Source organism: Trichosurus vulpecula, chromosome 6 (genome assembly GCF_011100635.1).
Source record: "Trichosurus vulpecula isolate mTriVul1 chromosome 6, mTriVul1.pri, whole genome shotgun sequence".
NCBI classification, from domain to species: Eukaryota; Metazoa; Chordata; class Mammalia; order Diprotodontia; family Phalangeridae; genus Trichosurus; species Trichosurus vulpecula.
Window position 1 is genome coordinate 147176255 of NC_050578.1, and position 288358 is coordinate 147464612.

General features: G+C 35.8%; 1 long non-coding RNA gene across 1 annotated transcript; it reads right to left on the reverse strand.

Moving 5' to 3' along the window:
* Positions 1-55866: 55866 nt before the first annotated feature.
* On the reverse strand, positions 55867-179232 carry LOC118853001. Its single transcript, XR_005010647.1, has 3 exons — positions 179160-179232; positions 65295-65481; positions 55867-55957 (listed from the first exon to the last, which is right to left on the reverse strand). It is a non-coding gene; the product is annotated as an uncharacterized LOC118853001 (long non-coding RNA).
* Between the last annotated feature and the right edge of the window lie 109126 nt (positions 179233-288358).

Sequence of the window (288358 nt, forward strand, 5' to 3'; positions counted from 1 at the left end):
TTTTATTTTTCAACATTCATTTCCACAAGATTTTGAGTTCCAAATTTTCTCCCCATCTCTCCGCTCCCCCTCCCCCCAAGATTGCATGCATTCTGATTAGTCCTTCCCCCCACCTGCCCTCCTGTCTCTCTCCCCACCCACTCCCCTTATCTCCTTCCCCCTTACTTTCTTGTAGGGCAAGATAGATTTCTATACCACATTGCACAATTTTTAACATTTGTTTTTAAAACTTTGAATTCCAAATTCTTTCCATTCTTCCCTCCTCACCCACCCTCATGGAGAAGGCAAACAACTCAATATAGGTTATATGTATGTAGTTATTCAAAACACTCCCATAATAGTCATGTTGTGAAAGACTATATTTCCCTCCATCCTATTCCACCCCCCATTTATTCTATTTTTTCCTTTGACTCTGTCCATGTTCAATAGTGTTTGCTTCTGACTACCATCTCCCCAAATCTGTTCTCCTTTCTATCATTCTCCCTTATCCCCTTCCCCCTTACTTTCCTGTAGGGTAAGATACCCAACTGAGTGTGTATGTTATTTCCTCCTTAAGCCAAATCCGATGAGAGTGAAGTTCACTCATTCCCTTTCACGTCCCCCCTTCTTCCCCTCCGTTGTAAAATCACTTTCTTGCCTCTTTTATGTGAGATGATTTACTCCATTCTATCTCACCCTTTCTGCTCCCAATATATTCCTCTCTCTCCCTTAATTATATTTTTTAGATATCATCCCTTCATATTCAACTCACCTTGCACCATCTGTGTGTGTGTGTGCGTGCGTGCGCGTGCATGCATGCGCACACATGCGTGTGTAGTCCCTTCAACTACAATAATATTGAGAAAGGTCTCATGAGTTACAAATATTATCTTTCCATGTAGGGATGTAAACAGTTCTACTTTAATAAGTCACTTACGATTTATCGTTCCTGTTTACTTTTTCATGCTTCTCTTGATTCTTGTTTTTGAAAGTCAAATTTTCTATTCAGCTCTGGTCTTTTCATCAAGAATGCTTTGAAGTCCATTATTTCATTGAATGTCTATTTTTCCCCTGAAGCATTATACTCAGAATATCATATTCCAAGCCCTTCAGTCCCTTAATGTAGAAGCCGCTAGAGCTTGTGTTTTCCTGATTGTGTTTCCACAACACTCAAATTGTTTCTTTCTGGCTGCTTGCAATATTTTCTCCTTGACCTAGGAACTCTGGCATTTGGCTACAATATCTGTAGGAGTTTTCTTTTTGGGATCTCTTTCAAGAGGCAATTGGTGGGTTCTTTCAATTTCTATTTTACCCTCTGGGTTCTAGAATATCAGGGAAGTTTTTATTGATAATTTTTTGGAAGACAATGTCTAGGCTCTTTTTTTGATCATGGCTTCCAGGTACCCAATAATTTTTTTAAATTATCTCTCTTGTATCTATTTTCCAGGTCCATGCTTTTTCCAGTGAGATAATTCACATTGCCTTTGTTTTTTCATTCTCTAGGTTTTGTTTTATAATTTCTTGATTTCTCATGGATTCATTAGCTTTCATTTTCTCCATTCTAATTTTTAAGGAATTATTTTCTTCAGTGAGCTTTTGAACTCCTTTTCCATTTGGTAAATTCTACTTTTTAAGGCATTCTTCTCCTCATTGGCTTTTTGGACCTCTTTTGCCATTTGGTTAGTTTAGTTTTTTAAGGTGTTATTTTATTCAGCTTTTTTTGGGGAGGTTCTCCCTTAGCAAGCTGTTGACTCATTTTTCATTCCTCTTCCCAATTTTTTCCTCTACTTCTCATACTTATTTTCCAAATCCTTTTTGAGCTCTTCCATGACCTTGCCACCATTTCATGTTTTTCCTGGAGGCTTTTGATGTAGGAGTTTTGACTTTGTTGTCTTCTTCTGTTTGTATGTTTTGATCTTCTTTGTCACCAAAGTAAGATTCTATAGTCTGTTTTTTTATGCTGTTTTCTCATTTTCCCAGCCAATGACTTGACTTTTGAGCTCTTTGTCAAGGTAGGACTCTGCTTCCAGAGTGGAGAGTGCTCTGTCCTAAACTTCAGGGGTTTTGTGCTGCTATTTTCAGAGATACTTTTAGGAACTTTCTACACTCTCTTTGGTGTTTGTGGTTTGAGAAGTTGGGAAATCACCACAGCTTCTAGTGATTCAGTCCCATAAGGCCTACTCCAGCACTGTCTGTGCTGGTGTGGCACACACTGGACTGTGCTCTGCTCCCAGCCCCATGTAATTGACATTTCCTGTCAACCTTCCAAGTTGTCTTGGGCTGGAGAGTTGTTTCACTCTGTCATTTTTTTGTATTTTATTTTGGAATGGGAGGAAAGCAGAGCAATTGGGGTTAAGTGACTTGCCCAAGGTCGTACAGCTAGGAAGTGTGTCAAGTGTCTGAACTCAGATCCTCCTGTTGCTCTACTCACTGTGCCACCTAGCTGCCCCTCACCCTGTCATTTTGTGGGTTCTGTGGCTCTATAATTTGTTTATAGTTATTCTTCTACATGTATTTGGAGGGTTTTGGGGGAGAGCTCAATCAAGTCCCCACTTTTACTCCACCATTTTGGCTCTGTTCTATCACTTTGAGCAACAGATTTCTGAAATATTATATATTAGCTCCTTTTAAGTTCTCACTTAAAACAATTCAGGGCTCTCAAATTTTATGCCATGGGAAAATACTCTCTATTCCTGAGAAGAGATACCTCCATTTTTTCTCAGAATCCCTTCCATCTACTCTGTGTATATGTTAAATGTACGTAGTTGTCTACATTGTGTCTCTACCATTAGAATGTAAGGTCTCTGATGGAAAGGAATTCTTTTGCCTTTCTTTGTATCCTCTGCATTTAACACAATGCTTGGAATGTAGTAAACAACAAATGCTTGTTGAATTGTTGATTTGAAAGATCATTTGTGGTAGAACAGAATGGTACAGCAGAAAGAAAGCCAAATCTGTAGTCAAAGGACCTGGGTCCAAAACCTGAATGCCACTTACTACCTTTCTGACTTTGGGCAAGTTACTCTCCAGATTTCCATTTTCTCATCTATAAAATGAGAGATTTGACTAGATAGTCTGTGTCCATCTCTAAGTATAAAATCCTATGATAGCTGACTATAGCAGTATTTTCATTTTCAAGTCACTTGCTTTCAGAAAGATTCAAAACATGAAGAAATTATCATCCATGAAATTCTACTTCAATGCCTCACCTGAGTCTATGACAGAGGAGTTTTCCTGGACTCCTTCCTTCCTTTAAACCCTACATACTGATTTTGTCATCAAGGCCTGTTAGTTTTACTTTCTTAACATCTCTCATGCACACCCCCTTCTTTTCTCTGACTCTGCCACAACCCTGGCTCAAGCCCTTATCATCTCAATCCTTGACTATGGCAATAGCCTGTTGGCTGTTTCCCCTTTTGCAAGTCTCTTATCTCCAGTCTATTCTCTACTCAGCTATTAAAGTGGTCTAACATCACTTTAAAATGACCATGCTACACACACACACACACACACACACACACACACACTCACTCACTCACTCCAGTGTCTCACTATCACCTCCAGGATCAAATATAAAATCCTCTGCTTGGTGTCAAAGACAACAATCACCCCCTACATGAAGTCTTTTCCAGTCTTCTCATACCTTATCTGTCCCTCCACCCCAGCCATACACACATGAACACACATGTACTGATATCCAATATTGCTGGTCTCCTTGCTATTCTTCAAACATAACAATCTATTTCTTGATTCTGAGCATTTCCACTGACTCTCCCTAATGCATGTAATGCTCTCTCTTCTCATCTCCATCTCCTGACTCCCCTCATTTACTCTAGGTCCCAGTTAAAATCTTATTCTACCAGACATCTCTCCCTTTATTCTGGTTCTTTACTTATCTTCATTACTTCAAATTATATTGTGTGTAGCTTGATGTACATAGTTGTATACAGGTTTTTACCTTTCTTTGTATCCCTAGCACTTAGCACAGTTCCTGACATGCAGTAGGTGCTGAATAAATGTTTGTTAACTGACTGACATTGATTAAACTCTTTGCAACTTCATTTTCTCATATGATATAATGGGTATGAAAAGAATTCAGAAATTTCAAAGAACAATGCATGTAAGAAAGCAGCATGTGTATTAGAAAATCAAAATAATTTTAATATATTGAAGAAACCTAGATCAAATGTGTAAATGATCATTTTTATCTTCCTTTTCATGTCCTTGTTCAATGTCTTTGCCATAATGTTTTTTGAATAAAATAAATAGATGAATGAGTGAATAAGCAAATGAATGCATAAATGGAAGGATGAATGGATGGTGAATGAATTTGCACAGGCTATCTCCCATTGGATTGAGTTAAACTGGGTAGGGATAATCATAGTTTTTATTATCTAGGAGAATTATGATACTTTTGATGAAACTTAATTTTTTTTTCATAAAACTTAGAAATGAGTATAATGCTGTCTGTCACAGAAAGGTCACTTGACTTTGTAAAGTATAAAACCATCTGGGCCCAGAGACTTTAAAACTCAAACTTTGTTTCCTCATCTCATACCATTTACAATTTACTAGAGATTTTTATTTAATAACTTTTAATGGCAGATGTTCTCATTATGACAGATCATACTCTTCCTGTCTTCTCTATTTTTCTTTTAATATTTAATTTATTTATTTTCAGTTTTCAACATTCATTTCCACAAGTTTTAAATTTTTCTCCCTCTCCCTCCCCAAAATGGTATTCAATCCAATATGAGCTCGACACACACTGCTCTATCTTCTTTGCTCTCACCAAACTTCTGATGCTTCAGGGAACTTGGTGGTTTCCTAAATCCAGCAACTGGTCAAATTTTCCTTCAAATATCTGCACTGGAACTTTAAAACCATGGAAATTATATTTACCTTACATATCAGTCAAATAAATGAAAAAGAAGGAAGGCAACCAGTTCCCCAGGCATCTGAAAACTGTGGTTGTTTGCCTTCTGGGTGAGATCATCTAATAAGATCTGTTCTCTGATGATGTTCCACTTGTAATTTGATATTATTAGTTCATAGAAAAACAGTCTGAAATTGGTCTTGAGCTCAAGTTTTGCTCCTCATTGCATTAAATTTCAATTGAATATAAAGCTTAATGAAATCAAGGAAAAGAACTTATATAGATTCTAATATTTGCCTACTCTGTCCAGAATGATGAAATTACATTCTATTTTTTGTCTTTAGCATGTCAATGCCTATCATGAAGTGTTGCCCCTAGGCAAAGTAGACATATGTGGAAAATCCAGGTATTCTTTAGAAACTTGTTGGATCATCCTGGTGGTAAATAACTAGCAATGAACTTTAAGTTGATGACTGGTGGTAGAATTAATTTATCTGGGGAAATTCAACTTACCCTCTCAAAGGTAACTTACCTTTGGGAGCTGTTCATAAAATCATTAATATTTAAATGAAATGATCTCATTTACTCAGTTCAGATCAATGCAACTCATAATGAACATGTGTTGGGACAAGTTTCATTGGTATTTTGGCTATGGTAGTTGTCCAAAATCCAAATAAGCCTTAGGACATTACAATCAAAATTAGTGTCTCCTTTTGTTTAAATTACTAAAAGTCATGGGATTTATATGAAATTATCCCTATAAATCAGGACATGTAGCTTTTCATATCAATATCTGTAATATTGTTTATCTTTTTGAATTTTACTCTATAGATCTGGGAAAAGATAAGTAGTACCTTAACTATGTTTAATTTAAAGTGAGTCTGAGTCATTAGACCAAAAGGTGGTAAATTAGATGTTTTCACAGTCTCCATTGACTCTCAACACACCCTTCCTCCCTCATAATAGTAATAATAATATGAAATCACAGGATAGAAAATGGAAAACTTTGACACAGAAAGATCTTCCTGCATTAACACTGAAAATGCTAAATTCACATAGCAGCCCCCAAAAGACTCCATACTCCCAAGAAATATCTAGAAATTGACTAATGTGTCTGTGCTTTGGGATGATATTAATATCACTTCCTAATGTAGAGACTTGGATGGCATACTTTGCCTCCTGCCAGCCTTCTAGCCAGCAATAAGAGGCAGACTATTATTCTGCCCAGTCCTTGAGAAGAAAATGTTTGTGGGAGAAGTACCTGGATCAGTCTTTATATCATGGTTTCCCAAGGCTTCATAAAACCCTCCCTAATCTCTCCCAACGCTGGAAAAATTAGCAAATGCTTTCAGCCCAGCCAAATAAGGAAAGGAGAAGGGCCAAAGGATGAATTGGGGCAGGAGACCAGTATGAATGGTTTCATCAATCAGAAGGAAAGAGGGCAAAAATCTTGCAGGGGGCAGTTTTGTTTCCCCAGGGGCTACTTGGGGAAAAGACCCAGTCAGTAAACATTAAAATCTCACATTGTGGGAGGAAGCTAAGGCAGCTTTGTAGCCCATATCTATACCCATCAGCAAATGGAGGATAATAAAAAGGGAGGAGGGAGTATAAAGAATAAAAGCTAAAATACTAAAAACTTCAAGAAGAAGAAAACTCATTAAAAACCCAGAGAAAAAATAAATATATCAACAGATCATAAAACTAGGGAGAAGGAAGACTACTAAACACTCAAAGATATTAAAAAGTTGTCTTATAGATCTTAAAAGACAAAGACAAGCAAACTAAACAAAGCCTGACGAAACAGAAGCCTATGAATTCCAAGAGAGCAAGGAACAACAGGAAATTCCACAAGCATTCAAGAAAAAAGAAATCAATAAGAGAAGAAATTAGGAATGAACATATTGTCAGAAGTTATAGTTTTCCATCCAATATTTTTTAATTCACAAGTTAGAAAAAATATTAATGAACCCATGGTAGAGAAATTCTCAAAGAAGAGAAAGACTAACAGATATGGAACACAAACCTATTGAACAAGAGGAAAAATCTGGAAGAAGGAGATCAAAGCATAATAGACAAGAAACATCATCTTTATGCAAGTCAGCTAATGACCTTGAAAATAAGCTGTGCCGAGACAGTTCATAGATAATAGGTGTCCCAGAAAACATGCCAAAAAATAAATCAAAATGTAAGCATCATAAGTCAGGGACTAATACGAGAAAATGATTTGGAGCTTAACAAAAACAGAATACAAAATGCTACTTAATGAATCTGTAGATTGTCTCTAGAGAACTTCCACACTTCGAACTCCGATATATGGGTAGTTGTATTTCACACCAAAGAAAATTAATAAATCAGTCAAGAATCATTTGGTAAGCACCCATTATGTGGCAGGAACTGGGTAATGCACTGGGTGTGGAAAAAGGAGAAGTTGAAATATTCCCTGCCTTCAAGAAGATTGCATTCCAAAGATACTACCTCCATTGGAATATATCAAGGTAGAAATAGGACTGGCCACTAATTGACAATATGAGATGCAAACAAAATGTTATGCAATGGAGTATATAACTCCAAATTCCAAACTCCAAATAAAATTAAGCATATCTACCTTTCCAGAGACCCAAGTCACAGGATGTTGGTTCTGTGTGCCATCATAACAATTTACTTCGATGATGTAAAGCTTTCAAATGTCCCAAGTCCTAATCTTAAATAAGCCTACTTCAAGACTACTGTGGGAGCTTTTCAAGGTTTGTGTAAGGGGAAGGATAATTGACTTTGTTTCATATACTCAACAAGTTCAAACCAGAAAATCATTCTTTGAAAAGGATATTAAGAAGGTAGAAAGTATATTCTCAAGGGGTAAATCAATATAAATTGAGCAGGCTCTGATTCAAATGAAATTTGAGCTTATTAAGATGTATAATAGCAAGGCTAAGTTAGTGCTATCCTGACTCAGGCAAAATTACTTTAAGTCAAAGGAGAAAGCAGGAAAAAATTATTACCATGTAGGCTTACAGAAGCCAGTTCAAGTAATGGCATCACAATGCTAGAAGATTAAGGTGGTGATTTACTGACTGATGAAAAGATGAACCAAACCTTGAAAGACTTTATCAAAATCTCATTAAATCACCTCTCTCACTCTATATAAATTATCTTTGTTACTACTTTTTTAATGCATATTTCCTAACATGGAATGTTACATGTGTAATAATTAGACACATAAAGAAATTAAAGTGAACTATTTTCATTTTCCTGGGAAAAGAAATGCTAAGCAGTTTATTTTTCATTATAGCCTACCAACAAGTATCCAATTTCCAGACAGAATCACTGAAAGAAGATACAAAAGCAATCCTAAAAGCTTTGTCTCAGAGTGGTTCGAGGGGCATTTGGCAGATCAAGCAAAGCAAATGTGTCTTATATAGGATCTCTATCCAGAAAAGAGGCAGGGAGGCTGAATAAGTGCGGAGTAAAGAGGGAAAAAGCAGGAATTAGAGCCAAGCAATCGATGCATGAAGGAGTAGGTCACAGTAGGAATCTGGACTCAGGCTCCAGCACTGCCAGTGACTTAATTTGCATGATCAGCATTCCATGGTTTTGAAGCTAGTCTTAATCCTCTCTGCTAAATTATACTCTCTATGCTGATATCAAGGAACAGATAAAAGTAGAGCTATATAAGCAACATACCTTTAGGTATACCGAACTTGGGGATCTTTCAGTGATGCATTTATTCCAACCTTCCAAATGAATTTTCACTTTTAATCAGAAGTACTGAACCAATATATATGTTTATCAGTCAAACCAATCATTACATCATTATGTATTATGAATGCTGCTTGGGCAACTTTAGTATACAAGTTATATGTATAAGTGATATTTTTTTACGATTTAAACATGATTACATTAGACGTTTAGTTTAAGAGGCTTAAGTTTTGCCTGCATGGTTGGGAAGGGGAGTTAAATGAACATCATAAAACAAAAGTATCTCATGTTTTGATTGAAACACATATAAATATTTGTAAGGAAACAGTTAAGAATAGTCTGCCTTCTCCACTTTTTAAAATAATAAATATATTCATATATTTAACAGGGGGAGTAGTTAATCTCTGTGAGTAGAGGACAAAGTCACACATTTACCCTGACATATACTTCTTCATGGAAGGCATCCATTTGACTCTAGTTCTTCTATTGCTTCCCTGCTCCATTTGTTTCTTTTCCCTTTTTCTTCCCAATGTCATTCCAAGGGAAAATATTAGAAGACAAAACAATCAGGAAATCTAAAAAGCATGTTAAAAATCACATTGAGAATTTGATGAAAAGCCTTTGACAATGTACAAGAAGCTGCAAAGGTCTTCAAATATTTGTCATCAGAGACTGGGTCTATGAATTCCGTAATATGTGAAAATCTTTCAATCTGTACTAAATTACTGCCTACATGTAATTGATGCTAATGTAATAGCCATAGTTATAAGCTCTAGTAGAATGTAAATTCCTGGAGGTGAGGAACTATTTTGTTTTCATCTTTGCATCTCTGCTGCCTAACATATTGTCCGACACATTCTGTTATTTATTCATATGTTATTATTGTTCAGATATTTCAATTGCATCTGACTCATCATGACCCCATTTGGGGTTTTCTTTGCAAAGATACTGAAGTTGTTTTTTCTTTCCTTCTCCAGCTCATTTTACAAATAAAGAACTGAGGCAAACAAGGTTAAGTGACTTACCCAGGGTCATACAGCTACTAAGTGTCTGAAGCCAGATTTAAACTTCAGAAGATATCTTTCCTAACTTCAGGGCTGGCATTCTATCCACTGCACCACCTAGCTGCCCCTAAGTTTCTTCATTTACTCACCAATTTTATAACTTTATCCATACCTGTAGGGAAATACTTTTTTACCACAGCGCTTGAGCAAGTGTTTTATAATTTACAGTCTTATAGAGATCTCCAGAGGGCAATGTACTGATGTGACCTGCCTAGAGTCATGCAGTTAATATATATCAGAGGCAGGCTCCAATGCCAGCTCTGTAACCACTCCCCAGGACTTTCTCATTCTATACATAGTATATTTCTATAAATATTTGTTAAGTTGAATTAAATCATGAGCTGTAGCCTATGAAATTAGGTTTGTTTTTTACTCATATTTGTCTTCTATGCCTTTCTCTCATCTCAGTGTCTCTTTCCTTCAACCCACATATTTAGTGTCCTCATGTTTTCTCTTTTCCCTGTTGCCTAATATTTTCCACTGGGACACCCAACTCAGGGTCATCCTCCTTGAGTAGTATATCGACCTTTGAAACTTCCAATTATCATTAATTCTTGCATCTTCTGTGTCTTACTCGTTCTACTTCTAGTTTCCATGGGAGAAAGCTATTGCAAAGTGAGTGGAACAGTAGATATTAGGAATTATTTGGAGGAACTAGAGATATTTAGCTTATAAATAAAAAGGCTAATAGCTCTTTTCAGGTGTGTAAAGTTTTGCCAGGTGGAGAAGTGAGTAGATATGTTATGTCTAATCCCAGAAAGTCACTTCAGGAGCAAAGGCTAGAAATGTAGGGTTGATGTCAGGAAAAATTTCCCAACACTTTGAATTGTCCAACAGTGGAAGAATTTCCCAGTCCCACTTCCAAAAGCCATCAGCTCCCCAGAAAAAAGCAACATTGGTCCGTGGCTCTTACGGAGGTTTATTCAGTCTCTCTGCAGCATGTCCTTTAATCTTGCTCCCCAGACATGGTTCCTACTCCCTTTTCCTTCTCATCCCTACCAGATAACCATTTCATTGTCTGCATATCACATGATACATTCTTGACAATTTGATTTCTTGTTAGCAAGCCTAAGGTGAGAAATTCAGTTGGTGGCAATATCATGAGTAGTTTTTAGCTCAACACTATCTGTTTATAAATGTGCATTCTTAGTGGTGATGGTAATGGCAGTTATAACTAAAGTGCTAGTAATAATCATCACCCTTCTTGACAATTGACTTAAGAAAAACTGTCCCATCATCTATAGCAAATAGGAGAAATGACATATTGTTCTAATGTTTCCTAGTGGAAAACATAACCTGTTTGTTATTCTATACTACAAACTGGATTTCAGTTATCTTTTAATAATATGGTTCTAGTATAAAAACAAGGAAACTGTCTTTTGTTTTCAATGATTTACAGCCTAACCTTCATCATTTAATAGTCAAGAAGGGGCTGGTTGACAGCTATTTGAAATCAAATTGTGAAGGTCAGATATGGGACTTTATTGAGGCCATATGGGAATTTACATTTCCAGTGACAGATGACATAACCTTCAATCCACCTTCATTTCTGAATCATTCAACAGTGGTTTAGAGTTTACTGGGTAATCAGATCTAGAAATTTGCAAATTGTCTTAGGTTTCCATTATAGTGTGAGGTTCCTGCCACAAAAAAGTTCCACTAAAAGGGTAAAACTTTCTTCCCCCTTTGTCTCACTTTTGTTTTTATTTTGCTTCTTAAAAGTTTCAATGTATTTCTATTTAAAGGAATGAACCCTTGTAAAATTTCTCTGTAGTTAATTTACCATCTGTACATGCTAATGGAAGATAGGCAAGAACTGTTTGATAGCATAGATAAAATGTTCACATTATCTTATAATGAAAATGGCACTAATGCTCTTTTTCCAGTAGGGCAACTATCAGTCCCCTCTTCCTGTTTTCAAAATGGCAAAGTGTAGTTAAGCTTCTATAAAGACGCAAGCCCACAGTTTCTGATAATGTTCTTATCTGTGAACATATTTCAGCATTTAGCTTATTTATTGCTGCTTATAGAGTATGTCTTATTTCTCAATAAGAAAAGAAGGCCCTTTGATGAGAAGACAATTTAGCAAATGCATGACACTGAATTATCAGAACAGACTACAGGATCAGGAAGGAAGTATTCCTGGGGGAAGTTAATCCATGGTCCTCTTGTTATTCTTATCTCTAAGATTTCCCTACATATGAGAAACAAAGATACAATTTGTAGTATTGGGAGGTAACCTAGCATGAGGAAAGAGTACCTCCCTTGGAGTCAAGAAGATTGGGTTCTTCCCTCTGACAGTTACTAGCTTGTGTATATCTTAGGAAGTTGCCTCAGATTTATCTATTAAAGAGTCCCTGACACTAGTGAAGTCAAAGATCCTTAGTGGATACTTCATTAACTGTTCAATACACTTAACCATCCTGTCAATTCATTGGAAAAAAAAAATCAAATTGACTTTTGGGGGTCAGTTCAGGTGCTATTTCTAGGAAAACATCTTTGAATCCCTAATCAAGTGATATAAATCAGACAGGCCACTCTAGCCTCTCTTAAAGTGATGTTCTTAAAACACAGGTTTAACTTTGTCGAATGGAGCTTCGGTGGCTCCTTATTTCTTATAGAGTATAATTTGAACTCCTCTGTTTTTCATTGAAAGTCCTTCACAATCTAGCTCCAGCTAGCCTTCCTAAACTTATTATATTTAATCCCTCATCCCCTTCACACTGTTTATCCTCAAGATAAACTTCCCTACTTGCACTCCCTTATATCCACAACCTTCCACATTCTGTCTCTGCCTTTTTTAATGTTTTACTTATCTGGAATGTATTAATTTTAGATATTTTGGCTTCTTTCAAAATTCAACCCAAGTATCCCTCTTTTTTGAGATTTTTCTGATCAACTTAGTTGCTAGTGTCCCCCCTCCCTAATTAAATCATGCTTTATTTAGATTGTATATATTTTATATCTGTCTAAATTTATATGGGTCAGCTGAATGGCACAACAGATAGTACATTGGGTCTGGAGTGAGGAATACTCATCTTTGTGAGTTCAAATCTAGTCTCAGATACTGACTAGCTATGTGACTTTGAGCAAGTCACTTAACCCTGTTTGCCTCAGCTCCTTATCTATAAAATGGGCTGGAGAAGGAAATGGCAAACCACTACAGTATCTTTGCCAAGAAAACTCTAAAATGAGGCCACAAAGGATCTGGTGAGACAGAAATGATTGAACAACAAAAATAAATATGTGCAAGTTGTTCCTTCTGATATAGAGTAAGCTTCTTGAAGAAAAGTGCCATTTCAGGAGTTTCTTTGTATTCCCCAGCACTCAGTACAATGTCTGGGAGGCTCTTAAGTAATAAGAAAATTATGTCTAACATTTATATAACATCTTTTATGTGCCAGGCACTTTGCTAAGTATTTTGCAAATATTCTCTCATTTAATTCTTACAAAAATCCTGATAGGTGCTATTTTTTTTACAAATGAGGAAACTAAGGTAAACAGATTAAGTGACTTGCCCAGAGTCACACAGCTAATAAGTCTCTGAGGCCAGATTTGTACTAAGGTGTCTGCAGGCCCAGCAGTTTATTCACTGTGCCACCTAGGTGTCCATCAAAAATGCTTTATGACTAAATGTTTGCCTGACTTCTCTTCATACATTATAGATATTTGTGTGTCCTTAGTTTCTATGTGAGGACTTTCCCTGCTCTCTCAGTTAGTGTAACTCTTTTACTATGCTCTTGAAATTAACTTGATATTCACTTATATAGTTAGGATCCCAAAACAGAATATAAGTTCCTTAGGAGCAGGCACTGTTTTCTCTTTATCTCTAGTCTCATAGAGTGCCTTGCATCTAGAAGAACTTAATAAACAGTCATTAGATTAAATTAAATTATTAAAATGCTATACTGCAAAATTCCATGATCGCGTATATCAGATATCAGACTATAACATGTTGTTATGGGATTTTACCAAGATACAATTACTAATGAGGAAGTAAAAAGAAGTTTTGTTTTGTCTCTTAGGTTGCTTTTTTTTGTGAAATAGATCTCTTCCATATCCTTTGAATACATATTGATTACCCAAATAGTGAATGTCCTACTAACAGGCTGTGAGAAGAGTAGTGTAGGGAATATTTCACAATGTTAAAAATAAATAAACCTAGACATGTGAAAGGAAAGAACTAAATTGGAAATTATCATAACTACAAGTCTAGCCATAGTAGAAAAGTTTAGACATTTAGAATTTACATATATATATATACATATATACATAGATATAGATATAGACACACATATATATACATATAGCTATATATTATTATTGTTTATTGTTTTCAGTCATGCCCCACTCTTTGTGACCACTCAAAATCTTCTTGGCAAAGATACTGGAGTGGTTTGCCATTTCCTTCTCCAGATCATTTTAGAGGTGAGAAAACTGAGGCAAACAAGGTTAAGTGACTTGCCCAGGGCCACACAGCTGGTTGGTGTCTGAGGTCTGATTTGAACTCAGGTCTTTCTGACTCCAGGCCTTGCTCTCTATCAACTGTACCGTCTAGAGGGCCATAGTGTTTTTATAAGACAAAAATAATATTAACTAAATTTCTTACTCTTTAAATTCACTTTTGTTTATGAACTCCATTAACCTTACATAAATTTTAAATTGACTATGGAAACAATTTATCATTTGCATTTCATTTTAAAATAAAAATAATTTTTTTAAAAAATATAAAATATGTTATTAAGTGATACACCTTTTCATATGTAGTATCTGGGGAGAGATAAACATTTTGTATTCTGTTTCCAGTGGATCCATTACTGCTTTCTTTGCTTTGGGGTGAAGTCTTGTGATGTTTAGTGTTTTTGCTTCAAGATGAAGAATTAATTTTCTCTTCCAATTTCCTAGTCGAAAGGAAATTGCTGAAAACAAAACAAAACAAAACAAAATGCATCATATTGTTAAAAGTTAATGGCATTCCTTGAATGTGTTGCTCTAAGCTATTATAACATTGATGTAACTTATGGTCTGAATAAGTGATTTGTTTTGATTAAAATATTCTTGAATACTTTCAATTTTAGAGGCAGCATGGTGTAGTAGATGAAATCTGGAAGATTTGGGTTTAATTTTTTTTCTTTTTCTCTAGATTCTGTTTGAGTCCCTTAACACTTCTGTGCCTCAGGCAACTCCCACAGACTTAGTGGAGGGATTTTACAGACATGGAGTCCCCTACATAGACAAAATCATAAATCTTTCCCAAGTTGCTGTACTTACAATTTACAAATGTGAATAGCTAAGGTCTAGCCTAGACTTATGACTGGTAAGAGTAGGTGGACACTTTGTAGTGTGATTTTAGGGACAAGAGAAATATGTACTTCCATGATATTAAGATTTCACAATTAAAAAGACAATGCTTTAGTTTAAGACATGGAGTTCTTAAAATAGTTCTTAAAATAAAAATCCTGTTAAACTGGTAAATTATTCAGTTGTCAGCATTAATACTTTAATGTGGATCCACTTATAACAATAATATTGTATGCACATATAATATTTAACAACTTTATTTTTTCTCTATTCATTCTTTTCTTTTTGTATTTCAATTAGATTTATTATTTTTGGTTTACAGAATTCAGTTCCACAAGTTTTTGAGTTACAAATTTTCTTCCCCTCCCTCCCCTTCCCCTAACCCCCAAGACGGTATGGAATCCAATATGTGTTCTACATATACCTTCGCATTAAACTTATTTACATTATAGTCAAGATGTAAAAAAGAATTATGACCAATGGAATGAATCATGAGAAATAAGAAACAAAACCAAAAAAATGGGAAAAAAAGAAAAAAAAAAGCAAGTAGTTTGCCTCAATCTGCATTCAGACTCTGTAGTTCTTTCTCTGGATATAGACAGCTCTTTCCATCATGAGTCCTTTGGATCTGTCTTTGATCCTTGTATTGCTGAGAAGAGCCACGTCTATCAAAGTTAGTCATCACAGAATCAGTATGTTTGTGGTTGTGTACAATGTTTTCCTGGTTCAGCTCCCCTCACTCAACATCAGATCATGTAGGTCTTTCCAGGTTATTATGAAGTCCGTATCTTCCCCATTTCTTATAGCAGAATAGTATTCCATTACATTCACATACCAGAACTTGTATAGCCATTCCCAAATTAATGGTCATTTCCTTGATTTCTAATTCTTTGCCACCACAAAAAGAGCATCTACAAATATTTTTGTACATATGGGTCTCTTTCCTACTTCTTTGATCTCTTTGGGATACAGTGGTATTGCTGAGTCAAAGGGGATGCACATTTTTATAGCCCTTTAGGCAGAGTTCCAAATTGCTCTTCAGAATGGCTGGATCCATTCACAATGTAACAGTGTTCCAATTTTCCCACATCCTCTCCAGCATTTATCACTTTCCTATTTTGTCATGTTAGCCAATCTGACAGGAGAGATGTGGTACCCAAGAGTTGTTTTGATTTGTATTTCTCTAATCAATAGTGATTTATAGCATTTTTCATATGAATATAGATATCTTTAATTTCTTCCTCTGAAAACTACCTGTTCCTATCCTTTGTCCATTTTTCAATTAGGGAATGACTCGTATTCCTATAAATTTGGCTCAGTTTCCTGTATATTTTAGAGATGAGACTTTTATCAGAGACACTGGTGGTACAGATATTCTCTCAATTTTCTGCTTCCCTCCTAATCTTTGTTGCATTGGCTTTATTTATACAAAAACTTTTCAATTTAACAAAATCAAAATTATCCATTTTGCATTTTGTAATGCTCTCAGTCTCTTGTTGGATCATGAATTCTTCTCTTTCCCATAAATCTGACAGATAAACTCTTCCTTGCTCTCCCAAATTGCTTACGGTAATAGCCTTTGTTTCTAAATCATGAACCCATTTTGAATTTATTTTGGTATACAGTGTAAGATATTGGTCTATGCCCAGTTTCTACCATAAAATTTTCCAATTTTCTCAGCAGTTTTGTGAAATAGTGAATTCTTAGCCTAGAAGCCAGATTCTTTGGGTTTATCAAAGAGTAGATTCTGCAGTCATTGACTACTGTGTCTTGTGTAAGTAGCCTATTCGACTGATCACCCACTTTGTTTCTTAGCCAGTACCAAGTAGTTTTGATAACTGCTGCTTTATAGCACAGTTTAATATGTGGTATGGCTAGACCATCTTCCTTAGTATTTCTTTTCATTAATTACCTTGATACTCTGGACCCTTTGTTCTTCCAGATGAATTCAGTTATTGTTTTATCCATCTCTGTAAAATAATTTTTGGTATTTTGATTGGTATGACACTGAATATGTAAATTAATTTAGGTAAAATTGTCATTTTTATTATATTAGTCAGCCTAACCACAAGTAACTGATGTTTTTCCATTTATTTAGATCGGACTTTATTTGTGCGAAAAGTGTTTTGTAATTATGTCCATACAGGACCTGGGTTTATCTTGGCAGGTAGACTCCCAATTATTTTATAGTGGCTACAATAACTTTAAGTGAAATTTCTCTATCTCTTGCTATTGGGCTTTGTTAGTAATTAATAGGGATGCTGAGGATTTATGTGGGTTTATTTTATTTTTAATTTATTGTTTATTTAATATTTTAATTTTCAACATTGATTTCCACAAGATTTTGAATTACAAATTTTCTCCCCATTTCAACACCCCCCCACTCCAAAATGGCATATTTTCTAACTGCCCCATTCCCCAGTTAGCCCTCCTTTCAATCACCCCACTCCCCCCATCCACTTTCCCCTTACTTTTTTGTAGGGCAGGATATATTTCTATGCCCCATTACCTATATATCTTATTTCTCAGTTGCATGCAAAAACATTTTTTGAGCATCTGGTTTGAAAACTTTGAGTTCCAAATTCTCCCCTCTCTTCCCTTCCCACCCACCCTCCCCAAGAAGGCAAAAAATTCCACATAGACTACATATGTATCATTATATAAAAGACTTACACAATACTCATGTTGTAAAAGGCTAACTATATTTCCCTCCATCCTATCTTGTCGCCCTTTATTCAATTTTCTCCCTTGACCCTGTCCCTTTTCAAAATTGTTTGCTTTTGATTACCTCTTCCCCCATCTGCCCTCCCCTCTATCATCCCTCCTTTTTCCCCTTCCCCCTACTTTCTTGTGGGTTAAGACACCCAACTGAGTTTGTATGTAATTCCCTCCTCAAGTCAAATACAATGAGAGCAAGATTCACTCATTGCCCCTCACCTGCCCCTTCTTCCCTTCCAACAGAACTCCTTTTTCTTGTCACTTTTATGTGAGATAATTTTCCCCATTCTATCTCTTCCTTTCTCCCTCTTTCAATATATTCCTCTCTCATCATTTAATTTTATTTTTTTTAGATATCATCCCTTCATATTCAACTCACTCTGTGCCCTCTGTCTATGTATATGTATATTCCCTTCAACTACCCTAATACTGAGAAAAGTCTCATGAATTACACACATCATCTTTCCATGTAGGAATGTAAACAAAACAGTTCAACTTTAGTAAGTCCCTTACGGTTTCTCTTTCTTGTTTACTTTTCCATGCTTCTCTTGATTCTTGTGTTTGGAAGTCAAATTTTATATTCAGCTCTGGTCTTTTCACTAAGAAAGCTTGAAAGTCCTCTATTTTATTGAAAATCCATATTTTGCCTTGGAGCATTATACTCAGTTTTTCTGGGTGGGTGATTCTTGGTTTTAATCCTAGCTGGGACCCAGATCCAAGCAGGGCAAAGCAAGCCCTGCACTTCTGCCCTGGTCTGCCACTTGATTCCTTCCACCGTGTGAACCAGGGACTCTGGAAGCAGCTGAAGCTGGATCTCTGGAAGCAGCCACAGGAGCTTCCTGCTGCTTGTGTCCCCACCATTGCACCACCTCTGCCACCCCCAGGGCTGGGGCCAGACCACTTTGTAACCTGACCTAACAATTTTCCCATCAACCTGTCACATGGTCTTTGGCGTTTGTGGAATTTGGCTACAATATTCCTTGGAGTTTTCTATTTGGGATTTCTTTCAGGGGGTGATCAGTGGATTCTTTCAATGACTATTTTAACCTCTGGTTCTAGGAACTCCAGGTAGTTTTCCTTAAGGATTTCTTGGAAGATACTGTTCAGGCTCTTTTTTTCATCATGGCTTTCATGTAGACCAATAATTCTTAGATTGTCTCTCCTGCATCTATTTTCCTGGTCAGTTGTTTTTCTAATCAGATACTTCACCTTTTCTTTTATTTTTCATTCTTTTTTTTATTTTTCATTCTTTAGATTTTGTTTGAATGCTTCTTGATGTCTCATAGAGTCATTAGCTTCTATTTGCCTGATTCTAATTCCCACATTTAGCTCCTCTTTCTCCTTTTTCATTTGATTGATTTTACTTTTCAATGAGACATTTTCTCCATTAATCTCCTTAACTTAAGATTCTCCTTAACCATTTTGCCAATTTTACTTTTTAAAGACTTGTTTTCATCAGTAATTTTTTTCCATGTTTTTCTTTTACCTCTCTAATTTGGTTTTTAAAGTCTTCTTTGAGTTCTTCCATGAATGCTTTTTTGGGCTGGAGACCAGTTCATATTCCGTTTTGAGGTTTCAAATGTGGGTATACTGTCCATGCTGTCCTCTTCTGAATTGTTATTTTGATCTTCCATGTCTCCATAATAGGAATCAATAATGGCCTTTTAGTATGCTTTTTCTTGGTCTTTCCCTCACCCTAACTTCTAAAGTGGATCTCTGCTTCTGGGGCTCAGGGGACTCTGTCCCAAGGTTTTTGTGTTGGGAACTGTGGACCTGCTCACTGGTTTTGTGTGCTATGGTTTCTGGTTTCATGAGGTGTGGGTGAGGGGTGGTCTGGCTGCTTGAAGTCTCCTCTTCCCTGGGACTGCTCCACAGCATGGGTAGTCTTAGCCATTGTCTGTGCTAGTATCTGCCACTTCCCCTCACTGTGCAAAGGCATGTCTTGGGTCATGGTGTTGGCATTTGCTAGCTCCACCCCACTGAGGCTCAGTAACTCTCATTATTCTGCTGAGGTGGGGCCTGCTGCGACACCCCTCTTCCTGCACTAGTCTCCTTCCACCGCCACAAGAAGGGCCCTCTCCCCAACTTCTCTCACAAAAAAGCTACTGAGGATCCACTTCTGGATCCTCCATTTCATATTCATCCCAAGAGAGTATTCTCTGGGTGAGGAAGAGAGGAAGAGCCGATTTACCTGGCCATCATGGCTCACGGAAGTTCAGGAAGGTGAGTTTCAAAGCTTTAGACTGTGGGCTGGAGGCCCCTGGTGTTGTTGCTCCAGTGGCCACAGGATCTGTGCTGGTGTCTCCTGTAGCTCTGACAAACTCCTGCCCTGAGCTGAGGGGCCTGGGGCTCGATTGCTGTCATAGCCGGTACTTCCACTCTGGGCTTGCTCCTGTTCCTGAATTTTGCTTGCCCAGTGCTCTCCCAGACCAGTAGGCTTGCTGGGTTCCTCTGCTGTTCACAGTTGGTGTGGTCTGGTGCCATTCTGTGTGCCTGGCTCTCCTGCCCCTCTCAGACTACTGGTGGCTTCTAATTCTCTCAAATCTGCTCAGATCCACTTTTTTAGACATCTCTGACAGAATTTGTGAGAGAGCTCCAGTAGTTCCCTCCTTTCATATTGCCTTCTTGGCTCTGCCTCCTCCCTTCCCACTTAACAACTTTTAAAGAGACTTTTCCTAGATATCTGTTCAGTGATTTGTGTGAGGAAATTAGCATAGGTACCATTACATCAAGATGAGTGTAATGGCTCAAGGAAATTTTGTGATTTGCCTGATATTGCATGCATGCAGTAGAATAAAATCCTATATTTTTATATCTCTGTGTCTAGAATTTGTTTGATTATACCATACAACTTTCTGTATGGTAGCAAATTTATGAGAGTACAAGTCACAGAATCAAAGAATGTAAGAGTTGTGAACTTCTTCAGTGACCAATACATGTATAAAAGCAATTTTCCTTATAATATACTAAGTAGTGACCACTGCTTAAAGATATCCAGAAAGAAGAAACTCACTACCCCATTGTCTTTTGGAAAACTCTAAGCACGTGGGTGTTTTTCCTGATAACCAAAATTTCATTTGCCCATTCGCAACTTCTATATATTGTTCCTGATTCATCCCTCTGGGACCAAATAGAATGAAACTGTATGAATAGAGGGAAATGCTCTTCCAACTTTAATTCTCAACCAGAACCCATTTATGTCAGTGGCAAACAACTATGGTAACCTTATATTTTATTGTTTTTATGCCTTGATTGATGTTAAAAGTAACTTACTCAAATTATTTAAATCCACATTTTATCATATAATACACGTATATGCATATTATTACATATGGTATATATTATTATATATGTTGAAATATGGATTTGAGTGATATTTCAAATATTGGGTACTAGATATATGGAAACTGTGTTTTCATGCCCATTTAGATAATGGGTTTCATTTTTAAGATCAGAAAATAGTTCTGCCAGTTACTATTGCTGTGATCTTGGGCTAGTCACAGTTTCTATGGGTCTCAGTTTCTTCTTCCATAAAATGAAGTTCTTTGACTCTAAAGTATGCCACCACTTTGCCTCTGTGATCTATGATCCTATGAAATTCTCAGAATTTTGATAAGATTGTATGTTATCTCTGTGAAATACAACTCTAAGGAAATAGTTTGTGCCAATGCTCAAACATGACACCAAATCCCCCCTCATGGTTGAGTCACAATCGTTAGAACTACCCACAGAAAAGTTGTATCTCCAGAGCAGGAGAGAGAACAATCCTATTCATCCTATTTAATGTCCCTTATTTTCATCCTCATCTAGTATCTAGAAAGAGTAATGGGTCTCCTAATGACTACCGAAGGACATGTTAAAGATAATTCCAAAATATGACAAAGAAAAGCAAAAGCAAGCAGGCAAACAAAGTTAATATCTATTGAGGAAGTTGTAGCCATATGAATCTCATCCTGAGATCCTGTCAGATCCTGTCAGATTTTGTGGAAATTGCAGGTATCAAAATTAATTTCACTGCATCCTGCTTAAACTGTTCATACCCTTCTACCTAGTAATACCACTCTTGAGAATATGTCTCCATGAAAGTCATAGAGAGAAAGGAAAGTCCCATATATTCCAAGGGTTTTGTAGCAGCATTTTTGTAAGTAGCAAAAACAAAGAAAAGAAATCTGGAAACACAGTGGGTCCAAATTAACTGGGGAAAACAAACTGTGTTGTTTATGTGTGGTGGAATGATATTTTGATCTACAGAAAAAGAAATCTGAAGAATTCCAGGGAACAAAAGAAGATTAAGCTGCTTTAGAATATAGAAAGCAGCATAAGCATCATAACAATACAGTGACTAAAATATGGAAAAATTTAAAATATTAGTAAAGTTAGCTGAATTCAGATTAAGGGAAATAATTAATTTGAGCCCAAGAAAATAGATGATTTAAAAAAAAACACTTCTTACAGATACTGAGGAGGGCTAACATTCTGTTATGAGCTGTATCTTTCCCTTTTTTAATTTGGTTCAAACATTGGATTTCTGGGCAAAGAAAAGGAAGCTATCAATAAGGTTGCCAATAAAAGAAAGGGAAAAAATAAGGGTCATTAAAGCATCTATAAAAATGCATGGAATAGAATGGCAGAATGTTCAGAGGGAAACAAATAAGCAGAATATCTTTGAAAGTTATATGTATATATATATATATATATGTATATGTAATGTAATGTTACATTTATTTATATATTTATGTATTGAATTTATTATATACCTTCAAATAAAGCAAACATATAACATAGAATATAAGCAAATATATAATATACGATCCTCTTTTTCTCTTTTACTTTTTATATGGAAATGTTTTCTCTGTTTAGGTATGTATTAAGTACAGAATAAAGTTATTCTGAAAAAAGGAATAAACATAACACATCTGAATAAAAAAAAAACTTCTTTTCAAGAGAGAAATGGGAGACTACAGGTACAAAATATGATGTCAGACATGTTTGTTCTGCCTCTTTTGCTAAATGATTTTTCTTTGTTACATGGCTGGGGGGCTTGCATGGTGGGATAGTACATAAGTAAATGAGTGTGGTGTAATAAAAAGAAAAGCATCAATAAAATGTTTTAAAATGTACGATGCTCTCTGATTCTTCTATATCTATTAATAACTTTTTTTGCTATATTATAGACAATATGTACTTGCAAGTGTGAAATTGATACCAGTAAACTGAGCCATTCCACTAAGCAATTTTTATTTAGGGGTTTGGGTTGAGAGAATGACAACACTCAGAATTAACCCATTGCCTTTCTATTACAACTGTCTCTGACACAAAGGTTACATAAATATAATGCATGAAAATGTGTATGCAAACTATAGACATTGACTTTTTATGTAACTGCTGAAAATTAGATTTTACTATGTCTTTTGGTGGTTCTAAAACCTTATGTCTGGGAGAAACAAAAAACATCAGCAATTTTACTTTACATTTTCAACTATATACTGCACACTGAGGAAACACAGCAGAATTGGAAGCTATAACAATCTGTCTTGCATCAAAGAAATACAGTACTGACATCTGCCAGACATTGACTTGCCTAGCCCATGAAACAGTTATTGCTCTAAGCACATCATTTCCAACCATGACATCAACAATGGGAAAGACACCAAGCATTTATTTTATAGAAGCAAGTAAAAACAAACAACAAGAAAAGGAAAATTACATCCCATCACTGGTACAGTACTTCCCTTTTATTACTGTTTGACAAGTTCATTTGTTTCATCAGTGTTTATATAAAAGTACAAAGTCAAATCACTTTGCTATATTATCATAACTAGACCAACTGTTTTTTTTTGTATTCTGCTTGAGATTCGTTCCAGAAACAAGGATGCCCATGAAGGATGTTAACTTAGTATAAATACCATGATTCCCTTTGATAGGGCAAGTTTCAGATTATGAAGGCAATGCTTATTTTAGACAGATAGTTCTAAATAGTTCTTTTTTAATATTATGGTCATCCTTGCTGCATATTATCACCTTTGACAAATAAATAAATATTCTTGTTTGACTTACTTCTCTGGAAGCTAGGAGGACAAATGAAAGAGGAAAAGAAGGAATGAAGAATATCATAATACTCCTTGTTACCTTTTGGAAATGTATGTAGAAAAAAGTAGGGTCCTAGTAGAATCAACAGGATACTGTTACATCTGATGATTACAGATTAGTTTCAATTATTCACTTAAAACTACCTTTTCACCTTTAAGATAACTGAAAGGTGTACAAATTTAAAAATATTTCTCTTAGGAAATTGTGTAATGGCACATGATTAACAAGTGCGGAGGCTATAGCTAACATTCATTGAGCAATACTTTCAAGATATTGTATAAGAATTAATGGGTGAAAGGATTACATTTACTTCCTAAATTATATTCTAGTTATGAAAAATTGCATTCACTAAGAGCAAGTCAGACTAACTTCATTTCCTTATTAGACAGTTTTACTACTTATTAGAGTGGTACATTCAGGGAATATATGTGTGTTTATCTATATCTATTTATCCATCTAAAGTTATGTTTAATATCTTTTTCAATGACATAGATAAAGTCATCATGAAATGATTATTAAAATTGCACAGAACAACTGTGAGAAAGAGACAAAACAGGAATACCGCATAAGTTCAGGATATAAAAACCATAGTTTTAGGTGGACTTTAAGTTCACTATATATCAACTGTATGATGTGTTTCTCTTACCTTCACCCTCTACCTTAATATTATAATGGTATTCATATGCATTAGCAAAAGTCCTGATCAGACCATATCATGTGCAACTATGGTTTCCATTTTATAGGAGCAAAATGACAAATTAAAGTATATCAAGAGGAAGGTGATACTTTGGAGAAAGAACACGATACTGTGATAATAATAATATATTGAGGGATGAAGCAAGGATGCCCATTATCACCACTATTATTCAATATAGTACCAGAAATGTTAGCAATAGCAATAAGAAAAGAAAAAGAATTTGAAGGAATTAAAATAGTCAACGAGGAAACAAAACTATCACTCTTTGCAGATGATAGGATGATATATTTAGAGAACCCTAGAGCATCAACTAAAAAAAATTACTTGAAATAAATAACAACTTTAGCAAAGTTGGAGGATATAAGATAAACCCACATAAACCAGCAGCATTTCTTTATACGACCAATAAAGCCCAGCAGCAAGATAGAAAAAGAAATTCCATTTAAAATAAGTATAAACATCATAAAATACTTAGTAGTCTACTGACCAAGACAAACCCAGGAACTATGTGAACACAGTCACAAAGCATTTTTCACATAAATAAAGTCAGATCTAAACAATTAGGAAAAAAAATATTAATTGCTCATGGGTAGGCCAAGCCAATATACTAAAAATGATAATTCTGCCTAATCTAATTTGCTTATTCAGTATCATACCAATCGAACTATCAAAAAAAGATTTATAGACCTAAGAAAAATAACAACACAATTCATCTGAAAGAACAAAAGATCAAGAATATCAAGGGAATTAATTTAAACAAATGCAAAAGTAGATGCCCTACCAATACCAGATCTCAAACAACATTATAAAATAGTAATCACAAAAACTATCTGGTAGTGGCTAAGAAATGGAGTGGTGGATTGGCAAAATAGTTTAGGTACACAAGATAATGACCATAGTAACCCAGTGTTTGATAAACTCCCAAATCCCATCTTTTGGGATAAGAACTCAATATTTGACAAAAACTGGTGGGAAACCTGAAAAATAATAGGACACAAACTAGATATAGACCAACATCTCATGCCATATACCAAGATAAAGTGAAAATGGGTGCATGATTTAGACATAAAGGGTGACACTATGAGCAAATTAGAAAAAAAAAAACAACAAGGAATAGTCTATCTGTCAGTTCAATGGGGAGGGGAAGAATTCATGACCATACAAGAGAAAAAGAGCATTACAAAATGTAAAATATATAATTCTGATTATATTAAATTTTAAAACTTTGTACAAAAATTCAAACAAGATTAGAAAGAAAGCAGAAATATGGGAAGCAACCTTTAGGGCAAGTGTCTCTGATAATAGCCTCATTTCTCAAATATATAGAGAAGTGAGTCAAATTTATAATAATTCAAGTCATTCCTCAATTGATAAATGGTCAAAGGATATGAAGAGGTAGTTTTCAGATGAAGAAATCAAACTAATCTACAGGCATATGAAGAGGCACTCTAAATTATTTTGCTTTGGAAAAATGGAAATTAAAATAACTCTGAATTACAATCTCATATCTATCAGATTGGCTAATATGACAAAAAGGAAAATGATAAATGTTGGAGGGTATGTGGAAAAATTGGAACACTGGTGAACTGTGGGTGGAGTTGTGAACTGATCCAACCATTCTGGAGAGCAATTTGGAACTATGCCCAAAGGGTAAACAAACTCTGCATACCCTTTGATCCAGCAATACCACTACTAGGTCTGTATTCCAAAGAGGTCATAAAAAAGGGGAAAAGGAGCTACATGTACAAAAATATTTAGAGCAGACCTATGAATGGTGGCAAAATATTGTCAAATGAGTGGATGCCCATCAATTTGGGGTTTGCTGAACAAGTTGTGGTATATGAATGTAATGGGATACAATGCAATTGTCCAATGATGAAGAGGCAGACCACAGAAACAGCTAGAAAGACTTGTATGAACTGATGCAAAGTGAAATGAGGAGAACCAGGAAGACATTATATATAGTATCAGCAATCAACTATGAATGACTCAGCTCTTCCCAGCAACACAATAATCTAAGACAAGCACAAAAGACTCAAAAAGAAAAATGATATCCATATTGACATAAAGAATCGATGGACTCTGATCGCAGACTGAAGCATATTTTTTCACTTAATCCATTCTAATGTTTTTTTTTCTCCTTTTGATCTGGCTCTTTCATTTTTGTGTGTTTATTATTATCTTTATTGAATTGAATCCCTATAGGGCATTCAGCTAGAGACTCTCCAGTTAACATCAGCACTTTAGTAACTATTCTGTTATTTCTAAACATTCTGAAAACAACTTATTACATTATCATCAATCCAACATTTTCTCCACCTCCATTTAATGACATTTTATTTTTTCCAATTACAAGTAAAGATAGTTTTCCTCATTCGCTTTTATAAGATTTTGAATTCCAATTTTTTCCTCCCTCACTCTCCTCCCTCTTCCCCAAGATGGCAAGCAATCTGATGTAGGGCACTTATGTACAATCATACTAAACATATTTCCACATTAATCATGTTGTGAAAGAAGAATCAGAACAAGAGTGAAAAACCATGAGAAACAAAAAAGAGAGAGAAAATAGTATGCTTCAATCTGCATTCAGATTCCATAATTCTTTTTCTGGATATGGATAGTATTTTCCATCATGAGTCTTTTGGAATTTTCTCAGATCATTGTATTGCTGAGAAGAGCTGAGTCATTCATAGTTGACCATCACACAATGTTGCTGTTGCTGGGTACAATGTTCTCCTGATTCTGCTCACTTCACTTAACACTAGTTCATGTAAGTCTTTCCAGGTGTTTCTGAATTCTCCCTGCTCATCATTTCTCATGGGATAATAGTATCACATTATATCCATATACCACAACTTTTTCAGCCATTCCCTAATTGATGAGCAATGCCTCAATTTCTGATTCTTTACCATCACAGAAAGAGCTGCTATATTTTTTGTACATGTGGGTCCTTTTACATTTTGTATGATATCTGTGGGATGTAGGCCTAGTAGTGGTATTGCTATATCAAAGGGTATACACAGTTTTATGGCACTTTGGACATACGTCCAGATTGCTCTGCAGAATGCTTGGATTACTTGACCTGTTTATTCTTTCACAATTGTAACTAATATGGAAATATTTTTACATGATAGCACATGTGCAACCTATGTCAAACTACCTACCATTTTCAGAAGAGAGGAGGGAATGGAGGAAGAGAGAAAAATTTGGAACTCAAAGTCTTGTAAAATTGAATGATAAAAATTTTCTTGATGTGTAAAGGGAAATATAAATATCATTAAACTTTAATAATAATAATAATCAATTGAATAAATTCTGCATATTTTTCATAGAGATGTGTTGCCTTGGGGTAGAGGTACATATTCCCCCAACTAGTTATTATAAAACTCTCTTCTCAAATCCCCAACTCATCCCCAAGCTGCTTATTCAGAATCACACAATTTGAAAGTTGGAAGAAACTCCAGTGGCCATCTACTCCAAACTATGCCCCAAAGAAATATTTAGTATTAAAAGGCTATTCAAGCTCTACTTAAAGATTTCCAATGACAAAGAATCTACCAATTACCAAGAGACAACCTGTTCCATTTTAGAACATCTTTGTTTGTCAGTAAGTTTATCCTGGCATCAAATTTTGATTTCCCTCAGCAACTTCAATACATTAATGGCTCCTGGCTCTGCTATCTAGGCCAAAACAACAAATCTAATACCTTTTCCACATGAAGACACATAAAAATATTTGAAAGCTTTACAGAGCAGAGGAAAGATGGAGATGCTAAGAGATTTAGAAAATGTACAAGACTGAATCCATATGCGAAAATTCAAGAAGTCAGAGTCAATCATTTTATAGGCTGGTATCAAAGTAGAGAGAGAGGCAAAGAGCTCTGGGGATTCTAATGGTGGGTCTTGCCAGAAGCATGTCATTGAAAGGAGTATTCCATCACCAAGGACTGAAAGAAGATTGAATCAGTACACCTAAGTAAGATGCATTCTCAGATTAGACAGGACACCAGCAACCTCATGCATCTTGTGAGAACAGGTGCTAACTTACAACTTTGTTGTTCACTACTGAGTTTAAGGCCAAGGACCCAGGGCAGATTGAGAAGAAGGCCTATATCAAGGGGTACTGTTCTGGGATAAGGAGGTGTCGCACTTCCTAGGCTATCTATTGAGTGAAGAACAAGTACAGAAAGAAGCAGCAGCTTTTTGGCTCTGTTCAAAAAGGTTTTCTAGAAGTAGAAAAGGATCTCCATTTCAGTTTCTAGCCCAATATCTGAATTCTTTAGAAGAATGTGGAAATAAATCTCAGACTAAAGAGAAACATACACTTTTGTCTCTCTGAACCATGAGGGTTTTTCCACTTGCTGATAGTGGATTAATCTGACACAAGTCTACTGAAATTCCAAAGGAGGCAAGCCCAGAGACCTGTTGTTCAGACACACACCCAGGTCAGGACTCGTAGATCTCAGATCAAGAAGGCAGTGATAAGAATTTTCCCTGGATCTCAATCAGCACTTAAAGATTCTAGTCTTTGAGAGTCTGAAATAACTTAAGATTCACTGAGCCAACAAATAAGCAGCAGGACCAACCCATATATTTCCTCTACAAGGATATGAAGCCTAGCACTGAGAAAGTTTGAAGTCAGCAAGTAGGTTGGAAAAATGAGCAAACAAAGAAACAAAGAGAATCCCATTATAAAAACAAAATGAACAATTATGATGACAGGGACTCTCAGGACACAAACCCAGAAAAGAGAATAATTCCAAAATATCTACAAGCAAGGTCTCAAAGAAAAACACATCTTAGATCCAAATTCAATTATAATTCCTGTAAGAGATGATACAATGTTTTTTTTAAACAATTTAAAAAGTTTTTATAAACAAAATAAATGATCTATAGGAAAAGATTGTAAAGAAATCAGGCAATTAGGGGAAAAGATTGAAAAGGAAATAGGATCTATGGAAGAAAGAATTAGGAAGCTGCCTGGCATGAGATATTGTTTCAACAATCCAGCTAGCAGCTCCTGTGGAGGTGTAAAACCAACAACAACCAGCTCACAGAACGCTGCAAGCCCAGGTTCTTTTGATGTTCTTTACTAAGGAAAGCAACTTTAAGGGGTTAAAAATCTTACTTTAATCCAATATACAAATATCATTCACTCAGCTCAGGGGGAAAAGCCAGCACCCTGAGCTTCAGAGCAAATACAAACAAATTACAAACATCAACAGACCAAATACAATTCACTGTTACCAAGAAAATCATCAACATCTAAGTTCAGCGGGAAGGCCCTGAGGGCAGCTGCTCAGAGTCCCGTGCCTCCAAGAGTGAGAGATTTAAGCAAACAGCTCTGTCTTCCCTTTTTATGCACCCGTTAGTGGTCATCAAACGTCATCTGAGTGACCAGAACTTAAGTTCTTACTGTTGGCCCTGATCTTAGCACCTCTCTTCATTGGCCACACCTGGAGCCCCACCTTAGTTACCAATTCACACCCACATAGGCTTAGCACCTAATAGATAGGGGTTTGGGCCTGGGGCTTATCACCTAATAAGACTCAATCAAAGACACTGAATTAATCAAAGGAAACAAAGGCCAAACTCTTCAAGGGCACTTGGTTGAATAAGTGCTAAGAGCTCATCTTGATCCCCAATACAGATGTACAAAACAGTACCCTAGCAACAAACTCCTTGAAAATTAAAATGGACCAAATAGAAACCAATGACTTTATGAAATGAAATAAATATTAGAACTGCCCTGGAAGGTGTCAGAAACCCAAATTCTTCTACCTGCAAAACAAAAGATCATACCCTGAGCTCATGGTGATTCCTCTTTATATACAGGCACTCCATGAGTCCTTAACTAGTATTTTCCTATTTATCTTTTCCAACTTTTTAATGCAATAAATCCCTATCTAGCTCAGTTACCATATGTATGTATATACGCATATGTGTATATATATGCATACTATATTAGGTGTAATATTTATACACATTATATATACAGGTATATGCACAAAATACCTACACACATGTGTATAATTTATTCATCTATTTAAAGATCAAAAATGGGATAATAATTGAATTGTCTCATAACAAAAACAACCAATTTGGAAAACAAATTAAAGAAAGAATGTTTAGGGACCATTAGACTACCTAATAGCTGTGACACCCCACCCCCAAAAGAGAGCCTAGACATAATATTGCAAGTAATAATAACAATAAATAAATGTTCTCAGAACTCTTAAAACCAGAAGGCAAAGTGGAGATAGAAAAAATTCTCTCCACCTCCTGAAAGAAAAAAAAGAAAATTAAAAATACATTATAACCAAAATCCAAAGCTTTCAGGTACAAGGAAAAAGAACACAGTAAGAAAGAAACAATGCAAGTACCAAGGAGCTACAGTGAAGATCAAATAAGATTTAACAGTCACCATCATAGAAGAGAGAAGAGCTTTGAAAATGATATCCTAGGATGGAACACTTTAAAAGCTTACAACTAAAAATAATGTATCCAGCAAAGCTGAGTATAATCCTAAACAAAGCAAAATGTATCTTTAATGAAATAGAGGACTTCTAAACATTCCTAATTATAAGGCCAGTGCTAATTAGAAATTCTGAGATGCAAATCTAGGAATCAAGAGAAATATGAAAAGGACAATATGCAAGACAAGTCAAAAGGGACTAAGAAAGCATAAAATGCTTACATCGAAATACAGAGAGATGATACATATGTCCATTCTGAAACCTATTCAAGAGAGACTCTAATTAGACAGAGGGCCTGGAAGTGATTCTATCATGTCTTGATGATCTTAAAAATTAAAAGAAAGGGAAAGATGAATTTACTGTGGGTGGGAGAAAGGAAAGAATAGCTATGGAAAGTCATCTAAGATAGTCAAGGTTTGCAAATAGAAGTCTATTCAAACAAGGTGGAAGGAGTAGGCAAGGTGGTTAATACTTGAAGTTCACTTTCATCAGAATTGGTCAAAGAAGAGAATAATACACACACAAACACATACACACAGAGTTGTATACAGAAATACTCTCCACTCTATAGGGAAATAGGAGGGAAGGGGTTGTATGGGTTATGGGACTTAATGGGAAGGTATATTAAGGGTGGGATTAGTCCTAAGCAAACCAAAATAATGTTGTACAAAAATATTTATAGTTCTCTTTGTTGTGGTAAAGACGTGTAAACTGAGGGGGGCAGTGAATCTCATCAATTGGGGAATCGCTGAATAAGTTATATACATGTATATAGGTATATGGTATGTGTACGTACGTTTAGCATGTGTGTAATTATTATACCTAAAATATAGTATACATACATACATACATACATATATATATATACATATATATACACTTATGGTAAATGATCTAGATAGGAATTTATTGCATTAAAAAGTTATTTAAAAATAGAAAGATATTAGATAAGGACTAATGAAGTCCCTACATATAAGAAGAATCACCATGAGCTCTGGATACGATCTTTTATTTTACAAGGAGAAGAACTTGGGTTTCTCATTCCTCCCACGGCAGATATCCACCTATATAACTTAATTCACATTAGACAAACTCATAAGTTTGGATAAGTAATCTAAAATTCTATTTATGAATTTAGGATAAGAAATATTACAGGCTGTACAACTGGCATTGGCCATTTCTACTAGGCACTGTTTCCTTGTTGTTATTTCTACTCCAGAGACCAAATTAGAAATCGGGAAGTTGCTTCGTGAGCGCTGAATTAGAACAGAGATGGGCTATTTCCATCAAACTAAGATAGTTTGATGGACAACCCTTTTTGTAGTCTAGTGATACTTTTTCCCCAAGATTACTGATACTAGTCATTAGAACCCAAGTTCCCTCTCCAGGGAATGCATTGGAAACATTGACAAATTCTTTTTTACAGGCTTTATGCAACACAATGTCTTCCTTTTTCTTATGATAATGTTATAGACAATGCAATGGATATGTTACAATTCATTAGAACACAACTTATTTTGCATGTTTGTTTCAATGAGTTTTGAGACCTCTATTGGTCTTACTAGTACCACACCTGAAAACTGGTTTTTAAAATGTCTTACTTTTGCTGACAGTTAGCTCTTAAATTTTAAGGTCATTGTTATTAGCTGCAATTTCCAAACATTTTGCCCTTTTTGTCCTCCAAATTTTCAGGTTCACGCTATGTGAGGCCTACAGTCTGCTCATGTATTGGTGCCAGAGTCTGGTTTACACTTCAAATTATTAGGTATTGTTCATTATTTTCTAATAACATCAACACTACCATTACCATTCCATTGCACTTTGCATTTAATATAACAAATGGGTTTTGTGAAATTAGGTTAAAAATTAATAACAAAATTATTTGCATGGAGAAATAAGTAAAATTTGACTTGTATGACACAATATTCTATAACATTTTCTATAGCATATTCTAGAGGTTTAATAGAATATCAGAAAAAACTTTCATTTTTAATCATTTAAGTTTGAGTAATCGAAATTTTTATTATATAAAATACTTTGCCATCCAGAATTACTATTACATTAAAAATCTATATTAATTACATGTGATCTAAAATTGGTTTCAACATATTTAAATAGCTTTTAAAAGTTAAAATCCAATAAATATAAATTTTTATACTGTGCTTCAAATATACAGTTCAGATCACAGGTTTTCTGACAATGGATGTCCAATTTGTCCTTTACTCTCTAGTGTATTTTTTTAACCTTTCTTGAGATTCTTTTGAGCCTTTAAGTAATTTGCAGAAACTTGCTTCAATCTTGAGGGAAGGAGGAGTGTTGGGGAGATGATAAGGCCTAGAAGTAAAGCATAAAGATACACAAGCATTTATTTTTTTCTAATCTCAAAAATACTGAGCAAAAGATTCTGTCCAATTTGGTGAGCACACAATTTCTACCTTTAAGGTGATGAATTGTAACTCAGTTACTCTAACTAGCCCAGGAATAAGGGCTAGGGATTATAAGTAGAAATGGAAGTGTCAAAAGATATTCACAGCTTTCTTGGAAGCATTTTGTACATAGGATAGACTTAAAAGCCAAAATAAACCAATAGTTGTAAATGTGTTGGCGAGCCTAAAGGCATGTTGGTCTGTTCTTTCTCTTTCTAGAAGATTTGTGACATTTTCTCAAAAAGATATAAGACACAGAGATACTATGAAAGTTAATTTGCAGTTTTAATAGTATATTAAGAAAACCATCAAAAAACTATTTTATAGAACTTAATGAAATAATACCAAAAATTCATTTGGAGGAATGAAAACAATCTGGCATTGTTTAAAATAATGGATCGATCAATGAAACATAGACAAAAGAGACTAAAAAATAATAAAAGTCAATAACTCAGTGTTTGATAAACCTGAAAACATAAATTACCAGTGAAAAAACTACTTAGTTGAGAAGACCTGCTGGGAAAACTAGAAAATCTGGCAGAAATTAGGCTTAAAGTGATATCTTGTACCATATTCCATAAATTCAAAATGGATATGTGATCTCAATGTAAACCTAGAAGACAAACAGACCATATACATTTTATAGTTTGCATTAGGAGATATATTCCTAACCAAGCAAAGGATAGAGAAAATTGCATAAGTTTAAAAAAAAATAATTAAGATCAAAAAATTCTTCTAAAACTATAAAAAACACACATATGTATTGTGTATATGTATTCATTTGTATATATGTATGTATGTTTATGTGTGTGCTTATGTGTGCATGCATGCATGTGTGTGTGTGTGTGTGTACAATACAACTAGGTGATGTAGTAAAGTGTTAGAACAGGAAAAATATTTTTATAAAACTTACCTTCTGGAGGTTTGCTATCAAAAATATATAGAGTATATATGCGTGTATATTTGTATATGTGATATACACACTTATATGTAAACACATACATGTATGTATATATACATGTATATATATAGAGATCAATGTTATGTGTCTATATATGATATCTATATCTATCTCTCTATATCTCTCTCTATATATGTACATATATATGCGTATGTGTATATACATACAGATTATATATTTTATACACATTTATGTATATATGATCAAACAGCATGCCCCAATAAACAAGTTATCCATGGATACAAGCAAATACTTCCAAAAAGAAGAATTGCAAACTATTAGAAACTGTTTCAAAGAATATATCAAATCATAAGTAATGAGGGAAAGGTAAATGCCAAGCAAATTGGCAAACATGGCAAAATATGGGAATAGTATGTTGAAGAAGTTTATAGGGAAATAGTTACATTAGTGCATTCTTGATGAAACAATGAATTATTATAGCCTTTTTTAAAAATCAATTTAGAATTATGCAAATTAAATGACCAAATGAATATTTATTTGACCAAGAAATTCTACTACTAGGTATACCTCAAAGAGGTCATTACCAAGAATTTCCAACTTAGACAAACATATGAAAGCATTTTATTTTTGTGTGTGGAAATGAATAATTGTTAACAAACTACATGGCCAATAATTGTGGAATGGCTAAACAAAAAGTGGTTCATGAATATAATGGACCATTGCTGTCTTTTAAGAAATGGCAAATGGGTTTAAAACAGAGGCTCATGGAAAGGTTTTCATGAACAGATGCAGAATTAAGTAATCAGAGACAATAATAGCCTATACCCAAGGACTACAGTAAATGTGAACAACAACACCACAAAACAATCAAAAAATGAATATTGCAAAGTTAAAAAAATAAGAACAGCTCCAGAGAAGACATATGTGAATCCATCTTTCTCTGCTCCTTCACAGAAGTTGGAGGTCCATGACTGTGGAACATTGCTTAAAATTTCAAACTTTGTAAGTGTAGTTTTTTAAATTTCTTGCTTTTTGAAAAAAATATACTTTATTTTATGAGAATGCTTTCTTGCTGAAAATGTAGGCAATATAAATTGAAAATAAATTAATAAAGTTTATTTTTAAAAATAACAGAAAATCTCAAAAAGAAGTAATATATACTTTCCATTTTTTTCTTTCTGTGGCAGTTGCAAAATAAAAATTATTATTATTTTTCACTATTACTCTACTTTACTTAACGAATATTAGGACAAGTTGGGAACTTTCTGAAAAGCACGGCTTTTTTTGAGTAAAAGGCAGAAGCCTCAGAATGAGAATAAACAAACTTGCCAATTTTGAATGGTTATTAGAAAGTGCTATATTGGACCTGGGGATGTTATGAAAGTCATCATATTTCTGGCTATCACATACAAGCAAGAATATTCCTCTTTGACTATTAAAGGAAAGATCAGCAGTATCATTTTTCCGTAGTTATATAACAGATCTATCCTATGCAACCAAAAATTATTTTCATCATATTATTTTGATGATATTTCATCATATCATTTTGAATCTTTGAGTCAATATTTCAAGACACTAACTTCATGCAAAGAAAGTTTCTTACTCATTTCAAAGTTTCAAAGAATAAAAGCTAAGACATTTGTAGTTAGATTAAGGTGAAGTGAATAAAATTGTTAAAATTTTTACACATGCAAAGAAATTTAACTTTTGCTTGACTTTTAACCCTGTCCAGAAAGAAAGGAAAATATGAATTGCTATTTTCATGTTTATCCATTACATGAGTATACTACAGCACTAAATTTCAGAAAGATATGGAAGCTAAAAGGATGATAATCAATTGAGGAACATCTGTATAAGTTGTGGTATTTGAATGTGATTGTTGCAACAATCCGGCGAGCAGCTGTTGTGGGATTGAAAGACCAACACAAGCCCAACAACAAGAATGCTGCCAGCACAGGTTCTTTGATCTGCTTTAATAAGGAAAGCAATGTTAAGGGGTTAACAATCTTACTTTAATCCAACATATACATATACCATTCACTTAGTTCAGGGGGGGAAAGCTAGCACCCTGAACCTCAGAGCAAATACAAACGAATTACAAGCATACATTTATAAACAGACCAAATACAATTCATAGTTACCAAGGAAGCATCAACATCTGAGTTCAGCCAGGAAGCTCTTAAAGCGGCTGCCTGCACCTCCAGATGTGAGAGCCTCCAGCAAATAGCTCTGTTCTCTCTTTTTATACATTCTTTCTTTAGCTGTAATCAAAAGTCATCTGAGTGACTAGAACTCAGGCTCCTACTATTGGCTCTGGTCATAGCAACTCCCCTTAGGACTCTCAGGGCTTCATGCCCACATGGGCTTAGCGCCTAGTAGACAGGGGATTGGGCTTCATTCCCAGATAGGCTTTGCACCTAGTAAGGCTCAATCAAAGACACTTAATTAATCTATCATTCTAAAACAGTAAAAATGTTCCAACTTAATTGATATTATGGTGATGTAGCACTATTGTGCTTTAAAAAATGAGGAAATGGGTCAAGTGGGGGTGCAGCCAAGATGGTGGCTGGAAAGCAGGGACTTGCATGAGCTACACACCACGTCCCTCTAAACACCTATAAAAATGGCTCTGAACAAATTCTAGAACTGCAGAACCCACAAAATAACAGAGGGAAGCAGGGACCCAGCCCAGAACAGCCTGGATGGTTGCTGGATGAGGTCTATTGCACATGGAGTGGAGGGGAGTGGAGCTCAGTGTGGGAGGCAGCAGGGCCAGCCAGACCAAGACCCGGGCAGAACAGGCCCTAGCACCCTGAATCAGTGAGCTGTGGCAGTCACCAGACTTCTCAACCCACAAACACCAAAGACAACAGAGAAGGTTAGTGGGAAAAGTTGCGGGGGACAGAGTTCATGGTTCAGCCACCGCCCCAGGGGCAGCGGAGGAGGTGCAGCTACAGAACTATAGCTGCAGTTACTTCCGGCCCCAGGCCCACGTGGTGGGAGGAATTAAGTGGTGGTTCAGAGCAGGAGTGCAGAGCCTGCTGAAGATTTCTGTCAGATCTGGGTTGGTGGTTCTTGAGGAAGGAGGAGTGCTGGGGTGGCAGAGCTGGGTACATAGAAATAGCTCTGAAATCAACAGTGCTTGGAACAAAGTACTCTTTGCTCTACAAGTAGTCATAACCCGATGAAAAACTCATGGGTCAAGTAAGTTGGCTGGGAACATGGCCAGGAAGCAAAAACACACCCAGATTCAGTCTCAGATATTGGAATGTTTCTTTGATGACAAAGAAGACCAAAACATACAGCCAGAAGAAGTCAACAAAGTGCAAGAGCCTACACCAAAAGCCTCCAAGAAAACCATGAACTGGTCTCAGGCCATGGAAGAGCTCAGAAAGGAGTTGGAAAAGCAAGTTAGAGAAGTAGAGGAAAAATTGGGAAGAGAAATGAGAAGGATGCGAGAAAACCATGAAAAACAAGTCAACGCTAAAGGAGACCCAAAAAATACTGAAAAAAATATTGAAGAAAACAATACTTTAAAAAATAGACTAACTCAAATGTCAAAAGAGCTCCACGAAGCCAATGAGGAAAAGAGTGCCTTGAAAGGCAGAATAAGCCAAATGGAAAAGGAGGTCCAAAAGACCACTGAAGAAAATACTAGTTTAAAAATTAGATTGGAGCAAGTGGAAGCTAGTGACTTTATGAGAAATCAAGATATTATAAAACAGAACCAAAGGAATGAAAAAACTGGAAGACAAAGTGAAATATGTCATTGGAAAAACCACTGACCTGGAAAATAGATCCAGGAGAGACACTTTAAAAATTATTGGACTACCTGAAAGCCATGATCAAAACAAGAGCCTAGATATCATCTTTCAAGAAATTATCAAGGAGAATTGCCCTGATATTCTAGAGCCAGAGGGTAAAATAGAAATTGAAAGAATCCACAGATCACCTCCTCAAATAGATCCCAAAAAGAAAACTCCTAGGAACATTGTCACCAAATTCCAGAGCTCCCAGATCAAGGAGAAAATACTGCAAGCAGCCAGAAAGAAACAATTTGAATATTGTGTAAAAACAATCAGGATAACACAGGATCTGGCAGCTTCCACATTAAGGGACCGAAGGGCTTGGAATGTGATATTCTGGAGGTCAATGGAGCTAGGATTAAAACCAAGAATCACCTACCCAGCAAAACTGAGTATCATGCTCCAAGGCAAAATATGGAGGACTTTCAAGCTTTCTCAGTGAAAAGACCAGAGCTGAATAGAAAATTTGACTTTCAAACACAACACTCAAGAGAAGCACAAAAAGGTAAACAAGAAAGAAAAATCATAAGGGACTTACTAAAGTTGAACTGTTTTGTTTACATTCCTACATATAAAGATGATGTGTATGATTCATGATACCTCAGTATCAGGGTAGCTGAAGGGAATATGCGTATATATATATATATATATATATATATATATATATATACACACACACACACACACACACACACATATATATGTGTATGTATATATGTATGTATATATGTAGGTATATATATATATATGTATATACATATACACACACACACACACAGAGTACACAGGGTGAGTTGACTATCAAGGGATGATATCTAAAAAAATAAAATCAATTTAAGGGATAAGAGAGGAATATATTGAGAGAGGGAGAAAGGGAGAGATAGAATGGGGTAAATTATCTTGCATAAAAGTGGCAAGAAAAAGTGGTTCTGTAGGAAGGGAAGAGGGAGCAGATGAAGGGGAATGAGTAAATCTTGCTCTCATTGGATTTGACCTGAGGAGGGAATACCACACACACTCAATTGGGTATCTTACCCCACAGGAAAGAAGGAGGAAGAAGATAAAAGAGGGGGGATGATAGAAGGGAGAGCAGATGGGGGAGGAGGTAATCAAAAAGAAACACTTTTGAAAAGGGACAGGGTCAAGGGAGAAAATTCAATAAAGGGGGATAGGTTAGGAAGGAGCAAAACATAGTTAATCTTTCACAACATGAGTATTGTGGAAGGGTTTTACATAATGATACACATGTGGCCTATGTTGAATTGCTTGCCTTCTTAGGGAGGGTGGGTGGGGAGGGAAGAGTGGAGAGAATTTGGAACTCAAAGTTTTAAAAACAGACATTCCAAAACAACAACAACAAAAAAGTTTTTGCATACAGCTAGGAAATAAGATACACAGGCAATGGGGCATAGAAATTTATCTTCCCCTACAAGAGAAGAAGGGAAAGGGGGATAGGAAGGGAGTGGGGTGACAGATGGGAGGGCTGACTGGGGAATGGGGCAGCCAGAATATACGCCATCATGGAGTGGAGGGAGGGTAGAAATGGGGAAAAATTTGTAATTCAAACTTTTGTGAAAATCAATGCTGAAAACTAAATATATTAAATAAATTTAAAAGAAAATGAGGAAATGGATGACAAAAGAAATGGATAAAAATATATGAACAGATGAATACTGAAGTAAGCAGAAATAGAAGAACTTATAACAGTACAATAAACATGAAATATTTATGGGCTTTTATAAACTAATAAAAATATAATTCATATAAACAGGACAACAATTTATACAATAATAACAATGCTGTAAAAATAAACTTTGAAAGCTATTAAAACTTAATCAATACAATGAACATTCATTACTCCAGGGGACTGATGATGAAAAATACCATTAATTATAGACCAATTATGAATTTCAGGTGCAGAATCACACCCACGCACCTATAGTATAGTCATTGAGGGAATTTGTTTGCAGACAGATAGGAGAGAAAATGTACTTCCATTTTTTTTAACTAGAGAGGTGAAGAGTGTGTCAAAAATGTGAAATGTTACATATGATTTCAGATAAAGACATTATAAGTTTTACTTAAATGTTTCACTTTTTGTAAAGAACTCACATGAAATGGGAATAATCTACAAATGTGTGCAATGTAGAACTAAATTCATCAAGCATTTGAGATCTTCAAGCAGAAATAAAGTAAAAGGGAAAAACAGAAAGCAAAAAAAGAAGAAGGAGAGGAAGGAAAGAGAAAAAAATGAGAGGAAAAAGGAAGGAAGGAAGGAAAAAACACATTCCCCTCTTATTCCAATTCACCAATGTTATCACTTCCTGAAAATGCTTCAATTCTTTCACATTACGATTAATAGAAAGGCCAATTATCACGGATTATATGGTGCTTGATCTGACCTTCCCAATTTTAGTCTCAGACATTTCTATATAATGTTTCATTATATCCTTGCTAATAATAGTTACCATTTTGACAATGTCCTGGAGATGGAGTAATTTACTAAGGCAACCTAGATAAGGATGCTAAGGGTGCCCAAAGTCATAGAGTTGGGAGTCAATGGAACTATCTGACACTCTTGAAGACCCTCTTCCGGGAAAACCAAATGTAATGGCATGTATTTATACCACATTAAGCCACTGTGCAAAAGAAACAGTCATAGAATAAACATAGCAGAAGAAAAAATGATTCAGGAACAGAAATTGGTTGGGAATTAGGCATCAGACAAGAGAAGACAAACTAAGGATATGTATCTTTCAGAGATCTCAGCCTACTGATAAGTTGTTTATTGGCCAATCACCAGTTCTCAGGGACATATTCCGGTATGCAGAGTACTAAGGCCTAGGGTAGAGATCTGCAGCTAACAAGGTATACAATATTTATTCAGACACAAACAGTACCATATTTCACCAGGTATAAGAAGCACCCTTTTCTGAAAAATTTGGGGTCTAAAAACTGGGTGCATCTTATACAGTGGCTGTATATTTTTTTACTTGCACTTCCTGCTTTTTTGTGCTTGTTTTTGCTCTCATTGTTGTAGATTTTTTTTACTTGCATTTCCTGCCTTTTCATGCTTGTTGTCTTTGCACTCATTGTTTCACATTTGTTACCGGTATATCAGGTTACGTTTTGCCACATTCTGCCCAGAAATGGCTCAGAAAAGATTTTCATACAGTGCTGAATTCAAGTTAAAAGTCATCAAATTTGTAAAAGGGAATGGCAATAATGCTGCTGAACATAAGTTTGTTCCTCCTTCAACTGAGAAAACAATCCTAGACTGGCTAGGGAAAGAAGAAAAGCTACTGAAAATGCCAGGGCAGAAGAAGACCATGAGACCATAAGTCAGCAAAATGACCTGATTTAGAAAGGGAATTGAAGATACGGATTGAAGAGCAAAGGGCAATTGGAATTCCTGTGTCCACAAAGATGGATCAGCATGAGGCAAAAAAGAATTGCTGATGAAAAAGAAGTTACTGATTTCAAGGGAGGACACAATTGGTGCTTCAGGTTCATGAAATGGAATAGACTAAGCATGTGTACATGCACCAGACTTGCCCAAAAGATGCCTGAAAGCTATGAACAGATGAATAAAACTTGAGTTCAGCAACTTTATGTAATACATTTTTTTTCAAATTTAGGGCCCCAAAATTAAGGTCTGTCTTATACTAGGTTCTTCTACACTGGCAAGAAGATTAAGGGACAAAATCTGAATCCCACATGGGGCAGCTTTGTAGTTTTATGTTGGATTTAGTCACCCATGCCACTGTCACATCTCATATCTATCAATTCTCTCTGTAGCACATTCATTTTAGATGAACAAATATGTCATGCTATTTCCTTTGTTGACTGTCTCCTCTTTATTTTTATATAGCATGACTGATGCCAGAAATAGCCACCCACCTATGAATATGCCTTTTCTTTGTCACTTTATTCAGAATAAAGTTATTTCAATGATGCAACTTTGAATAAGAGAATAAAGGGTTGTTCTGCCAATACTGCGTAATATAGGACTTGTCATTTGAAGATAATTGAATATTTTTTTACCTTGTTTCAAAGCCATTTTACTTCTTAAACTAACTTTTAAAGATTTTTTTTAGGTTAGTGAATGAGTCTTGATGACAGGGTGATATTTCTTTTCTCTAAGACAGGTACATTGTGGTATGTTACTGGTGGTAAGCCAAGGAACTTCATCTCTGCATATTAAGTTAAATTAGACCCTAATATTTCATTTATATCAAAATTTAATTTGATTGAAATTAAATTTTATCAGTGGAGTCTGAGCTATAGAATTAATATCTCCTTAAGTCCCTTTGTATTGACACAGTCTTTAAATTTGGTTAATTTTTCATTTAGAGTTTCATTATATCTATCAACAGGAGATCATTCTGCTTTAAATGTCTAGAAAATTAATATTCATTATGAGTAGTTGTTAACTTGGTTCAATATGGGAAGTTTTAATTAGAGAATTTCCTACTGCTTAAATATACATTTTTTAAAATTTGACTTGATATTGATGCAGGCTATGACATTCATAAAATCTTCAAGGGATTTTTTGGGCATAAATTTAACTTTATTATTATGTTTTGTCTTCCATCTTTGGTTTTAAAATATTCATAAATTGGACATTACAAATCAATCACACATTTATCCATATATTAAAAGAAAGGATAGAGTAATAGTATATATGAAGAATTCCAGGAACCAAAGAGAAAAAAACACAGAAGAAAATGTTAAATACAGATCAATGGAGGCAAAAGCAGAAGTAATATTGTCTTCAGAATATATTACTGTCTTTCAAGTCAGAAAGAAAAAAAATTTTAAAAAAAGGAAGCAAGAATACAAATGAATCTGCACAGAAGTGTGATATAATAGTAATGGATGATCTCTATTCATCCATTTGGTGGAGCTCTCTCTATGTCAAAGGTAGGAGAGAAAATAACTTTTCAATTTGCTTTAATGTTCATTTCATTAATCAGAAGGTAAAGGTATCAGTGAGGAGGATCTCTATTTTGGATTTTATTCCCACTAATAAAGACAATCATTAATGCAGAAATGAAAGAAACCTCTGTTAAAAGCTACCGTTCCATCTTAGAATTCATGAATTTAAAAAAGAGAGATGCAAGCTGGAGGCAATCTGACATGAACCTTACATTCTCAGACAACAGATTTCAGAGTTCAGATGAAATATTGTTAGGGTAATGTGTACCAAAATTCTCCAAAGGAAGTCAGGCCAGGAAACATGAAACTCTTTAAAATAAAACTATGAAATCATAAAAGAAGAAATTAAGGAAAGCTGGAGAATTTTTTTAAATGGGACAAAACTGGGAGAGAAACGACATTCATCAACAAATTTAGAGTTTAAAATATTTAATTTATAGAAAATTGAAGTAAATATAGATACTGAAGGAAGAATACAAAAGCAAGAAATCTTCTAAAGAAGCATGTTGAGAAAGGAAATTTTTAACAATGTAACATTTTAAGCAATATTTCAAAACTTTTTAAAAAAAAAGATATGACCACTATTCAGAGTGGATAGTGTGGTGATAATAAATTAATGATAAAGTACTAAAGGATGGCAAATAAATTTCAGATCTGTTCAACTCTCATTTTGGCTAGTTTTTGTCTGCAAAGGAGAAAGTTCTTCAGAAAGAAACAACCACACAAACGTGCATACAAGAATTAGTTGGGAATTGATCCCCTGAGTAAATAAGGAGATAATTTAAAAGTGCTTAGCATTCCTTGATTATTTTCAAATTATCAAGTCAAGACAAACTGAGCCTTCAGATTCTGGGAGCTAGGGGTTGGGGTGGGGGAATGGACAAAAAACTGGTGGATCTAATTGCTGAGCTAAAGTCAGTGATCTTTGAAAAATTGTGGGAAATGGGAGAGGTATTGAAAAGTTGCAGAAAAAATATCCAGATTTTCAAAAAAGGGAAGATATATAATATGTATACATATATTACATATATGTGTTTATAAACTATATATGTATGTGTATGTCTATATAAATACATGCACACACATATGTGTGTGTTTTTCAAAGTGGGAGACAGTTTGAAGAGTTCATGGAATATGTGCAATGGGCAATCTAAGTTGAGTCTTGAAAGAGGGGTAGAATCTCAACATAAATAAATAGTCCAAAGAGAGCATCCAAGAAAATGAAGAAAAACATGGGATAATTAGAGAGGATAAATATTAGTGTAGTTTGGAAGAAGCGAGAGGAGATTAGCATGGTTCTGAATCTCTTTTAAGAATCATTGTAATATGCTGCGTCTCTAGAATACTAGTACAAATAAAGTATATATTTTTGTTCTGCCTGAATTTCTTAATTATTAACAAAGAATTCCATCTTCTAATTTCGTTGCTGCATAGATTACACATAAATCAAACAAGCAAAACTAATGCTATAGGAATCTTTTTAAGTATGATGCTCATATGATTTTAACTCACTTGTCTAAGATAAGGAATGTCTGCACTGACTAACTCCTTGACACTGTATTTAGAATATATACTGGAATTTTTAAAACATGCCATGCTATGTCGTAATAATCTCATTTAAAAAATTTCTGTACTTTTCTTCGAGAATTACACAAATGAGATTTATGCCAAGTTTCAATACATACACACAATAACAAATCGAGAGCTATAGATGCAGAAAGAATATTTATTAGAGTAAGACTTTAGTGGAGGATGAGCTCAGTGAAGGCAGACAATGCTTCCTTTTTCTCTTGGCATCCTCAGAGCCTATCACAGTGTCTGGCATACATCACTCAATGTTTATTAGTTGATTGGTTGATACTATTTGTGGAATGTGAAGAAAGGCAAAATTCTCTAAATTTTGTAAAGACCAAAAAAACAAAATTCACCCATGCACTCACATGAAACAAATGGTTTACCAGCTGTGAACTATTCGAAATCCTTAGGGTAAAACTAAATTTGTGCATTTTCATTGTTAGTATGTGAAATGTAGCCAAAGAGTTTAGTGTTATGATATACTAGAGAGTCCTCAGACAAGGTACAGATCTATTAAGATAGAAAGGATTTTTCTTAGATTTGTGTAACAAAACCTCTTCACACTTTCTGGCAGTAGTATTGCTGTAGAATGACTTCCATACATTTATCACATCTAAACAAGATCAAATCTGTACCAACTGGTTGTATTTACACCGAGATTTAGCCCTGATATTTGTTTCTTGGAAAGGATATTTGGTAAAGACAATCTAATACCCTTCAGGCATCCTTTCACTTTCTGACACTGAAATAAGACAGCTAATCAAGGATGTATGAATTTTGTAGTAATGGGGTCTCAGAAATAATTATGAAGCACATATAAATATATAAGTAACTCAGGAGGGAAGAAAGCTAGGGAGAGACTCCTAAAGTTGACAAATCCCCAAATGTGACAAAACTCTCAGTGAAGTCTGATTATAACTCTAGGGTTATTCTTATCTACAGGATAAGCAAGATAAAACAACCCTAAATTCTATACTTGGGCTACCAATTTTTTCCAGACTGAAGGGATATTGTTAAACCTATAGCAATATTCAAAGCCACTAACTAAAAAGAAATAGGGACAGGATTTTGAATTCTCAGGAAGACTCTATGGCTGAAAGCCAAGGCTTGAAAAATCTTCCAACATTGGAGTGCAACTGAACCATAGTTTCAGATAATATAAACTTGTCTTTGGAATCTGGCCTAGGTTTAGTATAAAGCCACATGACAAAGGTATACAGTACTCCTTCTAATCCAGTTCTAAATATGGGTGACTTTAAAAGATTATGAATTTTTAAATGCTAACACTAATTGTGTCTATACTAGAATTTCTTTAACCATGCTGACACGTAGAAACAAAATATGAGGTAGTGCAATGTATCACTTTAAATAAATTAATGGGTTAAATTATTTTTTTCTGTCTTTTAACATTTGCTGTGTGCCTAAAGAAGAATAGGAATTCTACAGTAGAAAATAATTTAGAAAAGGCAAGAGATTTGCCCTGTTTCAATTTCTATTCTAAGGGATAAAAAAGAGCACACAGCAACATCAAGCTACTCAAAGCAAAAGTGAAAATAATTATCTTGTTTTCTTCTTCGTTCATTTATATTGTTGTAGTCATATATTTCTTAAATGACACATGAGATGATCTTTGTTTTTGTTTTATTTTGTGTTGTTTTCAGTCTAGACATTTCTTGACTTCTTTTTTGACTGAGTTCTGATACTTTATGTTTTCAAGGAGAGAATGTTTCATTAATTGGCTTTGTATCTGTAGTGCCTTACACTACAATAATATTTCATTATATATACACATCTGTTGCCATTGTTCATTTTGTGGGCACCCACTTTCCCATTAGGTTTCCAGTTTTTGTTGTTGGCTTTTGTTACCAAAAGAGTTCTGTAATAAATATTTTGCTACATTTAGTACTTTTCTTTCATATGCCCAGTAATGGAGTCATTTAGACAAGGTGTTTTAATAACTTGGCTAGCAGCTCCTGTGGGGGCGTAAGATCCCCCCACAGCCAGCACCCAGGAGGCTGCTGGCATGCTGGAAAGCACAGGTTCTTTTTATCTGCTTAAACAAGGAAAGCATGGTGAAGGGATTGACCAGCTTACTTTAATCCAGCATTCAGTTAGCATACAGACAACATTCATTTAGTTCAGGGGAAAAAAATGCCGGCATTCAGTTAGCATTCAGTTATTTCAGGGGAGCATGCAGGCAAGCATGAAGAGACAGACCAAATACAGATTACAGTCAACTAGTTCAGGGGAACGAACAGCCAGCACCCTGAAGTTCAGAATATTCATTTAGTTCGGGGGAAAAAAAATCAGTACCCTGAACTTCAGAACAAAATACAAACAAATCACAAATATCAACAGACAGACCCAGTACAATTCATAGTTACCAACATCTGGGCTCAGCCCAAGAGCAAGGGCTGGCCCAGAGTCATGCTCGCCACTGCTCCCACACCAACTGGAAGAGGAAAGACGGCTCTTCAAGCTGTCCTCTCCCCTCTTATAGAGTTTTTGACATCATCAAGTGCCGCCTGAATGACCAGGGCCAATTGGTTCTTGAGTTGGCCCCTCCCCCTAGCATTGACTAGGTTAACACCCAATGGGGCATGGCTCTGGAGTTAACACCTCCCCTCAGCCAGCCCCATGACTCATCACACAGGAAGTTCTCTGCTTCCTGGCATGGTCTCTGGGCTTCCTGTCCCGGAAGAGGAGCAGCAGACCCAGCAAGGCCCAATGAGGTAAACTGAGCCACCCAAAGAAAACAAAGGCCATTCTGGTTACACAAGGGTTCTGAACTATTTAGTGACTTTTCTCACATAATTCAGCTTTGTTTTCCAAAGTAGTTGGACTCTATAGCAATGATGTATTAGTGTGTTTGTACTGCTTTACATCCAATCTCCTATTCTAACAACCTTCAACAGCCTGGTTTCTGATAGAGGCAAATCTAGCTACCTTCACTACTATGAGATTTACTCATTACTCCTGCCTCCTCTGAGTTTTAGGAATACCAGAAGTACTGGAAATGGGTGTGTGTGTGTGTGTATCTTTGTGTATATATATCCACGTGTGTACATATATGAAACTATCTTAAATTGGATAGGTTAAAGATCAAAAGGATTAAAATTTTGAAATCACTCCCTAAACTTTGCATAGTGTATTTATTTATTTTTGTGCAGACATCTTTTTCAGGTACAACTATTTGTAGCATTTTGTTGACATCTCTGTTTTATCCCTAAACAAACTCAGCCAGTTAGACAACTTTGACTAGTGCTTGTAACCTTAATGAAGAACATTCAGACACATAAGGGCAGATGGGGATGAGCTTCGTTGAGCAAAGAGAGAAGGGATTGTACCTCCTTTTACTCTCATAGCTTCAAATCTTGGACTGATTAAAAAGAATAATGAATTCCCTAATGCCTGGATTAGACTGGGTTGAGTAGTTTTCTTACACTTTAACTGGAATACGAAAGGAGCTGCCACTATAAGCAAGAGAGTTTCAACTATGGCATAGGATTGAGTACCACTATGGAAGGCCTCTTTGTGGAATGTATAACAGACAAACAAATGAGGACTAGGACTGTGAACATGGGAAGTACGTCTACCCAGTAGAACAACTTATTGATACATAAACCTATAGAAGACCACTAAAGTCATTAGTCTGTGGGTTTCTGACAATCCCTTCCATTTTATAAAGGGGAGACTGGTTCAATATGTAAGACAACAAAAAGTTAACTACAAAATTAGAGTGGTTACACAGTGATACAAATCAATTTTGACTAAGAACTAACAAAAAATTTTATTGATATGGTGCATTAAAATTTGCACAGCACTTTATATTATCCTTTTTTGAGGCTAAGAGGTAGGTCTTATATTCCCCCATTTTACAGATTAAAAAATGGAAGCTCAGAACAATTTATTGACTATTTTGGATCAGAGGGTAACATTTTCAGAAACTAGAGAAGTTATTGGTCTTTTCCATCTCTTTTTTTTCCAATTTTAGTAGCAGATACTTTCTTAATTGATACTTATGTGGCTAGCCTAAATCCACACCGTGAGCATGTAAGAAGAGCCCAATCAACCTAAAATATTTCTATCTGAAGTATATCAAATGACTTGAGTATAGTCAACCAGGTCTATAATGAATAGTGATAGAGAGTATCCCAAAACTCTTAGTGAAGTTTTAAGTTTAATATGCTTTCTACCTAAAACTACATATAGATGTATAATGTGTATGTATATGTGTGTATGGGTATAGATGTATAGATATAGATAGATGATAGATAAAATCATACCAATATATTATCTATCTAGATACATGCTACATTTCTAACTTAAGATATCAATATCTTTGGCTTTTTCCCCCTTTCTTCAGTCTACAATTTAAAGGTCCTAAGATGGTAGTTGGTTAAGATGGTACAGCCATATTCAGAGTTGGACCACTTGACCAGTCTTTATTTGATCACCTAATTTTCTTAATTCTCTTATATTTTTAGATCAGTCTCATTTTTCAAAATTTAGTCCTTCCCAATAAACTTCTTCCCTAAAAATATAACAAACAAAATCAACAAACTAACTTTATCTGAAAATTTGTAAGTTCTGAAATCTTTCCATAATATTTTCCTTTACATTATTGTGGTATTCACATATTTTTTTCTCTTTGTACCATGTACTCCACTTTCTACTTCATTTTGGTCTTTTTGAGTATCACTTGGGACACCTAGGTGGTGCAGTGGATAGAGCACCAGGCCTCGAGTCAAGAATATCTGAATTCAAATTTGACCTCAGACACTCAATATCTGTGTGACCCTGGGTGAGTCACTTAACCCCTCAGTTCCTCATCTTCAAAATGAGAACAAACTAGAGAAGGAAATGCGAATGTTTCCAGAATCTTTGACAAGAAAACCCCAGGGATAAAGTCCATGGAAACAGAGCTGGACAATAGCAAGTATGGCTTAATTCTTCATTTTCATAATTTCTTGAGGCAGAGTAATATCCATTTTATGTAAATATTACAATTTGTTCAGCCATTCTCTAATTGATAGGTGCCCATTTCCCCTCCAGTTCTTTGCTATCACAAAAATTGGAGCCATAAAGTGTTTTGTATATATGAGATATTTTCCTCTGCCTTTGATTCCCCTTAAGTATGAGTTTAATACTGACATTATGGTTATGTCAGAAGATTTCAATTATTTTTTAGTGTAATGACAAATAGATTTGCAGAGTTATTTTCTAGTACATAACTCTACCAAAGAGTACATTAATATGTTTATCTTTCCAAAGGCCTTTGAATATTTGTCATTTTTCCCATCTTAAGAAATATGAGGTGAAATTTCAGTTATTTTAATTTTCATTTTCTTATTAATGACTGGGAAGCATCCTTTCTTATGGTTGTAGATAACGAATTTTTCTTTTTAAATCAGTTTATTGAAGTCATTTGATTCCTGGATTACTGAGAAATAGTTAGTATATTTCTATCAATTACTTACATATTAGGGGTATTAGACTTACTAGCAATATTTGCTATAGTGCTTTTTTCCCTGATTAACTCCCTCTTCTCACTCTAGCTTTTTTAATTTTATTTTTGCAAAATTATTTCTATTTTACTGAATCAGAATTGTATATTTTATGCTTAGTGATTAGTTCTATCTCTTATTTAGTTAAAAATTCCTTCCTTAGCTAGAGCTGCAAATGGTATCGTCTTTCGTTCACCTCTAATTTTTGAATGATAGAGCATCATGTGTTTGGTTAGATATCCATTGGATTTAATTAGGTGGGCTGTTTGTCCCAATCAAATTTCTGTATGACTGCTTTCTTGGCCTCCATATTCCTCAAGGACATTGTTTTCAGACTGTCAGATTCTATTATCTCTGCATGCCCAGATCTCAAGGTGCCACTTCTCTGTGCAGATGACTATCTACAAAGGTATAGCTGTTTGGGAGAGACTAGGAGAAGGAGGCTTATCAGAATAATTCAGGCATTCAGTGGCAACAGAGGTAAAGAACATTTGGAACATTTGACATGCCAGTGCTTATTTCTGTGATCTTGTCAATTTGGTTGTTTCCTTCTGAAATGCAAAATGCAGCCCATTCCTGCCCATCCTTATCCATATCTTCTCCTGACTTCACCTAAGGAGGACTACTCAATATGTTCGTTACCTTCCTCCAATTTCACCTAACATTCACCTGACTCAGTCATGTGAGTACTTGTCATGTTAGCAAAATTAGCTGATGACAGATTGGTGGCACACTGGACAGAGAACTAGACCTGGAGTCAAGAACCCCTGATCAATTTCATCGTCTGATGCTTACCAGATGTGAAATTTTGGGCAAGTCACTAAACTTATTTGTCTCAGTTTCTTCAACTGTAGAAAGAATACAATAGTATCATCTAATTTCCAGGCTTGTTGTGAGAATCAAATATGATATTTATAAAACAAACCTTAAAATTCAATATAAATGTCATATATACAACAATATAATATATTAATATAATATAGCCACATAAATGCTAGCTATCGTTATTCTAAAGGATCACTTGGTTTATTCCTTAGACTCACCATCTAATACACATTTTCCATGGTGGCATCGTTTACTTAAATTCCTCAGAGCTCTTCATTTATATGTTAGTCTGCAAACACCCACCAGGTACCTCTCTTATACTTTCAAAGATTTATCTTGCCATATTCAGCCTGCAGTAGGTTATGTAAAGTTGGGAACTTTCTGGAACACTAGAACCATACTGATAGTTTTCCTAGATTGGTTTTTGCAATCAATCTGAGTTCAAATGTCTTTTTATCAAAATACAAGTAATTCCCTGATTGACAAATGGTCAAAGGATATGAACAGGCAGTTTTCAGATGAAGAAATCGAAGATATCAATAGGCATATGAAGAAGGGATCTAAATTACTTTAGATTAGAGAAATGCAAATTAAAGGAACTCTGAAATGCCACATCACACAAATCAGATTGGCTAATATGACAAAAAAAGATAGATATTGGAGAGGAGGTGGGAAAATTTGTACGTTATTGCATTGTAGGTGGAGTTGAGAATTAACCCAACAATTCTGGAGAGCAATTTGGAACTATACCTAAAGGGAAAACAAACCCTTTGTTCCAGCAATACCATTACTAAGTATGTATCCCAAACAGATCATAAAAAAGGGAAAAGGACCTACATGGGCAAAAATTTTTATAGCTGCCCTATTTGTGGTGGTAAAATATTGGAAATTGAGGAGATGCCCATCAATTTGCAATTGGCTGAACAAGCTGTGGTATATGAATGTAATGAAATACTATTGTGCAATAAGAAATGATGAATAGGTACATTTCAGAAAAACCTGGAAAGACTTGTAGTGTTGGATTCTAAATGCAGGTTGAAGTATATTTTTTCACTTACTTTATTCTTTGTCATTTTTTTCTTTTGATCTGTTTCATCTTCCACAACTGTGTTGAATATGAAAATATGTTTTACAGAATAGCATATGTATAAACTAACTCAAACCACCTGCCATTTTCAGAAGAGGGGAGAGAAGGGAGGGAGAGAAAATTGGAACTCAAAACCATGTAAACTGAATGTTAAAATTTATTTTCATATGTACTTAGGGGGAAAAAAGCAAAATACTATTTAAAGCAAAAAGAAAAAAAATAGGGACATAGAGTCTGTTTGAAAAACAAAAAAGATCTTACTTACTATGTGCTAGGTACAGAGAGTAATCTCTTGGAAGAGAGCTTTTACATTCCAAATGCATTTTAGGTGCAGCTATATCATGCAATGGATATAGTACCAGACCTGAACTCATGAAGTTCAAATCTAATCTCTTCCACTTACTACTTGTGTGTTTCTAGCCAAGTCACTTAACCTCTGTCAGCCTCAGTTTCCTGATCTGTAAAATGGAGATACTACTAAAACATTTATTTCCCTGGGTTGTTGTGAGGACCAAATGAAATAATAACCCTTATTAACTGCTTGGCACATAGTAAGCTCTACACAAATATGAGCTATCATTATTGTTGTTATTGCTGTTTTCTTCTTCCTTCTTTTATTAATATCAACCAATGATTTCACTACTAGAAGAACTCCCAGTGTGAAAATTCCCTCCAATGGTGACGTATCAGCAACATACCTTTAATTTATATTCTTAGAGAGTTCCATAGGGGTACTAAGAAAGGATACTCTGCCTTGCCCAAGGCCTCACAGCTGTTACATGTAAGGAGAGTGGTTTACTCAACTAGGCAGATATTGAATTTGGATCTCCCTGATTCCAAAGCTAACACTCTATTCATTTCATCATGCTGCCTCTCTATGATTTTCCCCTTATTATTATACTGTCATATTTTAAATACTCTCAAAACAATGACCAAATGATTCTTTGAAATATTTTTTCTTACACTTTACATAAAATTCAGATTTCACTCAGTGTGTGTTTGTGTGTGAGCATGCATGTATGTATGTATGTACTCTTCTGTGTGCAATGTACTCTAAGCACTTAGAGTACTAGAAGCAACATTTACATAATATGTAATAATGTGTACTAAGTGACCTTTTATATATTATATCCAGTTTTCGTTTGTGCCTCTTGAAGTATTCTTTTCCATTAAATGTGTGTATTTTTGAGAAAAAATAGAAGATTGATTTGAAAATAATAAGGTTCCTTGTCTCAGTCTCATTTCACATCATTTGAGTAGACAGTACATAGCTGAAACCCAGTTTGATGCTTTTTGTTCCATTGATATAGGGCTTTTACTTCTGACATATCCCAGGGTGTCAAGAGTTATGCGGAATATTTTTAAATTACCTGATGCTGAGAGAGACCACTTTCCTTTATTAACGTACAGTAACAATGGTAAATTCTTTTAATTTTAGTCCCAGAACACAGCCTCTCAGTGTTTGCTGTATTCTCAGTGAGATGCATGAATTGTCAGAGCAGATATGAATACACTGTGTTTTCCATGTTAATATGTATTCGTTTAAGAAAAAAAAATGTCATTTCACTTTTAGCACCGAAAGTCTATTGCCAATTTTCAAGACAATAAAATCAGATTGCAACTATTCTCTGTGTTTTGTTTGTTTATTTGTGGTCCCACTGGAACATTTATTTTCACTTTTATTTTTCTAGGAAAGGATTAGAGCTTAGAAAAACCCCCATACTGCCTAGTTCTTGAAAATACAACTGAACCTTGAATATATTTTATTAAATTTCAGTAGGACTCACAACTATCTAGGGGAAAAAACAAACAAAAACAAAAAACAAACGAACTATGGGACTACCAGTGCCATCAATGTTGATAATTTGGGTTCATTTTAGTGAAAGAAGTTTGTTAACAAGAAAGAAATAAAGAGTAGCTGACAGATTCCACTGCCTCATCCCTTTAGAATATATCCTAGGCAAGTCTGATCAAAGAGCTTGCTGAATCATTTTTTTGGGATGAATCAACCACACTTATTACAGAACTTGCTATATTGGCCTAGCAAGGAAGAAAAGCCATCACCTACTGTTTAAGCTAATAGCACCTTACTCAATGAATGTGACCAGAGCTCTCAACACAATTTGACTGATATGGCATTTAAATGGAAACTTTAATAATATTGTCATTTATATTACATTGCCATGGTCCAGTCATAAGCACTGAATATAACCCCAGCTATTTAAATTCGTCATTCCTTTAGGAAGTACTATGTATTTGAATTTCTACAGGTACTTTGATGTTCTGAAGGAATGATATCCAAATATATTATTCACTTCGTAGTCTTCTTGAATGAGATTTACCCTTCTGCTACTCTTGGATTTTGTTATTATTATTTAGAAATCTGGCTTCAAAATTTTTGGAGGTTGAGAGGTTTGTTTGTTTTTTTTTTTTTTCCTATCCTACAACTTTGCTGAAGCTATTAATTATTTTGGTTAGCATCTTTTCTGATTCCCTGGAATTTTCTAAATAAACTGTCTGTCAAAAGCAAATATAAATTTAGCTCCTCTTTTCCTATCTTTCTCTTTTCATTTCTTTCTTTCATTTTAACACTATTGTTAGCATTTCCAGAGATATATAATAATGGAGAGAGGAGATAGCCTTGTTTTTCCTGGTTACTTTAGGGACGAAACATTCTAGTATATCTAGATCACATACAATCTGTGCTTTTCATTTTACATAGACAACCTATTTATATTAAAATGGTCCATAGATACTTAAACTTTGTAGGGCTTTTTGTTTGTTTTTCTGGTATAAATGACTGTTGTACTTTGTGAAAGGCTTTTTTACACATACATTAAGATAATCATCTGTAAATTAGATTATTTTGATTTGATTAACAATTGTCATTGTTTTCTGACTTTTGAACCATCCTTTCTACTTACTGTAAATCCAACTTGGACATGATGAATTATTTCTTCAAAGAATTTCTGTAGTCCATTTAATGGCATATTATTTAAACTTTTTGAATCAATGTTCTTAAATGATACTTATTCACAGATCTCCTTCTATGCTTTATTCTTCCCTAGATTAGATATTGGAAATATGTTTGTTTCATAAAATTAATCTGCAGCATACTTTCTCAATTTTTGAGAATATTTAGTGGAAATAGTAGTGTTGGCATTATTATTATTTAGAGTTTGATAAAATTATCCTGTCAATCCATCAATATCAGAAGTAACCTAACTATCCAATTTGGTAGTTCTTCATAGTCATTCCTATTTCATTTTTCTGTGATCAGGTTATTTAGGCCCTCCATATGCTCTTTCATTTGTTTAGCCATTTTATGCTTTTGAAGGTATTCTTTAGGATTAATCTTAAGCCCCAAATGTCTTCTTTCTGGGAATATTTGACTTGATTTGTCATGGAGATATCTAAATTTTTATATGATGACCAGGGAGCTCTCCTGAGCCTTATGGACATCCACTCTATCGTATACAGGGCAACTAAGATCAATTAAATAATTGTCATTGAACATGTTAGAAAAGACAGCATCATTCTGTCCACTGTTCTCTACACAGTGGTCTGACCAGGCAGCACTTTCTGGTTTCCCAGAAAATCTTGAATTATAGCCATTTTTAAGGACAGCCAATGACTATTAGTTTCAATGATCACAGAAGATCAATAACCTTCCAGATACATGGCCTTTCAAGTTAGTCATGTATAATAATAATTATTGTCTACATGGTATTTAAAATTTTGCAAAGTATTTTATTTTCATTACTTAATTTGACCCATATAGCAACCACAATAAAGTACTAACTGTAGATATAATTATTCTTCTTTTTCAGATGAAGAAAATGAGGCCCAAAGAAATTTATTTACTTGCATATACTCACATAGCTAATGAGGGTCAGGGGCAGGATCTGATGCCAAGCCTTTCTGATTTTAAGTCCAACGCTGCACTTTGACACAGTATCTTTATGCATATGTGCCTATCAAAAACAAAAAAAGCCTACATGAAACCATTGCTTCCAAATATATGTATAAAAATCAAAAGAATTGTTGGAATATAATTTTAGTATATGTATAATTCTGATTTTAAAAGAATCATAAATTCTACTAAGGATATTGCCTTATGAATGGTTCTGTGAAAGGTAGTTCTCTTATAACATGTTTCTTCCATCAGAGCTTTCAGAGCTACAAACCAGTCTAATGACACTAATTCCAATAGTAATACCTTCAATTAATCTTTGATGTTTTGTTCTCTTCTGTCTGTATTTATTACACCATGCATTAAGAACAAGCCATTCTATATCTTAGGCTTGCTGGAATGGAATAGGGAAAGATTATTAGACCTGAAGTGAGAAGATGTGGGTTCAAATTTGTGCTCTGCCATGAGTCATCTGCTCTCTGAGAATCATTTTGCTTATCTGTAAAAGTAGAGAATTGGAATCAGTGAACTGATTTTGTGTGTGTGTGTTTGTGTGTGTGTGTTTGTGTGTGTGTGTATGTGAGTGAGTGAGTGAGTGAGTGATCAAAAAATAATTACGATGGAGCCACCCTGTAGATGGATGATACACTCTGATCTTAGCTGGTCCAATCCTTGTATGGTAAAATATATGTGTGTGTATGTGTGCATACACAGATATACATATATATGTGTATATATATATATATATATATATATATATATATATATATATATATATATATATATACAAATGTGTGTGTATGTGTGCATACACAGATATACATATATATGTGTATATATATGTATATGTGTATATATATATACAAGAAATTTCATTATGCTTCCAATGGTCTTACTATTGTTTAAGTCCACAGTTTGATCCAACGTGACTGAGTCAGGAGAGTTGATCTCATCCGTAATGCTGTGATCAACCTAATGTGAGATGATGAACATACACAACTACCACAAGGGGCCCAAACAGAGAGAATAGGTCGAGTCAAATAGTCAATTTATGAACACTTTCTGTATCCTATCCCCTGATATGATATCAACTTGTGGAATATGTTTTTATTCCTGCATATGGCTTCTCATTTATCTTATTCCCTTTGATTTTGACAGTCTAACAAGCATAGGTTCCTAATAGAGCCTGGCTTATACTTTCTTAGATTCCAATTCTGGCCTTATTCACCTTTTTCCAAGAATGAGGCACTTTCTCTAATAATCTTTAAGTGCCAGGCTACTAAGGGTGATCTGAGCCACTTATAACAGATGAAGTATATCCTTTGATACTGAGAAGAAAAAGAAACTGCCAAATATGATTACAGAACCAGTGTGTATGATATCTGAAATAATGTCTAGAATAAGGGAAGTACCATAGAATTGCAGAAGTTCTGATTTTTATGAAAGAGAAGAGGCTAATGTTTGACTTTAATTACTGTGAGAGTTCTAGAATGTGTTACTAAAGATATGCTTTAGTGGCCACCTAAGTAAGGAAGCAAAAGTTAAGAAGAAAAACCTGACTTTAAAAAGATTAAGTTACGAGAGATAAACTGTATTTCTTGCTATAATATTATTTTTGTTGGTTTTTTTTTCATTGTGTCGTTCAGTGATTTCAGTTGTGGCTGACTCTCTATGACCCCATTTGGGGTTTTCTTGGGAAAGAGACTGTAGTGGTTTGCCATTTCCTTCTCCAAGTCATTTTACAAATAAGGAACTGAGGCAAACAGAGCTATGTCACTTGCCCAGGGTCACATGGCTAGGAAGTATCTGAGGCCAAATTGGAAATCAAGAAGATGAGTCTCCCTGGCTTCAGGTCCAGCCCTCCATCTACTTGTCTTTAGTATCATTAAATTAGCAAATTTGGGGAATGTCATAGATATGTTGTTTTGATTTTAGAAAAAGTATATTTTTAATATCTCATGCTATTCTTATGGAAATGATGGAGAGATTGTAGAACAATTAGATGGATTCATGACTAGGCAAGTAGTTTCTCTCAGAACAATCATCCATTAACAATTTGCTGTCAACTTGAAAAGAAGTCTTCAGTGGAGTGTCATAACAATCTGTGTTTGGTTCTATGCCGGTAAACAATTTTAATAATGACTTGGAAAAAAATCATAGGTAGCATGCTTATCACATTTTCAGGGGACAAAAGGTAGGAGGAATAGCTAACCCAAATGACTTTCGTACTGTGAGCCCAGAATGCTGTGTATTATTATTATTTTAAAATATGATGCAGGGGGCCCTGCTTGAGGGCCTAATAAAAACAGGAGGCTGGTTACATTTGGCTCTCTGGGCTATAGTTTTCTGACCTCTGATTTAGTCCAGCCCCTCCGTTTTACAGATGAGACATCTGGGGCCTAGGGATGTTAAACCAAGGATGTTTGTAAGTGTCTTCACTTCCTCTCACTTTGAAAATGTGGTTGGTAAGATGATGGGTATCACTTTCTGTGATACTTTTCTGTGTTATATACACAATGAATACCTTTCAATTTTCAAATATGCATGGGCATTGGGTTACCTTTAGAAGTGTAGTGATGAGCAGATCTACAACTGAACAAGGGACCTTGTTTTTTGAAAATTAAGCAGGTCTTCTGGAGTTCTGGCCTTTGACCTTCCCTTCTATCCTTCTCTGGTTCAGACAGAATTGTACTGTTGAAGGAAAATGTGCCTGGTCACTCTGCTCTTATATTTTTCTCCCCCTCCTCATTCTGGTGGCCCAGGTAAATTTTGGGTGACCCTCCTGGCCTTTTTTACTGACCTGTGTTTTTTGTCTCGATCTAAGCCAGGAAACAGAAATGTGGTATTGCTTTACCTCTCTATTTTCCTTTCTCCCTCCTCTCCCTTTCCTTCATTTCATTCACCTTGTGCTGGGAGTTGAGAAGTCTTTCTCCAGTTATAATAGGCCTGTTAGACCCAAGAGAGGAAATTCTGTGCTGTCTTCTTGATAGAAATAATTATGCACCTTATCTCTTCAGTATTATTGCTAATGTTGTTGCTTTAAAAAATAAAACTCATTAATGATATATGTTAACTTAAGAATGACCGGGTTAATACATGGACCATATACTTGCTAGTTCGATTTATATGAGGTGAACATGTTATTACTAAGTTAAGAGTTCCCTTGAAACAAATATTCTCATAGTTCCCAATAAATATATAGTTTTCTCTGGAGCAAAAAAAAAGGTTTTGTTATCTTCTATGATTCATCTATTCTGGTGAGCTAAAATTGAGGCCAAAATCTTCCAGGACTTCTGGCAACCTAACAGATTTAGGGACACAACATACTCAACTGCTGATGAAAAAGGGGACTTGTGTCCAGTATTAGCGACTTAATGAATGTTTTATCTAGGAATCAATTTCATGTCTCTTAAATGGAAATTCATCATTTCATCCATTTTACTCAGCTTCCTGGTTAGATCACACACTCCCTAAGGTCAAAGGCTATATCCAATTTCATCTTCACAAACCCAGTTACTGCTGTTATATTCTGCATAAGGAAGGGCCTTAATACATACTTAGGGGCTGGACCTGTGATTTCTTTGGTGTAGACAATTCCTAAATTAGAAAACTCCCTCTACCAATGCAGGTCAGAACTTTCTAAGGAATTACCTAGAGCCCTGAGAGGTTAAGTGAATTACCCAGTGATCAGTCCATGTGTATCAGAGGCAGCATTTGAAGTAGCTCTTTATGACTGTTATCTACTACAACTCACTACCCATTAGTACGTATTAGTTGATAAGGATTTCCTTTCCAATCCCTCATATTATTCTCAGATTAGCCTACTGTAAACACATGATTTAAACCCATTATTCAGTATAATAGTTAACCTAAACTAATTTTCAAGGCCCTGCATAAACTGTTCTCTCCATTTCTTCATTTAATTTTTAATAAGAATTTATTAGTATTTTATCTCTCACCTCACCATACTAGCACATGTACCATTCCCCCTCTATTTCGCAGAGAGCCATCCCATATGACAAATGCTAATTTTTTGAGATGAAAAAAGGGTTGGGGCATAACTGATTGATACATTGAAAAAGTCCAGAAAAAAGTTGGACTGAAAGGGTCCACCTGTAGACCTCCCACTCCCAGTCCATGAAGTGATAGGTTTAGGGTGTCTTCTTATATCTGTCTATTTGAGTTCTACTCGATTTTTATTATTTTGTTACATTTACTTTTGATTTTTTTAAGTTGTTCTTTCCATTTACATTGCTGTAATTTGTAATACAGGTATATTGTCTTCCTGACTCTATTTTGCTCTGCATTATTTCATACAGCTCTTTCCATTCTACTATGAATTCATCACACACTTAATTTCTTATAACACAGTAATATTCCACTTTAGTCACATGTCACTATTTGTTTAGCCATTTTCCAATTGATGGACATTTACTTTGTTTCCAATTTTTAGCAATCATAAAACATTCTCTTATAAATATTTTGGAGTTTTGGGGACATTTGGCTTATTAATGGTTTCCTTAGTTCATTAGTTTCCTTAAGCTCATTAATAGAGTCTCTGGTTCAAAAGGTACGAATATTTTAGTCATCTGATTTGCGTAATTCCAAATTGTTTTCCAAAATGGTTATACAATTTCACAGATGTACCAACAATGTTTTAGTGAACCTGTCTTTCCCTAACACTCCCCCAACATTTACTGTTGCCATTTTTTGGTGATTTTTTCTAATTTACAAGGTGTGAGGTAAAACATCAGGTTTGACTTAATTTATATTTCTCTTATTACCAGTTATTTGGAGCAATTTTTCATGTTGTGATGCTATGCAGTTCTTTTGAGAACTGTGTCATATCCTTTGACCATTTCTTTATTGAGGAATGACTATGAGAGAGACAGACAGACAGACAGAGGCAGAAAGAGAGACAAAGAGGCAGAGAGGTAAAGATATATTGGCTATATATGTGTGTGCATATAAATATATATATGTATATATATTATATATGTGTGTGTGTGTGTATGTGCCTGTGTGTATATACTTACATATATAATTTGATACCAAAGTCTTATCAGAATAATTTAATAAAAGGTTTTTTTATATATATTTGATTACCTCCCTTCTTATCCTAAAAGCATCATTGTCTGTACAAAAGCCTTTCAGTTTCAAGTTCCCTCTTCTCCTGTAGAAACAGTACTACACTCCTTCAATTACTTTACTTTAATCTTTTTTTAAAGTGGACCTGTTCCAACTGGCTCTCTTCCCTTTACACCTTATGTTTTCATTTTCCTATTCAGCTAGCCCTGTTACTTAGTTTTGGCTTTTCATTTTTACATCCTTTACAAAAATGATTTTTCTCCCTATCCTCTTTATCTATTTTAACTTTCTTTTTACTCTAGATCCTTATTCTCTGTTTTATGTCCCTTACAATTCTTTAGTCTCTACCTTTTCTATACATTGTTCATGTAATCAAAGTTTCCAAAGTATCCAATCTAGGCTCTTCCTTCTATACTGTCTTGTAGGGCTTCATCCATGGATCCCCCTTTTTTCCATTTTTCCCCTGAATAATGTCAATTAATTTGAGTATCAAAGAGGACACTGCCCTGTCATAGGGCCATCCCCAACCATAATTCTGATAATGCAGCCCACCACTGATCTACCCTCTCTTGTTGACCATTTATTTTTAATAAATCTGCCTGAAAATCTCCTCCTCACTTCCTTGTTCTCCCATTCCTTTAGTTGCCCATTGGCCCTAGGAATTCCAATTCCCCACTACCCCAGGACAAGGAGACTTTTAAAGCACCAAATCCCCCAAGTTTCATCTAATATAAGAGCCTCATCTCTCTTCACAGATTATCTCTTTTTACTAATAGGACCATTCATCAGTGGAACCATCTCTTGTCTCTGAAGTAATGTTCTCTTCTTCCCCCTTTCCTTTTAAAATCTTTCCCTTTCTTCCCCTCCCACTCTCCTGTACAGTCTCCTCTTTCTGAGACCACAAAGGTCACCTTTCTCTTATCAATAACAATGAATTTGACCTTCACACACCATTTTTTCTCTTCCTCTGTTCTGCTTTCCCCCTTTTGTTTGCCTTTCTATATTGTAAAATAGTCCCACAAAAGAAACATTCACCTTTAGGCAGGGTACTTCCAGGTTCTATCCATAATACTCCCTTTCTATGCCTTCACTGTTACTTTTACCAAATTTCTACTTTCACTTTGCCTCTCTGCGTACATTTTGAGAGAGGTCTTTTATTATTCTTTCTGTAGTCATTTTGTTGCAGTTGCTGTCCTTGCCTCCTACATTTATCATTCATTCACTCCTACCTTTCTGTTTGGGGTGTCAAAGAAGAAAGAATATTTTTAATTCTAGCTTTCCTTCTAAAAACTTTTCAAACCTCTCTTTATTATTAAGTGTCTTTTTTTGGTCCCGTAAGGTTAAGGTCAGATTTGCAGGATAGGTCACCCTGGGCTACATCCTGAGCTCAACTGCTTTTTTGGCACACATTATTCCATTCCTTCCTACTCTTTCTAGTGGATGTAGAATAATCTTCTGTTATTTGAATGTCCTTTCCTTTATATTGGAATATATTTCTCCTGATGACTTACAAAGCTTTTTCTTTTAAATTAAATTCTTTAATTTAACCATTATGCATCTTAAAATAAACTGTCTAGCTGTTGGGTTTTTTGTTTGTTTTCCATAGAAGTAATATGTGGATTCTTTCCATAGGGAGTTAATTTTTATGTTAAGCTATGGTAAGTTCTCTTCTACTATTTCCTTCATTATAGTGCTATGGTTTTTTGTCATGGCTTGATCTTCTGAAAGACTTATGAACCTTGGGTTATCTCTATGAATTCTGTATTTGAGCTCAGTAAAGTAAGCATATTTTCTTGTAATGTTATTTTTTTTGCTTTTCTTCTTCTAGATTATCCTTAACCTGTGTGTATTTACATTCCTAGTCAGTTATTCTCTATTTTTTATGGGGAAGAGGGGAGGTTGTATATTGAAGATTCAAGTTTTTCTCTTCTGTTATATGCAGGGCATAAACCCTGATCTCATAAATGTCTTCTCTATGATTCATTTCTAATTAATCCCTTCAATACCCAAATTATATTGCAAGTCCTCCTTGGACTAATCCCATGCCTTTCCAATGAGACTGTACTACACATCATTTTGGTTTAGCTGCATATTGTCTTTATTCTTTCATCTTCTACCTCTTCTACCAAAATCATACTACAAAGTCTTATTGAAGTATGGAGAATGTGTTATATAGTAGAACACAAGATCTGGAAGTTCCCATCAAGGTAGAATGGTAAGGAACACATTACTATTATGTTCATTATCTCAAGATCAGCCTACTTAAGTTCATACTTGCTTACTATCAGATGAATCACATATTGATAACTTTTTTGGCCAAAGTGATACTCACGAATTCTCTACTAAGTTATGTACAAATTGCAGCCTTCTTTGATCTAGGGAATTGTCACATCAATTAAACTACAGTTTCCTAAATTTTGAAACATTTTACACTTGACATACTTACTGTGTAATAATTTTCAAAGTGCATCATATCTCTATGTTCTGCTTCTCTAATTAGAGGATAAACAATATGAGGGTGTCTTTTTCTTTTTACATAAATAATGTGTATGCTATGAAAATAGATGTTTATTTAATATATAGGTGAATCTATAAATCAATAGTAGAACACATAACTAATTCTCCTCATTCCTCATGGTAGGTGGGTTGACTTGTAACTTGGCTGAGGATCTGAAGGTATACGAGGCTTGTTTTCTATTTATTAAATATAATCAAATTCCTAAAAAGTCAGCATCAAAGTTATATCAAGATATGTTGGTGGGGAAGCAGTAGATGGATATATTTTATTAATGAAAGTTAATTAAAAAAGAATTAATTTGCTGGGGTTTTTGCATTTAGGGAAACTGAAGTACTGCATTATATGAAAAATGTAGCACAAGCCCAAAAGTTCACAACAAGTCCACTTTGCACATAGAGGATGATAAACAGTAATAGAGTATAAACAACCTAAGATAAAGGCTTATAGAAAAATATCAAGGAAAACAAAACTGTTCAAGTAAGTCACACAGTTTTTCTGAATGTGCCAATATTTATTATGGTGAATAAATTGTGTTATTCACTGTGGAAACAGTTTATTTTCTACTGAGAATTGGAGACAGGAGACTTTTGAAAGAGGTTTTATTTTTAGATCAAAAAGTGTATGAATAATTTTCTGTATTTTGGAACTTCAAATAGGAAACACAGAGCAAGTTTTAATGCATTGGAATAAATCACAATGGAACTTTTACTATGTTGAATACATAGAGATTAACCACACAGAAATAATGAATGGTGCTTTATTTGAACAGGATCAAAAAGGCAGGTGGTATCTAGGATGATGGATCAGTTAATAGAAGATTTTTTCTACTTTCTGTCAAGTGGTTATTTTCATGTTAGTTACATTGTTGCCATAAGCTGAATCAATCCATTGTTGGTCTCATATTCTGTCTACTGCTCAGTTTGAGCAAAAACTTCTGGTTACCTTTGAGCCCAAACACAATTGTAGTCTAGTCTATATTCAAAAGCCAATGGGTAGAAGTTTACAGATTTCTTGGTCCAAAGAAAGGGACCAAAGATATATATATATATATACACACACACATATATATAGATAGACAGATAGATAGATAGATATAGATAGATAGATATAGATATAGATACATATAGATACATAGATATAGATACATATAGATACATAGATATATATACATACATATATATAGATATATATATATACATATATATGTATATATATATATGAATTGACATTAATTTCACAATGTTGTCAGAAGTGTGCAGTGGGTTATAAGGGTGCATGCATTTGTTGGAAGGGTACAGTGGGTTATAATTCACTAATTGTAGGACTGTACTTAGGGAAATTGATTCTCATTTTCATTCAAATCACATGTTTTCAAGTACATGTATTGAGTGACTCAAAGCTTCTCTTGGAAACAAAGACATTTTCAGTAGAATTGAGTAGAGGTTTTCATGAGAAAGATGACCAAAAAAGCAAGAGCAATAGAAAACTAATCATAGATATAAGGTGTTGTGGTGCTGTAGATAGACACTGGCTCTAGCATCAGAAGTCCCAGGTTCAAATTCCATCTCTGTTAGCTGATAACTACATCACCTTGGGGAAATAGTTAATTTTCTCTTGGGCCTTAATTTCCTTAATTGTAAAATGAAAGGGTTGCATTAAGTGACATCTAAAGTCCCTTCCATCACTAGATCTGTGATTCTACTATTATTTTGATCCCAATATACTCAGATGGTATCTATGAAAAAAATAATACATCTTAAGAAAAAAGAATTGTTGTTGGGAATGGTGGTACCTGCCTGTGTTCTTTAATCCTAGAAAGGTCAAAGTTGGCAGATCTCTTAAGCTTGAGAGTTTTGAGTGTCAGTGGGCTGTCCTGATCAGATGCTTGCACTATGTTCAACATTATATGATAAGCCTTGGGAAATAGGGATCGTCACCAGGTAAGCAGACCCAAGAAGGAAATGGAGCTGGTCAAATCTCTGGTGAAAAATCAATATTCATATCAAATTCATGAATAATTTCATCCAGTGTCAGAAAAGGAGACTCAATCTTTAAAAAAAAAGGCATTGATTAAGTAAAAGATATTGCAGGTACGAACTAAAAGAATATGACAGAGTAAAATTGACTACATTTCAGCAGATAGGAAAAGATTTACTATTAACATGGGAGTCATCCCTATGTCACCTATCTTTGTACAGTCAGACCGTTGGAGTCTCAGAGCTCAGATCAGAATTTATAATAAGCAAAAATAAAAATAACACTAAAAAGTTATGTCATACAATTAAAGATATTTAATCCTGAATTAAACTATTGAAAAATGAAAAAAGAAATACAAATCAGAAATAACATCAATACTAATTTGAATATTTTGATCCAGAAATTATATCAGTATTAATTCTTTACTATAACAAATAGTTTAAGGGAGCCCAGAGAGTGCAATATTCAGTAAACATTTGATTTACTTGTCAAATAGAGAAAGATGACTCTCAAAGGTAACACAAGGTTAGAATATAAACTCATTTATAAAACTTATAAGGGATGATGATAAGTGATTATAAGCAATGTCTTCTTGTAAAGCAGAGTGAAGCAGAAAAGTATAAAGCCTGTCTTAAAAATGGTAAAAATCTAAGTACACAAAGCTATTCCAAGGATATTCAAGGACAAAAAATGGAAAGACAGACAGAAGAGAAATGAGGGAGGGGTTGCAAAAACAAAGCATTTCAGCATTTTTTTTTGTCAAGGATAGTGGTACTGTCCACTTGGACCTTAACATAACAATCCTGGTAAAGAAAAAAAAAAGACAGAATTACCACTAAGGAAAACAGATGGGGAAAAACATTCCTATTGGATCAACTATATACATACAGAGGAGATCCCATACTGGACATGATGCAATTTGAGAGCATTGAGAGTTTAAAGCACAAGGTATAAAAAAGAGAAAAAGATACCAAAGGGATAGAGTAAAAAAAAATGACCCAAACCTTAAACCTTATCAATACCAAACAAATAGTGAAAGAAATAGTGACTTTCCCATCTATTCAAAAACTTGATTAAGATCATCTATGCATGAATTGAAGGCATTCTTAGTTAGGGTATTGGTAGAGAATAAGTAGACTTTTTCAAACTATACTTAATGATAGACCACATATTTACCATCACACAATTATTTAAAGATTTATGTCTTGTCCATCTATACCAAAAAGACCAAATAAATGGCGAGTTTCTATTGTCCAGATTTCAACATGAATTCAAATGGACAACTGATAAAACTTTCCCAACACTAATTGTATGTGTATACATATATATATATATATATATGTGTGTGTGTGTGTGTGTGTGTATGTATATACACACACACATATATATATACATATATATGTATATAATGTGTGTATGGATGTGTGTGTATATATATATATATATATATGTATGTTGAAAAGAAAGAAGAATGTGAATTAGATTGCTTTTGAGAAATTGTAAGTACTTTACTGATGCTAAGCTTTCCATCACATTGAGGACTCTTCTCCCTCAACTTTTAGCATAAATTTTTTGCAAGTTATCAGTGAAACCTGAAAAACTATTGCCTTTGAAGAAGCAAAATGAGCATCACACAGAGGTCAATCAAAAGACATGTGCTAGGTATAAGCAGGCTACAACATATAACCAATGAAAAACTTGGAAGAAGGATGGGAGTAAAAGATGTTTTCAAGGAATTTTATGACAGAAAGAAAAGATGGATTGTTCACATGGCAAGAGTGAGGGGTGACGGATGACCAGAATCACCTTCCTAATCTGCTCTCCTACCTTTCTAGTCTTATATTTTACAATACTCCAGTCTCTCTATGATACTACTATACCGGTCTACTTGAAGTTACTCAAATATGGCATTCAGCCTCTATCTACGAAAAAATAATACATCTTAAGAAAAAAAGAATTGTTGTTGGGAATGGTGGTACATGCCTATGTCCTTTAATACTAGAAAGGTCAAAGTTGGCAGATCTCTTAAGCTTGAGAGTTTTGAGTGGCAGTGGGCTATCCTGATTGTTGTTATAACTGTATCTTTGTTTTTGCCCTATCTGCACCCCTTTCTTAGAATACTTTGCTTTCTTGCCTCTGCCTATTAGTTTCCCTTACTTCCTTTTATACTTACCTCAGGTTCTGCCTTTTTCAGGAGTCTTTTCCTCCAACTACCAGTGCCTTTCCCTCTAAAATCATTTCCTATCCATTTTCTATATTTCTAGTGTGTACCTAATTATTTAAATGTTGTCTTCCGCATTAGAATGTGAGGCAGTCCTTGAGTGTAGGTAATAATTTTACATTTCTTTTTATCTCAGGCAATTAGTGAAATCCCTGGCATGCAGTAAGTACCTAGTAAATGTTTGTTGACTTTATGAAGCATTAGACTATCATTTAAGTAGGAAAAAAGCTAAATCCAGAGAAATTTCAGATTCATAGATTATTTGTTTAATTTAGGATAAGCAAGTGAAGTTTTGTGATGGACAGAATTGATTGTTTTATTTGGAATGTGAGTTGGATAAGAGCTCGCAGATTTCTTACTTCAGTTGAATGAGCACACCAAGTAACAGTGGTGTTTAACAAACAGCTGCCATGTTATATCTTCAAAATGGTTTGTGAATCTTAGCTGGGAGCACTAAATTACTGAAGTCAGTGAGGTATTTTTTTTAATTTAAATTTATTTATTTAACATATTTGGTTTTCAGCGTTGATTTTCACAACAGTTTGAATTACAAATTTTCTCCCCATTTCTACCCTCCCCCCCACTCCAAGATGGCTTACATTCTGGTTGCCCTGTTCCCCAGTCAGCCCTCCCCTCTATCACCCCTCTCCCCTCTCATCCCCTTTTCCCTTCCTTTCTTGTAGGGCAAGATAAATTTCTATGCCCCATTGCCTGTGTATCTTATTTTTTAGTTGCATACAAAAACTTTTTTTTTTGAACATCTGATTTTAAAACTTTGAGTTCCAAATTCTCTCCCCTCTTCCCTTCCCACCCACCCTCTCTAAGAAGTCGAGCAATTCAACCTAGGCCACACATGTATCTTTATGTATAATCCTTCCACAATACTCAGGTTGTAAAAGGCTAATTACATTTTGCTCCTTCCCAACCCATCCCGCTTTATTGAATTTTCTCCCTTGACCCTGTCCCCTTTCCAAAGTGTTTGTTTTGATTACCTCTACCGCCATCTGCCCTCCCCTCCATCATCCCCCCCCCCTTTTATTTTATTTTTTTTTATCTTCCTCCCTCTTCTTTCCTGTGGGGTAAGATACCTAACTGAGTATGTATGGTATTCCCCCTCAGGCCAAATCTGATGAGAGCAAGGTTCACTCATTGCCCCCTCACCTGCCCTCTCCCCTTCTCCCACAGAACTGCTTCCTCTTGCCACCTTTATGCGAGATAATCCACCTCATTCTATCTCTCCCTATCTCCCTCTCTCAGTATGTTGCTCTCTCATCCCTTAATTTCATTTTATTTCTTTTAGATATCTTCCCTTCATCTTCAACTCACCCTGTGTCTGCACTCTCTCTTTTACATATATATATATATGTATATATATATATATAAACACACACATATATATACACATACATACACATACATACATATACACATAGATATATACATACATACACATTCACTTATATATACATAAACATATACATATATATATGTATGTATATATATATATATATATATATATACATAAACATATATATATATATATATGCATATTCCCTTCAACTACCCTAACACTGAGGTCTCATGAATCATACACATCATCTTTCTATGTAGGAATGTAAACAAAACAGTTCAACTTTAGTAAGTCCCTTGCAATTTCCATTTCTTGATTACCTTTTCATGCTTCTCTTGATTCTTGTGTTTGAAAGTCAAATTTTCTATTCAGTTCTGGTCTTTTCACTGAGAAAGCCTGAAAGTGCTCTATTTTATTGAAAATCCATATTTTGCCTTGGAGCATGATACTCAGTTTTGCTGGGTAGGTGATTCTTGGTTTTAATCCTAGCTCCATTGACCTTCGGAATATCGCATTCCAAGCCCTTTGATCTCTTAATATAGAAGCTGCCAGATCTTGGGTTATTCTGATTGGGTTTCCACAATACTCAAATTGTTTCTTTCTGGCTGCTTGCAGTATTTTCTCCTTGATCTGGGAGCTCTGGAATTTGGCAGCAATATTCCTAGGAGATTTCTTTTGGGGATCTATTTGAGGAGGTGATTGATGGATTCTTTCAATTTCTATTTTGCCCTGTGACTCTAGAATATCAGGGCAGTTCTCCTTGATAATTTCTTGAAAGATGGTATCTAGGCTCTTTTTTTGATCATGGCTTTCAGGTAATCCAATAATTTTTAAATTATCTCTCCTGAATCTATTTTTCAGGTCAGTGGTTTTTCCAAGGAGATATTTCACATTGTCTTCCAATTTTTCATTTCTTTGGTTCTGTTTTATAATATCCTGATTTCTCATCAAGTCACTAGCTTCCCCTTGCTCCAATCTAATTTTTAAAGTAGTATTTTCTTCAGTGGTCTTTTGGACCTCCTTTTCCGTTTGGCTAATTCTGCCTTTCAAGGCATTCTTCTCCTCATTGGCTTTTTGGAGCTCTTTTGCCATTTGAGTTAGTCTGTTTTTTAAGGTGTTGTTTTCTTCAGAGTATTTTTCAGTATTTTTTTGGGTCTCCTTTAGCAAGTCATTGACTTGTTTTTCATGGTTTTCTCGCATCCTTCTCATTTCTCTTCCCAATTTTTCCTCTACTTCTCTAACTTGCTTTTCCAAATCCTTTTTGAGTTCTTTTATGGCCTGGGGCGAGTTCATGTTTTTCTTGGAGGCTTTTGTTGTAGGCTCTATGACTTTGTTGTCTTCTTTAGGCCGTATGTTTTGGTCTTCTTTGTCACCAAAGAAAGAATCCAAAGTCTGAGACTGAATCTGGGTGCGTTTTCGCTGCCTGGCCATATTCCCAACCAACTAACTTGACCCTTGAGTTTTTCAGTGGGGTATGAATGCTTGTAGACTAACGAGTTCTATGTTCCACGTTTGGGGGGGAGGTGCCAGCTCTGTCAGACAAGCGCTGCTCCTTCCCCAAGAACCCCCAAACCGAACTGGGCTTAGATATTCGGCAGGCTGTGCACCCCTGCTCTGGTCCGCCACTTAATTCCTCCCACCAGGTGGGCCTGGAGCCAGAAGTAACAACAGCTGTAACTGCCTCACCTCCGCTGCCCCCAGGGCTGGAAGCCGAACCGCGAACTCCTTCCACTCCCGCAACTTTTCCCACTAACATTCTCCGCAGTCTTTGGTGTTTGTGGGTTGAGGGGTCTGGTAACTGCCGCAGCTCACATATTCAGGGCGCTAGGGCCCCCTCCGCCTGGCTTCTGGTCTGGATGGTCCATGCCACTCAGGCTGGGCTCTGCTCCACTCTGTTCCCAGCTCCCAGCTCCCAGCTCTGTGTGGAATAGACCTCACCCAGAGACCATCCAGGCTGTCCTGGGCTGGAACCCTGCTTCCCTCTGCTGTTCTGTGGGTTCTGCCATTCTAGAATTGGTTCAGAGCCATTTTTTATAGGTTTTTGGAGGGACTCAGTAACGGAGCTCACTCTAGCCCCTGCTTACCAGCCACCATCTTCCAGTGAGGTATTTTATTCTCTGCATTACAACCTGGAACAAAAAGGTGTTCCATGAATTGTGGTTAGTGATGTATGTAGAGTACTGGACTCCAGGTTTTGTCCCAGGGGACTCATGAGTATAGAAAAGCTTTAAAACCAACAAATCCAAAGAAACACATAGTGAATTTGCTAAAAAGGAAATGGAGATTTACTACTTTGACATAATTTTATATTTTCCTATAATTTGCTTTTCAAAACAAATTGTGTTTTAAGTGTGGTGAAATTGATAAGGTTCCTACTTTAGAATTAGGAAGATTGGGAAAAGTTGTCTTTTCTAATCTTGGGCAAGTCACTTAAGTTTCTCAGTGACCCCAGAAACCCTCTAAGATAATAATGTACAGCCTATACTATGTAGATGAGTTACCAATCTACATAAGTACAGGAATCTTCAATACTAGGAATTCCCTACACTTAAGAAATTACAAGTCTAGCCTTCAGAATAGTGAAAAAGGAAAACTTCACTGATTGCAACTAATTGTGGAGAAGGCCTGAATTTAAAAAAAAATTAACAGCCAAATGTTTATATGGAAATGCAATTTTATTGTTGTCAAATGAATAGAATAATTTTCATTTGCTACTTATAAAATATTCTAAGAGAAGTGCTCTTGTGCCTTAATGCATAAATGGTGCTCTTCTAACGGGTACATTAATGGCTTATACATAATTAGGGATTTCTAATGTCCTTGCAAAGAAGTTTTCCTTTTAAAAAATCTAAGAATTCCTTCAGAACTGTTGCTCACTCTATTGATTTACATTATTTTGGCAAGGAAAAGGTCATTTTCATTATGATTTCAATTTAAATATCCCACATTCAAAAATACTGGAATGCAAATCAATGAGACTTGGAATGTCAAGAACAAGTTAGCAAACAGATTATATCAGATCAGTTTATCTACCCATAATTCAGGGATGAAAATTATTGCAAATTTAATTTTAAAAAATCCCTTGTTCCATTTGATGCCACCTAAAGGAGAAATTGGCTGCTTTATTTGTTTATACTTCATTCACCTTTGGTACTTTAGGCAACTACTTGGGGTAAGCCAATCATAAATTCTATTTCCAACTCAATTATTAGATGTATTTTAGAGTAATTTAAATTTCAAAAGGCATACTAAAATGAAGTTAATGGTATAATTTCAGCCCTAAAATTTAGCATCATGTAAGAAAAAAATTTTCTTCTTAATTAGTAATCTATTAAACCTACCTGACATTTAATATTTCATTTATTCTTTTATTCTTTGCACTGGAATATTTTGAGGTTGTCCTCATTCATCCTCCACTGACCTATTCCTCTGTTGCCTTATTATACTTGAGGTCAGTACATAGTAGGGTGCTTTGCACATAGAAAGCCCTCGATCAACATTTGTCGAAGTGGATCTTTTGAATGATAGCTGCCCAGGGGAAGCTTATCTGAGAGTGACCTTGGGTTCTTGGAAACTATGCAAGTGTAGTACAGTAAAAATAATCTGAGTTCCTACCAAGCTGGAAGGAGTTGAAATACAGGCCAGCAAAGTCTCTAAAGCCATTGTCTGAGGACCAACCTAGCTAAGTGTAGAGAAAACTCATCAGTAGTTGACAACTGGCATATATAGATGTTGATACAGGTGCTATAACATCCCATGAAGATCATCAATTAAAACCTCATAAAACTGACAATCTGTACATATAAAGGGTGTACCCCCACTAATAAAATAAAATAAAATAAGAGCTTCGAATTGGTGAATAACCACTGACCCACTAAAGAATTGCAGACCCACATCTAGAAAATAGATCTTTTGTTTGTAAGTCTAGTGCTTTCTCTATTACACCAGGTGGTGTGTGCAGTTTAATTCATTTTTTAACAATTTATTACTTATTTTAAACAGTCTTTTCTTTTTGAATTTGGAGTTCCAGATTCTCTCATTCCCTTCTTCAAACAACTCCTCCACCTACTGAGAGGGAAAGCAAAATTATATCAATTACACGTGTGAAATCATGCAAAATATATTTCCATATTAGCCATATCAATAAAGAAAGAAAAAGAAAGCAAGAATATCATTTTCCAATTTGAACTCAGAGTTCACCAGTTCTCTCTCTGGAAGAGAATAGCATTTTTATAATGACTTCTTTGAAATTGACTTCGATCATTACACTGATCTCATAGTCAAGTTTTTCACAGTTATCATCATTACAATACGGCTTTTACTATGTTCAATGATTTCCTGGGTTCATTTTACTTCACTTTGCATCAGGTCATAAAAGTATTGCCATGTTTTTTTTTTTTTCTGAAACTACCCCCTCCATCATTTCTTATAGCTTGATAGTACTCTATCATAATTATATGTCACAACTTTACAGCCATTCCTCTACTGGTGATAATCCCCTCAATTTTTAATTCTTTCCTGCCACAAAAAAGAGCTACTATAAATATTTTTGTATATATAGTTTATTTTTCCTTTTTATTTGATCTTTTTGGTATACAGACCTAGAAGTGGTATTGCTGGGTAAAATAATATGCACAGTTTTATAGTTTTTTGGGTATAATTCCAAACTTTTATGCACCAATTCTTTGTTAGTCTACTTATTTTCCCTCATGCATCCCTCCTGCCACCAGCATTTTCCATTTCTGATAGATGTGAATTGATACCTCAGTTTATTTAATTTGCATTTCTCTAATCAATAGTAATTTAGAGCATTTTCATATGACTATAGATATATTTGGTTTTGTCTTCTGAAAACTTCTTATTCATATCTACTGACCATTTGTCAGTTGAGGAATGGCTCCCATTTTTATAAATTTGACTCAGTTCCCAATATATTTGAGAAATGAAACCTTTATCAGATAAATTTGCTATTAAATTTGTTTTATATTACCTCATTGTTTATAATTTTCAGCAAAATGTAGTTTCCTTGCTTATCTCTTTTTATTGGGTCTTTTTTTCATTTTGCTTTGTCTGAGATCATGATTGTAACCTCTCACTTTTATAAATTAGCTGAAGCGTAATAGATTCTGTTCCAGCCCTTTATTTTTACTCTATGTGTGTTTTTCTGTTTCTAGCGTCTCTTGTAAATATCCTATTATTGGATTCTGTTTTCCAATCCATTATGCTATCCACTTCTTTTTTATGAGTGAGTTTATTTCATTCACATTCAGTTATTCTAATGACTATAAATTTCTCTGCATCTTATTTTCTTTTTTATCCTTCTCTCTTTTTATCTTGTCCATCCTAAAACTCTATTTTGTTGCTAATCACTAACTCCTTTAATCCACCCTTCCTTTTATTCCTCTCACCCCCAACATCTTTTATCCTTTTTCTCTCCTATTTCCCTTTTGGGTAAGATAGATTTCTATACCCAACTGTGTCTGTGTGTGTGTGTGTTCCCTTTTAAAAACAATTTGTAAGAGAGTGAATTTCAAACATTGGCAGCTACCCCTCTAATTTTCCCTTTCACTATAAAAGTTTTTTCTTTGTGTACTTATTTAATGTGAGGAAATTGGCCCCACCACCTGTCTCCCTCATGCCTTCTCCCTGTGCGTCCCTCTTTCTCAACTGTTCATTTTTAAAGATCATTCCAACATAATTGATTTACTTCCACTGTCTCTGCTTAATGTTGTCTTATGGAGGCATTATTTAGCTTCCACTTCCACACTTCCATTTTTTAATAAATTATTTTCTTCAGTGAGCTTTTATACCCTTTTTATTTGTTCTATTCTGCTTTTTAAGCAGATTTTTTCTTTGGTGATTTTTTGGCCTCTTTTATCATTAGGCCAATTTTGAGTTTATAAGAGTTATTTTCTTCAGTATTCCTCCTTTATCAAGCAATTAATTCCTTTTTCATAATTTTCTTCCATCACTCTCATTAATTTTCCTTTTTTCTCCTCTACCACTCTTAGTTTTTTCTTCAATTCTTCCAGAAATTCTTGCTGAGCGTTGATCCAATAAAGATTTTCCTTTCAGGCTTTGTTTGTAGCTCTTTCCACATTATCTTCTTCTGAGTTTATGCCTTGGTCTTCCCTCCCACCATAGTAGCTATTATTGTCAAGTTGTTTTTGTTGTTGTCATTGTTGCTATTTGCTCATTTTTACAGCCTATTTCTTGATTTTGAACATTATACTGAAGTTCATCTCTTCTCACCTAGGGGTGGGGAAACATTAACCCAAGCTTGAGGATTTTTCTTGTTTCTGTTTTCAGAGCTTGTTTTGGGGTTCTGGAAATTTTGGTGCTTTCAAAGTGGTGCGATAGGGGAAAGGTATGGCCACTTCTTTTCTGTTCTGCCCTCTGTTTTGTCCAAGGCCTATGACTGGTGTTGCTGCAGTGCTCTGGTCCCACTCCAAGCAGTGTCAGAGACCTCTCCTGTCAACCTCCTAGGTTTTCTTAGCCTGGAAAAATGTTTCACTCTAACCTTTTGTTGTCCCTGCTGCTATGGAATTTGATTTCAAGACTTAATTTAAATTTGTTTGGAGGGAAATATTGGGCAAGTTGAGCTGGGTGGTTGCTTCTAATCTACCATTTTTGTGTAGGCCACTCCTGTAATTGATTTTTTAAACTCAATAGACAGGATTTTTGGATTGATCTCTGCTAAATGTTATCTTTTTTAGGTCAGGATCTTTCCTATAGTTTATAAAGACTTCTTTGTATTCATCTCCTGTCACTTAGTTTGTTAGTCATCCTTCTAAGCATTATGTCATTTGAAAACTTGGTTTGTTATCTGTACCATCCCCCTGAACTGCTAAAATGAAAATGGCCTGTTTATAAGGCATAAGACTTAAGATCAACTTAGTTCAATAATATTTGATAAAGCTCTACTGTGTAGAAGGCCCTGGGGGAGGTGTTCATCAAATGTCTACTTAAGGACTTTTTTGTGAGAAACCCTTTAGAGGGTATTTGGACACATTTTACGAGAAGATGAATGACATAGCTTTACAAAGAATTGTAAATGATAGTCCCTGCAGTCTAGTGGGAAATGCATTTGACTTTTGTTCTAGTCTGGGCTTTACCACACACCAGCCTTGTATCTATAGGAATCTCATTTTCTCTGAGCCTTAGTTTCTTCATTTGTAAAATGAATAGGTTGGATAAAATAATCCTTAAATTTTATTTAACTTACCAAATACTTTCACCCTATTCTATAACTATATTTTGCTACTTTTTAAAATTATAGGAAACAACTTGGTGCTTAAGATATTATTGATGGACAAATTGCAAAATATATCAAAGCAGTGGAAATGTGGTGGAATTCTGTCCTCTAAGGGCTTGAGCTAAATCTCTCTTTTATCACAAAGCATATGATAATTATTTAAAATTGAATGTTTTGATTCTTAACAGGTAGACATATTTTGTGCACTGGTCCCAGGAACTTGGAGGGATAGCTAATACTAGCAAAGTAAGGTAGAATTTCATCAAAAACTACATGGATCCCATCATGCAAAACATATGAGTTTCAGGAATGTGAGTTTTTCTTCATTTATTTCCATATTATACTTACTCTTTCACAAAGAACATGTGTAGTCTTGACACGTCTTCCACGGCTCTGGTGATGTGCTGCTTCTCAATAAGCAGGATAGACCAGATTAGGATGCCATTTCTAATTCTCACAGTGTGTATATTCAAATACATTATATTAATATTCAAAATACATACAAAAGACCATGAAATCACCAAGATCTAACCAGAACACTTTTCTCTGAACTGGAAAATGGAATTATTTAACCTCATCAAGAATGCATTTTCTCTCCTTTTATAAATTGTTTTTCTTTGTTTTGTCGTGGGATCTTTTCACAACCAAAATCCTAGAAAAAAGGAACCTGAACTCATTACCTCTTTTTTCGTACTTCACTCTCTTAAACCCTTGAAATTTAGTGTTTAGACTTACCTACTCATTGGGCGACTCCTCGAGATCTGACTGTGAGCTCTGTGAGAACAGAATCTCCCTTCCCCCTTCCTTTTCTTTGTATTCCCAGATCTTAGCACAGAGCTTGGCATATTGTAGATATAAATGTTCACTAATCGACCAAAGGTTGACTGTCCAGCAATCTCTTTTGTTTATTAAGTTCAGTGGCTTTAGTCCTCATCTTTCTTGATCCTGCATACTTTGATTTTTATGGATACCCTGCCCCCTACTGGATACTCTTTCCCTCTTGGGTTTTTGCGATTCTGTTCTCTCTCTCTCTGTTCTTTTCTTACTGAACTGGCTGTTCCTTTTCATCCTCCTTTCTTTGATTCTCATCCATGTCCTTCTACTGTTTTGTGGCTGTTCTAAGGGCTATATTCCCTCCCCTTTCTTTCCTCTCTCCAGGTGATATCATTAGCTTTAAATATCATCTCAATGTAGATGACTCCAAATTTACAAATCTAGCCCTCCTCTACCTCATTGCCAATTTCTTGCTGGATAATTCATTATCTCCATCGTCCCCCCAAAGCTAGACACTTTTCTTAATTCTGTCCACAGAACCATTTAGATTTTTTCTATGTTTGGAAGTCATCAATTCTCCATTCATCTTCACTTCCTTCCTTACATTTAGTCAGTTGGCAATTCCTCTCAATTTGGCTTCCACAATATCTCTTACATTTTTTCCCTTCTTTGCATTCACACAACCACAACTCTAATTCAAGCTCTTCTTACCTCTTGTTTCCTAATGTTTTTTCCTCTCTCCAGTCTCTTCAAGTAACAGTCAGACCATGGCAACCCTCTAATCAAGAAATTTTGGTGGCTACTTCCAGAATAAAATTCAATGTTTACTATTTGATTCTTAAGACAATTCATAATCTGGCTCCAATCATGACCCCTCCCCCCATATTCAAGCTAAAATATTTTTCTTTCTTTATTCCATGCACAACATTCCATGTGCTCTACTTCTCTCTTTATCTATTCTCCAATAACACTCATCCTCTCTAACAATACAATATGCATATATGTAAACATGCATGTATACATATACACATGCACATATATTCACATGCATAAATATACAAATATTTAATTATTCACATACATGTGAATTCACATACATGCCAGTAGTGTAAGTTCATTGAGTGCAAAGATGTTTCATTTTTTTATATTACTGGTGTCTAGAACATAGGAGGCACTTAATTTCAGATTATTGGTTAAAGGTACTTAGAAATGTTTATTGAATTTTTGTTTCAAAGAATTCATGAAGTTTTAAAAGAATTGTATCACTTGTTGGGACACAGCAAATTATGTTGAATATTTCTGGAGAATAAGGTGATATGTTTTGTTTCTGTTTGGAAAATTATGAAAGGAAAAAACATTTTAGAAAGTTATTTTTATAAAGGTCTTAGGGTGCATCATGAAGTAAACCACAGAAATTTAATCATAAGGAACCATGTCTTCTGGTCAAAATGTTGAAAGCTGCATGGATATATTATATAAAGTCAGTTCTGTAAGTAATTGTCCAAAATCATTAATCAATCAATTAATCAAATTTAATTTGATTTGATAACACATATAATCTCCCTCCTTCTGCATGTGAATACTCTTATTTGTTACTCTAATTCTCACTTAATATGGTAAAGAAGCAGCAAAAGATCCCTGGTGAAAATTTGGCTGTTCAAAGTCAAGGGGTAGCTTATATCTATCTTGTGAATTGTACTGAGTAAGATAAAAACAGTTGGTTATTGATTTGAAATATTCTGCCAGATTTATTTTGGTTTTGAAAGAAAAAGAAAGATCTATGTGAACATTTTGATGGTACATGCATAAATGCATAATAGATGATTAGGTGTCACTTGAGATTCTTGACTATCCAAACACACATAAGAGTTTGTTATTACTTGGTACTATAAAACCCAATCTCTCTCCTGAGAGAAACAGCAAAATATTGTGCAATAATTTCATTGTTAATTTTTACCTATCTTTACTTTTAGTTTACACTGCATCTAAACAAATTATATTTTCTATTTTTGATTAAATAACATTATCAAGGGAAACAGTGCCCTGACTAAAAAATGTCTGCCTTAAAATTTTAGATTATATCATCTCATCTCATACTTTTTATATCTCTGGTATAATTTACCCCTTTGTGTAACAAATAGCTAAGTCTGTTTTCCTTGGGTAGCTAATTGTATCTACAAATTATTCTTACTGTAGCTATCACCTACTCTTTTGCCAGTTTATCACTTTAGAATTTTAGTTCTCTGTTCTCCATAGTGAAGCATATTTCTATTTCCAAAGTTCATAAACTTGAACTCAGAGCCAATGAAACCTGGAGTCAAGTTCCACTAACTTTTGGCCATGTGACCCTGGGTAAATTACAGCAATCTTCCTGAGACTCTGTGAGTGTGGAGGGATCTATTCACCAGGAAACTACTACAATAGAAGAATCTCAGGTTCAATTTAAAAAATCACATGTGATAAATGTGGAATACCACACCAAGTCATAGGAGAAAGAAGACACAATTTGTCATTTTCAGGGTTTCCTTTATATATTTCTGTCAGAGTCTTTGAATGCAATGAATTTTTCTCCTCCCTCTTCATTCTTAGGAACATATTATTCTTACATATCAAATTATAATGTATATGTAAATCCTTGTTTAATGCCTAATTGAGCTATGGTAGCTCCTGAGTATTCGAAGGCTGGAGTGAAAGCTCGAGCATCTACTTTCAAAAGAAACAAACAAAAAACACAAAAATTTCAGGTACAGTTCAGGGCCTGCACACACACACACACACACACACATTCACATACACAGACATACACACACACACGTATATATGTATATATATGTATGTATATGTATATATGTACACGCATCTATCTATCTATCTATCTATCTATCTATCTATCTATATTTGTTGCATTCATAAATAATTCCTAAGTACAGAATCATAGTGAAAATTAGCCACCAGGATATGAGTTTTTGTTTTTGTTCTTTGTAAGCAATCAGCTCAACAAGGTCATTTACCCAGGTGGGAACAGAGTATAATGCATTCCGGTGAAGAGGATACGACTGCTAATTTAGGCATACACACACACACACACACACACACACACATACATATATATACATATATATATATATATGTATATATATGCTTATATTTGTAAAATATATATATTGTACACACACACATTTCCTTTTAGCTTTTACATAACTGAACCTTAGCTAGTTGCTATCTTCTCCTTACAACTACTAATAAATCTAATTTACAACATCTTTGGCCCTAATTTGTTCCTTAACATGTCAAAAAGTACTTTTCTCTTAGCTTTGGTGGGGGAGAATCATCTAAATTTAATCAAGGCATTGGAAGGAAAAATGTTTGCCATTTTACTTTCTTTAACTTGCTCAAAACTGAATAGTATTTGGCTCTGTTTACAGATTTTTTACAAGCTTTATTCTTAGTTTTCTTAGTTCAATTTTTTATTTGTACCTTTTGTTGTTACATCATAGTTATTTATGAAAATATGTGCATATATATATATATACCTATGTCTATATAAACATATACATGCATATACACATGTATGTGTTAATATGTATGTTTGTATATGTGTGTGTATAATATATGTGTGTGTATTTCCTTCTCCTTTGGCTCCTTCAAGTTAAAATCTTTCTTGAAATACAAGAAAACAATGAAGCAAAAGCATTCAGAACTCAGATCTATCTGTGCATAAAACATTATGAAGTTAACTTCCTAGCTCTCTTTCATGAAGATGGAAGTATTACCTTTCTTTGGTGGTCCATCATTTTTTAACTTTCTCATAGTTTCATTTCTGTTTAATGATCTTGTCATTCACACTGTTTTCATTATATGTCTCTTGTTATTTTACTCTGTATCATTGTGTAAAATCTTACCATATTTCTCTGAATTCCTCATAGCTAATCATTTCTTATTGCGTAATTTGTTACAGTTCATTGCACTTTTATATCACAGTCTTTTTCATCTATTTTCAAATTAATGGGAACCCATCATATCTTTACTTCTTTCCTACATCAATGACTTGTTATGAATATTTTGTTATACATTGATTATTTCCTGTCTTCACATCCTGGGATTTTATGCCCAGTAGTGGGATTGCTGGGTTAACTGGAATGATTACTTTAGTCATTTTGATTGCCTAATTCAAAATGAATACGCAAAACATTTCAATTTATTTTTTGCTCCATATACAAAAAGAACACATCTGGAATTTTATGATCACTTCTGATGCCACATTTTAGCATGAGTATTGGTAGTCTAAAGAACATCCATACATAGTCAAAGACCTTGCTATAATCTATAAAAGGATCAGTTTAAATAATCGGAGACATTTAACATGGAAAATATTCGACTTAGAGGAGAAGAGTAGAATATGATAATTGTATTCTAGTATTAAAAGGATTACAAAGTGAAAGATTATTAAAATTCTATGGTTGGCCTTCTATCCAAGTATTCTGCTCTCCCTTACTTCTATTATATAATATAAATCCTTGAGAGGAGTGTTATTGATTTTTTTAAGTCAGAACACCACAAGGGCTATTCAGCATCTAGAATTTCAGACAGTACTATCTACCCTCCACCCCCATCCCATTCCTCCAACATGGTCAGCATTTCTCACACAGTTCCTCCTCATTTCCATTTGTACTGGGATCAGATCTTAGCCATTGACATTGCCCTAAATATGAATAAGCTTTGAGAAATTACAAGAGAGGAGCAGGCTAGCTATTGGCCTCTGATGGCAGTTCTTTTGTTAAAGCCCTAGTACCTATTCCAATTATGCTTGGATCATGGCAAAACACAATAACATCTAATTCCATGTTAAAAAATATTAAATTTGCAAGCTTCCCCCTACTCTCATAATGTCATTAACATTCTCTTTTCCACATTTTGTGACTAGTGTCCTTCAATCTATTATGATTAATAATCAGACAAATGGCACAACTGGTCAGATACTTTTCTGTGAAGAGATTATTAGAAATCTCTACTTTATCTTTAAACTACTTGAACATGTAGTACTCAGTCTGAATTCTTGTCCTGTGTTACACTGCAGACCAGTCTACTTCATTTATTGCCTTGCTAACTGATGAATGTAAGTATATTAACAATCGCCTCAGGAGAATGCTAATTTAACCACAGCTATTTTCTGTGACTAAAAGGCATTTACTTGCCTTGTACAAATGATTAGTAGAATGTGCCCCATATATATTTTCCATTACTCTGATGTTTTGCTATTATGTACAAATGTCTCATTTCATATTTTATTACAATTATCTTCTTATTCATATACTCAGAAGAGGCAGCATTGTAGAGTGGAAAGGGGCCAGCTTTGAAGTCAGTAATAACAAGGTTAAAGGCCATTATCTGATGTATACTAGCTTTGATATTATGTCCAAATGACAGTGATGCATGTATCTCTGAAAACTACAACTTCTAGATAAGTTGACCATTTGTATCAGTGAAGGGAATTTTCATAACTAAGTTTCAAACTTTGTTCCTGCCTTATCCCTTCCATCCTCCAAAAAATTCTAATACACTGGGAATCTTTTTCATGAAAATAATATAACACTATCCAATAACTGACATGAAAATTGAAGTGATCATTTGGAAATGGAAATATACGTTTTAAAATTAGCATAAGTGGTAAGAAGCAAAAAAAAAGTTTGAGGAGGGACAGGGTGAAAAAGAGAAAGATAAATTGGCAGGGGAAGAAAATTAGGATGGAGAAAATACACAGAAATCATAACTGTTAATGTTAATGGGAGGATCTCACCCACAAAATGGAAGCAGATAGCAGAGTGGATTAAAAAACAGATCTTATAATATTATGTTTACAAGAAACACACTTGAAGCAAGGAGACACACACAGAGTAAAGATAAGGGGATGGAGCAGAATATATTATGCTTCAACTGAAATTAAAAAAATAACAAAAAAATCAGGGTAGCAATCATGACCTCAGACAATGCAAAGCAAAAATAGATCTAATTAATAGAGATAAACAGTGAAACTACATTTTGCTAAAAGGTACCACAAACAATGAAGTTATATCAATATTAAACATATGTGCAAGCATCCAATTACATTATTTAAAAAAGAACAGTTTTGCACAAACAAAACCAAGGCAGACAAGATTAGAAGGAAAACAGAAAACTCAGAAGTGGCATTTGCAGCAAGGTCCTCTGAAAAAAAAGACTTATTTTCAAACATAAAGAGAAATATGTCAAATTTATAAGAATACAACTCATTCTCTGATTGATAAATTGTCAAAGGAAATGAACAGTTTTTAGAAGAATAAATCACACCTATCTATATTCATAAAAAATTTCTAAATCATTATGGATTAGAGAAATGCAAATTAAAATAATTCTGAGGTACCATCTCACAGCTATCAGATTAGTTAATATGACAGAAAAAGAAAATGAAAAATATTGTAGGAGATGTGGGAAATTTAGCACTCTGTTGTAGAGTTGTGAACTGATCCTACCATTCTAGAGAACAGTTGGGAACCCTACCCAAAGGGCTATAAGTCTGTGCATACCTTTGACTCAGCAATACCATTATTAGGTCTATATCCCAAAGAGGTCAAAAAGAAAAAGAAAGAAGAAATATTTATAGTACCTCTTTTTGTTGGGGCAAAAGTTGGAAATTGAGGGAATGCTCATCAATTGGGGAATGGTTGCCAAAGTTGTGGTGTATAATTGTAATGGAATCATGTTGTGCTATAAGAAATGGTGAGCACGATGCTTTCTGAAAAACCTGAAAATATTTACAGGAACTGATGGAAAGTAAAGTGAGTAGGACCAAGAGAACATTGTACATGGTAACAGCAATATTGTACAATGATTAACTTTGAAAGGCTTAGCTATTTTCACCAATTCATTGATCTAATAATCAGGAGTGGGGAACCTGTGGCCTCAGGGCCATGTGTGGATTTCTAGGTCTTTAGGTGTGGCCTTTTCACTGAGTCCACGTTTTACAGAACAAATCCTTTTATTAAGGGAATTTATTCTAGGAAGTTCGGATTCAGTCAAAGTACTCTGCTTGTAAAGGGACACATGTGGCCTCAAGGCCACAGGTTCCCCACCCCTGTAAAAACAAACACATGAATAAAAGGATTTATAATGAAAAATGCTATCCACCTCCAGAGAAAGGACTGATGGAGTATGAATGAAGATAGAAGTAAACTATTTTTTAAATATTTTCATTGTTTGTTTTGGTCTGTGTTTTCTTCCAAATTATGATTTATATGGAAATATATTTTGCATGGCTTCAACATATAATCGTTATAAAATTGCTTGCCTTCTGAAGGATGGGTGTGGTGCAAGGAGAGAAAGTATTTGGAACTTAACATTTTAAAAATTGAATTAATTTTATATGTAATTGGAAAAATATACTTTTAAAAATTAAAAAGAACCTCCCTCCCAAAAAAGAAATAAACTTAGCATTTTTGGAATGATTGGGGGTATATTTAAAAGTTTATAAAACCTATTACTTTATTAATTCAATGCTATTCTTTTCATTTGTGTTTTCCTCTTACAAATGCCAGGAAAAAATAAATATTCTATTGATTGTATTAGAAACATTCAAAATTACTTATGTTTAACATTTTTGCAGTATAGAAAGTGATAGCTATTTAAAATTATGTGTACAATAGCACTTCCTTCTCTTTAATAAAATGGCAGATTCAGATGGATACATTTCCTACACACGAAGATTCCGAGACTAGCATAGACGACAAATATTGCGGCACTGAAGTACTTTACAGACATGGTGTAACTAAGTTTATGAGCTTCTTGAGAAGAACTATCTTTTGCTTTTCTTTATAGCCCACCTCCACCCCCAGCACTTAATACAGTGCCTGGCATAAGGTAGGCACTGAAATGTTTATTGATTGATTGAAACATTATTGTTTTAGTTAGAAAATTAATAAAGAGGGGAAGACCTGAACACAGATAAAAGCAATTAATATTCTCAAGCAGAATACCGTATGTACAAGGGAACAGGATTAAACTAAGTACTATGACAAATCAGAAGAAGAAAACCTTCTAAATTTAGGGATGGATAAGGGTCAAGGAAGGTTTTCATAGAGTAGCTGACATTTGAGTTAGGCTTGAGGAAAAGAAATGGTTTTAGAAAGCTAAAGTGACAGTCTTGAGACTGAAAGAGGGATATGAATGAATGGAATATGGAATACATGCTAAGTACAGATAATGGATGATGTGAGCAAAGTCACAAATATGAGAGCAGATGAGAGAAGTGGGGGGAGTTGGATAGGGGGTACATGAAGGAGAATAGTATGAGCTAAGACTAGAAAAGTAAACTGGAGCTAGGTTAGCCCCAAATGACAGAATTAGGAACTTATTTTTTTATTTGGCAGGCTATGTGGATTTAATAAATATGTCCTCTAGGCTTTAGTGGCCCAATGAATAATTCTAACATTTTGATGTGTGTTTACTTACAGTCTTTGTTGTGGCAGTTTTATCCTTTTTTTGAACTTGTAAAATGGATGAAATTCCCAGAAGCCCAGAATATGTTACAATGAATAAGTAGGAAATGACTCTGCCTTATTTTATGCTAGGTGTTTGCAGGAGAGTTATACAGGTCTTTAACTACACATAAATAAGGCAGGTGATTTCCATAGTCAATTTAAATTCTCATGAAAGCAAATGTGTTCTTGCGTTTCAATTACTTTGTAAAGCTCTTTGACATTTTGAAAGATTCTACATAAATAATCAACTAGGGTAGTTTGCATATCCACTTAAGCTGCTCACGATCATAAAGAAAAGAATACCTGCCTCCAGCCCTCTGTCCACTATTGCTAAGTCTGTAAATGCTGGAGAGGAAAGGAGAGAAAAAAAAGGGTGATAACTTCATTATACATTTAAAAAGAATAGCAAGTTGCACATAATAGATTTGCAGTTGCATGTGTAGTCATCCTTTTTATTACACTATGCTATGGAAATCCTTATTTTATTCCATAAATTAAAATATAAAAGAAATATTTTTAAAAAAAAATTAATTTAAGTATATGAACCAGTCTGCAAAAATCTGTGTGCTTTCTTCAAAACACATATACTTTCAAAATTATATGGACATTTAGAAATACAAATGTATGGCTTTCTCTAATACATTATGTTCACTAAGCACAAACCTACAAACGCAACCCGGAATCATAATCAAAGCGACACTAATCTGCTTTTACTTTTTATGAATATTTATATGAGAGACAGATGTGGAGAGGAATGGAGTTTCCTTAAAGAAGTGCTGTCATTAGGGAACTGACAATAAAGCCCTGTTCCCAGGTGCCTTGGGAGATTCTACTTATTTATTTATTTTGCCCTTTATATTTCTTAGAAAAATAGTTCTTTGTGTGAGGATGTTGTACTCTCAGCTGAACACTGCAGGTTTGCTCCTGCAGTGCTTCTGATCAACCTACTCAGTGATGAATGAGGATCACAGAGGGAACAGGGAATAGGGGGGTTATCGGAGGAGAAGAGAAGAGAGCTCAATTCCTTTCTACCACCTGAGCTAGTCAGGCAAAACACTGAACTATGCATAGTGAGCCCCAAGGGCTCATGCTGTGACTGAACAGCAATTGTGACTTCAAACACATAAAGGTGATGGTATTGGGAGCTAGGAAATGATGAATGACTTAGCAATGCTACAGCAGGTGAATGCCAGAAAAATACCCTGTCCATTTATCTGTGCTTCAGACTGTTTAAAACAAGCTTCATGTAATGCTTTAAGGATTTATGTCTGTAACACCCATCTTAATGTTCTGAACAAGCATTGCAAAAGCCTTAGGGCATTTTCTGACTCAATTAAAATCAATGTGCCTACAATGAGGATCACCTGATCTTGACTTCTGAAATGGGGTTGCAGATTGAATGTTCCTTTCTTCATAAGTTCCAGTGAGGAATTATTTATGCTGATAATAGATATGCAGTAATACTAAAAACCCATGACAAAACTTATGTAATGAACTTGTACATATAAATCATATTTTCTTTGACTTGAATTGAAAAAGCCTGCCCACCAAGCTATCTATAAGCCACACTGCTGTATTACAACTATAGTTCCTTGCCATTTTATGAAAAAGCTAATATTAGAATAAGTTCAAGTTATTTTGAATCATTTTCAAACTAAAGAAATAAGTAACGTTACTAATAAATATGACATGAGACATTCACCTGTTACCTGCTAATAATTTTGCTGTTGAGAACACTTTAGGTTTAGTTCTACTCAAAACTGTGAAATTAACAAAAATATATTGTAAGCTTTATTAGTTGAGCCCTTCAATATATTTTTTTAAAAAAAAATTGTCACTCAACTGATGCTCAATTGTATCTAACAAAATTCTGTGGTGTCTTGCATTCACCAAGTTTCTTTCTAAAATTCCCTACAGAAAGTATCTGTTAAATTAAAGCATAAGATATAACTCAGAGTCTCAGTGTTGCAGGGAAGTCAGAGTTCATATTCCAACCTTAACTGAAATCATGAATTCTTTCTATAATCTAGCCTTTATTAAAATAAAAATTCTTTTAAATTGTCTTATAGGCACAGTAGACAAAGTATTCGTCCTGATGTCAAGAGGACTCAAGTTCAACTTCGGGCTCATACACTAGTTTTATGACCTTGGTCATGTCTACATTAGTTTCTTCAACTGTAAGATGAGGAAAATAATAGCACCTATTTCCCAGGGTTATTGTGAGGATCAAATGAAGTACTATTTATAAAGCACTTAGCACAGTATTTGACACATATTAGGTGCTTAATAAATGTTTGCTCCCTTCTTTTAATGGAAAATTCATTGATCCCCAAATCAGGTCATTTTTCTGATTCCTCTGATGGTTAGAAAGTTATTTTTTTTCCCAAAAATCTACCTTCTTTTACCTTATACCAATGATTATTAGCCCTTCCCTCTGGGGCCAACTGCAACAATTCTATTTTCTCTTCACACACACACACACACACACACACACACACACACACTCTCACACACACACACTCTCACACACACACACACACACACACATACAGATCTGCCTTCATCCTAAATTTCCTCTAGAAGATCTCATGTCCCAGTTCTATTAAACAATCATTTTTGTAACATGGTTTTATACTTTCTCAACATCCTCACCACCTTTAGAGAGGAAGGGGCAGCAGCGGTTGTGATGCATTGCTATTTTTACTTCCATAACAACAGAGCCCCGAAACTCAAAATGTTACACCAGATATATTCTGAAAAATCCAGAATGAAATGAGTATAGCTTACCTAACTACTGACACTGACCACTTTAAAATGGGGCCACTTGCTGCTGTAGTTTTAAGAAGTACTAGCTCTATGAATTCGTAAAGCTTAGTAAAAACTAGGCTTCATTGGTTATTTCCATCCATTTCAATTCATACTTGAATGATTGTGTGGTAACTCAATATCCACAAAAGGGAAGGGAAAAGGGGAAAATCCATATGTAAGACTTGACTGTCCAAGATAGCTTAATTAGACAGGAGTGAAATGTTGCATCCAGATTGGAATGGTGATATAGCAGCTCCTAATATGTGTTCCCAGACTTTCTTGTTTCTATAAACAAATTTCTATCTGAACAATGTTCCAGTCTTTTGATAGTCCTAGAGTGGTGATTTATGAAGAATAAGCAGCTATTTATTGCCTCTGATTTCTGATCTGTGTTCTGGGATCATGAAGGTCATTAATGGTTGAAGGAAATGAGAGTATAAGATTGGGAGGTCTCACAGGGCATGCAAGAAGTAGCTTGAACTGGTTTATGAGAGTTAACTGTTAAATTTTCAATGTGAGTATTTAAACATCAGAAATCAGCAGATCCCTTACAAAAAGGACTATTTATTGTTTCTTTGTTTATGTAGATTTAAGAAAGTTAGGGAAAACAATAATGCAGATAAAACTAAAAGGTGAATTATGAGTTCATTTTCCTCCCAGAGAGCTGGTTGCTAAGTTCTGAACAGCCTACTTCTAAATATTTTCTAGTTTATTCAAGGTTAGATATCAAATAGTTTGTGAGAGATATTTCTGGTAATCAAAATATTTGGTCAAAGGTAGATATTTTTTATATGAAGCTTTATTTATAGAAACAATGTGAGATATTATGGAGTGTTTTTAGTGTGAAAGCAAAATAACTCAAGAGTCTTAAAACTACATATATAGAATAGTCACCAATTAATTGATAACTAACAAATCTTCTCAGGGAATTCTGACTCCCATGACCAGTGCAAGGAAAAGTGGCATTGGCTTATTCTCTGAGTGGGTCAAAGGCCTCTCAAAAACTGTTGCCTATAACTTTTCTCCTTGGGATTGGACATATAAGTAGAGCTTAGAATTTGTAAGGTGAGGGAGAATAAATTTCCAATATAGCAAGAAATCAACATGGGAAAAGGAGTACTAATTATTAATATAGGCATCTATAAATGTATTATTATATCGTTTTCCTAGAAAGAAGGTTCAAGTCTTTTCTATCCTCAATAAATAGGATGGCATTTAGAGTAACAAAACTCTAAGGAGAAAACTTTATCCTTATACATCATAAAAAATTTACAGAAAAAAACATACTATTAAAAGTAAATGCTTTTAACAGATTCCATAGCAATTAATAACATTTTATCCTAAGATTAATTAAAAATTTTTTAGTGCTGTGTGAAAATGACATATTGTACTTATAGTCTCCAAAAGCCACCTATATCTTTTACCTGAACTGAACAGAAAGGCTTCAGAACATATATTTTTGTAGCATATTTTCTTAACTTGAGTGAAGGATTTAATATGTATCTCTATTTCTATCTTTCTACCAATGTCATAGTCTGCCTAGATTTTTTCAAATCTCATTTTTTCGTCTAGTATATCAGTTGTCCCTCTCAGTTTTGCATCACACAAGTGTAATGGGGCTTTCCTCTCCACAGAATATTTACAGGTATTCTATTCCTGCTTCCAGAGCTCTGGGGGATTGGTTTGTGGGCACATATAACTATGCACATTGACATTTTGATAATTGGCTACATCACTGGAATTTTTGATGATGCTAAGTGCCACAATTGTAGAAGAGTTCATTCCAAGGACTTCTGGGGATAGAGTTTGAATTTGGTGGCTAAACAAAGATGGCAGAGGAGAGCTTTCTGCTGAGCTTTCAAACATTTCCCTCCAAACAACCTTAAAATAATGCCTCAAATCAAATTCTGGAGTATCAGAGTTAATAAAAGGTCAGAATGAGACATTCTTCCAACCAAAGTCAGAGATTTATGACATGGGGGTGGTGACTGATTTAGAACCCATAATGATGCAACAACAGCAGTGGGACTAGGTGGTGGTGATAAAGCTGCAGAGGTTCTGTAGCTCTCAAGCCAGAAATGATGGTAAGAGAACCTGACAACTGGTCAGAAAATGATTTCAGGGGACCAGTAACTACAAAGAAATGGAAAGAATCTGCCAATCACCACCTAAACAAGGTCCCAAAATGAAAACACGCAGTAATATTATAGCCAAATTTCCAAAGCAACTAGGTCAAAGAGAAAACACTTCAAGCAGTCAGAAAGAAGCCAATCAAATATTGGGGCACCACAGTATGTATCACAAAAGATTTAACAGCCACCATGTTAAAGGAACAGAGGGCTTGGAATATGATATTCCAGAAGGAAAAATGCTGGATTAGAAGGAAGAAAAACCCTGCCAGCCAAGTCGAGTATAATACTTAAAGGGGGAAAATGGATATTTGATAAAATGCAGAACTTTCAAACAATGATGAAAAGACCAGAGCTGAGTAGAAACTTTTACCTTCTTCCTTTATTTTTTTAATTTAATTTTAATTTAATTTATTTATTTAACATATTTAGTTTTCAGCATTGGTTTTCACAAGAGTTTGAATTACAAATTCTCTCCCCATTTCTACCCTCCCCCCCACTCCAAGATGGTGTGTATTCTGGTTGCCCTGTTCCCCAGTCACCCCTCCCTTCTCTCACTCCACTCCCCTCCCATCCCCTTTTCCCTTCCTTTTTTGTAGGGCAAGCTAAATTTCTACTCCCCATTGCCTGTGTATCTTATTTTCTAGTTGCATGCAAAAAACTTTTTTTTGTTTTGTTTTTGAACGTCTGGTTTTAAAAACTTTGAGTTGCAAATTCTCCCCCCTCCGCCCCTCCCACCCACTTTCCCCAAGAGGTCAAGCAATTCAACATAGGCCACATGTGTATCATTATGTATAACCCTTCCACAATACTCATGTTGTGAAGGACTAACTATATTTTGCTCTTTCCCAACCCATCCCCCTTTATAGAATTTTCTCCCTTGACCCTGTCCCCTTTTGAAAATGTTTGTTTTTGATTACCTCCACCCCCATCTGCCCTCCCCTCCATCATCACCCCCTTTTGTTATCTTCTTCCCTCTTCTTTCCTGTGGGGTAAGATACCCAATTGGGTATGTATGGTATTCCCTCCTCAGGCCAAATCTGATGAGAACAAGATTCACTCATTCCCCCCTCACCTGCCCTCTCCCCTCCTCCCACAGAACTGCTTCCTCTTGCCACCTTTATGCGAAATAATCCACCCCATTCTATCTCTCCCTATCTCGCTCTCTCAATATGTTCCTCTCCGATCCCTTAATTTGATTTTATTTCTTTTAGATATCTTCCCTTCATCTTCAACTCACCTTGTGTCCTCTCTCTCTCTCTCTCTCTTTCAATATATATATATATATACATACACACATATATATATACATATATATACACATAGATATATACATACATACACATTCACTTATATATATATATATATATATACATAAACATATATACATATATGCATATTCCCTTCAGCTACCCTAATACTGAGGTCTCATGAATCATACATGTTATCTTTCCATGTAGGAATGTAAACAAAACAGTTCAACTTTAGTAAGTCCCGTGCAATTTCTTGTTCTTGTTCTTTTCCTTGATTACCTTTTCATGCTTCTCTTGATTCTTGTGTTTGAAAGTCAAATTTTCTATTCAGTTCTGGTCTTTTCACTGAGAAAGCTTGAAAGGCCTCTATTTTATTAAGAATCCATATTTTGCCTTGGAGCATGATACTCAGTTTTGCTGGGTAGGTGATTCTAGGTTTTAATCCTAGCTCCATTGACCTCCGGAATATCATATTCCAAGCCCTTCGATCTCTTAATATAGAAGCTGCCAGATCTTGGGTTATTCTGATTGGGTTTCCACAGTACTCAAATTGTTTCTTTCTGGCTGCTTGCAGTATTTTCTCCTTGATCTGGGAGCTCTGGAATTTGGTGACAATATTCCTAGGAGATTTCTTTTTTGGGATCTATTTGAGGAGGCGATCGATGGATTCTTTCAATTTCTATTTTGCCCTGTGGCTCTAGAATATCAGGGCAGTTGTCCTTGATAATTTCTTGAAAGATGATATCTAGGCTTTTTTTTTGATCATGGCTTTCAGGTAGTCCAATAATTTTTAAATTATCTCTCCTGGATCTACTTTCCAGATCAGTGGTTTTTCCAAGGAGATATTTCACATTGTCTTCCATTTTTTCATTCCTTTGGTTCTGTTTCATAATATCTTGATTTCTCATCAAGTCACTAGCTTCCCCTTGCTCTAATCTAATTTTTAAAGTAGTATTTTCTTCAGTGGTCTTTTGGACCTCCTTTTCAATTTGGCTAATTCTGCCTTTCAAGGCATTCTTCTCCTCATTGGCTTTTTGGAGCTCTTTTGCCATTTGAATTAGTCTATTTTTTAAGGTGCTGTTTTCTTCAGTGTATTTTTCAGTATTTTTTTGGGTCTCCTTTAGCAAGTCATTGACTTGTTTTTCACGGTTTTCTCGCATCCTTCTCATTTCTCTTCCCCATTTTTCCTCTACTTCTCTAACTTGCTTTTCCAAATCCTTTTTGAGCTCTTCCATGGCCTGGGACCAGTTCATGTTTTTCTTGGAGGTTTCTGTTGTAGGCTCTTTGACTTTGTTAACTTCTTTTGTCTGTATGTTTTGGTCTTCTTTGTCACCAAAGAAACAATTCAAAGTCTGAGACTGAATCTGGGTGAGTCTTCACTGCCTGGCCATATTCCCAACCAACTAACTTGTTCCTTGAGTTTTTCAGTGGGGTATGAATGCTTGTAGACTAAAGAGTTCTATGTTCCACGTTTGGGGGGAGGTGCCAGCTCTGCCACACCAGCACTGCTCCTTCCCCAAGAACCCCCAACCAGGACTGGGCTTAGATCTTCAGCAGGCTGTGCACTCCTGCTCTGATCTGCCACTTAATTCCTCCCATCAAGTGGGCCTGGGGCCGGAAGCAACAACTGCTGTAGCTGCCCCACCTCCACTGCCCCCGGGGCTGGTAGCCAAACAGCGAACTCCTTCCACTCCCGCAGCTTTTCCCACTAACCTTCTCCACTGTCTTTGGTGTTTGTGGGTTGAGAAGTCTGGTAACTGCCGCAGCTCACTGATTCAGGGTGGTAGGGCACATTCAGCTCGGCTCCTGGTCTGGTTGGTCCATGCTGCTTATGCTGGCCTCTGCTCTGCTTGGCTCCCAGCTCCCAGCTCCATGTGGGATAGACCTCACCCAGAGACCATCCAGGCTGTCCCGGGCTGGAGCCCTGCTTCCCTCTGCTGTTGTGTGGGTTCTGTCATTCTAGAATTGTTTCAGAGCCATTTTTTATAGGTTTTTGGAGGGACTCAGCAGGGAGGTCATGCTAGTCCCTGCTTTCCAGGCGCCATCTTTGCTCCACCCCCAAAACTTTTACTTTCAAATACAAGACTCAAAAGAAGTACCCAAGGAGGAACTTTTATCATGAAGGGGAAAATGGTGGGGAGTGGGCAAAACTTGAGTTTCATTAACATATAAATTGATTCAAAGAGGGAAAAATAAATAAACATACTCAATTGGCTATAGAAATCTATTTTACCCCACAAAGAAGAAAGGAAGGGGATAACAGAAATGAGGGGTGATAAAAAGGAAGGGCAGATTAAGGGGAGCAGTGGTCAAAGTGATGTTTGAGGGAGAGGATAAAAAGGGAGAGAAAAATATAAACAGAAGAAAACAAGATGGATGGAAACACATAGTAATCATAATTGTGATTTTGATAGGGATGTATTTGCCCACAAAACAGAAGCAGATTGCAGAATGGATTAGAAACCAGAATCCAACAATATCTTGTTTACAAGAAACATTCTTGAAACAGAAAAACACAGAGTTGAAATATGTGGCTGGAGAAGAATCTATTATACTTCAACTGAACCTAAAAAATAAAGGTAGGGATAGCACCTATTATCACGGATAAAGTAAAAGCAAACATAAAACTAATTAAAATGTATAAAGAGGGAAACTACATCTTTCTAAAAGGAACCATAGAAAATGAAATTATAACCATACTAAACATATATGCACCAAACAGCCTAGAGTCCAAGTTCTTAAAAGAAAACTTAATTAGCTACAGGAGAAAACAGACCATACAACTATAATCATGGGGGACCTTCACTTGTTCCTCTCAGAGCCAGATAAATCTAACCATAAGATGTATAAGAAGGAAAAAAAACCCAAGGAGATGAATAGAATCTTAGAAAAATTATATATGATAGCCATCTGAAGAAAACAAGAAAACTTGATGGGAGTACAAAGGTGTATATATTTCCCTCAGATATTCCTGCTACCTTTACAAAAATTGATACAGGAAAGCAGAAATATTAAATGTACCCTTTTCAGACCATAATGCAACAAAAATTAAATTTAGTAGGGGGACATAGAGGCGTATGTTAAAAATTAATTGCAAACTAAATAATTCAAGTTTAAAGAATGAATGGGCCAAAGAAGAAATAATAGAAACAATCAATAATTTCATTAAAGAAAATGAGAACCATGTGACAGTGTTCCAAAATTGGAAAACTTCAGCCAAAGCACTACTCATTTGAAGTTTATATCTCTAAACCTGTAAATCAATAAAAGAGAGACAAAGCAGATAAATGAATTGGGCATATAAATAAAAAAAAACTATTAAAAAAAACAAATTAGAAATCCTCAATTAAATACAATGGAAATCCTGAAAATCAAAAAAGAGAGTAATAAAATTTAAAGAAAAAAATTAAACTAATAAATAAAACTAGAAACTGGTTTTATGGGGAAAAACAATAAAATAGATAAAACATTGGTTAATTTGGTTAAAATTAAGAAGAAAACCAAATTGCCAGGATCAAAAATTAAAGGAGTCAACAATAAAGTTTAAATTAAAGGAATTATTAGGAGTTATTTTGTCCAACTATATCCAAGTAGAACTGACAATCTAAGTGAAATGGACAAATGTTTATGCAAATACCAACATCCCCCAAGTAACAGAATAGGAAAGAAATTACATATACAAATGAATCCTTGGAAAAGCAACTGAATAAGCCATGACTGAGCTCCCTGAGGAAAAAAAATATCTCCAGAAATAGATGGATTTACAAATGAATTCTATGAAACTTTCAAGGAACAATTAATACCAATATATAAAATATTCAAAAAATAAATCGATGAGTCCTAATAAATTTTCATGTCATGAATACGGTTTTGATATGTGAACCATGTAGAACAAAAAAGAAAACAGAGAAAGAAAACTATAGACCAACTCTCTGAATGGATATTGAAGCAAAAAAAAATGCTAGCAGTTAGCAAAAATATTATGACAATATTTCACAAAGATCATATACTATAACCAGGTAAAACTTATACCAGAAATGCAGTGTTAATTCAATGTGAAGAAAACTGTCAGCAAAAATGACCATATCAATAATAAAAGCAACAAAAAATATGATTATATCAATAGACATAGAAAAAAAAAACTCTGACAAAATACAACACCAGTTCCTATTGAAAACACTAGAAAGCATAGGAATCAGTGGGGCCTTTATTAAAATTATAAGTATTATCTAAAACCAAGGGTTGACATTATCTGTAACAGAGATCAACTTGAAGTCTTCCTAATAAGATCAGGTGAAGCAAGGATGTCTATTATCACCACTATTATTCAATATGGCCATAGAAATGCTAAGTATAGCAGTAAGACAAGAAAAAGAAAATGGAGCAATTAAATGAGCATTTTGTAAATAAAACTATCACCCTTTGCAGATAATATGGTGGCATACTTAGAGAACCCTAGAAAATCAATTGAAAAAAAGTAATTGAAACTATGAACAACTTCAGCAAAGTTGCAGAGCATAAAATAAACTCATATAAATTATTAGCATTTCAATATACTGCCAACAAAACTCAGGAACAAGATGTAGGAAGAAAGATTCCATTTACAATAAATGCAGACAATATAAAATACTTGGAATTCTACCTATCCAGATAAACCCAGGGATTATATGAACACAATTACAAAATATTTTTCACACAAATAAAGACAGATCTAGACGTTTGGAAAAAAATATCTATTGCCCATTGGTAGGTTAACACAATGATAATTCTATCTAAAATTAATGTAGTCATTCAGTGTCATACCAAGCAAAGTACCATATAATTGTTTTCTAGAGATAGGAAAAATGGTAACAAAATATATCTGGAAGAACAAGAAGGTCAAGAATAACAAGAGAATCAATAAAAATAAATAAATATATGTGTATACATATATGCATATATGTACAGACACATACGTATACAGGCACACACATATACATGTACAAACACGCACTGTATATGTGTATGTGTACATAAATAGATATAAGCACATACACATGTATGTATGTGTGTATGCATGCATGTCTGTTGTTCTTCATGGATGTGGATTTCCAGGGGTTTGTGATTTCAGCAATGTATTATAGTACTTTTTTAGCCTGATATGATGACAGTGTAGTACACCACTTCCCATACATAGCATGGTTTCAACTAGTTGGGGTTGTAGTAAGGACCCTGGCCACCCTTTCCTCTTTTTCATGTTTTCTCCCTTTTTCCAGAAGACTGTGAGCATCCATAGCCAGTTTTATCAGCTAGTATTTCTCCCTTTCATGGTACTTGAGCAACCAAGGGAATAAAGTATCTAGAGTGGAATGGTGCTAAGAAAGAGTAAGCATTGGAGAAAGGCAATTTGAAAAATCAAGCTCATCCATTTGATCAGATAATTCCAATGGAGGTAAAATGTAATGAGGATACTTAGTCTTGCAAATTGTCTCTAATCACTATTCTTTTTTTTTTTAATAAATTTCTTTATTTATTTTTAGTTTACCACGCACGGTTCTACATAGTTTTGAGTTCCAGTTTTTTCTCCCCTCCCTCCCCCCTCCCTCCCCAAGACGGCATGAAGTCTCATATAACTGTCATGTATAACTTCACATTGAATTAATTTATGCACTAGTCAAGTCGTGGAGAAGAATTTTGACCAATGGAATGAATCATGAGAAAGAAGAAACAGAACCAAAAACAAAAAACAAAAAAAAACCCCAAAAACAAAAACAAAAGAGAAGCAGAAAAGGCGAGCATGTAGTGTGCCTCAGTCTGTATTCAAACTTCGCAGTTCTTTGTCTCAATGAAGATAGCATTCTCCATCGTGAGTCCCCTGGAGTTGTCCTTGCCCCTTAGGTTGCTGAGAAAAGCACAGTTTGTCAGGGTTGGTCCTCACGGAATCCATATATCTGTGGCTGTGCACAACGTTCTCCTGGCTCTGCTCCGCTCACTCAGCATTATGTCGTGTAGGTTTTTCCAGGTTGTTATGAAGTCTGCATCATCCCCATTTCTTATGGCACAATAGTATTCCATTACCTTCATGTACCACAGTTTGTTCAGCCATTCCCCAATTGATGGGCATCCCTTTGATTTCCAATTCTTGGCTACCACAAAGAGAGCCGCTATAAATATTCTTGTACATATGGGTCCTTTTCCCGCTTGCGTGATCTCTTTGGGATACAACCCTAGAAGTGGAATTGCTGGGTCAAAGGGTATGAACATTTCTATAGCCCTTTGGGCGTAGTTCCAAACCGCCCTCCAAAATGGCTGGATCAGCTCACAACTCCACCAGCAATGCAACAATGTTCCAATTTCCCCACATCCTTTCCAGCATTTATCATTCTCCTGATTTGTTATTTTAGCCAATCTGACAGGAGAGATGTGGTATCTAAGAGTTGTTTTGATTTGCATTTCTCTAATCAGCAGCGATCCAGAGCATTTTTCCATATGCCTGTAGATAGCTTTAATTTCTTCCTCTGAAAACTGCCTGTTCATATCCTTTGACCATTTCTCAATTGGGGAATGGCTTGTATTCCTATATATTTGGCTCAGCTCCCTGTATATTTTAGAGATGAGGCCTTTATCAGAGATACTAGTTGCAAAGATTTTCTCCCAATTTTCTGCTTCCCTCCTAATTCTTGTTGCATTGGCTTTTTTTGTACAAAAACATTTCAATTTGACATAATCAAAATTATCCATTTTGCATTTTGTAATGCTCTCTATCTCTTGTTGGGTCATGAATTCTTTACTTTTCCACAAATCTGATAAGTAAACTATTCCTGGCTTTCCCAAATTACTTAGAGTATCAACTTTTACTCCTAAATCATGAACCCATTTTGACTTTATTTTGGTATATGGTGTAAGATATTGGTCTATGCCCAGTTTTTGCCCTACCATTTTCCAATTTTCCCAACAGTTTTTGTGAAATAGTGAATTATTAGCCCAGAAACTGGCCTCTTTGGGTTTATCAAAGAGTAGATTGCTAAACTTGTTGATTTCACCTATTTGTGTACCTATCCCATTCCACTGATCCACACCCCTGTTTCTTAACCAGTACCAGGCAGTTTTGATGACTGCTGCTGTGTAGTACAGTTTAATATCTGGTGTGGCTAAGCCACCATCTCTAGCATGTCTTTTCATTGATATCCTAGATACTCTAGACCACTTGTTTTTCCAAATGAATTTTGTTATTATTTTGTCCAGCTCAGTAAAAAAATTTTTTGGTAGTTCGATTGGTATGGCACTGAATAGATAGATTAATTTAGGTAGAATTGTCATTTTTATTATATTAGCTCGGCCTAACCATGAGCAACTGATATTTCTCCATTTATTTAGATCTGATTTTATTCGCGTGAAAAGTGTTTCATAGTTATGTTCATATAGGCCCTGGGTTTGTCTTGGCAAATACACTCCCAAATATTTTATAGTGCCTTCAGTAACTTTGAATGGAATTTCTCTTTCTATCTCTGGCTGTTGGGCTTTGTCAGTAATGTATAGGAATGCTGAGGATTTATGTGGGTTTATTTTATATCCTGCAACTTTGCTAAAGTTGTTTATTATTTCAAGTAGTTTTTTACTTGATTCTCTAGGATTCTCTAGATAAATCATCATATCATCTGCAAAAAGTGATAATTTAGTTTCTTCTTTTCCTATTCTAATTCCTTCAATTTCTTTTTCTTCTCTTATTGCTACAGCTAATGCTTCCAGTACCAAATTGAATAATAGGGGTGATAATGGACATCCTTGTTCCACCCCTGATCTTATTGGGAATGCATCTAGTTTATCCCCATTACAAATAATGCTTGTTGATGGTTTTAGGTAGATGCTATTTATAATTTTGAGGAAGGTTCCACTTATTCCTATGCTTTCTAGTGTTTTTAATAGGAATGGGTGTTGTACTTTGTCAAAGGCTTTTTCTGCGTCTATTGAGATGATCATATGATTTCTGCTAGTTTTGTTGTTGATATGGTCAATTATGCTAATAGTTTTCCTAATATTGAACCATCCCTGCATTCCTGGAATAAATCCTACCTGGTCATAGTGTATTATTCTCGTAATGAGTTGCTGCAATCTTTTTGCTAATATTTTATTTAAAATTTTTGCATCAATATTCATTAGAGAAATTGGTCTATAATTTTCTTTCTCTGTTTTAACTCTACCTGGTTTGGGTATTAGTACCATATTTGTGTCATAAAAAGAATTTGGTAGGACTCCTTCTTCACCTATTTTCCCAAATAGTCTACAAAGTATTGGAATTAGTTGTTCTTTAAATGTTTGATAGAATTCACATGTAAAACCATCTGGCCCTGGAGATTTTTTCCTAGGGAGTTCGTTGATGGCCTGCTCAATTTCTTTTTCTGATATGGGGTCATTAAGAAATTTCACTTCTTTCTCTGTTAGTCTGGGCAGTTTATGTTTTTGTAGATATTCATCCATATCTCTAAGGTTGTCAAATTTATGGGCATACAGTTGGGCAAAATAATTCCTAATTATTGTTTTGATTTCCTCTTCATTAGAGGTGACCTCACCCTTTTCATTTTTTATACTGGTAATTTGATTTTCTTCTTTCTTTTTTTTAATCAAATTGGCCAAAGGTTTGTCAATTTTATTGGTTTTTTCATAAAACCAGCTCTTTGTTTTATTTATTAATTCAATAGTTTTCTTGGTTTCAATTTTATTAATCTCTCCTTTGATTTTCAGTATTTCTAATTTGGTATTTAATTGGGGGTTTTCAATTTGCTCTTTTTCTAGCTTTTTCAGCTGTATGCCCAGATCATTGATCTCCTCTTTCCCTATTTTATTCATGTAGGCATTTAGAGATATAAAACTCCCCCTAAGAACTGCTTTTGCTGCATCCCATAAGTTTTGGTATGTTGTTTCATTATTGTCATTCTCTTGAATGAAATTTTTAATTGTTTCTCTGATTTGTTCTTTGGCCCACTCACTCTTTAGAATTAAATTATTTAGTTTCCAATTAGTTTTTGGCTTGTTTTTCCATGGTACTTTATTAAAAATGATTCTTATTGCATCATGATCTGAAAAGGATGCATTGACTACTTCTGCTTTTCTGCACTGGATTGTGAGGTTTTTATGCCCTAGTACATGGTCAATTTTTGAGTATGTGCCATGTACTTTTGAGAAGAAAGTATATTCCTTTTTATCCCCATTCAGTTTTCTCCAGAGGTCTATCATATGTGCCTTTTCTAAAATTCTGTTTACCTCCTTAACTTTTTTCTTATTTATTTTGAGGTTAGATTTATCAAGTTCAGAAAGGGGGAGGTTGAGGTCTCCCAATATTATAGTTTTGCTGTCTATTTCTTCCTGTAACTCCCTTAACCTCTCCTCTAAGAAATTGTATGCCTTACCACTTGGTGCATATATGTTAAGCAATGATATTGCTTCATTGTTTATGGTGCCTTTTAGCAGGATATAATGTCCTTCCTTATCTCTTTTAATTAGATCTATCTTTACTTTTGCTTTGTCTGAGATTAGGATTGCTACACCTGCTTTTTTTACTTTAGCTGAGGCACAATATATTTTACTCCAGCCTTTTACCTTAACCCTATGTGTATCCCCCTGTTTCAGATGCGTTTCTTGTAAACAGCATATTGTAGGATTATGGTTTTTAATCCATTCTGCTGTCTGCTTCTGTTTTGTGAGAATGTTCATCCCCTGCACGTTCAGGGTTATGATTTCTATCTGTGTCTTTTTCTCCATCCTAATTCCCCCTGTTTATGCTTTTATTTCTCCCTTTCCCCTTCTCCTCCTCAACAAAGTTTTGCTTTTGACCGCCGCTTTCCTCAGTTAACCCTCCCTCTTTATTCCCCTCCCTTATCTTACCGTTACCCACTTGCTACTTCTCCTCTTCCTTCTGCCCTCCCCCCTCCCTTTTTCCCCCCTTTCCCTCCCACTTCCGTAGGACAAGTTAGATTTCTAAACTTATCAGAGTATGTTATTCCCTTCTTGAACTAGATCAGATGACAGTAAAGCTCAAATACTGCTCTTCTCCCTCCCTTCTTTCCCTCTACTATAATATGTTTTTTTGCCACTTCCTTTGGTGTAATTTACCCTTTTCTACTACCTCTTTACCACTTCCCTCATAGCCCTCCCTTTATATCTCTTATTTATATTTTATATCTTTACATCGGTTAATTTATACAGGCATTCACAACCTGTGTATATCCCTTTCATTTGTCATAATAGTTGTACCATTCACAAGAATGACTTATATATGTGTGTATATATATATATTTATATATATATATACATAAAAAACATACATAAGATGATATAATCCCACTTAAAGATATAAACAACCTAAGCTTATTGGTTAATGAGGTTTGTGGGGTTTTTCCCCCTGGTTACCTTTTTATGTCTCTCTTGAGTTTTGTATTTGGAGATCAAATTTTCCGTTGAGTTCTGGCCTTTTCATCAGGAAGGTCTGGAATTCCCTTATTTCATTGAATGTCCATCGCCTTGCCTGGAAAATTATGCTTAGTTTTGCTGGGTAGTTGATCCTTGGTTGTAGTCCCAGCTCCTTTGCCCTTCGGAATATCATATTCCAATTTCTCCTGTCTTTTAATGTGGAAGCTGAGAGATCCTGTGTGATCCTGACTGTAGTTCCACAATATTTGAATTGCTTCTTTTTGGCTGCTTGCAGTATTTTCTCCTTCAGTTTATAGCTCTGAAATTTGGCTATAATATTTCTTGGTGTTTTCAATTTGGGATCTCTTTCAGGGGGTGATCGGTGAATTCTTTCAATGACTATTTTGCCCTCTTGTTCTAGGACCTCTGGGCAGTTGTCTTTGATAATTTCTTTGAAGATGCTGTCAAGGCTCCTTTTTTCATCGTGGATTTCCGGTAGACCAATAACTCTCAAATTGTCTCTCCTGGATCTATTTTCCAGGTCAGTTGTCTTGCCAATCAGATATTTCACATTTTTTTCTATTTTTTCATTCTTTACGTTTTGTTTTATTACTTCTTGATGCCTCATAGATTCATTAGCTTCCACTTGCTCAAGTCTAATTTTAAATGAGTTAGTGTTTACATTTTGCTTTTGAGCCTCCATTTTCAATTGGTTGATTTCACCTCTCAGGGTGTCATTTTCTCTCTTTAGATTCTGTATCTCCGTAGCCATTTCACCAATCTTATTCTTTAGGGACTTTTCCATTTTTTCCATGTTTTCTTTTACCTCCCTAATTTGGTTTTTAAAATCCTCCTTTAGCTCTTCCAGCAGTGCTTTTTGGGCTGGAGACCAGTTCATATTAGCTTTTGAGGTATCTGATGTATCTACCGTGTCAATGCCGTCCTCCTCCATGTCGATATTTTGATCCTGCCTGTCTCCATAAAAAGAATCTATTGTCCTCGGTTTTTTTGTATTCTTCTTCATATTTGTTGTTTTCCCTTTTCCTGGCGTTACAACGAATTTCTATCTTTGGGCTCTCTATCCCAGCGTTCTTATTCTGGGGGTTGTGAGTCTAGAATTAAAACCTTCAGTTTCCTGAGGTGTGGGGGAGGGGTCTGGCTCCCTGGCGTCTCACTCCCTGTGGGTGCTCTCCAGCACTTGCTTTTCAGCAATGGTCTCAGCTGTTTGTTGTTTGAGCTGATGTCTGCCACTTCCCCTGGGGGAGCAAGGTTACGTCTGGGCTCCTGGCGTTGACTCCTTTCTAGTATTTGTCCTGTGAGGCCCCACTACTCTCTCCTCTGTTTCAGTTCTCTTTTTTTTTTTTTTCCCCGAGGAATTCTCTGGGTGAGGGGGGGAGGGGCTAGAGCCGTTTACCTGGCCATTGAGTCTTCCGGAAGTTCAAGAAGCCGCCTTCCTGGGTTTTGCAGGCGTCAGGAGTGGGTGTTTTCACGGCTGGTGGCGTTGCACTGCCTCTCGTCACTCCCACAGACTGCCGTCCTGTGTTGGGAGGCCTGGGGATCTCCGCCGGTTTCGGGCGCCCAGCTTTCGCCCAGCCCGTCTCCCACGTGGATTTCTCGGCCAGCCGCTTCCGCCTTGGTCTGGAGCAGCTCTGCACCGAGCACTCTCCGAGCCTGCAGGTTCGTTCCTCCGGCCTTTCAAACTCTCCCGGCTCGGAAATTTGCCCCACGCCAACTGCTCGCGGTTTCTGACTCTCTCAAATCTGCTCAAATTCACTTTTTTATAGGAATCTGACAGACCTTGTGAGAGAGCTCCGGTAAGATGCTGTCTTCATGCGGCCATCTTGGCTCCGCCCTCTCTAATCACTATTCTAAACACAAATGTGCTGAGTATGATATCTATACCATCATACAAGACATTGGTAAAAATGCTTAAGAGAACTGGATGAAGGACAAAGTCTTATAACATTCCAGTAGGAACTTCTGGGCTTACATGAATGCATTTATCTTAACTCTTGGCATTCTTTAATTCAACTATTTTTTAAAAACTCATTTAGTTGAACTATCTTTTGGTCCACATCGTTTTATCTTATACACAAGTTCTCTTGATAAGTGCTATCAAATATCTTTTGGGAAATTTAGACATAATTCATTCACTGTATTCCTATTATTGCTTGATTTGTTCTGCCTTTCTACCTCGTGGCAATATCTTGTTCTCTAAGTAACTACAAACTGGAGCATTCAATAATTTTAATGTGAATAAATGTCAAACGCAGCATCCTTTAGTTTAATGTATATACATTCATGTAATAAGAATTACTCATGCAACAATAAAGTTTACATTTTTACAAATCACTTTCCTCACAACAACCCTCTGAACTAAGCAATATAAAAATTATCACCTATTTACAGATAAACAAAATGAAGCTCAATGCCAAACAATGTTTACCATGATACATCTACTGTTAGCTGTGTGTTTAACTTATGTCTATTGCAATTTCTTCTACAATACTATGCAACACACTGCTCTTTTCTTTGAAAATTTGGACAATATTTGCCTATTACTAGTCCCTCATTCACCATGATTACTTAAAGATTGCCAACAGCAGCTCATCAATTACATGTGAAGTTTTTTTCCGTACCAAGGACAGATGACTTGGACTAGGTGATCTCTTCTTATTTTATCCTGACATTCAATTACTTCACCAATTTTGTGATTGTTGTTTTTCTCTCCCTTGTGTCATTAAGAACATTTTGCCTTGTTAGGGAAAACAGAAACAAAATAGGACCTGAGTAAATGTACCTTCTCTACCCTGTATTGTTATCTTCCCAGCCATTTTGAGCCACAGTTCTCTGGCTCGATCTTCCACTTGCTTCTATAAGGCAGTTTTAAAACATCTTCTTGATCAGCAAAACCATATTGCTATCTCACCAAACCATATTTTTTTCTCTACAGTCTCTCTCACATCTATGTCCTTCTCATCAATTACACAGTTGCCACCGTAGTTCAGGACCCAATCACCTGTAACCTGGACAGTTTTGGGTGTCACTGTGGATAGAGAACTGGGCTGGGAATTAGGAAGGCAATTTTAAATTTGGCCTCAAACACAAACTAACTGTGTGGCCTTGGGCAAATCACTTTTCTTCTGCCTCTCTTTCCTCAACTATAAAATGGGTCTTCTAACAGCAGCTGACCCTGTGGTTGTTGTGAGGATCAAATGAGACAAACTTTGTGAAGTGCTCATAAGCTCCTGGAGGGCAGGGACTACTTATTGTTTTTTGTCTTTTTTATTCCTAGAAGCCATTGTGCTGTGGTACATGGTAGGTGCCAAAATTATTCTTGTTGGTTGACTTTAGGAGTTATTTCACAACTCAGTTTCTACTAAGCTTAATAATTTATATCTTAAAGTATTGTCTAGCTCAGATACATCTCAACTGGGAATAAAGCCTCAAATTAAAGAAATGAAGTCATGATGGCAGAATTTCAGGCATCAATGAGTAGGTAAAGAAAGTAGTTGAGGGGGGCAGATATATATTGATTTGACAAGTATTGTGCCTATTATGATCAAAGAATTGTGCTAGGCACTGGGACACAAATAAAAATCAAACAATCCCTGCACCCAAGGAAATTATATTCTACTGGGAGAATACATCATGTAAAGAGAGAGGTAAGCCAATATAAACTATATTTTAAAAATATTTTAAAAGTTATTTGGTGGTATGGGGGAGATAGGAAAAGAAGATTAAGACCTGGAGAGATCAGAAAAGTCATAATGTGGGAGATGAAAGGTCAGATCCATGAATGTATACACTTCTTATGCAGATTTTCCATGCCTTCGAGTTAACTATGCATAATTCCTTTTTCTCCTTGTTAACTTAAATGTGTCACTTGAATCACCACAATTTCATGAGGACTGAAAAAATATATTTTGCCACTAATTTAAATTGTTCCTTTCATGTTATTTTGAAAAAAAATAAGAGAACTATTTTGTGAATGCCAATGTACTTAATGTATAAGAAAAGCAGGTGTATACTTTTTAAGTAAGCATGAATTGTTGAAAATGCATGACTGGTCTTTTATGATTTTTATTACATGATCTTAAATGGCTTGTATCATAGAGGATACTTTCAACACCAAACACGATGTCACATTGTCCACATAGTCTAAATATATAATGCCAATGAGAGGTAGGAACACAGAGGGTTATGGAGTTGTCTAAATGGTCCAGCGCTTGTCTCACTGGGTTAAAGTTTGAAAGCATAAAGTTAAACTGTCAAAGAAACCGATGAGTAAAACTATATTCGTAACTGTACTCTACTGCACAATTTCAGTTTGGTCCTAATGGTATCTGCAGGGGAAAATGATGTATCACAGGAAACATTGATTAGCTGAAACTATTATGTCTTTTGTGAAAGAAAAAGTCCATTTACCTCCCAATGTCTGAGAATTTACAGCATGTATTGCTTATTAGAGGACAGTAGGTATTTAATCCCAAATTCATTTCTAGCTACTTTAATATCTTTTGAAATGTTAATGCAGCCCTATCAATTGCTTTTTTAACAGTTTTTGGTTTAGAGCCAAGAGATAATTATTTAGTATTTAAGAGTTTGAATGAGTCACAGTGTATCCATATCTAAATGGTGTGACATTTTCCAATGGACATAATGTTACTTAAATGATATACTCAATCTTGCTTCTCAAAATTAAAAATAATGCTCAGCGGAACATACCATATATTCTCGTATAGAAGCTACTCTTGTTTGTCATGCACCTACTGTGAAGAACAGGAATTACATTTAATATGATTCCAAACCTTTAAGGCAAAGAGATATAAGAATAAACAAAGAAGGAAACAGGAAACTCCTCTATCATTTCTAGTGCTAGGCACCGGCAGGTATTTATGCAAGAGAAATATGTCTAAACAGAAAAAAAAATAAAAATCTTATCTAAGTATCAAACTTATCACAGTATATCCAATATAAATGTAGCCGGCATTACAAAATATTAGTGTTTTAATTCAATGTGCAGAATATAAAATAACATTGTACCATAGTCTATATGTGAAAATCGGTTCATTTGTTTGTCAATATACATATATGATTTTCTGAATTCAGAAATGTCATTTGGTTGAACTAGCCTGAGTTCAACCACATAAAAATGCTTTTCTCCAAGACATATAATATTGATAAAGCTATAAACCAATCGAGAGGCAGTATGGAATAGGCAATGGAACTGGATTCCATAGGAAGAATTGATTTCAAGGCCCCACTCTGACATATATAGGTCATGACCTGATCACTCATTTAATGTCTCAGTTCCCTGAGCAGTTTTCAAGACTTTAAGATGTAGAGCACAGGCTGACCTTCCTTAGTAGAAAGTGTTCATTCCCTGACAGGTATGTGCCCTATCTCCATGCCTATCATTCAAGTACCTATCTTCCACATCTATTCATGGAACTAATTAGGACACTCAAAAGCCTTAGAACGATTCACTTCGATTTTGGTTAAGTGGGACAATCAATCCACTGCTCAAAGCCTTCAAAATCATCAAAGCCAAGATCCCAAAGCCTGGATATGTCACATGTAACTTCTTTTGTTTGCTGACATTTCTTTTTTTTTAATTAAGATTTTTTTATTTTTAGTTTACAACACTCAGTTCCACATGATTTTGAGTTCCAGATTTTATTTCCCCCCTCCCTTCCCAAGATGGCATGGAATTCAATATATCTTCTACATACAACTTCACGTTGAACTTATTTACACAATAGACAGGTTGTAAAGAAGAATTATGACCAATGGAATGAATCATGAGAGAGAAGAAACGAAACCAAAACAAAACCAAAACCAAAAACAAAAGAGAAAAAAAACAAAAGAAAAAAAAAAGGAGAGCAAACAGTTTGCCTCAATCTGGTTCAGACTCCATAGTTCTTTCTCTGGATGTAGATAGCTCTGTCTAACATGAGTCCTTTGGAGTTATCTTTGAACCTTGTATTGCTGAGAAGAGCAAAGTCTGTCAAAGTTAGTCATCACAGATTCCATGTTTCTGTAATCGTGTATAATGTTCTCCTGGTTCTTCTCCCCTCACTCAGCATCAGATCACATAAGTCTTTCCAGGTTATTATGAAGTCCATCTGCTCCTCATTTCTTATAGCACAATAGTATTCCATTACATCCATATACCACAACTTGTTCAGCCATTCCCCAATTGATGGGCATCCCCTTGATTTCTAACTTTTTGCTACCACAAAAAAGAGCTACTATAAATATTTTTTATACATGTGGGTCCTTTTCCCACTTGTGTGATCTCCTTAGGATACAACCCTAGAAGTGGTATTGCTGGGTCAAAGGGTATGTAACTTCTAATAGATCAATTTGTTATCATTAGGAAACATGTGTTTTCTACAGTATTTGCATTAATAGCCCTCTTTTTCAGAGTGTGTTGACACTATATTTCTGAATGATGCTTTGAAAAGTGGTAACTGTTTCATGCTTCCACCACTTTTATATTGAAGTTAAATCTTTCCTCTAGATTATTTTGGGGGGCAGTAAGAGGATGGATCAAATATACTATGTTCAGAATGAACAGGTAATTTTGAAGAAATAGTACTTCTAATTAGTTTTACGCTTTTTTCTTCTTCTTGGTATGGAGATGACTCTTATGCCAACATACTCTAAAATCGTACAAAGACTTCAGCTATGTCTTCGATGGTGAGATAGATAGAACTCTATAGCTATAGATATAGCTATAAAAATATAGATTTATATATTCATATCTCTATAGATGTTCAGTTATAGCTATAAAATTGTAGATAGATGCAGAGAGAGAGCTATAACTCTATCCCTATAGATTTAGCTATATGTTTATAGCTATATGCATGGAAACAGCTCTATAGTGATAGATTTATGTTTATATCCATAGTTATAGAGGTATATCTATAGATAGAAAGATATATAGTCATAAATATATCTGAATATAGATTTATATATTTATACCTATATTTATAGATGTGTAGTTATAGCTATAGAGATATAGACAGATCTATAGCTCTATAGATCTCCCCTCTCCATATATATGTACATATATATATGTATATATATATATATGTACATATATATGGGTATAGTTCTATAGCTAGAGGTTTATGTTAATATCTATAGTTGCAGAGATACATTGATAGATAAATAGAAGTATATCTATGTAGGTAGGTATCTATCTATCTAGAAATACAGATAGATCAATATCTAGAAATATATCTATATACATATATAAATAGAAATATATTTAGATAGACAAATACCTATATATCTATCCATATTTCCAGCTAGCTAGCTAATTTATACCATCCTCACTAAATACAGAGAGATTTATTACCAGTTTGTTTACCTAAGGAGTGAGTTTTTCAGCCACAACCATGTAAAAAGATCATCTATTCCATAGAAAGGTCACTAACTATATTGGTCAAAGGAGTCTCCATAATGAAAAAAAAAACCATAGGTACTTGAAGTATTTGAATTATTTGGAGGAAAACAGTGTTTTCTATATATGGTGTGTGTATACACATATGTGTGTGTTCTATGCACTACAATGTCAATATTTATCAGTGTTTACAAACCTTTTTACACAGATTTGCATTTTAAAGGCAGAGAAAAACTGGGTGCATTTTCACAACCACCAGCAGAAATGGATTTTAGTTCGGTTAGAATTGTGAATGAGCCTTGGAAATAGACTGGTCCTTAAGGAGCACCCATTCCTAGTCGCAGTATGATACAGCAGAAATACTGCTGAAGAGGAAGTGTGGCATAGTTGGAATGTTGAATTTTGAGTCAGAAAGACAGATTGAGATCCCAGCTCTGACACACAGTGGCTATGTGACCCTGGGCAACTAACATAATTTTTCTGAGTCTATCATCTGTCAAATTAAATAACTAGATTACATGAACTTCAAAGTCCTTTTGACCTCAAAATGTAAATATATACGATCTTAGGATTATATGCTTCTTTGAACTGACAGGAGGTTTAGGGCCTCCTCAGAACCCTTACATTGAGAAGATGATTCAGGATCTAGTAAAATATCTGACACTACATTGCTGTAATATAACAAATTATTTAGGCTATCTGTGCCTCTGTTCTCTAATCTATCAGATGAATAGATTACATTAATGGTCTTTGAACATTCTTCCAATTGGAAATTCAATGATTATACTAGCATATTGACTCAAAGGCAGGAAGTAGATTATTAACTCAGTGTTATCAACCTTTGTGGCAGCTAAGTAGCATAAAGCTGATCTGTAGAAATAAAGCCTTATAAATTTGACTCAGTTCCCTGTCTATTTTAGAGATGAGGCCTTTATCAGAAACAATGGTTATAAAAATTCTTCCCCAATTTTCTGCTTCCTATCTAATCTTTGTTGCATTGGCTTTATTTGTACAAAAATTTTTCAATTTAACGTAATCGAAATTAGCTATTTTGCATTTTGTAACACTCTCAAGTCATTCCTCAATTGATAAATGGTCAAAAGATATGAACAAGCAGTTTTCAGGGGAAGAAACTAAAAATGGCTATAGTCATATAAAATGCTCTAAATCTCTATTGATTAGAAAAATGCAAATCAAATTAACCCTTAAGTACCACATCTCTCCTGTCAGATTGGCTAACATGACAAAAGAGGAAAATGATAAATGCTGGAGAAATGTGGGAAAATAGGAACACTGTTACATTTTTGATGGAGTGTGAACTGATCCAGCCATTCTGGAGAATAATTTGGAACTATGTCCAAAGGGCTATAACAATTGCGTATCATTTAACCCAGCAATATCTATTCTAAGGCTGTATCCCAGAGAGATTATACAAGTGGATAATGGACCCACATGTACAAAAATATTTATAGCAGCTCTTTTTGTGGTGGCAAAGAATTGAAAATCAAGGGGATTCCCATCAATTGGAGAATGGCTAAATAAGTTATGGTATATGAATGTAATGGAATACTATTGTGCTATAAGAAATGAGAAGCAGATGGACTTCATAATCTGGAAAGACCTATGTGATCTGATTCTGAGTGAGGGGAGCAGAACCAGGAGAGCATCAAACACAATTACAGACACATGGTATCTGTGATGACTAACTTTGATAGACTTGGCTCTTCTCAGCAATACAAGGTTGTAAGACAGCTCCAAAAGACTCCTGATGGAAAAAGCTATCCACATCCAGAGAAAGAATTGAAGAGTCTGAATGCTGATTGAAGCAAACTATTTGCTCTCTTTTTTTCTTCTTTTTTGGTTTTGTTTCTTCTTTCTCACAGTTCATTGCACTGGTTGTAATTATTCTTTACAGCTTGACTATTGTGGAAATAAGTTTAATGTGAAGGTATATGTAGAACCTATATCAGATTACATGCCATCTTAGGGGAGAGGGGAGGATGAGAGGGAGGGGAAGAGCATTTGGTACTCAAAAACTTGTGGAAGTGATTGTTGTGAAGTAAAAATAAAAAAATAAATTTTAAAAATTGCTATTAATAAACAGTGCAATTTTTTTAAAAGAAGAGAAATAAAACCTTATAGCAAAGCAATGAAAAGTACATGGAAAATAGCTAACAGCAATTTACAGAAATAAAAAAGAATCTTAAAATTTCTGAAGATGAAAAAATGAGTCTTCATTTAGTCCCTAATATAGACAACTGAAAACTTTCAGTTACTGTGGTTTATGCACTTCACCTTTTAATGACTTCATGAAATTAAACAAAAATACAAATTCCCTGTGAAGACTGAACCTATCATTCTGACTTTTCCTTGGAGGGCTGACATGAGTCATCCTGAGGTTCCTGAGGGAGCTGTGGGGCTGCTGAAGAGATAGTTATCTTTGTGGAAGATTAATTTTGTTCCTTTTCTCAAGCAGAGGAACTGATATGAAATTCTCTTGGTGGAAATCACCTGTACAGAATTCTTTCAAAAAACAAGTACAATGATGCTATTTCAGAAAAAAGAAATAGTCCAGGGCCTTAAAAATGGCAATATTTGTACACCAATACTGAAAACTCTGACCTCCCTTTTCCCCTTCACTGGTTTTTCTCTCTGCCTACTCAGAGAATTGGATGGAAATGAACATTTTATTCTATTTTCACCTTAAATCCTGACTCACCAAGGTAAATGTAAAACAATTGTCTTCAAGTAATCGTAATTTCAAATTGTTGTGCATTTTCAAATCTACACTGCTAAATTTCTATTTCTTCATGAGGAAACACTATTCATTATGGCAACTCAACACTGGCTTCCTGGGAAGTATATTTCCTATGCAGGAAAATCAATATGCATAATGACAGTGATCTCATCGGAGGGCATAGGCACAGGAGTGCTTGGCAAGGAATTGCTTCCCTGGCAAGTTAAAGGGTAGGGGGGATATTTACAGATCCAGACAGGGAAATGTCTTTGCAGCTGCTACGGCAGTGGTAAGACATGAGTATAGTGCCTTTGGGAGATAATTAGTAAAATGTATTGGTTCTGTGGTTGTAGGTAGTAAGCTGGGAGGTAGAACTAGAAGAGAGGGCAAGATAATTATTTAAGTGGCATGAGAAATACCCTGCTTTCACATTTAAACATGTTTTTTAAAACATATCATGTTACTGAAAAGATTAGCATTAGAATTTTGCTGTTTTAGCTCTAATCTCTAGATACTAAATTTAACTATTTCTAAACTTGAAATATTTGCAAAGATGGTAATGAATCCTTATTATGATTAATCAAAATAGCTTTCTTTTATCTTAAAACATATTGGAAATACAGACTACAGGGAAAAAAATCCAGCACTTTAAAGTTGAAATAGCATGGTAGGTTGGGTAGGAATGTTTGTCAGTTTGTATACCATTCAGAGAAATTGAATTTTGAGTGATAATGATATGTTTTCAATATTGCTTTGGTGGGCACTGGTATAATGAAAAATATATCTATTTTCTTCCCATTTTCATTCTCAAATTTTAAATTACTCTGGCAAAGTTTTATTGTGAAGTAGCAGCTGTTACTAGGAACAAATAAATTATACTGATAATATGAAAAAGAAAAAAAAAACTACTATGATAGCCAATATACTGATAGACAAAGAATATTTATACAATAAATAATTTGTTCTCTATTTGGAAATCTAATTTGCTAGAAACTGAGAAAGTTACTATAGTATTTTTGCTTTCATGATCACTGCTTTGCATTTTCTCTATGTGGAAGTCTGGTTGGTAAACGAGACAGTACTAATAAAGCTGAGACAATTTAATTGGTATCCTTTTGAACCTTTCTTCTTTTGCAGAGAAATTAGAAAATGTCTCTTTTGGAAACTACTTTAAATACTCAAAGTGATATCCTTATTCGAACATATCAATGATATTTTTAGATTTTGAGATAATTTGTCCTCTTTTGAGGTTGACATGAAACATCAAATTTCTTGTTGATTTTATGTCTTTGATACTGCTGAAAATGTTTTATAAAGTTTGAAGAAACATATATGCCTTTTGATCACATGCACATATGGTTTCTATAACTTTATTGGACTCCCATAATACAAAAAAAGATTGTTTTTAATCAAATGCTTCTCCCATTAATGATTTATTCAATACTTGGGAGAACAAAAACAATTCTACCAGGATTTCTAATAGGATACCAATTGAACTTACAATATTCCTACATGGAAATTGCAAAAAAAAAAAAAAAGGCAACACATAAGACAAAGTAACTGTTACATGTTTTATTTAGGTGGATTGTTCTCTTTAGAGAAATTTCTATAAATGAGAATTCTTTAAAATGTGTGTGTATTTCAGTCTGATTTTATACTTTCATTTACAGTAGAATTTCAACTAAGCTCTCCTTTTAGCCTCCTGCTTAACTTAATCTGACTTTAAAAAAACATTTTTTTCTTTTTCTAATATAGAAAAAGTTTATAAACCAAAGCAGAAACCATTATAATATAGTGCTTATGCAAGGTTTTAAAAAGTGACTGACAGATAATAAAAATGCATATTTGTTGCTGTCATTCCTATGCTGTTTTCTCCCAAATATATATTTTTAGCATAGATACCTTAATGATCATCATGTTTCAATACGATTTTATATTTTCAATTACAATGTAATTGAAAGAAGGCTTGAATTTTAGCCTCCTGCTAAACTTAATCTGACTTTTTTTGAAAGCAATTTTTTTTCTTTTTTAATGTAGAAAAAGTTTATTAATCAAAGCAAGAACCATTATATTATAGCACTTGTACAGGGTTTAAAGAACTGATTCACAGCTAATAAAATGCACATTGTTGTCATTACTGCGTTGTTTTCTCCCAAATATATATTTTAGTATAGATAACTTAAACATTATCATGATATTTTCTTTACTGCATTGATACAATGAAAAGGAAATAGAAGATTTCTTCCCCCAAAAGTTCATTCATTCATCCATTCACGCTACACAATTGGCATTCAATTTCAACAATAGTAAAATGAGGATTAGGTCTTGGTCCTGTTCCTACTTTTGTCAATGAGTAATGGAGTGACCCTAGAAAAATGGCTTCATTCTGATAAATCAGGATCGTTTTTGTTTTATTTTTCATATACCTAGCCAAAAAGCAAAGCATCTCATCACCGGATGTCTCATTATCAGGTGATGATGGTGATGGTAATGGTGATGATGAGGATGATGATAAGGAAGATGATTGTTTTGGCCACAACAATTCATGAGGATCACCTATAAAGTGAAGGGAGGATCATTATCTATGTCAAAATAGGGAATGCCTATGTCCAAAAGGACAGTTCATTCAAAGGGGAAGGACAGATACAGAAGAGACTTTTTATTAGTACACTGGATTTTCTGGAAAAAAAAAAAAACATTATCAGCTTCACAATTTTTCTGGCAAAATTGAACTTCTATGCAGCTATATTAGATGAGTGCATAATTGTTCAAGTGTATTTCAAAATCTTAACTTACATAAATAAGAAGATTGTTTATGTAGCTTATTCAAACTGTTACTAGGGAAAAGTCATTGATTCTTTTTATATTATATTTATTTAAATTTATTTTTTTATTTTTAGTTTACAACACTCAGTTCCACAAGTTTTTGAGTACCAACTTTCTCCCCCTCCATCTCATCCCCCTCCCCACAAGATGGCATGTAATCTGAGATAGGTTCTACATATACCTTCACTTATTTAAACTTATTTACACAACAGTCAGGTTGTAAAGAAGACTTATAACCAATGGAATGAATCATGAGAAAGAAGAAACAAAACCATAAAGAAAAAAAAAGAGAGCAAATAGTTTGCCTTGATCTGCATTCAGACTCCGTAGTTCTTTCTCTGTATGTGGATAGCTTTTTACATCATGAGTCATTTGGAGCTGTCTTGCAACCTTGTATTGCTGAGAAGAGTCAAGTCTATCAAAGTTAGTCATCAGAGATACCATGTGTCTGTAATTGTGTTTAATGTTCTCCCAGTTCCGCTCCCCTCACTCAGAATCAGATCACATAAGCCTTTCCAGGTTATTATGAAGTCCATCTGCTCCTCATTTCTTATAGCACCATAGTATTCCATTACATACATATACCACAACTTGTTCGGCCATTCTCCAATTGATGGGCATGTCCTCATTTTCCAGTTCTTTGCCACCACAAAAAGAGTTGCTATAAATATTTTTGTACATGCAGGTCCCTTTCCCACTTGTATAATCTCTCTGGGATACAGCCTTAGTAGAGATATTGCTGGGTCAAATGACATGCACATTTATATAGCCCTTTAGGCATGGCTCCAAATTATTCTCCAGAATGGCTGGATCAGTTCACAACTCCACCAACAATGTAACAGTGTTCCTATTTTCCCACATCTTCTCCAGCACTTGTCATCTTCCTGTTTTGTCATGTTAGCCAACCCGACAAGAGACAAGAGATAAGAGACAACCTAAGAGCTGTATTAACTTGCATTTCTCTAATCAGTAGTGATTTAGAGTATTTTTTCATATGCCTATAGATATCTTTAATTTCTTCCTCCAAAAACTGTCTGTTCATATCCTTTGACCATTTCTCAATTGGGGAATGACTTGTATTTCTATAAATTTGGGTCAGTTTCCTGTATGTTTTAGAGATTAGCCTTTGTCAGAGACACTGGTTGTAAAGATTTTCTCCCAATTTTCTGCTTCCATTATTATCTTTGTTGCATTGGCTTTTTTGTACAAAAACTTTTCAATTTAACATTATCAAAGTTATCCATTTTCTATTTTGTAATGCTCTCTATCTCTTGTTGTCTCATGGATTCTTTGCTTTCTCACAAATCTAATAGGCAAACTATTCCTTGCTCTCCCAAATTGCATAGAGTATCAGCCTTAATTCCTAAATCATGAACCCATTTTGACTTTATTTTGGTATATAGTGTAAGATATTGCTCTATGGTCATTTTCTGCCTTACTGTTTTTGAATTTTCCCAGTAGTTTTTGTGAAATAGTGAATTCTTAGCCCAGAAGCTGGATTCTTTGGGTTTATCAAAAGTAGATTGCTATAGTCATTGACTAATGTGTCTTGTATACCTAATCAATTCCACTGATCCACCACTCTATATCTTAGTGAGTACCAAGTAGTTTTGATGACTGCTGCTTTAGAATGCAGCTTAATGTATGGCTGGGCCACCCACCTTCCCTAACATGTTTTTTCATTAATTCCCTTGATTTTCTGGACCTTTTTTTTCCTTCTAGATAAATTTTCTTATTATTTTATCCAGCTATCTAAAAAATGTTTTTGTAGTTTTATTGGTATGGCACTGAATAAGTAAATTAATTTAGGTAAAATTGTAATTTTTATTCTATTAGCTCAGCCTAACCACAAGGAAGTGATGTTTTTCCATTTATTTAAATCTGACTTTATTTGTGTGAAAAATGTTTTGTAATTGTGTTCATATAGGTTCTGTGTTTGTCTTAGCAGGTAAACTCCCAAATATTTTATAGTATCTACAGTAACTTTAAACGGGATTTTTCTTTCTCTTTCTGTTGGGTTTTGTTTGCAATGTATAGAAATGCCAAAAATTTATGTGGGTTTATTTTATGCCCTGCAATTTTGCTAAAGTTATTAAATATTTCAAGTACCTTTTTTACTTGATCCTCTAGGATTTTCTAAGTAAGTCATTATATCATCTGCAAAGAGTGATAACTTGGTTTCTTCTTTATATATTCTAATTCCTTCAATTTCTTTTTCTTCTCTTATTGCTAAAGCTAACATTTCCATTACAAAATTGAATAATAGGGGTGATAATGGACATCATTGTTTCACCCCTGATGTTATTAGAAATGCGTCTAGCTTATCCCCGTTACATATAATGCTTGCTGATGGTTTTAGGTAGTTGAAACTTATCATTTTAAGGAAGACTCCATTTATTCTTATGCTTTCTAGTGTTTTTAATAAGAATGGGTGTTATATTTTGTCAAAAGCTTTTTCTACATCTCTTGAAATAATCATAAGGTTTTGGCTAGCTTTGTTGTTGACATGATCAATTATGCTGATAGTTTTCCTAATATTTAATCAGCCTTGCATTCCTGGAATAAATCTTACCTGCTGATAGTGTATTATTCTCATGATAAGTTGCTGCAATCTTTTTGCTAATATTTTATTATAATTTTTGTATCTATATTCATTAGGAAAATTGGTCTATAATTTTCTTTCTGTGTTTTGACTCTCCCTGGTTTAGGTATTAGTACCATATTTGTGTCATAGAAAGAATTTGGTAGAATTCCTTTTTTCAACTGTTTTCCCAAATAGCTTATAAAGTATGGGAATTAACTGTTCTTTAAATAGAATTCACTTGTAAATCCATCTGGCCCTGGAGATGTTTTTCCTAGGAAGTTCACTGATAGCTTGTTTGATTCTTTTTCTGAAATGGGGTTATTTAGGTATTTTATTTCATCTTCTGTTAATCTAAGCAATTTATTTTTTTAAAGATTCATCCATTTCCTTAAGATTGTCAAATTTATGAGCATGCAATTGGGCAAAATAATTCATAATTTTTTTAATTTCCTCTTCATTGGGGGTGAATTCACCCTTTTCATTTTTGATATTAGTAATTTAATTTTCTTCTTTTTTTAAAATCAAATTGACCAAAGTTTTATCAATTTTATTGGTTTTTTCATGAAACCAGGTCTTAGTTTTATTTATTATTTTAATAGTTTTCTTGGTTTAATTTTTATCAATCTATCATTTGCTTTCAGTATTTCTAATTGGCTATTTAATTGGTGATTTTCAATTTGTTCTTTTTCTAGCTTTTTCAGTTTCATGCCCCATTCATTGATCTCCTTTTTCTCTATTTTATTCACATAAGCATTCATAGATATAAAATTCCCCTAAGAACTGCTTTTACTGAATCCCATAAGTAATGGTATGTAGTCTCATTATTGTCATCCTCTTGAAGTTATTGATTGTTTCTGTGATTTGTTCTTTGACCCACTCATTGTTTAGGATTAGATTATTTAGTTTACAGTTAGTGCTTCATCTATCTTTCCATGGTTCTTTATTACAAATAATTGTTATTGCATCATGGTCTGAAAAGCATAAATCGACTATTTCTGCCATTCTGCACCAGGTTGTGAGGTGTTTATGCTCTAATACATGGTTAAATTTTGTGTATGTGCCATGTACCACTGAGAAAAAAAGTATATTCCTTTCTATCGCCATTCAATTTTCTCCAGAGGTCTATCATATCTAACTTTTGTAAAATTCTATTCACTTCCTTAACTTCTTTCTTGTTTATTTTGAGGTTAGATTTATCAAGTTCAGAGAGGGGGAGGTTGAGGTTCCCCTCTAGTATAATTTTGCTGTCTATTTCTTCCTTTAACTCCCTTAACTTCTGCTCTAAGAATTTGGATGCTCTACCACTTGGTGCATATATATTAAGTAATGATTTTGCTTCATTGTCTATGATGCCTTTTAGCAGGATGTAGTTTCCTTCCCTATCTCTTTTAATTATATTTATCTTTTCTTTTGCTTTGTCTGATATTAGAATTGCTAGTTCTGCTTTTTTTACCTCAACTGAAGCATAGTATATTCTACTCCAACCTTTTACCTATATCCTGTGTGTATCCCCCTGTTTCAAATGTGTATCTTGCAAACAATATATTGTAGGATTTTGGTTTTTAATGCTTTCTGCTCTCTGCCTCTGTTTTATGGGATAGTTTGTACCATTCACCTTCACAGTTGTGAGTACCATTTATGTCTTTTTTTCCATCTAACTTCCCCCTGCTGTTTATATTTTATTTCACCCTTCTCCCTTCCCCCCCTCAAAAGAGTTTTGATTTTGACCACCACCTCCTTCAATTTTCCCTCCCTTTTAGCCGCCATCCCCCAAGTCTCTCTTGAGTCTTGTATTTGAAGACCAAAATTTCCATTCAGACCCAGCCTTTTCAACAGGAAGGTCTTATTTCTTTGAATATCCATCTCCTTGCCTAAAAGATTACGCTCAATTTAGCTGTATACTTAATCCTTGGTTGTAGTCCAAGCTCCTTTGCCTTTCAGAATATCATATTTCAATCCCTCCTATCTTTAAAGGTAGAATCTGCAAGGTCCTGTGTGATCCTGACTGAAGTTCCACGATATTTGAATTATGTCTTTTTGGCTGCTTGCACTACTTTCTCCTTGACAGGATAATTCTGAAATTTGGCTATAATATTTCTTGGAGTTTTCAATTTTGGATCTCTTTCAGGGGGTGATTGGTGGGTCTTTTGGATGTCTATTTTACCTTCTGGTTCCAGGACCTCAAAATAGTTATCTTTGATGATTTCTTGGATGATACTCTCCAGGCTTTGTTTCATCATGGTTTTTTTGTAGACCAAAAATTCTTAGATTATCTCTCCTGAATCTATTTTCCAGGTCATTTGTTTTCCCAATGAGATATTTTATGTCTTCTTCTATTTTTTCATTCTTTAGATTTTGTTTGCCTCACAGAGTCATTAATTTCTACTTGCCCAATTTTAATTTTTAACAAATTATTTTCTACAGATAGCTTCTGCAACTGTCTTTCCATTTGGCCAACTTAACTTTTCAAGGATTTATTTTCTCCTGTTAGATTCTATTATTTTTCTTTTACCTCTCTAATTTGACTTTTAAAATCCTCCTTGAGCTCTTCCAGGAATGCTTTTTGGGCTTGAGACCATATCACTTTTCCTTTTGAGGTTTCAGATGTGAGTATAGTGTCAATGCTGTCCTCTTCTGAATTTTTATTTTGAGCTTCTCTGTCCCCATAATATAATTCAATGGTCTTTTTCACAATTCTAGTTTTCTTCTTCTTCTGGTTGCCTTTCCCCTGGCTTTTAAAGTGGATCTCTGCTTCTGGGGCCCAGGGTTCTCCATCCCAAGCTTCTTCTGTTAGGAACCAGGGGCCTGGTAACTGGCTTTGTGTGCTGGGGTCTCTTGGTTTTATCAGTTAGAAACTATATACTGATGCAGCTCACCTGGTGCTGATCTGGAACTGGCTTGTTTGTGCCAAGGATGGAGGCCCAGTGAAGTCTTTCTAAGTTCACCTGGTGTTACACTGAAGTTCATAATGTGAGGTATGGGGGAGGAATGATCTGGCTGCTGGAAGTGTCCTCTTCCCCATGGATGTGCTATATAGCATGGAAGACCTCAGCCATTCACTGGTGTCTGCCAATTCCCCTGCCTTGCAAAGGCAAGCCTGGGTCCTGGTATTGGCTCTTACTGGCTCCAACCCCCTGGGGCTCAGGTACTCCCAATGTTCAGCTAAGGTTGGGCTTGCTGGTATGCCTCCCTTCCTGCATTGGTCTCCCTCCATCACCACAAGAGGTGGTCTCCCTAGCTTCCCAAGTTAAATGACTAATAAACCCCACTCCAGACTTCTTTATTCCGGGGTTTCTCCTAGGGCAGTATTCTCTGGGTTACTCAAGGTCAGCAAGGGAGGGAAGAGAGGTCTTAGAGTTTGATCAGTCATAACGGTTCCTGGAAGTTCAATAAGGTGAGTTTCAAACCTTTAGACTGTGGACTGATAGCCACAGGAATAGCTGCTGCTGTTCCTGCAGGCTCTGAAGTTCTGTCTCACATAGCTCTCAGAGTCTCCTGTCCTGTGCCAAGAGGCCTGGGGATCACCACAACAGCTGGCTGGCTGAGCCTACTGCTTTTCTGGTATGATGCTCTAGTCAGAAGACACTGATTCTGCAAAATAATTCAGAGGTACTTTGAATTCATTGCAACAGGGTCCTGTATTGCATTTGTATTAGTGATTGTTTCAATGTCATTGCATTCTTCTGAATACTCAAAAGACTGAGAACAATTTTAATGGTCCCATTTTATTTTTGCTCTAATTTTATGAATGAATTCTTTTCTAGTAGACTTAAATTAATTGAGGAGTAAGCATGGTTTCATGGATAAGACTTGACTGAGACTGTCAGGTGGGCTCAAATCCCACTTCTGATGCTAGCTTTTGATCCTGGGCAAGTCATTTAACTTACCTAAGTCTCAGACTTCTTATCTGAAAAGTGAGGGACCTCACTGTAGATAAGGTCACTGTGAGAATTAGTGATATTTAATGTCCCTCCTAGTTGCCAATCTACTATTCTATTACTATACAAGGAACAACAATTTGATTTTAATTTTATATCCTCACTGCTTGCACAGACTAGGGGCTTAATTAATATTTGCTGACTTCAATTGAACATATCAATCAATAATGTAAAATTAGAATGTCTGCCTGTTTACCCATTAAAACATCATTACCAGCTGGAATCAAATTAGCTCAGAGTTGACAGCATCCTGTGATGTCAACAGTTTTCTATTATCTTCCTCTGTATTCTCAATTGCTTCCTGGTTTTACCTGAATTAACCCATTGAGAAAACTGCTTTATTGTCATCTCGTAAGGAAGAAAAAAGTTTTTAAAATGAAACAAAATTTGAGCACATGCAATTAAATCAACAGGGAAGACATTGAAAAAGAAGAGTGCAAGAAGACCAAGACATCTAAATGACTATAAATATGTCTAAACAAATACTGCAAAAAAGAAGAAACTAAATAGACAACTAATGAAACAATGGACCCTGTGGTTTCCAAATAAAGCATGAAACAACAGTAGGATGTTCCTAAATAATTTAAAAGAGAAATGAGAAGTGTGAAACTGGGACTTATGGTCAGCATAACAGAAATAATCAGCAGAGTAGAAAAACTTGAACACTCAAGACTAAGTCCTTTTTTTAAATTTATTTAATTTGTTTAATATTTTAGTTTTCAGCATTGATTTTCACAAGAGTTTGAATTATGAATTTTCTACCCATTTCTACTCTCCCCTCAACTCCAAGATGGCATATATTCTGGTTGCCCCATTCCCAGGTCAGCCCTCCCTTCTGTCACCCTATTCCCCCACATTCCCATTTCCCTTACTTTCTTGTAGGGCAAGATAGCTTTCTATGCTCCGTTGCCTGTATATCTTATTTCCTAGTTGCATGAAAAAACTTTTTTTTGAACATCTGTTTTAAAACTTTGAATTCCAAATTCTCTCCCTTCTTCCCTCCCCAGCCACCCTCCCTAAGAAGGCAAGCAATTCAACATAGGCCATATGTGTATCATTACATAAAACACTTCCACACTACTCATGTTGTGAAAGACTAACTGCATTTTGCTCCTTCCTCGCCTACCCCTCTTTGTTCAATTTTCTCCCTTGACCCTTTCCCTTTTAGAAAGCTTTTGCTTTTGATTACTTCCTCCCCCTATCTGCCCTCCCTTCCATCGTCCTCCCTTTTTTATCTCCTTCCTCCTTCTTTCCTGTAGGGTAAGATACCCAATCGAGTGTGTATGTTATTCCCTCCTCAGCTCAAATCCGATGAGAGCAAAATTCACTCCTTCCTCCTCACCTGCGCCCTCTTCCCTTCCTACAGAACTTCTTTTTCTTGCCACTTTTATGCGAGATAATTTACCCCATTCTATCACTCCCTTTCTCCCTCTCTCAATAAGTCCTTTATGATGTCTCTTTCTTGTTTACCTTTCAATGCTTCTCTTGATTCTTGTGTTTGAAAATCAAATTTTCCATTCAGCTGTGGTCTTTTAACTGAGAAAGCTTGAAAGTACTCTATTTTATTGAAAATCCATATTTTGCCTTGGAGCATGATACTCAGCTTTGCTGGGTAGGTGATCCTTGGTTTTAATCCTAGCTCCATTGACCTCCAGAATATCACATTCCAAGCCCTTTGATCCCTTAATGTAGAAGCTGCTAGATCTTGGGTTATCCTGATTGTGTTTCTGCAATACTCAAATTGTTTCTTTCTGGTGGCTTGCAGTATTTTCTCCCTGATCTGGGAGCTCTGGAATTTGGTGACAATATTCCTAGGGGTTTTCTTTTTGGGATCTTTTTCAGGAGGTGATCGGTGGATTGTTTCTATTTCTATTTTACCCTGTGGCTCTAGAATATCAGGGAAGTTTTCCTTGATAATTTCTTGAAAGATGATATCTAGGCTCTTTTTTTTGATCATGGCTTTCAGGTACTCCCATAATTTTGAAATTATCTCTCCTGGATCTATTTTCCAGGTCAGTGGTTTTTGTAATGAGGTATTTCAAATCGTCTTCCATTTTTTCATTCCTTTGGTTCTGGTATATAATATCTTGGTTTCTCATAAAGTTGCTAGCTTCCATTTGCTCCAATCCTATTTTTAAGGTAGTATTTTCTTCAATGGTCTTTTGGACCTCCTTTTCCATTTGACTAATTCTGCCTTTCAAGGCATTCTTCTCCTCATTGGTTTTTTGGAGCTCTTTTGCCATTTGAGTCAGGCTATTTTTAAGGTGTTATTTTCTTCAGTATTTTTGGGTCTCCTTTAGCCAGTCACTGACTTGTTTTTCATGGTTTTCTTGCATCACCCTCATTTCTCTTCCCAATTTTTCCTCTGCTTCTCTAACTTGCTTTTCCAAATCCTTTTTAAGCTTTTCCATGGCCTGAGACCAGTTCATGTTTTTCTTGGAGGTTTTTGATGTAGGCTCTTTGACTTTGTTGATTTCTTCTGGCTGTATGTTTTGGTCTTCTTTGTCACCAAAGAAAGATTCCAAAGTCTGAGTCTGAATCTGAGTCCGTTTTCTCTACCTACCCATGTTCTCAGCCAACTTACATGAACCTTGAGTTTTTTGTCGGGGTATGGCTGCTTATAGAGTATAGAGTACTTTGTCCCAAGCTTGAGGGACTGTGCTGTTGTTTTCAGAGCTATTTCTATACAGCCAGCTCTGCCACAGCAGCACTCCTCCTTCCCCAAGACCCACCAACCTGGACAGACTCAGATATCAGCTGGCTCTGCATTCCCGCTTAGATCCCCCACTTAATTCTTCCCACCAGGTGGGCCTGGTGTTGAAAGCAACTGCAGCTGTAGTTCTGTCCTCAGAGCTGCACCACCTCTGCTGCCCCCTGGTCAGTGGCCAAACCAGGAACTCCTTCCACTCTGTCCCTTGCATTTTTCCCTCTAACCTTCTCTGTTGTCTTTGGTGTTTGTGGGTTGAGGTGTCTGGTAACTGCCACAGCTCACTGATTCAGGTCACTATGGCCTGTTCTGCCCAGCTCCTTGTCTGGTTGGTCCAGGCATGGCTCACACTGGGCTCTGCTCCACTTCGCTCCCAGTTTTGTGCAATATACCTTACCCAGCGACCATCCAGGCTGTCCTGGGTTGGCACCTTGCTTCCCTCTGCTGTTTCATTGATTCTGCAGTTCTAGAATTTGTTCAGAGTCATTTTTATAGGTGTTTGGAGGGACCTGGGTGGGGGAGCTCACACAAGTCCCTGCTTTCCAGCCACCATCTGAGAGTAAGTCTTACAAAAGAAGTAAAGCTGAGAATGATTGATTGGGAATACAAATATATAAAACTAAAAAGAGCGTAGAAAAAGAGAACCATAAAGCAATAATATATATGTGTATATATATGCATCTCTAATAATGATCTCTATCTTGAAGACAATATGCAGAGAGATAACTTAAGGGTCATAGACCTTTCAGAGAACACAGCAAGTTAAAAAACCTGAATATCATAGTTCAAGAAGCAATGCAAGAAAACTTTTATTTCTTCTTAAAATGGAAAAAAATGCCAATCAAAAGAATACACAAAATGGGGACTTGGTGAGGAGGGGAATCCTATACCTCAAACTACCAAACACATAGAGTTTAAGTTGAATATTTCCAGAAACAATCAACACATTCTAGAAATGTTTGAAGGGGAACAAATTTCAAATATGACAAAGAGAAATTTGAATAAACTTACACTATTCTTTCTTTTAAATATTTATTTATTTATTTATTTTTAGTTTTCCACATTTACTTTTACAAGATTTTGAGTTTTAAATTTTCTCCCCCTCCTTCTCCTCCCTGCCAAAGTCAACATAGTATCTGATATAAGCCATACAGGTACAATCATATGAAACATATTTCCACTTTAGTCACATTGAAATGAAGAGTTAGAACCAAAGAGAAAAACCACAAGAAGGAGAAAAGAAGAAATTAAAAAGAGTATGATTTGATCTGCATTCAGACTCCATAGTTCTTTTTCTGGATGTAGACAGCATTTTCCACCATGAATCTTAAATCATTGCATTGCATTGCTTGGAAGGGCTAAGTCTATCAAAGTTGGTCATCACACAATGTTACTGTTAACTATGTACAATGTTCTTCTGGTTCTGCTCACTTCATTCAGCATCAGTTTATGCAAGTCTTTCCATATTTTTTCTGAAGTCTGCCTGTTTATCATTTCTTATGGAACAATAGTATTCCATTACACTCATATTCTACAACTTGTTCAACCATTTCCCAATTGATGGGCATTCTTCAATTTCTGATCATTGGCCACCACAAAAAGAGCTGCTATATATATTTTTGTACATGTGGGTCCTTTTCTCATTTTCATCATCTCTTTGGGATACAGACCTAGTAGTGGTATTGCTGGATCAGGGGGTATGGCCCTTTGGGCATAGTTTTATGGCCCTTTGGGCATAGTTTCAAATTGCTCTACAGAGTGGTTGGACCAATTCATAGCTCTGCCAACAATGCATTAATGTTCCAATTTTCCCACATCTTCTCCAACATTTATCATTTTCCTAAAACTATATTCAACAGAAACACTATAGAGGAAAGGAAGAACACGTTCCAAAGATCACATAAATTCTACATGCAGAATAAAGTGATTTACCCAGAAAACTTAAGTCTAAACATATTTTTTTTAGAAAAAGGGACATTAAATACAAAGAGACATTGGGAAAAAATGAACAGAATAAGTACCTTAAATACTATAGATGTCAGAAAAAAACAAAAAGATTAGATAGATTGATTGAGAGATAGGTAGATAGGTAAATAGATAGAATAGGTAGCTATATCCTCATACTCCAAACTAGCCTGACAGTGTTTCTCAATAACATGCCATCTGACCATTGAATCTAGACTTTTCTCCCATCCCCAGCTCAGTGTCTCCCTTTGCTACCTCCCCTATTATCCTAGAGTTGCTCTTTTTAAAGAGAGATTTGATAGAGATTGTTTTTTTTTCCTTCATTGTGACATATGTGACTTGATTAAATTACACCAGACCTTCCCCTTCATCTTCTTCCTTTCCTTTCATATTTCACAAATTCTACAGTTTAGTACCACAAAGCAAAAAAAAACTGGCAAATATTTGATTTACCTATAAGCAAGGCATTTTGAGATGTAGTCCACAGTGTTTCAGATTTGTTCCATACTATATGTGTATATGTATTATGTATTTACATACCTATGTGAATGTAAAAATATATGTATTCATGTATATGTGTGTATATATGTATGGAAATGATGATCTTGCAATGAGTATTGGGATTTGGTGGTCAGAAAGACCGCTGAAAGAGTTCTGTTCCTTCGGGGAAAGCATACTGCTTCACAAGAGGAAAAATCTGGTTTCTTCAGGTATCAAGTTTCCAGAAAGTTCAAGGTACAGACCCAAAGATGGCAACTGAGAATGAAAATAATCATAGTGGGGACAGCTTGTATCACTGGACCTCACAATCATGGCCACAGGAAAATGTTTCTCATTGAGTAATAACACTTGTTTACCCTCTCTATCTCCTGTAGGAAATGACAATTCTAAGAGAAAGGCACAGCAACAACATCAATGAAGCAAGATCTATGAGGCAGAAGCTCTAATTCCACAAAGCACAAAGAAATGAGAGACAAAAAATAAGTATGATGACCATTGTTACAACAATTTGGCTAGCAGTTGTTGTCGGGGTGAAAGACCAACACAAGTCCAACAACAAGAATGCTGCCAGCACAGGTTCTTTTGATCTGCTTTACTAAGGAAAGTAACATTAACATATTCATATAAACTCATTTAGCTCAGGAGAAAAAGCCAGCAACCTGAACCTCAAAGCAAATACAAGAAGTTACAAACTTAAACTGACCAGATCACAATTCATAGTTACCAAGAAACCATCAGCATCTGGATTGACAAGGCAGGAAGCTCTTAGAGCAGCTGCCCAGAGTCCCAAGTCAACACTCCTCCAGGAATGAGAGCCTCAAGCAAACACCTCTGTTCTCTCTTTTTGTACACTCTTTTGACATCGTTAAATTTCATCTGAGTGACCAGAACTTAAGCACATGCTATTGGCTCTCGTCTTAGCAACTCCACTAGGGCCCTGGGGGATTCCCACCTCTCTTAAATTAGCCAACTAGTTTGTTAACCAGTCTGGGGCTTTGCACTTAGTAAGACTCAATTAAAAACACTTAATAAATTTAGTATTCTAAAACAGTAAGAAAGTCCCACCTTAATTACCAATACAACCATGAATCAATTTTTAAAAGGTTAAAATATAATGGGAAGAGAATAAAGGAAAGAAATCCTTTCTATATAAATGATCAGAAAATTGGGTAAAAATTCTACCAAACAATAACTGAAGATAAGGAGAGGAACTGTGATTTTATTTAGTCAGGTAACTAAAAGAAAAGATAAAGAGACTGAAGGGAAGAGGAGGTAGGTGAAAAGGAATGAGTGGATTTTACTTTCATCAGATTCAGCTTAAAGAGGAAATAACATACACACTGAATTGGGTATCTTACCCTACAGAAAAGTAGGGGAAAGGGGATAATGGGGGGGGGCGATAGAAATGAGGACAGATTGGGGGAAGGGGTAGTCAAAAGTAAACACTTTTAATGGTCAAAGGAGAAAATGGAATAAAGGGAGATGGGATAGGAATACAATGGAGGGAAATATAGTCTTTCACAACATGACAATTATGGAACTGTTTTGCATACAATACAAGTATTACCTATATTGAATTGCTTGCCTTCTCAAGGTGGGTGGGTGGGGAGAGAATTTGGAATTCAAACTTCTAAAAACATATGTTTAAAAATTGTTTTTACATGCAACTGGGAAATGAGACACACAAGCAATGGGGTATAGAAATCTATCTGGCCCTACAAGAAACTAAGAAGGAATGGAATGGGGGGGGGGGAGTAGGGTGATAGAAGGAAGGGCAGACTGGGAAAAGGGGCAATCACAATTCATGCCATCTTGGTGTGGGGGGGGAGGATAGAGATGGGGAGAAAATCTATAACTCAAGATCTTGTAGAAACAAATGCTGGAAACTAAAATAAACTTTAAATTTTTTTAAAAAGAAAAAAAACTAAACCTTGACTTAATAAATCACATTTACTGTGAAACAAAAAATGAAAAGATAAAGAATTAGAAAATTAAACAAAAGCAAGAAAGAAAAATGAGTTCATAGTTGAGCGAGAGGTTTGAGGGTGAAGGGAAGAGAATCTTGAGCTTTAGGTTTTCTTTAAGTTGCCTTGAAGTAAACCAGCAACAACAACAACAAAAATAAAAAACTGGAGACAAAATACTGCTTTTAAAATGGAAGAGGAATCTCCCAAAATTATCTTAATTCTGAAAGACAATATTAAAGAAAAATGCATTAAAATATAAAACTAACACTCACAACTTTAAGTGTGAAAATCAATGATGTCAGATCTGATAAGAAAAGCAAACTCCACAATCTGTTGCTAACAAGAAATATATCTAAAGACCAAATATAAACATAGAATAAAATGTGAGGGTAGGGAAAAATACTATGAATCAAGTGAAATTTATTTTTTAAATGGAATGAGTTGCAATAATGCTGTCAGACAAAGGACAGAAAGAAAGAAATAAAGAAAGAAAGAAAGAAAGAAAGAAAGAAAGAAAGGAAGGAAGGAAGGAAGGAAGGAAGGAAGGAAGGAAGGAAGAAAAAGAAACAAGGAAAAAAAGAAAAAGAAAGAAAGAAAGAAAGAAAGAAAGAAAGAAAGAAAGAAAGAAAGAAAGAAAGAAAGAAAGGAAGAAAGATGGAAGGAAGGAAAGAAAAGAAGAAAGAAGGAAAGAAAGAAAAAGAAAGAAAGAAAGAAAGAAACCAAAGAAATGAACAAGATTATGCTGCAAGGAACCATAGACAATTTACTAATGTCGATATTAGATTTGTAAGCCCCAAACATCCTATCAGCTAAATTTCTAAAAGAATTAAATAATGGAATAATAAGAAGTCACAATGATACAATAAAATGGTGGAAATTTAATGTCCTTTGCTCAGAGACAAATTTAAAATATAAAGAAAGGGAAAATTATGAAATTGACAAAAAGGGGTTAAGAAACTAATGCTAAAGAGGGTAGAGCCAAGATGGCCACATGAAAATAGTGTCTTGCAGGAGCTCTCACGCAAATTGTCAGATACATCTAAAAAATTGAATCTGAGCAGATTTGAGAGGGTTAGAAGCCACTAGCAGACTGAGTGGGGTAAATTTCCAAGCCAGGAGAGTTCTCAGGGTTGACAGATCAGATCTGTGGGCTGGGAGAGCACCCAGTGTGCAGAGCTGCACCAGACCACACCAAAGCTGAAGCAGTTGTGGAAATCATCCAGTTATCCAGGCTGGGAGAACACTGGGCATGCAAAATGGGAGTCTATCAGAGCTACAAGAGGAAGCAGCACAGTGCCTGAAGCCATAAGAATAACTACTCCAGAGGCTTGCAACCAGCAGACTAAAGCTTTGAAATGTGCCTTCTTGAACTTCCTGGAGCCCTAATGGACAGGTAAAATGGCTCTAATCCCTTCCGTTCTCCCTAACCAAGATAATACATACTCCTTCAGGAGAAACTTTGAAATAGAAGATCCAGAAGTGGGGCTTCAGTAGCTTTTTAGCTTCAGAATTTGGGTGAGGGCCCTTATCATGGTGGTGGAAGGAGACTAGTGTGGGAAGAGCGATGTTCCAGCAGGCCTCACCTCAGCAGAAGAGCTCCTGAGCCTCAGCAGGGTAGAGCCAGCAATCTTCAAGACGAGGACGCTAGATGTGCCTTCGCACAGCCAGGGGAACTGGCAGACATCAAACATCAGACATCAGCACAGAAAAAGTCTGTACCACAGCACTAAGGGAAGAGGAGACTTCCAGCAGTCAAACCATCCCTCTCCCACACCTCAGGAAACCAGAGGTCATAACACACAAAGCCAGTAACTACACCCACAGTTCCCAGAACAAGAAGCCTGGGACAGAGCCCCTTGAATCACAGATGCAGAAATCCACTTTAAAGACAGGAAAAAGTTAACCAATGTGAAGAAGAACTGTAGGAAACTGAGGACCATTGATTCTTCTTATGGAAACAAGGAAGATCAAAATATCAATTCAGAAGAGGACAGCATGGACACTATACCCACATCTGAAGCCTCAAAAGGGAATGTAAACTGGTCTCAAGCCCAAAAAGCATTCCTGGAAAAACTCAAGGAGGATTTCAAAAATCAAATCAGAGAGGTAAAAGAAAAAATGGAAAAAAAAAATCACTGATGAAAACAACATTTTAGAGAGTGAAATTGGAGAAATGGCTAAGGAAATTCAGAATCTAATTAGAGAAAATGACACCCTGACAAGTGAAATAAACCGAATGGAAAAGGAGGACCAGAAGCAAAAGGAAGACAATAATTCATTAAAAAATAGAATTGAGTAAGTAAAAGCTAGTGACTCTATGAGTAACCAAGAAATAGTCAAACAAAATCTAAAGAATGAAAAAATAGAAGAAAACATGAAATATCTAATTGGAAAAAAACAATTGACCTGGAAAATAGATCCAGAGAGACAATCTAAGAATTATATATTGGTCTACTGGAATGCCATGATGAACAAAATAGCCTGGCCAGTATCCTACAAGAAATTATCAAGGACAACTTCCCTGAGCTCCTGGAACCAGAGGGCAAAATAGTCATCGAAAGAATCCACCAATCACCCCCTGAAAGAGATCCCAAATTGAAAACTCCAAGAAATATTATAGCCAAATTCCAGAATTATCAGGTCAAGGTGGAAATACTGCAGGCAGCCAGAAAGAAACAATTCAAATATCACACAACTACAGTCAGGATCAGAAAGGATCTTACAGTTTCTATATTGAATGACAGGAGAAATTGCAATATGACATTCCAAAAGACTACAACCAAGGATCAACTACACAGTTAAATTGAGCATAAATTTTTTCAGGCAAGGAGATGGACGTTCAGTGAAATAAATGAATTCCAGATCTTCCTGATGAAAAGGGCAGAGTTGAATGGAAAATTTGATCTTCAAATACAAAACTCAAGAGAGACATAAAAGGTAAACAGGGGGAGAAATCTTGTTAAACAAGAAGGGCAAAATGTTTGTATCCATATATAGGATTATATTGTTTTATATATGTTATATATAGAATATATGTCAATCTTGAGAAGAGTACAATTATTATGACAATTGAAAGGAATATATATATATACATATATATACATATATATGTATATATATATATATATATATATATATATATAGAGAGAGAGAGAGAGAGAGAGAGAGAGAGAGAGAGAGAGAGGATGCCAGTATAAAATAACTGATATAATAATAAAAAACATAATAAAGGGAGGCAAAAGGTTGGATCTTGGAAGAGAGGTAAGGGGGTAGTAGAAAAGGGAAAATTATATCAGAAGTAGAGGTACAAAAACATATTATAGTAGAGAGAAAGAAGGGAGGGAGAAGAGCTATATTTGAGCTTTACTCTCATCAGACTTAGTTTGAGAAGGGAATAACATACAGTGAGAAGCATAAAAATCAAAATTGTGCTACAGGCAGTAGGAGGGGAAAGGGGAAAGAAAGCATGGTTAGAAGGGAGGGAAGAAGTAGCAAGGGGAAAAGGGTAAGATAAGGGAGGGAAATAAATGGAAAGGGTAAACTGAGGAAGGCAGCGGTCAAAAGCAAAACTTTTGTGAGGAGTGGAAGAGAGAGGGGAGAAATGAAAGCATAAATGGTGGGGGGGATAAGATGGAGAAAAGGACACAGATACTAATCATAACTGTGAATGTGAACGGGATTAAAAACCATAATCCTACAATATTTGTTTACAAGAAACACATTTGAAACAGGGGGACACACAGAGGGGTAAAGGTAAAGGTTGGAGTCAAATATACTGTGGTTCAGCTAAAGTAAAAAAGGAGGGTTGCAATCCTAATCTCAGACAAAGCAAAAGCAAAATAGATCTACTTAAAAGAGATAGGGGAGGAAACCATATCCTGCTAAAAGGCACCATAGACAATGAAGTAATATCATTACTTAACATATATGCACCAAGTAATATAGCATGCAGATTCTTAGAGGAGAGGTTAAAGGGAGTTACAGGAAGAAATAAACAACAAAACTATAATAATGGGGGACCTCAACCTCCCACTCTCTGAACTTGATAAATCTAACCTCAAAATAAATAAAAAAGAAGTTAAGGGAGGTGGAGGCTGGAAAGCATGGACTGGCCTAAAGCTCTCCCCCAGGACCCTCCAAACACCTACAAAAATGTTTCTGAATAAATTCTAGAACTGCAGAAACCACAAAATAGCAGAGAGAAGCAGAGCTTCAGCCCAGGACAGCCTGGATGGTCCCTGGATAATTTCTATCACACGCAGCTGGGAGTGGAGCAGAACACAGTATGGGCTGCGCCTGGACCAACCAGACAGGGAGCCGGGCAACAAGAAAGCAGTGAGCTCTGGCAGGTACCAGATTTCTCAACCCACAAACACCAAAGACAACAGAGAAGGTTAGTGGGAAAAAACTGCGGGGACAGAGTGAAAGGAGTTCATGGTAAGGCCACCTCCCCAGGGACAGCAGAGGTGGTGCAGATACAGAACTACATCTGCAGTTGCCTCTGGCCCCAGGCCCACCTGGTAGGAGGAATTAAGTGGCAGATCAGAGCAGGAGTGCAGAGCCTGCTGAGATCTGAGTCGCAGTCTGGGTTGGTGGTTCTTAGGGAAGGAGGAGTGCTGGTGTGTCAGGGCTGGCTGTGAAGAAAAAGCTCTGAAAACAACAGTGCAGCTCCTCAAGCTTGGGACAAAGTACTCTCTACTCTACAAGCAGTAATACCTCAACAAAAAACTCAAGGGTCAAGCAGTTGCCAGGGAATATGGCCAGGCAGCTAAAATGGACTCAGATTCAGACTCAGACTTTTGAATCTTTCTTTGGTGAAAAAGAAGACCAAAACTTACAGCCAGAAGAAATCAACAAAGTCAAAGAGTCTTCAAAAAAAACACAAACTAGTCTCAGGGCATGGAAGAGCTCAAAAAGGATTTGGAAAATCGAGCAAGAGAAGTAGAGGAAAAACTGGGAAGAGAAATGTGGGTGATGCAGGAAAACCATGAAAAACAAGTCAATTACTTGCTAAAGAAGACCCCAAAAATACTGAAAAAAATAATGCCTTAAAAATAGACTAACTCAAATGGCAAAAGAGCTCCAAAAAGCCAATGAGGAGAAGAATGCATTGAAAGGCAGAATTCGCCAAATGGAAAAGGAGGTCCAAAAGACCACTGAAGAAAATACTGCCTTAAAAATTAGATTGGAGCAAGTGGAAGCTACTGAGTTTATGAGAAATCAAGATATTATAAAACAGAACCAAAGGAATGAAAAATGGAAGATAATGTGAAATATCTCTTTAGAAAAACCACTGATCTGGAAAATAGATCCAGGAGAGATAATTTAAAAATTATTGGATTACCTGAAAACCATGATCAAAAAAAGATCCTAGATATCATCTTTTCAAGAAATTATCAAGGAGAACTGCCCTGATATTGTAGAGGCAGAGGGTAAAATAGGGGATAAAAAGGAATATATTTTCTTCTCAGTGGTACATGGCACATACTCAAAAATTGACCATGTACTGGGCATAAAAAACTCACATTCCAGAGCAGAAAGGCAGAAATAGTCAATTCATCCTTTTCAGATCACAATGCAATAAAAATTGTTTGTAATAAAGGACCACAGAATGATAACCTAAAAATTAATTGGAGACTAAATAATCTAATCCTAAAGAAAATAATCTAATAATCTAATCCCAAAGAAAAAATCATAGAAACAATTAATAACATCATTCAAGAGAAGGGCAATAATGAGAAAACATATCATAATGTATGGGATGCAGCAAAAGCTGTTCTTAGGGGAGGTTTTATATCTCTAAATGCTTACAAAATAAAATAGAAAAAAGGAGATCAATGAACTGGGCATGCAACTGAAAAAACTAGAAAAAGAACAAATTGAAAATCCCCAATTAAATACCAAGTTAGAAATACTGAAAACCAAAGGAGAGATTGATAAAATTGAAATCAAGAAAGCTATTGAACTAATAAATAAAAGTAAGATCTGGTTTTATGAAAAAAACAATAAAATTGATAAACATTTGGTCACTTTGATTAAAAAAAAAGAAAGAAGAAAATGAAATTACCGGTATCAAAAATCAAAAAGGTGAATTCACCTCTGATGAAAAGGAAATTAAAACAATAATTAAGAATTATTTTGCCCAATTGTATGCCAGTAATTTGAAATCCTTGGGGAAATGGATGAATATTTACCAAAATAAAACTTGCACAGATTAATGGGAGAGGAAGCAAAATACCTAAACAGCCCCATGTCAGAAAAAGAAATTGAGCAAGCCATTAATGAACTCCCTAAGAAAAAATCTCCAGGTCCAGATGCTTTTACATGTGAATTCTATCAAACATTTAAAGGACAATTAGTTCCTATACTTTATAGGGTATTTCAGAAAATAGGTGAAGAAGGAATCCTACCAAATTCTTTGTTTGACACAAATATGGTACTAACACGCAAACCAGGAAGAGTCAAAAAAGAAAGAAAACTATAGACCAATTGCTCTAATGAATATTGATGTAAAAATTTTAGATAACATATTAGCAAAAAGATTGCAGCAACTTATCAAGAGAATAATACACTATGACCAGGTAGGATTTATTCCAGGAATGCAAGGCTGGTTCAATATTAGGAAAACTATCATCATAATTAATCATACCAACAACAAAACTAGCAGAAAACATATGATTATCTCAATAGAAGCAGAAATAGCTTTTGACAAAATACAACATCCATTCCTATTCAAAACACCAGAAAGCATAAGAATAAATGGAGTCTTCCTTAGAATTATAAGCAGCATCTACCTAAAACCATCAGCAACCATTATATGTAATGGGGATAAGCTAGAACCATTCCCAATAAGATCAGGGGTGAAACAAGGATGTTCATTATCACCCCTATTATTCAATTTGATACTAGAAATGTTAGCTTTAGCAATAAGAAAAGAAAAAGAAATTGAAGGAATTAGAATAGGCAAAGAAGAAACTAAGTTATCACTCTTTGCCAATGATATCAAGATTTACTTAGAGAATCCTAGAGAATCAAGTAAAAAACTACTTGAAATAATTAAAAGCTTTAGTAATGTTGCAGGATATAAATTAAACCCACATAAATCCTTGGCATTCCTATATATTACTAACAAAGTGCAACAGCAACAAATTGAAAGAGAAATTCCATTTGAAGTTACTGTAGACACTATAAAATATTTGGGAGTCTCCCTGACAAGACAAACCCAGGGCCTATATGAATACAATTACGAAACACTTTTCATGCCAATAAAGTCAGATATAAACAAATGGAAAAAATGTTAGTTGCTCATGATTAGGATGAGCTAATATCATAAAAAAGACAATTTTACCTAAATTAATTAACTTATCCAGTGCCATACCAATTGAATTACTAAAAAAGTATTTCACAGAACTGGATAAAATAATAACAAAATTCATCTGGAAGAACAAAAAGTCCAGAATATCAAGGGAATTAATGCGAAGAAATTCTAGGGAAGGTTACCTAGCCATACCAGATATTAAACTGTACTATAAAGCCACAGTGATCAAAACTATTTGATACTGGCTAAAAATCAGAGTGGTGGATCAGGGGAATAGGTTAGGTACACAAGTTGCAGTAGTCAACTACTATAGCAATCTAATCTTTGATAAACCCAAAGAATCCAGCTTCTGGGCTGAGAACTCACTAGTTCAAAAAAACTGGGCATAGACCACCATCTTACACCATATACCAAAATAAAGTCAAAATGGGTTCATGATTTAGGAATAAAGGCTGATACTATAAGCAATTTGGGAGAGCAAGGAATAGTTTACCTGTCAGGTTTATGCGAAAGGGAAGAATTCATGACATAACAAGAGATAGCAAGCATAATTTTGATTACGTTAAGCTGAAAAGTTTTTATATAAAAAAGCCAATGCAACAAAGATTATAATGGAAGCAGAAAATTGGGATAAAATCTGTACAACTAGTGTCTCTGATAAAGGCCTCATCTCTAAAATATACAGGTAACTGACCCAAATTTATAGAAATACAAGTCATTCCCCAATGGAGAAATGTTCAAAGGGTATGAACAGTGGTTTTCAGAGGAAGAAATTAAAGATATCTATAGGCATGTGAAAAAATGCTCTAAATCACTATTGATCAGAGAAATGCAAATCAAAACAACTCTTAGGTACCACATTTTTCCTGTCAGATTGGCAAACATGACAAAACATGAAAATAATAAATGGTGGAGAGGATGTGGGAAAATTGGAACATTAATACATTGTTGGTGGAGTTTTAAACAGATGCATCCATTCTGGAGAGCACTTTGGAACTATGCCCAAAGTGCTGTAAAAATGTGCATACCCTTTGACACAGCAATACCACTTCTAAGGCTGTGTCCTAAAGAGATGACAAAAGGTGGAAAGGGACCCATATGTACAAAAATATTTGTAGCAGCTCTTTTTGTGTTAACAAAAAATTAGAAATCAAAGGAATGCCCATCAATTGGGGAATGACTAAACAAGTTGTGGTATATGAATGTAATGGAATATTATTGTGCTATAAGAAATAGGGAAGATTCGGAATTCACAATAAACTAGAAAGAACTACATGATACTATGCTGAATGAGAGGAGCAGAATCAGAAGGATGTTGTGCACAACCACAGACATATTGATTCTGTGATTACTAACTTTGATAGACTTGACTCTTCTCAGCGATACAAGGTTCAAAGACAGCCCCAAAGGTCTCATGATGGAAAGGGCTATCTAAATCCAGATTAAAAACTATGGAGTATGAATGTCAATTGAAGGAAACGATCTACTCTTTTTTCTGTATCTTTCTTTTTCGTTTTGTTTCTTCTTTCTCATGTCTCACTTCATTGATCATGATTCCTCTTTACATCTTGACTATTGTGTAAATGTGTTTAATGCGAAGGTATGGGTAGAATGTATACTGGATTCCATGCCATTTTGGTGGGGCCAGGGAGGGAGGGGAAGAGAACTTGGAACTCAAAAACCTGTGGAACTGAGTGCTGTAAACTAAAAATTATATATATATATATAAACAAAAACAAAAAAAAGCAACTAGTGCTAAAACACTTATTATATTTTCTATTTCCCATGTGACTTTAAAAACACTGATTATGTATTAGAGCACAATGTTATTGTGCTAAAAGGTAGAAATTGGAAACATATTCTTCATATGTCATAGCCATATAAAAAGAGTAATCAATTCAAGGAGCAGAAACCAAAGGCAAACATAGAAATGAAGATTTAATAATGAAATTCTAAATAATTAGAGAGACATAGAAGCATTATAAAAAAAGAAAATTATAATAAAACAACATACTAAATTTGTTGGGATGCAGCTAAAGTAGTCAATGGTTAAACCAAATCCCTGCAAAAATGTTAAACCAATAGAAAGAAAAGATTGACTAGAATATGACTTTTTTAAAAAAAATATTCAACAGACCCTCAAATTAAGATCAAAAAGGAAGTAATGAAAATTAAAATACAAATAAAATGGAAATCTAAGTAACAAAAGAAATTATAAATGGAACAAAAAGTCAATTCTTTGAAAAAATCAAGAGATTGATAAACTTTGAATCACCCTAGTTAAAAAGGCAGAAAATCAACAACCCTACAAAATACCAAGTAAAAAGGTAAAATCACACAAAAATTAAAAATAAAAATGATTACCATAACCTTCTTTGCATAATTTTATGCTGTCAAAACAGAAAAAAGAAAAGATGGAAGACCTGAAATAACAAAAGATCAGATAGAAATGGTAAAATTCCAATTTCAGAAATGAAATAGAACTAACTAGCTATAAAGGAAGACCAAATAAACAACAAAAAACCTTCATATGTCTTGTGTATTAACATAAGAAATCTATCAAACTTTTAAAGATTAGCAACAGGACAATTTTTTTTAAATCTTCTCCAGAACTGATAAAGAAAACACCCTACCACACTTCTTTAATAAGACAAATATTGTCTTAATGCCAAAAGCAGGCAAGGATAAGGCACACGAGAGCTATGAATCAATGTCATTAAATCAGACCAATACAAAATTTTAAATAAAATCTTGGAAAGCAGATGGGAGCAATTATGCAAGAAATCATTCATGATGACCAAGTTGGAATTTTCTGATGAATATATTAATGCTTCAATGTTAGGAAAATAGTCAATGTAATTAATTAGGTTAAAAACCAAAACAAATAAAATTACACAATTATTTCAATATTTCAAAATAAATTTTGAAAAAACAACACTTGTTTATCATAAAAATTCTACAAAGAAAATAGAGAATAACAAAAACAAGTTGGGGGACGTATTCAGTGTGCATGGTTGGGCTGCAGCAATATAATTAAAATGAAAATTTTGGTAAAGTTAACTTATATTTTTGATGCTATGACAGTTAGATCATCAAAACAATGCCTTATAGAACTTGATAAAATAATGATGAAATGCATTTGTAGAAATAAAATTATCTAGACTATCAAAGGAAATAATAGATATTTGGTATTGAGAGGGAACAAAACTTCTAGATCTCAAACTATATTAAAAAATAGCAGTCACAAAACAGTTTGGCAATTTTTAAAATAGACAATTAAATCAATGGAACATGCTAGATAAAGTTTAGTGAAAATTAAATAGAAGATAACAACTCAGTGTTAGAAAAACCTCAAAGAATAAATTAAGACAGACATCTCTATTTGATAAAAATTGTGAGGACAATTGGGAAGCAGTCTGGTGGAAATTAGAATTTAGACTAACATCTTACAGCATGTTCCAACAATAAATCCAAAACTGATGTGCAACCTTAATAGTAAAGATTATAGTATCCAAAAAAATTAGAAGAGGATCAGATCATATGCTTTTCATAGCTAAAAATTAGAGGATATATTCTCAACTAAACAAAGGATAAAGGTAATCACAAAAGAAAAAACAAGAATAATTTTGACTATATGACACTAAAAGCTTTTATACCAATAAAACTAACTTATTTAGGATACGAATGGTAATGGCCAGTTTGGGAAAAAAATATCAAGTATCTCTGATAAGGTTTAGTATTCCTAGTGAGCACCACACCAACTTCCTCAGAAGAAGTATAATAGACACCTTCCTCTGCCCACTGTGTTTCTGAATTCTTTCTATGAGAATGGACCTATTATGTGGATCTTCCCAAGGGCTTGCAACCAGCAAAGCAATGAGCTACAGAAGCATGCTCAGGCTTACTTCCTGACCCTGTCTGAGGAGTCCTGTGATCCCCATAACCCTGTTTCTCACACTTAGTGTCCAAGATGTATATACCACAAACATATATATGCACATATTTGCATATACATGCATGTATATACATACACACCTATATTAAAGAGACAGAGGATAGATGATAGAGATAGATATGTAGATATATATACAACCAAAATATCTTCCTTAATAAATTAAAGATATCAGCAAACATTTCTCAAAAGAATTCCAAATTATTAACAACCATATGAAAGAATGCTCCAAATCACTAACAAAAGAAATGTAAATTAAAACAATCCCAATGTTTTACCTTTCACTTAGAAAACTGGCAAGGATGACAAGACCTACAAATGGTGTTGAAGTGGTTGCAGGAAGATAGGTACAGTACTGTATTATTCGTGAACATGTGAATCAATACAAATATTTTAGAAAAAAATTTGTAAGTATACAAATAAAGTAATGAAAATGCTCATATCCCTTGACCTAGAGTTTCTACTTGTTGTTGTTCAGTCATGTCTGATTCCTTGTGACTCCACTGACCATACTATTCATAAGGCTTTTTTGGCAAAGATACTAGAGCGGTTTCCCATTTCCTTCTTCAGTGAATTAAGGCAAACAGAGATTAAGTGACTTTCCAAGTGTTGCATGACTACTAAATGGTTGAGGCTGGATTTAAACTCAGATCTTTCTGACACCAGGCCCAGTGCTCTATACACTGAACTACTTAAAATTGTTTGTTTCCTAGGCAAACATAGGTTAACTGACTTGACCAAGATTACTCCACTAATAAGTCTCTCATGCCAGATTTTAATTCAGGTCTTTCTTACTCCAGGCCCAGTGCTGTATACATTGAATCATCTATGTGCTCCTAGAGTTTCTACTATTAGGAATATATAGCAGGACATTGATAAAAAGAAAGGACGAAAATATCTATATCTATCTATATATCTATATATCTATCTATATACATCTATACATATACATGCATACATACATATAGAGTATATATGTGTGTATATATATACATATATACATATATATATATATATATATATATATATATATATATATATATATATATATATATATACATACACAGGCACAGACACAGACACACACACACACACACACACACACACACACACTCTTTCTGGTACCAAAGAAATTTAATCCAAGTAGCTGTTCTTTGATTAACTAAAAAATTGTGATACTTGTGTGTAATGGAATATTATTATCCTATAAGAAACCACAACTCTGATGAATACAGAGAATCATGAAATAATTTACATGTTTTAATGGAGAGTAAAAAGAACCAAGAAAACAAGTTATACAATGACTACAATAATATCAATGAAAATAACAATTATCAAGAAACAATAAACTACATAGAACTGGCAAAGAAGAGATATGAGGAGAGGGTCCTATCCTACTCTTTTGCAGAGGTTGGAAGTCCACAGATGTGGAAAGTTGCATACATTTTCAGACTTTTGATGTATCAATTGGTTTTGATGGCTTTTTCTATTCTTTTTTTCTTTGTTCCTTTTAAAAAACATAAATTGTTATCAGGAATTGCTCTCTTTGAGAGGGAACAAGAGTAATACTGAGAGAGGTTTGGAAAATGCAAAAAAATTAAAGATATGAATTCATTTTTTGACAAAGAAACCTAGTGTCTTAGACAAGGCACATAAGAGGGCATCAGTACCTTGCCCTGATCAGGAGCACATCTGTTCATCTTCAGTTCTGGCAGCCATATTCAATGGATATGACTGAGAGATCCAGGAGTAGAGGGATACAAAGGATACTAGCAAAGAGGGTTGACTGGTTGCAGGAAACAACGATTTTGCTGAACCATCTCCCTTTTATCATGATGATTGGAAGTGTTTGGACATTTATCATTTAGGTCAACATGGGTTATTACATTTTGCTATGATTTAGAAAAAAAAAAGTTAATTTGACTTATACTGATTTTAATCAATTTTAGATTAAGTTTGTTGTCTTTGTTAAGCCTGGGTAGATATCTTGACTGATCATAAAGTCGAAATCATTTTCCCAAGAAAACTTTCTTGCCATCCATGCTTCCTTACTTTTTAGTCAAGTCATTCTTTCAGTTACACAGCCTAAAAACCTTGAAATTATTTTTCATTTTATTTTAACTTACCCAATTAGAGCTAATTCAATCAGAGAATAACTATACTAAAGTCTCAGTTCATATTTGTTTTGATTATCAATAAGTATAAAGATGACCAGATAGAATATAGCTACTTCTGGCCACTGTTGCCAGTGTTGTGCACATAATGGGAACCTGGGGATTTCTGATACTGAAATTTACAATTTTTATGTATTCTTTCTTCTAGGCAGACCACTTGGCAAGGACCTATGTCCTATACCATTTTGAATATACCAGTTAGTAAACGTTCAGTAAATGTTTGCCGTTAACAATTATAATGATTTCTTTACTGGATTCTTGATGTCACAGACATAGGAAGTTCCTGGCAAGGATCTTCCTCTTCAAATGCAGACCTAATACTGTTCTGTAATTGATGGTCTTAGAGAATTTCCTGTGGCACTTGGAGTTTATGTAACCTGATCAGAGTCACATATTCCACAGGAGACAGAAGTCAAACTTGATTTCAGGTATTCCCAATTGTGGTCAGGTCTCTACCTATCACACCACAATTATTTCCATAATGTGTGAGTACTAGAATATAAATTATCATTTATCATTATTATAAGACAATAAACTAAGGGGAATTATAAATTATCTTTGCATCTGATATGTAAAATATTGTCTTATATATTAAAGAATATGTGATTAATTGAATTATAGTTACAGCAGAGTTTCTACTTGGGCTTTTCAAGCCCTTGAAAATAGTTAATCTTTAAATATCTTAGGTCCCCAACCTAATAAGCTCTGACATTTATTATTTCTAGGGAATCACTTTTTTTTTTTATTCTGGAAGGGGCATTGTATTCTATTATAATATTTGTTGGAGAATGTGCCATAACAAAAAGGGCTGCCAATCAATTATATTGCTTCACCCAAAATCCTGCATACCTTTCCTTGCAAAGAGTTTTCTTGCCATGACCCTTTCTTTTTAAAAATTAAGCTCTTGTTTTCATATGAAGTTCTGAATTATTTCTTTTAATTTAAAAAAAATAGGTGTTAGGGGTTTCCTGTATGTCAAGACTTGTGTTAGTTACTGGGGGAAATGTAAAATTTGCAAAAGGCACAGTCTTTGTTCTAATGGAATTTCAATACAAAAAGTACAGTAATTCTTATACTATACATATATAACAATAACACAAAATAAGAAAATTTTTTTAAAAAGTATTAGATATCTACAGCACAAAATGTTAAGTCTGTGAAGGAAAGTTGTTATCCATGGTGGGGGGGGGGGTTTCCACTAAGCCTTTGTAAGGACTCTAGTGTTGGAGTTGAGTTTTAAGTGGTGGGTTGGAATTCAATAGGTAAAGAATGGAAGGAGAGCATATCAGAGTTAGCATGAACAAAGTCTTGGAAAATGGAGGGTCTGTAGTATTGCACAGAAATATGATATAAGCCAAGTGATATGAGCTTAAATTGTAATGGTAGGATGCTTCCAGATAAGGAGTGCCACATCTATAATCTAATAAATCAGTGATAATCTTTAAAAGAATAATATTCTAAAAACGTATTAACCAAAATGCCATACTTGGTGTTAGAAAGCGCTGGAAGACCATTTGTCTCAATTCAATTCTTAATCCTAAGAACAGTTTCAGAAGGGAGTTTAGAAGAATATCATTTCTGTATCTGATTAGTTGGTGGATTCTATAGTGAACAGTCTCCTCCTGCATCACTACCTTATTGTGGTTGAGGGGCTTACATAGCTCAATAAAAGTATTAGTGATGCTATGCAGGTTTATTTCAGATAGATAGGTCATAATGGAGAGTACTGACAAAAGGTGATCCAGAGGATCCGAGGAAATGGCAAAACATTCTAGTATCTTTGCCAAGAAAAGCCCATGAACAGTAATAAACAATAAAACATGACACAAGAGAATGAACCCCTCAGGTCAGAAAATATCCAACATGCTGCTAGGGCAGACCAGAGGTAAACTAAAAGTAGGTCCAGTACTAATGAAGGAGCTGGGCCAAAACTGAAAGGAAGTTTAGCTGCAGATGTGTTTGTTGACAAAAAAGAAAGTCCAATGGTGTAAAGAACAACATTGCTTATAAGAACACAGAATGTGAGATTTATGAACTAAGGTAAGCTGGATGTGGTCAAACAGGAGATGGAAAGTTTAAGCATTGAAATCTTAGATGTCAGTGAACTTAAATGGAAGGAAATGGAGAAATTTAATATAGATTATTACATATAATTCTATGGGCAAGAATCCCTTAAATGAAATGAAATAGCCCTCATAATAAAAAAAGATGAGAAAAGTAGTAATGGTGTAGAATCTCATAAATGACTGAATATCTATTTGAATCAAAGGCAAACTGTACAACATAACAATAATACAAGCCTATGCTCCAACTGCTGATGTGAAAGAGGTCAAAACTGATCAGTTCTGTGAAAACCTACAACATTTATTAGAAATAATACCCCCCAAAAGATGTTACATTCATCATGGGGGATTGAAATGCTCACTTTAGTGAGAAATCAAAAGATAATTAGAATAAGAAGCAAGTTTGGCCTTGGAGTACAAAATGAAGGAGGGTAGAGACTAGTAGAGTTTTGTCAAGATAACTTGCTGATCATAGCAAACACACTTTTTCAACAACTCAAAGGCAACTCTATGTGTGGACATCATCAAGTGGTCAATATCAAAATCAGAGTGATTATGTACTTTGGAGCCAAAGGTGGAGAAGCTCTATACAGTCATTAATACAAAACCTGGAGCTGACTTTGGCTCAAATCATGAGTTTCTTACTGCAAAATTCAGACTTAACTTGAAGAAAGTAGGGAAAACCACCAGATTGCATTAGCATAAACTAAATAACCTCCCTCATATATATGAAATAATAAATAGATTTAAGAGATTAGATTTGGTAGATATAGTGCCTAAAGAAATATGGACATAGGTTTGCAATATCATATAGGAGGTGGAAACAAAAAAAATTCAAAGAAGAAAGAAGAGCAAGAAAGCAAAATGGCTGTATGATGAGGCTTTCCAAATAGCTGAGGAAAGAAGGAAAGTGAAAGGTAAAAGAGATATGCCTAACTGAATGCAGAATTCCAGAAAATAGCAATGGAGACATTAAAAGGTTTTCTTGAAGAAGCAATGCATAAAAGAAGAAAACAATAGAATGGGATAGACAAGAGATGTCTCCAAGAAAATTGGAGATATCAAGGGAATGATTCATGCAAAAATGGTCATGATAAAAGATTAAAAATGGTAGGGAATTCACAAAAGAATAGTTTATTAAGATGTGGTAAGACTATACAGAACAACTAGACAAGAAAGATCTTAACATCACTGACAACTATGGTAGTGTGGTTATTAATCTAGAGCCAGACATCCTGGAGAACAAGTCAAGTTGGCGTTCGGAAGTATCACTATCAAGGCTAGTGGGAGAGATGGAATTCAAGCTAAGCTATTTAAAATCCTAAAAGATGATGCAGTTAAAGTGCTGCACTCAACATACCAGAAAATTTGGAAAACTTAAGAGTGGCAGCCACTGGATTGAAAAACATCAGTTTATGTCTCGATCCTAAATAAGGGCAATGCCAAAGAATGTTCAAAAATTACTGAACAATTGTGATCATTTCATAATCCATCAACATTGTGCTTAAAATTCAGCTAACTAGGCTAAGTAATATATGAACTGAGAATCACCAGAAGAGCAGACTGATTTTGAAAGAGGCAAAGAAACTAGAGACCAAATTGCTAACATTCACTGGATTATAGAGAAAGCAAGAGAGTGAATAGAAAAAAAAAATCTATTTCTCTTTTTTTGACTACACTAAACCAATTAACTGTATGGATCACAACAAAATGTTGCAAGTTCTCAAAATGTCTGGAGTACTAGATCATTTTAGTTATCTCTCCAGGAAGCTGCATGTAGGTCAAGAAGCAATAGTTAGAACTAACATGGAACAATTGATTAGTTTAAGATTGGCAAAGGAGTACAGTAAGGTTAGATATTGTTACCTTATACATTTAACATCTATGTAGAGTGCATCATGCAAAATGCCATGCTAAATTAATCAAAAGCCAAAATTAAGGTTGAGAAATTGTTGAGAAATCTCTACAATTTCAAATATGCGAATGATTCCACTTTGATGAAAGAAAGTGAAGAATGATTAAGAAACTTGTTGATGTTGGTGAAAGAGGAAAAGTTAAAAGCTGGCTTGAAGCTTACATAAAAAAACCCAAGATCTTGGCAACTTGTCCCATCCCTGGTAAATAGAGGGAGAAGAAATGGAAATCATGTCAGATTTTATATTCTTGGACTCAAAGCTCACTGTATGTTGAAACTGTAGCCATGAAAATCGAAGACATTTGCTTCTTGGAAGGAAGGCTATGCCAAATCTAGACAAAAGACAATCACCTTGCCAACAAAGGTTGTTATGCTGTAGTTGTTTTTCCAATGGCAATGTATGGCTATGAGAGTTGGACTATAAGGAAAACTGAATAGACACCTTCAAATTCTCGTACTGGAGAAATCTTTTGAGAGTCCCTTGGACATCAAGGAGATAAAATCAGTTAATACTTAAACTAGTTCATGTGATTCACTGGAAGTTCAAAAACTGAAACTAAGCTTAAATACTTTGACTATATAATGAACAAACAGGACTCATTAGAAAATACCCTGATGTGGGGAAGATTGAAGGCAAAAGGAGGAGGGAATGGCAGAGGATGAGGTAGATAGATACTGTCACAGAAAGAGTGAAAATGAATTTGGACAGGCATTGGGAGATAGTGGAGGATACAAGGGCCTGGTGTGCTATGATCCACGAGTCTATAAGAGTTGGACATGACTGAACAACTGTACAATAACAGTCAACAGTTGATGCATCAAACACATAAGGAATCTATACAAACAAAAGAGAGTATTATTTCTCTAAGGGAAAAAAATCCATTAAAAATTCATTAAGAAGTACATAATTACTGTGCACAAGGGAAAACCAGCATATGAAAACTTACTCTGAAAAGTGTTTTTCTGGGTTCTCCACCAAAAGAGGTTCAAGTAATTTCCAAAGTGAAATATAACATTATACTCTTGGGTGAGTAAATTCCCTTTACCAAAGCTGGCCAGCATCTTCTCTCCAGCTTATTGTTTTAGAGAGTTTTGTGAGTTCTCTCACCTTTAGTGACTTGCCCAAAGTCACAAAGCTAGAATATATCAGAGGCAGAACTTGAACTCTCATCTTCCTGGCCTGAAGATGAGTTCTCTATCCACTTCACCATGCTACCTCTCAAATGATTTTATATCCGGAATTAATATCAGATGTTAAATGGCAGAAAAATTGAAAATTAATTATACACTTCCATATTCAGAAAGAAATGGATAAATATCTATGTAAACATATCAGCAAATATATTAAGTAATCAAAGAAGCTTCTCTGTAAGACTACAAATAGCAATGTTACTTCCATTACTACTGTCATCCCTCTACTTCTCTGCTGGCCTCTCTAACTGATGGGGATCATTACAGCACCACAGACTTTTATTTCTTGCTTTTAAAGAAATATTTCCACAACTAAGGATGATGGGGAAACTACCAGGTAGTGATAGTAGATCTTATTGGCTAGAGTTAAAAAATTATAGTAGTGTCAATGACTACAAACCAAGGCAAGCCCACGGAAAATGCCACAAAACATGTCCTCTTTTGATCAGGGTATATGTGAGGTTGAATATGGGGACGAAAGAGAACCAAAGCACAATGCCACAGGAGGAAATGAAAGGTATGGAAGAAGAGGGAAGAAGTCATCACCATTAGTCTTACAAATTAAGTTCAAAGCTCTATTTCCCTCCCCTTATACTTCTAAAGTGTTTCCCCTTACATTTGCCCCCTTGAAGCAAAACCACAGTTGCCCCACCCCAGTATGGTCCAATTATTGTTGCGGAATAGGAGCTGATAGAGGGAGCTGGATTTGGCACTTCACTGTATTTGAGCGAGTACTCTTAGTGATATAACTGCCCCTAAACTTTAAACTGGAAGAATGAGACAGCATGCAAGAAGTATTAATCCAATGGTGCTGGGATGGTAGCCTAGTAGAAGGGTCTCAGTGGAGTTAAATTTCCCTTGTTCTCCCATAGCAAAGCCACTCAGTAAAATCAGACTACCCTTCTAGAATATATCTTCATGGTAGATAGGTCTGATTTCTACCTGCTTTCTTTTTGCTCTTTTCTTTTTTACAACAAGGACATGGTTCTTAATGTATCTCTCAATAGGAAAATGACAGCTTGACTGGGGGAATACTTACATATACCAATATCCTATATATCAATCTGTACACAAACATGCACACACCCTGACATACCCACATACCAAAATGAAATAGAAACCCAGAAAATAGTATAGCGTTTAAAATGTTTTACATAGTATGGATTGTAGGTTTTTCGATGTCTCATTTCCAGGAAGATATTTTTTGCTGACTTTAGGTGACTTTTCCCCTACAGTGTTATATAAGTTATTTTTAAAAACATTACTGTGTTTTTATACTGAAAAAAAGCTTCTAAATTAGGTCCTTAGGCTGTAGGAGTTGCAGACATTTTCTACTAGCCCAGCAAAATAAGTATATAGAAATTATCCTCAAATGATTTGAGAAAATAATCTGCTTAGTGAAATGCTTCATCTAAAATATATGGCACAGCCTAACAAATTTTATCAACAGAATAAATGTTAGAAGAGGTCAATAAGTTGTCAAGTCAATGAAATGGTTTGAAAATACAAACAGACAAACAAAAAGCTTCTGTGACTATAGGCCTGCTCTAGGCTAAAAGAAATGTTTGTCTTCAGGATTTAATATTCAAATTATGTTGACAAGGGGCAGATTCAACAGTGTAGAGACCCCATTTGCTCCCATAAATTCCTCCTGTTGCAATAGAATGATCAGATAATATTCTGAAGAGGGATTAAAATCAGTTCCCCAATGGCTTCTAGCATTTCTTTTAATCTATTGGAATTGTAAGATGTTTTCAAACAGCTCCAGGCTTAGAGAAACAGTCATAGTTGGTTAAATGATTATGATTTAAAAATTTGGATTAAGAATATGTCAACCTATTTCATAGGCAGTATAGGGTAGTAGGCAAGACACTGGACTTGGGGCACTTCTATTGAAATTCCACCTCAGATGTGCCTTAGTGAACCTTTCTGTACCTCTGTTTACTCATCTATAAAATGAGAGGGTTGGACTCAATGGGTTCTAAATTCCCTTCCAGCTTGAAATCTATGAATCTCTGATACTGTAGAAGAGTTTATTCATCCAAAACATAGAATGTTATAAGTACCAAAGTGATGAATTATGGCTAACAGAGGCTATTTACTAATTGCAACTTTTGGCTTCATAGGAAATGGTAAACATATCAGTTACAGGTAATCAACACATACTTATATAATATTAAATGCCACTATGTCAAATACCTGTGATTTCTTTGCTTAGTCTAGGAACTCCTTCCACCACCAAAATACATTTATGACTTAGTCCCAAAGAGTTTGCTAATGCATAGAGAACATAAGTGACTACCCCAGAGTCACACAATTAGGAAGGATAAAAGGGGAAGATGGGATATGAATACAATTCTGTTCACTAGGCAATACTGCCTCTTAACAAACTATAAGAAAATAATCTTGAGATCAATCTGGGTTAAGCCACAAGAACAGAAGTTTTTTTCTCATAAATAGTTACAGAACAACATAGAAATCCATACATGATGATTGATTTGTAACAAGGTTTTAAGAATTCAGCTCAGCTGCATAATTAATTTATTAGAATGGGTTTGAACAATATTCAGATTCTTTAAAGGAGATATGCTGACAATGATTATTTCTCTTGCTTCCAATTTACAAATAGATCTGGAATATTTCAAGGCTATTGAATTGATCTTCTTGCTATATTGAGAAAAGATGAATTATATGTCCTTGAAACCTCATTTCTGTGTCTTTTTCTTGGTGTAGTCAAACACAAAATAAGATACCTCTGTGCAAGTGAATTCCAGACAGAATTGATTTAAGCAGTTGGAAAGTGATGAAATTCATGAATTTATGTAGAGAGTCCCAATATAGATATGGATTTGTATAAATAAAGATTCCAATTTTTTTTCCTGAGAAGCAATGTTTTGGGGCTATTATGATAATATTGAAAGGGTATTGGATTTACTTTAATGTTATAGATGAAGACTGACTTTCTCTTGTTCAGAAATCTAATATATAGTATATTTGGGAAAGGTATATTCCCAGAAGGTTGTGTAAATCCAAAACTCAGATATTAGAATCACCACACTATTGTAATTATGGATAGAAATGAAGATTAGAATAATTAATAACAACAGGATTAATCTCTACTACATTAAAAAACATTTGCCTTTTTTGCTCTATACAGATCATAATTGGTGAAACAAAAGTATGAAATACGATTCACTTGTGTGTCTCTTCTCCAGTCCACTTTTTTTAAAAATAGAACCAGCTTGATATTCTTACAAAAAGAAGGCAATCTCCTTTTAAAGGTTGCCAACTGCTTCTTATTAAACCTTCAACATTCCTTATCAATACTGAAATAATTGTAATGGAAATTACCTATAGATTCTTGAATGGGGTTTACAAAATGTGTTTTTGTGTGATAGAATGTAATTTCCTTGAAAGTAAGTAATGTTGTTTTTTGGGTTTTTTGTATCAACATTGCTTGGCACATTTTGTTGTTATTCAGTCATACCTCACTCTTCCTTATACCACACTGTTCACAGGATTTTCTTGGAAAAGGTATTGGAGCAATTTTCCATTTCCTTCTCCAGTGGATTAAGGCAAACACAGGTTAAACAACTGGGCCAGGATCACACAGCTAGGCAATGTATGAGGTCAAATTTGAACTCACGTCTTCCTGACTCTAGGCTCAGTGTTCTATCCACTGAGCTGTTCAGCTGCCTCCTGGGCCATAGTGGATGCTAAATAAAAATTCTTTCTTGATTTTTCTATCTATAACTTGTCTTTTATATACTGTGAGGAAATTACATATTACATACTCCTTTACACTTGAGACCATACAAATGTAGAATTATAAATCCAGACCTTCTATTTAATGTCCCCATCTATCCTTTTACCAAATATGTAGTTAGAAAATGAAAAACTATAACTATACGCTTCTAATAATCATCAAGATATCAGATAATTTATGCATTGACAAAATAGAATTGGGGATTTGGGATAGAGAAGGGCATCTTGTTTACTTCAACAATTTTTTCTCACCTTTCTTTAGATAATGGATACTCAAACTACTTTTAAAATTTCATTTTTCTTCCAATACTTAAGAATAATTAGGAAACTTGAATAAATGATCTAATTAAATAAATTAAACACTCATTTAAATCTTTTTTTACTAGAGGGGAGAAAAATGGTGACATTCTATTGCTTGATTAGTGGTCTAGCCATGTGCTTATTAGTACAGAAATATGACATTTAAAAAGTCACTCTAGTAAGGTCATGCTTCAGTGAAAATATCAGGGAAATGGCCATTGAATGTGAAATCAAGTAGTTCAAATTTAAGTGAGAAAAAATAAACTCTACAATCAGTTCTCACATCAATTTTAATGACTGGGTGAAGGTATGAATAAGAATGAGTATCACAATTTTCACTTTGAATTAAAGCTTTTTGTGTCTTTTTCAAGTCTGAACACATTAAATTGTCCAATTTGCAATGTACTTTGAATGTCTCATAGTCTCTAGTAAAGAGAAAATAAACAATTATTAGTCTCAAAAAAACTTTTTAAAATGATTTGCAATTGTTTGATAGGATTATTGTTTTTATAGATGAGATGATCAATCTTGTTGCTTAATATCTCAAGTCCCTCTAATCTCCCAAGGACTAGAGCCCTAAACAGCCTTTACTCTGAAAGAGAATTGGTTGACTGGGGAGGGGAGTTGGAGAGAGAGTAGGGCAATCTAAAGTAAGATGACTTCTATGCATGATTGAGGTAGAAGAGACCAAGTTGAAGAGGTTGAGTAATTGGAAAGGAAGGGTATTCAAGTACAGAATAAGCCAGTAAGACAGGTCCTAAACATACTGGAATTGAAGAAGTATGGAAGAGTAGCACTGGTCCATAAATTGGAAAAAAGGGGGAATCGAAATAGAATGAATTAAATTTTCTAGGTGAATGCTGAATGCTAGGTGGCAAAGACATTCTGATAGGGATAGTGGACATGAAGGACTAGGTCAACTCCTCCTATCCCATTGTGTCAGGGGAAATAAAGGATCAGTCAACATCAGAAACAGTGATAAAAGATGCACAATTTTCAGGAGACCTGCTTTGCCAAAAAATTGCAGCCTGACAATCTTAACCTCTTAAGTCTGGGAACTTAAATAGCGTTTGCCTGAAATTTCTGTTAGTAGTTAATGTCACAGTGGGGAAAAAGAAACAGCAAGCTAATATTGTATTTCCAAAGGAAAAAAAATAAAATATTTCTTTACTGATATCTGACCTACTTATATGAGTAATTAATTCACATAGAGAAATAGAATGGTGTAATGAATGTGTGACAGACTTCAAATAGGCATATTGGGTTCAAATTTGCCTCTAATGCTTACTAGTTATGCAATCATGATTTAATACCAATTTCTCAGAGCCTCAGTTTCCCCTTATCTATGATAGGTATAGCACTACCTGCAAAGTTCTGCAAATTCCATTTAGTAGTCCTATTTCTGCTCTTTGAAATCAATTCTTTTCAAGATATTATTTATTTACAGTAAAATTATTTTTATTGTTATCAGGCTCCAATATCATTCAATAAGCATTTGTGACAAATGTTGGAGGGACTGTGGAAAACTAGGCACACTAGTGAACTGGTAGCAGTGCTATGAATTGGTCCAGCCATTATAGGCATTATAGGGTGTAATTTGAAACTATGTCCAACAAATAAACAAGATATACATACCCATTGACCAAGTTGTATTACTAATAGTCCTATGCCTCAAAGAAATCTGAGAAAGAGAAACAATATATATACATATATATGTGTGTATATATATATATATAGACACACACACACAAAAATATTGACAACAATTCTTTTCATGATAGAAAAAAATGAAAGAAAAGTGCTGTTCTCCTATTGGGGAATGGCTAAATTACTATGGTACATGAAATGTAATATTATCATGCCATAACAAATAATTTCAGAGGGATCTGGGAGAGAAGGAAGGAAACATATTTATTAAGCACTTACTGGGAACCTGAGCAATGGGAAAAATCTAACAAAGAAAAACAGATGGGAAAGTTTTTCTTATCCATTTAGTCAATTCTATTTCCCATATAACATTTGGTTTGTATCTCTCCCATGGCCTATATACCACTTTCTTTTGTCACTTGTTTAATCTATTTCCCATCTAGCCTTTAAACTCCCAGAGTCTAGAGCCTGTGTTTTCTATAAATCTGACATTTAAGGTGGAACTCTAGCTTACCTCACAGAGTTGTAGGGATCAAAACAGATAATTTTTATAATACAATTAGTACAGTGGCTGGCACATAGTAGGTTCTGTAAATATACATGTTTTCTTCAGTGACAGTAGGCTAACATTATATAGCACTTGGAGGTTTGCAAAGTACTTTGCAAATATTACCTGATTTTATCCTCCCAATAACTTTGGTAGGTAGGTGCTGCTACCATCCCTATTTTACAGATGATAAAACTGAGTCAAACCAAGGATAAGTGACTTGCCCAGGGTTACAAAGCTATTATGTTTCTAAGGAAAGGTCTGAAATCAGGTCTTCCTTACTGTCTGGCCAACACACTCAGTGCCACTTTGCCACCTAGCTGCTGCTCTAAAAACAGCAGGTGCTTAACAAAAATTTGTGGAATTGAAAAATTCTAGACAAATTATAGAAATATTGAGAGGATTATCTTAATGTTTAGGTAATACCATGTGAACCTATTTGTCTTCACTGACTCATTTCCCCCTAGGAAGAAGGCCTGAGATAACGCTGTACTTGTGTCTCCTGCAGACATTAATTCCCAATAGAAGCACCATGCTCCTAGGTAGAAGCTAGGATGTTCACACTAGAGGTTCATAGCAATTTCACAATGGAAATAAGGTACCCAATGAATTTTTCCAACTGCCAATCAGCGTGCATATGAGCTACAGGTTTGGCAATAACTCCTCTCCTGGTGAAAGTAGAACAAGGAAAGCCAGATGAAGCTCTGTTCTTGGGGAACAATATTTTGATGGACCACTACTCCTTAATTTGTTAACAACCATGGTCTCCTACACTCTGATGTGCAAAATTTCCTTGAGGCCAAGGTTAAGAGCTAACTTGTGAGGGTGGGAAGCAATCTCGTTTCCCTACTTCCACCAGCTGCTAAGTCAGCTGTAGCCTCTAAATATAGTTCTCTCTCAGGTCTCCTGGGATCAATTGGCCTTTGTCTCAGAGAACCAGCAAAGATGAACCCACAAAATGACTGCAATTTTCATACAGAGAGCCTAATATCAAATGGGAACTATCAGTATATAGACTCTAGGGGAATTCTTAGCTCAATAATGAACATGCAAATCTGGCAAAAGTGACTTAGCATGCACATAGTGCATGAATTGTAAAGGCAATCTGAACAACATATACTATCAATGAGGTCAGTATGATGAAAATTCAAGATTTAGCAATAATCCTAAATATAATATACACAATTATTCTGATAACATGTAATACAGTGAGTTATTTCTTAGGCTCATCAGGTTCTCCTGGACTCAATGCAAATTTTTTTTAACTCTTAGCAGTAAGAGAGAAACAGATTCATAGAGATGTGAACAAAAGGAGATACAGAGAGAATAAAGCCAAGTATCCATTCTTTACTCTAGCTCAAGTCATAGCAGGCTCAAGTTAGCAAGCTAAGCCAGAAGAGAGACCCAGAGTTTTTCTGGGATCCCTGGAACAAGAGAGAAAACAAAGGAGGTTCGAGCCAGGAGATGCTGTCTCCAGAGCTTGCCAGATGCTGGAAACAGGAGGAAAGGTAAAAGGCCAGGGCTACAGAAATTCTACCTGCTTCTGATAAAACTGTGTCACACACTCAGTTCTCTGACCCTCTAAGTGCCACACTCCAATTTACATTGGAAACAAAACATGTTCTAATTGAAAACTCTAATAGAAGTTGATTTGAAAATAATTTTTGTCTTTCCTCTGTAGCCATAGTACTGAATCAAGAGAATGTTGTCCTATGTTATGGAAAAGAAAGTGCTCTTCAAATTATTATCTTTTGGGGAACATTCAACTACAGGTAGAAGCTATGTGTGTTCAAGTAAAGGAGGCAGAGATGAAAACTGAAGAGATGGGAGAGAAGTAAGCTCTGATACTGTCCTTTTTCCCATTCAAAAAGCCTGAAACTATGGGTTGCTGACACTTTGTCATGCCTGGGGCTATTTTATGGTTCATTTTACTCACAGAGGGCAAAGAAAGCTCTGTCAGTACTCGGGGAAGAAAGAACAAATGTGAGAGAAATGATCCATGATTATATTACTAACCAATTATTAAATTAAGATCCAAGCTTTCCTCCTTTACTTTCTCATTTCAGGTCCAGCCACTGTAAAAATAAAAACTCAGTTTCTGATTGATGAGATTGTCCTAGCCCTCAAGGAACATGCTCTTCAAACTTGGGCCTGACTCCACCCAACTAGGAGACATTACTTCTCTTCAGCATGTAAACAGAATACAGTCTGGACTAGTTCTTACCCCAAGGATAAGAGACCCTGTCCCTGTAGCCCTCCATTAGAGTTTAGGGTGACCCAGCTCATGAAGGAGAAAATCAACCAGCATGATCCAGTTGGAGATGTATCCCCCTGTCCAGATTGCTGGAGGTAGCTAAGTCTTATAATCAAGCACTTCTAGCCTACTACCTCAGCAGAGCTGATTTTTAGTTGTTAAGGGAATTCCCTTTCAAGGTGACTTAAAGCTTTCAGACTTTCCATGTCATTTGTCTTTGGTTACTGAGAGAAATCACTAATCATCAATTTATTGATCATTAGCTAGCCTAATTAATAGATTATTAATTACCCCAAAACTCTCTCTTGAGATTTTTAATTCATCACAGATGGATAGATAAAATGAATGAATAACTAACATTTATTAAGAACTTATCACACTAAAGACTCTGTGCCAGGCACTCAGGATTCAAATGAAAAATAAGACAATTCCTGTAATCAAAAAGCTTACATTCTAATGGTGGAGACAACACATAAGAAGTTTCACTTGCAAGTCAGATGGAAAAGTTAAATGGTCCCATGGATGAGCACCAACACACCTTCTTTAGTGTCATTTTCATTGATATAGATAGATAGATAGATAGACAGACAGACAGACAGAGATGTTGAATCATTTGACATTGACACATGCTATCTCTCCTTATTAAAATGTGAACTTGTTAAAAGTGGTGACTTTTTAATTTCTATCCCTAGCACTTAACAGTGCTTTGCACCAATAAGTGTTAATTAAATGCTATTCTCCCCTCCCACATATTCACTCAATGTCAAGATTTTTCTTGCTAAGAACTTTATTTTCTGTATCTTTAGTATCTGTAAGGTCCAACAAGGATCAGCTACCCTAGAAAGTAGATGCAGGTGTGCCCTGGAATCAGGACTGGACAGTGGGGAGGAGCTGCAATTCCTAAGATTTGGTGTGGAGCATCCTGGCAGTATGTAATGCACATAAGGGAATATGGTACTTGTGGTCAAACTCAGGTCTTCAACCAGACAAGCTACTTTGCATGCCAGGGAGATTACAATTGATTCGCAGATAGTGTTGACATAGAGATAGGCATAGAGAGAATTCTTGGTGGAAGAAGGAGTGGAAAAATCCCTACATTCACATCTCTAGTTGCCTTGGTTTTCAACTCACTGATATGCGAACTAGTTTGCACATTCTAAAGGTGATAAGTTACATGGAGGTGATGTTGAGTTGCAAAGGTTAGTATGCTGGCAAGTAATAAAGATCCCCAGTAATATGAATTCAAATCTCAGGACAATTTTCCTTTAAAAAATTCCTTCCTAACCAAAATTCTTATTTGCTATCAGAACTATTAAGAACACATATGTATGAAGAATGATGCTGAAGCATGCTGCCCAACTCCTGAGAAATGATGGAATCAAGGTTCAGAATGAGATACATTTTCAGACACAAGTAATCAATGGAGCATTTCTTAAGGAGGAGAGATGGTGAAGACAAAGGAAGAAAGATATCTGCTATTTAATGGTTTTGTACATATGTTTTTGAGCTGATTTTAAGGTATATGCTTTATTTCTGTTCTATTTAACTTACTAAGAATCAACAAAAAGAAGGTATGGCAGAATGAGCACAAATGAGAAAGAGAGAGGTGGCACTGAGGGTATAATTTATATTCAGCTTTTGAGAATTAGCAGTATCTCATTTGAATAGCCATGGTAAAGATGTTATAGGGAAAGATGAACTTTTAAAACAAATTGGGAAGGAAGTAAAAAATTTTCTAACAAATCCCAAGATACTGTTGGAGATAGCGACATGAGCAGAAAACCCAGAGATTTGATGTTAGGGGAGAGGAGTCAGGTAGCAGTAGCTAATCACATATTAAAACTGTAATTGAAATATAGAACCATGTAGAATAGTACAAGAAGTTCTTAATACATATAGTATGCCTAAGTGAGATTTCAGCTATAAGGATGATATACATAAGAAGGATGAAATGTTAATACAATTGTGTTTTTAAGCTATACAAAATGATCTCAGAAAATTGTTCCCTTTCATGCTGAGAAAGAGTGAAACACATTCCAAGGAGGAAAGCAGTTAAGCAGAGCTGAGTATTAGGAAGCCTGCGAGTAGTAAAGGGCAAAAGAAAGAAACACTGACAGAATCACCAACATCTCCTAGAGAGAGAGATGGCATAGGCAAATAATCTCGCAAATGGAGGTGCCATGGAGAAGACAGCCAAGGGAAGAGGGCAAACCAGCAGTACCTCCTACCTAGAACCTCATGCATGACAGTTCTCTAATTTTTGGAGACTTGAAGGTCTCTGAGGGCAAATTTTATGTGAGGCACTTTTCCACAGACTCAAATGTGAAACATTTATTTCTCTTAAGCATTTTTTAAGCAAAATCCTAACACTCTCTCATAATTTCCTCACTAAGTACTATTCCCCAAGCAGTTTAAGAAAACAATTTCTTTTCTTAGATTGACTGTGATTGATAATACATGTAACTTTATATTGCAAGTTTTCCATTTGTTCAAAGTCTAATCAAGGGTCCAAGCCCACTGATACAAAACTGTCCTTTCAAGTGAAGATTGAATATTCAGTGCTCCATGTCTGCATGAGGGACAGAGTTGTTAAGAATTTGGGAAAGGAGAGGTCTTAGTCCTCTAACTTCATCATTTGAGAGAAGACACATGATTCCAGATACCCTTCAGATAGATCATGAAGAGAGAGAAAGACTTGTAAAGAAGGCAGAATGTAAAGAAGTAAGTGCCTTGAATATATCCCCATCCTTAGCTTGCCAGATTAAAGATTTTGGGTAATTTTTACTTGGGTGAGATCTAGAATTGTACTATTTACTGAGGTTGGTTCACTCTTTGTACCTGTTTTTCTTTGTAACAACAGAGGGTTCTGGCAGATTTGGTGTCTTTTTACTCACCTCCTGGCTATCACAGCAAGCATCATAGCTTAGAAAGGGGTACAAAAGGGTATAAGCAATTTGTTGAACCTACGGGACAGAATTTTTTCACATGCATTGAAATCCTGCCATTGCAAAGAAATGATCAGGATCCAACTATGGCTGGGGAAAAAAAAAGAAAAAAGCCTGTAGCCATTTCTTTCTGGCACAAAAGAGATTCAGCTTAAAACTCCAAAAGTCATAGGCTCCTCAAAATCTGAAAGTGCTAGTTCAATATCCTAGAGGCTAAGACTTTCAAGATCAAGAAGTGAGCTGCTGGTAATAGAAAGCAGAAGTGAGCTGCACTTCCTGAGAATTTCATAAATTCTTTTCCATTTTCACCTTTCTCTTCCATCTTTTTTTGACTCTCCCTTCTACCCTACCACCTGTCTTCCAATGTTCCTTTTCTGTTGTGAGTATTCATACTTATTCAGTCAGCAGGAACACTGACTTCCATACCAAAGTAATATTGTCACCTCCTGCTCTCCACAAAGGCTTTTGGGGTTGGAGTTTCTGAAGAGAATATACCATTAATGGATCAATATCACTTAGGCAAGAAGTCTCTGGTGAACTGTCACAGGGATGGTTTTGTGTTATTTAACATTTTTTTAAATGATACAAATTTATGTGGGGCTTTGTGATTGAGTAAAAAAAGGTAAAACCAGATCAAGAGATAGATATTTAAATCCTACCTCTCATGATGAAAAGAAAAATTAAAAAAGGGAATCGGCAAAAATAATTTTAAATAGACATGTAGACAAACAAAAAAAAATCAGGTTGTGGTTTAATAGTAGAGATTACAAAGAGACAAATTTTGGTATGATGTCAGGAAAAACTTCTTAACAATCAGCAGTATGCAAAATGGGAATTCCCTGGTTTGAGACTTCCTATTTTCTCTATCTTAGGAGAGACTTAAGTACAAGGTACATGCCAATTTCCTAGCTATGCTATAATGAGGACATTTTTTAGTATGTGTTGTACTTGAAAGTTTTTAGGATATTTTTGAACTCTCTTTTTATGGATAAAAGCATCAACTTTAGAGAATAATGGATTACAACCTGCAAAAAGATCTTAGAGGGTTAGAACATTGCGATTATTCTAATAAAATAAACTCTAATGGAAAAATGTTAAATATTATAATTGTTTTCAAAACATGAGCTTTACAATTTCAATATGTGGGCAACATGATTAGGCTAAATCTTGTGTGAAAAAGATGTGGTAGTTTTAATGGACTCCAAACTCATTACTTGTCAGCAGTGTGATGTAATAATAAAAAAAGCTAATACAATTAAATGATAATAAGAGGTGATATTTCCTCTGTACTCTGCCCTGGTCAGTCTACCCATTGGACAATTGTGTCTACTTCTGGAAACTATGTTTTAGGATAGGCATTAATACACTAGAGGGTTTCAAGAGGAAAGCAATCAGTGAAGGGTCGTAAGTTCATGTAATATAAAGATAAATTGAAGGGTTAACCTGAATGAGAGAAGACTTTGGTAGCACATGGAGAGAGTAGAATTAGAACACACCTTCAGGACTGTAACACAAAAGAGCTAGATTTATTCTGTTTGGTTCCATAGGGAAGAACTAGGATCATTGGGAGGAAGATCCATGTAAGTGGAAGTTTTCAAAGACTGGATGATGAGTTGTCAGATGTTAAATCAGTCTTCCTTTTAAGTTAGACTAGTTGACTGCTGAGGTACCTTCCAGTTTTAAAATTCTGTGATTCTATAACCAGTAACTAGACTAGTAGAACCAAGGAATGTTGTAAATATAGTTTATTCTAGTAACTAGAATAAACCATATTTACTCAGACTTTAGCAAAATTTTTGACAATTTTTCATGTTATACATATGGATAAGGTCACAAAACATAAGATAACTGTGAGTACAGCTGGGTGGTTACAGAAGTGGTTGAGTGGCTAAACCCAAAGCACAGTAACTAGCTCCAAGTTAGTTGAGAATAAGGTCTCTAGAAGAGATTAATAGGGATCTGTGCTAGTTCTGCACTGTTTAGCATCTTCATCACCACCTTGCTCAAATCAGTCCACAGTATATAAATAATTTTCAGTTGACACAATGCTGCTGTCCCAAGGGTTGGGTTGCCTTGTGAATTAATGAGTTCCTTTTCATTGAAGGTTTTCATGTGGAGTAAGGATGGCCACTTTTCAGGAATATTGTATTGGGGATTCTTTTCAAGAGTGTGATGGACTCAATGATTACTAAGATTGCTTTCAACTCTGAAGTTCAATGATTGGAATAGTCATGGAGGAAACAGGCAGTTGTATCAAGGGCATAGATTAATATATTTAGCAATGAATGCAGATGTCTTTTTCTTTAAGGAGGGAAGGGAGACAGAGAGAACACATGAAAAGAAGTTTTGATGAGTAGACAAGAGTGGTTGAACAAGATTATGTGATACTGTCTAAAACAGGAAATGAAATGATCTGCCAAATATGGAGGATGAGAGAGAAGTTGTGCTTTGTAATATACATTATGTAGAACCAAAATTCATATCAGTCTATGGGTTTTATAATTAACAGTGTCATTCTTTCTACTTAGCTGAAACCATAGTCCAAAGAGGGGAAAAAACTATATGCTATATTGGTTGTTAATCTAGTATGCCTAATTGGCAATAGTGAAGGCATCTTGGTGGAGGAACAGAACCATATGATACATATTGGATTATCTAGGTAGAAAGACATATATAATAGTTCCTTTACCTTTGACTTCTGCTAATAAAAGAAGAAGAATGGAACTTGACACTTTAAAAATGAAATTGTTTCATACTTTAAGGGAACTGTGAGGCACAAAGTCTCACAACAGACCTGAGAATTATTTTATGTTCTTTAAACTATAATGTGTTCTCATGATATTTATTCTCTATTATAGCAAACTTTAGAATATAAAATAAACTACAGTGTTATTTAATAAAATAATAGTATTACTTAAAATGGGAAATAATTTTCATAAGCCATTATTTAGAGTTGGGCTGTATCTTTGGAAGAAATGGATTCATAAGCACATATAATATTAGGTCTGGAATTCCGATCTCTTCCTTTTATGAATAAGAATATTGAAGCTGGAAGGTTATGAGATGCCCAAGGTCACTCATTTAACAACAGAGCTAGAACCAAAAACAGAAAATCTGAATACAATTTATTGTTTAAATGTATAACACAGGGCTAATCTTTCTGAAAGCTAAAATATTTTTCACTATAAGTCAGTAGTACTCCCTTTCCATGCATTACATCCTTGTATGAGGATAGTAATTTGCTTTGGCTGATCAAAATGGTGCTGGCAAATAAGTGAATGACATTTGCCAGCCAGTAACTGTACTCATTTAATGTTCATGCTGAGTCATGGATTGAAAAGTGATATATTAAACTATTAATGTATCTCTACAAGGCAGTCTTTTTCCCTCATGCCGATAACACTGAAGACATAACGTAACTCAGCATGAAGGACAAAAATCAATGTGTCAAACATGATGTGTTATTCCCAAAAATGACGAGAGAGAACAGCTTTTTTGAGCACCATATTTATAAAAATGATTAATGCCAGTAACTCTTTCTTACACCATATCTGAGTCATTTCAATGCACATAGATTCAGAGGGTTTGGTTGTATTTGTTTTCTTGACAGTCAAATTAATGAACCAGTTTAGGTACAACACAACATTGAGTTGACCATTTTAGAAGCACTCTGCAATAGTCTGGTTTTGACCATATCATATACTGTTGAACAAGAAGGAAAAGCAGCAGCAGCAAATCACAGTACAATAAAATATCCAGCAATGAGAAGCAATGATGGGCCCTTGCCCTATTCTGCTGAGAGAGAGAGAGAGAGAGAGAGAGAGAGAGGGAGGGAGGGAGGGAGGGAGGTCCTATTGACATGAGCGAAATGAACACAAAAAATTACCTTGAAAACTAATCCACGATGAGTGTTCTTAATTTGTGTGTGAGTGTGTGTGTGTGTGTGTGTGTGTGTGTGTGTATGTGTGATATCCCTCTGGCAGTCTATTGAAGTCCATGAACCCCTTTAAAAAATAATGTGTTTCACTGTATATAATAAAATACGTAGGGCTAAAAATAGAATCTCTTAGAATGAAATATACTGACCAACATAGAACCCCTACTATTTATTTTAGATGTTATATTTTTTTCTCAAATATGTGTAATAGCACATTTCCCAAACCATAATTTTCTTCCAATTCTGTGTTGATTTTGTTTGAAGAAATATTTAAATAAAAATGAATTTGTGATCTCATCAATGTGGATGTTTCCTTCAACAATTTAAATCACACCCTATCCATTTCTGCCCTTTCTATGAGATTCATCCATATTTTCCAATAAGGTGGCCAGGATATGTCCAAAAAACATTCTGGGGCTTTCCTCACATTCTCTTGGCATTGGAACATTACTGGTAAAACACAGAGGTTATCCAGAAGTTATCTGTCCTTCCCTACTATGACCAGAAAACATTACTTCCTTTTTTGATCATACATTTCTTTTAATGACATCCTTTACTCAATTTCCCAGGGATAAGTATAAATTCATCGTATGTCGAAACATGTTCATACCCGCCTTACATCTTTCCGTTGCCCTCTGGGTCATAATCAATTGGAATTCTTAGTCAACTGCAATGTCCAATCAATTCTGAAGCATGCAACTGCACCAATAATATGTTAGATTTAAAGACATGGGCTCTTGTTGGGATCATTAAAGGAGGTGTCCACAGGCAATCTAATCCACTCTGGTTCCTCTTATTTAATTGTAAATTCAATCCATTGTTCATTTGCAGAATCTATGTAAGATATACATGCAGTATCTCTATAAAATGAGTTCTATAGATTCAAGGGTGGGTAACCTGCTGCCTCAACGTAACATGTGGCCTTCTAGGTCCTTGGTATCTCACTGATTGCAAGTCATAATCCATATAGTCTGTTAATCTACTTAGAATGGTTAGAAAGACTTCTGAGTTGTTTGGGATTTCTTTCAATGTTTCTAAACTTCATACAGCCAATATAATAACAATATAATACATCTGAAAGATTTTATCATCTAAAAAGAATTGTATTTGTATTATGCACTAGGTCTATGGTGAACAAATTTGATAATCACATTTTGTCTACTTATTTCATGTCTTATCCAATATTAGTGAGCATCAATGAACAAGAATGTTTTATGTCTCTTAAGGAATTTTGCATAATTTTTATTTTTGCATGGAAGTCATTTGTTGTATGAGAGATTTTAAGGTAAAAATTTTCTGTACTTACTCTTTTTTATTATTTAAATAATCAACAAAAATAAGCAGTCAGATTTTGTATACTTCATACCTTATAGATACAACAACAAAAGGGAAAGTCCTTGATCTCAAAAATAGAACCAATTTCAAAACTTTCTTTATTTGCTTCTGCAAGAAAAAACTGCAAACCTGTTTTCCATTTAACTTCACTTTCTTTCAATCTTCTAGTTTTGCTTATAGCACTGATGTCAAGATTGAATCAGTTTAGTTCCCCTAGTAGCCTGTCTACTGCTTGGTTGTAGAATAAGGATATCATAATTGATTAATATCAATTAGTAGTATTGGGGCATAATTCTCATCCCCCTCTTTATTCATCACCGAAAATGGAATAAAAGGTAAAATACCCCATGGGAAAAACAAGTGACCTGGAAAAGAGACCCAGGAGAAATCATATGAAAATCATTGGACTGCCTGAAAGACACAATCAAAAGGGCAACTGGACAGCATCTTTCAAGTACTTATCAAGGAAAACTTCCCTAATGTCCTGGAACCAGAGGGCAAAATAAGAATTGAAAAAAATCCACTGATCACCTCAGAAAAGAGATTCCAAAATAAAAACTCCAAGGAACATTATAGTCAAATTTAAGAACTATCAGGTCAAGTAAAAAAATACAAGTGGCCAAAAAGAAACAATTCAAATATTGGGGAGTCACCATCTGGATTACAAAGGACTTGGCACCTGAAACATTAAGTACTGGAGGTGATGTAACATGATATTCTGGAAGGCAAAGGAGCTGGGACTACCACAAAGAATTCATTACCTAGCAAAAATTAAGCAAAATACATCAAGGGGAAAATTGGTTTCAGTGAAATAGAGGAAATTCAAGCTTTCACAAAGAGAAGACCAGAAATAATGAAAAATTTGACCTTGAATATCAAGAGAAACATAAACAGGTAAAAATGGGAAAAGAAAAATTTTTCTTTATAATATGAATAATGTGAAAATGTCTAATATGATATACACATGTAGAGCCTATATCAGATTGCATGCCATCTTGCAGTAGTGCCAGGGGAGGGAGGAGGAGAAAATTTGGGACTCAAAATCTAATGGAATGAATGTTGAAAACTAAAAATAAATAAATACTTTTTTCTTTAAAAAAAGGAAAAGAAAACATAAGGAATTCAACAGAGCTAAATTTATATCCTTACACAGAAAGATGATACTTGTAGTTCTAAAAAATTGTATCACCAAGGGTGGAGGCAAGATGGCGGCTAGAAAGCAGGGATGTGCCTACAGCTCTCCCCCGGGACCCTCCAAACACCTATAAAAATGGCTCTGAACAAATTCTAGAACTGCAAATCTCACAAAATAGCCGAGGGAAGCAGGGCTCCAGCCCAGGACAGCCAGGGTGGTCACTGGGTAAGGTCTATCACATGGAGCTGGGAGTGGAGCAGAGCAGAGCAGAGCCCAGCATGGGCTGTGCCCAGGCCAACCAGACTGGGAGCCAGGCAGAAAAGGCCCTAGATTTCTGAATCAGAAAGCTGTGGCAGTTACTAGACTTCTCAACCCACAAAGACCAAAGACAACAGAGAAGGTTAGTGGGAAAAAACTGCAGGGACAGAGTGAAAGGAGTTCACAGTTTGGCCATTGGCCATCACCCTGGGGGTAGCAGAGGTGGTTCAGCTACACAACTACAGCTGCAGTTGCTTCCAGCCCCAGGCCCACCTGGTGGGAGGAATTCAGTGGTTGATCTAAGCAGGAGTGCAGAGCCAGCTCAGATCTGAGTCGTGATCTGGGTTGGCAGTTCCTGGGGGAGGAGGAATGCTGGTGTGGCAGAGCTTGCTGTGTAGGAAAAGCTCTGAAAACAACAGCACAACCCCTCAATCTAGGTACAAAGTACTCTATACTCTACAAGCAGTCATACCCAGACAAAAAACTCAAGGGTCAAGTAGTTGGCTGGGAACATGACCAGGCAGCAAAAACGGACTCAGATTCAGACTCAGACTTTGGAATCTTTCTTTGGTGACAAAGAAGACCAAAACATACAGCCAGAAGAAGGGAGGTAATCAAAGCAAAAACTTTCAAAAAGGGACAGGGTCAAGGGAGAAAATTGAATAAAGGGGGATAGGGTAGGAAGGAGCAAAATATAATTAGTCTTTCACAACATGAGTGTTGTGGAAGGGTTATACATAATGATACACATGTGGCCTATGTTGAATTGCTTGCCTCCTTAGGGAGGGTTGGTGGGAATGGAAGAGGGGAGAGAATTTGGAACTCAAAGTTTTAAAAGAAGATGTTCAAAAAAAGGTTTTTGCATGCAACAGGCAATGGGGCATAGAAATCTGTCTTGCCCTACAAGAAAGTAAGGAAAAAGGAGATGGGGGAGTGGGGTGACAGAAGGGAGGACTGACTGGGGAATGGGGCAAGCAGAATACATGCCATCTTGGAGTGGGGAGGGAGGGTCGAAATGGGGAGAAAATTTGTAATTTAAACTCTTGTGAAAATCAATGCTCAAAACTAAAAATATTAAATAAATAAATTTTAAAAAGGAAAAAAATGTATCACTAACAGTAGAACTAGAAGGAATATAAATAGACAGAGGGTAAGGGTATAACGTATTAAGGGAATGAGCTAAAATTAAGTGATGAGAAAGAGGTGTACAATGGGTACAGAAGGAAGGGAGAGGGGGGATGAGATAAATTATTTCACATGAAGACACAAGAAAATCCTTTTACAATGGAAAGATTGGAGGGTGGGTGACAGGCATCACTTGAACCTTACTCTCACCAGTATTGGCTCAAAGAAGGAATCACATACACAATCACTTGAATATAGACATCTATCTTACCCATCAGAGAAGTAGGAGGGGAGAAGATCAAGTTAAGGGGGGAAGGAGAATGACAGAAGAAAAGGCAGAACAGGGGTGGTGGTAGATAGAAGCAAAACACTGGTGAGGAGGGAAGGGATGAAAGGAGAGAGAAGACCAATAAGAGGAAGAATAGGATAGAGAGAAATACACAGGTAGTAATCATAACTGTGAATGTCAGTGGGATGAATGCTCTCATAAAATAGAAGTGGATAGCAGAGTGGATCAAAAACCAGAATCTTATCACATGTTGTTTACCAGAAACACACTTGAAGCAGAGAGAGTATACATATAGAGTAAAAGGAAGGGGCTAGGGCAGAATCTATTATGCTTCAGCTGAAGGAAAAAAATGAGGGGTAGCAATCCTGATTTCAAATTAAATAAAAGAAAAAATAGACCTAATTAAAAGAGTTAAGGAAGGAAACTACATCCTGCTAAAAGATACCATAGACAGTAAAGTAATATCAATACTAAACATATATGCCCAAAATTGTATAGCATCCAAATTCTTAAAGGAGAAGTGAAATGAGTTACAGGAAGAATTAGACAGCAAAACTGTACTAGTGAGATGAATCAAATGTCCCCTCTCAGAACTTGATAAACCCAACTAAAATAAACAAGAAAGAAAATAATAAGGTAAAGAGAATATTTTAAAAATTAGTTATGACAGACATTTGGCATGATTTAAACATAAATGGTGACATCATAAGTAAGTTAGAAGATCAAGGAATATTCTACCTTCATGACAAAGCAGGAGATAGAGAACATTACAAAATGTGAATGAGTAATCTTGATTACATTAAATTAAAAAAGAAAGCTCTAGTACAAACAAAACCAATGCAATGAAGATTAGAAGGAAAGCAGAAAGCTGTGAAACAATCTTTACAGCAAATTATCTGATAAAGACCTCATTTCTCAAATATATAGACAACTGAGTCAAATTTATGACAAATACAAGCAATTCAACAATTGATAAATGGTCAAAGGATATGAATAGGCAGTTTTCAGATAAAGAATTTGAAGCTATGTATAGGCATATGGAGAAGTTCTCTAAACCACTTTTGATAAGAGAAATACAAATTACAACAACTCTGAGGTATTTCCTCACACCTATCAGATTGTCTAAAATTCCAAAAAAGGGAAAATGATAAATGTTGGAGAGGATGTGGGGAAAATAGGACAACAACTCACTTTTGATGGAGCTGTGAACTGATCCAACTATACTGCAGGGAGGGAATTTTGGGACTATGTGTATAGGGCAACCAAACTGTGCATTTTCCTTACACAGCAACACCACAACTAGGTCTGTATCCCAAAGATATCATGAAAAAAAGAAAAAGACCTACCTGTTCAAAAATATTTATAGCAGCCCTTTTTGTAGTGGCAATATATTGGAAACTGAGGGGATGCCTCTCAGTTGGGGAATAGCTGAACAAACTTTGGTATATTAACCTAAAGCAATACTATTGTGCAATAGGAAACGATGAACAGGAACATCTCAGAAAAACCTGGAAATACTTATATGAACTGATGCAAAGTGAAATGATCAGAACTAGGATAATACTGTACATAGTATCATCAACATTGGGTGATGATCAGCTATGGATGACTCAGCTCTTTTCAGCAACACAGTGATCCAAGGACAAGTACAAAGGACTTGGGAAGGAAATTGCTATCCATATGCGGATAAAGAACTGATGGACTCTCAATGCCGGTCAAAGTATTTTTTTCATTTTATTCTTTGTTGTGTTTTTTATTTCTTTTGTTCTGCTTCTTCTTTCACAGCTGTGATGAATATGGTAATATTTTTACATGATAGCACATATATAAACTATATCAAATTGCCTGCCATTTTTAACAGGGGAGGGTGAGAGGGAGAAAAATTTGAAACTCAATGGGGTGGAGCCAAGATTGCAGCTGAAAAGCAAGGACTTGCGTGAACTCCCACCCCCACGTCCCTCCAAAAATGACTCTGAACAAATGCTAGAGCTGCAGAACCCACGGAATAGTAGAAGGAAGCAGGGCTCCAGGCCATGACAGCCTGGGTGGTCACTGGGTAAGGTCTATCCCACAGAGCCAGGAGCAGAAGGGAGCAGAGCCCAGTGTGGGCTGCGCCCATAGCAACCAGATCAGGAGCCAGGCAGAACAGGCCCTACCATCGTGAATCAGTGAGCTGTGGCAGTTACCAGACTTCTCAACCCACAAAGACTAAAGACAACAAAGAAGGTTAGTGGGGAATGCTGCTGGGAGTGAAAGGAGTTCACAGTTAGGCCACCGCCCAGGGGGCAGTGGAGTTGATACAGCTCTGAGGACAGAACTACAGCTGCAGTTGCTTCTGGCCCCAGGCTGACCTGGTGGGAGGAATTAAGTGGTGGATCAGAGCAGGAGTGCAGAGCCTGCTTAAAATCTGAGTCAGGTCTGGGTTGGCAGTTCTTGGGGGAGGAGAAGTGCTGCTGCGGCAGAGCTTGCTGTGGAGAAATAGGTCTGAAAACAACAGCATAACCACTCAAGCTTGGGACAAAGTATTCTCTCTACTCTACAAGCAGTCATACCCTGATGAAAAACCCAAGAGTCAAGTAGTTGGCTGGGAACATGGCCAGGCAGCGAAAACAGACTCAGATGCAGACTCAGACTTTGCAATCTTTCTTTGGTAACAAAGAAGACCAAAACATACAGCCAGAAGAAGTCAAAAAAGTCAAAGAGCCTACATCAAAAGCCTCCAAGAAAAACATGAACGGGGGGCAGGGTGCAGAGTCAAGATGGTGGCTGAAAAGCAGGGAATTGCATGAGCTTCCCACCAGGTCCCTATAAAAACTTATAAAAAATGGCTCTGAGCAAATTCTAGAACTGCACAACCCACAAAACAGCAGAGGGAAGCAGGACTCCAGACCAAGAGAGCCTGGATGGTTGCTGGATGAGGTCTGTCGTGCACGGATCTAGGAGCAGAGCAGGGCAGAGCTCAGCATGGGCAGTGGCAAGACCAACTAGACCAGAAACCGGGTAGAACAGGCCCTAGCGCCCTGAATCAGTGAGCTGTGGCAGTTACCAGACTTCTCGACCCACAAACACTGAAGACAACAGAGAAGGTTAGTGGGAAAAGCTGCAGGGGACAGAGTGGAAAGAGTTCACAGTTTGGCCACCACCCCAGAGGCAGCGGGGGTGGTACAGCTACAGAACTACAGCTGCAGTTGCTTCTAGCCCCAGGCCCACCTGGTGGGAGGAATTAAGTGGTGGATCTGAGTAGGAGTGCAGAGCCTGCTGAAGATCTGAGTCAGGTCCAGCTTGGTGGTTCTTGGGGAAGGAGGAGTGCTGCTGTGGCAGAACTGGCTGTATAGAAATAGTTCTGAAGACAACAGTGCATCCACTCAAGCTTGGAACAAAGTACTCTTTACTCTACAAGCAGTCATACCCCGACAAAAAGCCATGGCCAGGCAGCAAAAATGGACACAGATTCAGTCTCAGATATTGGAATCTTTCTTTGGTGACAAAGAAGACCAAAACATGCAGATAAAAGTCAACAAAGTGTAAGAGCCTACACCAAAAGCCTCCAAGAAAAACATGAACTGGTCTCAGGCCATGGAAGAGCTCAAAAAGGATTTGGAAAAGTAAGTAAAAGAAGTAGAGGAAAACTTGGGAAGAGAAATGAGAGTGATGAGGGAAAACCATGAAAAACAAGTCAATGACTTGCTAAAGGAGATCCCAAAAATACTGAAGAAAATAACACCTTAGAAATATCCTGACTCAAATGGCAAAAGAGTTCCAAAAAGCCAATGAGGAGAAGAATGCCTTGAAAGGCAGAATTAGCTAAATGAAAAAGGAGGTCCAAAAGACCACTAGAGAAAATACTACTTAAAAATTAGATTGGAGCAAGTAGAAACTAGTGACTTGATGAGAAATCAAGATATTACAAAACAGAACCAAAGGAATGAAAAAGTGGAAGACAATGTGAAATATCTCATTAGAAAAACCACTGACCTGGAGAATAGATCCAGGAGAGATAATTTAAAAAGTATTGGTCTACCTGAAAGCCATGATCAAAAAATGAGCCTAGATATCATCTTTCAAGAAATAATCAAGGAGAACTGCCCTGATGTTCGAGAGCCAGAGGGTAAAATAGAAATTGAAAGAATCCACTGATTGCCTCCTGAAAAAGATCCCAAAAAGAAAACTCCTAGGAATATTGTTGCCAAATCCCAGAGCTCCCAGATCAAGGAGAAAATACTGCAAGCAGCCAGAAAGAAACAATTTGACTACTGTGGAAACACAATCAGGATAATACAAGATCTAGCAGCTTCTACATTAAGCGATCGAAGGGCTTGGAATATGATATTCTGGAGGGCAATGGAGTTAGGACTAAAACCAAGAATCACCTACCCAGGAAAACTGAGTATCATGCTCCAAGGCAAAATATGGATTTTCAATAAAATAGAGGACTTTCAAGCTTTCTCAGTGAAAAGACCAGAGCTGAATAGAAAATTTGACTTTCAAACACAAGAATTGAGAGAAGCATGAAAAGTCATGTCTAACTCTTTGTGACCCCATTTAGGTGTTTTCTTGGCAAAGATAATGGAGTGCTTTGCCATTTCCTTCTCCAGTTCATTTCACAGATGAGGAAACTGAGGCAAACAGGGTTAAGTGACTTGTCCAGGGTCATTCAGCTGCAGTATATAGTGAATCCCCGATATTTACATTAGGCCTAGAAGAGAGAAAAGACCGTGAACTTTGCCTCCAGTTTTCTTCATGTTCTAGCTGAAATGTTTTTCCCTCTTACAGATGAAATAAAATGTGGTAAGAGTGAGCTCAAGAAAAAAAAATTTGAAACTCAAAATCTTATTTAAAAAATCAGTGCTAAAATTTTTCTTGACATGATACTGGGGAAGAAAATAAAATGTTATTTTTTAAAAATACTGCCTTAGAAAGTTTCCTTCAAGAAGTCATTTTCCAGTACTTATATCAAAATACAAGATTACTTAGATAAGCTATGTTTTTATTAATAATATTTTATGAGTCACTTAATAAGGATAGGCATATTCATCAGAGGTGCTTAATTTAGGTAGCAAGGATGTCTAGTGTAGCTTTCAAACTGAAAAGAGCTTTCCTATATATGGTAGAGTCATTCAACTCCTCCTTTTTACATAGGATACTGTGCTTAATACAATGAATGCAAAGTCTACTGTGTGAAATTCATTAGCCCTCAGGATAGTTCATATCATGTATCTAAATGAAGCAAAAAAGAACAAAAAATGCTTGTTCTACAGATTATGCAATACTCTTGAGAAGCCAACCTATAAAGTTTATCCATCTGTAAATATATCTTGTGAGTCATTGAGAATGAACAATGAACTGAAACCAGACTTGAACAGGAGGAAGGCAGCTACCTGAGTGATCTTTTATTAATTATCTGAACTTTAACGACCCCAAGTATGCTGAATCTTTTAAAAACAGTATTCTTCCAGTGATGCTATTTGGCAAAGACCATAGATTATCACATTTTAAAAACTTACAAATTGTCTATTAGGCAATAGAGAAGCATAGTACATACAATAAGGAGGCCACAACATAGAAGAATATATATCATAGGATATAGAGGTGGAAGGTACATTAGATATTATGTAGACCAAATCCCTGAATTTACAGATGAAGAAAATAAGGCATAATGAGATACACACAGTAAAGAAATTGGAATTAGGGAAAGATGAGTTTAAATTCTGCCTCAGACACTTATCTTTCTTTCTGCTTCAGTTTACTCATCTATTAAAGATAATAACAAAAACTACATCCTAGGGTTGTTATGAGGAGAAAAAGATAATATATGTAAAGGGCTTTGCAATCCTTAAATGCTAATTAAATGTTAACTATTAGCTCTTATTACAGTGACTTACCTAAAGTAAGGTATAAATAAAGGCAGCAAGATGTTAGAGAGGAAATTTGATCTCAGTTGCTCTGATTTCAAATTGAAGATTCCTTCCCATACGTACATACATACATCCATACATGCATACACACATACATACATACATTATGTGCGTATGTGTATATTTATGTATACTTCCACATAAATACATATATTCATGCGTACACACATATGTGTGTGTGTGTATACACATATGCATATACATATATTCAAAGACTGACAGTTCAGAGATATCCAACTTAGAAATGGCTACTGCATCAGTAACCAATGATTACCATTTGATAAAATATTTATATTTTGTTCTTGTTTAATACTTGACCTAATACTTCCTTGAAGAAAGTATTTATAATATAGTAAATAAATTTTAATATGTCAAAATAAATTTTAAAATGTATTTTTAATTTGTGGAAGGAAACAATCATTTCTGTGTTGTTGCAATAAAAAAAAGATCGCACTGCAAATCTATTACATATAACTTGATACACCTTGTATAAGAAAGTTATCATGTAAATTTATTTTCTTTTGTCCCTCCTCCCCCCATCCCTACCCTGGAGATGGTTACTATTAGACACAAATATGTGTGTGTATACTGAGTGTATGTGTGTGTGTGTGTGTATGTGTGTGTAACTATTCTATACATACTTCATACTTCCATTCTTCCTTTGGTTACAGGTAGTATCTTCCTTCATATGTCCTTTGCAGTTAATTTGGATATTTATAATAGTCAAAATGACTTATTCACTCAAAGTTGTTCTTAAAACAATATTGCCATGACTGTATCTAAAGTTCGCTTAGTTCTGCTCATATAGCTTTTCATTAGTTGATGCAAGTCTATCCATGTTTTTTCTAAGATCATCAAGCTCACCATTTCTTATAGCACAGTGGTATTCCATCAAAATATATCACAACATGTTCAGCCATTCTCCAATTGATAGGCATCCCCACAATTTCCAGTTCTTTGTCATTATAAACACAGCTGCTATGAATATTTTAGGACATTTAGGTTCTTTTCCTTTGTTCCTTATTATCTTTAGACCTAGTAGTGGTATTGCTGGATCAAAGGGCATTGGGAATTTGATAACTCTTTGGGCATAATTCCAGATTATTCTCCAATATGGCTGGATCAGTTCACAATTCCACCAATAATGAATTAGTGTCCCAGTTTTTCCACATCCCTTCCAACATTTTTTGCTTTCCCCTTCAACTGTTTTAGCCAATCTGATGGGTATAAAATGATATTTCAAGGTTGTTTTAATTGGCGTTTCCCTAACCAATAATGACTTAGAGCATTTTTCATATTACTATAAATTGTTTTGATTCCATTATCTAAAAACTTCCTGTTCATTTCCTTTGACAATTTATCAATTGGGGGATGACTCGCATTCTTACAGATTTTACAAACTTCTTTATATATTTGAGATATAAGAATTTTATCTAAGAAATTGTCTATAAATTTTCTCCCAATTTTCTGCTTTCCTTCTGATCTTGGCTACATTCATTTTATTTTCACAAAATATTTTTGATTTAATGCAATCAAAATTATTCATTTTACACTTTGCTCTCTATCTCTTGTTTATTCATGTTATTTGCCTATAAGTCTGGTAATATGTTCCATGTTCTTCAAGTTTTCTTCTAAGATCTTTCTTTATATCTAGGGCATGTATCCATTTTGATCTTGTCTTGGTAAATGGTACAAAATATTGGTCTAAGCTCAATTGCTGTCAGGTTGCTTTTTAGTGTTCCCAACAATTTTTTTTATCAAATAATGAATCCTTATCCCCAAATCTTAAGTCTCTACATTTGTCAATATAATATGTCAGCTTGTGGCTACTGTACAGCCTATAAGACTTGAATCTGTCTCATTTCTTTCTCCCAAACTATGTTTCCAAACACTTTTCTATCCAGCACTGTGCTTGCCATCATATTGAAATTACTAGTGTGAACATAAGTTATTATTATTGTTAATAATAACAACATCTCAACATGCCATTTAAGGTCTATGAAGATACTCCTTGAAATTCTGTGATAATATGTAGCTTAAGAATTATTACTCCACTCCCTCCCTACTACTTTACATACTCAATACAACTTGCTATGCAGTAATCTTGCATCTTGCTAAGGCTTACAGAATAAAATATAAACTTTAAAGACCATTACAGCCTGGCTTTAATCTATCTTTCCATCCTTCTCATATACTACTAACCTCCTCACAATCTCCATTCTAGCCAAAATAGCTTTCTTCTTGTTTCTCACACTCCTCACTACATCTGTCATCTGTTCCTGTTATTTCTATCTCCTATCCTCATACCTAGAACATACTCTCTCCTCATCTATATTTCTTCAAATCTCTTCTTTCCTTAGCTCAATGTACTCCTCCTGCCTAATGTCTTCCTGATACTCCCACCCCTGAGTTAGTAACCAATTTGGAAAAGTACCTGGTCTTTCTTTTGTGGATATCATTTAATTACCATTCTGTAATGATAGATAGATATAGATATGGATATGGATATAGATATAGATATAGATATAGATATAGATATAGATATAGATATGCACATATATGGAGGGGGAGATGGAGAGGAGGGAGGGACAGAAAGACAAAGAATCTACCCTGAAAGGCATGTAGTGTTTCATTTTCTCTTTATATTCCCAGAGCCTACCGTAGTCAACGGTACAAAGGAGGTGCCTCATAAATGGCTGCTCATTGATGATTTCTATTTTATAGCCAAGGAAACTAAGGCACAGAAAAATTAATTAAGTCCCCTGGGCCCCAGATCAAGTAGGTTTTGGAACTTTAATTCAAAGCTAAGTTCTATCCCACAGAGCTTATGATTATGAGAAAAGGCAACATTTTTTCTCTTTTCTATATTTAAAGATCCTTATCTAAATAACAACAAACCATATATTATCTTCATTCTAACTAAGCAATTTTCAGAACAACAGATATTATTGAAGTGGCCCCTTTTGTTTTCCAGTATTAATAGCTATCATATTGTTCTACTCCTATAAGGATGATTTGGAAAAATATATTTCAAATGATTTATTCTTTTCCTCTTATGATCATGTTTTCATCTTCTTCAAACCCCTCTGCTATGTTTCAACTAATACATTTGACTAATGGACCAGAAATTTCCCTTGTAAAGGAAAATAAAAGTCAGGTCCATGAGACAAGTACACAATTGATTCAGGACATAGAATTTTCAAAATGGCACCAAAATTAACTAAATACAACCAGCCCAAAGCCAAGTTTGAAATGAAGCTTAAAGAAATTGTCTTACAAGTATGGTGTAGTAGAAAAGAAAATGAATCAAAAAGATGAAAGACACAGGATAAATCCTGGCTTTGCCAATAATTTACTCTGTCACTTTAAGGAGATTGTTTCACTTTTCTGGAAATCATTTACCTCAACTTTAAAAATGTGGAAGTTTGACTTGATAATATCTAATGCCTCTTTCAACTATAAGTATTATGAGCCCTCACTCCATATACATATGTTTGGATGTAGGCATATATGTGTATGTTTGCACATATGTATACATATAGGCTTATTGTATGGCTAAAGACAAAGTCCTGGATAACTTTTACAATAAAAAAGAGTTGTATAATCCATGCGTCCTTATTTTTACAATTCACTTCAAATCTTAGACAGTTTGTTAAGCTTTATAACTAAATTATAAATATGATGGATGGATCTTAATTCTCTGGTACAAAATCTTAGTCTGAATTAAAACATACTGAAAAAAATTCAATTATGTTATCATTTCCTGGAAGGTTATAATAATAGTTAGGATTATTTAAAACAAAACATATTACATTTGATGATAAAAATGAAAATACCAATTTATAAATGTATAAGTTGGTATGATTCTGACAATTTCAAATAGATATAACAAAATTATATCAGAGAAATAATAGAATTAAATGTTTAATTTTAGCAAGAACATTTTTGTAATAAAATAACATAACATAGAAATTTAGTAGAAAATGATAAGGGTGGAATGGGTAGAGTGAAGGTCAAAAAAGAAGAGGAATTGATGCTATATTGTCAGAGATTCTTCTCTTTGCTCCACCAAAAGTTTATTAAAGAAAGCCTAACAGCCTCCTAGACATAAATATGCCCCAGGATAATTTTGAAAATGACCAGTAGGATTCCTGGTCTGCTGAACCTCAATTAATTATCTTGAAAAAATGGAAAGCAGAGGGAGAGAAAAAGAGAGAAAGAGAGAGGGCGAAAGAGACAGAGACACAGACACAGAGAGACAGAGACAGAGAGAGACGGACAGACAGAGAGAGTTGGGAGACAGACAGAGAGAGCCATTTAGCCATTCAGCCATTCATCCACCCTGGACATCATCCCACTTGCCACTGAGCCATCCAGATCACTGAACTTCCAAACACAATTTTTGTGGCATTTAATCCACGGAGCTTTGGAACTTCCATGTTGGAGTTTAGCTGATGGGGAGTGAATTGGTGTAAATGCATATATTTTCTATCTGGCTGACCCAAGAACAAACCATACTTCACATATGACTCAGTCATCTGTCCCAGGCAACCTTTCTTGACATCCTCCCTATTACTAATATATATCACCTTACCCTCAACATTTTACCTCCTCTCCTAAGAAACATAATTAAATTAATATTAGCATATCTTCTAAAAAAAGTCATATTGAATTTTGTATGGATCTCTTCACCATCCCTGTGAATTTCTAGGCCTAAATAGCTTTTCTTGACTATCACTCCTCTCCATGTGTTTATCTACATACTAAGCCATAAATTCCTTGAACACGGGGTCTCTCTTGCTTTCATATCTGTATCTCTAGCACTTAGCACATTGTTTGGGACATAGTAAGGGTATATAACAGATGTGTTTCACTCATCCATTAGTTGATAAGAAAAAATTTGTTATAGAAATATTTATGTACAATTTCCATTCTTCATCTATTCATTACTTTTCTCTTCATTTAATCTTTAAATGTCCTAGGGCTGACCTGATATAGTTGAGTCTCTCACAAAGCTTTCTGAACTTTGATCATTCGCTGACTAGCCCCCATTGTTCCATGAGGCATTACCAATTATAATCTTTCTTTTCACAAGATTTTACAAATGAGTAGAGGAGTTGATAGCAAAGATATCTGGATTCAGATTTGATTATATGTAAAGGTCCAAAGAGTAGGTATTAATGGTTCATGTCAACTGGTATGGAGATCTCTTGTAGCACACCCTGGAGATCTATACTTAGCTCTGTGTCATTCACACTTTTGTTATTCATTTGGATGAAGGGAATCAATTAGATTAAGGCATTAATTTATGTTTACCTCATTGTCTGATGAGAATTCAGAACTAACATATTGGATGACAGAGCTAGTACACAAAAAGATATTAACAGACCAGAATGATGTCCAAAATGTAAGTCAGATGGAAAAAAAAAGTTTGGTCTGGTCCTGCAACTTCATTGATGCAGAAAGTTTCCAGTGTGGAAAATCCCTCTACTTATATAGGTTAACAATTGTTCTACAATTTAGAGTCTCAAAGTTGCTGGGGGCACTGGCAGGTTAAAGTGGCTTATTTCTCTGTCTCACGGCTTAGTACCTTGTCATTACTCCAAGTTCAGGGCTGAGCCCTAAATCCTCTTCTTTCCAAGAAGCTCCCAATTTTCAGGAACTGTCTCTCCTCTAATTTGAAGTCTAGGTTCAAAAATCCTCCGAAAACACAGCATCTTCCAGGCAATTACCCTTCCTCCAGCTATAAGGCAGGTTTATATGATTCCTTCCTTTTGGAGAGTCATATGTTTGGGTGGCTTCATGCTGCTTCCTGGATGCCATTTCATGAATTACATAGGTGGAAACATGAATGACTGCAAAACACCTCTGCTCTTACCTACCTACCTGCTATTAGTAGCACCCAGAATGTTTAAAAACCCAGTAAGTTATATTTTCTGTATAGAAATAACAGTTGTAGCTCTTCACCTTAAATCATTCCTTTTACTTTTTCCCTTTTCAATTTGTCTCTGCCATACTAAAATTCTATTTAGCAAAACACCCATAAAAACAAATCAACTCACTATGTATGCAAACATTTTACTTATCTTCTTTCTGCTTTTTGTAGGATTCTTCAATAGAAATTTGTGTGAAATTTTGTTGTCTCATATATTGAGGGAACAAAATCTTGTAAAGAGATTAGCAATTATAAAGTTTTGCTTATTTTTCAAAGTAATGTGGTGCGGAGTGCTCTATCTCCAGCACTCGCGCTACTGTCCCCCCACTGCTAGCCCGTCCTCTCACTCACCAAGTCGCAGCATGATGAGTCTTCGGGGCGCCACCGGCCTCCGCGACCCTCGCGGAGGATGAACCAGACAGAACACCTGAGGTAATCAGAGAGCTCTTTATTCCGTCGCGACTACATCCCGGAACGCCGCACTTCCCCGAAGCGAGTGCTCTTATAGCTTTACCCCTCCCTATGCGAGCTCTATCGTCCAATCACAGGCTGAGTCCTACTTTATCTCCTAATGTGGCAGCAAGCTAGCTCTAAGTGTTCCCGCCCCCAACATCTCCCGTTCCCGCCCCCAACATCTCCCGTTCCCGCCCCCAACAATGTGGGACTAGAATTTTCAACTTTATTTCTTAGAAGTATTGTGTGTGTGTTTCTTTTCTACTAAAAATTTTCAAAAAGCCAGTATTGAAATAAAATTTTAAGTAGGTCTACTAAGTAAATAACCCTCAAAAGCTGAACTTTCTTAAATTCTGCCTGCCACATCACTACGTTTAAGACAGTTCAGAGTTAGGATCGCCAAAGTTTTCAAAGTCTGTAATTGTAGGATCAAAGAAGCTACAGTAGGGAATTCTTTGGGTAATAATTTGGATCTATGATATATACAACTTTTGTTCTTAAGATGTTTTTATTCAAGGGGCAGCTAGGTGGCGCAGTGAGTAGAGCACTGGCCCTGGAGTCAGGAGGTCCTGAGTTCAAACGTGGCCACAGACACTTGACCCACTTACTAGCTGTGTGACCTTGGGCAAGTCACTTAACCCCAATTGCCCTGCCTTCTCCCCTCCAAAAAAAAAAAAGATACCATCATTCAAAGCATAAAATCCAGTCAACTACTTGCCTTAAAGTCTTACATTTAAATGTAAGCTTATAGCCTAGGATACTTCTAACTCTAGAAGCTATTTCCCTCAGTTTTGGAATTGCCCCAGCTAATTACTTCCAGCTTCCAACTTCATTTGTTTAAGTATTCTCCCATACTAGTCATAATCTTCAGTGTTTAACCTCCAATTAAGTTAGCTAATTAGTTTTAGATGTTTTTAAATGTGCCTGGACCTCTCCTTCTGTATTCCTTCTCCTCAGAGGTGGGTCTCTTTCAAATGGTCAGGATTGGCAGAATGCCTAAACATTGCCTCTCAGAAAAAAATTTTCCATGAAAAAGAAATGTACATACAACAGAAAGAAAAAATATGGAGGATAAAGCACAAATGGATGGAGAAATAGAAGGACAGAGAGATAGATGATATAAATGCGCATATATAGAGGAGGTAAATACTATCAGTATATGTATATACTTTCAATTTTTTTCTGTATCCTTCTTTCCAAAATTAGATTTTGTTTGAAAACCCAATAAAGAAGTCTTTAGCATAAAAGGCAAACTTGAGAAGAGAAACCCTAAGCTTTCAGAGCATGATAGATACATTTGTCCCAAACTTTACCCACATAATAACAATAACATAGGGTGGTGGTTGTGATGTTCTCTTAGTCATATTTTTGTTTAGTATTGTAAAATCTGAGTTACTTTCTATACCTTCGGCATTTCTACCATGCTCAGATACTTTGTAAGTCAGTATCTCAATGCTCCCAAAACTGTATTGCCTCTGGCAGGTCTTTCCTCTATGTTCACTCAGTCCAGTCTGTTCGCATTTTCACTCTTTGATCTCTTTCATGCCATTTTTATCTCTTCTATTTACATGTTTAGGATTCTGATGCTGTAGTCCAAGTTAGGTAGTCCTATTGTGATTGACAGTAAAAAAAAATAGTTTCCATGTCAGAATTTCTTCCCAATATTTCTGAGGAAATGTTTGTGTTTCTGAATCACAAATCCTAGTTAAAAATCAGCAGAGGAATCAGGAAAAAGGATTTTAATTGTTCTGCTAGAATGAAAAATTGACAACATAGAAACAGCATGTGTTCAATAGAACCACTGACATCAAGTTGAAAACAAAAGAAGAAAATGCTGACATTCTAAGTCAAAGTTTAAGGTCTTTCATTTCAGGATCTAGGAGAGGAGTTGTAAGTAAGGAGGATTTTGTTATTCTTTCTTAGAGTTTAGTTCTCAGGATCCATGGTCATAGTTTCCAGATGTTAGATAATATTTCCCAGGATCATGACTTGTGAAAAGTTCTACTGCAACTGTACAGTGAGATACGGGGGTGACATGATGTGAGTTTTACTCTGCTTGTGCTGAATGACGATATTGTTAAAGTTAACCTGTGTGGCTATTGCTGACGATGTTCCTTCTTTATCTGTTGTCCTATGAATCAAGTGGGCACTGTTCAGTAACTGGGGAACCCATAGGGATTTGGGTAATGCGTAGAGGAATGCATGTACCTGCCTTGATCGGCCCCATCGAGGCTTCGGGTAATCTGTGTTTGCCTCAGCCATCCCCCATTGAAGCTTGAGGGGATTTAGGAGAGGGCACAAGCTGGAATGCTGTACCTGTCTCAATTGACCCCATGGAGACATAGGGGTAGCTGCCCTCCCCCACCGGTCCCTGAGAGAAGGGTGGTTAGGGAATGCTGTAGAAGTTGGTGCACCCGTTATCAGCAACTCCCTCTGAGAAGACTAGAATAGAATAAAGTAAGCTAGCTTATCTAACCCATTTATGACTTCATTCCTGATCTTCCTGTCTGCCCAGATCAAGAGTGAACTTGTGCTAGAACACCTGCTAGCAGCCCTCCTGTGTGTTTACCTGTCTAACAATTGGTGCAGTTGGTGTTACCTGTTAAAGGCTGGAGTCCAAAAGGTCTTACAACACTCTGGTATGTCCTGTGAAACAGGAGTCCATAGAACAGTCACAATCTAACTATTAGTCCTGCTTTTAAATGTTGCCGTGTTTTAAGAGTATGTTCATGCTTTTGCTGCTAGCAGTGAGAGATTCTTCTAAATAAAATAAATATTAATAGATTTATAAACATGGGATATTTATGCAAAGCCTGTAAGTAGTGTTTCAAGAAATAACTAATTTTGGAAGCAAAATCAGTCTTTAATATTTTTTTTATTTTAACATGTGATTCTGTATGAACTTTGTGAAGAAATATGCATGTCATGTTATTTGAAGACTTAAACAATATTTTTTCTAGAATTTTCTAGTATTTCAATAGTCACTATAGACTACAATTCTTTGTAAATAATATTAAACTCATTTTTTTCTTCTTTCCTTCTTTTGTGAGGGGCTAGGGTGAGGCAATTGGGGACAGCAACTAAGTGTACAAGGCTGGATTTGAACTCAGGTCCTCCTGACTCCAAGGCTGGTGCTCTATCTGCTTTGTTGCTTAACTGCCCTGAAATTAATATTTTTATGTATTAAGTCAAAACTCAGTTATCCATGATAATAAGTGAAGAGAATGAAGAACATTAGAAATAATTTAAAAACATAAAGGAAATTATTCAGCTTATTGTCGGATATATTTTAAATAATTTTCACAATATGTTTAACAGAAATTTCCAAAACTTTTAGTACAACATTATAACAGAAAAATGTTTCACTCTCTGTTATTGTGGTCACTCATTATTACTAAAAATGCAGAAATAAAATGGTATGATAAATAGAAAATAACGTGACTTGTGGAATCTCCAAGAATTCATGAGAATTCTAATTCTAATTTTTCATTCCTGAATCCTGAAGATTACTATATGTCAGGAACTTGGAAATACTAAACTTATTATGCACATTATCACAGTTTTTTTTTAAATTGTTGTCTTTAAAATTTTGTCCTTACTAACCTTGAGATAATTTTGCGTACTTGACTACTTTACCACGGTTTCTGTTCGATTGTTTATCTATTACTGCTTCCCTTTATTTTCAGAGTTGGCATTTCTCCTAATCTTCCATTATCTCTCTTCATAAAATTTGATAAATGAGTTTATAGTCTAAACTGGTATTGCCTTTGGTTACCATCTCTCCCTTTTGAGCAAGTAATTCAGTTGTTTGCTGACTAAGTTATGTTTTAGGCTCTTTTCATCTCCAAGTTGTGGCAACTGATTTACAGTGGTTATACTTCTACATAAAAATTTTATAAGTGTCATCATTGCTGCTATCCGTTTTTCATTTTATATTAACAATAACTTATTTAAATAGGTTAAGATTTAAGGGTTTTTTTTCCCTAAAGTGTATGCCATATCTTTTTCTTATTCTCTCTTTTAGCTTTATACTAATGCTGATTTTTAAGAAATCTATGATTTGATTATATTCATAGTCCATTCAGGAGTTACTCCAAAATCAATAATAAGTCTTCTTTTTGCCTCTTAAATATAGACAATTTAATTTTTGTGATGTTATGTAGTGCTCTCCATGCTTAGCATCTAACAGTCTTTTTCCTGAAGGAAATAATTATATATTTGTGTGTATGTGTGCATGTGTGCATTTGTGTATGTGTGTGTATAAGCATGAATTACTGTATAATCTTCAGTTTCTCTTGCTACTTATTTCTGATGCATCCTTTCCATATATTTCTCTCCATCATCATTTAGTCCTACTATTACAATCTCAAATCATTGAAGTATAGTTGATTTACTTTGGAGGGTCTAATCAAAATTTTCAAATAATTGTTCTTTGTCTTCATCCCCTGAAACCAGTATTGTTACATAAGATGCAATTATTTTCATGACACTCTTTGTGCAAATACCAATCATGAACCCTGCCATATCAGATGACCAAATGTCTCATGAAATTATATTTCTTTTTTTCCCTTTTAGCTTATGATAATATCAACTCTGCCAACTCCTTTCTTGGCCTATAAAATGAGCGCCTATGAGCTATTGTTCCATTTAGCTGCAACTACTTTTTTTCTGGTTTCATTGATAATGAAAATATAAAGATTGATTTGATCAATATGATGAACATTTTTAAAAATGGGTTTTTGTTGACATTCTCTGTTTTTACACATAATCAACCCAGTATCCCTCCCTCAGATCCTCTCAAAGCATCATCTCATACAACAAATATTTTTTAAAGACAAGAAAGAAAAGAGAGTAAAAGAATTCCTACAACTAACTAATGAATACATTAAAAAGTCTGAAAACATGTATAATGTAAACACCTATGTATCTCCCATATCCATAAAAGGGTGGATTGATGGTGTCATCAAATATGTCCTCATTTGATTCATGCTTGAGCTTTAAAATTTCATTACATTCACTTTTGATGTTTTTCGTTGTATAGTTCTTTCCACTTACATTGTCGTATTTATGTTGCATATTTTTTTCTTGTCTCTGTTTATTTTGTTTGCATAATTTCATATGGATCTTTCCATGTTTCTCTGTATTCATCACATATATCATTTCTTATAGTACAGTAATATTCCATAAAATTCACATACCACTATTTGTTTAGTCATTACCCTATAGATAGAATCTGCTTTATTTCTAAAATTTTATTATCACAAAAAGTGCTGCAATAAATCTTTTGCCATATGTGTGGACTTTCTTCTTATCAATGAAAGGATAAATTTATATAGTATTTTAAGATTTCTGAAATGCTTGACATACACTGTCCCATTTGATCTTTACAATTATATACTATTATTAAACCCTATTTTACAGATGAAAACATTGAGATTCAGAGACACTGCATGACTTGTGTAGGATCACACATCAAATGCCTGAATCAGAATTCAAACCACCTACATACACACTTCCTTAAAACTTCTTCCACTTCCATCTAAGACAAAAACAAAATAACTATGTTTAAGTTTGGAGAGGACTAGCAACTAAGTATTCTCTAAATGGGATTTTTTTTTTGCTTAACCAAATATTTTTTCTCTGATCTACACAAACCTAATCTTCACAATATTTTAGCTAATATATGTCTTTCTGTCTCCCTACATTGAGGCACTGACTTGCTTTATAAAAATAAATGGAAATACATCTTTTCTGTGTATTAAAATTTCATTAGGGATTCTAAGACAGCATTTACAGTGAAACTCCATTGTAACTGAATTTTCAATAGAGCAGAATTTGGTACAGGACAGTCTATCTTGGGCCTTGTTCAAGAGAATTTAATTAGTGAAGTACCAAAAGGACCTCATTATAAAGCTATCAGTCCTATAAGATTATCCAACATTATGGACACTAGAGACAACGTTACCTTGACACTCCAATGTGCCATGATTTTAACAGTATTCAATTTCCAATAATTGCTGTTGCTGAAAATGTATTCCAGCTGTGAATACAGCAAAAATCCCTAATATTTCAAAAGATTTATTCTTCTCAAGAGAGTTTATATATAAAATATATTTTTCTCTACAGTCTCAAACCACAGTACTAATACAACTCCAAGCAGAGAGGGGGAAAAAGTGCTCAAACTATCCCATTATCCAATGAACTATTTTCTCTCTGTTCACCCTAGTTTCTTATTTCTCCTGTGACAAGTCGGCCATTTTTGATATTCTAGTTTTACCGTTGCCTATGGCTTTTGCATGGGCAGTAGATTTATTTGAACTCTTGATTAATTTAAAGGCAGATTAAAACCATAAACCATTAGGTTAGAAGGGGCCTTATTCCAACTAGTTCCTCCCCATCTGTAATGATGAAAACTTTCCAACATTCTTAATAACTGGTCATCCAGCTTCTGTTTAAACATCTGCAGTTGAAGAGCTATTTTGAAAAACTTTGATTGTTAAGAAATTCTTTCTTATATTGAGATTAAAGTTCAAAGCCTGTAAGTTCTGCCTACTGGTCCAAGTTTTTCTATCTAGAGGAAAGGCAAATTGAATAAATGTAATGCCTTTTCTACATCAAAGGTAGTGATCCTATTCCTAAGTAATCTTTTACATGTTAAGCATCTCCAGATACTTAAAACATTTCTTCAATAATGTAAAAGCAGTTCCCTGAACCCTCCTGATCCTCCTCATGTGTTCTCCAAAGAAGATTGTAGCATTTTAACACAGGACATGGTACAAAGGGGCATAAAATAAAGAAGTAACCAAAGAGAAATAGGCTTAATCAAGCAATGCTGATGTGAAGATATGAGTTCTGAATCAGGTCTCTTTTGCCTCCCTGTGTCTCCATTTCTTCACTTGATGAGATAATATACACGAAATATGTATTACATCTCACAAGGATGTTATATAAATCCAGAAATACATCATTTTTTAGGCCATGATTATATAATGTATAATCATGTATTAAAACTTGATAATAATAGCTAACATTTATATAGAACCTACTATGTGCTGGGCACTATGCCAAGTAATTTACAAATATTTTTTTTTCATTTCATCCTCACAAGTCATGGTGATATATGTTATTATCATCCCCATTTTACTGCTGAAGAAACTAAGGCAAAAACTAGTTAAGTGACTTGCTTGGGCACGTCCCACACCTACTAAATATCTGAAGCAATATATAAACTCCAGGCACAGTACTTTATAGTTTCTGTTACTTAGCTGATTGTGTTTCCACATTCATTTTGATTGGACAAATGACTATCTGGAGAAACTAAGAGTTAATTAGAAACAGCTACCACTCAATTCAAATTTCAGAATTAAAAATCTACAACTCAATAATACTGTAGCAAAGTTTTGCATGCCCATATCACTATGTATACATTCCATGTACATTGACTCTATTGATCTGAATATCATTGGTTGCATTTAGCTGAATTTAAGCCATAGACCCACAATAAGAACTATCTTTGATGTGTGTGTGTGAGACAGAGAGAAAGAGAGAGAGAGAGAGAGAGAGAAAGAGAGAGAGAGAGAGAGACAGAGAGAGAGAGAGACAGAGAGAGAGAGAGACAGACACAGAGAGAGACAGAGAGACAGAGACAGAGAGACAGAGACAGAGAGAGAACCCTGATTACACATTGATTTTAGCCAAGCCTGACTGGAGGTAGGTTGGAGTGGGGTGGTCAGCCTATAGTTGAATTAACATGTTTTGAAAATAATGATTTATAATAGTCCTAACTGTTCCCCTTAAGATCTGTTAAAATAAATGGGAAACTTTTCAAATTTTGACATGCTATGTTATTAATATAATATGAAATGAAAGGTTGTCATACTGAACACAAAGGAATATTAAAGTAATCATTCAGATGGAAATTTAAACATTACTTTATTTCCTGATTTATACTTAACAAAATTTTTCTCCAAATATAGTTTCTATTAAAAGTCTTAAATATAGATGGCGGCTGGTAAGCACGGACTAGAGTGAGCTCCGTACCCGAGTCCCTCCAAAAACCTATAAAAATGGCTCTGAACCAATTCTAGAACGGCAGAACCCACGGAACAGCGGAGGGAAGCGGGGCTCCAGCCCAGGATAGCCCGGATGGTCTCTGGGTGAGCTCTATTCCACACGGAGCTGGGAGCTGGGAGCTGGGAGCTGGGAACGGAGTGGAGCAGAGCCCAGCCTGAGCGGCGTGGACTATCCAGACCAGAAGCCGGGCGGAGGGGGCCCTAGCGCCCTGAATATGTGAGCTGCGGCAGTTACCAGACCCCTCGACCCACAAACACCAAAGACTGCAGAGAAGGTTAGTGGGAAAAGCTGTGGGTGTGGAAGGAGTTCGCGGTTCGGCTTCCAGCCCCGGGGGCAGCGGAGGTGGGGCAGCTACGGCTGTTGTTACTTCCGGCTCCAGGCCCACCTGGTGGGAGGAATTAAGTGGCGGATCACAGCAGGGGTGCACAGCCTGCCGAAGATCTGAGCCCAGTCTGGACTGGGGGTCCTTGGGGAAGGAGGAGTGCGGCTCTGACAGAGCTGGCACCTCCCCCCCAAACGTAGAACATAGAACTCTGTAATCTACAAGCAATCATACCCCACTGAAAAACTCAAGAGTCAAGTTAGTTGGTTGGGAATATGGCCAGGACGCGAAAACGCGCCAGATTCAGTCTCAGACTTTGGATTCTTTCTTTGGTGACAAAGAAGACCAAAACATACAGCCTAAAGAAGACAACAAAGTCATAGAGCCTACAACCAAAGCCTCCAAGAAAAACATGAACTGGCCCCAGGCCATAGAAGAACTCAAAAAGGATTTGGAAAAGCAAGTTAGAGAAGTAGAGGAAAAATTGGGAAGAGAAATAAGAAGGATGCGAGAAAATCATGAAAAACAAGTCAATGACTTGCTAAAGGAGACCCAAAAAAATACTGAAAAATACACTGAAGAAAACAACACCTTAAAAAATAGACTAACTCAAATGGCAAAAGAGCTCCAAAAAGCCAATGAGGAGAAGAATGCCTTGAAAGGCAGAATTAGCCAAATGGAAAAGGAGGTCCAAAAGACCACTGAAGAAAATACTACTTTAAAAATTAGATTGGAGCAAGTGGAAGCTAGTGACTTTATGAGAAATCAGGATATTATAAAACAGAACCAGAGGAATGAAAAAATGGAAGACAATGTGAAATATCTCCTTGGAAAAACCACTGACCTGGAAAATAGATCCAGGAGAGATAATTTAAAAATAATTGGACTACCTGAAAGCCATGATCAAAAAAAGAGCCTAGATACCATCTTTCAGGAAATTATCAAGGAGAACTGCCCTGATATTCTAGAGCCACAGGGCAAAATAGAAATTGAAAGAATCCATCGATCGCCTCCTCAAGTAGATCCCAAAAAGAAATCTCCTAGGAATATTGTTGCCAAATTCCAGAGCTCCCAGATCAAGGAGAAAATACTGCAAGCAGCCAGAAAGAAACAATTTGAGTACTGTGGAAACCCAATCAGAATAACCCAAGATCTGGCAGCTTCTACATTAAGAGATCGAAGGGCTTGGAATGCGATATTCTGGAGGTCAATGGAGCTAGGATTAAAACCTAGAATCACCTACCCAGCAAAACTGAGTATCATGTTCCAAGGCAAAATATGGATTTTCAATAAAATAGAGGACTTTCAAGCTTTCTCAGTGAAAAGACCAGAACTGAATAGAAAATTTGACTTTCAAACACAAGAATCAAGAGAAGCATGAAAAGGTAATCAAGAAACGGAATTGCAAGGGACTTACTAAAGTTGAACTGTTTTGTTTACATTCCTACATGGAAAGATGATGAGTATGATTCATGAGACCTCAGTATTAGGGTAGTTGAAGGGAATATGCATATATATATATATATGTATATGTATATATATATATATGTTTATGTATATATATAAGTGAATGCGTATGTATGTATGTATCTATGTGTATATGTATGTATGTGTATGTATGTGCATATATATATATGTAAAAGAGAGAGAGCAGACACAGGGTGAGTTGAGGATGAAGGGAAGATAGCTAAAAGAAATAAAATGAAATTAAGGGATGAGAGAGTAACATACTGAGAGAGGGAGATAGGGAGAGATAGAAAGGGGTGAATTATCTCGCATAAAGGTGGCAAGAGGAAGCAGTTCTATGGGAGGAGGGGAGAGGGCAGGTGAGGGGGGAATGAGTGAACCTTGCTCTCATCAGATTTGGCCTGAGGGGGAATACCATACATACTCAGTTGGGTATCTTACCCCACTGGAAAAGAAGAGGGAGGAAGATAAAAAAAAAATAAAAGGCAGGGGGATGATGGAGTGGAGGGCAGATGGGGGTGGAGGTAATCAAAACAAACACTTTGGAAAGGGGACAGGGTCAAGGGAGAAAATTCAATAAAGCGGGATGGGTTGGGAAGGAGCAAAATGTAGTTAGCCTTTCACAACATGAGTATTGTGGAAGGGTTATACATAATAATACATGTGTGGCCTAGGTTGAATTGCTCAACTTCTTAGGGAGGGTGGGTGGGAAGGGAAGAGGGAAGGGAATTTGGAACTCAAAGTTTTAAAATCAGATGTTCAAAAACAAAAAAAAGTTTTTGTATGCAACTAAAAAATAAGATACACAGGCAATGGGGCGTAGAAATTTATCTTGCCCTACAAGAAAGGAAGGGAAAAGGGGATGAGAGGGGAGGGGGGTGATAGAGGGGAGGGCTGACTTGGGAACAGGGCAACCAGAATATAAGCCATCTTGGAGTGGGGGGGGAGGGCAGAAATGGGGAGAAAATTTGTAATTCAAACTGTTGTGAAAATCAATGCTGAAAACCAAATATGTTAAATAAATAAATTGCATTTAAAAAAAAAAGTCTTAAATATATCTCTTAATAAGATCAAAAATATACCCAGCAAGTCGATTTGGTTGATCTCTATCATGTTAAATAAAAATGATAAATACAATAGTCCATTATGTGCTATATTACTCAAGATTCAACTTAATGTGAACGTACAATAACTTTGTGTTTGTTATATCTAAGGTATAGATAAAGAAATTAAAACAAATTAGCTTGCTGATAAAAGAATGAAAAGTAACTACAGGATAGTATTGGAAACTTGAGGAAATTCCAGAAATAAGGATTGTCAAGAAAAGTTTTTTATATGTTTACATTAATCCAGGAATAATAAATACTAGACTCAACATCTATCCTATAGGACACATAACATCATATTAAACTCATGAGGAAATGATCCAATTTCTTAATTTTACAGAGAAATAAACTAAGGCCAAAGAAGCAAATTGACTTGCCAAAGGGCACATAAGGTAGAACTGGCATTTCAACCTATGTCCGCTGATTCCAAATGTTCTCTTTAATTCCCTCACTTTCTGTAATCTTCAATATTTCCATATTTATTGATTTCTTCATTCCCAAGTGTCCCTTATCAAAAAAAAACTGACTAGCTTATATTATGCCCAGCTAAAGCCCTATGGGGAAAATTAGCTAACTAGCTAGCTAGCTAGATAAATAGGTATGTAGGTAGTTAGGTAAGGTAATTTGTACTTTTGCCTCCATGTGCTCTCTTCTCTATTCTTAAAACTCTATAATCTGTCTTCTATTTTCACCACTCAACTAATATTTCTGCAATATTTGACAATGTTCACCTCATTGTACTCCTGGAACTTCTCTCCTCTCTGGGTTTTCTTGACACTGCTCTGTCTTGTTGGTGTGTTTCTTTCTTTTTCTTCTTGTCTTTTGCCAAAACTTTATCCTTATCGTATCTACCAACTGTAGGTTCTGGGCCCTTTTCTCTTTTGTTGTCTATGCTATTGGATCTATTGAGATCACCAAATGCAACACATTCAAATATCATCCCTATGCAGGTTACTCCTGTATCTATATATGTCTCCCTCCTGAGCTATAGTCTTACATTGCAAAGTGTTTATTGGATATTTAAAGCAGGATGTATAACAAGCATCTCAAATATTTGTCCAAAACAACACATTATTCTTCTGCTTTGAGCCCATACCTCTTCTTAACTTATTTCTGTTGAGGACTCCACCATCCTTCCAGTCACTCAGTTTTCATCAGTGTCACTCTTGACTCCTTACTCTTACACCCATATAAGCCATCAATTGTCAAATCTTGCTGTTTCCATCCCACAGCCTATCAGGTGCACATTCTCTTCTCTCCACTCCAAGAACCACCACCCTTATTCGAGTTTCATCACCTCCTGCTTAGCCTTCTAATTGGACTCCCTACCCCTGTCTCTTCCCACTTAATCCTCCACACAGTTGCCAAAGCAAGTCATTGCTCTGTTATATAAAACTCTTTAAAACCTGACCCTTTCCCAGCCTCTCACAGATTACTCACTTCCACGCACTCTACCATCTATCCATACTGGTTTACATGATGTTCCTCATATAAAAATACTCCATTCATATTCCCATCTTCCTCCCTCAAAAAAAATACTTGCTGGTGACCTTCCTCAATAGGATACCTTCCATCTATTCTGTATGTATCACTTATGTGTCTATTTATTTGTGGTTTGATTGTTGCATAAGCATGCAAGCTACTTGAAAGCAAAGGCTTTTTTTTTCCTTTTTATTCTTTGCATCTACAGCATCAAACCCTGTGACTGGTCTATAGTGAATTTTTTTTATTTTTTTACATTTTTCTTCAATTACCTATACACAAAATTGTTAACTTTTTTTAAATTTTGAGTTCCAGATTGTCTCCTTCTGTCCATCCCTGCCCTACTCCATGAGAAAGCAAATACTTTTATATAAATTAAACATATTCAGTCATGCAAAACATTTCTGCATCAGCCATGTTTCAAAAGAAAACACAGAACAAAAAAGCAAAAATAAGAGTAACAAATAAAGTTTTAAAAAGTATGCTTCACTCTGCATTAAACTCCATCTATTATTTTTTCTGGAGGTGGATAACATTTTCCTTCATTAGTCCTTCAGATCTTAGATCACTGTATTGTTGAAAACAGCTAAACCATTTACAGTTGATCATTATACAGTATTACTCTTACTGTGTGCAGTATTCTGTTGGTTGTGCTTGTATCACCTTGTGTCAGTTCATGTACATCTTCTCATGTTTTTCTTAAAGCATCATGCTCATCATTTCTTAAAGCACAGTTGTTGTTGTGCTCCTCCTCCTCTTTTTCCTTCTCCTCCTCCTCCTCCTTCTTCTTCTTCTGTCATTTTAATCGTGTTTGACTCCTTGTGACCCCATTTGGGATTTTCTTTTTTTGAGGGGAGAAGCAGGGCAATTGGGGTTAAGTGACTTGCCCAAGGTCACACAGCTAGTGCCAAGTGTCTGAGGCCAGATTTGAACTCAGGTCCTCCTGACTCCAGGGCTAGTGCTCTACTCACTGCACCACCAAACTGCCCCTATTTGGGATTTGCTTGGCAAAGATACTGAAGTGGTTTCCCAGGTAACAAATCTGGAGCAAGCAGGGTTAAATAATTTGCCCATAGTCACAAAACTAGTAATTGTCCCATGCCAGATTTGAACTCAGGGAGAATAGTCTTCCTGACTACAAACCTGGCACTCTATACACCGTGGCACCTACCTACTCTTAGTACAATAGTATTCCATCACAATCATATACCACAGCTTATTGAGCCATTCCCCAATCGATAAGCATCCCCTTAAATTCTAACTCTTTGCCACCACAAAAAAGCTGCTATAAATATTTTGTACACATGGATACTTTTTCTTTGATCTGTTTGATATACAGATTTAGTAGTCATATTTCTAGGCTAAGGGTTAAGAACAGTTTTACAGTCTTTTTGGCATAGTTCCAGCAGGTTGCTATCTTGAATGTTTGGATCAGTTCACAACTTTGCCAACAATGCTTTAATGTCCCAATTTGTTTCCACATGCTTTCCAACATTTATTATTTTCATTATCTTTCATACTAGCCCATCTGATAGATGTGAGGTGGTACCTCAGAGTTCCCTTAATTTGTATTTCTCTAATCAATAGTGATTTAGAGAATTTTTTCATATGACTAGAGATAGGGTTGATTTCTTCTAAATACTGTTCATATGCTTTGACTATCAATTAGAGAATGACTCATATTCTTAAATATTTGACTCAATTATCTACATGTTTGAGTAATAGGGCCTTTATCAGAGAAAATTGCTGTACAATTTTCCTCCTAGTTTCCTGTTTTTTTTTTCTAATTTTGGTGCATTGGTTTTGTTTTGCAAAAACATTTAATTCGAAGTAATCAAAATGATCTATTTTATATCTCATAATGCTCTCAATCATTTATCCAGTTGGACTTCATCTTAATATAAAGTGTGAGGATTGATCTATGCCTAGTTTCTGCCAAACTGCCTTCCAGTTTTCTCATGAATTTTTGTCAAATTGTGATTTCTTTTCCCAAAAGCTTCGATCTTTGGGTTTGTCAAACACGGGATTACTATGGTCATTCATCACTGTGTATCATCTATCTAATCTACTCCACTGATTCACAATTCTATTATTTAGGGAGCAGCAGATTGTTGGATGATTACCACTTTGTAATACAAGTTAAGATCTGGTATGGATAAGCCATCTTCCTTCATGTTCTCCCCACCCTCCCACCCTGGCCATTGGTTCCCTTTCATATTCTTAACCTTTTCTTCTTCTAGATGAATTTTATTATTTTTTCTAGGTCCATAAAATATCATTTTGGTATTTTGGTTGGAATAGCACTGAATCACTAAATTAATTTAGGTAGAATTGTCATTTTTATTATATCAACTTGGCCTACCCATGAGCAATTAATATTTCTTCAATTATTTAGATCTGACTTTATTTGTATGAAAAGTATTTTTTTTGTAATTCTATTCATATAGTTCCTGGGTTTGCCTTGGAAGGTAGATTTCCAGTGTTTTATATTGTCTGAAAACATTTTAAAGAGAATTTCTCTTTCTATCTCTTCTAGCTGAACTTTCTTGGTAACTTATAGAAATGTTGATGATTCATATGGGTTTATTTTATATCCTGCAACTGTGCCAAAATTGTTAATTACTTAAACTAGATTTGTTAGTTGACCTCTACCATCTACAAAGAGTAATAGTTTTATTTCCTCATTGCCTACTAAATTCCTTCAAGTTCTTTTTCTTGTCTTATTATTAAACCTAGCATTTTTAGAACAATATTAAATAATGAGTGTTATAATGGGCATGCTTGCTTTACTCCTGAACCTAATGGAAAGGTGTCCAGCTTGTCTCCATTACAGATAATGCTTGCTGATGGTCTTAGATAGATGTAGTAAATTCTTAAAAAATATCTGATGATTGCTTTTTTCCATATAATGGTATTTAAGGGATTCTTCTAGATTCTAGATTTTTTAAGTGCCACCAGAGTAAATCTAAAATCAAGTCTTTTATATGGAAAGTGTAGAAATAATTTTTCTCAAAATAAAGAATACAGTATCTCAATCCTATATATTCTTTCTTTTCCCACAAGATCACCTTGGTCTTGCTTGAGTGGAAATTTAGTCGTCCTTATTTTCAACTTTCCACTTTATTCAAGACACCAGAAATATATAAAGTCCTTTTACTTTTTTTTTTACTTTAAAGCCTAAATATTATATCTTATAATATGAGAACATTAGCAAAATTTTTTCATCAAAAAGAAATTAAAATTAATTAAAATAATATATATGTATGTATATAGATACATATGTATACATTGTATTGTATATATACACACACATATATATATATATATATATATATATATATATATATATTGCTGTGTGTGTATTATAAAGCCTACTTTCCTTAGACAAACTTGAACAAGCATCCACCTCCTCCCTTTCCCACTCTATTCCCCTTCGTTAGATTAGAGTTTAGATAGCTTACTTTTGGGCATGATTGTTAGGCCTACATGGGCTATACCTGTTCATTCAGCAATCAGTCCATACCAGCTAGCCTGCCTGGTCTTCAACAGCATGCTCAAATATCTGCATTTTTAAGCTTGAGGGGAAAATTAATTAGTATGTCAGGGCTGGGATAAATTCATTTACCCAACTGAGGTAGCAAGAGCTCACACAGAATAGCTGCCAACTGCTTTATTCTTTCAGGAATTAAATTAGCTTAATGCCTCCCCTTCTCTGTCTCAGGATTGTAAGGGATCCAAGAGAAACTTGTTCTCCTCTCAACTCCTGGTGTGCTTAGTTTATTCATTGAAACTACTAATACTTTGATCAGTGACAAGGTAACAGAGCCAGAAGGGCCTATTTATTTCTGTTTATTCTGTGGGGTAGGGAATAATGACTATTGAGGCAGACAGGTGCCATTTAGCATCAGCCAGTTGGGTTTTCATTAGAAACAGTCCATATTTATTAAGCATCACTGAGTGATAAAATATTTAATTCATTAAGCTTGTAAAATATGGAATTTGATAGAAATTTATTGTCTAGGTAACTGAAGCTTGTAACTCCAGTGGAAAACTCTGTAAAAATATGTAGACATTTTTTAATAGGGATTGCTTTTAAAATGTAATGATTACTTCTTAAAGAAAATACATTGAACATAAAAGCCTTATATTGTTATATAAGTAATGTTTTCCTGAATATCAGCTATTGTAGTGTATTTAACATGAAATATTTTGATATGTGCCCATGACTTCTTAGAAAACTTACACACTTACTTTCTGGTTTTGGTTGCTTTCCAGATCATTGGAATTATCTATTAACAAAAGAACACCTCTGGTCAAGTGAGATGTTATTTTAATAGGCGACAGTGATACCTGCCAATGTCTATTTTAGTAACAGCTTATCAATCAGATGATTTTCTGTTTGAACTAAACTTAATTTACTTTAAAGTTCCAGAACCTATGGTTACAACCTTCAAATGAATTTCAAAATGTATTGATGTTCATGTTTCTTGGGTTTATTAAGTTTGCATAGAAGGAAAGTGGCATGAAGAATTCAAAATAAAATTTCAAAAAATTCAATAAAGGAAGATAAATTTCAAATTGTAAAAGGGGAGGTGTGGTTCTGTTTGTCAGGGGGAAAATCAAACTGGCAAAATGTTCTTTATTCATTTGATGATAATTGTTATAAACAGAATTTTTAAAACTCTAACTCTAACACCAATGACAATGAAATATTTTTGAATGACATTTATTTATATTATAGTATGAGGTTTCTTAATACAAAACCATGACTTTAGGGAGAGGTTATACTTAGGATCCATGCAGGAGCCATTCTAGTTGTAATTAAAAATCATATTCATGGCCCTTAATTAATCACCTTCACCTTTCATTAATATTTCCATCATTTTCCAAAGTACCAGGTTGCCAGTTGGTCAATTATATAGAGAAAGCTACCACCAACAATCTTTTTTAGGTTAGAATTAAAAAAAAATTAAATTCTATAATAAAGATTTTCCCAGTAAGACTACCTTTTTAAAATTACTATGGCGTTCAATGTCATGTTTTAATGAGATATGTTATTCATGTTTTTTCTGTTATTCCATAAAATGTGTGTTATAAAAATGAAGAATGTACTTAAATAACTGAACCAACTTAGCCACTTCATTTGGTTAAAGACGGAAAAGTTTTACTTTTGACCAAGCACAGCAGATATTTGTTACTTTAAGGTCTACAGACAGGATCTCTTTAGGATGTGGCATGCAGAGGGAAATTCAATAGACAAAATACACTTTTAATAAACTCTAACTTTAAAAATAATAACAATACTGATATATAATTTCATAGCAAGTTGTTATTTTTGGAAATATGGTGTAATAGCCTCTAGCGCAATTTAGATAAGTAAATAGAATTATGATAAGTGGAGGATAGCTCTCTCATATATGGTACTTTCTGGAAGTATTCCAATTCTCTAATTCTCTCTGAAAATAAAATTGTAACTAAGAAAACTGACTTCTGCGGATCATTTCAAGAAGGATCTTCATGAATTATACTGTGTTATATCTTCTCAATTTTGCCTTGGGATTATTTCATCAAGGAGTTCTCATACTTATTAAGTAATTAATAAATCCTGGTAATGAAAATGGAGTTGATTCTCCTAAAACTCCTGTGTCTGAATCTTTAATGATAGAGTATATGGGTATACTTCCATTTCTTTAGCTTGTGGCTTCTCCCAGAAAATATCAGGAAATCACTTCCAGGCAATATTTAGTATACCTACATCCATTGGACCACAGAATTGTAGATGTTTAATGAAAATAGATGATAGAGGCCAAGTGATCCAGCCACTGTTTTTTGCATATGAAGAAACTGAGGCCTAGTGAAGTTAAATAACTTGCCCAAGGTCACATAAGTGGTGTTAAAGGCAGGATCTGAATCTAAATCTTCTTGCTTCCTACCTATAGCTTCCATAAATTTGTAATATTGAAGAAGTATATTTTTATTGAAAGAGCTGGGAAAACAAAGACATTCCTTATAAGGAAAAACAACACTTGGAAAACAAATGCTCCAATGATGATGAATCCCTTCTCATTAGGTAAATTCCTAGTAAGTTATAGTACAGAACGTGGAAGTTCTTTAATTATTGTACTTAACAGCTAGTTTTGGCTTTGCCTTCACGGATTTTTGCCATTTTCCTTACTACCCTCTGTTAGGGAAATGACTCTCGCCATATGATTTCCACTGCACTTTACTGTTGACTCTTGGTAGGTTTCTCGAGGTGTTTTTTTCCCTGAATTGGCCACTTCTATAGTTTATTATGAGTTATGATTCTCTTGTTCTGCCAGTTTTCTTTTGCCTGAGCAAAGTAAAACATTTTCTCTGTCAAGATACAATCTTTCTCAGTCATTGGTAGTCTTCACCAATAAGGGTAAAAGCTCAAAAGTACTCTCTAGAAAGAGATTGAGTCCTTTCTTTGTCACAGTTCTAGTGGCCTAATACCAAGCCCCTGCTTTTTGAGATAACGCTCCTTTGTTAGTCACTTGTCACTCTCCAAAGCAAATAGAAAATGAAGAGTTGCTGTCCAACTCTAGCAAAGTGCCCATCACAGACGTCAGAATTTGTAATCACCATAACTAATTCTGTTATCAGTGTTACGTATAATATCTGGAAGATGCCTTCTACCCAAAAGCACACTTCTCATTAGTTCCGAATTCAACAAAACACCCTAGTTGCTTCCACCCAAACCCCTGCTCCCAATGAACTCTGATAAACAGATGACTAGGATTACTCAAAATTTCTAAGAATATCAAACATTTCTGATATATACCTTCCCCTCCTAATAAAGAGATTGTGCTTCAAGCAGACTTTAGACATTATGTTCTCTAATGGAAAGCACTGATTCTTCCAAATCCGTCTTTACTTCTTTCCTCTTTAAGAGAAAAAACAAAAAGCACCAAATTTGAATGAGAACACTCTCTTCTTTCTATTGCTCCAGACTATGGCTGATTTCAACTTATGTCTCCCTGCATTATATGATTTTATCTATTTAGTGAGCTGAAATTTCTTTTCTAATCAAGTAAGCCTGAACTTATTTTAAATTTGCCTGCCAAATAAGATATTTTGGTTGTTTCTTTCTGTCTCTAATTCTTCTACTACATCAACATACTAGCAACTTTTTCTTCCAAATATAACCAAATAAACGAGGTAATAGCATATCTCATATAAACTATTACTTTGTTTCTTAGGAATCTTTATAGAGTGATAGATTGCTATACTCATGTACATATATATGCATGTATGTAACTGTATCACATTATGAGCTATATTGGTTATTTCATTAGATCTCTCTCAATGCCTAATAAGAAAAAAATTAAAGTATCACAAATTGTAGCTCTGTAAGATAGTTCTCCCTGCTTGAAATGTGTGTGAAGAAAACATTTTCCTTATTATATTGTATTTAAAGACGTATACCCCATGTAACTTCCCAAAGGGTTTCAGATAGGTTATACAAATAAACACATAATAAATCGGATCATTAAATAGAAAAGCAAAATACAGACAGCTCAAAAGGGCATATGGCACCTTAAAAAGTTACTTACTCGAGAAATATAAGTAGAATTCAAATATAGAGATGGAAGTTATCTTAAAGTTCATCTACTTGAATAGTCAGATGGTCTGACACCCACTAAGTTCAGATAAAATATTATGTCAGCTAAGACAAAAAAAACTAGCTTAGCTTATATTGCTTGGCATAATAGTACTCACGTATTCTCCTGGACTATCATGAGGAAAACAATTTGCAAACCTGAAAGCTTTGTATAAATATGAGTTATCATCATCTTTATCATTGTCACTTAAGAAGGAAAACATAAAATTTATTAACAAAGACTTTTCCCCTGGGAACCAAAGTCAAAGAAAAACATATTGAATAAGGTTTTCTATGCTAGACTTATGGTAATATAGTAGAGAGGTTTTCTTCTATGTTTTTGCAAAAAAAAAGCAGAAATACTGTTCAAAAGTATTCTGTGTAAAGGATAAGGGAACAGCAGTAAGCCATAATTTAATTAAGGCATTTTTGTGGGGAATGAGATAATGCCATCCAAATGTTTTTATTTCTGACAATATATCAACACAGAGATAGGTCTTGGACAAACTTGAAAGGATATTTCCATATTGCATCATCTCAATCATATGTTTGGTGGCCATACCTAAAAAAGGCTCCCTTAAGATAGCTTGTGATTAAATTATTTTAGTGTCTATATAGTATAATCTCTGATTTTAAAGTGATAACTATCTATTTTAGATAGCTCACTTGAAAAAACAAAATTTTCATTCAGTTTTGAAAACTCGAGAGGCTGACATGTTTCCTTACCCGGACTTAAGACCATGACTCATGATCTAGTCAGAAAGGCCTCATGGGTTTCTTGAGGAGAAAATTTGTTTTTAATATAATTTGAATTTAATATGTCTTTTGGGATGTTTTCAACTGATTTCTATTTCCTTCTGACAGATTTTTCTCAAAGAGATAGAATGGCCTATTTTCTATTACTCAAGGAAGGGCAATAAAGCCTGATTTTTGTAAGTCTTCTATTTGCTGGTTTGGAGTTAAAGAGGGAGCTTCTCTCCAAAGACATCCTGAAGGAAATACTATCAAATTCCTAAATTTCAGGAAGTTAAACAAGTAATTGGAGAAATCTCCATGCCATTAATTAAAAGACAATATGAATCCAACTAAGTGTGTTTGTATTATAATCAAATAACTATCTTCATTACCTAAATACAAAAGGAATTTTTGTTCTAATTACAGATTAGAGATGAAAATAAAATCTGGTTAGCTTAAATTTTATTTTTAGTGTTTTCTAACATTTTACTTAGGAAATATGGAGGATTAATAGAAATTAGAATATAATTCCTTTGAGACAGTAATTTAGATCTGAATCTGAAATAATATAGGAATGCATATTTGTGGTCTAGAAACTTTCAAATATTATGTATGCAAAAAGCCATTATTTTATTTCATGCAAAGGTAATATGATTTATATTTAACAAAGTTGTTTTGCTGAGGTCCTACTCAGATGATTTATCATGGTATGAAGTAAAACCTAAGTTCCTGAGGGGGCTCCAGTTCTGGAAGGAAAAGCTATAAAAGGCTTTGAATGAGATTCCAGAAGTAGACCATATATTTGTCAGCTAAATAACCAGTTCAGTTAAATTATGAGAGCCTCATTAATAGCTTGGTCTCTGGGTGATGAATTTTCTAGACACAACAACTTTTAAAGACCATATACTAAATCAGAATAGTTTTTTAAGTACCAACACAATTGTGTATCCTTAAAGTAATGAGTATAAGAAAGTTGTTATTCCTTTCTGGAACCCCTCCTGTTCAACCTAGCTATCATCAGGACACGGACTAACATGATAGGAAACCATGCCATGTGATAGTAGGCTGAAGGAATTGGACATATCTCTTCTGAAGAAGAAATTATTTAGGGGGAAGATTATAGCTTACATCAAGGATTTAAATGTCTGTAATGTAGCAGAGGATTTAGATTGGTTAGAGATTGGTGTGAACTGGAAGCAGTGGGACTTAACTAGGCTCAATGACTGAAAAGTAAAACAAGGGAGATCAGGTTCAGAAGGGAGATTAGTTTTCAGAAAAACCTAAGAAATTAAAGCTATCCAAAAGTTGAAATAGGCTACATTGGGACATAGTGATTAACTTTCTTTAGGGAGAAATAAGATGATCATTTACCAAAGATTTGCAGAAGAGAGTCCCTCAAATGGTCCTGTATAATTTCAGTGTACAGATCAGACACACTTTAAATGAAGAGTACCAACAGGCTTAAATTTGTTTTACTATGTCATGTGTTTTTACAAAATGAATAAAAGTGACATAAAAATAAAAAATTGATATTTTAGAGGGATAAAACAATGGGATCTTATATTGTCTATACCAAACCCCCACTTTCAATTATGCCTTCTATATGCTGCCTTTGCTCCCATTTATGCGTTGCCTTTAGGGATCTGGGCCCTACCTTGGGCCCCACCTTAGTTGCCAATCCACACCCACTAAAGTTTTACACCTAATAGGGCTTTGGGTCTGGGGCTTAGCACCTAGTAAGACTCAATCAAAGACACTGAATTAATCAAAGGAAACAAAGGCCAAACTCTTCAAGGGCACCTGTTGAACTAAGTGCTAAGTAGCCCATTTTGATTACCAACACAAGCCTTATTCTAGGTTCTTGGGTGCAGCATTTTGACTGAGTCCAAGTTTTACAGAGCAAATCCTTTTATTAAGGGGAATTGGATGAAGTTTGGATTCCTTGTGCTTATCTTGTCATAAAAATTAACACCAAAAAAAACAGAGGTTCCCCCTCAGTCAGCACCACACCATCCATACATGGAACCATCTGTTACAAAAAATGGAGACATTTTGAATGCTGTGGATAAGTTCACTTATCTTGGCAACATATTTTTCAGGGATGTCCACATAGATGATGAGGTTGATGCATGCATTTCCAGAACTAGCTCAGTGTTTGTGAGGCTCTGAAGGAAAGTATGGGACAGAAGAGATATTTGACTGCCTACCAAACTGAAGGTATAGAGCGTCATTGTGCTGAAATCATTGTTGTATACTTGTGAAACCTGGAAAGTACACCAGCAGCATGCCAGGAAACTGAATTGCTTCCATTTGAATTGTCTTAGAAAGTTCTTAACATCACCTGGCAAGATAAGGTACCAGACACTGAGGTCCTTTCTTGAGCTGAACTACTAAGCATTCAAACTCTACTACAATGAGCACAATTCTAATGTGCTGACCACCTTGATTGTTGTCCTTCATTCTCAAAGAGGACCAAAATGACATCACTATGCTAGAGTCAAGGTTTAATGTGTCTGAATGTGGCTGATTAGACCAATACAAACTTGAAATGTTCTATCAAAGGTTGGGCACAAGTAGTCTGTATTTCCTTTGAGCTGTTTCTATTCTGCTTTGGTTCACAGAACACAGCACCTCCTCTGATGTGAGCAAACCATGCTGAGAGGTGCTGTGCCAGTGTCTCCCATGTCATACGATCAATTCCAAAGTTCTTAAGAAAGACCTTGAGAGTGTCCTTGTATCACTTCTTCTGACCACCATATGAGTGCTTGCCTTTGTGAGGTTCCCATAAAACAGTCTTTTTGGCAAATGTACATTTTACATTTCAACAATGTGGCCAACCCATTGGAGTTGCACTCTCTGAAACAGAGTTTGAATGCTTGGCAGTTTAGTTTGAGTAAGGACTTCAGTGTCTGGTACCTTATCCTGCCAGGTGATCTTCAGAATCTTCCTAAGACAATTCAGATGGAAACAATTCAATTTCCTGCCATGGTCCTAGCATACTGTCCAAGTTTCACAGGCATACAACAATGAGGTCAGCACAATGGCTCTGTAGACCTTTAATTTGGTAGTCAGTCTAGTGCCTCTTCTCTCCCATACTTTCCTTCAGAGCCTCCCAAACACTGAGCTAGCTCTGACAATGCATGTGTCAACCTCATTATCAATGTGTACATCCCTGGAAAGAACACTACCAAGGTAAGTGAACTTACCTACAGCATTCAAAACTTCTCCATTTGCTGTAACTGATGGTTCCACATATGGATGTTATGGTGGTGGCTAATGGAGCACTTGATTTTCTTGGTGTTAATTGTTAGGCTGAAATTAGCACAAACAGCAGAGAATTGATTTGCATTGAGTGCACAATCATCTGCAAGCAGAAAATCATGCACCAGCACTCTCTCCACTTTGGTCTTGGCTTATAGCCTTTTCTAGTTGAAAAATTTACCATCAGTGTGTAGCTGACCTTGATGCCGTGTTCTTTCTCATGGAAAGCATTTGAAAACATGGCTGAAAACATCATGCTAAAAAGCATGGGAACAAGCACACAGCCTTGTTTCTCTTTGTTGGTGACTGGCCACCTTATTCAAATGCCAAAAGTACATTTGCCTAAAAGACTATTTTACGGAGAGCTCACACAAGACAAGCACTCACATGGAAGTCAGGAGAATTGATAAAAGGCCATTCTCTAGGTATCTCTGAAGAAGTTTGGAATCAATTATGAGACATGGGAGACACTTACACAGGAACATCAAGCACAGCATTCCTGCATCAAAGAAGACACTGTACTGTGAGCAAAGCAGAATTGCAGTAGCTGAAAAGAAATGCCAGATGAACAAATTTAGAGAGATCTCCATTCCAAATATTTGTATGGATTATTTGTAACAGACCAGTGGTGGAGCTTTCCAAGCTTGTTTGTTCCGATCAGTCACAGTTGGACACGCTGTATCTTAACTCCAACACAGTGATGTCATAATGGTGTCTGCTGGATGCAGAATTACCAAAGAGCTAGAAATATGTCTAGGTAGCATTTAGAAAATTGCTTATTGCTTTCAATCTTCACAAATAGCTTACAATCTCAAAAATCTCATTAATATCAACATGGTACTAAGTACCAGGGATAATAGTAAAAGCGAAAAAGAAAGGCAGGCCCTGTCCTCAAGGAACCTATATTCTAATGGGGAGGGATGCAATTTTATTAAAAATTGTAGAAGAATCAGTCTTAGACTCAAACCTCAAGAAGCCAAATGCTAATCAAAAGACTCATGACTGGCAAAAACTAGTGATATTTATGCAAAATGATTTACTCTTAAGACCCATAAGAGACATTTACATACTCTTAATTACATGAACAATTGACCTCGAACTCTAATAAGAGCAGTGAAAATTAAAGCAACTTTGTATTTTTAACTTATTATTAGCAAATTGGCAAAGATGACAAAAGGTGGAAATAGTTAATTTTCCAGGAACTAAGGAAGGAGAGGCACACTTATATATGACTGGTGAAAGCATGGGCACAATTTGAAATCATGTGATCAAAGTGACTTGAAATGCCCACATCTTTTGATCCACAGATTCTATTGCCAGAATTAAATCCAAATAAGTCAAAGACAAAAAGAAAGACCCCATATAAATCAAGATGTTCATAGCAATTCATCTATGTGTGTGTATGTGTGTGTGTGTGGTAGTGAAGAAATAGTAATAAAATGAGCACCCATTAATGGGAGGATGACTAAATATGAATATAATATATGAATATAAAGAAAAGTGAGTATGAGAAATTCAGAGAAACAAAGAGAAGCCTATATGAACTAAAGAATAAAGTAGGCAGAAGCAGGAAAATAATATACACAATAATTATAAAATGTAAAAAGAGAGAACAACAGAATTAATCTGAGTAATGTGCAATCATAATCATCAATTCGCTTTAGTGAAGAAAGGAGAAAATGTACCTCCCAGCTTCCTCTGGAGAGGTTCGGGACAATGAGTACAAAATGTGATACATGCTATCAAATATGGTTACTGTTTCAAGTGGTTTTAAGGAAGCATTCTGAGTTTGTTGTGTTTATTTGTTTCCCACTCTTCCCCGCACCCCTTGGTAATGGCTATTATTTATATAGCACTTTAAACCTTGCAAAGCATTTTACATATGTTTTTCATTTGATTCTCACAACAATCCTATGAGAGAAGTGCTATTATTATCCTCACTTTATAGCTAAGAAAACTTAGACTCAGAAAAGATAAGTCACTTCTCCAGGGTCATAGCTGTTCATTGCTTGAAGCACATTCAAACTCAGGTTTTTCAGACTCCATGTTTGGCACTTGATCCACTGTGTTATCTAGTTTGCACATAAATGGACTTTCTGGTGAGGGACACAAGAGTCATAATATATTCAGGAAGGAATGTGTTTTAAAAAAAGCCTTAAAATTAAAAATAAAAAGGATGATGGCTGCAAAAATTTTGAAGAGGAAGGAAGAAAAGCAGGAAGGAAGGAAGGAAAGAAGGAAGGAAAGAAGGAAGAAAGCAAGGAAGGAAGGAAGGAGGGAGAGGGAGTGAAGGAGGGAGGGAGAGGGAAGGACAGAAGGAGGGGGGAAGGAGGGAAGGAGAAGAGGAAAGAAGGAAGGAAGGAAGGAAAGAGGGAAGGAAGGAAGGAAAGATGAAAGGAAGGAAAAAGGGAAGAAAGGAAGGGACAGAGGGGGACAAAGGAGGGAAAAAGGCAAAGAGGGAGGGAAGGAAGGCTTTATTTGCCTCTAAGCAAAAGTTAGAGGCCTCCACCGAAGGAGAATATATTACATACTGACACAGTCCATCCTCATTTTCTTATACTTCTAATTCTACTTTTTTCTCACCAGGGAGCCCAAGTTTTCCTCTGAAAATCTCAATAATTTTAACTTCTGAGGCCTGGAAAATTCTAATTCCTCAACCACTTGACAACCTTTCAAATACTTGAAGACTGCCATCACTCCTTATGGACCTTTGTAATCTGGCAGACAGAATATGACAGATACACAATTATTCAATGTTAAACAATAAATATGCAATAACCATAGTGCAGAACAGAATATAACAAGAGCATATGACAGGTGCAAACTGTTGTTTTTTCGTGTGAGATTCTGAGGAGTGAGGGCCATTTTGTTATGATTGTCTTAAAACAAAAGAGAATTTAAATTTACCACTTCAAATCACCTGACCATTAATCTAGGAATGACTAAATTAAGTTGATTTCACAATAATACAATAAGAAATTAAAACACTTAACTGCTTATGGTTAACTGGGTAAAGGCATCTGTGGCTCTGAATCTATCACTCCTCTTACTCAGAACTCAATACCCTCAACAACGTCATCTCTGTTCCTATGCAGCTCACTGTTTCCTATAATGACATTTTCCCCAGCATTGCCTTTTTATAAAACATTGTCTTTTTATAAAACCAATTAAGAACACAAGGATACCTGTGCAGAATTCTTTAGAATCTTTGTGATTCTTTAAGATACAAAATTATATGCTTATGGTTGACAGGTGCATACATGCATGAATGTATGAAGAGTGAAAAAAACATGGGACATTAGTATATCTGTGTGTGCTTGTGCAATAGCTATATAATTCATTTTGGCAGGCACAACATGAATAAAAATACAAAGTGTTTGGAACAATGAGTGTTATTCACAAGGGAGTAAGAATACTCAAAATATTCGGAAAGGCCTTATTTCTCTTTTCCAGTTTCTGAGTAGACAACAGGCTTTATAAATATGATTGTAATGAATAGTTCTACTAATACTTTCCCAGGTTTACAGCTAGAAATAAAAGACCACATTTTGCAGATCTGCAGTGACCAGAAGCACCAGACTTCTTTGAACAATTGAAAGACTACAATGAAACAAGCAATTTACATTCCAGTTGCTGTGTTGGTAAAATAGATGTTCAAAAAAAAGGAATTATACTGAACAGTAATGTCCCTGAGCACATTATCTGCTGCAAGGCCAGAATCCACGTTTCTTGAAAATATAGTGGAGATCCGCCTTCAATCTACTGAAAAGGGCACCAGTGTGATTGGCAAGAGAGCACAGAGGTAAAACTTGTTGTAGCTTGTTCTATTGGCAGAAAAGCAAACCAAGTGCTTGAAGCAGATTTACCTGATCTCTCTATTGAAAATGGTATTATTAAAATCCTAGGGAGTATTCCACAAATCAGAATAACAAAAGCTGCACAACAACTGCTTGTATGCTTTGTTAAAAACAATTGAGATAAAGGTTTCATTTTCTAAAAGATAAAACAAGCCACAATACATGTCTATTACAGTGATCCGTCAATTGGCACACACATCAGAAAAAACACTTTCTAAAGGACTTTTGCATTATAGTAACATTTATGAAACACTAAATTGTCAGGTGTTCAAAGAACTCTAAAGACACTATTTACTCTTCATGACAACCTTTTTCACATAATTCACCATTTTGTAAGTGTTAAAATCGAGATGCAAGCATGGAGGGGGCAAAGTTTGTCAGACACTAATGATCCCAGATGTTCTGGACCCTAGCCCAGTGAACATAAAAAAGCAAAGACATGAAAGGAATAGAAGAAAGAAATAACAGAATTTTAACAGGGAGGTGCAAGATTAGGGAAAAATAGGAAAAAATAAGCCTATATGGAAGAAACGAGGAAGTAAATTGTGTAAAGGGAGGATTTATCAGGAAAGAATGAATGAGAAAGAGACTGATAAATTATAGATAATATGCGATGGAAAATGAATAGTTTCTCAAGTTAATAATAAATGAAAATAAAATATAAAAGAAAAGAATAAAAGGAGAATGTAGGGATAGAAAAAAGGGAATTTAAAAACCTACAATGGCTAAGAAATTAAAGAATATCAGAATAAAATGAAAAAGATGGGAAATGGAGAAAACAAAGTATGAAAACATGGAACCCAAATCATGATATCAAATAAGTAATACACACCATGAGGAGAGAGACCATTGCTTATTTTACTCTGTAGTTCATACAAAACATAGCAACATGTGAATACTTTTGCAAGCAGTTTTTAAATATTGTTGAATGCTGCACATGGTCTGTGGTTTAAAAGGATCGTAATCTTAGTAAGGAAGGTAAGGTAGCTGTGGTAGAAAGGTTGCAGGGTGGCAGAGGAGGGCAAAGTACAAAGGACTAAGAATAATTTCTCATGGCTGTCTAACACTAACTGCACAAAATTTATGAGAAGTTTGACTTCTTTCCTAACATTTGATGTTCTATCTCTTTATACTGTAATTAAAGAGTATAACCCCCCTGAAGATGGGAAGAGATTTGTGGTAATTCTTCATGTCAGAATAGCACAAGCTGTGGAGAATCTGGTGATGCTCAATGTCTTGCTTATTGTATCTCTACTAGTATTATTTAATGTAAATTTTAGGTATTGGGGAAATCATATGTTGGCTTAGGTAATGAATTCCCTGATTTCTTAGGCAAAGAAAATACAAGAATTTGAGTAGTGAACATTTTGTCCAACAAAATCAATGATAGCTTTTCTATTCCCTAAGGTAGGTTTACTCAAAGGTCCCTGAAAAGAACTTGTCAGCAAATGGGAAATAAAAGTCAGTCAATAAGGGGACTCGAAAAATTAGAAAATTCAAAATATGAGTGGCTATCTTACAAAATTAAACCATGTATGTTCTCATTGTATCTATGCATGCAACCTTCCAGAATAAACCACTCCATAGTATTTTTGTTTTGCCTTTCCCTTTATAAAATAAAGTTCCAGATAAGAAAATTAAGGAGCAAAACAAGTCTATTAATTTAATGAATTAAAAACTAAAAAGTGCACACCTTGACCATGTTATCTTCCTATCTAATAATCTCCAAAAGCCCCCTGTTACCTCCACGATCGCATATAAAGTTCTCTGTTGAGAAATTAAAGCTTTTTGTAAACTGGATGCTTCCTACCTTGCCAGTCTTCTTATACTTTAATCCTTTCTACATAATTTAAGATTTGGGTATACTGACCTATTTGTGTTCTTTGCACACTGCCATCTCTGTGCTTTTGCACTGGCTATTCCTCGAGCCTGGAATGCTCTCAGTCTTTGTTTTCACCTCTTAGATTTCCTGCCTGCCTTCAAAGCTCAGCTCAAATTCTGCTTTCCGCAGTCACCCAGCTGCTAGTGTCTTCTCAGAAATTACATTCTATCTAATTAGGTATAGATATAGATAAATATTTATGTGCCATAGCTGCTTTTTTCCATGTTATCCCTCTTATTAGAATGTGAGCTCCCTGAAGGCAGGAGGACGTTTGCTTTTCTTTGATACCCAGTGGCTGGTACTAGTGGGTGCTTAATAAATACTTGTTGACCGATTGCGTGCTGGCAAGATATAATACATGTACAAATAAGTATAACACAAGGAAAATCGAGGAGGGATAGAACAGTAACAAATGGAGGTGGGGGCAGTCAGGAAACATTTCACAAGGATTTGACACGTGAGCAGTGAAGAAAAGACATCTGAGAGGTAGAGGTGAAAAAGGAGTGTATTCCAGGCCTGGGGAGGAGCTCAAGCAAAAGCATAGAGATGGAAGATAGAGTATCAAGTTTGGGGAATGGTTAGTAGTCCAGTTTGATTTGAATATAGAGTTTATGAAAAAGAGTGCTATGAAATAATCCAGGAAAAGTGTTAGACGATTTCAGAAGTCATCAACTGCTAGGCTATAAAGTTTATATTCTATCCTATAGGCAGTGTGGGGTAGGGGGTTCTAAAAATTTCTGCACTGGAGATGAGATATATGATCAGACCCATGCCATAGGAAGATCATTATTACAGCTTTGTAAGTGGGAGGAAAGGGTATCTAGAGATTGGCAGACCAGTAGGGAGATGATTGAAGTACTCCAGGTAAGTGGTAATGAGTGTCTGATCTATCATAGCAGCCATGTAAAGAGAGACAAGGATGGATAAGAGAGATAATTTGGAGTAGAATTGACAAGACTTGGGTTTACTACATCTAAAGTAAAGTGGACAGTACAGGATGGACAGCTTCCTTTAACTGTAAGAATGGAATCTTTTCCCACCTTTCATCTCACAGTAGAGAACTTTGAATAACTTTTGGGAAAGATAAACCATTGAATCATGTTTCAAAAAATGACTGTTTTTGTTTTCAGAAAAAAAAAAGTCTCACTACATACTGGGAGAAAAATCCTCAGTGCAAATTTAGAATCACTATCATTATGTTCCCAAAGTTTAGTAGTACGCTCATCTAATGCCATATGACCTTTTCCTAAATTCTTAAGCTAGGAGTTGACTTAGTAACAATCTGAGGACGTGATGAATGTGACTATTATTCCATGCATACCTTGATGAACATTGTTTTCCTCTATGGGTGAATAGTACTAGTGATGATTGTAAATCTACATTGAGGGTTTTTTATTCACACTCAGAAAAGGCCATTAACTTTCTTTCCTAGAAATCAATCAAGACTCCTAGTGTTAACTTCTAATACCTCTTACTTTTATGAATGCTAACTTTATTGCTAAGGAAAAAATAGAAGCTGGGATTTCAATGATAAAGTTTTTGACAGAAAAAATACATGTCGGCAGTACATCATCAGTGAAATCATAATGGCATGCTTAGATGGAAAGTGAATAAACTTTTCCCCTTTATTGTACTAAAATGAGGCCTCCAGTTAAATAGTTTCAAAATTCTCTTTGTAGAAGGAAAGCCACCAGCATCAAAGGTGCTGATTGAAATTGTAGTGCATGGCAATTCCATCATTGTCAAGCATTGCTTTATGTGGTGCATATATTTAATAACATTTCTTCAGAGTCTCATAACCCTTCCTGTGATTTACTGTGGTTATCCCTTACACCACCTGTGCATGATATTAATTAAGAACAGGAAAGACAGTGCTGTAAAGATGAAAAATTCCCTTTGTCATGAGGAAGGGGGAGCATCGGTAAGTTCTCTTTGTTCATCTAAAAGCTTGGTGATGCTCCAAGTCCTTATCCCAAGGCTAGCATTTTATATCTCCACAGCTTGAAGTAATAGGGTAGGTGAAAGATAAAACTCATGAGTTCAATAGCCTGTTGGAGTGTGCAATCATGCATTTCTGTCCACTTGAATTAAATGTACTCCAAGGCCTGCACTTGGTTTGTGCATCATTTTAAGCCTGGGATCAAAATAAATATCATGATATACCACACTGACTGTTAATCCACTAAGTAGCCCATTAGCGTCTGTCACTCTGGATTAGCAAAATGTTATTTATATTTACCAAGCATAGAGACCATACGTGCATGGACTTAGAGATGTATTAAATTTCTGTTACTCAACTAATTCTAGGAAAAGTACCCATCAATAAAACGTTATGCTTTCAAAAGCTTTCCATTAATAGTCACACATGAGAGGCTTCATGATGGGGGGAATTACTCCAAAATGGGCAGGAAAAAAGTTATACTTTTCCAATGTTTAAAAATTAGTCAGATATAGACCTATTATTCAAAACACCAGTCCAAAAAGAGAAGTGAGGAAGGGTAGAGGGTCGAGAATGACACCAACGTTGATAACCTATGTGAATGGATCATAGAAAGAGAGTGTAGAAAGAAAAGAGAAAAAAGCAAGGTCAAAGCTTGAGGAGAGGCTATTGAGTAGGAAGAAGAAATCAACAGCTTCAAAGGACTTCAAGAGGTCAAAAAAGATGAAGGTGTGAAAACGGCATTTGGATCCAGCAATTGAGAGATCATTGCAAAGGGCTTAGAAAGACCATTTTCATATGATATTAGGGTGAGGGGGATCATAAGCCACTGTTCAATGGGTTGAGAAGTAAATGGGATGTGAGAAAGCAGGTTCAATGTGTATAGGGATCTTTTTCTTGGAGTTTGTCAGTGAAAGAGAAAAAAATCAGGATGACAGCTTAAGATGGCAGGAAAGAGAGAAATGTTTTGTGTTTTTGTTTGTTTTTAAGGAGAGAGAAAATTTGGGTATATTTATTGGTAGCAGAGAAGGAAACAGTAGATAGAGAAAGATTGAAGATTAGAATGAGAGAGGGTATGATTGAAGTGGAAAACTTCTAGAAGAGATAGTAAGGAATGGGAATGAGGGCCCAAGTAGAGAGTTTTCCCTTGGCAAGAAGAATGACAACTTCTTCTTCAGATGCTAAAGTAAAGGAGAAAAAATAGAAAACATATTAATTCAATGGGTTTTGAGGTTTAGAAACTGATATGAGGGCACACACAATGAATGGTCTCAATTCTCTTGAAAAAGGTATGAGGCAAGAGCTCCTTCAGAGAGAAAAGGATGAGGAGTGGAGTGGGTGGCTAGAAGGGAGAAAAGAATATTTGAAAAGGTATCTATGGGGTGTACAATTGGGACTTCGTCAGAGAAGAGTAAAGGATTATAACAAGGAGATAAAAGCCCAGTTGATATTAGAGAATATAAAATTTTAGTGAACTCAGTCAATAAAGGTATGATACTTCTTCTAAGGGCTTTCAGCTCTATTTGAGTTGGAGTCAGAATCCCAATATAAATAGTTTTGTCTCCAAATCCTATCAGCCTACATCAGGCTGACTCCCCCAAATCTAAAGAGAATGACTTTTAAATGTTCATAAAAATTCGTTTTTCTGCAAATATCATCACAAACTTGAGCCTAAATTTTCCTATCCCACTACTACCAATCTAAGTTCATACACATAATGCACAGTGCAGAGTGAGGAAAATACTGTTGGATGGATTTGGCATTTTTTCTAGTTTTCTTTTTTAATTTTGAATTTAACAGTAATCAACAAACTAACACTTCAATATATAAATAACAAGAAAAAAATGATACATAAATATATACAAATGATTTAACAAAATAATAGCTAAATTGCTCTCTTCACATCATCTTCTGTACTTTTCTGTACATGTGTATGTATGTGTAAAATGTGTATGTAGATCGATTGATAGATAGATTGATGACACACTAACCAACAATTACATCAGCACTTTCTGTTGAAGCAAAGAACTGAAAACAAGATATGTGCTAATGAATAGGAAAATGACTGAATATAAATTGTGGTATATGCATCAAATGGAATATTATTACGCTATAGGAAATGTCAATTATATCAATCAGAGAAAGGTGGGAAAACTTATATGAAGTGATGTAAAGTGAAATGGTGTGATGTTAAGCAGGGTGGGCCTTTTTTGTTGTCTTCTCTTGGAATGCTAAGGCCATCAAGGGCCTTTGATCTAGTCTTGCCTTTGTTCGAATGGAAAGTCTTTGATTGGATTTAGAGTGTTTGCCCTGCATAAGCCACAGAAAGGCTTAAGTCACATGGGTTTGAGGCGCATAGTTGTGACTCATGATTGTGTTGCCCTCTGACCCTGAATAGGGTATATAAGCTCTGAGGTTGGCATTTTGCTTTAGGGCTCTCACTCACTGGGAGAGTTTCATGTGATTTGACCAGAAGAGATTCTGGGTAGCCACTGGAGCCCCCTGGCTTTGAAAACCCAGATCTTGGTGCCTCTCTATGGTAACTTATTTGTGTTTATTTGCTCTATTTATATAATGTATGCTTCTAATTTCTTTTTTCATTCTCTCTGAAGTTCAAGATGCTGGCTTTTTCCCCTGAACTAAGCGAATGATATATGTATGTTTAATTAAACTGATATTGTTAACCCTTTAAAATTGCTTTCTTCAGAAAAGTAGATCAAAGAGCCTGTGCTAGTAGCTTTTGTGGGTGCTCTTTTTGGTCTTTCACTCCTACAACAGCTGCTAGCAACATTATTGTTACAAATGGCCACAACAGAATATTGTGAGGTAGAATGGTGCAAAGGAAAGAATGCTAGATTTGTAGCTGGAGAAACTAAGTTCAAATCCCATTCTATCATTTAATTTCTTCCGTGATTTTGAACAAATCACTTAACCTCTGTGTATCTCATTTTTCTCTCCAGTAAAGACAGAATTGAACAAGAGACCTCTAATATTTGTTGTTGTTTAGGCATTTTCAGTATTGTCCTACTCTTTGTGACCTCATTTGGCATTTTCTTGGTGAAGGTGCTGGAGTGGTTTGCCATTTGCTTCTCCAGCTCATTTCACATATGAGGAAACAGAAACAAATAGGACTAAGTGACTTCCCCATGGTCATGCAGCTAATAAGTATCTGAGATGGATTTGAAATCATGAAGATGAGTCTTCCTGACTCCAGACCTGACACTGCATCCATTGTACCACCTAGCTGCCCACAATGGCCTGTAAGGACCCTTCTAAATCTAAATCAATGAATCTAAATGATGACAAAATAGCATGAAACAGAAAAATTGTGAGCAACTTGAATGCTGATTGAGTATATGACTAATTATGGCTAGAGAAGAGTGAAGATGAAATAATCCTTTCCATCTCTTGGGAGAAAAGTGATGAACCAGGAATGCAGATCAAAATTTTCATTTTAAGTCTCCATTTGCATTTCCCATTTTGTTATTTTTAGCCACCTACATTCACAAATCATCATCATCATAGTCTTCATCTTCATCTCTGTCACCACTACCTGCATAGTGTTATCTTCAAAAATAAAGGGAATGTTAAGATCAAGAATCTCATATGAAAAAGAACCTCACTCTTCCTGAAGAAAAAGAAGCTCTAAACAAGATCTAGTTGCCATAACAGTAGTTATATTTCTAAGTTTATCTCATATTCATGCAGTTACTGTGGCATTATGGTAGACGTTGAGTATTAAAAGTTGAAAGGCATTTGGAGTAGTTGTCTCACTGTTTATCATAAATTATCCCATTGCCCCTGGACTTTACTTGTAATTTTTCCATTGTTTGAACATGCTACTCAAGTTTTTTTAATAATAAACTTGTAAATGATGCATTATAGTTCTAACTGGGCAATCAAGGACAATGGATTTCCACATACTCTTATGTTACTATATTTATAAGATATGAATACAGCCAAATACCTATAGAAACTCAAGTGCAGTGAAAGAATTCAAAGATAGCCTTGAGCTCCTGTGCTATAGAATTATTTCTTTTCATTATTATGGCTTTTACATATACTTGAATACATAGACACACACACACACACACACACACACACACACATTTTTCAATGACACCATTTCAATGTATTAGTGTTTTTATTTGCTGTTGGTTTTATCTCTTTATCCTTCATTTCAACACTGACTATACTTTTAATTCATAAAAGGCACTTCTAATATCCTTCCATTTAAAATGGATGCTCATTGTAAAAGATTTAGGCTCCATAAAAAAAGTCTTAATTTTACTTCTTTCCATTTTTCTCACTCTCTTCCCTGCACCCTCACTAGACAAACAAATGCATGAATGAATGGATAGACAGACAGACAGACAGACAGACAGAAAAGGAAGGAAAGAAGGAAGGAAAAAAGGAATGAAGGAAGGAAGGAAGAAAGGAAGGAAGGAAGATAGACAAATGCATAAAGAACTCTAGAAATATTTTCACATAATTTACTGATACAGTGTAAAGTGTCTGGGATGCAAACAAAAGTGTAATGGAGTTGAGAGGGTGCTGGACTTGAAGTCAGAAAAGACTGTCATGAATATATTTTCATCTTCAAAAAAGACGGGTTCAAATTTTTCCACTAGCACTTAGTAGTTGTGTGACTATGGGCATTGTTGTTTTATTTCTTTGAGCTTCAGTTGTTTTCTTTTGTTTGTTTTTTCCATATGTAAAATGGAGACAGTTAACTGTATTAATGACTTCACATGGTTGTTGCAGAGGATCAAATTAGCTTATTTATTTGAAATAGTTTGCAAAAATTAAAGTATTCTGAAATTATAAGTTATTCTTTTTAAGCAACCCAAAATAGTTTGCTGATGACTCCTGTTAAAGAATTTTTTTTAAATTTAGCAAAAAAAATTGGATAAAAGTAGGCTTATGAAACTTCCCTATTCATATAATTTATAGATAACGGTGTGCTACTTCAAGTTTAAACAACTATCTGGGGTGAAGGGAAGTGTACCCAACATTCTGTGATGTTTAATCTGCATAACTAACATTTCTCTATCACTTTCTTAAATTGAGAAAATCTGTAAAACAATAAACTAAACCCTGATTTATAGCATTTGTCTATTTCTGTATTGTAAATGTTCATGTTGAAAATTTTATCTTCTTGAGCAGGATCGAGTACATCTCTACGTATAGATATTAATGTTTCATATTTAAATACGTATTAAAGAAATTTAAGGAAATGGGAATATTTTATATTGTTTCTTGGGATTTAGAACTAGAACATACCATGTTAATAGATAATCTCTTTTCATGTGGTTACTCTCCATGGAGGGCTTAAAGGTAAAAACACCTTGTCCTGAAGATCTTCCAGAGATTTTGAAAACCCCTCCAATTTCTCTAAGGAAACATATATATGTATATATGTATGTATGTATATGTGTGTATGTATCATATATATATATATATATATATATATATATATATATCAATGACGACGTCCCTTCTTTAGCTTTTCAAAAATATAGTGATCTTTCTATTAAAAAAGATATCCTTAGAAGTCTATTTATTTTTCTTATTTTTCTCATCCTTCCCATACACTCTCCCCTTGCAAACAATATTACCTAATCATTTAATTTTGCCCATATAAGGTTTTTTTTTTGTTTTATTACCCACTTACTCTACATCACTAGTGTTAAATACAAATGGGAACCATTAAACTGTATGTAAGGCTCCTTGTGGGCTTTATATTGTCTTAGAAAACCACATATGTTTATGTATTTCTGTTTTTATTAATACAATGACACTTTAAAATCAGATAGGAACTACATTTTAATCTGATTCCGCTCAGTGTGGTGGGCCTCATACAGCCATTCATGTATTTGACACCTCTACATGATTCATTATATTTGTTATGATGACATATTATGCCATTTTTCTTGATGACAAACTAGTACTAGTTAGTGCCAAAATAAGTCCAGTACATTAAGAAACATTTGAATAAAATATTCTAATAATCCAGTCAATGGGAATAAAGGGCATGCACTTTGGTCGTAGCTGTAGGAATGATAAAGAAAGAACAATGGCAAAATACATGAAAGTACAATCCATAGGACTTGATAATTGTCCTCATATGGACTTGGTAGGAGAGAGAAGTCAAAGTTCAGTTTAAGATCTGAAGCACGGGTGAGAGAGACTTCTGCCCTTTTTAAAAAATTCTCTTCTTGTAATTTTTGTCTTCTATACTTTTAATACCTTTCCATTTCAAAATTGATGCTCATTGTAAAAGATTTAGGATCTATATAAAATGTCTTAATTTTACTTCTTTCCATTTTTCTCCCTCTGTTCCCTATACTCTCACTAAACAAATGCATGAATGAATGGATAGAAAGAAGGAAGGAAGGAAGAAAGAAAGACAAATGCATAAAGAGAATCTATTATTATGTGCTTTCTCTAACATTTTAGGGAATAGCTTTATAAGGAGGACTCTGCTGTCAGTCAAAGATCAGAGAAAATGGCCTAATTTTCTATGTCTGCCTATCACATCCTATTCTTCCATCTACCTTTTCTCCAAGCATTGTAGAAAAGCTATCAGCAAAGTCAATGTTTGTTCTGGTCTAAGCTATTGCTATTATTCTACAAACTTGGACCTGGTTTTCTTTCTTTTCAAAGCTTAATGTCTACATTACTTAACTTCTTTGCAAAATCTTAGAGCTGGAGAGTTCCATGGAGGTCATTTTGACCAGGAAACCTCTCTACAAAATGCCTGGTGAGCAGTTATCGAGCCTCTGCTTCCCACCCAAAACTGTGCAGCCCTTCCACTTTGTCACAACTCTAAGGATATTCCTTATATCAAGGCTAACTCTGCTTCTCTTCCATTTTTACCCATTTCTCCTACTTCTTTCCTTTGGAAGTAAGCATAACAAGTCTGTTCCCTCTTCCACATGAGAGCCCTTCATACGAAAGCCATCATATTTTCTTTATACTAAGCATCTTCGGTTTCTTCAATGGACTCTTGGGTAGAATGGTCTCTATGCTTTCACTATGATTGTCATACTCCTCTGTTCTCCCTCTTGTCATCCACGTCTTTCCTAAATATAATTACCAAACTGAACAAAATACTACATATAGGGTCTGACCACAGAGGAGTAGACCAGATTTATCCCTTACTTGTTCTTATCCCTATGATTCTCTGAATGTAATTTGGAAATGCAAAAGTTTGTATGTCTGTTTTTGGCTGATATGCCTTACAGTTGACTTGTATTAAATTGTAATTCCAATAGTCTCCACTTCCAGTTTGCCACTTTTACTTTATTATCAGTTTAGTCTATAATTGGTAGTAGCTGCACTTTTTTAATCAAGTTTTGAGCTTAAGAACACTATCACACAATAAGACTGATAACAAATATAGCTGTTGACTACTCTTCCACGTTCTTCATGAGACAATTTGGAACTTGCAGCAGTGTTAGTCTATTTGAATAGAATTAGCGTAGTTAGTATAGTTAACCCTTCTATATCATGGGGATTAAATGTGCAGTGTACATTTACTACTCATTAATAGGAGTTTAGAAAAAGCATAAATCTGTTATAAATCTGTATTTTAGTCCCATCTGTGTCTTGTAATAAGAATTTTTTGCATTCAGTGAAAACTTTGCCCAAATATGTAACTGACACAAGGAAGGATGGGAGAAGGTGAAGGTAAAGTTTGGATGTTACTTAAATGATGAAAAAGCATCGTTTGACAAAGCTGCAGGTTGATACCAAAAAAAAAAAGCCTACCAAGGTGTGGAGAGATGCCGTCCAAAAATGTAATAGGAGATACACTATTAACAAGAAAAACAATGTTAAAAATAAAGAAATGACTGTTCTAACACATTGGAATAAAAACCTGTTGGAGAAGTTAAATAGCACATAAGAGACTTGGTTCTTGGCTAACTACGTTATGGCATTATGCTTTCCTGGTGAGCAGTTGTGATCATTCTTTCTCAAAAAAAAATGCTACTAGAGTATTTCCCACTTATAACAGAGCAATTTGATTATAATTATAGAACTTTGGATAAGAGAATTTGGGCAGAGAATATAAAATGGATTATTGAAAGACAAAGTGTCTGACATTCTATCAAACTCAATATGGATTATTGCCATTAAAATGATATAAAAAACATTAAAACCATGAATTTTCAGTATTTAATTGTCAAGCTTGAATATTTGGAGCTGTTTGCTTTTCTTGCAATTTCAACAAAATATATATGTATTCTGCCTTGAAATTAAGATGGAAAGCATGACATAAAAGCACATTGTGCATATGTTAAATCCCAGTGACTATGCTATTCATTAAAATGGATTTAAAATGTACAGATGAAGTTTCCATAGTTAAGCTGGTCTTGGCACTACTCCACTACTAATGCACATTTTTCTATTGACTGGAGAAAGCACAGTCAATTTTTTGGTTGTTGAAAAGTTTACCTTGTTAGACCAATTAAAATGCAAATACATTAGAAATTTATTTATAAAAAAGAAACATACTATATTTCACACTGTTTGTAACACTCCTCTTTTCCTTCAAAGGACTGATCAGTCTAAAAGCAAATAAAAATATAGAACCAATCAAAAAGAACAGAGATGTCAACCTTTTTGAAAGAAGCGTATAGCAATTCAGACATGAAATTACACATACAGTATTATAAGCCTGTGTAACAACAATGCTACTTGCCACTACTGTGGCTGTATAAGGCCAATAACACCATCACACAGGAGGGCTGTTAGCACAAGTTCTATGATCTGCTTTCCTAAGGAAAGAAACTTTAAGGGGTTTACAATCTCACTTTAACTAAATGTACATATATGATTCACTTAGTTCAGGGGAAAGTCAGCACCCTGAACTTTCAGAGAAAATGCTAACAGAAATTACAAACAGGAATTACCAGCAAAGAGAATAACAGAAACCAACAGACAGGCTTCTATCTGACCAAATCACAATACATAGATACCAGAGGAAGAAGCACCAATATCTGGCTTTTCAAAGCTAGGGGGGCTCTTAACAGCTACCCAGAGTCTCGTCTGGCCAAACCATGCGACCACTCTTCTAATGAGTGAAACCCCCCAAACCTGATATCATATATCTACTTCTCAGGGCCCTGGGTCTTAGCCCCTACTTAGAAAAAGGGTGTGGGGCATGGGGCCTGGGGTCTCGGGCTTTCTCATTTCTGAAGCAGGTCATCAAAAACTCTTGATTCAGTCAAAGACTCCATTGAAACAAAAGCAAGACTCATCAAAGGCACTTGATTACCTCACTGCTGAGAAGCATTCCAGAACAGAACAAAACAAAACAAAATGTCCCACTTTGCTTGCCATTACATTTGAAAGGCAAGGTTCCTCAAAGGTACTTAACTGTCTTAGTGCTGAGAAGCACTCCTAAAGAAAAAACAAAGGCAAAAAGTCCCAACCTGCTTGCCATCACAACTTAATAAAAAAAATTAAAATATCAAGAGGTATTTGTGAGACCTCCCAACTTTTAAGCACTTGGCTTTGAGAAAGAGCAGCGTACTACAACTAGTGCTTACTTGGGTAGGGACTTGTATATCCTGCTAATCCAAAGAACCATAATCTTATTGATGTGAAACTTCTCTAATTGCCCCATCTCCAAATAGACGAGTTAATGTATACATTATACTCCTCCCTACTGTTCTTACACTATTCATTAAAGTATAAGTAATCTGCCTCTGTAGTTATACTATGCCTCTTGTCCTAGTTGGAGATCACTTTGATAAATACGGCATTTTCATGGAAACCAGGCAATAAAAACTCTAGATTATAACGTAAACTGTAAACCATTTACTCTATTTCACTACAGTTTTAATTCTGAGACAGTTGTTGAGAGCTGGCTGAATAAAGTAAACATGAATACTTTGGGGTTGTTATTTGGTTGTTAAAGCAATCATACCATATGGAAAAATCAGATGAGTATCCTGGACTGGATGGATAGACTCTAGAAGATTTCTTGAAATTCTTCTTAAGTCCTCTATTTAATTGTATGGTTAATGCATGGAAAAAATTATATATACATATATATATATATGTATATATATATATATATATATATATATATATATATTACAGAGGAAGATTTTGATCATTTGGATATTTTTATGTAAATATTAAGAACCACTTTGAAAAAAAGTAGCCTATTTTCCAAAGAGACAACTTCGCTATGAATAGGAACCTAGGATTTGCCAAATGCAGAAAAATAAGGGTTATTTTAAAAATTAAGTGGATTATTGAAAATTACTTATTTAAGCTGTGAGTTTACAATGAAATTAGTTAATAAAAGTCATTTATCTTTATATGTTCTACTAAAATGTTATTTTTAACTAATTTTTTAAACCTGGAAGAAGCTTCTTTCAATATTAGTACAGTTGTTTTCTGCTAATTTGCAGATAGACTGGCTCATTGGCAAAAGATTTAATTTCTCCCTACAGGTCAAGACATAGAGTAAAGGTTATTTTTTTAAATGAAGTTGATAATTGAAAATTACCAATTTAAGCAGGGAGTTCCAAATGAAATTAGTTATAAAACTCCTTGCTCTTTAAAAATTCTATTAAAATGCTATTTTTTAAACTAATTTTATTATTAAAGTCTGGAATTAACTTCTCTCTGTACTTCAGCTCTTCTTATCTGCTAATTTACAGATAGATTGGCTCATTGGCAAGAGGCTTAGTTTCTCTCTACAGGTCTAAACATATACATTGAAGGAAAATTGTGATTATTTAATAAACAGGTAATGATTATGACATTCATAAAGCAGCCCTGGGGTTTTAAAACCACTGATTAAAAAAAAGGAGAAAAATGGGAAATTTGTCAATGAGGGGGGAAAAACAGTCAAAATATTCTAATTAAGTACAAATTCCTGAATGTTTATTTGCATATTTAGGTAATAAATACAAGTCAGTATTCAATAACTTCCCAGCACATAGAGTATTTGGTCCTAGGGAAGATAAAGTTTATGTTGTCCCTGCTTTCATGGAGCTTTTAGTCTAATAAAAACATGAAATTTAGACAAATATCTACAACATAAAGTTATATATGATAAATATCTGTATCAGTAAGGCAAGATTCATGACCTCGAGGATAACCATGAACATGCCTGTGTGGTTCAGAATCAGAAAGTTTGAAAATCTCTGTAGGTAGAAGGCAGAGGAAGTATAACATTTATTTAGGCACCAAAGAATCAAATCCCAGAACCAGTAATTCCAATTTGATATAGCAGTAATTGTATTCCAAAACCAATAAGCCCACCTCAATGTAGCCACAAGGAGATTAAAACACAGTATTACAGCAAAGAGCCAAGTCATTCTGTAACCTTCCCCCCTGCTAGGGCCTTAATGTAAACAATCACTGGTGAATCCTAACTGCTTGTCTGTGTCCTCTCCCCTCTCACTCCTCTGGTTTGCAGCTCTCTGGTCTCCACTCTACCCTCAGCACTCTCTTCTGCAGCTCTGTGGGCTTAGAGTTCTTAGGCCTTCTCCTTGGGCTGAATTCTGAAGTCTGGCTTCTCTTCTGACTTCTGAATTCTCACTTCCCAATGGCTACCTTCTGGCTGTATATGTTCTTTTTAGGGACCAAGGCTTTCATGCCTAATCAGCAAAAGAGCATGGAAAAGATCTTTAATCACTGATTGGCATCGAAAAGGTATTGGCCTGCCTCTCTTAACTGGCCCCACTTGAGGCCTATTGAATGGGTGGGAAAGATCTTCAATCACATTATCACCACATTATCTAAGAGAGATGAACACAAAGTACTACATAAGTATATAGGTGTTAGGCTATTGGTGAATAAAGGAATCAGTGAAGGCTTCATTGAGGAAAATATTTGAATTGAACTTTGAAGAATTAGGTTTTTAAAGACTTAGGTTTATGTTTTAACTTTAAAGTATTTGGTTTTAACTCTAAAGAATTAGATTTTAAAAATTCAGCAAGCTGGTTCTAAAAATGAAGATGGCGGCTGGTAAGCACGGACTAGAGTGAGCTCCGTTGCCGAGTCCCTCCAAAAACCTATAAAAATGGCTCTGAACCAATTCTAGAACGGCAGAACCCACAGAACAGCAGAGGGAAGCAGGGCTCCAGCCCAGGACAGCCTGGATGGTCTCTGGGTGAGGTCTATTCCACACAGAGCTGGGAGCTGGGAACGGAGTGGAGCAGAGCCCAGCCTGAGCGGCGTGGACGATCCAGACCAGAAGCCGGGCGGAGGGGGCCCTAGCGCCCTGAATATGTGAGCTGCGGTTACCAGGCCCCTCGACCCACAAACACCAAAGACTGTGGAGAAGGTTAGTGGGAAAAGCTGTGGGAGTGGAAGGAGTTCGCGGTTCGGCTTCCAGCCCCGGGGGCAGCGGAGGTGGGGCAGCTACAGCTGTTGTTACTTCTGGCTCCAGGCCCACCTGGTGGGAGGAATTAAGTGGCGGATCAGAGCAGGAGTGCAACAGCCTGCCGAAGATCTAAGCCCAGTCTGGACTGGGGGTCCTTGGGGAAGGAGGAGTGCGGCTCTGACAGAGCTGACACCTCCCCCCCCAAACGTAGAACATAGAACTCGTTAGTCTACAAGCAGTCATACCCCACTGAAAAACTCAAGGGTCAAGTTAGTTGGTTGGGAATATGGCCAGGCAGCGAAAACACGCCCAGATTCAGTCTCAGACTTTGGATTCTTTCTTTGGTGACAAAGAAGACCAAAACATACAGCCTAAAGAAGACAACAAAGTCATAGAGCCTACAACCAAAGGCTCCAAGAAAAACATGAACTGGCCCCAGGCCATAGAAGAACTCAAAAAGGATTTGGAAAAGCAAGTTAGAGAAGTAGAGGAAAAATTGGGAAGAGAAATGAGAAGGATGTGAGAAAACCATGAAAAACAAGTCAATGACTTGCTAAAGGAGACCCAAAAAAATACTGAAAAATACACTGAAGAAAACAACACCTTAAAAAACAGACTAACTCAAATGGCAAAAGAGCTCCAAAAAGCCAATGAGGAGAAGAATGCCTTGAAAGGCAGAATTAGCCAAATGGAAAAGGAGGTCCAAAAGACCACTGAAGAAAATACTACTTTAAAAATTAGATTGGAGCAAGTGGAAGCTAGTGACTTGATGAGAAATCAGGATATTATAAAACAGAACCAGAGGAATGAAAAAATGGAAGACAATGTGAAATATCTCCTTGGAAAAACCACTGACCTGGAAAATAGATCCAGGAGAGATAATTTAAAATTATTGGACTACCTGAAAGCCATGATCAAAAAAGAGCCTAGATACCGTCTTTCGGGAAATTATCAAGGAGAACTGCCCTGATATTCTAGAGCCACAGGGCAAAATAGAAATTGAAAGAATCCATCGATCGCCTCCTCAAATAGATCCCAAAAAGAAATCTCCTAGGAATATTGTTGCCAAATTCCAGAGCTCCCAGATCAAGGAGAAAATACTGCAAGCAGCCAGAAAGAAACAATTTGAGTATTGTGGAAACCCAATCAGAATAACCCAAGATCTGGCAGCTTCTACATTAAGAGATCGAAGGGCTTGGAATGCAATATTCCGGAGGTCAATGGAGCTAGGATTAAAACCTAGAATCACCTACCCAGCAAAACTGAGTATCATGTTCCAAGGCAAAATATGGAGTTTCAATAAAATAGAGGACTTTCGAGCTTTCTCAGTGAAAAGACCAGAACTGAATAGAAAATTTGACTTTCAAACACAAGAATCAAGAGAAGCATGAAAAGGTAATCAAGAAACGGAAATTGCAAGGGACTTACTAAAGTCGAACTGTTTTGTTTACATTCCTACATGGAAAGATGATGAGTATGATTCATGAGACCTCAGTATTAGGGTAGTTGAAGGGAATATGCATATATATATATGTGTGTATGTATATATATAAGTGAATGTGTATGTATGTATATATCTATGTGTGTATGTATGTATGTGTATATATATATGTGTGTTTATATATATATATATATATATATATATATATATATATATATATGTAAAAGAGAGAGAGTGGACACAGGGTGAGTTGAAGATGAAGGGAAGATATCTAAAAGAAATAAAATGAAATTAAGGGATGAGAGAGTAACATACTGAGAGAGGGAGATAGGGAGAGATAGAATGGGGTGGATTATCTCGCATAAAGGTGGCAAGAGGAAGCAGTTCTATGGGAGGAAGGGAGAGGGCAGGTGAGGGGGGAATGAGTGAACCTTGCTCTCATCAGATTTGGCCTGAGGGGGAATATCATACATACTCAGTTGGGTATCTTACCCCACAGGAAAGAAGAGGGAGGAAGATAAAAAAAAAAATAAAAGGCGGGGGGATGATGGAGGGGAGGGCAGATGGGGGGGGAGGTAATCAAAACAAACACTTTGGAAAGGGGACAGGGTCAAGGGAGAAAATTCAATAAAGCGGGATGGGTTGGGAAGGAGCAAAATGTAGTTAGCCTTTCACAACATGAGTATTGTGGAAGGGTTATACATAATAATACATGTGTGGCCTAGGTTGAATTGCTCAACTTCTTAGGGAGGGTGGGTGGGAAGGGAAGAGGGAAGGGAATTTGGAACTCAAAGTTTTAAAATCAGATGTTCAAAAACAAAAAAAGTTTTTGTATGCAACTAAAAAATAAGATACACAGGCAATGGGGCGTAGAAATTTATCTTGCCCTACAAGAAAGGAAGGGAAAAGGGGATGAGAGGGGAGGGGGGGTGATAGAGGGGAGGGCTGACTGGGGAACAGGGCAACCAGAATATAAGCCATCTTGGAGTGGGGGGGAGGGTAGAAATGGGGAGAAAATTTGCAATTCAAAATGTTGTGAAAATCAATGCTGAAAACCCAATATGTTAAATAAATAAATTGCATTTAAAAAAAAAAATTCAGCAAGCTAATAGGGGCATAAATAGAATAGAGGGTAGACTAAGCAAAGACCCGGAGGAAAGAAAGGATGAGTTATAGTAGTCCACTTTTTTTGGATCATAACATGTAAAATAGATGTAGGATGAGCTTCCTGTGTTTTCGAAGAGGACCATGGCATCAGGAAAATGATGACATGAGTTGCAATTGACTTTGATTTGAGTGAGGGAGGACTGCACAAGGTCACTAGCCTCACTTTCTCCTCCAGAGCCATCTGGGTCCACTGGTCTGATATTCAACAGAACAACTAGAGATGGCCCCGGATGTAATGGGAGACCCTATCCCTTTCAGGGTAAGGCCTTTTCAGGTTTTCTTTGAGTGAGGTAATGCCCATTCAGTGAATAGGCCTCTTTAAGAAGTGAGTCAAGGGATGGCTCCTTTAATGGGAAAAAGGAGAAAAAAAATAAAACTGGGAGGGGAAGACCCTCAGGGTTGCTATTCAAAAGAGGAATAGTTACCATTGACATTCACTCTGAGATAAAAAAAAAAGTGGAGGGGGAGGGACAAGTTTAAATCTAGCTATGAATGCCACATAAGGAATCTGAGCTACAATGAGAAGTCATTTTGCCAGTAATATAATGTGAAGAGATCCATAAGTAAGGAAAATTAGTGTCATCAGCTAATTTGTAAAAGGTATTTGGAAAGGGAAGACCCCTAAATGGAAAGACAGCATGCTATGAGGCTATTACAATACTCAATGCCTTTATAAAGACTAGAATGGTGGAAAAGAATGGCATGGGCTAAATGGAATAAAGTTTTGGTTGTTGTTCTTGTTTGTTCTTAGTTCTTGAAGAGAACCAATGACATCACTCAGGTGATGTCTTCATTTGCCTGTGAATTGGATTTAAGTGAGGCAGAGTTGTACAAAGTCATCAACTTTGCTCTCTAGAGTACTGCCAGTTATCAAAACTTGAATGTACCTCTCCAATAATATAAGAAAAGAGTAGTTAAAGACAATAAACAATTAGGCTTAGAATATATCAAGAAGAATGAATGATGGTGTCAATGGCAGAAATAGTGAAGCTGCAGGAGTAGATTTTAGAAGATGATAGGTTTAATTGTGGACATCTGAAGGGGTAAGATTTAACCCCTCCTAGGTACATAAGATTATACAAACTGAAGCCTTGATTCAATTGCAAAGTTAGCCCCTCTTAACTTGACTCAATTGCAAATCTGGCACAAGTCTTATCTCCTAAAGTAGAAAGCCCTGGGAACACAAGAAGGAGGTTCCTCCCTGGGTCCTGGCCAAGACCCTGAGACAGACCAGTGTCCTGGGAACTAGCCACTCCAGGGACGCACTGCACTTGGAGACCTTGAAGGGATTGGCCTCCTTTCAGGGCCTTGAATAAGATGCAGCATTTGCCCAAAATACCTGGCCTGACGCCTTCTTTGTTCCCAGCACTATTTATGCCATAAGATTTGGACCCCAAATTGGAATCTCACCCGTGGCAGAGATGGCTGGCCTGGGACTTCTGTGAGCGGGACCCCGACGGGGCTGTACCCCGGGATTCCCCAGCTTGTGTGGTCGGGTGTTGGAGCTTCCGTTCATCGATGATGACTGTAAATATGTTGATTTTAGTACTTGCCTGTGGGATGGTGATGAGGCGGTTGGAGCCCTGTCTCTTGAGCTATTCCTCTAATCTGGTAATTGCCTTGCTATAATTATTCTTAAGCCTCCCTCTCTGCTACTTTCAATTTCTGTCTTTCTTGCCTGTATTTTAATAATAAAAGAAAAAAAAAAACCCTTTCGGGCTTCTTGGAGTAAGGAGTGTTTTGTCCGTATGAATCTGAACCTTAACTGTACAACATCTTGTACCCATCTATTGAGTCTATCAAATCAAAGTGTAAATACTGAGGAACAGATTTTCATGTGAGATTGCCAGTATATCCCCATGACAGTCCAGATGGAAATCAGAGAGGAGCAGTTGGGGTGCTGTTGTTTTTTTTTTTTTTCTTCAGGTTCATTTTACCATGTATACTTTTGATCACAAGAAAAATTTGGTATCTTAAAAGTACAGGAAAGAGTTTTTTTTTTTTTTAAAGGAAGAAACTCAAGATGCAGGAGTATAGAGAGAACTATGTTTGAGAGCAGTTGGCTTTAATTCTAATTCCTTCTTTGCCATTTAGTGTCTGCATGATTTTACAAAAGTCATTTAACCTCTCTGAGCTTTCAGGAACATTTGCACAAAATGGAAATATTTAGGTCAGATTATTTAGTGATGTCCCTTTCAGATTTAACATCTCTGATTAGAGAGAGACAGAAAGAGAGAGAGAGGTTAGAGACAGATAACAATCAGAATTATAGACCCTCAAATTGTCATCACTCAATAAATATTTAAGAAACTACTATGTGCCAGACACTGCACTAATTGCTGGGGATATAAAAAGAGGCAAAAGACAACCTCTGCCCTCAAGGAACTTACAATCTAATAGGGAGACAACATGCCAAATACACAAACACACACACACACACACACATGCACACACACACACACACACACACACACACACACACACAAAGCAAAGTATATACAGGCTAAATAGGAAATAATTAGCAGAGGAGAGGGAAAGCACTAGAATTAAGAAAGATTGAGGAAGGCCTCTTGTGAAAGGTGGGATTTTAGCTGGGACTTGAAAAAAAGCCAAGGAGGTCAGTAGTGAGAGCAAAGCAGGGAGAGCACTTCAGGCATGGGAGACAGCCAGAGAAAAGGGTGAGAGAAACAGCCAGGAAATGGGAATTACTGAATCAAAGAGTATGTGTTGATGAGTAACGTATAAGAAGACTGGAAAGGTGGGAAGGGGCTAGGTTATGAAGGGCTTTGAAGGCCAGGCATAACATTTTTAATTTGATTCTGATTAGGGGAGTTTATTGAGTAGTTGGGTGACATGAAAAGATCTGTGCTTTAGGAAAATCGCTTGGAGGTAGAGCCAATGTTACAGTAATTATAGTGGGACTTTTTTACTGTTTCTCTTTTGAAGCACTTAGGTAATCAAGTGCCTTTGATGAGTCTGGCCTTTGTTTCTTTGATTAAATCAGGAATCTTTGATGACCTGTTTACCTCAATGGAAAGACTAGTTTACATTGGTTTGAGTCACATGTTTGTGACACCACAAGCTTTTAGGTCAGATGGGTTTGGGTCACATGGTATGATGCCCTTTGACCCTGAACAGGCTATATAAACTCTGAGGTTGGTATTTTGCCTTTGCAGCTCACTCATGGAAGGAGTGTTGAGATTCTAGGCAAGCCATTGTGACTGCTCCCCCCAACCACTCTTGCCCCGGCCAGCTTTGCTGACCCAGACCTGTTGGTGCTTCTCTTTTTGGTAACTATGCATGTGATGTCTTGATTAGACAAAGCCTGTCTGTTGAATATTGTTATTTGATCTGTTGATGCTTTCTGTTTTTAATTTCCATTTGTATTTGCTCTGAAGTCCAGGGTGCTGGCTTTTTCCCCTGAACTAAGTGAATGATATATGTATGTGTGATTAAAATGAGATTGTTAACCCCTTACAGTTGCTTTCCTTAGAAAAGCAGATAAAAGAACCTGTGCTCCTAGCTCTTGTTGCTGGTCTTGTTGGGTCTTACACCTCAGCAGCAACTGCTAGCCATGTTGTTGTTGCTACAGCCAAGATGGTGGAGTGAATGCAGGGATTCACTTGATTTCTCAGAGAGTAAAAGGGTCAAACAATTTGTCAGAAGGACATTACAGGGGTCTCGGTGCTAACACTGAGGCAAGACTTGGTTGCTTGGCCCATACTTAGATGTAGGTCAGGGTCCTGGGTGGCAGCCCCAAGGTGAAAAGGAGTACTAGCACACCAAAACTTGTGGCCACAGTGTAGTGGGGACCTTCCTCATGGTCCTAAGGCAGAAAAGAGTGCTTATGGTCACTCACAGAACAGAGCACAGGCCAGGAGAGTACACACCTCTCCTTAGATCGTACCACCTTGGAAGAACCAAAAGCTTACAGGTCCCTAGAAATATTTCTGAAACCGGCTGCATAAAACCCCTTAAAACTTGAAACAGTGCACCCTCCACTTTAGAAGCAGAGCCTTACTTTAACAAAGGGTTGAAAATCCAGTATTATGCTAGGAAAATGAGCAAACAAAAGAGAAAATTCTGACCATAGAAAGTTGCTATGGTGACAAGGAAGATCAAAACACACTCTCAGAAGAAGATAACAAAGTCAAAGCTCTTACATCTAATGGCTCCAAGAAAAATATGAATTTGTCTCAGGCAATAGAAGAGCTCAAAGAGGATTTTGAAAATCAAGTAAGGGAAGTAGAGTAAAAATTGGGAAGAGAAATGAGTGATGCAAGAAAATAACCAAAAAAAAAAGCATCAATAGCTTGGTAAAGGAAACATACAAAAAAAGAGTGAAGAAAAGAATTCCTTAAAAAGCAGACTAGGCCAAATGGTAAAAGAAATACAAAAAGCCAATGAGGAGAAGAATGCTTTAAAAAGCAGAATTGGCCAAACGGAAAAAGGGGCACAAAAATTCACTGGAGAAAAAAAAAAAACTTAAAAAAATAGAATTGAGAAAATGGAAGCTAATGACTTTATGAGAAATCAAAAAAGAATTAAAGAAAACCAAAAGAATAAAAAAATTGAATACAATTTGAAATATTTCATTGGGAAAACAATTGACCTGAAAAATAGATCCAGGAGAAATCATTTAAAAATGATTGCATTCCCTGAAAGCCATGATCAAAAAAAGAGCCGAGACGTCATCTTTCAAGAAATTATCAGGAAAAACTGCCCTGGTGTTCTAAAACCCAAAGGTAAAATAGAAATTGAAGGAATCCACTGATCACCTCCTCAATGAGATCCCAAAATAAAAACTGCCAGGAACATTTTAGCCAAATTCCAGAGTTCCCTGGTCAAATAGAAAATATTGTAAGCAGTCAGAAAGAAACAATCCAAGTATTGTGGAGCCACAGTCAGGTTAAGAAAAGATTTAGCAGCTTCTCCATTAAAGGATCACAGGGCTTGGAATATGATATTCCAAAGGGCAAAGGAGTTAGGATTTAAACCATGAATCACCTATCCTGCAAACCTGAGTATAATACTTCAGGGAAAAAATGGAAATTCAGTGAAATAGAGGACTTTCAAGCACTCCTAATGAAAAGATCAGAGATAAATAGAAACTTTGACTTTCAAATACAAAACTCAAGAGAAACATAAAAAGGTGAACAGGAAAAGAAAATCATAAGAGATTTAATAAAGCTAAACTGTTTACATTCTTACATGGGAATATGATACTTGTAACTCATAAGAGTTTCTTATTATCATGGCAGTTAGAGGGAGTATACAGGGCACAGGTATGAGTTGAATATGAAGGAATGCTGTCTTAACAAATAAAATTAAAGAATAAGAGAGATATGTACTGGGAGAAAGGGAGAGGTAGAATGTTATAAATTATTTCAGATAAAAGAAACAAGAAAAGCTTTTACACTAGAGGAGAAGAGGGGGAAGAGGAGGTAGAGTGAGAGAACATTACTCTCATTACAATTGTCTCAAAGATGAAATAACATACACATTCACTTGGGTATAGAAATCTACCTTACCCTACAGGAAAGTAGGGAAGGATGGAGATAAGAAAAAGGGTGGGGGTGATAGAAGGCAGGGAAGTTTGGAGGAAGGGGTAATCAGAAGCAAAACCTTTTTGAGGACAGACAGGGTGAAAGGAGAAAGAGAATAGAATAAATGGGAGGCAAAGGGGAAAGGAATGAACAATAGGATGGAGGGAAATAATACAGTTAGCATTAGTAACTGTGAAAAATTTTCAAACAAGTTTCTCTGATAAAGGCCTCACTTCTCAAACATACAGAGAACTGAGTCAAATTCATAAAAATATGAGCCATTCCTAAATTGATAAATGATCAAAAGATATGAATAGTTTTCAGATAAAGTAATCAAAGCTGTCTATAGCCATATTAAAAATGTTCTAACTCAATATTTATTGGAGAAATGCAAATTAAAACAATTCTAAGGTACTACCTCATACCTGTTAGACTAGCTAATAGTACCAAAAAGGAAAGTCACAAATAGTGGAGGGGGTGCAAGAAAATGAGACTTAAATGCACTGTTGTAAACTGATTCAACCATTCTGTAGAACAACTTGGAACCATGCCCAAAGGGCTATGAAACCATGCATAACCTTTGACCTAGCAAAAACAAAAATGAAAAGAACCTATATACACACAAATATCTAAAGCAGCTCTTTTCTGGGGGCAAAGAATTGGAGATCGAGAAGATGCCCATCAAGTGAGGAACGGCTAAATAAATTGTGCTATGTGATTATGATGGAATACTATTGTAAGAAATGATAAGCAGGATGCTCTCAGAACAACCTGGAAAGACTTACATGAGCTAATGCAAAGGGAAATGAACCGTGTACAAAGTAACATCCATATTTGACTTGGGTATTCTCTGCAATACAATGATCCAAGACAACTCTGAAGGACTGATGGTGAAAAATGCTTTCCATCCCCAGTGAAAGAACTAATGGTGTCTGAATACAGATTGAAGCACACTTTTTTTTTTACTTTACTTCTCTTGAGGTTTTTTTTTTTCTGGTCTGTGTTTTCTTTCATGATATGACTATTTTGGAAATGTTTTGTGTGACTACACATGTATAACTTATATCTAATTGTCTGTCTTCTCAAGGGGAAGGAGGAAGGGAGAAAATTTGGAACTCAAATTCTTTATTTCTTTTTTTTTGGCAGGGCAATTGGGGTTAAGTGACTTGTCCAAGGTCACACAGCTAGTACATGTGTCAAGTGTCTGAATCCACATTTGAACTCAGGTCATCCTGACTCCAGGGCCAGTGCTCTACTCACTGCACCACCTAGCTGCCCTGGGAACTCAAATTTTTAAAAAAAATGAATGTTAGAAATTGTTTTTACTTGTAAGTGGGGAAAATAAAATACTAAATAATGGAGGAAAATAAAATTAAAATAAAGTTTGCAAAGCTCTTTTAGAAAAGGAAAATAAATTTACTGGCTGAATGACAAATCAGATGCTAATGGAGTTTGTTAAGTGAACTAATGAAATGGTCACACTTTTGCCTTACAAAAATTACCTTTGCATCTGAGTGCAGAATGGATTGTGGTGGCAAAAGATGAGGCAAGCAGATCAATTAGAAAGTTATTACATGAGTCCACATGAAAGAGAAAGACAGCCTGCACTAGAAGAGTGGCAATATGAATTGATAGAACAGAATATATATGAGAATTGTTGTGAAGGTACAAACAAGATTTGACAACAGATTACCTATGTGGGGCTAATCAGAGTGAGATGTTGAGGAAGACGTGGAGGTTGTGAGTTTGAGTAACTAGAAGAATAATGGTATTGATAACAGTAAAAGGAAAGGTACTAAGAAACTAAGAAGGGAGGAAAGATCATGAGTTCATTTTTTGACACGTTGAGTCTGAGATGCCTATAGATTAGAGATTCCCAAACTTATTTGGCCTGCCACTCCCTTTAAAAAAATTACTCAGTGACCCTTGGAAATCTGCTTTATTTAACCCTTTAACAGTGTTTTTGAAATTTGTGCCATTTCAAAAAGATTATTTTAAAATGACATATCTTAAATTTTATAATTTATTGTAAATTTGTGGGAGTTTTTCCTACATAGAAATTTTGATGACAAAATATTGCATCATGTAACCATATAGTATCATATTTTAAACAAGTCATTACATGAACATATTCCTGCTAATACATGCTGGACTTTCCAATAATGCACTACATGCTCACCTGCCAAGAGCTGCTTGTTAAGACCTGTCAGCAAACTTGACCACTGTTTGCTTATAATTTGCATTTTGTGTGTTTATTTGGAAAACAATGTAACCATTATGACTTTAATTCTGTTACACAACAGATGAGACACGTATGAACAGCTTTTCAAATTTTCTTCTCTTATTTCCTTATGCTTCCACCACTCCCTTATTTTTACTCAGAACCCTCCAATTTCAGCCGAGGCTAATACCACCCCCCCAGATCATTCCAACACCCCACAGTGGGCGGTATTGATCACTTTGGGAACCTCTGCTTATGGATTGTCTAATTCTAGATCTTTAAAAGGCAGTTACTGATGTGAAACTGTAGCTCAGAAGAAATGTATGTATATACACACACATACATACATACATACATACATATATCTGTATATATGTATACATATACATTGGAGTTGTATATTTAAAGATTTGAACCCAGAGAAGCTGGAAAGAATAACAGACAAGACAGTATAAGGTGATAAGAAAAAAAGTCCTGGAGAGATTCATGTAGGGCACCCATGGTTTTTGGATGACATGAGATAAATCAAAATTTAGCAAAATAGACTCAGGAGTGGTCACACAAATAAGAGAAGTAGGAGACAGCAATGTAGTGAAAATCCGGAGGGTAGGTAGAAGGTAGTGTCAAAGTCACAAATGGGTCAAGAAGGATCAGATTTGAGAAAACATTATTAGATATGGCATTTAAGAGATCATTGGCAACTTCAGAGAGGGTATAAATGATGTTGCTTTCAAATTGCAATACAGGATGAAGAATTGGAAGGACAAAATATTTAGTCTTATAGTTCTACCCTTTGACTTTTATAAATATTGATGCAATTAGTATGGTAGAAAAAATGCTGGATGAAGTTAGGAAGGCACAAGTTAAAATACTATATTTGATATTTTGAATGATAGATTTAGGTCCATAGGGAAACTTTAAGGTCATCTACTTACAACCTATCATCTTACATTTGCAAAACTGAAGAGTAAAGAGTTTATATAATTTATCCAAAGTCACATGAGTAATAAATGGATAAGCCAACATTCTAACCATGGTCATCTGACTCCAAATTCAGTCCTCTGTCTCATAGCAACAGAGATATTTTATGTGTGCCAGCACATAATTTCAGTTTCCTCACACATAAAATGTGGGTAAAAACATTTGTAATACCTACATTCTAGGGTTTTTGTGAGGATCACATGATCTAAGATGCAGAAAGTGCTTTGCAAACTGTAATGGATTATATTGATGTCAGTCATTATCACAGATAAGAAAACTAAGCTCCAGAGTCATAAGTTACAGAGGCAAGATTTGAAGCTGACCTTTTGCTGACAGTTCCACTGATACAACTAAGATCCTATGCTGCAATCCATAAATTGGCTTTAGGGAACTTGGAGCCCTAAGACTCTTGGGCCTTCCCAGAGCCCAATCCAAATAGAATGCAATTGTGCAAGAATATAGTCTGGAGATGGGGAAGGGTAAGAAGCTAGTAAAAGGAGGGAATAGAGGAAGAAAATTAATTAAGGAACCTAACCATCACTGATTGGCAATGCGCTCCACTGTGCAGGATGGAGAAGTTGCTCAAAGTACTGTGTGCTCTCTCTTGCAGTTGTCAGCTTTGTCTTTGGGGCACTTTGCTTCTCTTTGTGGGGTTCGTTGATGTCACAAGAACAATCCAAGCATGTTCTTTGGAGACAAAAAAAGCTTTCTATGATTATTTAATTATAGCTGGTAGCTGATCCTTTGCAGCTCAAAAGGAAAGAAAAATTGGGGTGGAAGACTGTGTTGGTAAGCAAAATGGGCTCTTAGCACTTAGTTCAACCAAGTCCCCTTGAAGAGTTTGGCCTTTGTTTCCTTGATTAGATTTGGGTGTCCTTGGTGCCTCCTTGCCTCAGGAGAAGGCCTAGTTTACACATGAGTTTGAGTGACACGTTTGGGACATCAGAGGCTTTTAGACCACGTGGGTTCAAGTAGCCTCTTTGTGACGATTCTAGGTCACATGGGTGAGTCGCTGTGATGATTCTAGGTCATGTGGGTGAGTCGCATGTGTGACTCACCCCTGACACTGAAAAAGATATAAAACCAGGGGTTGGCTCTCTCTTCTTTGGAGCTCTTATCCACAGCAGTGGTGGTGCGAGTGACTCTGGGCCAGCCCTCGTTATGAGCTTCCAGGCTGAACCTAGATGTTGGTAACTATGAATCTGTGTTTGGTCTGTCTGTCGATGTTTGTAATTTGTTTGGGGCTCTCACCCATGGTGGTGCTGATACGGAGACTCCAGGCAGCTGTAACTAAGAGCCCTCCAGCTTGTAACCCAGATGGTGAGACTTTGTTAAACTCTGGTAACTAAGTACTGGGATTTGAATCAGACAAGGTCATCTGTGGATGTTTGTACTTTGTTTGTATTTTGCTCTGAAGTTCAGGGTACTGGTCTTTTCCCCTGAACTAAGTGAATGGTATTTGTATGCTGTATTAAAGTAAGCTTGTCAACCCTTTAGTGTTGCTTTCCTTACTAAAGCAGATCAAAAGAACCTGTGCTTTTGCAGCATGCTGGTAGTGTTCTTGTGGTTAGGCTTGTGTTGGTCTTTCACCCCCCCCACAACAGCTGCTAGCTGGATTGTTGAAACAAATGGCTTCACCTGGGTTCTGTTGGAACAGCTGCTAGCCGGATTGTTGAAACAAAGATCAGGATAAAGTCAGGGGATAGAGGTATGTTTTGGTCTCAGTGCAAATATTCCTAACAGGATACCCTAAGCTAGAATGGTTTTGTCTTCTTCCTTTGGTGTTTGTTTGGCATCTTTTCTTTGTTTTTTTTAAGGCAGGATTGTCAAGTCATATATTTTACAATTATATGTAGCTTTGCTTGTTAAGGAATATTTTAATTTAGCTGTTTTCTAACTCTTGGATATCAGTATCTGTAAGCACAAGTCATAATGTGATGTTCAAGTCATAATTTTATATTGGTTGTCTTTTGTGGAGCCTATTCATTTGAAGTTGCATTTGTTAAGGGGGATGGGGAAGGTGTTCAATTTAAATAGTAAGCAAAAGAAAAAAATAATTTTCTTAAAATGGAAGAAGAATATTATTCCTCCTCACAGTTCTTAATTTTCACACCACTTCACCTCATGTAGGAAAAAAGTTTCAATACACTTCCTTAGGCCATCTAACCATCTAATTAAATTTTGTGTTCGTGTGTGTGTGTGTGTGTGTGTGTGTGTGTGTGTGAGAGAGAGAGAGAGAGAGAGAGAGAGAGAGAAAGAGAGTTTATTTTTTTAAATTTGTTACTAATTTATTTATAGCATTCTTTTCTTTTTAAAAATTTGATCTCCAATTTGTCTTCATCCCAACTCTACTTCCTCAGTGATAAGGCAGGTAAAATGTTATCAGTTTTAGATGTGAAATCATGTAAAACATATGACCATATTTGTTGTTCAGTCATTTCAGTTATGTCTAACTCTTTGTGACCCCATTTTGGGGTTTTCTTAACAAAAATACTGGAGTGGTTTGTACTTTCTTCTCCAGCTCATTTTTATAGATGAGAAACTGAGGCAAAAGGGGGTTAAGCGATATGCCTAGGGTCACACATATCTGAGATTGGATTTGAACTCATGAAGAGTAGTCTTCCTGACTCGAAACCCAGTGCTTTAGCCATAGAGAGACAGACACAGAGACAGAGATAGCTATCAATATATGGTATGTATGTATATACACATACAAATACAAAATATTTTTAAGATAATGTCATAAAATTAAGCTTTATTTTGCATGTAGAGTTCATCGGTTCTCTCTCTGGAAACATTTTTCATCGTGAGTCTTTTGGAATTATCTTTGATCATTGTATCTTGGTTATCTTGGTTCAGAGTAGCCAATTCTTTCACACTTGATCCTCATTACAACATTGCTGTTACTATGCACAACGACATCTCAGTTCTCACTTTACTTTGCACCGGTTCATACAGTTCTTGCCGTTTTTTTCTGAAACCACTCCCCTTGTCATTTCTTATAGCACAATGGTACTCCATCACAAACATATGCCAAAACTTGTTTAGCCGTCCCTCAATTGATGGGTATCTTCTTCGTTACCAATTGTTGCCACCACAAAAAGAGCTTCTATAAATGTTCCAAATAAAAGTCTTTTTCCCCTTTTTCTTTAAGCTTTTTGGTGTACAGACCTAGTAGTGGTATTACTGGGTCAAAGGGTATGCACAGTTTTGTAGTCATTTGTTACAGAATGATATCAGAATAATTAGACTAATTCATTACTCCACCAATAGCTTGTTAGTATACCTATTTTCCTTCATCCCCTCCAGCATTTTTCATTTCTTACTGATGTTGTTTTAATTTGCATTTATTATTCAATAGTTATTTAGAGAATCTTTTCATTTAACTATAGATAGGTTTGAATTTTTGTTCTGAAAACTGCCTGTTCATATCTTTTAACCATTTGTCAATTGGAGAATGACTCTTAATTTTATAAATTTGATTCCATTCAATATATATTTGAGAAATGAAATCTTTATCAAAGAAACTTGCTATAAAAATTTTTAATATCATTTCGTTGTCTCTAGTACCATTTAGCAAAACGTAGTTTCCCTGATTATCTCTTTTAATTAGGTTTATTCTTGTTTTTTCTTGGTATGAGACCATTATTGTTACTCCTGTCTTTTTTTTTAACTTCACCTGAAGCATAATAGATTTTGCTTTAGCCCTTTATTTTAACATTGTACCTGTCTCCCTATTTCAAGTGTGTCGTTTGTAAACAACATATTGTTGGATTCTACTTTCCAATCCATTCTGCTATCTGCTTCCATTTTACAGATGATCTCAGTTATGATTACTGATTGTATATTTCCCACCATCCCATTTTCTTCTATTTATCCTTCTCTCTCCCTTTTGCTTCTGACCATTGCCTCCCATAATCCATCCTCCTATCTATTATATCACCACCCCTATATCTCTAATCCCCTTCATCCCTTATTTCTATACTAGGCAAGATAGATTTCTATAGCCAACTGTGTGTTTGTATGAATATGTATGTGTGTGTGTGTATATATATATGCATACATATATATATATACACATATGTATATATTTGTGTGCATATGTGTATGCATATATATTCTTCCCTCTTTAAACCAATACTGATGTGAGTGAGATTCAAATATTACTGCCACACCCCCATTTTTCCTTAGCTATAAAAGCACTCCTTGCATGCCTTTTTATATGAGAAAATTTTCCCTATTCTACTTCTCCCTTTACCATTCTTTCATTGTATACCTCTTTCTCACCCCTTCATTTTTTTTTTTGTTCTTTGGAGATCATAGCAAGATGATTGACTAACAGTCATTCCCTCTGTCTATATTGACTCCTTTTAGCTACCTTAACAATGATAAAATTATTAGGGGTTACATGTATCATCTTCCCATACAAGAAAAGTAAAGTTTAATTTTATTGAATTCCTTAGGATAACTTTTTCATGTTTGCCTTTTCCTACTTCTCTTGAGTCTTGTGTTTGAATGTCAAGTTTTCTATTCAACTCTGGTCTTTTCATCAGCAATGCTTGAAAGTCCTCTATTTCATTAAATATATACTTTTTCTCCTGAATGATTATACTCAGTTTTGGGGAGTAAGTTATTACTGGTTGTAATCCTGGCTTCTTTGCCTTCTTGAATATCATATTCCATATCCTCCACTCCTTTAACATGGAAGGTGATCAATCTTTTGTGATCCTGACTGTGGCTCCATGATATTTGAATTGTTTCTTTGTAGAAGGCCAGCTCTGAGAAAGTCCATTCTGGGATATAGATACAGGCCAGGTTTTCCCTGAGGCCTGTTCTTGCCCTTGGGCTGATAACTCCAAACATGGGCTCTCCATACTCCTCCTCACCATACACATGCAGTTTAGGATGAAGGCTCTCCAAGCTTCCTCGGTATACATGTGCTCTCTCCAATACCCCCACAGTACGCATGTGCTAAACACCACCTGTGGGCTATTAACACAATATTGGTTATGACAAAAGGGGAACAAAAGCATGAGGAAGTCATGCAAAGGGGAACTAAGCAAGAGGAAGTCATGCTGTATAACACATCCCTTGCACATGAATTTGTTGATCTTCTTGCCGAAAAAGGTACATAAGCCTGTCCCTCCACATAATATACAGAGCTCTCCTTTACTTTTCCATCTGGCACATGTTTTCTTTTCACTCTCTGCAGCATCCTTTTCACTCTCTGGTAGACATGGCCACTGGCGGCAAGTGGTGGCATTTCTTTCTGGTTGCTTGCAATATTTTCTCTACCTGGGACCTCCATAATCTGGCTATAATATCCTGGGAGTTTTCATTTGGGGATCTCTTTAAGATGGTAACCAGTAGATGCTTTCAATGTCTATTTTACCCTTTGGATCTAAGATATGGTGTCAGTTTTCTTTCATAATTGCTTGAAATATGATGTGTTGGCTATTTTTTGATTGTGACTTTCAGGTAGTCCAATAATTCTTAAATTGTCTTTCCTTCATCTATTTTCCAGGTCAATTGTTTTTCCAAGGAGATATTTCATATTTTTTTCTATTTTTTTATTCTTTTGACTTTCTTTTATCATTTCTTGATGTCTCATGGCATCATTAGCTCCCACTTGCCCAATACTAAATTTAATAAATTAATTTCATCAGTAAGTTTTTGTACCTCTTTTTTTTAATTTGGCTAAATTTGGCTTTTTAAGTTCTTTTTCTCGGTGAAGTTTTGTTCCTCTTTTACCATTAGGCCAATTCTATTTTTTTTGTTATTTTCTTCTATCTTTTTCAGCACTCTTTTACCTAACATTCTTATTTCTTTGACTTTTCCAAGAATTTTTGTTGGGCTTGGGTCCAATTAGCATTTTTAAAGGCTTTGTTTGTTGCTGTTTTCACATTGTTGTTTTCCTCTGAGGTTATGCCTTGGTGTTCTCTGCCACTGTAGTAGTTTTTTAGAATCAATTTTTTGTTGTTGTTTTCTCATTTTCCAGTCTATTTATTGACTTTGAACTTCATGTTAAAATTGAGCTCTGCTCATCTGAGTGTGGGGAGTCACTGTCCCTAGCTTCATTTTTTTTTGTACTGCTGTTTGCAGTGCTAGTTTTGTGGGTCTGCACATTTTTGGTGCTTCCAAGTTGATGTGATCCATTGAGCATTATGGTCACTGCTCTCCTGGTCTGTGCTCTTGTCTTTATCCTGCTCCTCTGCAGTCACAAGTACTAACAGTCCTCTTGGCCCTGGAATTGTGATCAGGTTCCCCGATCTCCTCTAGCCACAAGTTCTGGCGCCCCACACTACCCTTGGACTGAGAACAGGGCCCCTGCTCCTTGTGACCAACCACAATGGCTTCCCTCCAACCCAAGAAATCTGACCCAGAAGTAGGTATGGTAACAGAGCTGCCAACTAGTACCAGTTTCACCCAGAGTCAGCAAAAAATCTTCTGTAATCTCTTTCTGACCTAATCTTATCTGACCTGATCTGATCTTATCCCTTACCATCATTGGGCTGAGAGCTCCTGAAGCTGCTCATGCAGTTGCCACCATTTCTCAGTCATCTCCATGGCCTTCTGCTGGTGCTACTGCCATGTGCTGCCCCACTTCCTCTCAGATGTCACAGACATCTCCTGCCAACCCTCTAAGTTTTCTTAGGCAGGAAAAAGAAGTCTCATTCTAACTTTTTGTTGACTCTTATGTTCCACATTTTGATTTAGGAATTATTTTAAAGTTGTTTGGATAATATTGGGAGAATTCAGCTGAATTTCGTCCTGTACTCTGCCATTTTACTTTACCCCACCTAATTATTTTTTTTCTAAAATACACTTTTATTATATTACTCTACAAAAAGCCTTGCTGACATCCTTTTCCAGATTTATTTTACACTATTATTCTACAAGAAAATTCCAACATAACCAAACTGACTTTTTCATTATTTCCTAAAAATGTTTTTGCTTTCTCATCCATTATGCTATTTCTCCATGCCTGGATATTCTTCTCCAACACCTCCTTGCCAATATAAATCATACTTATATTTTAAAGACCATGCTCAAATCATACCTTCTCCATGAAGCTTTTGCTGACCATTTCAGTCCACACTAATTTCTCCCTTCAGAACTTCAGTAGGATTTATTCCTTATACTAATGTTGCCAAACTCAAATAGAAATAGGGGCCATTAAACCCTACATAAAGATCCCTGTAGGCCCATATTGACTTTAAAAATACAAATTAACATTATGTTTTGTTGTATTATTAGTTTGTTACATATTTCCCAATTACATTTTAATCTGGTTCCCACAGAGAAATGTTTAAGACTTCTGCTTCATACCACACATTTTGCTTTCCATATACTGTTTTTATTTGTTAGATATCTTTTGATATATGTATCTCATATCTCCGCAACTAGACTATAAATGCAATAAAAGAAGAGATCATCTTTTTTTTAAATATTTGGAGTTTTTGCCTCTAAAGGTTCTGCCTACCAGTTCCCTGATGTTATTCAAAAATAAAATCACAAACTAATGAGCACAAACCCTGCTGATTATGTACTTTGCCCAACACCAGAGGGCATTTTGGGGTAACTTCCAAGCTCTCTATGACTCTCCCAGAGTTTGCTACCTCTCTCACCTGGCCACAATACTCTTTTTGGCACAACTTGCCTAATTAGTCTAGGAATGCAGCATTTTTGCATGTGTATTTATCAAATTAGACTTTTACAACTAATAACTGCTCCATTTTCATCCTGCTTAGGGGAAGGGGTGTCTATTATTTCCCTGGGGCATTACAGTGGAATTCATTCACAAAAACAAATGAAAAACAGTGAGTTGTAACTCCACTTTCACAGAAAAACGGGGAAAAATACAATAAAAGCTACCACCACGTTCCTGTCAGACCCAAGTAATCCCTTACCACTCTCTAAACATTTTCCTCAAATTTAGAATTAGAAGATTATAGTTTAGATGCTTATAATCAGATTTCCCTCTATGCTCCTCCACAAAGAACCATCATTCTAAGGAAGCTATCAAGTACCACCCAAAACTGTTCTATTTAAAGCCAACCCTACTTGCAGCTGGGTGAGTTCTATTTTGTATGAATTTCTGTATGTACTTGTTATATCTCCTTTTAGAATGTAAACTCATTGAGAGTTGGGATTGTTTAATTCTTTGCCTTTGTATCTCCATTGCCTTGAACAGTGTTTAATAAATGCTTGCTGACTATTGATTGACAATTTCCAATAGCTTTTACTTGCTTCCTACTCCAGGGCTAGAAGGGACATTAAATCCTGCCCTCCAGCTGCTTCCAAGTTGATTCCTAAATAACCTAATTATCATCAAATGTCCCCTTGCTGACTATTCAATGATTCAGCTGGGCTGAAGGGAAAACCCTATTTTTGAGAGAAAGAAGCTCATTTCATGACCATCATAGCTCCGTTTTTTTCTTACTTTTTGTCTCCTCTATAATCTAAACTTTTAACGTGGCTATACCCACCCCTGGACCACTTTTTGACATTGACTCAACACCTGAAGCTTTTTGAGTAACCTCTCCAAACCCTTTTGTAGCATTCTAGAATTTTAGAATGCAAAAGGACTTATACAGTCATGTAGTCCAAACTTCCCATAGAATATCTAGAAGAAACTAAGGCCCAACAAGTTAGTGACTTAGCAGAAAAAATAGGGCTAATTAATGGCAGAGTTGAGCCCAGGTTTCTCAATCCCCCCCATCAAAACTTTTCATGTTGTTAGAGCAGTTTTTTATGCATGGTGGAATCTTAGTAAATGTTGGTTGATTGTAAAAGAGAGTTTTCTCCTTTCCATCTATCAGTAAATTTCTTCTTTTGACAAAGTTTACATAAAAGAGAAAATCATTACCCCATTTCTGGGAAACTACAGAGCTGCCAGCAGAGAAGCCCACCTGTACTCTTTCAGTCTGCTAGCAGTTTGCACCAGGAAATGACCAGCAGTTTTGTCTGTCTGTGACTGTCCGTAAAACCAAAGTGGTCATTTGACAGTGTATTCTGAAATTGGCACTCTAGAACTTGGGGAGACAGTGATGGAAGGAGCATTGTATTTAGAGCCAGGCCCCCAGGTTCTATATCTAATAGGTTTATGGTTATAGGTAAGCAAATTAACCTCCCTAAACTTCAATTCTTTCATCTGTAACATGGGAATGATAATATATTCATTATCCACTTTCCAGGATAGTGCACCTTCACAGTGACAGATATATACTGGGTTTTCTGTATAGCCCCAAATGAAAGGAAGCATTTTTTTTTAACAGTCGTAAAACTAGAAGGAAGAATCAAGGACATAACTATGGTAATAAAAAAAGGTTCTGCTCCTGTGAAAGCCCAGTAGGATATGAAGCTAATATATCACCAGGCTTGAAGGATGGAAGTGAGTCCTTAGTGTTGTAATATGTTAGGGTAAAAGGAATCAGCGAGGCAGACTTTATCGTTATGCTTCATCCTTGCCCTGAACAGCAAAAGACTGGCCTTTTCCAGGCCATACTTGTTTACTGCTTAACCTAAGATGTACAAGGAGTGCAGGAGGTGCTGATCCCGGAGACTTTCCGGGTCTAACAGTCATCAAGCCCTGCTTCTGCATAGAGATTATGCACCTTATGTGAAAATACCTCTCTGATAACCCATAGAGGCCCAGGGGAACTCCCTATCTTTTTCAGCTCTTCCCTCTGCTGGATAACTTGATAAACTTCTTTCTTAAAACTTTTTTTTCGGTTCTGGATTTGTTCTCTACTAACACCAGACAAATATCAATGTTTTCATTGCAATTGCAAAGGACATAAGCAATGTCTGGTTACACTTTCTCCAAAGCACAATATGTGATACTAGAGGACAAAATCAAACTTCTTTTTACCACCTAATCTTATTCTGCATCCTTGAATGTATCTGCCACCTGCATCCAACAACTATCTACTCTATTCTCATGACCTACCACGTTATAAGAGATGCTTAATTCTCTTCAAGTGAATAAATGTCAGCTATTTTGGAACAACAACAAAAAATAACACCAAAACTATGATTTTCAAACTGTTTTCTGGGATTTTGGGAAACCAAACTTGTTAGAGGCATGTCTAATGTCAATAGTCTCTTGATTCAGGTTCATTGGTGGAATGAAATGAGGCACTCATAGGTCATTGAATAGTTAACCCAAAGAGGTTTACATCGCCTCAACACATCAAGAATACACAAGGACACAGGGACATTTATCTTCTCTGGAAGCTTACGGGACCCTTTTCTTCATGTGAAAATGCAGGATAAAGTGGTAATGTGAGTTTTTCTGAAATCTACAAAGTCAATGGGACCATGACTCTGCATGAATGAAACTGTTTATGCCTTTGGTTGAATAGAAAGCTATTCAGCAAAGTAGGAGCCAATAAGGTCCTGAGAGAATTTTGCTTCCTTTTAAGAAGAAATAATCCCTGATTCAATAGGGAAGGAGGTATGAGCCTAACCCATATTTTAGATAATGCTATTAGATAATAGTACCATGATACCACAGTAACCTTTTCTCCCAGTATATAGTTACTGAACTGTAGCTTAAGTAGAGAAATCATATAGCAATAAATCTAGGGGAAGAAAAATGCCCAGCAACACCTTCTAATGTTTATAGGATAATAAAACATTGGAATGTGAATCTAGGAATAGTGATGATATGTTGGTGATAATGATAACTGACATTTACAAAGAGCTTTAGGGTTTGCAAAGCACTTCATATATATTATCTCATTTCAGCCTATTCAAATTTTGTTTGGATCAAAGTTACACCACTATCTGTACCTATCTATTCACATACCCATAAATGTAAACATATACACATATATTTTACATCACTTTAAATGCTTTACGTATAAATGCAACAAAAGTACTTGCCTTTCCTTACCCTGCTCCCATCTTTCTAAGCTCCAAACTGAGTGATTTAAATGAATGAAATGACAGTGTTTTGGTTTGTCCTCCTTGACTCATATCCCTATAATGGCTGCCTCTGTGTTTTTGTTCTCATAACAGCTCTGATGCATGAGACTAGTTTCCAACAGAGGAAGAGCAGAAGATATACACTATCAAAGTCAAGTGATGCTCAATGTGATCTGAAGCCTCATTCCATATGATCTTGCCACTAGGTAAAAATGTTGTCAGATGAAGTTCAGATACAATACTCCTATTGCCCTGACTTGAGTTGGACTCCAATCTTTTATTTGAGGATCTACTTTATATGCCCCATATCTTATAAAAAAAGAGTGAGAAAAAACTCTGTGTTGAGAATAGGAGAATATGCAGAGATTTTCCCCCAGCTTTTAAATCCCATAATTCTGCATCCAGAAAGCATTTCTTTGTGTGGGCTAAGGGAAGTGGAAACAATTTTACTCCCCCTTCTCATTCTTCTCCCTCAGGACTGGCCTCCTGTCTAATCTTCTGTAATGTCTAAGATGCAAAGAACCATCTCTTTATAAAATTTCTTGAATGGAATTTGGTGGTAAGTAAATTATAAATGATCTAATGAGAGCCATTCATAATCACCTTTACCTACTTGGGTTTGATAATTGTGTTTCAAATGGTAAAATCCCTTTATCCATTATTAATACTAAACTGTCTAGAAAGACAATTTTTTTAAATTGCTATTTCACAATGTACAAGGACTTCTCTTGACCTTCCACATAGGAAAGTTATAAAATTGTGACAGAGAGAAGACAGATAGCCTTGCCCAAGAGCAACGAGAAAAAGCACTCACTACTCTAATAATCAACTGAGGTTCTACAATTTCAGGAAGCCCAGGAGTATCAGAAAAGGAAGAGAAAAGAAAAAGAATCTGTCTATTCCCTCCTAAACCCCTCCCCACCCTAGACATGAGAAATGGAAAGAACCTCCATCTCCCAGCTTCCTCTCATCTATCTATCTTTTGGCTCCACTCTAGCAGTGTTCCTGAGAATAGATTTTTGAGTGCTTTTTCTTGCTTGGTTTCAAATGACACCAATAATGAAACTTCAACTGTTTCCCTTAGAAGATGTATAATAGAATCTATTGTAAGCAAAGTTACCTCATACCCAACCTAAATTTTCTATTGTTCAATTCCCTTACACTGTTGACAATGATGCAGCACAGTCTAGTATGTGAAGCACTCAACTTAGACACCAAAGACCTGACTTTCTTGTAATGATTCTATGACCTACTATGGGAGTTTCTCCATCTGTTAAATAGAAGATAATGATTACCACTTTTTGACTTTCACAGGCCTTATTCTTATGTGTGTTATAAACTTTTATTTCCTGAAAAGAAAAGAAATGTACTACTTAAGTCTGGCATTTTTTCCAGACCTTGAAACACTGGATTTGTCTAACAAAGCATAAAATGTCTTGAAAAAAAAGTAAATAGTGAGACAAACACTTCTTATTCACTCTTATACCCATTCATATATGGATTTCTTTGATAGGCATTTATTTAGTGCTTCTTATATGCTAGAAACAATACTAGGTGCTAGTAAATCAGTCAAAATGGGAAACAGATACTAGTCTCAAGGAATTTACACTATAATCTTGGGATTTCTGTGATGTGTACAGTCCAGTCTTTCTCTTCTCTGTCTTTCTTATAATCTGGCAGAAGAGGAAGGAGACTGCTGGGTATGCAGAGTGGGGATCTAGAATAGAAAATATTGAGGAAACTTCAATAGGGAAAAACCTAAAACTTCAAATAGGAAAAGCATATTCTTTTTCCCTAGGGCAGCAGGGTGGTAGAGTAAATAAAGTGCTGGGCCTGAATTCAGTATGACTCACCTTCATGAGTTCAAACACTTGCTAGCTATGTGACCCTGAGCAAGTCATTTAATCCTGTTTGCCTCAGTTTCCTTATCTGTACAATGATCTGGAGAAGGAAATGGCAAACCACTCTAGTGTCTTTGCCAAGAAAACCCCAAGTAGGGTCACAAAGAGTTGGATACAACTGAACAACAACATTCTTTACCCTAAACATGACTGTTTTTTTGCTACCTTTCCCTTAAATAAAGCCCTTTCCACCTATATTCCTCAAGTTACAAGCTCAAATCTGCACAGATATCATCTCTGGTGTATTTTTGTGCATTAAGCAAGGAGCCAATGGAAAAGAAATTCTCCATTTTGCTTTTCTAGCATCACCACAAAGAATTGTGAACTATGATTATGGCTGGGATTACTTTGCTTATTCACATACTGTCTCTATGTATATTCTAGGAGTAGGCCAAACCTAATGAGAACTATGTGATCTAATTCCAAGGAAACTGGGAAAATCTCTCAGGCTCAAAATGTTCCTTTAAGCCAAGTGTTTAAAATTATACCATGTAAGATTGTTTCATATGCCACCTCTAGAAGGGGGTCAGATAAATTAGATATATCTTGTTTGAACCCATTAACTTTTTCTTTACTTTTTTAAACCTACAATTCAGAAAGCAGACAACTGATGGAACTAGTGTTGTCTTCCAAAACAACCAGCCAAACAATTTAGGTGTCTTAAGTGTAATTGGTTAAGCCACAACTGTGTTTTCATTCAATTTTATTCTATTGAATTTGAATCAACAAAGTCATACTGAGTACATTCTATGTGTGAAGAAACTACTAACTGCTGGGAATTATTAAAGGCAAGAATTTTAGACTATAGGAGAGGAAAAAACAATATGGACAAAAGTGTCATACTACCTAGGAAGTTGGCAGGGGAGAGAGAGAGAGATCAAAGATAAAATATTCTTTTTTTTTTTTAAATGCAATTTATTTATTTAACATATTTGGTTTTCAGCATTGATTTTCACAACAGTTTGAATTACAAATTTTCTCCCCATTTCTACCCTCCCCCCCCACTCCAAGATGGCTTATATTCTGGTTGCCCTGTTCCCCAGTCAGCCCTCCCCTCTATCACCCCCCTCCCCTCTCATTCCCTTTTCCCTTCCTTTCTTGTAGGGCAAGATAAATTTCTACGCCCCATTGCCTGTGTATCTTATTTTTTAGTTGCATACAAAAACTTTTTTTGTTTTTGAACATCTGATTTTAAAACTTTGAGTTCCAAATTCCCTTCCCTCTTCCCTTCCCACCCACCTTCCCTAAGAAGTTGAGCAATTCAACCTATGCCACACATGTATTATTATGTATAACCCTTCCACAATACTCATGTTGTGAAAGGCTAACTACATTTTGCTCCTTCCCAACCCATCCCGCTTTATTGAATTTTCTCCCTTGACCCTGTCCCCTTTCCAAAGTGTTTGTTTTGATTACCTCCACCCCCATCTGCCCTCCACTCCATCATCCCCCTGCCTTTTATTTTTTTTTTTTATCTTCCTCCCTCTTCTTTCCTGTGGGGTAAGATACCCAACTGAATATGTATGGTATTCCCCCTCAGGCCAAATCTGATGAGAGCAAGGTTCACTCATTCCCCCCTCACCTGCCCTCTCCCCTCCTCCCATAGAACTGCTTCCTCTTGCCACCTTTATGGGAGATAATCCACCCCATTCTATCTCTCCCTATCCCCCTCTCTCAGTATGTTACTCTCTCATCCCTTAATTTCATTTTATTTCTTTTAGCTATCTTCCCTTCATCCTCAACTCACCCTGTGTCTGCTCTCTCTCTTTTACATATATATATATATATATACATATATATAAACATACATATATATATACACATACATACACATACATACATATACACATAGATATATACATACACATTCACTTATATATATACATAAACATATACATATATACATATATATATATATATATATATATATATATATATATATATATATATATATGCATATTCCCTTCAACTACCCTAATACTGAGGTCTCATGAATCATACTCATCATCTTTCCATGTAGGAATGTAAACAAAACAGTTCAACTTTAGTAAGTCCCTTGCAATTTCCGTTTCTTGATTACCTTTTCATGCTTCTCTTGATTCTTGTGTTTGAAAGTCAAATTTTCTATTCAGTTCTGGTCTTTTCACTGAGAAAGCTTGAAAGTCCTCTATTTTATTGAAGCTCCATATTTTGCCTTGGAACATGATACTCAGTTTTGCTGGGTAGGTGATTCTAGGTTTTAATCCTAGCTCCACTGACCTCTGGAATATCGCATTCCAAGCCCTTCGATCTCTTAATGTAGAAGCTGCCAGGTCTTGGGTTATTCTGATTGGGTTTCCACAATACTCAAATTGTTTCTTTCTGGCTGCTTGCAGTATTTTCTCCTTGATCTGGGAGCTCTGGAATTTGGCAACAATATTCCTAGGAGATTTCTTTTTGGGATCTATTTGAGGAGGCGATCGATGGATTCTTTCAATTTCTATTTTGCCCTGTGGCTCTAGAATATCAGGGCAGTTCTCCTTGATAATTTCCTGAAAGATGGTATCTAGGCTCTTTTTTGGATCATGGCTTTCAGGTAGTCCAATAATTTTTAAATTATCTCTCCTGGATCTATTTTCCAGGTCAGTGGTTTTTCCAAGGAGATATTTCACATTGTCTTCCATTTTTTCATTCCTCTGGTTCTGTTTTATAATATCCTGATTTCTCATCAAGTCACTAGCTTCCACTTGCTCCAATCTAATTTTTAAAGTAGTATTTTCTTCAGTGGTCTTTTGGACCTCCTTTTCCATTTGGCTAATTCTGCCTTTCAAGGCATTCTTCTCCTCATTGGCTTTTTGGAGCTCTTTTGCCATTTGAGTTAGTCTATTTTTTAAGGTGTTGTTTTCTTCAGTGTACTTTTCAGTATTTTTTTGGGTCTCCTTTAGCAAGTCATTGACTTGTTTTTCATGGTTTTCTCGCATCCTTCTTATTTCTCTTCCCAATTTTTCCTCTACTTCTCTAACTTGCTTTTCCAAATCCTTTTTGAGTTCTTCTATGGCCTGGGGCCAGTTCATGTTTTTCTTGGAGCCTTTGGTTGTAGGCTCTATGACTTTGTTGTCTTCTTTGTCACCAAAGAAAGAATCCAAAGTCTGAGACTGAATCTGGCGCGTTTTCGCTGCCTGGCCATATTCCCAACCAACTAACTTGACCCTTGAGTTTTTCAGTGGGTTATGACTGCTTGTAGACTAAAGGTTCTATGTTCTACGTTTGGGGGGGAGGTGCCAGCTCTGTCAGAGCTGCACTCCTCCTTCCCCAAGGACCCCCAACCCGAACTGGGCTCAGATCTTCGGCAGGCTGTGCACCCCTGCTCTGATCCGCCACTTAATTCCTCTCACCAGGTGGGCCTGGAGCCGGAAGCAGCAGCAGCAGCAGTAGCTGCCCCACCTCCGCTGCCCCCGGGGCTGGAAGCCGAACCGGGAACTCCTTCCACTCCCACAGCTTTTCCCACTAACCTTCTCTGCAGTCTTTGGTGTTTGTGGGTTGAGAAGTCTCGTAACTGCCGCAGCTCACATATTCAGGGCGCTAGGGCCCCTTCCGCCCGGCTTCTGGTCTGGATCATCCACGCTGCTCAGGCTGGGCTCTGCTCCACTCCGTTCCCAGCTCCCAGCTCCGTGTGGAATAGACCTCACCCAGAGACCATCCAGGCTGTCCTGGGCTGGAGCCCTGCTTCCCTCTGCTGTTCTGTGGGTTCTGCCATTCTAGAATTGGTTCAGAGCCATTTTTATAGGTTTTTGGAGGGACTCGGGTACGGAGCTCACTCTAGTCCGTGCTTACCAGCTGCCATCTTGGCTCCGCCCCCCAAAGATAAAATATTCTAAAGAAATTTGAGGAGAGATCAATTTCACCTCCTGGGACTAGGGAAGATTATATGACTCTATGGCCAAAAAAGATCCTTGGTTGTATATCCAGACATGGGACTTAGATGATCATCTTGCAGGGAGAAGTGAGACAGGTAGTAAGAGAAAAGGGGGAGAGAAATGTCATGGAATTCCAAGGAGGAGAGATTATCCAGATTATCCAGAAGGAAGGTATGGTTAACAGTGTCAAATACTACAAAGAGATCAAGAAAAATGAATACTGAATTAAAAATTCATCAAATTTAGCAAAACAAAGATTATTAATAAGATCAGAGAAGGGGGGCAGCTAGGTGGTACAGTGAGTAGAGCACCAGCCCTGAAGTCAGGAGGAACTGAGTTCAAATCCGGCCTTAGACACTTGACACTTACTAGCTGTGTGACCTTGGGCAAGTCACCTAAGCTCAATTGCCCTGCCTTCCCCCCACCAAAAAAAGCAAATAACAAAATAAAAAAAAAACATTAAAAAAAAATAAGATCAGAGAGAGTAGTTTCAATGGAGTAGTAGAGTTAGAAACCAGGTTTTACAAGAGGAAGTAGAAACAAGAAATATAGATAACTTTCTGGTAGTTTGGCCACCAGCTGGAAGAAAGATATAGCATGGTAACCTGAAAGCACAGCAGAGTCAAGTAAAAATTGTTGCTCTTTGTTTGTTTGTTTTAATGGAAGAGATCTGGGCAAATTTGTAAGCAACAGGGGAGGAAACAGTGGATAAAGAAAAAATTAAAATTAGAGAGATAAAGAAGATGATTAAAGTGGCAAGACTCTGAAGGATATTGGATGGGGAAAAAGGCATAAGTGGAGGAGAGGTGTTCTTGGCAAAGAGAAGTTCTTCAAAGACTAGAGCTGGAGAAAAAAGAAGGTGCTGATGTTCAGGAAATTTCAGATAGAAAATTGGAGAGAAGATGGAGGTTGATGTTTGAATACACATTAGACTTTATGTTAGTATTTTTTGGAAGAATGTTGGATCTGTAATCAAAAGACCTGAGTATGGCATCAAAATCACAGAGATACAGGATCCACTTTTTTCTTATCCACCGCTGTCTGTTTAAAGTAGGTTGTTTGCCTTTCTTTGATTTCAAGGAACGTCTTCCTTACCTATGGTTCTTCATAGAACACCAATAGTGATGATACCTTTATTGATGATATTTTGCATTGAAAATACAAGACAAAGTAGGGGAAAGTGATAGAGATGGAATCAAGGGAAAGGTGGAAGAGCTTGCTTTGTCTGAGAAGAGAATTGCTTCTTCTTACATAGAAAAGGAAATGCTGATGAAAGGTCATTTACATATATTTTGATGTGTGAGGGAAGTTGAAGAAGCCCCTGCCCTGTGACTCAGACCTTCTCAGTTAATTAGGAGATGATGTCATCTGCTGAGAATAAAAAAGTAAAGCAGGATTTTTTTCCTTGAGGAGAGTAAGCAAAATTTGGTATAGCTGATTTAGAGTCAATGAGATAAAAGAAAACTGGAAGATAGCATGTTGTGGAGGAAAGATTACTTGAGCCAGAATTCAGAGGACATGAATTCAAACACTGGCTTACCATTTACTGACTGTAGAGTCTTGTGTGAGTCACTAGGCCTGCTTCCTCATCCAAAATAGGATTAATACTAGACGACCGATAAGGATGATTCTAGCTTTAAATATGTGATGCTGTGACTGCTGGACAGTGTTGAAGCCCAAACTGAGGTTTTGTAACTGTCTGTAGCAACAATTTGGCTAGAAGCTATTGTGGGGTTGGAAGACCAACGCAAGACCAACAATAAGAAGGCTGCTAACACAGGTTCTTTGCTTTTCTAAGGAAAGCAACTTTAAGGGATTAACAATCTAAGTTTTATCAGGCATACATATATCATTCACTTAATTCAGGGGGAAAAGATTAGCTCCCTGAACTTCAAGGCAAATATAAACAGAAATTATTAACATCAACAGACAGACCTTGTCTGATCAAATCACAATTCATAGTTACCAGAGAAGCACCAACATCTATCTGGGTTACAAAGCCTGGGGGTAGTTACAATGGCTTGCCCAGAGTTTCAACACTCCTTCCATGATTAAGCCCCAAAAGTCAAACACCAAGCTCTCCTCAATTATATCCTGTTCAGAGCCCTGAGGGCTCTGACCTCACCCAGGTTGGATGTGTGAAAGTTCCCTAACCCCAGCATCTCTTCATATACAAGTCAATGACTCCTCATTGCCTCTGTGCTGAGAAATAGCTTATAAATACTCCAAAACAAAGACAGCAAAAGGTTCCCACCCATTCAAACAAAGGGAAGACTTGGTAGTCCTAAAAGGGAAGAAAAGCAAAAAGTCTGATTGCCATAACACTGTCCTTTGTAATACTTATCTGCCTGGTAGTGGAGAAAGGAGATGATGAGGGTTACTCAGGTTTCATGGTAGCAAGTTGAGAATACAAGAAATTGATATATTCTAGAGGAGTAGCAATCACGTTGTCAAAATGTTTGATCTTTGGGTTCTGGCTGAATAGAAAGTGTTAAAAGTTAAGGAATGTGTAATTTAGATTTTATCCCCTCAAAATAAATTATGAACTCTATCTCAAGAACAGAAATGCTTTCTATGTATAGTTTTTAGTTATGTTATTAGTCTTCTCATACTGTAAGCATGTTTCTTTTTTTTTTTCTGTTCTCAGTAGAAATGATGAATAGCTTATTTCCTTGTTTATTATACCTTTAAATTAAAAAAAAAATCATTGCTCAGTTACTTTCAAATGACCTGATGTTTTAATAAGTACTTAAAATCCCTGTCTTTCACATAGGACTCATTCTCCTACTTTTAATCATTTCTTTGAAAATTCTTGGAATTCTTTCCGAGTTATACACAGTTCTCTCCAAGCCGGAAAATGTACACCAGACTCTAATAAGGAAATAGAAAATTACTGAATGAAATGTGAGGATTAACTCCTGGTAGATGAATTTCTCAGAAACATAAAGGAATTAAGAAATACACATTTGTTGTATATGTAATTTGAAGAAGAAGAAAATCTGTAATGTTCAACTTCTTTTGTAATGAAAAATTTTTCTCTTATAAATGTGTTTTAGATAGTATGGACACAACTTATAACCTCATGCAAGTTCACTGATTCACCAGAAATATAAAGTTTTGTAAGTGTCACTTTTCAAGATTTAATAAAGTCTTTTCCATGAAAAAAAATGTCTTGGGTGTACCAGGGAACTCTTAACACATACCAAGGCTTCTGATGAAATTGAATCCTTCCAAGTACATGTTAGTCTTACCTTTCCTTTTATTCAGTTCCAAAATTCCTTTTTTCCCTAAGGCTACTAAAGTGATTCCTACCATAACAATAACTATGTTTGGCATAAACATGGGAAAGGGGATAGGTTTTAAAATGAATCCATCTCTATCTCTCACCTATTTTCTTTTCTATTGGAACAATATTGTTGAGCAAACAAAGCAGGTAAAAGCTATCAAAATACAGTACATCAAAATGTTTTAGAATTCTGAGTATTTTGTTCTCTGCCCACAGAAGTATCACTTAGGGATTAGAGGAGGTAGAATGGGAAACTTCTGGGAAGTTGTGATTCATTTGGAAAGTCTAAATTCAATATATAGTTCATAATTTTGAGACTACCCAAAGGAAGAAACTTTACATAAAAAAAAAACATTCTACTATCAAAAATTAAAAAAACCCTCCCCAAATACATATCTGCCTGGAATGAATCAGTTGAATTGATTCTATCTCAAAGAAAATATGATTTGGCATGTAAATATAATGTATATAACAAACAGGTTTACCAGTTAAAACCCCCAGAGGCAGAGCAGGTCATGGGCAAATAAGCATAATATTTTAATTGAAAAACATATTCTTGTCAACATAATAATTATATTAATAGTAAGAAATTTATTCTATTTCAACCTTGTCTTCCTATTACATAGGTTTTATGAGAATACCACTTGTGAAGACTCCCATTATATTGGATATGGTGAAATAAAGATAAACCTTTCTAACCTCTATTGTATTGAGCATGATAACAAAGTTAATTCACTCCAAATTAGTCAATTGTTTCTACATATTTTCAATATCAGCAAAACCAAATATTAGCTCTTCAATTATTTTGAATAAAAGGTAGTTCTGCTTCTTGTGTTAAAAGAAAACTGTTGTTCTTTGTCCTTCACTTTTGAAGAAGACCGATGATATCATGGGGTGATATCTTGACTCCTGTGTGACTTGAATTTAAGTGAGGCAGAGTTACACAAAGTTGTCAGTCTCACTCTCTCTTCCAGAGTCGTCAAAGTCCAGTGACAATACAAAAGTCAGTACAACTGGCAATGGCCTGGGAAGCAGTGGATGACCTTGGCATTGTCCATGTCTGACCAAACTCTAAGCACTCTACAGCATCTGCTTCCGTCACTTTCATGACCAGTGGAACAAATTGTTCCCATCCACCCATTCCACCAGGGAAAGTCTTCACATACTTAGGTTTAACTCACTGATGTGTTTGAGTCCCTTTGGTTGCCTTCAACCCTATTTAGCCCATTTGCCAAGACAATTTACCAGGGTGTGACCACTGCACATGCTACACCTTCTTGGAGCCACAGGGCTCCAAGTGTCAGGTTAAGTGTCAGGTGGATACCAAAGATGTCCTGGAAAGGACTCAATAAGCCCTCACACCAGAAAGGTTAGTACTCCTTGAACACCTTGTATACTACAGGAAAAAAAAAGCTAAATATTATCTAAAGTGACAGCATTGTTCTTAGGGAGAAACAGAAGGATTTTGGAACACCAAAAACCAAATCTTTCAGTTGACAATTGTAAGAAATGGGAGGAGAAGTTTTGTTTCCACAGAACTAAAAGTGTACTTCCCCCCCATCCCCCACCCCAGCTTTAGCAGAAACCAGGCCTCAAGGTTGGTCAGGTGAGAGGTCAGAGGCTTGTACGCATGCACATGCTTTTTGAGAAGGCAGTCAGGGGAATTAGAGAGGCCAAACCCCTTGAACCAGTTCAAGCTTATCTAGGGTCTGGTCTTGGTCAAGAATCCAAGCCTACTGATTTGCATAATTTGCATATGTTAAAGAGAGAAAGTAGGGGAAGTAAAAGAATGTAGTTTAATCCTAAACTAAAACAAGGAAAATCTAATTAACTTCACTTTTGCTTCTGTATCCTTATTATCCTACCTATACAAACTGCATAACCTAGGAAAACTATGTAAAAAATAAAGATTGTAAACTAACCGTAATTCTAACAGGAGTGGAGGGAATGGTTACCTCTGCTCCTGCAGCTGTATCAGTGTGAGTGTTCCAGTGAGCACTATACCCGTTCTCTCTAGGAGCGTAATAAAATGCCTTCCTCTGCCCACTCTGGTCTTCGGTTCTTTGGGTGAGAATGGGCAAATCACATGGATCTTCCTAAGGTCAAGTGAAGTGAAGCAATAGGCAGCAGAAGCTCACCCTGGGCTTACTCCCGGATCTTGCCTTGGGGTGTCCTGTGATCCCCACTGCAGTGTTAAGAGAGCTACCACTCCTGATTGCCTTAGGGAACACTGTGGTCTGCACAGCCTTCTTAAGGGGACATCACTTGGGACTTCCGGCCCTGTCTTGGGAGCCTTGTGATCTAAAGGGGCCATCACTTGGGTCCTCCTTAGGGTCTGACCCCTAGGAGGCCCTGTGATCCCCACAGATTAAGGGGGGGCTACCACTTGTTCTTCCTCTGGGAGTCCTGTGGTCCATACAGCCTTCCCTAGGGATTATCACAGGGTTCTTCCTCAGGACTTTGGCCCTGCCTATGAAGTCCAGTGATCCCCAAAGCCACATTTTCTCACAATTTGGGGAAGTCCAGTGATCCCCAAAGTGAAAAGCAAGATATCTATATTGTATCATTTTCTTTTTAGAAAGAATCTTTGCTAGGGATGAGTGTAAATAAGGATGTATTTTGGTCGGTGTATTACATTATTAATCAAAACTGTGTTTTGGTTTTTTTTTAAAGAAAGTGGGATAGAAAAAATGTCTTATAGATAACATCTAAGCTAAATACCACAGAAAGGAAGGAAGAGGAAGGAAGAACAGCTATTAAGACACTCAGAAGTCCACAGGAGACAAGATTCAAGAAAGGAAAGAGTAGCAAAAACAATGACCTTAATGTCTATTAACAAAAGCCCACAGCTTAGTCAAAAAGCAAAAGAAACTAGAAGTTTCAATTCCAGAAGATAAATTTGACCTCATAGGTATCCCTGAGAAATGGTGCAATGTGATAAAACCCATGATGGGAATGTTTCTTGATGAATATATTTTATCCAAAAAAAAGAGGTGAAGATTCTGGGAAAATGGCAAAGTAGGTGAGATAATTCTGAGCTTTCCAGATTTCCCCCACAAAAAGGACAAAATAATGTCTCAGGGTGAATGTAGATTGGTAAAAATAAACAAGAGTTGGGGCAGAACAATGGTCCTCCTAGGGCAACTGGAAAAAGATGTGAAGAAAAATCCCAGGACCAAGGTTTGATCCCTGTGAAGCATAAACATATCTAGGCTAGTTCCACTGAAACAACCAGTGGCCAGGCCTGGAGCTCGCCGGATTGGATCAGCCCAGCCACAGGAATTTTTACCTCCCAGACAGTGTGGGGAGTTGGACATCTGAGCTTAAACAAAATATAAAGAATGAAAAAATAGAAGAGAATCTGAAACACCTCATAGGAAAAATAACTGATCAGGACAGCAGATCAAGAAGAAAAACATAAGAGTAATTGGATTACCCGAAAGCTATGATCAAAAATAGAATCCTGATAAAATAATACAAAAAATAATTAAAGAAAATTGTCCTGAAATATTAGAACAGGAGGGAAAAGCAGAAATGAAAAAATATCCACCGATCACCACCTGAAAGAGATCCTACAAGGAATATCTTAGTCAAATTCTGAAACCCCCAGCTAAGGAGAAAATATTGTCTGCACCAAGAAAAAAAATCAGAATTAGAATCCCACAAGACCCAGTAACAGTGACATTAAAAAAAAACAAAAACAAATTTTGGAACATTATATATCCAAGAGTACAAGAACTGGAGTTGTGGCCAAAAATATCATACTCAGCAAAGTTAAACATATTCTTCAATGAAAAAATGAAAAAAAAATGGATATTCAATGAGTTGCCAGACTTTTAGGATTTTGTTGGAAAATATCTGAACTCAATAGAAAGTTTGACATACGACATACAAGAGAAATATAAGGTACACATTAAAGATTAATTAAAAGGGACTCAATAAGGAGAAACTGTTTACTTTTTATATGAGGAAATGTAAAATGTTTGTCTTTTTAAAATTTATTTATGTTTAGTTTTCAGCACTTCCTTTTATAAGAGTTTGAGTTCTAAATCTTCACCCCTCCTTCCTCTCCCCAAGATGACATGCAATCTAATATAGGCTATACAGGTACAATCACATTAAACATATTTCCACATTAGTCATGTTGTGAAAGAAGAATCATAGCAAAAGGGAAAAATCATGAGAAAGAGAAAAGAGGACAAAATAGTCTGCTTCAATCTGCATTCAGATTCCATAGTTCTTTCTCTGATTGTGGATAGCATTTTCCATCATGAGTCTTCTGGAATTGTCTTCGATCATTGTATTGCTGAGAAGAGCTAAGTCTAACAAAGTTGGTCATCACACAATGTTGCTGTTACTATGTACAATGTTCTCCTGGTTCTGCTCCATTCACTCAGCATCAGTTCATGAAAATCTTTCCAAGTTTTTCTGAAATCCACCTGCTCACCATTTCTTATTGAACAATGGTATTCCATTACATTAATATACCACAACTTATTCAGCCATTCCCCAACTGATGGACATCCCCTCAATTTCCGATTCCTGGACATCACAAAAAGAGCTGCTAGAAATATATTTTGTACATGTGGGTCCTTTCCCCATTTTTATGATCTCTTCAGGATACAGACCTAGTAGCAGTATTACTGGATTAAAGGATATGCAGAGTTTTATAGTCTTTGGGCATAGTTACAAATTGCTCTCCAGAATGGTTGGATCAGTTCACAACTATACCAACAATGCATTACAATTTTCCCACATCTCCAACATTTATCATTTTCCTGTTTTGTCATGTTAGCCAATCTGAATGGTATGATGTTTAAAATGTGTATCTAAAATTGTTATTAGTAATTGGGTAGTTCGAAAGAAAGATTGGGTAAACCTGAGTATGACTGATTTTAAAAAGTAACCATTTAGGAAAATGTAAAAAGAGTGATTATTGTATACAAATAAAGTGCCAGAGGAAGAACTGACATGGAGGAATTAGATGGGTGAGGAGAGCTAGTAGTTCTGGAACCCTACTTTCTTCAGGAATGAGTTAAAGAGGGAACTATATATATATATATATAGATAGATAGATAGATAGATAGATAGATAGATAGATATAGATATAGATATATAGATATATATACATATATACATACATACATATGAGTATAAAAATCTTCTAAATTCAGAAAGAAATAATTGGCTAAGGGGATAGGGAGACGGGAAGAAGATAAGAGAGGGATTTTAGAAGGAACCCTACTCATATCAGATCTGGATTAAAAAGGCAACAACATATACATTTACAAGAGAACAAAGGTCCTCTAAATTTATAAAGAAATAAGAGTGATAGGGAATAGGATTGGGGTGTATGGAAGAGTATTTAGATTAATAGGAATAGGAGGATAAAAGAAGGATATTTGAAAGGGGGTATGTTAAGTAATAGGTGCGAAAGCTAGGGCAAGGGCAGATGTAAAGTAGAGGAGTCAGAAGGGATAAGAAATAAGAGATACACACAAACAAAATAAAGATCAGGAGTAGATTTTTAGGGAAAAAAGCAGGGTTAATAATCGTGATCTCAGACAAAGTTGAAGCTATTGTATGTTTAAACAAAAGAGAAAAATAGGGAAATTATAACATATGTCATCCATATTAATCAATATTATTTTAGACTATTTGAAACAACTAGACAGTATAAGGTTGGTACAGGAAATGAGTTGGGGGACTTAGAAAAATATGGCCTTTTTCTTATGAAGGAAGATGTTATCCATCCTCAGAGAAACAGAGGACAAACAAGTACAGTCTTACATAGGTGGATATGAAAGTATGTGTCTATATATGAGTATGATAATATGTATCTAAATTATAAATATATATGTGTGTGTTTGCATGTATGTCTATATGTATGTGTATGTATATATGTTTGTGTGTATATGTGCATGTATATTTATATATATATATGTGATTTGTATGTATCTGTGCTTAATTGTAGCCTCCTTGGGGCAGGGTGGAGAGAGGAAGAGAGGGAAAAAAGACAAAGGAGAAAGTGCACAGCAGAGAACAAAAGAAAACTTACAAGGAAGCAAAGAAATAATGGACCGTTCTGAACACAGTGAGTAGTTTTTATTATATTGACTTTCTTGAAATGGAAATTTGTTGCTCTATATTTTGAATCCTCTCTCACATTCTGCTGTGCACAGTGCAATGCTTTCTTTTTTCTTTTCTTATTTTATACCTCAGTTTTAATATTTAAGTTTATAAGGTATTTCTTTTTCTTTTCTTGTGCATTTAAGTTTAAAAAAAATTAATAAAAAAGAAAGAAGGTAAAGGAGGAAGACATAACAATGTCATTGAATATTTAGAAAGTATACTCATGTGAGAAAATTCAGGAAACGGTGCAAAGAGCATGGTGGAAAGCATTTGGGTAAAGAGATGGAAGGAGAAACAAGTGAATTTTTCATCAAAGTATACTACAAATCACTTACACAGAAAGAGGACAAAACAATTCTTGTACAGAGTCAAGATATGCTGATGGAAGTCAGTTGCTGAGACATCTCCTGGAGTTCTCTTTCTATCTAATGGAGAGTAGCTAAAAGGTTTTTTCAATTGCTTTAATGAAAATTTAATCTTTTGAAGGGTGGAAGAATGAGAAAGGGAAAACCCTATCCTGGATGTAATTCTCACTAATGGACAAACTTGTTACCACAGTGGAAATGATAGGAACCCTAGTAGGGGCAGGGAGGACTGACTATTCTATCCTTATATGTGTGATTTGCATAGGTATATACATGGATATATATATGTGTGTGTGATTTGTTTCTTTTTCCTAGTTGTTCATATATACATATATATATTTTTTCTTTAATAACAATAATCTGGATACATATAGGTGTATATTTTGGCAAGTTAACTTAGATTTTTTCTCTGACAGCCCTCAGGATATTCCATTGACCTAAACTTTGCCATCTATTTTCAGTGATTCAATGTATCTATGATCTCACGTGAATATTCCTTTTTGTTGTTTTTCAGTCATTTTTCAGTCATTTCTGACTCTTTGTGACCCCATTTTGTGTTTTCTTGGCAAAGATACTGAATGATTTGTCATTTCCTTCTCTAGCTCATTTTACGCATGAGGAAGCTGAGGTAAATAGGGTTAAGTGACTTGCCCAGAATCACACAGCTAGTAAGTGCCTGAGGGCAGATTTGAACTCAGTGAGGTGTCTTCCTGATTTCAGGGCTGGCACTCTATCCTAGCTTCTTTAGATTAATTCAAATTGCAACCAATTGATACCTTGTTATCCTGTGTAATTCTTGTACATATTTTTTCCACACATCCTCCATAGAGGTTTCACCTAGTATGTCTAGGGCTGTCTTTTTACATTATGAAATAAATGGCCTCAAGTGCACAGTTTGTGTTTCCTAACAATAACCTTAGATTCAAGCTATGCTGTGGGTCTACTCTCAGCAGTTGACTTTATCATTCAGAGGCTATAAGGGAGAGAGAAGTTTTTCATCTATGTATGCTTTTTGTATGAATATTGACTTCCAGCTTGGTTGTCAATTAAAAAGCTTTCTGTAAAAAAAAAAAAAAAGTAAACTGACAGTTATCCAAAACACTAATTAAACATATTTGCATGTTCCAAACTGGAGGAAGGATCCCTCCTTTATACATTATCACACAAATCTAGAAAGAGGATCACCACCATTCCTTTTTAATTGTTGTTAGGTGAAGTATGCGTGGTCTATGGTTGGGCTGTCATTGTCCAGTTCCCCTTGCCCCACCTATCTTACACCTATAGTAAAGAAATCTGAAAAAGAACCATGGGAAATACCTCAAAGCAAAGTTAATAAAAAAAGAATGATAGGGTACACACTATCTATGACTATGTAAGAGACTTTTATATCTTAATATTTATGGATAAATGGACAAAAAGGAAGATAAAATGGACAATGAGAGATTAATCTATGAGTTATTAGGGACATTTAATATGTTAATAGCAAAACATAAAAATGTAAATATAAGGTATATTTCAGAGAATGTATATCAAGGTGTTAATATAATAAGAATATAATTAATGAATATTTCAAAGAAATAAAGAATATTCATAAAAAATAGTAAAAATTAACTATATAAGTAAAATATAGAGATAAGTATACAATAGGTACTGTGAAAAAGATTTGGATTTTCTTTATGGACTGTGAGCTCACAGTGAAGTGTGACAGCCCTCAGATGCTAGTGCAATAGTAGTCTTCAAAGTTACAAGAACAGAAGGGGTTAAAGCCTATTGCTCCAATCAGATCACATCTGGAATGTTGTAATCAGTTCTTGCTACCACTTTTGTGATAGACCTTAATAAACCAGTGTCCTTTTAGAGCAGGCCAATAAATATCTTGAAGGAACTAAACACCATGCCATAGGATAGTCGAAAAAAACAAAGCAAAACAAAATTGGATGTTTCAGATAAAGAACCTTACAAGGGAAAAAATGGCCATTATCAAACATTTGAATGATGTGCATTTGGAAGAGAGATTGCACTCGTAGTGCATGGTCCCTAGCAAAAATAGTGTAAAACTGCAGAAGAGGTTCAAGAAAGAGAAATACTAACAATAATAGCTGTACAAAAGTGAAATGAGCTATCTCTGGAAGTAGTGAGTTCCTCCATCACTTGAATTCTCTACGCAGAAGGTAAATACTGTTTGTCTGGGATTTGATGACCTCTGGAGTCACTTTCAAATTGTACGTTTTCTGAAATACAGTTTAATCAACATAATTTTATGTTCATTTGATTATTCCAAATTTTGAAGGAACTGTAATCCATCATTCATCAATTTTCATTGTATGTTCCTATATACAATGTTTGGGCAATAGAACAAAATTTTAGTCATTTCAAAACCTTTCCAGGAAATTGTTTTTATGTATAACAAAATCATTTATGACCTCAAAATATTACCTCTTCCTCATTAAAATATAGTGCAGAAAAATGTTAATTGAAAGTTTTGGTTATTTGGATTTCAACTACTCAGTCTTTTGCTTATTCAGAGAATGATTTCAGCACTAAAGAGTAGTCTCATTTTTTTCTTTAGCAAATATTTTCTTAGGTAAAAAAAGAGTATCACCAACTTTTATATATAAAATTTCTTGAATTCTGGCCACAGGTGAAAATTATCATTTTTATGCCAGTTAACCATATGTTTTCGCATCTTAAAGAAAAACCAAATAATTGATGTTCCCTTGACTTTGTGCTTTTATCATTTAATATATATTTATAATGTTGAATCTTAGAAAAAAATCTATTTCCCCTCTTTCATACTATGTCCTTGAATGTTTCATCATGTGCTTGGAATCCTATAATGCATCAGGATTAAGTAACAGTCACTTTGCTCTTGATTTCTATATTATTTCATTAAGGCCCAGTCAGCCATTTAATTTTAATTACCTATTATGTGAAAGGCGCATAGTAATAGTTCAGAGAAAATACGCTAAAAATAATTTTAAGGAAAAAATATAGCATGATCCCAAAGGACTTTACAATCTAGTAGGGAAGAAAGGGGCATGACATGTGAAAAAAAAGCTCCTCTTAGCTCCATGTGCATGGATATGTACCTATTCAACAAAACTTCAATCTGGTTTCAGAAACTTACTGACTGTGTGACCCTGTGCAAGTCATTTAATTTCTGTTTGCCTCTGTTTCCTTAATTATAAGATAAAAATAACAGCAGTATCACCTTTTTTGGGTTGTTTTAAGGATCAAATGAGATAATATTTGTAAAAGGATCTTAAACAGTGCCTGGCAAACAGTAACCACTGTATACAGACTTATTGCCTTTCTTCCTGTCCCATTCCCAAAGTATCAGAGCCTAAACAACTGTACTCTTTACTCCTCGTTCTCCATTTAAATGGAAGCAACATGATCACTTAATAGTTTTTCTTCTTAGAAAGGAAAACATAGTACTTTACTACACATTCTCTATCTCCACAGTAATGCAGTGATGCATTCTTCTCCTGTGTTCTTTTTAAACATAATGGATTTTATTGGTAAAACATTTCCTTTAAATAGCTTAGGAGAGGGAAGCATGAACCAATTCTTTTCCATGCCTACATAAAATGTTTCCCCTTGTTTATTCTTTTCAAAATGTTAGTAGCAGTATTATAAATTTCATAGACCCATTCATCATTTTCCATTTGCATTATAATAATAACTTCTTTTTTAGTTGTAGGAATTCCAATTTAAAATTCACTCTTTCCCTTATGCTTGTTGCTATTAAAAGAAAATCAAATATAGGCTCATTCTTTTTAGCTAGGGTGATTTTTTTTATGAAGTGGGAGTGTATTCCATGTATAGGGAATTGTGAGAGCAAAGAAATAAAGATTTGCAAAAGACATATAATTTTATTGGAATTAAGCCTGAGGATGAGTGGACAATAGCCATTTATACATTGTTTGAACATTATGAATATCTAGTCATATGCTTTGATTAACCTAATGTACCTGCAACATTCTAAAATTTGATTAATAGAGTTACCAGCAAGAGTTGATACCTGAGAACATTTCTAAGAATGGTGAAATTTTATAGATACTTCAAGACTTCAATTCATAGATGTGGCCTTGCAACAATGTTAGGAGTGTGTGCGTGTATGTGTATATGTGTGTGTGCGTGTGTGTGTGTGTGTTTGGTAATTGTTGTCTCTTAGAATGTTTTTGGGAAAGCACTAACTCAAAATTTGTTACCGAAAAAAAAGGATTGAGCAAAGCCCAGACTCTGACTCCTCATTGTGTATTATTCATTTTATTTGACTTAAACTGAAATGGACAGATGGACCAAGAGCTGCCATTTCTTAAGTTGGCCTCACTTGGAAGGAGTTACTGCCTTAATCAAACCCAAGAGTTCAAGCCTTATCTGGATATCGCTCCCAGTAAACATTATGGTTTTCTCATTCTTTTTTTTTTAAAAAAAAAAAACCTTTATCTGATTTATGGGTTTACAATGAGTAATCCCTTACCAAATATACCATCTTGAAATTTAGAATTTAAGGGGAGGAAAAGTTGGAACTCTTGTCATTTCCCAGGATATGTAAAACAGTGGTAAAGAAGCACAGAAAGGTCTGGCCTTTACTCTTCCAATGGTGGGTCTTTAGTGCCATTGCATTCATTATGCAGAGGTCTATTGAGCTTACCATGATGCCCAATTTACTAGAGGCTTAGGGAGGTAAACACTAATAATTTAATCTATTAAGACTATTGATGACCTGGCATGGAACAGTATGGTTGGCATGATTTTCAAGGTTATGATCAGTAGTAAAATAGAGGGAGGCCCTAGTAAAAGTATGTTTTTTAATCTTTAGCCGGAGTATTGTGTGGGGCTTCATTTCATAAGTCATTTGTCACCTTCTCGGGAGAACATCTCTACATTAATGTTGGTGGATTACTTCTTCTGAATATTACATGTGATTCTATTTCCCAAGATGTTACAGAATCACAGAATCTCAGAAAAGGAGGGTACCCAAATGGCCAGCTAATCCAACTTGTACTTGAACAAAAATACACACTATGTTGTACCTTAGAAGTAACCATCGAGGTAGATTTTACTTTATGATCTCCCCCTATGGAGAAGTCACTATCTCCCAATGCAGATCTTTTCACTTTGGGAGGGCTCAACTTTCTGGAACGTTTTTTCTTTACTTTACACATAATTTTACTTCTCTGTATCATTTACCATACAACTATTGCATCTTGTTCTGCCTCCTGGTATGAAGCTGAACAAGTCTAATCTTTCATCAAGGTTAATCATCATCTTCATCATCACCATCATCATCATCATTAGTATGATCATAGATTTAAATCTCAAAAGGACATTGAAGGTCTAATCCAACACTTTCAATTTACATGAGGCAACTAAGACCCATTCTTTAGGCTGGCCATAATCATGCTGATCAATTGTTTGCAGAGAGAGATTCAAATGTAGATATGCCTCTGGGACTCTAAAGTGGCATGTCTAAAATGCTTGGGCTCCCTACCAAACTTCCCTGTTATGAAATGTCCACCTCTGGGTCTCCTTCAAGAATGTGACAAGGGGAGACCAAAGTGGAAGCGGCCGGCCGGGAAATCCATGTGGGAGACAGGCTGGGAGAAAGCTGGGTGCCCGAAACCAGCAGAGATCCCCAGGCCACCCAACACAGGACAGCAGTCTGTGGAAGCGAGGAGAGGCAGCATAACGCCACCGCCGGGGAAAACACCTACTGCTGAGGCTCGCAGCCCGAAGGAATGAAACGCAACTTCCTGGAGACATAATGGCCAGGTAAATAGCTCTAATCCCTCCCAAGAATTCCTTGGAAAAAAAAAAGAACGCTGGAACAGAGCAGAAAGAAGTGGGGCTTCAGAGGTCAAAAGGTAGAAGTTCATTAGTCCCAGAGGGACAGAGTCAGCAGGGGTCAACACCAGGAGCCGAGATGTAATCTTGCTCCCCAAGGGGAAGTGCCAGACATCAGCTCAAATGACAAACAGCTGAGACCATTGCTGAAAAGCAAGTGCTGGAGAGCACCCATAGGGAGTGAGATGCCTGGGAGCCAGACCCCTCCCCCACACCTCAGGAAACTGAAGGCTATAATTCTAGACTCACAATCCCCAGAATAAGAAAGCTGGGACAGAGAGCCCTGAGCCCCAAAGCCAGATATTTGTTGTAAAGCCAGGAAAAGGCAAACCAACAAACATGAAGAAGAACACAACAAAAAAACTGAGGACAATAGATTCTTTTTATGGAGACAGGCAGGATCAAAATACCAATATGGAAGAGAACAGCAATGACACTGTAGATACATCGGATACCTCAAAAGGTAATGTGAACTGGTCTCCAGCCCAAAAAGCACTGCTGGAAGAGCTAAAGGAGGATTTTAAAAACCAAATTAGGGAGCTAAAAGAAAATACAGAAAAAAGATTGGCAAAATGGCTACTGAGATTCAGAATCTAGAGAGAGAAAATGACACCCTGAGAGGCAAAATCAACCAATTGGAAAAGGAGACTCAAAAGCAAAATGAAAACACTAACTCATTAAAAATTAGAGTTGAGCAAGTGGAAGCTAATGAATCTATGAGGCACCAGGAAGTAGTAAAACAAAATGTAAAGAATGAAAAAATAGAAAAAAATGTGAAATATCTGATTGGGAAAACAACTGACCTGGAAAATAGATCCAGGAGAGACCATTTAAGAGTTATTGGTCTACCAGAAATCCACGATGAAAAGAAGAGCCTTGACAGTATCTTCTAAGAAATTATCAAAGACAACTGCCCAGAGGTCCTAGAACCAGAGGGCAAAATATTAATTGAAAGAATTCACCGATCATCCCCTGAAAGAGATCCCAAACTGAAAACACCAAGAAATATTATAGCCAAATTTCAGAACTATAAACTGAAGGAGAAAATACTGCAAGCAGCCAAAAAGAAGTGATTCACATATCGTGGAACTACAGTCAGGATCACACAGGATCTCTCAGCTTCCACATTAAAAGACAGGAGAAATTGGAATATGATATTCCGAAGGGCAAAGGAGCTGGGACTACAACCAAGGATCAACTACCCAGCAAAACTAAGCATAATTTTTCAGGCAAGGCAATGGACATTCAATGAAATAAGGGAATTCCAGACCTTCCTGATGAAAAGGCCAGAACTCAATGGAAAATTTGATCTCCAAATACAAAACCCAAGAGAGACATAAAAAGGTAACCAGGAGGGAAAACCCCCACAAACCTTATTAACCAATAAGGGCAGGTTGTCTGCATCGTTACGTGGGAGTATATCATCATATGTATGTTTTATATATATACATATATATGTCAGTCTTGAGAATGGTACAGCTATTATGACAATTGAAAGGGATACGCATAGATTGTAAATGCCTGTATAAATTAACTGATGTAAAAATAAAAAAAAAACATAAGTAAGAGATGTAAAGGAAGGGCTATAAGAGAAGAGGTAAGGAGGTAGTAGAAAAGGGTAAATTACACCAAATGAAGAGGCAGAAAAACATATTATAGTAGAGGGAAATAAGGGAGAGAAAAGAGCATTATTTGAGCATCACTGTCATCTGATCTGGTTCAAGAAGGGAATAACATACTCCGATAAGTTTAGAAATCAAAACTTGACCTACGGAAAGTAGGAGGGGAAGGGGGGAAAAAGGGAGGGGGGTGGTCAGAAGGAAGGGGAGAAGTAGCAAGTGGAAAATGGTAAGATAAGGGAGGGGAATAAAGAGGGAGGGTAAACTGAGGAAGGCGGCAGTCAAAAGCAAAACTTTGTTGAGGAGGAGAAGGGGAAAGGGAGAAATAAAAGCATAAACAGGGGGAAATAAGATAGAGAAAAAGACACAAATAGAAATCATAACTCTGCACGTGAAGGGGATGAACTCTCTCATAAAATAGAAACGGATAGCAAAATGGATTAAAAACCATAATCCTACAATATGCTGTTTACAAGAAACACATTTGAAACAGGAGGATACACACAGGGTGAAAGTAAAAGGCTGGAGTAAAATATATTATGCCTCAGCTAAAGCAAAAAAAAGCAGGTATAGCAATCCTAATCTCAGATAAAGCAAAATTAAAGATAGATTTAATTAAAAGAGATAAGGAAGGACATTATATCCTGCTAAAAGACATCATAAACAATGAAGCAATATCTTTGTTTAACATATATACACCAAGTGGTAAGGCATACAAATTTTTAGAGGAGAGGTTAAGGGAGTTACAGGAAGAAATAGACAACAAAACTATAATATTGGGAGACCTCAACCTCCCCCTTTCTGAACTTGATAAATCTAACCTCAAAATAAATAACAAAAAAGTTAAGGAGGTAAACAGAATTTTAGAAAAAGACAGATATGATAGACCTCTGGAGAAAACTGAATGGGGATAAAAAGGAATATACTTTCTTCTCAGCGGTAAATGGCACATACTCAAAAATTGACCATGTACTAGGTCATAAAAACCTCACAATCCAGTGCAGAAAGGCAGAAGTAGTCGAAGCATCCTTTTCAGATCATGATGCAATAAGAATTATTTTTAATAAAGAACCATGGAAAAATAAGCTAAAAACTAATTGGAAACTAAATAATCTAATTCTGGAGAATGAGTGGGCCAAAGAACAAATCAGAGAAACAATTAATAACTCCATTCAAGAGAATGACAATAATGAAACAACATACCAAAACTTAGGAGATGCAGCAAAAGCAGTTCTTAGAGGAAGTTTTATATCCCTAAATGCTTACATGAATAAAATAGAGAAAAAGGAGATCAATGATCTGGGCATACAGCTGAAAAAGCTAGAAAAAGAGCAAATTGAAAATCCCCAATTAAATACTAAATTAGAAATTCTGAAAATCAAAGAAGAGATTAATAAAATTGAAACCAAGAAAACTGTTGAATTAATAAATAAAACAAAGAGCTGGTTTTATGAAAAAAACAATAAAATTGATAAACCTTTGGTCAATTTGATTAAAAAAAAGAAATAAGAAAATCAAATTACCAGTATCAAAAATGAGAAGGGTGAGTTCACCTCTAATGAAGAGGAAATGAGAACAATAATTAGGAATTATTTTGCCCAATTGTATGCCCATAAATTTGACAACCTTAGAGAGATGGATGAATATCTACAAAAACTTAAACTCCCCAGGTTAACAGATAAAGAAGGAAAATTTCTAAATAACCCCATCCCAGAAAAAGAAATTGAGGATGCCATCAATGAACTCCCTAGGAAAAAATCTCCAGGGCCAGATAGTTTTAGAAGTGAATTCTATCAAACATTTAAAGAACAACTAATTCCAATACTTTGTAGACTATTTGGGAAAATAGGTGAAGAAGGAGTCCTACCAAATTCTTTTGATGACACAAATATGGTACTAATACCCAAACCAGGTAGAGTTAAAACAGAGAAAGAAAATTATAGACCAATTCCCTAATGAATATTGATGCAAAAATTTTAAATAAAATATTAGCAAAAAGATTGCAGCAACTCATCACGAGAATAATACACTAGGACAAGGTAGGATTTATTCCAGGAATGTAAAGCTGGTTCAATATTAGGAAAACTATTAGCATAATTGACCATATCAACAACAAAACTAACAGAAACCATATGATCATCTCAATAGATGCAGAAAAAGCCTTTGACAAAATAAAACACCCATTCCTATTAAAAACACTAGAAACCATAGGAATAAATGGAACCTTCCTTAAAATTATAAATAGCATCTACCTAAAACCATCAACAAGCATTATTTGTAATGGGGATAAGCTAGATGCATTCCCAATAAGATCAGGGGTGAAACAAGGATGTCCATTATCGCCCCTACTATTCAATTTGGTACTAGAAACATTAGCTGTAGCAATAAGAAAAGAAAAAGAAATTGAAAGAATTAGAATAGGAAAAGAAAAAACTAAATTATCACTTTTTGCAGATGATATGATGATTTATTTAGAGAATCCTAGAGAATCAAGTAAAAAACTACTTGAAATAATAAACAACTTTAGCAAATTTGCAGGATATAAAATAAACCCACATAAATCCTCAGCATTCCTATACATTACTGACAAAGCCCAACAGCAAGAGATAGAAAGAGAAATTCCATTCAAGGTTACTGCAGACACTATAAAATATTTGGGAGTCTATATGCCAAGACAAACCCAGGGCCTATATGAACATAACTATGAAACACTTTTCACGCGAATAAAGTCAGATCTGAATAAATGGAAAAATATCAGTTGCTCATGGTTAGGCCGAGCTAATACAATAAAAATGTCAATTTTACCTAAAGTAATCTATCTATTCAGTGCCATACCAATCGAACTACCAAAAAAATTACTTTATGGAGCTGGACAAAATTATAACAAAATTCATCTGGAAAAATAAGAGGTCTAGAATATCTAGGGTATTAATGAAAAGAAATGCTAGAGAAGGTGACCTAGCCATACCAGATATTAAATTGTACTACAGAGCAGCAGTCATCAAAACTACCTGGTACTGGCTAAGAAACAGAGGTGTGGATCAGTGGAATAGGATAGGAATACAAGATGGAGAAGTCAACAACTATAGCAATCTACTCTTTGATAAACCCAAAGACACCAGCTTCTGAGCTAATAATTCACTATTTCACAAAAACTGTTGGGAAAATTGGAAAATGGTAGGACAGAAACTGGGCATAGACCAATATCTTACACCATATACCAAAATAAAGTCAAAATGGGTTCATGATTTAGGAGTAAAGGCTGATACTATAAGTAATTTGGGAGAGCAAGGAATAGTTTACTTATCAGATTTATGGAAAAGAAAATAATTCATGACCCAAAAAGAGATAGAGAGCATTACAAAATGCAAAATTGATAATTTCGATTATGTTAAATTGAAATGTTTTTGTACAAAAAAAGCCAATGCAACAAAAATTAGGAGGGAAGCAGAAAATTGGGAGAAAATCTTTACAACTAGTATCTCTGATAAAGGCCTCATTTCTAAAATATACAGGGAACTGAGCCAAATATATAGGAATACAAGCCATTCCCCAATTGAGAAATGGTCAAAGGATATGAACAGGCAGTTTTCAGAGGAAGAAATTAAAGCTATCTATAGGCATATGAAAAAATGCTCTAAATCACTACTGATTAGAGAAATGCAAATCAAAACAACTCTTAGATACCACATCTCTCCTGTCAGATTGGCTAAAATAACAAAACAGAAAAATGATAAATGCTGGAGAGGATGTGGGAAAATTGGAACATTGTTACATTGCTGGTGGAGTTGTGAGATGATCCAGCCATTTTGGAGAGTAATTTGGAACTATGCCCAAAGGGCCACAGGAATGGTCATACCCTTTGACCCAGCAATGCCACTTCTAGGGTTGTATCCCAAAGAAATCACACAAGCTGGAAAAGGACCCATATGTACAAGGATATTTGTAGTGGCTCTTTTTGTGGTAGCCAAGAATTGGAAATCAAAGGCATGCCCATCAATTGGGGAATGGCTGAACAAGCTGTGGTATATGAAGGTAATGGAATACTATTGTGCCATAAGAAATGGGGATGATATGGACTTCATAACAACCTGGAAAAACCTACACGACATAATGCTGAGTGAGTGGAGCAGAGCCAGGAGAACACTCTACACAACCACAGATATATGGATTCCATGAGGACCAACCCTGACAGACTTTGCTCTTCTCAGCAACACAAGGTGCAGGCACAACTCCAAAAGACTCACGATGGAGAATGCTATCTACATCCAGAGAAAGAACTATGAAGTTTGAACGCAGATTGAGGCACACTTCATGCTCGCCCTTTTCTCTTCTCTTTTGTTTTTGGTTTTGGGGTTTTTTTTTTGGTTATGTTTCTTCTTTCTCATGATTCATTCCATTGGTGATAATTCTTTTCCACAACTTGACTAGTGTATAAATTAATTCAATGCGAAGTTATTCGTGGTAGTTATATGAGATTCCATGCCATCTTGGGGAGGGAGGGGGGAGGGAGGGGAGAAAATGTGGAACTCAAAATTATGTAGAACCATCTGTTGTAAACTAAAAATAAAAATAAATATTTAAAAAAAATCTCCAGGGCTAGATGGTTTTACATGTGAATTCTATCAAACATTTAAAGAACAATTAATTCCCATACTTTATAGACTATTTGGGAAAATAGGCAAAGGAGTCCTACCAAATTCTTTTTATGACACAAATATGCCACTAATACCTAAACCAGGAATAGTCAAAATAGAGAAAAAAAATTATAGACCATTTTCCCTAATGAATATTGATGCAAAAATTTTTAATAAAATATTGGCAAGAAGATTGCAGGAACTTATCATGAAAATAATACACTATGAACAGGTAGGATTTATTCTGGGAATGCAAGGCTTTTTCAATGTTAGTAAAACTATCAGCATAATTGATCATATCAACAACAAAACTAGCAGAAAGCACATGATTATCTCAATAGATCTTGAAAGAACCTTTGACAAAATACAATACTGATTCCCATCAAAAACACTAGAAATCATAGGAATAAATGGACTCTTCCTTAAAATTATAAATAGCATCTGCCTAAAACCATCAGCAAGCATTATATGTAATGGGGATAAGCTAGGTGCATTCCCAATAAGATCAGGTGTGAAACAAGGATATCCATTATCACCCCTATTATTCAATTTGGTACTAGAAATGTTAGCTTTAACATTAAGAGAAGAAAAAGAAATTGAAGGAATTAGAATAGATAAAGAAGAAACTAAATTATCACTTTTGCAGATGATATGGTCATTTACTTAGAGAATCCTAGAGAATTAAGTAAAAAACTACTTGAAATAATAAAAAAAACTTTAGTAAAGTTGCAGGATATAAAATAAACCCACCTAAATCCTCAGCCTTCCTATACATTACTAACAAGGCCCAACAGCAAATATAGAAGGAGAAATTCCATTTAAAGTTACTGTAGACACTATAAAATATTTAGGATTCTACCTGCCAAGACAAACCCAGTGCTGATATGAACATAATTATGAAACACTTTTCACACAAATAAAGTCAGATCTAAATAAATGGAAAAACATCAGTTGCTCATGGTTAGGCTGAGCTAATATGATAAAAATGACATTTTCACCTAAATTAATTTACTTATTCACTGTCATATCAATCCAACTGACAAAACATTATTTTATAGAGCTGGATACAATAATAAAAAAAAATTCATCTGGAAGAACAAAAAGTCCAGGATATCAAGGGAATTAATGAAAAGAAATGTGAGGGAAGGTAGCCTAGCCATACCAGATATCAAACTGTGCTGCAAAGCAGCAGTCATCAAATCTACCTGGTACTGGCTAAGAAACAGAGTGGTGAATCAGTGGAACAGGTTAGGTACACAAAACCCAGTAGTCAACGACTATAGCAATCTACTGTTTGATGAACCCAAAGAATCCAGCTTCTGGGCTAAGATTTCACTATTCCACAAAAACTGCTGGGAAAATTGGAAAATGGTATGGCAGAAACTGGACATAGACCAATATCTTACACCATATACCAAAAATAAAGTCAAAAAGCTTCATGATTTAGAAATAAAGACTGATACTATAAGCAATTTGGGAGATCATGGAATAGTTTACCTATCAGATTTATGGGAAAGGGAAGAATTCATGACCCAACAAGAGATAGAGAGCATTACAAAATGCAAAATTGATAATTTTGATTATATTAAATTGAAATTTTTTTGTATAAACAAAGCCAATGCCACAAAGATTAAGAGGGAAGCTTAAACTTGGCAGAAAATCTTTGCAACCAGTGTTTCTGATAAAGGCCTTATATCTAAAATATACAGGAAACTGAGCCAAATTCATAGGAATAAAAGCCATTCCCCAATTGAGAAATGGTCAAAGGATATGAACAGGCAGTTTTCAGAGGAAGAAATTAAAGATATCTATAGGCATATGAAAAAATGCTCTAAATCACTATTGATTAGAGAAAGACAAATCAAAACAACTCTTAGGTACCACATCTCTCCTGTCAGACTGGCTAACATGACAAAACAGGAAAATGATAAATACTGGATAGGATGTGGGAAAATCAGAATATTAATCCACTGTTGGTGGAGTTATGAACAGATCTAGCCATTCTGGAGAGCAATTTGGAACTATGCCCAAAGGGCTATAAAAACATGCATACCCTTTGACCCAGCAATAATACCACTCCTAGGGATATATCCCAAAGATATTGCACAAGTGGCAAAGGGACCTGTATGTACAAAAATATTTATAGCAGCTCTTTTTGTGGTAGCAAAGAATTGGAAATCAAGGGGATCCCCATAAATTGGGGAATGGCTGAACAAGTTATGGTATATGAATGTAATGGAATACTAGCATGCTATAAGAAATGGGGAAGATACGGACTTCATAATAACCTGGAAAGACCTACGTGATCTGATACTGAGTGAGAGGAATGGAACCAGGAGAATATTGTACACAACCACAGACATTTTGATTTTGTGTTGACTAACTTTGAGAGACAGCTCTTCCTCGAAAGGACTCATGATGGAAAAAGCTATCTATATCCAGAGAAAGAAATATGGAGTCTGAATGCAGATTGAGGCAAAGTATTTACTCTCCTTTTTTTCTCTTCTTTTTCAGTTTTATTTCTTCTCTCTCATGATTCATTCCATTGGTCATCATTCTTCTTTTAATGCAAAGGTATATACAGAATCTATATCAGACTACATGCCATCTTGGGAGGAGGGAGGGCACAGGGGAGGCAAGGGAAGAAAATTTGAAACTCAAGAACATGTAGAACTGAGTGCTGTAAACTAAAAATAAAAAATCTTATTAAAAAATTCCCTTATGTTACTACTAGGGGAACTGAGTCTCAGAGAGAATAAGTGTCTTACCTAGGGCCACACAGCCAATTAGTTTCTGAGAAAAGGTTCAAACCTAGGTCTTCCTAACTTCCAGGCCACTCTCTATTACAACACATTATACTCCTTTTTTAAGGCATTGTACTCATTTAATTTGAATTCGCAATCTTTCTTAGTGCTACCTCTCCAACATCCACAGTAAAGTTCATTGAAAAATTGAAAACTGAAGTGTATTAACTCCTGTGTTAAGCAATAGTTTGTTATACATTCCTAATAGTTTTAGTTAAAGCTGTCCAATATTGGCTTTCAATTTTTTTTAAATCAGATAGAAGGTAGAAAGTCAAAATTCAATACTTTGATAATATTTGATTTCATTGATATCAATTGATGTGCATTTCTTAAATGCCTACTATTTTCCAGGCACATCAGGTACTACAATGGTTCTCACTGCCCAGAACACCAGATAGGTTAGATTTCACCCCTCCTCCAGTATTCTCTAGATTCTTAAAGAAATGTTGGGTATGCGTCTATATTCTCTTCAAATGGATCCAGCCTCCACCCATGGTATTCCCCCAAATGTAGGAGGGATCCCTGTACCACAGTTCCATTTTGTCACTAATAATCACCTTAGTTTTTTTTAAAAGCTTATTTGCTCTAATATGTATAAGCACAAGTATGTAATCTACCCTTCCAATGGGTAGGAGGCATAATCCACCACCACCCCATCCTGTATACTATTTCAATCTCAGGGGAAAGAAAAAAGCATTAGGTTTACAATTTAGCTCAGTTCCTACAGAGTCCCAGTTCCCAAGTCTAGTCGGCCTCTCAGACTCTAGTTCCAGGCACCCTGGCTTCTTCAGACTCCCCTGCTGGCCTGACTGGCTGCCCATCTCCCACCTGGAATACTGGCTCCAAGGTTGCCATGGCTTAAACTCCTTGTTCCAGTGGGTCCACCACAGACAACTGAAACTGGAAGGATAAATGACATAAAACAGAAACAGCCCCAGACTAATTTCTCAGAGCTGAGGTAAAATAGGGAGGAGGGAAGGAAATCTTTCCCTTCTCTCCAGTTTAGTTTGTGAAAATGAATATGCTAGCTACCTTGATTTACTTGAGGTTGCCAATTATCCAGGTAACCAAAGGAGGTGGCATGAAACTGACTTGACCAATCAGGATACAGAATGGCTTGACAAACCAGCAATCCTTTGCAGTGACCAAGAGTAAACCCAACTGGAAGTATAGAATAAGTGACTTTGAAACTAGCTAAGCTCAAACCAGGTTTAGGGTGGCCCCTAAGCTATGAGGTAGCCTTGGGCTCTTGGAGACATCCTGTTCATCTTGTTGTCTTTTCTTGAGCCTTGAACTCTCTATATTACCATTCTTATTTTGTTTAGGGTTCAGTGTATCAAGAAATCAGTGCCCCTGTTCCTGGAACTCTTCACCTTTAGTGCTTGGAACTCTCTGTCCATAACATGCCCCTTTGCCTCCCCAGATCAGCCCATTTCCTGCCTCCCATTTCCATTTCCCATTTTTCTTTGTTAGAAAATTATATAAACCCTTTTCTGCTTTGCCAAAAATGAGCTATCTCAGCATTAGGCTGTCTGCTCCACATGCCTGTAAGTACTTGCTTAATAAAGATCACTTTACTTTTACAGGCACTGTCTCCTTCTGGTTTTCTTGCCACAGAGTTCCTGCCTCAGTTTAATTTCATGGTGCCCATATGAAGGGTGAAGTGTGATCTCCCTCTGGACATAGCAGGAAAGAACTTGAGCCAGAAAGAGCTCATCAGCTAAAAAGAGCAGCAGGAAGAGCAACTATTTCAGTCTTTCAAGCCTACTAGACTTCTTCACGTGGAGATTTTGGAAAGAGGTTTATTTTTTGTTTCATTTTTGTTTTGTTTTTGTGCTTTTTTTGTATTTTGGTTGTGTGTGTGTGTGTGTGTTTTAACTCCTCCCCCAGGTTTTTGATCAGAGGGGCAGAGGCTACTTAGGGTACTGATGAGGTATGAATGATAAAGGTGATGCAATATCTGAGATGATGGGTTTCCTGATGATGAGCTTGTCTTGGAAGCATGAAGATGCTGAGGTCTAATCCAAAGAGCACAACTGGGGGTAGATGACCGGGCTATGAGTCCTCTTCAAATGGAAGTTTTGGGAGTTTTGTTCTGCCCGCCATCCCTCTAATAAGAATAAAGGCTACTGAAGATACTAATTACATTTGAGTATCAAAGCTGATGTTACCATATTCCAATTATGGATCCATTAGATTTGGTTCTATTTTTAATATTCTTTTCAGATTCTTAATGCCTTTCTTTATTAATCTTTATGCCAGACTTCAGCTTTTTATCATGCACTAACACCTAGTAACTCCTTTTTATATATTGTCTTCCCTCAATAGAGTGTTAACTCCTTGAGGGCAGGGATTTTTTTTTTTGCCTTTCTTTATATCCCTATCACTTAGCACAATGCCTGACAGGCAGTAGGTATTTAATACATGTTTGACTGACCAAATAATTAATGCTTGTTTAATTGAATAGAATTGAGGTAAATTTCAATTTAGAATTTGATAATACTCTTCACTTCACCTATTATCTTTTCAAATTATCCCAACATTCTACACTTTATCGAATTGATCTTGTGGCCATTCCTCACACATAATGCTCCGTCTCTGTGACTTTGCACTGCCATCTTCCATGACTGTTTTGTATTATCTTCTTACCTCTAGCTCATAAAATCATTGTGTTCCTTCAAGATGAAACTCAAACAAAGCTTTCTTTCTATGTGAAGTCTTTTGTAATTCCACCAAGTACTCCTGCCATCCATCCCAAACCATCCTACATTTATGTTGTCAAGATACTCTTAGGAGACACCCTAAGCTGAAGCCCATCAAGCAAGCCTCACCCTGAACCTGGCTTAACAACAATCCTTTGCAGTCACCCTGTGGAATGGATGGTCCCTGAGTTCAGGCAAACCCCAAGAGGCCTAGAAATGAATCCCTGCTGTGAATGGGCTTCTTGTCTCTAGACAACCTTGTCGCACTGTTGCTATTGTGCATCAGTGTTTGACACTGTTTGATTCATTGTCTGGACACAAGTGTAGAAATCAAGGTTCAGTCACAATAAAGTGTGTCCCCCCCCCCCGTAGGGACAGGGCCCTGGCACATATGTTAAATCTACCTCTTTGCTTGCAAGTCATTTCCCTCACTTTGAAATTAAACTTCTGTTTGATTCCTGACTCTCCCTGTAACAGCAATGCTGTTTGCAGCTGCTGTGGAGGTGTAAGGCCAATAACACCAGCACGCAGGAGGGCTGCTAGCACAGATTCTTCAATCTGCTTTTCTAAGGAAAGCCACTGTAAGGGGTTAATAATTTTACTTTAATTATATATATATATATATATATATATATATATATATATATATATATGTATAACTTCATAGAAAATACAAAGAGAAACTACAAACAGAGACAATATAAACAGATCAACATTTCTGTCTAACCAAATCACAATGCGTAGTTACCAGAGAAGAACCAACATCTGGGTTTTCAAAGGGGGTGGGGCACTCAGGAGAAAGGCGGCTTCAACGGCTTACCCAGAGTCTCGTCACAAACACTCTTTCAATGAGTGTGCCTGACAAAGGCAAAACTCTAACCTCTGAGTTTATATACACTTCTTCAAGGAGTCACAAACATGTGACTCAAAACCATGTGACACTTCTTCAAGCATCACAACCATGAGACTCAAACCTGTGTGAACTAGGCTTTCTTGTTTCTTAAGTAGGTCAAAGACTCTTGATTCAATCCAAGAAACAAAAGACAACAAAAAGTCCACTTTGCTTGCCATTACATTTGAAAGGCAAGACTCATCAAAGGTACTTGATTACCTTGGCATTCTAAAAGAGAAAACAGTAAGAGTCCCACCTTAATTACCATAATACTCCCTGTCCCTGGCATGCTCTGTTTGGCTCTGGTCATTTATACCTTAGAGGCAGGTTCAGCCATTTGACAATGTGCATTTATTCTATTTATATTTACCTGTACACACACACACACACACACACACACACACACACACACACACATACTTATTGTCTACTCCATTGTAATGTAAGTTTCTTTAAAGTAGGGATAATCTCATTCTTTTTAATCTATTTTCAATTTCTGCCACAGAGTAGGCACTAAATAAAATGCTGGTTCATTGATGTTATGAGTTATAAATAAAGGACTATGAGATGTTAAAAGCTAAAAAAAATCCTCTCTACAGCTAGGAAGTAAGAATCAGGAAAGGTCATATGAAGATAGTCCAACTACCCATTTGAGATCAGCTTGGAAGAACAGATAGAAATGGATTAGAAAGGTACTTAAGAAAGAAAAAATCGTAACAACAAAGTCTAAGATTTAGGGGAAATATAGAGAAAGTTAGAATATCTATACCATTTTGAGTGTTAATTGTTTCAATCTTGTAGTGCCCTTTGAATATGAGTCTAAAAACTTTTAACTTTATTTGTTAGGTAATATCAAACCATTAATGATTTCTTGGGGGGGAGGGGGGAGTTGCATGCTGCAACTAATCTTGTAACTATGTGTAAAATGGACTAGGGGATAGAGAGAACCAAAAGGTAGGCACAACAATTAGGAGGCTGGAAGAATATTAGGCAAGAGGTAATGGGTATTTGAATCTGGGTTTTAGCAGTGGTAATAGAAGGAAATTGATACCAGAAATCATGCAGAGGTAGAATTGACATAAATTGATAATTGATTTTTTTTGAGATTTCATCTACATGGCTATCACCGGGAGAGAGAGAGAGAGAGAGAGAGAGAGAGACAGAGAGAGAGAGAGAGAGAGAGAGAGACAGAGAGAGAGACAGAGCTTAATCTACTTGTATCCAGCACTGGGTCTTTGTCCCATCAAGGATTGCTGTGGACTCCCCCAGGTCAGTCTTTAACTGATCAGAGAATTAAATGCCCCAAACTCAGGAAAGATAAGGAGAAATAAGACCTGGTTGTTTGTTTTCTTATTTGTGCATGAAAAAAATGGAAGCCAGTGAGTATAGGTCCTTAGCCAACATGAGGTTGCCCCAGGACAGAAAGGATAAGGGGGCATTAGTACCAATATGGCTTCACCACAGAGTAAGCCTTATGCTGAATCCCCATTAAGCTAGCTATTAAAAGTTTGGGGTGAGGCGAAAGTGAGAATGTCCCAGAAATCTGAGAATGTCCAAGCTTCATTCCTAAGACTTAAGCAGTAGAACTCAGTTTGGATAACTGTGGAGCTTAATTTGGCCAGACAAATTCAGGACCTTTTATTAGTTTATTTATTTATTTATTAGTTTGTTAGTTGTGCATATTAAAAACTAGACATAAAGAACTAGAACCTAGGAAAAATGGATTATAACACTATTGAGTGACATTTTAAAAACTGACAGTGCCCCTCATTACCACGTCCATACAATCTGGATTTCTTGAAAAACAAAGACCATGGCACTCTCAAGAAACTGCTTTGTAGGGAATAATCAGAGAAGAAAGAAGTAAAGATTTTAGCAGGCTCAGAGAATGGGACAAGGCAGGCATTGAGGTAGGGTGACAGTGCTTCCACTTCAGAAGCTCTCCAGTGTGCACAAGGTCTTTTTACCTTGGAGAACTTTGGATGGGAGCACTTCATTAGCCATAAAAATTCTGTGTGACAGCATGGAAGGAGAGCTTAAAAGAGCAGGTAAGAATAATGAAGTCTCATAATAGCTCTTCTAGCTGTCAGTAATATTAAGCAGGGACTCAAACTGACTTTTGATTAGGCTTTCAATGGGAGAAAAGGAGGAAAAACTACAAGATGCTTTTATTCTCTCTATCTTCACAACCCTGGCCATATTGGAGATTACAGAGGTAAAGACAAGAAAAGGAAGAAACATTTTTTCCTGGTTTGTAGAAATATATAGCATTATAAACTAGGGAGTAAAAATTATAACCAAAATATAATATCTTTATGAATAAATTTCCATATTATGGTTTAAAGATTTTTTTTAACTTCTAAAGCATCTTAGTGGAATTTTTGTTGGTAGGGGGTATTTGCAGCTAGAATTGAGGTTAAATATGAACAACCTCTCTCCCCCTCCTGGAAGGTGATAGAGGTATTGTTCTAGTAGAAGTTGATTTCTACTACTGCAGAATAAACAGAATTGAAGTTAATTTGAAATTATGCAATGGAAGTTAATTGTCGAGGTAAAGTAGTAACTAGGTGACCTAAATTGAAATAGACTATGCAATTCCAGAACTAAAATTGGTACTATATAAGGAAATCCGTATAGGAAAGATTCAGTGGAATGTTAAGACTAGAATATGATTGGAAAACAAGATGAAATGGACTTAAGAAAATAGTGTAGGTAAAGAGAAACAAGGAATCATAGTGTAAAATGAAAGATTAGTTTCAGAGTTGATAGCTTTAAATCAAAATCCACTGGCTGAATATAAAAAGAAAGGAAGAGAGAAAGTTCAGTAGGGGTGAGAAGAGAATGACTGAGCCTGTTTGCACTAACAGTGTGAATGGAAAGTTTGAAAGTAAAGGGTTTGGAGTATTGGAAAGAGGTTTGACAAGAGTTTGATTCCTTTGAGATAAGAAGGATTTGAGAAACTTTTAAAGAAATGCCTGTTAGAAATTTCAGACAACATTCTATCAAGTTATAACCTTTAACAAATGGAAACTCTTAGAATAAACTTGCAGCACAAAATTCTTTGAATAGCATGCTAACATTCTGTCCTAGAAGGATCATTTGAAGGGAATATCCCAATCCTTAGCACCTCCTGGGATCCAAAGAAGGGGGATGAAAATGGGAGACTGCCATGTAAAGAACCTTCCGCACCCCCTGAGAGCTTCCCAGGATTAAAACTGCAAAGAACAGTAGGAACATGGGGAAATGTAAGCCATGCACTTTATTCATCCTCTTAAAGTATCTGGAGATGTTAGTTAGAACACAAAAGAATTGATTTGACTCACTGAGTGATTTTAAAGGAACCAAAAAGTTTTATGGGAAGGTGAAAGTGCCACCATGAATCTTGGAAAATGAGCTAACTGAAAGCAAAGGGCTCCGAAATTTATTAGCTCTGTGGCCTTAAGAGAGTTACTTTACTTCTGCTTATTGTAGTTTACTAATCTGTAAAACCAATGATAACAGCATCCACCTCCCAGGATCGTTATGAGCATCAAACAACATAATAATTAAAAAGTGCTTGGCATGTTACCTGGCATATGATAATCACAATATGAATGTTAGCTGCACTGGGTTTTAAATGTGATTCATATAGAATTCCAGATTGATAGATGGTGAGATATGAGTGTGTGTGTCTGTGTGTGTTTGTATATGTTTGTGTATATATATGGATTTAAAAATGCATTCAATTAAATTGATGTCATCTGATTGGTAGTAAGTTTTGTTTCATGTTTTAAATACATAACATCTTGTAAGTTACTGCATTTCTAAATTTTTTCTTATATTGTGAAACTTAGGAAACCATTATATAAGAAATGCTGTTAGAAAAGTATTCTTTTAGGAGGTGGAGCCAAGATGGTGGAGAAGTAGGGATCTGATTGACCTCTCCTCGCAAACTGCTCAAAATTCCTGTAAAAAATGATTCAAAACAAATTCTAGAGCAGCAGAAACCACAAAATGACAGTGTGAAGCAGATTTCCATCCCAGATTTCTGATGTGGAAGGCTAACAGGAAGGGTCTATCATACTGTGCTCAGAGTTGAGTGCAGCCCAGCGTGGGCTGAACTGGCACAGACAGGATTGGAGAAGGCCTCAGGGCACTGAATCACTGGCAGCTGAGGTAGTTTCCAGACTTCTTAACCCACAAACACCAAAGACAGATTCAAAGGTCAGTTAGAATCATGTTCTGCCCCAGCCCCAGCGTGGTGGCAGCCACTGTGATAGCAATGGCCACTTCTGGAGCTCTTGGCATACAGATGGTGGGAGAACCAAGAGGCTGATCTGGGTAGCAGTCCTGGGTAGGGATCCTGGGGTGAGGAGGGGTGCTGGCATGACAGAGCTGGTGGAGACTGTGGTGAGGGAACCCCCCCCCCCACAGTTCCAGGGTTCCAGAAAATGGTACATGTGGTTTCTCAAGGACCAGAACATAGGCCAGGAGAGGAATAAACACCTCTCTTTTGATCATGCCATTTTGGAGGAACTGAGAATTTACGGGTCTCTAGAGATATCTCTGAAACCAGCTACATAAAACCCCTGAAAATTGGGGCAGTACACCCTCTGCGTAACAAAGAGCTCAAAAATCAAATAATGCAAATGGGAAAAATAATAAGACTACGGAAGGTTACTTTCTTGGTGAAAAGATGTTTTCTTATACACTTAACTGACAAGGAAGATCAAGTCATGCAGCCAGAGGAAGACAACAAGGTTGGGGCTCCTATATCAAAAGCCTCCAAGAAAAATTATGAAATGGTCTCAGACCATGGAAGAGCTCAAAAAGGACTTTGGAAATCAAATAGGAGAAGTGGAGGAAAAATTGGGAAGAGAAGTGAGAGCAATGCAAGAAAATCATGAAAAATGAGTCAACAGCTTGCTAATGGAGACTCCCCAAAAATGCTGAAGAAAATAACACCTTTAAAAATATACTAACCCAAATGGCAAAAGAGGTCTAAAAAGCCAATGAGGAGAAGAATGCCTTGAAAAACAGAATTTTCCAAATGGAAAAGGAGGTCCAAAAGCTCACTGATGAAAATAATTACTTAAATATTAGAATCAAGCAAATGGAAGCTAATGGCTTTATGAGAAATCAAGAAATTACAAAACAATGTGAATTTAGAAGACAATGTGAAATATTATGTCATCAGAAAAACAACTGATCTGGAAAATAGATCCAGGAGAGATAATTTTAAAATCATTGAACTACCTGAAAAACATGATTTAAAAAAAAGAGCCTAGACATCAAGAAATTATCAGTAGAAACTGCCATCATATTCTAGAACCAGAGGGTAAAATAGAAATGGAAAGAATCCACCAATCACCTCCTGAAAGAAATCCCAAAAGGAAAACTCCTAGGAATATCAGTCAAATTCCAAAATTCCCAGGTTAAGGAGAAAATATTACAAGTGGACAGAAAGAAACAATTCAAGTACTGTAGAAATACAATCCAGATAATACAAGATTTAGCAGCTTCTACATTAAGGGATCAAAGGGCTTGGAATATGATATTCCAGAGGTCAAAGGAGATAGGATTAAAACCAAGAATCACCTACCCAGCAAAACTGAAAAATAGAAGGGAAGGGAATAAGAAAAGGGGGTGGAGTATAATAGAAGGGAGGGCAGATTGGAGGAAGGGGCAATTAAAATGCATGCTGTCCTGGGATGGAGAGAGGGGAGAGATGGGGAGAAAATTTTGAATTCAGACTCTAATTGAAGTGAATGTTTAAAACTAAAAATAAATAAATTTATACATAAAAATTCATTAACCTGTTCTATCTTTTTTGCTATAAATATTTGGAGATATAAAATATCACCTGAAGACTATTTTGCTTGCATCCCAAAAGTTTTGGAATGTTGCCTCATAATTTATTTGATGAAATTATCAATTGGTTCTATGATTTGTTTTTTGATCCACCGATTCTTGAAGATTATTTACTCTCCATGTAAATTTGAATCTTTTATTCACTGGCCTTTTATTGAGTACATTTTTTATTGAGTTATCAATAAACAATCTTTTTAAAAAGTATTCTTTTAATCTGAATACTGTTGAATGATGAATTGAGTTGTTAAAATAATGTGGTAAAAATCTTTGAAAATTGTTAAATATTGAATGGGTTATATTTTCTTTAAAGTGGATGATAATAATAATAATAGTAATAACTTAAGATTGGGAGAAAAGTACTACAGATCTGTTAAGTTATCCTTGTCTATGAGATTCCTTGGGACTTTCTATTTAATAAGGGTCATAAGATCTTATCAGCCCTGCAGACAGCTAGTCGTAAAAATCTAAAGTAATAAAGTTTGAGAAACTTGGACCATTCCCCGTCAAAGTGGGGAAACTTATAAGCTTGCTTATAATAAAGAGTGAATTTATTTGCTTATAATAAAGAGTGATGAGAGTATTTGATCATCATTTATGAAAATTATGAAATTGTATCTCTTAATAAATAGTATGTATTGAACTTACATACTTAAAAAATAGTATGTATTTGAACCAACTTAAAACCAATAGACCTTAGATTCAAAGATTTCAGTTTCACTTTAGGGGTCAACAGACAATATAGACTGGAGACTTAGAGTGGCCAAAATTTGGGAGGGGAGGTCTTGAGTGAACTATCATATATTCATTGTATGTTCAAAACTCAAGATTCTGATTATTCTGAATATATAAAGTAAGGATAAATAAAATGTTCTTATAACTTGAGGAAAAATAATAACTCAACCTTAAGCTGTGATTAGTGAAATTTTGCCATTTCAGGTAAAATCTGATGGGATTATAATTTGATATTATTCTGAGTTTCAATTTAAGGTTTGATTTTCATGACTGTTATTAAGCCAAGAGTCCACGATTCAAGGGGAATGCTATGCAGTGCTCAAAAGGAGTGTAGTCTGATAACTGTTACAGGTGGATGTCTGTGTCTTGGGAAAGTTGAGGGAATGACCTTGTATAGCCAAAGGTAAGACCATCTTGATTCAGTTTCCCCATTCTGCTGTTTCCATTCTGAACAAGAAATTTTGCCACCAGGTTAATTCTGAGCCTGATTCTTAATATCCTATGCATAATGTGAAACTTTGCTACCTTATTAGCTGTAAAGTATAGTGTTCCTAGAATCAAATGGAGTCAAGGGGGGGGGGGGGGGTTGTTCTTATTCTTAATGTTGTTGTTGGTCTTGTTTTTGTTTTTACCAGTGCTATGGCTTCTCAGGTACAATGACAATGCTGCTTGCCGCTACTGTGGCTGCGTAAGACCAATAACACCAGCACACAGGAGGGTGACTGGCACTGGTTCTTTGATTTGCTTTTCTAAGGTAAGTAACTTTAGGGAGTTTACAATCTCAATTTAATTAAACATACATATATCATTCACTTAGTTCAAGGGAAAAAGTCAGCACCCTGAACTTCAGAATAAATACAAACAGAAATTACAAACAGAGCAAACAGAGCAAAATAGCACAAATCAACAGACAGGCTTCTACCTTTTTGACCCTAACAATACATACAGTTACCAAAGAGAGAAGCACCAACATCTGGGTTTTCAAAGCCAGGGGCTACAAGGTTGCCTAGAGTCTCGTATGGTCAAATCACACTCTTCCAGGGAGTGACTCCCAAAGCAAAATCTCTTCTCCCACAGTTCTGCGAGTTCTCTTCTGAGTTCAATGGCTATCCTCCAGGTATATATATATACCCTGCTTAGGGCCTGAGGGCTTCACATCTCTAGAGGGCTTCACACCTCTTGTGACCTAATTAGCCAAAGAGTCTGGGCCTTCCTACAAGCAAAGGCAAGACTCAATCCAAGACGCTTGATTGCCTTAGTGCTGAGAAGCACTCCAAAAAAAAAAAGCATATCTGTCATGGTTCTTTTAGAAAACAATCTAATCTACAGCTCAAGATGAAATATACTGTTTAAATAGATATTGAGATTAGGTTACTAGGTTAGCAAAGAGACTTGATGTTATTTAATATTGATGGTCATTATTGTATTACTTTGGCTTTTGTTTCATAGTGTTTATGTTTCCCTGGAAGAGAAATATGCCCTAAATCCTTTCATTTATTGTTCTAGATCAGAGCCATTCTTCTTGCAACCTTTTGGTCAACTGAGGTTATATTAACCTCACCTGACCAAAATTTGACTTATGGGATAATACAGGACTGTCCAAAATGCGGCCACAAGTGCAATTTATGCATCCCACCTACAAGCATAGAAATTTACATAAACGCTTTAGTAAACAAAGCTGAGCTACTGCAGAGCTCTCACTAAAATGGCAAATCAAAATATATTGTCTATTGTTTCAATAAAAACCTAAGGTTGGACAGCCCTGGGATAATATATTAACTTTTCCACATTCCTCAGGTGGAAGTCAAAAGTAACTTTGAAGCTCCTTAAATGATTTAGTTCTAGTTAAGTGTATAAGACAGAATGTCCCTGAGCTTCTTTGTTTCCTTGATAAAATGTAAATTCTGCCCCCTTCCTCAAATTAATACATCTAAGTAGCTTAATCTTCGACCTAACAGTTTACCTCTAAAGTCTGTAGGTTTGTCTTCTTGAGGGATATATGAGATAATAACTCTGTTTAACTAAGTTTATTCAACTTTT